The 247,227-nt window shown below is 45.5% G+C and overlaps 4 protein-coding genes and 1 long non-coding RNA gene across 13 annotated transcripts; 3 read left to right on the forward strand and 2 right to left on the reverse strand.

Annotated features, from left to right (window-relative positions):
- The first annotated feature begins 66,431 nt into the window (after positions 1–66,431).
- On the forward strand, positions 66,432–82,573 carry LOC149854042 (uncharacterized). Of its 2 annotated transcripts, none has more exons than XR_016438845.1 (3): positions 66,432–66,561; positions 70,536–70,625; positions 82,325–82,573. It is a non-coding gene; the product is annotated as an uncharacterized LOC149854042 (long non-coding RNA). The 2 variants fall into 2 exon arrangements; XR_016438844.1 differs by having other exon boundaries at positions 82,400–82,573.
- A 535-nt stretch (positions 82,574–83,108) lies between these two features.
- LIG3 (DNA ligase 3) lies at positions 83,109–107,185 on the forward strand. Of its 2 annotated transcripts, XM_090025735.1 has the most exons (20): positions 83,109–83,738; positions 84,085–84,228; positions 86,230–86,427; positions 87,491–87,642; positions 88,412–88,578; positions 89,446–89,523; positions 89,646–89,814; positions 90,462–90,617; positions 92,724–92,855; positions 94,000–94,079; positions 97,074–97,161; positions 97,919–97,996; positions 98,696–98,819; positions 99,343–99,485; positions 101,369–101,443; positions 101,668–101,814; positions 102,901–103,075; positions 103,477–103,571; positions 103,965–104,073; positions 106,613–106,851. In XM_090025735.1, exons 1-20 carry the CDS (start codon positions 83,219–83,221, stop codon positions 106,702–106,704), a joined length of 2,922 nt encoding a protein of 973 aa, XP_089881861.1. In that variant the 5' UTR covers positions 83,109–83,218; the 3' UTR covers positions 106,705–106,851. The 2 variants fall into 2 exon arrangements, with proteins under 2 accessions (XP_089881861.1, XP_089881859.1); XM_090025733.1 differs by lacking the exon at positions 103,965–104,073 and having other exon boundaries at positions 83,110–83,738; positions 106,613–107,185.
- A 2,151-nt stretch (positions 107,186–109,336) lies between these two features.
- RFFL (ring finger and FYVE like domain containing E3 ubiquitin protein ligase) lies at positions 109,337–191,955 on the reverse strand. Of its 5 annotated transcripts, XM_090025739.1 has the most exons (8): positions 191,801–191,931; positions 191,055–191,169; positions 136,657–136,847; positions 118,725–119,129; positions 116,468–116,551; positions 115,272–115,479; positions 112,831–112,854; positions 109,337–112,471 (listed from the first exon to the last, which is right to left on the reverse strand). In XM_090025739.1, exons 3-8 carry the CDS (start codon positions 136,840–136,842, stop codon positions 112,281–112,283), a joined length of 1,098 nt encoding a protein of 365 aa, XP_089881865.1. In that variant the 5' UTR covers positions 136,843–136,847; positions 191,055–191,169; positions 191,801–191,931; the 3' UTR covers positions 109,337–112,280. The 5 variants fall into 5 exon arrangements, with proteins under 5 accessions (XP_089881865.1, XP_089881863.1, XP_089881864.1 ...); XM_090025737.1 differs by lacking the exon at positions 191,055–191,169 and having other exon boundaries at positions 191,801–191,954; XM_090025738.1 differs by lacking the exons at positions 191,055–191,169; positions 191,801–191,931 and adding an exon at positions 191,251–191,404.
- Positions 191,956–193,842: 1,887 nt separating this feature from the next.
- Positions 193,843–219,493, reverse strand: RAD51D (RAD51 paralog D). 3 transcript variants are annotated; one of them, XM_090025742.1, is made up of 11 exons: positions 219,230–219,373; positions 218,488–218,638; positions 211,523–211,584; positions 211,237–211,355; positions 209,436–209,517; positions 207,166–207,300; positions 206,476–206,571; positions 205,022–205,112; positions 201,109–201,179; positions 200,572–200,739; positions 193,843–195,641 (listed from the first exon to the last, which is right to left on the reverse strand). In XM_090025742.1, the coding sequence occupies exons 2-11, from the start codon at positions 218,567–218,569 to the stop codon at positions 195,558–195,560; spliced, it is 990 nt and encodes a 329-aa protein (XP_089881868.1). In that variant the 5' UTR covers positions 218,570–218,638; positions 219,230–219,373; the 3' UTR covers positions 193,843–195,557. The 3 variants fall into 3 exon arrangements, with proteins under 3 accessions (XP_089881868.1, XP_089881869.1, XP_089881871.1); XM_090025743.1 differs by having other exon boundaries at positions 219,187–219,334; XM_090025745.1 differs by lacking the exon at positions 200,572–200,739 and having other exon boundaries at positions 219,230–219,493.
- A 2,910-nt stretch (positions 219,494–222,403) lies between these two features.
- On the forward strand, positions 222,404–243,581 carry UNC45B (unc-45 myosin chaperone B). Its single transcript, XM_090025736.1, has 20 exons — positions 222,404–222,543; positions 224,244–224,405; positions 226,175–226,211; positions 226,839–227,014; positions 227,389–227,478; positions 227,873–228,040; positions 229,500–229,668; positions 229,991–230,161; positions 230,835–231,006; positions 232,125–232,425; positions 233,213–233,307; positions 233,855–233,996; positions 235,590–235,730; positions 236,021–236,148; positions 237,434–237,500; positions 237,794–237,907; positions 238,011–238,126; positions 239,810–239,927; positions 241,109–241,264; positions 242,822–243,581. Exons 2-20 carry the CDS (start codon positions 224,244–224,246, stop codon positions 243,086–243,088), a joined length of 2,790 nt encoding a protein of 929 aa, XP_089881862.1. The 5' UTR covers positions 222,404–222,543; the 3' UTR covers positions 243,089–243,581.
- The last annotated feature ends 3,646 nt before the right edge of the window (positions 243,582–247,227 follow it).

The raw sequence follows: 247,227 nt of genomic DNA on the forward strand, positions 1-247,227 counted from the left end.
TTTATTTTTCTCATATATGTTGTATATAATCGTGTCTTCTATATGTGCTGTAAAATTTAAGTATCTGGCCTCATCTCTTCTAGCTTGGTGATTTGAAGAGAAACTGCACATATGCAGATACCTGTGGCTTTGATTTCCTCCCCCCGCCGCCTAACTGACTATACCCACAGTATAGGGTACTCTAAAATAAGACCTGCAGCCTGACTGGCTTAACTGGGTAGTGTTCTCTTTTAAATTAATTGATTGAGAGAAAGGCTGGAGACCTGGCAACACCCAGTTGGATACCTGGGGTGATATAGCATGCCAAGGTAAGTTTGGTGGCTGCAAGAAGGAGAGGCAAGGCTGAGCTGCAGAAAAACTGCTCTGTGTGGGGTGGGCCTGTCCCCCCACCCCCTCACTAGAGAAGCAAGCTGAAGCTATGTGAAGGGAAAGCCTTGGGTACAGAGAGAGAAAGTCTGTCTCAGGGCTTGGGACTTCTATTCTCCCCCTTTCTTTCCCCTTCTGTTTTCCTGGGTTTTGAGTGGGATAATACCATGGGGGTATTATTAAACCCTGGAGCACGCTGACCAGGGTTAGAGCCTGGCAGATTTGTGCCAGGATGAAAGCCTGGCATGTTTTGTTGCTGTTGCAACTCTAGCTGTGTGATGAACCACCGCTGTATGTCCGCTGGCATGCTTTGGGCCAGGGTTGAGGCCCGGCCCCTCAGCTCTTTTTGAAGATCTTCTGCTCCAGGAGAGCTGGGGATTGGAAGTAGGAATTTTGGGGGTGCGGTATGCTGACTGAAGCTACAAGTCACCCCTTCAAAGCAACCGTGTAGAAGAGGAGTTCAGTGTCCTGCAGCTTTCCAGGGAGCAACAAGGGGCCTCTTGCACAGCAGAAGAACCTATCCTCTCTAGCAGCTCCCCAAGATGCAATGAACCCAATGAGCAGCTCATACTCTCCAGTGTGGATTCACCTGTTCAACCTGCTGCTGAGTGGGCTGATACAGGGTACAGGCACCCCAAACTAATCCTTTGGGTGAGCCCCCATGTCTCATATTGCCTGGCCACATGTGGAGCCTCCCCAAAAGGGGTGCAAACTAGAGAATATACCTTGTTCTTAATATTGGTTCAAATTGCATTTAGTGTTCCCTTTGTTTTCCTTGCCTTTGTGTTTATGCTGCTTGCAAGGAGGGGCTTTTGTTTATACAGGACACTAGCCAAATTCAGTGATCTGGCTTTCTGGGTGGGGGCTCAAGCCACAGTGAAAAATTATTGGGTACCCCAAAATTTAAACCCGGCCCTTGTTGCTGCCAACCGGTGCCCGGCAGAAGGGTTGCATATGTCGTTTTGACCATAGCTGATGCTTTTGCCTTGCCTTACCCATGCATATCCTCAATCAATTAGACTATACTAAGAACATTTCAGATAGATTCTAACTAGTAAAATTTACTGGTGTTTCTAAGAACTGCACCACAACTGACATAGCATTTCCTTCAAGTTTTATTTGTCCATATTGTTGTTAGAAACCAATGTGCAAGTGGTCTCAAACAGAACCACCAAGTGACTTGTAATATTGCAAGCCATCTATTTCTTTACTATTCAAAAATTCTTGAGAGAATGTACATAAAGCAGCAATTAGTAGTTGACATGTTTTAGATAAGAAACACCCAAAAGCAAGCTGTGTGGGGACTGTATTTTGATTGTCAACAAGAAAACTGGCACAACCAAGCCTGTGTAAATTTGGCTTTTGGCATCTCCCACCTCAGGAGAAAGTCCACTTTACGTATGCAAAGTGGGCACTACATAGCCCCAGACTTTGTTAGATGTTTACAGGAACCAGTGCTGTTCTTCTGTATTTTTGAGCTCAGTCAGACTCAGCGTTAACTCAATTAATTTCCCCTGTCATTTAGTATAGGACAATAGTAAAAGTATGGCCTTGCTGCAAGGTGGCCTGAGAAAAACTTTGAAGCAACTCTGAGCCTTAAGTGGGACAGAATGTCTTAGCATTGAGATAGGTGAGGACTGTTACTCTGAATGTCACAAATATGTTAATGCTTTAAGTATTTAGTCTAAATAACATGAACACAGATAAAAACGAAACAGATAAAGTAGCACGAGATGAAGGAATTTCAGGCTGCTTCACAAAGTAGTTGAAATTTGAGGGAGAAATATTAGCAGATGAGTTTTTAGTGGATCTTACAAGAGGGAAACCAAAGGGCTCCAAATCCCGTGCAGATTGTAGCCTACCCCATGTCAGGGCTGAAAAGCTAAGAGCTCTTCTAGCAAAGTAGCTAGGATTAGACGACATTCACAATGTAGTTGAAGCCAGAAAGGAACCACATGAAACACAGCCAGGTTCTGTTGTGAATATACAGACAGCTCTAAAATGAGGACTAATACACTGTGAACCATGCACAACTCTGAATGTGTTTTTCACCTTATTCTCGATGTGGCAGGAGCACCCCCTAGCGGGTGAATATATTAAAATTCCACCTGGATGCTAGATTTTAAACCTCCCAGAAATATATCCAAGAGAGAACATACAGTAGCTATGAGGTCTGCTCCAGAGTTAAATTAGAAAGGAAAATGAAATACATCTGGAAAGGGAGGAGAAAGAGGTATAAAATTTAATTATCTACAAAGCCATTATTTATTTGTAAAGGGATATATTTCAAGTGAATCTGAGACCAGGCTAGGACAGGAAGCATCTTTATTTGGGAATATAATCCTGTTCAGTAGCCAATCTTTCAGCTTTTCAGAGTTTTTGTGTATTTTCATGGTAACTCTTTGCAGAGCAATGACACTGAAGAAAGTGTCCCGTAACTGAGTTCCAGAGCTCCCTGACTGGAGAAAGGAGCTAACATGCTAGGGATGGGGGTCAGGAAGGTGGGCAGATAGTACTCTCCAGCATGCTTCTTTGACAAGTTAAACTTGTCTCGTGTTGAACGCCACTCCTAGAGGAACCAATCCAATTAATGAAGTGTTGAAGTTAATCTCTGAGCCTTTCAAAATCCACTTAATATGACATCTTCATATTGAGGATGCATCTCATAAGACCAGATCTCAAAATATAACCACCTCAGTATCTTAACAGGCTCTACAGAATAAACCTCAGATCCCCCAACCCAGTTCCCACCATGCAGAAAATGCAAGCATCAGTGGCGCATAGATAAGAGCTTCTTCATCAGCTGGATAAAGAATCACTAAATTCCCTGAGCCACATAGGCCACACTATTCATAGCACAATGAGCCCCAGGAATCCAAATATAATTAGATAGTGTAGGAAAGCACTCCATGAGCCATCAAGCGGGGGAAAAAACAGTCTTCACAAATCTGCAACATCGCTATAAACGTCATAGTTGTATTCTGAACGCCCTGTGGCCAGTTCGGTGGACAACTCAAGATCAAAAAAACCCCCTACCCTTGCAACTTGAAAAATCTTCATTAATCTGTAACAGCACATTTTACCAAGTTCTGATTCTGCAGTAGGTCGGGCACAGCTCTTTGCAATTTCAGTAACGCCAGGTAGGCGCTCCTATGTTCGGAGTTATTTAAATTTATACCCTGTCAAAACAATTTAAAACTCAAATCAAAACTATTTTTCTTTCATACCTTTTCCACCGCAGTCATCTCCCTCTGAACAAGTTCACTTGAAAGTCAGCCCTCATTTGGTCACCTCAACAAAAGTTTTATGGGTTTAAACAGACTCTCTGGATGCGATACAGAAGGCAAGGATGTGCAGACACCAGCCAATGAGCACAAAGGTTAGTCCAACTCCAAAATGAATGCTTTCAAAAAAATGAAAGGAAATACTGATTGCAAGATTGGCAAAAAGCCCCTTCATCTTTGCTTGCAAATAAGAATAATCTGCTACATGGAGGGCAGAAAAAAACTGAGCATGGACTTGTGCTGGACATAAAGAATGCAGAGGATGCTACCGACGGTATACAGATGGGATCAATAGGCTCTCTCTAGTGACCTGTTCTAATATCATACAGGCGCTACAGTGACAAGTGCAGTATTAGAACCTCAATAGAATGGAATTATGTTGTGCCTTTGGGACTATTCCAGTGCAGAAGTCTATCTAACCTGAACATTATATATATGTATCCTTTCTCCCCAGAGGTGGCTTCATTTCAATACTAGATTAAGTCTGTGGCTTCAAGATCTCATGCCCCTCCGATTTGGGGAAAGATAAGTACAAAGAAAAATCAGAGCTCTTGTTTTTTTAAATTAAGTCTCTAGGCTCTTTTTCCTGGAAAGTTAGCTTTGAAAATGTAAAAGTGACTACTAAGGCTTAAAGGAACAAGCAACTCTGCTTCCCAACTTCCACTGGATATGGGGAAGGAGGTCAAAAAATACCCCTTCCCCACTCCCTCAACAAAATACCTCCACTTTCATTCAAAAGGAGGCATTTAAACAGATAGGCACAGTACTTCCCCAAAGGATTTCTTGGAAGGGGCAATGGGATGCTTAGTTGAGATGCTTAACAGTGCGCACATCTACATATGCACTTAGTGCATATGAATAAACTCCAGAGCTTATGACTCTGGGGTTTTTTACTCCTAGGCACACTATTTGAACATGTGCCTGAGCAGCACTTGGAGTCCAGCTGGAGCAGTCCTGGTTGCCAGGGGCCTCGGGTATCAGCCTGTCAGCCTGGGGCTGTTCCAACCAGGCTCAATGTCCTGCAGAGTGGCTGGCTGAACCACAAGGGCGCTTCAGTGCTACTAGCCAGCAGGCAGCCCTGCACTGAAGCACCCTCATGCCCCAGCCAGCTGGGTCAGCATCTACACGTGCACTACTGTAGATCAAATACCATTACTCCCCTGGTACAGAGTGTTTTTTCAAGTACTAACGAGCTGTGGAGTTTATTAGTTTACTCAAGCCTAATCACCCTGCATGTGCAGACTTTGAGACATTTACTGTGGACCTAATTAGTTAGTCTGCAGTAAACACCTCCTGTAGACATGCCCAGTAAAATCCTGATAAAGCAGGATGCCATTGAGAATGGGGATAGTCTGCAGGATGACCCAGAAATGGTGAGGTAGGTTGTGACTGGAACAGAGCAGATTAGAATTTGTCCATTTGGTACTCCTCATGGTCAGGATGGAAACTACATAAAGACCCGCAACAGAATCATAGAAAATTAGGGTTGGAAGGGACTTAAGGAAGTCACCTAGTCCAACCCCCAGCTCAGAGGAGGACCATCCCAAACTAGATCACCCCAGCCAAGGGTCTAGCTGGGTCTTAAAAATTCCAAGGATGGAGCTTCCACCACCTCTCTGGGCAACATGTTCCAGTGTTTTATTATCCTCCTAGTGATAAAGTTCTTCCTAATACCTTAACCTAAGCTTCCTTTACTCAACTTGAGACCTTTGCTCCTTGTTCTGTCATCTACCACCACTGAGAACCGTCCAGCTCCATCTTCTTTGGAACCCCTTCAAGTAGTTGAAGGCTGCTATTAAATCCTCTCTGAGTCTTCCCTTCTCCAGACTAAATAAGCCCAGTTCCATCAGCCTCTCCTCAGAAGTCATAGTCCCAGGCCCCTCACTATTTTCGTTGCCCTCCATTGAACTCTCTCTAATTTGTCCATATCCTATCTGTAGTGGGATGCCCAAAACTGAACACGGTACTCCATATCTGGCTTCACCAGTGCTGAACAGAAGGGAATAATTACTTCCCTCAATCTGCTGCAAAGGCTCCTACTAATGTAGCCCAGTATACTGTTAGGCTCAGCAGAAAGGGCACACTGTCCTGTAACACCCAGGTCCTTTTCTGCAGAGCTGCTGCCCAGGCAGTCAGCCCCAGCTTGTACTGGTGCATGGGATTGTTCCAGCCTGAATGCAGGACTTTGCACTTGTCCTTATTGAACCTCATGAGATTCCTTTTGGCCCAATCCTCCAATTTGTCTAAGACTAACCCTACCCTCCAGTGCATCTACTACTCCCCCCAGCTTGGTGTCATCTACAAAGTTGCTGAGGGTTCACTGTATGCCATCTTCAAAGTCAATGAAGATATTGAACAAAGCCAGCCCCAGGACTGACTCCTGAGGCACTTCACTTGATGCTGGCTACCAACCAGACATCGAGCTATTAATTACTACCCTCTAAGCCCAATGATCCAAACCATTTTCTAGCCACCTTATAGTCCATTCATTCAACTCATACTTCCTTAGTTTGCCTGCAAGAACATTGCTGGAGACCATATCAAAAGCCCTGCTAAGAAACAGACCTAAAGATATTAGTGAACTTTTACACTTCATCCTCACACACAACTTCTGTTTTAACAACCAACACTTCCTCCAGACCATGGGCACAGCTATGGTCCCCACAAAATGGCCCCACAATATGCCAACTTTTTCATAGCCCACCTGGAAGAATTCCTCAAAAACCACACCAAACCCATGCTATACCCAAGATAAATAGATGACATATTCATCATTTGGACCAAAAACCTGCAGCCTCTGACTGATTTCCATCACAAACTCAATAACCATCAACCCCTCCATCAGACTCTCTCTTGAATACTCCAGCACCAACATTTCCTTTTTAGACACTATGATCAATATCTAGAGTGGTAAAATACAAACGACTATGTACAAGAAACCCACAGACCAACATACATATCTACACAGAACCAGGAATCACCCTGAACACACCAAGAAATCTGTAATATACAGCCAAGGCACTGCAGAGAATACCTGCAATCGTCACATGGCATATCACTAAAGGCCTTTCACTCAACAAGGACACTCCTCCAGAGAGACAGATCATACTTTTGAAAGAGCCACCCAGATACCACGTGAAGAATTGCTGCAGTACAGAAAGAAAATTCCCATGAATCGCACACCATCCCTCCCTGGAACCTATACAGGAAATCCTAAAACAATTGCAACCTATACTAGAAGACAACCCAATTCTTAAAGAAATCTTTCCAGAACCACCCATTCTAGCCTTTAAACAAGCACTGAACCTCACCAACCTCATCACCAGAAGCAAATTTCCTATGGCCCAAAGCACACTGAATGGATCCATACTATGCAGGACAAGGAATATAAAACCTGCCAACACATCTTATCACTCCAACAAAAACTACACCCCACAACAGAACCATCACCATTCCTGGATCTTACACCTGCACCTCCAGAAATGTAATGCATCTCATCCAGTGCACTAAATGCCCTGATGGAAAATATGTAGGAGAAACCAAACAACAACTGCGTACCAGAATGAACACACAGTGAAAGTCTATCAAAGACAAAAACACCCAATTACCTGTGGGTGCACACTTCTCACAAGATCTCCAACCTATCAGTTCTAATCCTCAAAGGGAATTTACAAAACACCTTTTGTAGACAAGCCTACACACTTAACAAATCTACTGGATTAAAAAAAAAAAAATCACAAACTAAATGTAGACATTGCATTTATGGCACATTATAACTTACCTGCCATCTGAAAACCCCAGCACTGTCTGCATTTTACCAGCTACATTCTTCTATCGATGGTTCAATATGCCCCATTTCCCCCTCCCTGTCTCACTTATTGTCTTCCACCCCTCACTGCCATGCATTTGCATTTTCACAGACCTGCATTTTGGTTTCTATTCTATCTGGGAGAGCACACAAACACCAGCAGACTCTCCTTATGCCTGAAGAAGGGTGCTTGCACCTGAAAGCTTTCAAAGAACAATTTTCCAACTATTTAGTTGGTCTAATAAAAGATATCATATTTACCCAAAGAACCTTGTCTTGCTGAAAATCAAGGTATACCATATGCACTGGTCTCCCCACATCCACAGAGCCAGTGATCTCATCATAAAAGGCAATCAGGTTGGTCAGGCATGACTTGCCCTTGGTGAATCCATACCTGACTTCCTAATCACCTTCTTCTCCTTCAAGTGCTTAGGAATAGATTCCTTGGTTTTTTCCAGCAACTGAGGTGAGGCTGACCAGTCTGTAGTTTTCTGGATCCTCTTTTCTCCCCTTCTTAAATATGGCCACTGTATTTGCCCTTTTCCAATCATCCAAGGATCTCTCCCAATCACCATGAGTTTTAAATGAGTACTCAGTAAAACAAGTCACACACCCAATAATGTGCATCTTTCATGCTTCAATTCTAAACTAACTTACACCATGAGAATGTGGTTGGGACACCAGCATCAATGCCCCCACTCTTCCAAAACTGGGCAAATAACCTTGAATTAGCACTTGATCAAATCCTGTCTGAAATCTACATCTCTAGCAGCACAGCATCCTTCCCCCCTAGTGTCTGGCCAGCACATTAGTCCAATGACCATGCAAAAGCACAGACTGCCTCTTGCTGGCTTGCTAATAGCATTTTCTACCTTGAGAATTTCCCACTTGAGTACATACAAAACGATGACAGTATGAGGCAGCAGACTCTGCTACTCATAGTAGACTTAATCTCATTTATTTCCCCGAGGATATTCATGCAGCAAGTTTCTACTCACCGTGGCTGTGGGGAGAGTCCACAGGTGACTGGGCTCCAGGATTTAATTACAGCCATTCAGGTAACTTATATAGGCTTCCCGTACTACAGGCCGAATGAACAAGGCTTTGCACCTATGACAGTAGAATTACATTTTGGAACAGAAGGCTGTGAACTCCATTCCCTAAGCTGTGTATGTGGTTAAAGTGACTGATGGTTGTGTATGTACATGAGTATACATCATTATGAAGGAAGGCATGGATGATCTCTTGGAAAAAAAAAAAGGAGAAAAGAACGATTTGAAAGGGGCTGGGGTAAAAGAGAGACAGCTTTCTAAGACATGAGCACCCCTTTGCAGAAGGAGAAGCCTGGAGAAATAAAAAGCTTAAAGGAGAAGCAAAGCATTAAAAAAAAAGAAAGAAAAAGGATCCTATTAAGATTAATGCCTTTTGGCTTTCCATCTCCCTCCAGCATGGCTTCTCCATTTCCATAAACCCATTATCCTCACTGCTGTTTCACTTAATTGGAAAATGTCTATTGCTGCCTAGCATGTTCCAATACAAACCTTGGATGTATATAACAGGCACTTAAAAGCTTTCAAATATTTCAAGTTTGCTCAACACAATTATGTTAACAGAAACCCCGTGGGACTTTTTAAAAAAACACAATAGTCATAAAGCATGTGTTCACAGGGCCAGAAATGCCGTTACATTTATCCTGATTAGAATTCTCTAAGCTTTTATGTGCCTACACGTTCTTGTTGGGGGAGGGGGACAGGGAGTTATGAATGACAGTAAATTATTTGGCTCATGAAGGTCAAGGGACTAAAGCTGCTTATACAAGGATACCGCTTTCATTATACTCCCAAGAATGCTCTCTATACACAGTCACTATACTCAAAATGGCAAGCTAGCAATGCAGATTAATCTGATCAGTGATTGCTATTTATGTGCCATGTACAGGTAAAATTTGAACAACAAGAAGAGTTGGAGTAATAAAACAAGAGTAATTTCAATTTCTGTTTCGGAGGTTGAATAAGGCATGGAGTCGGTCAGGAAATAATTCTGCTGCCTCTTTTTATGGCATTGCATGACTGCCCAGATGCATTATGTGTAGGAGCAGTGTTCGCCTTTGCCCCAGTGCAGAACTCATAAGTAGGAAGCAAGACGAGATCAACCCAGAACAGCAAGCAGGACTCCGGTGGTAGATGAATGATCTGAAGTAACAGGATGACAGGCATGATGCAAATCTTGCTGGACTGCAGGTAAAGTACTGGTGGGAGTAACAAGGAAGGTAAGAAAGAGAAAAGCAAAACTCCATTCCACAGAAAACCATCTACATGAGCTGAAGCAATCACCACAGATTGGTTTTTATGTTTAACCTGTGCTTGTCGAGTCATTCAAAAGAATTTTATACATACGTTCATATAGATATAAGAAGGAAATGCTTGATTTCTTGCAGAGCTCAATCTAGGTACTTCTAAGGCACCCTATTGCCACAGTTTCTGAGCACTTCACAGTGCCATAGATGACGAACTAAGTGGTTTGGGGACTGGGGCACATGACTTCTCAGGAGAGGCTGAGGGAACTGGACTTACTTAGTCTGGAGAAGAAAAGACTGAGAGGACATTTTACAACAGCCATCAACTACCTGAAGGAGGATAGAGCTGAACTGTTTGTTCTCAGTGGTGGCAAATGACATAACAAGGAGCAACGGTCTCAAGTTGCAGCGAGGGAAGTTTAGGTTAGGTATAAGGAAAAACTCTCTCACCAGTAAAGCCCTGGAACAAGTTACCCAGAGAGGTTGTAGACTCTCCATCTTGGGAGGTTTTTAAACACCCAGCTAGACAAAACCTTGGCTAGTGTTATATAGTTGAGGATGGTCCTCCTTCAAGCAGGCATTGGACTAGATGACCTCCTGAGGTCCCTTCCAGCCCTAATTTTCTATTATTCTTAGTTTCCCTCAAGAACAGATATCCAAGGGGCATCAGTCACTATGACCTTTCATATACTTTTCTGAACTAGCCGAGAATGCCTCTGTAAGTGGGTCACTTAAATAGCTCCTTGGCCAGCTCTCCACAGCAAAGTTCAGTCTTTAAATAAAAAAAGCAAAATCCCGCTGTCCTCTGCAACACTGGGAGAAGATCCCCTTTCTGCCCTGGCCTCAGCTCAGCAGGCTGTTGTAACAGAGGCCCTACACCATTATTAAAGAGGAGAGGGAACCCAAGGGTAACTGGCCTTCCCCAGCCCCTTAGACAAGCTAACATGGGTAGAGATCCCTGGAATAAAATCATAGCCTGTTCCAGGTGCCAGAAGAATAAAATATGGAAATGGAGCAGTTGCTATGTTTCTGGGCCTGGCAACAAGCCATTGCTAATAAGTGGGCCCAGAAATGAGAAGCTAAGATAAAAACGTGTAATATACTTGCAATAGTGCCAGGCCAAAACCCTGCAAACCCTCGTCCTAGAGAACCAGGTGATGCCAAAGGCATTTGTCAGCAACACAGGGAGTCTACTGGGGAGACAGGTCATAGTGCTAACAGCCTGTGCAACACTGAAGTGGCTCCACTGGATGAAGGCAGATAACTCCTGGTTAACCCACTGGATTTTAAGTTTACAGCCCTATAATTTTATAGGCCACGTGCTTATGGGTCACCTGACCCTCCACTTCTGCCCCCCAGCCTGTCGGTCACTGCTTGCACCTGGGATGGGTGGCCATTTTATTCCAGGGCTCTCTGCCCATGTTAGCTCCCAGTAGAATATTCTCACATTAAAAAGATACAGACCTCCCTCTTACAACCTAACATGTTGTTTTTTTCCTAGTCCCATTTTTGAAAGACACTGAAAGGGGTGGAATACCAACTCTTTGGGACCTTATTCTGTTCTGCTGGATGAGAAATAAACTATGGACAATTATAGGAGATTCCAGGATTTTCACTGTATAGCAACTCCTCAGGTTTGCCATGTTGCAAGTTTAGATGCTGGCCCCTTCTTGGATTTGGATTGGGCTGGTTGAAAAACTGACCTATAGAAATATGAGGGGGAGATTTTCAGAGATCCAAATGGGAGCTAAGCACCTAACTGTCCATTTTGCCTAAGAAAGCTTTTTCTCAAAAAGATTATACTCTTCCTTTAATGGGGTGAGTATTACCCTTTTATGAATCTCGTTTCTGGAATGAGTCTGGAAAAAGAAAGTTTCCCAAAAAGGAGTGGGAGCAGGAAAGATGCCTGGAGCAATACAAAGGCAAGCTTTTAATCCTGGGAGAACAAGCTGGCTGCCAGGCACTTAGTACTAAAAACAAGTTCTCTGCATTTTCAGATGAATAAAATAACTTCAAAAGCAGCACTTCACATGTGTGAATCATTTTGAGTGCATAGCACATTGAACAGACAATTGGGGGACAGCTCCGAAGATCAGTTGGCTATTAAACAGATACAGTTATTGAGGCTTTATCGTATAGGCTATGATAATACAGACCCACAGAAATGGTTCATTTCCAAGAGAGAACAAGTGACCAAAGGCTGTGGCTGTGGAGGGACAAAAACCAGGCTGAAGCACTCTGGGGGAGATGGAGAATCAATGGGTAATGAACCAGTCACCAAGACAGCTGCCTACAGATCATAGCTCAGGACAAGATCTCAGCTCTAGTCCCTTAAAAAAGGGGTTGTAAGAGCAGACTGGGTGTTGACCTGTCCTGAAAACCCATCCCCCTTTGGTTTTCAGTTAGGTTTTATGTACCATTACTGGTTGTCAGTGTTTCAAAAATAGTTTTGTAGGCTGGAAGCAATAATCCTTAGAAAAATGTGTTTTTAACTGGAGATCCTGGAGCAGTCAGAACTCTGACCCATTATACTTGTGTGGGAGGGCATGGGGGGGAAGGTAGAGTCAAGATGCTGGCAGGGTGGCCCAGCAAGATTATAACTCTGAGTACCTCTAATAAACCACCAAGTATTTATGACACAGCGGGAGAGACATTTAGTACATTTTTGCTGCCAAGCATAATCTGATCCCAAATGTCTAATATTATTTCAGTTTCTGCTACTCCTTCCTCAAGGCACTTTCAATATTAAGCTGTTATTTCTACCAATGATGTAATGCTATTGAAAGTTATCATCTAGGCCTATTCATAATGGTGTTGTCAGTTCACCTAGGAAACACAGACAGAGTGGACAGGACTGTGTGGCTGACTAGGTATTCCCAGCAGGTGATGTTAGGCAGTGGCCCTAACCTCACCTCCTGTTTTAAGCTTTGCCCAGTTTCTAAGTCAGATTACTGACGGGGCTATACTACCCTCCAAATTGGCTACTAGTATGTAAATCACACAGGGCTCTGAAGTCATAGTAGTATAAATGATGTGAGAATTAAGAGGGAAATGAATCAGAGAGGGAGAGAGTCACTCAGACTATAGTCCACAGAGGGGGACTTCTATGTGCCCTAGAAGCACACTAGAGAAACAGGCTAGTTACTTTTGTACTGCTTCAAATACTCCATAGGAAGAAACTCACAGTAGTTGGAAAACAGCACATCGCAAGCATCCTGCTAGTTCATCCTCTGCCAATACAGCTGGGTGCCCTGCTCAGACAGAGTCTTGACCTTGGCAGTCTTCACCATGGTCTTAACTTGCTGATAGTGGGGAGGGAAAAGATATTTCAAGACAATTCACCAAGCGAGATTTAAAGGGGGGCACTGAATAAAAGCCCCCAAGTCAGTCAATAAAACAGTGACCTGGCCAAGAGTCAGAAATTGGGAAAGATGAATCAGAAAATGAAAATCATAAGAGACCCAAAGGGAGAATATTAGGCAATAATAAAGACTGCTACTCCCTAATAATTGGGAACAAACAGGAATTAAAAGCACCAGTACACACCCAAAGTATCACCATAGAGATTTGGTGGGACAAAAAACATAGGACTGCAATAATAGTATAAGAAACAACAACATGGAGGCGGGGGGAAAGAAGAGGTGAAGATGAATGTATCTACTGGCCGCAAAATTCAAGAAGAGATTAAAGACAGGCTGGCTGAATTTCTTTGGGTAAGGATTCAAAGAAAAAAAACAGGCAAATATTATGACAGTGTCTATTATGAACTATGCAATAGGAGGAGGAAAGCACTTCTCAGAGCAATGCGTAGAAGCATCCAAAAGGTTAAAAATGACAATAATGGGGGTTTAATTACCCATTACAGCAGGACACAGTTGAAGTTCTTTAAATGTTTAAGGGCAACTTTTGTTTCAAAAGGTAGAGAAAGCTACTCTGAGAACTGCTATTTTAGATTTATTCTTTACTAGTAGGAAGAAACTGGCAGAGAATATAAAAGGTGGAAGGTAATTTGGGTGAAAGTGATTACAGAATGATAGAGTCTGCTAGTCTAAGAAATGGAAGTGTTGAAGACGAGAATAAGAACAATGCACTTCCGAAAAGCAGGTTTCAGACAATTCAGGGAACTGGTAGGAAGGGTCTCTTGTGAAGATAATATAGAAGGAAAAGGAGTGCAGATACTGAAAGAACTTACATTGCACTTTTAATGATAAAACCATCCCAATGCAAAGGAAAAATAGGAAACATAGTAGGAGTCCATAATGGCTTCAGCAGGAGCTCTTTAAGGATCTGAAAAACTGGAGTTTTACAGAAGTGGAACAGAGGATGCATGACAAAGGATGTTCATGAAGAAACAGTATAGGCATGTGGGAATAAAATCAGAAAGGCAAAGACATAGAATTAGTTATAACTACCAAGGGGCATGAAAAGGTAGCAGAAATATTCTATAAGCAAGATGATGACAGAAGGAATGTAGTTAATGTGGAAGGACAGAAATGGATGATACAGAAAAGGCTGAAGTGTTAATCCTTCGGTCTTCACAAAAAAGGTTAATTGTGAACAGATACTTAGAAAATGATAACAAAGAAGAATGCAGCCAGAATAGGAAGAAGAGTAGATTAAAGAATAATTAGATAATTTAGATATGATCAAATCAGCTGGGTCTAATGAAATTCATCCTACAGCACTTAAGGAAGTAGCCAAAGCAATATCTGAACGTTTAGTAATTATCTTTACTAACTCATGGAGGACAGGGGAGGTCCCAGAGGGTCACAGAAGGACACTATACCATCTATAATCAAGAGAGAGGAATTATTAGGACTTTGGAAACTACAGATTAACTTTGAAACCCATACATATATGAAAACAAAGTTAAACAATTGATTTACAAGCACCTAAAGAATAAAACCACCAATATGAAGTTATCAAGAACAACACTGTCAAACCAATCTAATTTTCTACTTGGACAGGATAATTGGCTTTGTGGGTAAAGGTGAGGCAGTAGATGCAATATCACTTGAATTTAGTAAGGCTCATGATACTGTCCTGTGTGACCTTCATAAAATGAAAAAGGCAAATAATCCTACAGGAAGTAGTACAGTGCTGTAAACTTGGGGCAAGACATTCTGTTTGGTCTTGTGGAAGTCCCGGCTTGAGGTCTGAGTCCCATTTGGGGCATGACGTTTTAAAACAAACATGGACAAACTGAAGAGAAAGGGACTATGAGGAAAGATTGAAGGAAGTAGGTTGGCGGAGTCTGTAAGTAAAAAGATAATGAAGGGGAGACATGCTAAGTCTTCAAAGATGCAAAGGGCTGTTACAAACAGATGATCAATTGCTCCCCATGTCTATTGAAGAAACAAAAAGAATTGATGTCATTGGAGGTTTATGAGAAAACAGTTTAGACTGAGAACCATGGTGTAGGTATATTTATTCTGCCTCCGTGCAGGGGAGTGGACTAGACTTCTGAACATAGGCTCCTTTTTCAATCAAGTACCTCATGGCTTCAGAGATAAAGGATCTTACAAACTAACTGGATAGGAGTAAATGGGAGGTAAGGGGGAGGTTTAATTTCTTAATCCCAGTAATATGAAATCAGCTTGCCCATGGTATTGGAGCTTGGAGATTTGCAGTTATGAAGTGGTCTCAGACAATCCTATAGAATCTAGTCCCCCTGGAGCAAAATCACAAACTCAAGATGAAAATGCCTTAGGGAACTAGAGGATGGCTGACCAACAGTCTGGCTCAGAGCATAAATAGCAACCAAAATTGAAATCTGGTGGTTTTTTGGAACAAAACATGCATGCAAACTTCAACCAAAGTCAGCGATAGAAATGTTGCCGTTTCATTTTTGTCCATTTATACCAAATTATTGCAAGAGATATATGCTCTTCCCCTTTTCTTCCCTCATTTCCTTTCCCAAGAGCTTCTTGGGTCCCTCTGCCCCACTCCAGAAGCAGCACATGCAGGTCCTTAAAGAGCTGTTGCTGAACTTTATGGCACATGAAATCTCAGGTCAGGTGAAAGAAAGGCTGAGTCACACACTCGATCAAATGAGAGGTCTGACTTCCTGCTGAACTAAAAAGGGGTGAGGGGCTGAAGAAAAGAACCTTTCATCACAAAAGCCTAAAACAGGCAAACAGTGCTAGGTAGATTTAGAGAAGAACTCATATGACTCATTGGACTAACTGCATTTTAACATTTTGGGCAAACTATATTTTTAAGTGTTTTCCTTTTACCCATCATGTCGCAACCATCTTGCTGTCATCCATTGTTGAGGATCTACGTCTTCTCCACACCCTTGCAGCCCCTCTGGATTTGAGCAGGCAGCTTCTTTTATCCACCCCCACTCTCAAAAAAAAAAAGAAAAAAACAAAAGACTCTTGCATTTTGATTACTTCCACACATTCCATTTCACTGGCTTTCTTACTAAGAAGTGTCCAAGTGCTGACAGTCCATTCCTCTAATAATGGAACTGCTTCATCAAACACAGTCCCCATTAGAGAAGAAAACAAACACCAGATGGACCATTTCAGACAGGCATTTTTTTTCTCTCTTAGCACCTGTGAAGGGCACTTGCTCCCACCAGAGGCACTTTATTATAAAAGTTACATTTCCAGAGCATGATGGGACAATTTGCAGCTCACTCAAATTGCTGAGGTGAAGTTGTCTTTAATACAGCTTTTCCGTGTTAGTGAAAGCCACTAGTCTGGCAAGGCAGAAGACAACAAAAGTCCCTTAAACCAAGGAGCTGTGAACAGCATTCCTTTAACCACATCCTTAAGCAACCAACAGCACCAGAAGTAGGGTTGATCCAATTTTTCTGCTGGGACTGGTTTCAAAGCAGACAGATTGAAACAGATGTTTTAGGGGTCAGGCAAGTCATTTTACTACCTAGGTAACAGGGGAACAGAGATCGACAGGAACCACAGTGTTGTATGGTGTCCCTGCCAAAGATGAAAAGGGGGCTAAAGTAATGTCTTTGACGTGTGTAACCTACTTCAGCATCAGCCTCCAGACAGCTAATAGTTTGCTTGCTTTTAGGCACATGGCAAATAGGAAAAACTATTTCTGACCTCACAAAAGTTTGGGTTGGTGGTTGTGGAAGAGCCCCGACCACAGGCAGCCCCGGGACTCACCGGGCTGGGCGGAGCACGCCCGGCCAGAGCCGGCAGCGCAGGAACGCGGGATGTGAGAGGCGCGGCACCGCCGGAGCCGGCGCGAAAGCCCGGGAGGGAATCTGCACGGAGACTGGCGGCACGCGCTTTAATTAACTCTCCCAGGTGCTGCGAGGAGCTGGCGGACTCAAAAGCGGCGCCGGTGCGGAGCAGCGGGGGCCGGAAGGAGTCAGAGGGAGGAGGAGCTTCCCGGCGGGGGAGCAGCAGCATGGCAGACGGCAGGAGGAAACCCAGCAAGGACCTTCTGGAGCCGGGTAGGGCCCCGCGGGGCAAGCTACGAGGGACGGAGGGCCCTCAGGGCCACTGATCGGGTGGTGGGGGCTGGGAGTGGGGAAGCTCCCCCACCACAGCCCCGGCTGGAGCGGCCTGCGGCCAGAGGCGGCGGCGGCAGGCTGACCCAGGGAGGACTGTTGGGAGACGGACCCCTGGCAGGAACGGCGGGCCCCGGCTATACATAGGGGACCAGGCCGGGACTTACCGAGCGACCCGGGGGTCGCTAAAAAGACTTTCTTTTTGGGAGAAAAGAGACCCCAACCCTCGCCGAGGTAAAGGGGAGCACCATTGGGACTCACCGTGCAGAGGCTCGGGCGAGGGTGTAGGGGAGGCAGGAGCCCTCAAAGACCCCAGACCGGACTGGACAGGAGACCCGTTTTTAGACATGCACCCGCCAAGGAAAATCACTGAACCAATATCATCAAAGTCGTGGCAGGCGGACTTGGCGGGAGCAGACTGGGAGCGGGAGTCACTCCAGAGTACGTAAGGGGGGGCAGGACCCCACGACGACCCACGGGTGCTTGATTCGCGCCCTTACGGGTGGACCTGCGGACAGTGGTGTACTCATCCTATGAAGTAACAGGATAGCAGTGTTGTATGTTATTTGGGAAGGCAAGAAGTTATGCAAGTATCTGTCATTTTTATTACACATTTTATTAGAAAAGTATCAAAATATTAACTAAAATCCAATAAAGTTATGATGTAAACACTTGTCCTGCTGTGACGGGGAGAGATCAGAACTTGTTTCACATACCTGATGGTTAAGTAGTATAAGAACTTCCAGAAAATTGCCAAATTAGGTTATGCTTTAGAGGTAAAATATTCTCTATGATTAATCCCCTGAGCTATCCAGGACCTGAATTCATATTTAAACATGCTGGTGGGTAACCCTACCTGGTGAAATAGGGACCCTTGTGTCATACTTCTGAGGTAAGTGCAGCTCACAGACTCTTAACGTAAAACAATATAAATTTGCCAAAAGCAAGATGTTAACTGGAATCAACAGCTGTGTGCTGCAGTTGGCCTTCACCATAGCAGACTCTTCTGTCAATAATAAGGAAGGTGAAAAACATCCATACTGGGATAAAAAGAACAACTGAGGTACAGTGAAATCTTGCCACACACTATATGTTTAGCAACAGGATCTGGGCCTTCTCTGCTTAGACTGTTTTATTCTAAAATTATTAGTATCTCTGTTACAATAACGCATCAGCAGTGGAGCTGATGTTCTCTCAGTAATAACAGCGTAGGTGCTAAAAAAGACAAGGCTTAAGTGCATAAGTGCCCTGTCATGAGAACTCATCTTGGAGGAAAAAAATAAACTTAAAATCGTGGGTACTATGATAGGCACATCACTTTTCCCACCACTCTTTTCAGGAGAATTAGGACCTTTATTTGAATGCCATCTGGATATTACAGCTTCATTCAGAGGCTAAAACTATTCCCAAGATCCCACCCTTCTCCTTCCCACCCTGTTGACTGAAAAAGGAACAGCTGATCAAAGAGAGCTCCACCCCCCACTAACAGTCTAATTAGAGCAGGATAGGACATCAAGCCAGTTGGTGGAAGAGCCCAACTCAAAAATCCCCCTGGCAGTTTGATATACACTGATAAAAGGCATTATTAATGAAGAATTTAGAGGGACAATCTGTAAAGAAAAGCTATTACAAGGAACCTCATTTCGAATTTCTGTAATAAGACTGAACAATCTTGTGCAAACATGGGAATTTATCCCTGAACTGAAGATGGCAGGCTCATGCTGGATGAGACATTAATTTCTGAAGTCTGCCTTGTTATTCTCCAACACTAGGAAATAGGGCATCTCCTAGAAGGTTTCTTTTTGTTGAAGAGTTTTTTGGACTGTAGATTGAAGAATGCCACCCCTGGTTCCCAGAGAACAGTGCTTGCAAGTGAAGGAAGAAAGTGACCTTGTGGTTAAGGCACTTGACTGGGACCCAAGAGAGCCGAGCTTTTCCTTTCACAGAGCCATTGTGACTTGAGCACAAGTTCATTTAGTCCAGGGGTGGGACTAGATAAATTTGTAACGTCCCTTCCAGCCCTACTATCCTATAATGAATTTATCCTCAGTATCCCATGTGTAAAGTGGGAACAGTGCCTTCATAACCTCATAGGAGGATTAAGAAGATAAATTCATTATCCAGAGGTGCTAAAAGGATCGTGCCAGGGATACTATGCATCACAGGCTAAAACAGCATGGGAGTGATACTAAACGCACGGAAGAGCCTTGAAGAAGGACAGATTTGCATGTCCCTGTTACGGTTAGTCTCTTCTTACTATGCCATTACTGACCCTAGGAAGAGAGAAAGTATACAATCGTCCACAGAAACAGCAAGGATCCAGAGTCCTGCTCATTCCAGATGAGGCTGACAAACTAGACCAGATGTGCACCATCCTGCAAAAGGAAAGTTTTCTTGGGATTTTCTACTGCTGGCCTTCAGGGCTGTAGCCAGATGCCATTTAAACACAATTTAAAAGGTAGCATTACTCTAAGCCAACCTGAAATATTTACACCATGAGTTTAAAGTTCATAGTGTGTCAAATTTGACTGTTAGTTATTCATCTGAATTAGAAATAATTCCCCTGAAAATCGCCGAGTTCCTGCAGGATTTATACTACCCATCTTGCAGCCTCCTTAATTTTTACACTTACACAGCATTTTTCTTGGGTCTGAGCATTTCAATAGAGGCTGTAGGCATCCGTCCAGATGAGAGAAGTAACTCAGCTCAAGGTCACACAATAAGTCAGCAGCAAATTTGGGAATCAAATCCAGGTCCCCCGTCTCAGCCCTATGATACATTAGGCCACAGCTGCCAGTTCCATTCTGTAAATGGTGGCCCAGTCTCAGTGCTACGGAGCTCATTTGGAACGTTCTGAAATAGCCACACTGACACTTAGAAAAAGCCAAGAAAAAAATCATTTGTTGAAAGGCCTTTGTGTATACTACAGCAGAGCTTTGACCCTGGAGCTTATATACACGATGAATGCATTGAGTAATGCTCGTTGTAGGTGACCATATTAAAAAGTACTGCAATATAGTACTTCTAATAGCCATCAGCCCCTCCATTTCTGAGTATAGTGAAGGTGACCTCATCCCTCATGGCTTACAAACAGGTGATGGGAATGTTAGGGACTTATCTATGGTTTGCAGTTAAGAGAGACTTGCTCTCTAAACCTGAACAGCTGCCCTAACCATTAAGGTCTGTGATGTAAAAGAGAACAGTAATCCTCCAAAAGCTAGAGAGAGGGGATATTCACACGTCTTCATTGTGCTCTGCTCTCGGTACTTGGTGTTTAGAGAAACACTCCAAGTCACCTCATCAGTTCTCTCTCAAGTAAATAAAATCCAGGGCAATCTCTCCAGATTTTACAGCCTCTAATTTTCTTGTCAAACAATCCCAAAGTAAACAAATCTTGACCAGTGCAGGGCATGTCAACATGTGGCCCCTCATAAATCTCTTTTTGCTGCTTGGATTTTTTTTTGTTCAGTGTCAGGCAGCTGATCTAGAATATTCAGAGAAATACGACTTGGATCCATAATAGCTTATGCACACTGGGAAAACATCTTTGTTACCCACCTCTGTATGGCGAGAGCAGATCCTTGCATATACTCCTGCTTAAAACAAATAATATGAAACAAGAGATACAAGTCACAAAGCAAATTACTCTCCTGAAGCAGCACTGAGAAGGAAAAAGAAAGGTCCTTGATTTGTTTCTCATGTGGGACTACATTCCTGTCATGCAGAAGCAGAGGAAGAGCTCAGTGCTATAGCCCTGTACCAAACTTCACCTCCCATTGCTGCATCTACTTAAACAAAGTTGAACCCTACACTAAAACTGCATAGACCCTGGCTCCTGTACTCTTACTTACCACTTCCTTTAGGAGGTCAAGGTCACCCTGACACCAACAACCCTTGTCTACATCCACCAAATGGGTCCTGCAAGACAATAGTCCCCCTATGCCCATATCCTGCACCCCTTGTTGCAGGACTCCTGACTTGCCCGCCCTCTGGCACTCCCTGGCACTCCATTTGAGCAGGTTGGGTGACATCTTCCACTTCAGAACAATACGTTACCACTGCTTACATAATGGCTGGTGGTCTCTGCATGGAGCCCTCAGCATGGGTTTATAGCAGTCGCATGTCAGATGCTACTGGTTTACAGACTCCAACACCTCTGCCTACTGCAGGAAGAGGAAGACTCTGGTGCTTGCATATCTGGAGTGTGTCAAGCTACAACCCCCTCTTCAACCACTCTCAAAAACCTTTAGTTGAGGTTCTGGTTGCAATTTTCCCAGCACCTTTCCATTTATACAAACCCCACCTTGTACTTCACAAAATCCCAGAACCTTCTGATCAACCTCCTCCTTGGCCTTGGCTAAGCTGTCCATCCACTAGAACAGGAAGAAGATGCTGGCCAGAGGGAACCTGGGCAACTGTGGAGCGTTCTTCCTTTTCCTTGTCCATGCATATCTGTGCAGTTTCACTGGGCAGCATCCAGTAGCTCTTCAGATGCCTTCAGAGGCCAGTAGGCACTGGGCTAGAGGTCTTTCCCTTCATGTCCTTCCTTGGCACCATTAATTTGTAACTTCCATTCCTGTTTTGTCATTTGTTGCCCCAAGAAATTGGCTGTTGTGCACTTATTGCCTCTGAGAAGAGCTTGTCATTCCTGGTTGGCCTATGCCCAATGTTGTGACACAGCAAATAAACCGTACTCTTCATTCAGCCACACTGCAACCATTAATGTTACTTTGGTTTGCTTCTATCACCACAGAGCAAGTCTATCTCCAGGGCTATCAACTGGATGTGTTTTGCTTTTCATGTGGGACTTTCTGCTTGCTGCTGCACAGCTGTGTGTGGAAGGAAGCTGACTGAAGCCCTCACTCCATCTTTGATGATGCTGCCAACCCCACCCCCTTCCACATGAAATACTCCCAAGTATTGGTTTCCAGTCCAGATGCTGGCATAACATAAACAGCTTTATACAGAAAAAAACAAAGGGATAAGATTTGAAGAAACCTGTGTTATCACTACAAGAATAGATTTTTGGTGTAGTTCACAAGGGCCACATCTACATGAGACACTGACTGTGCAGTAGCCCACGACTACTGTACAGTAAATGTTGTGTGGCAGGAAGTGTGATGCGATGCTACTGGGCAGTAGCCACAAGCTACTGCGCAGTCAGTGTCACGAAAATGTCATTCCTCAGTAACTCTGGTTACTGCACAGTCATTTAATACTTGTATAAATAAGTACTAAATGACTGTGCAGTAATGACTGCAGTTAGCATCACATGTAGATGCAGCCAAGAAGAGCAAGAGAGTCAACGAAATGAGAAAATAAAAGTGGATTATTCTGCCCTCTGGAATACAGAGGGCAGAAGACTGGAGAAAGTAGCAGTGTTGGGAAGCACAGTTGTCAAGTAGGCAATACAATTCATGATAGGATTGTACTTAATTCTACTAGAGGGAACTGCAACACCCCCCCCCCCAAAAAAAAACCACAAAGCCCCCCCAAACAGCCCCGCCACCACACACACACAGCGTAGTATCAGCACATTAGCCTTTAAAAGAACTCGGTGATTTTTTTTCACTTCAAATTTGTTCTTTATCCAGTTTTCCATATTTTGTAAGCATAACCCATACCTGCCTGCTTTCTTCCTCTATTGGCCTCCAAGTTTGAGCTTAATAAAGCCTTGGTTAACAACTGCTGGGTCTCAACTCAAGAAATTTGCACTCATGCATTAAAAAAAGCTGAAGTCTCAGATTCATTCCCTGCTCTCGATAACTCAAGCAACACCATGGCATAACAAAGCAGAAAGATAATGGCTGAGCATTGTTTGAAAGTGCTATGTGAGGTTCCCCTAGTATACACTGTTATCTAACCATAACAAAGTAGTGACTTAATATCTCTGAAGGAAAGTAAGTAAATTGATTTTTAAAAGCCAGCCACTTTATCCATGGTGCCATGTATCAAGTAAAAGGGAATGGTGAACTGACACTTATGCAAGTCAAAGCAAATATTTTTAAGATGTAACATTAGAGCCATTACTGGCTTTGTATATTTCATTATACTATGGGCTTCACTGCATGCACATTATTGGCTTTTATTCCTCCCTCTCCTCCCACCCCCCTTCCTGCTCGTTTCAAGATTTTGATTAAAGTGAACAAATATTTCAAGAACGGCCATAATATGTTGAAAGCACTGGGCGCATCTATGAAAAATGTTTACTGTTTAGGAAACAGAAGAAAAAGGAAACTGAATCATAGATAATTTGTCTTTTCACTCAGAAATCAGGCAGTTCCTTTGTGGAGTCTGGCTATCCAAGAGATCTATTTTTGTGAAAGGTAGTTAAAAGCAGGACCACACAAAAGCATGTGTTTTGTCATTCTGAAATAAAGGGAAAAGGAAAAATGTTTATTGGCTTTGGACTACTTGAAGAATCACACTAAAAGCTTGATTACAATAACTCAAGGCGCTTTTGGATAATCTGGACTCTTACCAAATGTATTGCAATGAACATTTGCATAAATTGCTATGAACACACCTTAAAATTGGAAAAAGTCTAAAAATGTAGGAGGCCTCATTAACATTTCAAGGTTAAGAATACATGACAATCTGCAAAATGGACCTGTATGCAACCCATGGATACCAAGGTAACTAGCTTGTGATGTTCCTGGTAGCCACTGAGACCTGTAGTTTCTGCTATTCAAGCTTTCATTAGATTGTAGGGCAGTTCCACCCACCAGTCAGATGGTCCTGCCTGCCTATCCTGTATCTCACACTATATCCAACCCAGGTGTAGAACGGGACAGAAAAATCAAAAGATTGTTCATGCTAATATTCCTCCATTTCATTTAAACTTCCTGCAAATATTCTAGGCAGCAGCTTAAATCAGGAGGAATCATTTCCAAGCAACAGATCAAGGAAACAGCAAACATTCCTGGAAAGTAATTTCATCCTTTTCTAAAGAGAAAGAATATTTGCATCTGAAGGCTTATTAATGCTCAGCAGATACACTGCAAGTCCAATCAGATTTCAACTGCCATTTGGGCCCAATCTTATATCTTTTCAGGCCTTGTATCTGGTTACTCACAAAAGACAAGCCTTGTGTTTTGTATAGTTTTTATTCATGAAAATAAATCCATTGTGTATTATTCTAATGAACCTCTTTAAGTCTGCAGTTTGCACAATTTTGCAGCAATAAAAGTTAGAGATGCAGTGAGCCATGTATTTAAGACTGATAACATAATGGAAATATATTTAAGTTCCATTTCAAATACAGGGCCAGATTTTTTTCTGTTACGTGATTTTTCTTTGTATGTAAGGCAACATCAGTGCTTTTGGTGTGGACATTCTATTGAAGGCAAGTGTGTTTCAGCATATTACACATATACACAAGCTCTGCAGAAGAATTTATACACTACTCATCTCTTAAACCAGTCAGCCACTCTCCCCCACACACCCCTTATGAGACTGCAAGCAAGCAATTGAGTTCGGCATTGACATTTGTGGCACTTTTAGTCTGACGCCTTTAACCATAGAACAAACGTACCTGCAGACTGGCGACCACCATCCCCCTTTTTACACAACGGCATCGTACCCTATAACATTCCTTTTGTTCCTAAGGCAAAGCTGCCCCTTCCATTATGACTAGCTCCAATGAAACCATAAATTTTGAATAGCTAAGAAATCTGAAGATATAAGATGTGAAGACAGCTGAAAAATTCAGTTCTCTATAAATTTACTGCAATCCTCTATTCATTCCCAGTCAAATGAATACTGTCTTGTTTGTGCACAGCTATTATCTTAATTGATTTGTTTTGCACTATGAAGAAAGCCAACTACAGACTTCTTCATTCTGTTCTTTGTCAGATGCTTGACAGACCTTCAAAAGAGCCCCTGTCCCTAAGAGAGAACCATACCTATGACAAATTGAGAATCATCATTAGAACATCAATATTCAATATCTCAGTCCACACCCTGGATTGTAAGTTATTTATGAGAAGAGTTATTTGGCAGCAAGGTGCCATGTATATTTACAGCATTTATGACTCAGCAGAGTTAATCAACTGGTCTCTACACTACAAAGCATCTTGTATAACTGAACACCAACCAACAACTGTGAGCATGGGATCCTGCCTTTAAATGTACATATAGCCCACAAAATGGATCATCAGGCTGCAACAGGACTCTTGGGATGGTTTTTCAAGCATATCTAGTACTACATTGAGCATGGAGGCCTGTAGCAACAAATCAAAAGGGAGAAACATTTAGCATGGAGCTCTTCAGCACAAGGTGATAATTTTAAGCCATGTAGTCAAGCGAAACATGCTGTGTTTATATGAAAGGAAATCCCTAATTGGGCTCACAATTGTCACATAAGAAAGCCTCAAAAAAGCAACAGCTCTGCCAATTTATAAGGTATTTTATCAAGCCAAATGCCCCCCACCGAGAGCATTACAAGATGCGACACTAGCAGAGACCATAAAACTAGCCATTTACAATAGGAGACAGGAAAAGGGAATAAAAGGCCTGTTAGTATTTAAATTACAAGACAGGAGTGCCGGAATGTCAATCTTCCACTAATCCCTATACAAGTAAGCTCAGAGGAAGTTTATAGGATAGATGTGGAAGCATTCCAGGGAAACATGCAGAACACAGTTGTATCCAACCACCTCAAAACCCAGAAGATGGGCTAGGGGAGGCAGACCCAATGTGGGATCCAGGATCTACCACAGGAGTTCTGAAAAGAGTCGCTGGGGGGAGGAAGGAAAAAGGCCAGTTTTGTCCCAAAAGCAGAAGCCATGGAGTTTCATGTCCCATAGGATCTAAAATTTGCTTCAGACAGTTCAAGAACAGAGCAAGACTCCCTCCCAAAATTTTACTTATCCAAAGATGAAGCTTTTTATCTAGCATAGAAGCACCAAGTAGCATGAAGAAATGTGTTCACATGCACACACACGTGGACACGCACACACGTAGCATCTGACAGCACTTCTAGAAGATGCTTATATATCATGGTGATAAGGTGTTAAAAGAACCTGAGGAAGAAAGTTGATCCCTTCAACACATGCATATTATTCTTAAGGAATAGGTTACCTTGGCCCCGTATTTCAGTGGAATCAATATGAATCACAGGTTAAGTCATGTTACTTCATGGACCAAGGGCGATGTAAAAACTGCCAACTTGTATTGCACCATGTCTAAAAAACTGGGTAAAAGCAGCCATGAGAAAGGCAGTGTAACTTGTCTGAAATGACTTCATAGTTGAACAGCACAGCGTTTGCTGACAACTGTATGCAAGCTATGGAATTTGCCCATTTTTATTTAAAAAATGGGAGGGGGGGAACAATGGGGTTTCTAGACCCTCACCAAGCAGAGACAGAGAAACATGGACCTAGAAGTGACCGTGACCTCAGGTTTAAAAGCAGGCAGAAGTCTGTCTACTCAACAAACTTACTTATTACTTTTAGCTTTGCCTAGGACCATAAAGATTGATTCTCCCTTCCTAGCTCATAGTTTAGCTTCTATAAACTAGATGTTCTGAATGGGCAACGGTGGCAGGATTACTGACATGGACCAGAACAGCCAGCAATTAGTATAATCTTGCAACCTACAGGTCATGAATGGTGTGTGTGTCCCCAGCAGCTGGAGGGGGGAGAGGCACAGCTGTGCTGGCAGCAGCAGAAGCCCAGCAGCAGGGAGCGGGGAGTGGGTGAGTGTTGACCATGGGTCAGCGACCACCCACAGGTGCTGGAGGCAGCAGTGGCGGCAGCCAGGGGCAATCAGGGACCACCCGCAGATGCTGCCGGCAGTGCCTTTTTGCAGGAGGTGCACCGCCATGCATAGGGGGTACACATGCACCCATGTGCACCCCTTACGCATCGCCCCGCTATAGGTAGAACAATATTCTCTCAAACAATAGGACATGGCCCTGTCCTGTCTGGCTGGCACTTTGTATTACCAATACCATCACTTTTGCATTTCAAGAAATTGGAAGATGCACATACATGCAGGCTGATAATGACCAAACCTTTAAACTGCTAAATCAAAGAACTTTGAATGTCTTTTGGTTGCAGTATTGCATTTGCCCCAGACAAAAATACCACAGAACAGCACTGCAGAAACAAATATGCCCTGGTTTCCTCCCCCACATTTTCTGGAGTATCAAAAAGATAAAAGGAGGTAGACAAGTAACTCTAAATAGGAATCCACTGCTTGAACCAGCTGTATAGAAGAAATGCGAGTGACACCATGGGAGATGGCAATTTCAATCATCATGTGGAAGATTTCACTTTCTTAACTAAATGAATTTTGAGCAAGCGAGTGACCAGGGTAAGAATGAGTTATGAAAGATGAATATAAAAACAGCTGCATCTGTCTGGCCTTCTTAGCAAATTCTCAAGGACAAACAGGTTAAACACATGCACCTATGCACCACTTCCTCTTGAAGGCTGTGCAGTGTCGGTACAAAAAATTAACTACTGGCAATCTGATGTACAAGAAACTGAAGGCTGTTTTTACCAGAGTGCTTTGGTTCAGAGCCAGCAGAAGATTTGGTCCTTATGCTAATGACCTGGGGTTGTGGGTTTTGTTTGGTGCTTTTCCCTAATGTGGGGAGATGTAATTGATTCATTTAAAGGAAAATTGGTACTTAAACTGACCCAGTTGTTTGAGTCAGAGACATAATTATGTTGAGATGGCTCAGATAAATGACAGCACATAAAAGTTTTGCATATTAAAAATAACCTCTTTAAATTATGTTGCTAAAAAATTCACAGCCTATGATGTAGAATAAGTATTGGACTATGAATGTTTGCTCCCCATAGTTGACAATGCTCTTGATCACTCTATAAGACTTGTAATGAGGCCCCTACTCCAATCATCAGGAGCACCATTTTAAGATTGGAGACCAGGTAGTAGTGTTGCTATTAGATGAAATGTCCAAATTGATGGCCCAATGGCAGGGGCTGTACAAGGTCACCTAGAAGATAGGGCTGGTGCGCTATGAAGAATGGCAGCCCAGCAGAAGGAAGACATGTCAAATGTATCACATATTGAAGAAATGGAGAGAGAGGGAGTTTTTATTCATGGTCCCTTACCCAGATCAGCAAAAGCTGGAGCCCCAGGTAAGGGAATCAGAGAGTAGCACACCAGTGGCCCTCATGGAGGACCTATATGCAGCCCAGCAGGCCAAGCTAGAGCAAGTGGTGCAGGAGTTCCCAAAGATCTTTACAGAGGAACCAGGGTTCACTCAACTGATCAAACACTGTGTAGAGAAGGTGGTGTGAGAAGGCTGGAGATGCAGATGCTGGTGAAGGAGGAGGAGAGCCATCTGCTCACCCAGGGCATCATCCAAAAATCGCAAAGCAAATGGTGGAGCCCCACTGTGATTGTCCTGAAGGAAAATGGAACATTACGGCTCTGCATAGCCTTTCATAAGATCAGTGAGATCACAAAGTTCAACACCTACCCTATGACCAGAGTTTAAGACCTGTTGTAAGGGTTTGGAGAGCCCCAATTCATCTCCACCCTAGATCTCGCAAAGGGGTAATGACAAATTCCCCTGGAACACCAGTCCTGGGAGACAGCAGCCTTCACCACCCCTGGGGCTTCTATGAGTTTGCCTTTGGGGCTACATGAAGCAGCCACCTTCCAAAGTTTAATGGGACCAGGTGCTAGCCCCCCACCAGGAGTATGCAGCTGCCTACAGTGATAATCGTCATACAGGGGTGGGAGGAGCACCTAAAAGCCCTCCAAACAATCCTAAATGAACTCAGAAAAGCTGGCTTGACAGCCAATATAAAGTATGTCCTGGGCCAAAGAGAAACAAAGTACCTTTGTTTCCTGGTCAGAAGAGGGCAAATCAAATCTTTCGTGGGCTGGGTGCAAGCCTTAAAAGGACTATCCCCTGCCACAAAGAAAGAGGCAGGTGTGGTCCTTCTTGGGCCTAGTAAACTACTATTGCCAACTAGTCTCCATGTTCTTGGAGCTCATGAGCTGACCAGGGCTGCAGCTCCAAACAGGGTACAGTGGACCACAGAAGCGGTGATCGCTTTCCCCAGGGTAAAATACACTGTGCTTACAGCTGGTGCTCCATGCACCTGATTTGGAAAAGTCCTTCATGTTGCAAACAGATGCCTCCAATGCTACCACAGGGGCATGCTGTCACAGAATCAGAATGGGGAAAGAGCACCCTATAGCCTATATTAGCCACAAGTTTCACCCCCCGGAATGAGGTTATGCTATCGTAGAAAAAGTACACCTGGCCATAAAGTGGGCAATAGTTTCTGGTATTATGTATTGGGGAGACAATTTACAATAGTAACTAATCATGCACCTCTCTGTTGACTGCACCAGATGAAAGCGGACAATTCTCAATTAACCTGATGGTGACTCAGTTTCCAACCTTATAATTTTATTGTGAAACACCATCTGGGGAAGCTACCCTTCCCGGCACTTCTGTGCAATGAAGAGGGTGGGCTGAGGTATCACAATCATGAGTTCTGAAGAACAGGGGCAGTGAGGGTGTAACAGGTCCCTACACCATTACTGGGTGGGTTGGAGCTCCTCGCCAGGAAGTTGCCAAGAAGGCCATGTCAGCCTGCTACGCTGCCTGGGAGCTACCAGCCAGGCTGTGTATACCTACATGGGGGGACACAACAATTGGCATACTGTTTTTAGCATACCGATAAATTGGTATTTTTAGCATGGGAGGCTTCTCTTTTGGTTGTAAATCAGACCAGTGGTTTGGGTTAGGACTGTGGGGGGTGGTATTTGGAAGTCCCATTAGTGCCCTAGGGGCACACAGTTGCCTTGAGCCCTGCTGCGGGCAAGGTCAAGGCATTCTGAGGCAGTAGTAAGTCCAGAGCAGGGCAGAGTATGGGGGCTAGTGTGCCCAGAGTAGGGCAGACAAGGCACACAGAGGGCTAGGACAAGGCCAAGACCCAGAGTCAGGTCTGGTGCAGTGAGCCTAGGCTACAGGACCCGGCCAAGAGAAACAGTGGCTGAAGCCAGAAGGGCTGAGCACAACAAGCATATATGGACACCCTAAAATGTCTGGCTGGCCCACAAACCAGGGGCTGAAGCCTAGCTTGGGAAGCCCTGGGGCAGTCTCTCTCAGATATAAACTGTAACACCAAGTCATGGCAGATGAGAAGGGATTGTTCCTCAGAAGGGTGGACCGAGCTAGGGCTGAGCAGCCTCCCAGAGGTGCTGCGCCACTGCCAGGACCTTGTTACAGACCCCCTACTTGAGGTACGAGAATTTATTTATTTTTATCCTTCAATTTATTAAGGATTCTGGCTGAAAGCCATGCTCTTAAAAACAACATAACAGACATACAACCATAATATAAATTTAAACAAAAATACCAAAAATTTGCAGAAGTGCAAATATAATAATAAAATAGGGTCAACCATTATAAAAAGCATTATTCCTACTCCTAGAATTAACATAATAAAATACAAATATGGTGATAAATCAGATCATTAATCTATAAAAATGTTGTGCATAGGCACAATTAAACACAGTAAAAAACAAATATAAAGATAAAATTTATCAGTCATAGAGACAGTAAAGCATGTTTAGTTCTGATCGCTTCAGCCTTGTAAGCAAAAATTGCAAGGCTGTTTACTAAATATGGATCTGTTTGCTGGAGTAGCCATATTAATTTCTCTGTTTGAGAAGTATGCCAATTTCTGCAAGAATAGTGATAAATATTTTCTTCTTATGTCATTATATAGAGGACATCCTAAGACATAATGAACAGTATACTCCAAAACGCCTAGACAGGCTGGGAAACATCTTTTAGCCCTTGGAATGGAAAGTCTACATCCAGCCAAAACAGCTATGGACATCTGTTAGGTCCTGAGTCTGGCGAAAGAGGTTCATCATTTATTGTTGAGATCCAGCTGTAAATACCTTTCTCCCCCACAATCTAATTTTCAAAGAATATAGAGGGGCGATGCAAGTAGCTTGGCCACTGTAAAATCATTCTGCCTGGCAATATCTCAGAACTCTGAAAACCCCCGATCTTTTCTATGGGGGAGAAGAGTCTTTCATTGTCTTTGTCATAGTGTCCCATCCCAGAAAATGCAAAAGTGTGGGAAAGAAAAGCTAGCTAGGGAGATTGAAGAGAAGGGGGATTATTGATGTATTCTACATAGCACAATTTGAACTAGATGGTAGAAGAGGCAGGATTTTAAACCAGAATCCTGCCATTCTAATAATAATATTAGTTAAAATGGAATCTAATCCCGTCTCTAATCTCAAGAGTTGAAGGAGTTGAAGGAGGAAAACCCAGAAGAGCCCTGAGAAACTTATTCTGAGGCATGTCTATATCATTACGGGCAGCATAGCTCTATACTTCAGCACCATACAGGATCAAAGACATAACTTTGGCTTGATATGGTAATATGGGAGCTTGGACTGATCGTCCTGCTGTGGTCTCATAAAATTTCTTTATAGCCACTGCCATTTGGGCTGCCTTAGTTGTAACTGACTGAATGTGGTGTTTCCATGATGGAAAAGCTGTAAACATCACACCCAAATACCTGTAGGTTTTAACAACTTCAAGTTTGATTCCCCCCATGTTCCATGGGTATCAAACAGCTTCCCCCAAACATTATTTTGGATTTATCATAGTTTATCCTTAAGTTATTTTGTCCAAAAAGATGCTCAAAAGTTGTAATTGCTCTCTGTAATCCACTGGGGGGTTGTGACAGTATGATGGTGTCATCTGTGTATATTAAAATAGGGATTGGGGCCGCTAATAATTATGGGAGGTAAAAATAAACATCCTGCATGTTTCCAATAATGTCATTCATAGCATGGGGGGCAAAATACATCCTTGTCTAACCCTTTTTTGTCTGAAATTTCTGTGCGAGTTCACCCCTCAGGCCATACCTAACTTGGGCCCATGTATCTTTATGCAAAAGTGAAGGGTCAATCCCATAATTTAAAAATTTCTCCCAAAATTTACTTCCATCTATACTGTCAAAAGGTCTTGACAGATCAATAAATGCAACATACAATGCTGATTTGTGCATTTGCATATATTTATGTCTCAAAAACTGAAGGATAAATATGTTGTCAATAGTGGAATATCCATCCCTAAATCCAGTCTGATGTTCATATAGCGTGTGTAAAAGAAGAAAATATATTATGAGATGGTATAACAAGTGGCACCCAAAGATTTTAGCTGAAACGTCTATTAAACTTATGGGCAAAAAGATTTTGACTCATCTTTTAGACCTTTCTTGAAAATAGGTACGATGGTACTCCCTTTCCAGGAATCTGGGATTTGGCCCAGATCAATTATAAAGTTATAACATTTTTCCAAGACTGGAGTCCACCATTTGATATTATCAATATAGAATACCAGTGGAGGTTTATCTGGGCCTGGGACTTTATTCTTTCATTGTACTTTGAGAAGATGTTCTATATGATCATTTGTTACCCGATACTTAGTTGTTGCAATAATGGGTATATTACCCCCCTGATTACTATTTATTTGCTCCATAGAAGAAGTAAACTGATTAAAAAAATATTCTACCCAACTGTCTGCAGTAATGTTATTTTCAACATTATAATCATAGTTAGCCATTCCCTTTGACACAAGTAGCCAAAAGGTTTTACTATCTTTGGTGATAATTGCCAACCTCAATCTGTTCAATGGCTGGTTATAATACTCTGTTTTCTTATTCTGGAGGAGCAGTTTATATGCTTTCCATAACTTTTGAAACTCACTCCAAAAAGTTGTTCCAGTGTACCTTAATTCCCTGGGTTTCCTATTTAATGTTCTTTTCCATTCTACACATTCTTTATTGAACCAGGAATCCCCTCTTTCTTTAATGTACAAACATTCTTTAAATGGCTGTACAGGATGGGATGGGAGGTTAAAGGTACTATGCACATTGCCATATATGATATGTACTAATCCCGTATCTGGTGAGCTGCAAATAATTGGCAAATACTCAATTCTGTGTTCTCTGTAAGTTCTAAAGGAAGGACTATCACTTTTGCCACTACAATACTTATATACTGCCTACAGGAGGCTTGCATGCAGTCTTCAGTAGACTGAAGAATGAGAAAGAACAAGGCATCATTGGGATTTAATGTGTTTTGATGACTTGGTTTTCATCCATTCCTGCTAGTCTTACACATAGCATGTAGAGTAGCCTGGCTCTCAGCCAGGTCTCTTACCTATGTAGGCTGTTCACCAAACTGAATTATGCTATAACAGTCTAAGAGCATGATTACACCAGTATCACGTCATACCCGTCACCCAGTCTCTGTCAACATCCACACCTGAAGCGTAGCAGAACAAGCTGCAGAGATTAACTGGCATGACATAGAAAAAAGTCATGATAAAAAAAAAAGGGCCCAGATTATGAAGAACATTTGCACAGGGGAAAAGAAGGGGGGAGGGGGGGGGAGAGAAGGGGAAATGTAGTTCAGAAATAAAGCCATTTTCTTTGTGTTTTGGAGCTGGGCTCCAATCCAGCTCTGAACACCAGCTGCAAGGAGAATGCTGGCATTAGTAATGCAATTCCAGTAGCCACAGAGAAAGGTAAATTTGTTGAATTGCCTCAAGGCCTTGTTAATCATTAATAATGAAGTTAATATCAGCCTTGCCTGAGGTATCCATCATCCTATGTATTCATAACCCTTCTAAAACAGGGGGTGAAACAGCTTGCAGATTCTGGGTAGTACTCATGAAAGTTTACAAACTGATTTTGTTAGATTAGGAAGTACTTGACAGTTAATTATTTTCGAATTTGAAAAACAGTAGTGAACAATGAAAGATTATTTCTCTCAGTTCTATCTGCTTTAGAAAAACAGATCTGGGATTGCACTGGAAAGCTAAAGGTGTCTGGATTTAATTTTGGTCACATCTCTTTCACATCCCACGTCAGAGGTGCATTTAGAAAAAGCCTTAAGCAGCAGAGGCAGTTGCAGCAAGAAGTAAAACTCAACCCCATTAGTACCTTGAACATTGTTCCAGAGCAATATAAGACACCCTGCCTAGGTCGCCAAATATCTGAGATCTAGTCCCCAATATTTTCATTGGTACCAATCTAGCTATGTTCAAATACTGCAACCTGATCTAGAAAAGGATTTAAATGCCCAAATTCTGCTTAAAAGTCTAGGAATGCAATCCATGAAATCTGAGCCTCAAGTCCAGTTTCCACCCAGTGAGTTCTCTCAAATGCCTTAAGTTCGGTCTCCATACACATCTATAGACATCTCCATCTCATCAGAGCTGGGCAGTTTGGCACTTATTTTATGCTTTATCCCAGCTGAGAACCTCAAAAGACTATCCCATGTCGGGATAGACTCAACGCAAGCCCACCACTAGGTGAAGGGCAGCACCAGCAACTCCATCAGACACTTATGTAAAGGGAAGCCGAGGTAAAAAACATAAGTATTCTGTCATACCTAGAAATCTGTGTTCACTGGGGCATAGTCCCTTCATGACTCGAAACACCCACTTCCAGCTCTTCCCTTTAGAACTAAAACTGTAAGTCAGAGAGAACAGCTTAGCTCAACAGCCACACGCAGATAACACAGTTACTGAGAGGCTGTGAATGGTGTCACTGACTCTGGAAAGATGGGTGGGACTCAGTGTAAAGCAAGTTAGGAAGGCCACATGTGATCCCAATGGCCACATTTATTAGAAAGAGACACAGTATCAGTTCTAAAACATGTAACCCAATTCCAGCATGTGACCTGAAGAGGCATCTTAGCAGCCACAGCACGCCACCAGAAAAATTGCTCCAGTACTAAAACTAAAATGTGGCAGGCAAGGAATTAATGGGGTAAAAAGTCAAGGACAGACTGTGAGGGTGCTGAAGAAGCTAACTGAAGCAGTCTCTTAGCCTCTGGTCAAACTTATGATTTTTATTAATAGTAATAGCCAACTTATGGATAAAAAGGACTCAGGTCAACCTGAATTCAATAGCTAGAAAGCAACTAGGACAACAGTATTTAAAAAAAGAAAAGAAAAAGAAAACAAAACCACCAGCGCCCCCCCAATGTCTAAATACGTAGAGAATAAGGAGTGATCGCTAGCAGCCAAAGTGGATTTATTAAGAACAAATCATGCCAAACCAACTTGATTTCCTCCTCTAACAGGTTAATCAGTTTGCTGGATAAATAAATTCTGTGGCTTTTGCCATAGGTGGCACATGATAGCATTTCTCCAGCTTATCAGAATGGCAAGTCAGAATTATCTTGATGTATATACAGAAGAGGTTAAATAATCATGAACAAAATAGCTACTAAGAGATCAAAAGTCAAGCTGACAGGACTCAAGTGAGGTCCCACAATTATCTGTTCTAAGTGTAATGCTATTTAATATTTATCAGTGACTTGGATGCAAAAGACAGAGTGATGAAATTACAGACTACATAAGACAAACAGGATTTACAAACACTAGCATTGCAGTTCAAATGGATTGGGATAAACTGAAAAAAGTCAGGCTATAGAAAACAAAATGAAATTCAACAAGAGCAAAATATAAATAAGGTGCTACACATAGGGAAAAAACCCAGAAATACAGATATATAAAGAAGCATAACTAGCTTGAAAGTAGCACTACCAAAGATCTAGGGATGCCTACAAGTTTCATCTGGATCAGGCCCCTACTATCAGTATGCAGTTTAGTCCTTCATGCAAGTCTCCCACAAATGTATACTCTGACTATATGATATCTTCACTTGAGCCTTCTGTTTTCATGCTCCTGAATTTTTTTTTAACCTGAAGATCATGCTTGTCATTGATACTCAATTATGATAAAATAAACTATTCAAACACTGAATTATTTCCTGCTGGGAAATGTGCTGTACCTTTTCCCACTTCTATGCTCCCTTTACCTCTGGCATCTTCTGTGATTCTGAGTGCAGATGGAGAAATGTAATATCTGCATTCTTTCCTTTTAAAGGCTTTCCTTTGATCTATTCACCCATGCAAGAAGTTACTTTGATCTGCTTGGTTTTACTAATTCAAAATAAGCAATTATGATTATCTATAGTCCTAGAGGATCAGACTATTTCAAGCTGTCCCAGTTATACTGGAAAAGCATCTCAAAAAACCACAGCTAGAATCAATACAGCTTGTCCTCATTCAAGAGCTGTACAAGAGTGGTCATCCACTGTCAGGAAGGAGGTGAAATATCCTAGGACATGGCAAAACAAAGAAAAGCCAGGCTAACTGGCCCCTTGGAGCAAAATTGAGTTTAGCTCCCTTAAATGGCAGGATCCCCTTGCATGCTGGCAGACTTCCAGCCTGTAACAGGCTGCTTGGGGCTGGGCAGAGCAAGGAGGGCAATCAAGCAAGAGGTGCCACACAGCATGGAGAGCACATATGTGGAGCAGCCACACAGCATGGAGAGCAGATCCTGTAGCTCCCTCTAGATAAGTGCATGGTGGGGGGGGGGAGGCAGATTGAGGCCCCCATGATGAGGCTTGGCTGGGAGCTGGCAAAGGGCTGGTTGCCCACCACTGTGTCCCAGGGAAGAAGGTATGGGAAGGCATATGTTGCCTGGATTTGTGCATAGGGCAAGGGTGGATGTGGGCTGCCCACTGCAGGCCTGGGCCTCCCCTCCCCTCCCTGCTGCCCTCCCCCTGGCACCTTTGTGGAAGAGCAGGGTAGGGAGGCTCAGTGCTGCTGCTGGGAGCCCACAATAGCCATGCCATCATGGTGAGGTGCCCCCTGCCTGCCTGTCCACAGTGAAGGACACAATCCATGCCACCACTGCCACTGCAGCTGGGCAGGCAGGGTGCACTTTGCCACAGCAGCACAGCTGGCATTGGGCTCCCAGCAGTGGCACTGAGCCTCCACACCCTCCTGCCCTGAGTCCCACCCACTAGACCATGGAGGCCCCCAGGGGAAGAAGCAGGTTAGGAAGCCCTAAGCCCAAAGCAGGCAGCCTGCCTCCTCCCTCCACCCACATGAGCTTCACTCCAGCCATGCCACCTGCCAGAGGAGGGGGGAACGGGGTGTTCAAGCTTGCAAGAGACTGCAAGAAGTGAGGGAAATGGGGGTTATGCTGAGGAAAAGCTTTGGAAGCACTGGTCTAGACAGACTCAAGTTAGCTTTAAACTAAGATTGGCACTACTAGAAAGTGTAAATTTTAGCAGAGGATACTAACACCAAGGAAATTATTTGGGCTTCTCTAGCAGGTTTTGCAGCCCATGTCAAGTTTGATACTAAACTGGCTGGGTGATTAATGGTATACTGGTCATTCTAAGTAACTTGTGGCTGTTGGTTAAACTCCCTATCACATCTGTTGGCTCTAGATATCCTTTTGCGCTAAAGAGAAAAATAGGCAGAGGTTGAGTGCATTTGAAGGCAGGAAGCGTAGACATTATTCAGTGTTAGGAGATTATTCACTGAGCCTGCAAAGTGCCTCATGTGTACCGCATCAGCTAATGAAAGCATGTCAACAACGTCGTTTCACAGGCACCCAAAAGTCTTGTATTTTAATGTTTCAATCAAGACTCCAACGCCAGCAACTCTTCTTCCTTCCAAGTAAGATTAGATTCAGGTAGCCCTGCCAGGAATAGAAATTTGGTTCCAAGGAATATAAAACACTTCCAGCTCTACTCCTCACCAAAGGTTATAGCAATAGAAAGATTAAATTTACAGCAGGTACATCATTGCCCTGAAGGACAAGCTTGGACAGAGACTTGCTTCTGTTCAGTACTTCTGAGATATCCAGGGAAGTACGCCCCCATTTGAAACAAAAAAGGAAACTTGAGGGTCCTGCTTATTATTTTATTTCATTCCCAACTGCCAGCCACTTCAGGTTAACTTGCCCACCACCACCCAAATTGGCCCAAAATGAAGAACACTATAAATCCCACCAACTGGCTCTCCCCAAAGCAGATTACAGTGAATGAAGCTGCAGTTCAAACCATCCACAGAGGTTCTGTAGGCAGACCAGGATTCTGGCTCAGTTGCATATCATGTGAGCACAGATTTCTGGCTCTACCCTGAAGCCAGAACAGGATTGTGTCCACTGGGCTGTTAAAACCCCTCATTTTCCAATTCTTGTTACAAAAGTCTAGCCAGTCAGCCTAAGCCCACTTGCAATTTCACTTTTTAAAGAGTATCTAAGGTCATTTGTAGACATGCTCACTAACTGATTCACATCACAATTCAAATCAAATTTCAGTTCAAATTGAGGGTTAATAAACAATCATAGATCATCATGGCAGGGGCCCCTGGTTATACACAGTCTATAAACTTGACAGCCCCTTAAAATAGCCAATTTGCAGCCTTTATGCTTATACTTGGAAGTAATTAGGAAGCGAACTACTGCTACGTATTTGCAGTCCTACTGACAATTATCTAAAGTGCTGTTCCAAAAGCCCTAATGGGTTCAATTGACCTGAAACTGATACTAAGTCAGGGTGAGGTTGTTGGCACATTTGTCTTTGTAAAGGTGTTACTTTGTGCCTGTTTTCAAGCAGCAAAGTATACGGATACCCCTGTAGCAGCTTGGAGCTGAGCAGCTCAGCCAAAGTGCCGACCACTTGCTTGTTTTGCCCAGCAATGGCAGGAAAAGGTCAAATCTTACCCACAGGTGGGCAGCTGGCAAAAACAGCAGCACATGGCACCGATGCCCTTGTTTGTAAGCATGTACACACTGAGGCTTAAAAATCAGGCAGGCTCCTACGTAAAAAAAAAACAACTCACACCCATCGCTGGCGTTCAAAAGTCCAGGGAAGCCAGCCAGCGAGAAGAAAGAAAGCAGCACATCTGTGCTGACTGCTCCAGGGTAAGTGGCCGGATTAATTCCTCAAACTGGAGACCCAGAGGGGTCTCCAACCCTCAGCTGGTGCAGGGCAGTGGAGCTGCAAGGTCTGTGCAGACACCCACACCCCGATACCCAAAGACGAAAACCCTGGGAAAGGATGCCAGGGAAGCCTCAGGCCGAAACTCTGTGGATGAAGGCTCTACAGGAGGGTAAAGGGTGAGTCATAAAATCCAGAGAAGGAGTCCTGGCTCCAAGCATGAGTGGAACTCCCTATAGCAAACTATGGAGACACAATTGATTGAAGACTAAGGAGGAAGGATTCAGAATTATTATAGAACTATGCTGGACTGAGCTGTCAGGTTAAAATAAAGGATACCAGATCAATTTATAGTAGCATCCCTATCCTTATTAAAGGTATAATAGAAAACTAAGGACAAAGAAAGATCTATCTACATCTTGCTGAAAACTGAAACATCTGGATCCATCAAGACTCGGTTGATGAGTGGATGGGGTGTAGGAGAGGCAAAGCCCCAAGAAACACTATTGATGGGAATATACTCACAGTTGTCTTCACCAGCACGGGAACTTCCCTTTTCTTTATTCCTTTTCCTTGAGATCAAGATGTGGCAGGCAAGTTAAGGCAGACTTCCCGTGAGTGAGTAGCCTGAAGTGTCCATACATGGGTGGTGGAAGACTGCCAGAACATAACAGACTTGGTCCAAGCATACAAGACACCAACTGTCTTGACTCAAGTAGGTACAAAGTGGTGCACCGGCTGGGAACCTAGAGAAGGACCCTGGAATACCAGAGGAAACTAATATGCAACCAGCCATGATGCCTCACCTGGAACTCCTCATACAAACTTTGCAAGCTATTAACAAAGTGCTGGAGATACAGCAGCAGCAGGTGGCTAGGCAGCAAGAATGGGTGCAGCATAATCAGTCCTTCTTTAAAATGCCCAAAATGACAAAAGAAGACAACCCAGAAGCATACATTGAGGCATTTGAATGAAGAGTCATGCAGGTCAGATTGGAGAGGGTATACCGAGTGAGCCACCTGGTAACTGGTAAAGCCCAGGCGGCTTACAGGGTATCGTCCTAAGAAGCAGTGAGAGATTATGAGAAAGTAAAGGCAGCCACTAGATATACTGACTAGATATTACACCCGAACATTAATCAACAATTATTTAGGATCAAGGAAAATTGTGCAGATAGTCTGCCTCAAATTCTGATGCAGCTTTTGAAAGACCTCATGAGCAAATGGCTGTGACCACTGTTATATGATAGGGAAGGTTTAAAGGATCAGATTCTGTTGGAACAATTCCTAGGTGATCTGGAAGATAATACCCAATGTTGGATGAGATGCTACCTTCACCAGTATTGTGAGGAAGTGTTGAGGTTAGCTGAGGCATTTGCTGTATCTGACGTGGATTATGTGAGGGATTGGGCTAACTACAGCACCAGGTCCAGTAACCCTCAGGAAGATGAGAGATGCCATGACCCAAGCCAACACAGACTTTGAAAGGTAATTTGCTATAAATGTGGCATACAGGCAAAGAATGCAGGAGCTACCTGGGTGAACAGTAGAAACCAGGGGTATCTATGTGAATTCCCCATAAGAAAACAAAAGAAAGTGAAACTATTGAAGCTATGGACTGCAGCTCCAGCTGTAGTGATGAAAGTATCAGGTGGAGCCACCCAGTGGGCACTTCATGGGTTGGAGGGTGACTGGCAAAAGCCACTCTTGACTCTGATTGTTCTCAATTACTACTCAGGGTGGACTTAGCACCACTACAGAGAATGAGGGACTCTAAACCCATATGAATAACTTATATCCATGGGGAATCAATATGAAAGAAAATTCCTACCAGTGAAAATTATGGAGCATCAAGGAGATTTGCAGGTGGGCATTGCCCCTAAGCTAGCCTGTGAGATGGTTCTGGGGAGTGACTGGCATCCTATATATGATGTGCTGGAAAGGGTCAAAGAAACTGAGATAGAAAGATGCCATGCAAAAAACAACAAAGGATGGCTCAGGGAGGCTGAAGGAGGTGTCCGAGATGAGGATGAAGAGGGCTTCCTTTCATAAGTGGGGCACAATTTCGTGAAGCTCAACTAGAAGATGAAAAGCTTCAACAAATACGGTGAAATTAAATAACCCAAGGAGAAGAGCAGCAACCAGACAGGCCTCCTAGAGATAGTCATTTTGAGGTAAGGCAGAACCTTTTGTATCATATCAGAAAGAAACCCTGAAACCAGTATAGAGGTGGCCCAGCTTTTGGTACCTTTTCCATTCTGTCATATTATATGGTTAATTGCTCATGCCACACTAACTGGGGACCACCTTGGGTGTGGTAAGACAGTGGCGAGAATTGCCCGATGGTTCTTCTGGACAAAACTGTACATGAGGATGTAGCCTTCATATGCACTGCATGCCCAGAGTATCAACAACAGAAAAAGTTTAAGCTGCCTAGTGCACCCCTCCAACCAATGCCCATTACTGAGACTCCTTTTCCTTTGTGGCCATGGATGTGGTAGGGCCACTACCTGAAAGCAGCATGGGACACCAATATATTTTAGTATTTATTATGCTACTCATTACCTGGAGGTGGTACCCCCAAGGGTCGTGATGGCTTCCTGTGTGGCAGAGGAGTTAATTAAATGGATAGCTCGAGAGGGTATCCCTCAAGAACTATTGATGGACCAAGGCACAAATTTTGTCAGGTACTGAGGGCAGTTTGCCAAACCTTAGGGATCCAACATCTAAAGACCTCAGTTTATCATCCGCAGACTAATAGTCTAGTAGAGAGTTTGAATAGGACCATTAAAAAATGTTGCAGTGCAGTGCACAGAAGCAGCCCCGTAAGTGGGACCTGCCGCCCACCCCTCTTGTATTTGCTCTAAGAGATATTCCCCAGGATTCCACTAAATTTTCCACATTTGAGTTAGTAAATGGGAATACCAGAAGACAGCTTCTACAAGTGGTGAAAGAAGGTTGGAAATGGCCAGACATAGCCACGATAGGGGCAGAAATGTATTAAAGGGAGTTTCGAACTTGACTGAGCACAGCTCAATGGCTGGCTAGTGAAAATTTGAGAGAGACAACACCACCAGAAAGCCAATTATGATGCAGAAACTAAACTTCGGGAGTTTAGAAATGGACAGAGAGTAGCAAGGTTCTTTTGAAATCACCCAAGAGGTAGGTCCCAGAGACTGCAAGGTTTACAAGGCCAGATATAGGCATGACAGACAAATACACCATGTGAATCTGCTTCATGAATGGCAAGAACCAGAGGGCTGGTTAATCTCACCAGAGGGAGAACTTGAGCAATTGGGAACAGAATCAGAATACTGGGGAAGAGAGGAACCCATAGAAGAAAGAGTATAGATTGGGGACGATCATGAGTCTAGTCAGAGGAAAGACCTGGTGGCCCTCATACAGTCTTACAGGGACATATTTAGAGAAGAACCAGGATGGCAAAAAATGTAGAACAGGTTTTCAACCCTTTTTAATAGTGTATCCCCAGTGGCTGGGCATGGGGGGGGGGAAGGAGGAGCAGCTGAACGTGGACTGGTGGCATGGAGTGGTGGATGGCATGTGCAAGCTCCCCCTCCTCATCCAACTGCCTGGGCGGTGCCTGTGCAGCCCACAGAGGGGCACTGCTGCCCTTGCCCCACCCTGGCCCTGCTCCTGAGAGGTGGCAGCATGGGGTGGTGGGTGGCGGCATTCTGTCCCCACCCGCCTGCATGTAACCCCTAGGGCCTTCCCATGTAACCCCAGTTGACAACCCCTGATGTAGAACATGAGATTCATATCCCCAAAGAAGTGGTAGTGAGAAAGCAGTGGCACCCACTACCATGTAGTTTATGGGAAGAAGTCCATCAGGAGCTGGTTAAGATGTTGGACCAGGGGATAATCATCAAGAAGTCTGTGGAGGAGTCTGATAGTGCCCATTACCAAGCCTGATAGATCTGAGGCTTTGTGTGGATTTTCATAAGCTCAATGCCATCACTATCTTTGACACATTCCCAATGCCACAGATAGCCAAGTTAGTTGAACATTTCGGGGAGGCCCATTATATCACCACATTAGACCTTTCAAAAGGTTATTATAGCAGATCCCTATGGCACAGCAAGATCAAGCCAAAACAGCTTTTGGGATGCCCTGGGGATTATACAAATTCTTAAGGATGCTATTTGAACTGCATGGGGCTGCCACGACATTTTCAGTGGTTAATGGACTGCATTCTGGCACCTCATGTAGGGTACACAACTGCTTGATGATATTGTTATTTTCACAAAAGCATGAATGTAACATCTTAAGGCTGTATGAGCCATATTGACAGAGCTGCATAAAACAGGCATGACTGCTAACCAGAAGAACTGCGCACTGAGTAAGAAAGAGACCAAATACCTCAGGTTCCCAGTGAGGCAGGGTATCATAAAACCCTTGGCTGACAAAGTTAAAACCATTCAGGAATTTGCAGCCCCATGGAACTATAAACAAATGAGATCATTATTTGGCCTAGCCAATTATTATAAACTATTTGTGCCCCACTGTCACTGGGAGATGGGGGATTTTCCCCCCCCCAATATGGTGGGACAGAGAACAGGACAGCCCACCTGTGCCCACTCACCCAGCTGGGATAAAAGTCGGCACTGAGGGAGACACCAAGGAAGCACTACAGGGGACGCATACCGAAGCTGCTTCCCACGCCAGGTGTTTACAACACCGGTGTGCAATGAGGGACACAGAGATGGAGCACCAGAAGAGGCCTCCAGCAAGGGCGAGGACTTCAGATGATGTTGAGGGACGGCGAAGACCATAATCCAAAAGGAGTCCGTGAGTCAGAAAATGACAGGCCAAAACCCTACTCCCGACTACTGGTGAAATCTTCTTATTTGTTTTTCTTTTGTTTTGTCCTTTTGTAAGGGATTTGCCTTGTTTACCCCTTTGGTGGGGATCAGCCCGAGAGGCCCTGAAATAAGGGCAGGAGTGGAGGTGGCACTCCAAAAGACAGAGAGGCTGCAGGATTATGGCCAACAACCAGGATTACTCAAAGGTCTGTCGGGAGGCCTTGAGCAACTCAAGAGAGAGGAGGCAACATTGGAGGACAAGCCTTGGAAACACTGAGGGACATCCTAGAGGCTGGCACATGGATGGGGTGTAGAGGAGGTGAAACCCCACGGAGACCAGCTGACAGTTGCAGCAAATCCAAGTGAGTCCACTGAAGGGGAGCCCACCACTGAAGATATCATCTAAGTTGTGGCAGGCGAGTCTCTGGGCTTTCCCCAGGGTGATTGTGGACTTATTCAGAGGTCACTGGACCCCACGCCATGGCCAACACCTGGCGCATGCGCTAAGGCGGCTTGTGAATGCATACCAGAGACCAAGCAGACACAAAGTGGTGCATTGGCCAGAAAACGCCAAGACAACCTAGTAGACATAGATTACAGCACAATGCAGCTGGCAGCAATGGCCCCTCTGGATGTGCTCAGCCAAAATCTGCAAGCCCTCATGCAGATTTTGAATGCCCAGCAACTGATGATGGACCACCAGCAAAACTGGCTACACCATAGTCTGGCCGTATTTAAAATGCCAAAGATGATCCGGGAGGATGACCCAGAGGTATACATAGAGGCCTCTGAGCACCATACAATTATGACAGAATTAGACACAGGGTATTGAGCTAGCCAACTGGGTGTGCTTGTTGTGGGTAAAGCCCAAGCAGCCTACCGGGCTCTTCCCCAGAATGAAGCCGGGGACTATGATTGAGTCAATGCAGCCATCCTATATAGGCTTGAGATCAACCCAGAGCACTATTAGAAGCTGTTCCGGACTAAGAAAGGGCCGGACGAGAGACGACAGCTTTTGCAGGATCTCTTAAATAAGTGGCTCAGCCCTGCAGTCTATGATCAGGACATCTTAGCAAACGAAATACTGCTGGAACAGTTCCAAAACGATCTGGAGGAATGAACTCAGCACCGGGTCCATTAACACCCCCCTTGCAGCTGCAAAGAGGCCTTGAAGCTGTCCAAAGCCTTCACTGCATCAGAGGCAGGGAACAGATGGGAGAAGCAAGCCATTACCCAGGTGACTCTACCCCCTAGAGAGGTAGAATGGAGGCGACCCTTGAAACAGGGCAACCTGAAGGACACGGTCTGTTTCCAATGTGGAAGGATGGGCCACTTCTCCCGAGAATGCCTGGGTGATCTTAGCAAGCTATGGTGCCCCAACAATTCCTTGAGGAGACAAACTGAAACATGGAAAGAGACAGATGCAAGCAAGCCGATGGATTGTAGCTATGCTTTGGGAGCAGATAACGCCATCTGGGGACATCCGGTTGTGGACACATGGGTGGAAAACTGCCCTGTCAAAACCACCTTGGACTCCGGATACACGCAATCGGTAGTACGGGCCAACATCATCACATCCCAGACGAACTGCAAGGCAAGCCCTGTAAGGGTGGCAAGCAAATCACGTCAATGGGTCCAACTCCAGGTAATGGAAGACCAAGGGGAGCTGTTGGTGGGTGTGGTGCCCCGACTGGCATGTGACACGTTGCTCAGATGAGATTGGACACCCATTTATGACACCCTAGAGCAGGTTCGGGACACCAAAGTAGAACATCGAAGAATCAAGGGCTGAAAAGGATGGATAGGAGAACTTGACAAGGATGAAGGATCAACAGGCGATGCCGATGAAGTTGACCTGCACGATGTGGCCAGTAGCCCATAGTTCAAGGAAACACAGAAGGTAGACCAGGAGCTCCAGGCACTCAGGACACAAGCCCTTGATGCCAGGGATAGTCAAAGAAGGACGCCAGCTGGGAACTCATATTCTGAGGTAAGGAACCATCTTTGTATTGAGTTCAGAGAGGGAATGTGGCAGAGCAGGAGGGAACACAACTAGTAGTCCCTACCCAGTTCTGCCAAGTAATATGGAGGCTCGCCCACACAAACCCTATGGGAGGACATCGTGGGCATGATGAGACCATCACCAGGGTGACTAGGTGGTTCTTCTGGCCAGGGCTAGGGGAGGAGGTTGCCTGCCAGTGTGCGGCATGCGCTGAATGCCAGAAGGTGAGAGAAGACTGCCCAGAGTGGGCCCCACTCCAACCCCTACCCATCATCGATACACCATTCTCCAGGATAGCAATGGATGTACTCAGACCTTTGCCCCGTAGCAGTGCAGGACACCAGTACATACCGGTGTTCCTCTATAATGCCACACGCTACCCTGAGGTGATACTACTCTGGGCAGTGACAGCACCACTGATACTGGAAGAACTTACCAAATGGATTGGCGAGGATGGGGATACTGAAAGAAATCCTTACTGAACAAGGGCGGAACTTCATGTTGGGGATATTACAAGTCATATGCTGCACCTTCTGAATTAGGCAACTCCAGACCTCAGTATACCATCCTCAGACCAAACGGCCTGGTCAAGCATCTTAAGAGCACTATAAAACAGATGCTTCAACGGTGTATACAGTGCGATCCATGGAAATGGAATTTGCTCCTCCCATTGGTATTATTTGTGATTCGGGACACCCGACAAGAGGAAATGAAGTATTTACTGTTTGACCCCGTACTGGGCCACCACCCTAGGGGTCTGCTAAAAGCACTGTGGGAGGACTTGGAGCAGGATACCAGACGTGCAAGGAACCCAACCACCTACCAAGAATTTTAATAACAGATCTAGGTCACCTAGGACCTCGCCAGGAATAACATGCACAAAGCACAGCACTGGCAAAAGGAAAAGTACGACACCCGTACCAGAGAGAGAGAGTTCAAGCCTGGCTAGAGAGTCTTTGTGCTTCTACCCATGTCCGTGAGCAAACTGTTGACACAGTGGCAAGGCCCTTTTGAAATAATTCGTCAGATAGGCCCAGTGGATTACAAGGTACACAGACCAGGCCACCTACAGGAAAAATGGATCTACCATGTGAACCTCCTAAGGGAATGGCATGATCCTGAAGGGTGGGCCATGTTCACAGAAGGTGACACAGAGGAACGAGCAAAAGGATACTGGGAGATCCTGGTAGCCAAGAGGGCTAAGACAGCATTTGGAACACCTTGGGGTCTTTATGAATTTATATGCATGCCGTTCGGATTCCATGGGGCAGCAGCTACATTCCAGTGGCTGATGGATCAGATTCTAGCATCTCATGCAGTTAAGGGAGACTTCCCATGAGAGAATAGCCCAAAGTACCTGTATATTGCCAGCGGAAGACTACCAGAACACAACTCGGTCCAAGCATGCTGGTCCAAGCAAGACACCAACTATTTTGGCTCAGGTGGGTACAGTGCCATGCCTGATAGCCTCTGTTGTATTGCAAAAACCCAACTGACTTTCCCTTGCGGGAATTGATATTTGCAATGCTTATCTGCCTGTGGCAGAGCACCTTTGTGGGTGTTTGCCACTTGAGGGCTCTCACAGGCTCCAAGGGGAACCTGTTTTGGAGAAGCAGCAGGGGAAACCTTCCCCTGGTACCATTTAAAGGGGGAAGATGTGTGGCAGGGCACTGTGGGTGCTTTCGACTTTAAGACCAGAGCTAAGCAGCCAGCAGGTGCTTGATTGAGGCAGCCATTTTAGATCCCTGGCTGCCTATATAACCAGCTCAGCCCCCTGCTGGCTGGGGGAGGCAGTAACATTGTCTGGCTGCAAGGCTCCATAACATCCTGGAGATAAGGGAGGAGCTGTAGGGGATGGTTTGGGAGGCTTCTGGTCCTGGGCATGACCTAAAACTGCACCCTGCCGGAAATGGGTGGCCTGGTGGGCCTCTTAGTGGCGCGGGAGCCCCCAGGAAATGCCAGGCCAATTATCACCCCAGTGAAAGGCAGGTAGGGGTGCCTTAACCCCAGCCCTCACCTTTGGGTAGGTTTATGTAACATCGGAGAGAGTAGGAGCCAGGCACAGCTGAGGCCAACTGAGCCCTGCAGGATGCAATACCCCAAGGAGGAAGAGTTGGGGCCAGGCATGGCTATGGCCATCTGAGCCCACCAGGGGGAGAAGCCCCGTGGCCCCGAGTGAGGGGGCAATGTGGAGCCCCAAGTGAAGGGGGCGGAAATGAGTAGCCCCGAGTGAAGTGGGCGGAGTGGAGCCCCGAGTGAAGGAGGTGGTATGGGACCCCAGAAAGGGGACGGAGATGGGGAGCCCCAGTGAAGGGGGAGAAGAACCAGAGGGCTAAGGGCCCAGTACATTTTTATACACATAGTGTTCCCCCCGAAAGGGGCCAGAGTAAGCTTAGACCCGGTCAGGTAACTGGCTGGCCACTTCCCTGGTAAGGGCTGCAGGAGAGGCCCAAAAGACGGTACGTCTGCCACCCAAGGGATGGACAAGCTAAGCCTATGGCCTAAGGGGCCCACTCCAAGAGGAAGCAAGGCAGAATAAGTTATTGATGGATGAAAGAGACCCTGTGAGAGAGGGCGGAGTGTGTGAGGCCAGAGCGAGAGGTGGGCAGTATGAATGTGCATGTGACTGAGGCTTGATGGCTGGCCTAAGCTTGCTCTGGCAGTAGGCCAGGAGCACGGTAACATCTGGATGCCATCTGCGAGGTATGGGCTGTGGTGTAGGGTAGGTACGGAGCCGCAGATAGTGTCCCTTGACATCGGGGCATAAAATGGGCAGCTATCCACCTAATTAACATCCTCATTAATTAAGAACAAGGCATGGCAGGAAAGTCAGGTGGGGGGGCGTACTCAAAGGCAAGTGGGGAACCTAGCACTGTGGCTAGTCGGGGAGCCCCACTTCGCCACACTGCTGAGTTCCTAAGGACTTGCACATACATGTTAATTAAATACAGTTTAAATAGCCTAATTCACACTGCCCTAGTCTGCATTAATTTTAATCCTCACTCAATGGGGATTAGTTCATTCAAACTCTGTAATTCAATGCCCTCTATGAAGCATTGATCAGGCTGCAGCTGGAGTACTGCATCCAGTTTTGGGCACTGCACTTCAAGAGGGATGTGGATAACCTGGAAAGGGTTCAGAGGAGGGCCGCCCACAAACCCTATGAGGACTGATTGAGGGACCTGAACCTCTTCAGCCTCCACAAGAAAAGGCTGAGAGGTGAGTTTGTGGCCGTCTACAAACTCATCGGGGGTGGGACAGCAGGAAAACAGGCAATATGATGTTTACCAGGGCACCCCCATCAGGAGAACTAGAAACAATGGCCACAAACTGAAGAGGAGCAAATTTAGATTGGACATGAGGAAAAAATTGTTCACTGAGAGCGTTGCCAAAATATGGAATAAGCGTCCAAGGGAGGTGGTGCTGTCCTCTTCCCTGGAGGTATTTAAGAGGAGGTTGGACAAACACCTGGCTGGGGTCATATGAACCCAGCACTCTTTCCTGCCCAGGATAGGGGGTTGGACTTGATGATATAATAGGTCCCCCTTCTGACCCTAAAATCTATTAAATCTATGAAACTGAAGCCAATTTTAATTCAGACCACAGACATCCATGTGTATATAGTGACAGTGGTAGTCTGGATTAAACCTAAAAACAAGTAACATTTATAAACAGCCTAAGGAACTGAGGTTTTCTGTTTCATTGGAAGCGTATTATCAGCTGCTACCAAAACTATTAACATTATCTTCTGTGCAAAACATTTAAGGACTGCTTTAGATGAGGCTCCTACTATGACAGCATCCATACAGTACAGTAAAGAGTCTATTCAACCATAAGTGGGAGCCTCACAATTATACACTCATTTAAGTTTCCTGGGTTTTTCAGAATGAGTCTCCTCAGAGAGAGATGCTAACTCCCACCCAAAACAATAATGAACTTCTGATATACTTGAGAAAACCCCTGATCCACTATTATATTCAGTCTTTGCAGTTTCTGTACCTGTACCAGAGCCATGCTGACTGGCACCCAGGTCTTTTCAAGAGGTCATAGGTCAGATCACGCTAAATCAGCCAGTCTACTGCCTCCAAGAAGTTGTACTAGTTCCTGGACCATCATTGCCTTCCCCATGAACTTCACTGACTTTTGGAAAGACCCTATCTAACAGGGGACTGTTACTGGCCCCCGTTTCAAGGGTAGAGAAGCAGTGGAGGAACCCTTCCCTGCAGTGAACCTGTCTCACTATTCCTGCATCTGATGACATCAGACCAGTGTTGTACCTAGACTCCTGGCAGCCCTGGGAGAACTTTTAGCATCAAGTTAAACTATAGGCCTGTAAGCCTCACCAGAGATAATGATTTTTTTGGTGTTGCAAAAGTCTTTATCACATCTGTGATAAAGACCCCTGGATCGGCTACCTTTTGCAAGCAGCTGTGGGACTCTCTGTGGTGGGGGCAGGAGTGTTGGGGGCCTCCCGAACGCCCACCCAAGAACCCCCACCAATCCTACAGTGGTGCAGCCAGGCCCTGCGGGCATGCACAATGTGCAGCGGGTGAACACCGGCGGCAGCTGGAGCCACCGGGGGACTCCAGCAGCAGCAGGCAGCTAGCATTGTGAGGATTTCGGAGCTGCCTGATGCCAGCAGTTGTGGGCATTGGGGGAGGGGCAGGGGCGCGCATGTGGCTGTCTCTCCCCACCTACCCCCCCCACCACATAAAAGTGTCCAGATGTCATTAAAGCACTGCCCACTTTACTTATGGAAATTCACAGGTATTTGGGGTTCACTTTCTAATGGGTACGATTGGGATTTGTTAATCCAAGGTTTTGAAACTTGTAAACAGGGAACCGCAGGATCCCTGCCAGTGAGGCAACTGGTGGGACCTTGGCACAGGAGCCTGGCCAGGGCCAGCACCAGGGACACACCTAGAGAGCAGAGGAAGTGGCCAACCTCCCGGCCATTTGGGGCCAGGAGGACATACTTCTGCAATTTAGAGCAGGTCACCATAATAAACATACCTATCGGGCAATAGCTGCCCAGATGGCAGACTGAAGGCACTGAAAGATGTGGCAGCAGTGCACTAAGGCCAAGGCATTGCGGTGGCAATTTACTGCTGTCCCTGATGCCAACTAGTGGTCAGGAGCTAGCTCGCATCCTGGGGCCCACAGTCATTGAGTTCCCCTCCCCCACCCCACTACTCCTTTGCCACTGGGCAAAGGGCAGTGGGAGGGACCCAGCCGCAGGCCCCGGAAGCAGGGCCATCCTCTAGACCTGCTAGTCTACCATCGACGAGTGCCAGGACCAACAGCAGTGAAGGACAGTCACTGCCAACCACAGCTAGTGCCACTACCATGCCTGAGGGGAGCCCGGAACAAGAGGACACCTGCCACCTGCTGAACAGCAGTAGCAGTGGGGAGGGGCAGCCCAAGGTGTTGCCTAGATCAGTGGAGGGCACACCCCGGCAACCTTGCCACCAGCCCTCACCCCATTGGAAGCTGGGGCCAGCTCTGTCACTCAAGCCAGACACCTGTCATCAAGACCTGGTAAGTCCTACACATGCCATGGGGAACTGGGACCTTCTCCCCCAGCCCGCTCCTCAAGGTGTGCGTGTGCCTCACACACGTCCTTGTCACCTCCCTCCCTGCCTTCCTCCTCTCCTGACCCCCCCCACCTCATCAGCCATGCTGAGGCCTGCCTCCCAGCACGGCAAAGACAATCCCCCCACCTTGCCAGCACTCCTGCTGGATGGAGTTGGCCCTAGAGATGAGGGGCAGGGAGGGCAGATATGGCACTCAGGCTAGCATCCAGGATTAAGGACAACAGAAAGTCCTTTTTCAAGTACATGGGGAGCAAGAAGAGGGCACCAGGCAATGTAGGGCCCCTGCAAGATGCAAACGGTAAACTTGTGGCTACGCCAGACAAAAAAGCTGATATTTTTAACAGTTTCTTTGCTTCTGTTTTCTTGAACAGGGACCGGGACATCACACCTACCACACGTAGGGACAATCTTGGGGATAGCTTTGTCAGGCCTTCAGTCAGTGCAGATGTAGTTAGGGATCTTCTAGAGGGGCTAGACATTTTTAAATCTGCAGGTCCAGATGCCCTCCACACAAGGGTGTTGAGGGAGCTGGCAGGGGTCATCGTGGAGCCCTTGGCCTGACTGTATGAGCATTTGTGGTCATCTGGTCAGGTGCCAGGGGATTGGAAACTGGCTAATGTGGTCCCAATTTTCAAGAAAGGGAAGAGGGAGGACCCAGGAAACTATAGGCCTGCATGCCTCACCTCGGTGCTCAGGAAGACCTTGGAGAGAATCATCAAGGAGCACATCTGTGGGGGGCCAGCAGGGGAGATCATGGTCGGGGCAATCAGCATGGGCTCATCAAAGGCAGGTCCTGCCTGACCAACCTGGTTGCCTTTTATGACTAGGTGACTAAATCCTTGGACGATGGTGTCGCCGTGGACATAGTCTTTCTAGACTTTAAGGACTTTGACACTGTCTCTCACCCCATCCTCATCAATAAATTAAGCAACTGTGGCATTGATGCCTCCACAGTTGGATAGGTAAAAAATTAGCTGATGGGGCACACCCAGAGAGTAGTGGTGGACAGGTTGTACTCAACCTGGCGAGATGTGAGCAGTGGGGTACCCCAGGGCTCGGTCCTCAGGCCTGCACTGTTTAACATCTTCATCAGTGACTTGGATGAGGGGGTGGAAAGCACGCTGTCCAAGTTTGCTGATGACACTAAGATGTGGGGTGAGGTGGACACACTTGAAGGGAGAGAGAGGCTGCAAATAGATTTAGACAGACTATAAAAGTGGGCAGATGAGAATAGGATGGGGTTCAACATAGACAAATGCAGGGTGCTGCACCTGGGGAGAAGGAATCCACAGCATACATACAGGCTGGGGAGTTCCCCTCTTGAAAGCAGAGGCGGAACAAGATCTTGGAGTCATTACTGACTCCAAGATGAACATGAGCCGCCAATGCCAGACTGCAGCCAGCAAGACCAGCCATACCTTGTCATGCATCCAAAGATGCATCTCAAGCCAGTCCAGAGAGGTGATCCCTCCCCCTCTATGTGACTTTGGTCAGGCCGCAGCTGGAGTACTGCGTCCCGTACTGGGTGCCGCACTTCAAGAGGGATGTGGCCAGCCTGGAGAGGGTTCAGAGGAGGGCCACCCACTTGGTGAGAGGGCAGCAGGCCAGGCCCTATGAGGAGAGACTGAGGGACCTGAACCTGTTCAGCCTCAGCAAGAGGAGGCTAAGGGGGGACCTGGTGGCAGCCTACAAACTCATCAGGGGAGATCAACAGAGCCCTTTTCTCCCCAGCACCACCTGGGGTGATGAGGAACAATGGTAATAAGCTGATGGAGAACAGGTTTATGTTAGAGATCAGAAGGCAATTTTTTTACAGTTAGGTTGGCCAAAATCTGGAACCAACTTCCCAGGGAAGTGGTCCTCGCCCCTTCCTTGGGCAAATTCAAGAGGAGGTTGGATGATCACCTGTTTTGGGTCTTGTGAACCCAGCATTCATTCCTGCCTGTGGCAGGGGGTCAAGCTAGACGATCCGTTCAGGTCCCTCCTGACCCTAGCTACTATGAAACTATGAGGTGTAGGACTTACCCCACAAGCCCATGGAGCCCAAGCTCCGCAGCACTGGGGCCACTACCTGAGGACCTGGCCCTCTTGGAACGCTGATCTTCCCTGGTAGAGGGAGATGCTAGACACCATAGCCTGAGCTGGCTGTGATGCCTATCCCCAGGAGAATCCCTCCAGGAACATATAGTGGGAGGGGATGGCCGGGGATTGCCAGAGCCCAGGATGGTCATGGCCCTTGTCAGGGGGTTGGGCCCATATGAGTCTGGGCATGGACACATAGGGGATAGACTGCCTGCATGGCCATGTGCCCAAGAGTGAGGCTAATCCTTGGGGACCCTCATGAGGCTGTTCTTCACTCATGCCATGTTGCTGTAACTAAAGATGGCCATCCACTTGTTTTTTCTCTAGACAGCCCATCTGCCAGAGGAGAAGCTGCTGCCCTGCGCCCAGGAGTGGCCCACCAAGTCTCCCAGACACCAGGGGCTATCCAGATGCACCCCCAGTGAGAAGGCTAGCAGGAAGAGGCAGTCTGGGAGGAGCAGTTATGCCACCAGCAGGCTCAGGACTTCCAGACCCAAGTCTTGTGGGAGCTCTGTCAATTCTGCCATAACCATGTTGTGATCACTGGGGAGTTCCAGGCTGGAAGGGTGGCCCTGGAGTGCCTGGTCATCCTGATTAAGGTGGAGCAGCACCTGGTCAGAGAGCTTGTAAGAGACATGGGAACTCTGGGCCTCCATTGATATGGCAATAGTACATGAGTGCAGGGTCAGTGAGCAGCTCATGGCTGCCATTTGTGCCCCAGCTGCTCCTGCTGCTGTCCCCAAGTCTCCACCAGCCCCCCAGTCATCTGACCAGCCTGTGCCCCTGGCACCAGGGGCAAGGCCTAGTTGGGGGCAGGTCGGCTGGATGGTGCCACAGTTGCCCCCTCCAGCAGGCCCCACAGGCCCACTATGGGCATCAAGGGCCATGGGTTCTGCCTCCCCCTCTCCCAGGCCCAGAGCAGCTTGCAGTGGCTGTCCCACAGGAGAAGCACCAACCCCTCCCCAGAGCAGCTGCACCCTGGGTCACATCCTCATAGGCCATGCACACATGGTGGTAGGACCAGGTCCCAAGCCCAGGTTGGGGCTATAGGGCAGCTAACCCCGAGCCCCTCCTCCCTGTGCCCATGGTCCCTCTCCTGTTCCCCTGGGTCATAGATTCATAGATGCTAGGGTCAGAAGGGACCTCAATAGATCATCGAGTCCGACCCCCTGCATAAGCAGGAAAGAGTGCTGGGCCTACATTACCCCAGCTAGATACACATCTAGCCTTCGCTTGAAGACCCCCAGGGTAGGGGAGAGCACCACCTCCCTTGGGAGCCCGTTCCAGACCTTGGCCACTTGAACTGTGAAGAAGTTCCTCCTAATATCCAATCTAAATCTGCTCTCTTCTAGCTTGTGGCCATTATTTCTTGTAACCCCCGGGGGGGCCTTGGTGAATAAGTACTCACCAATTCCCTTCTGTGCCCCCCTGATGAACTTCTAGGCAGCCACCAGGTCGCCTCTCAACCTTCTCTTGCGGAGGCTGAAAAGGTCCAGTTTCTCTAGTCTCTCCTCGTAGGGCTTGGCCTGCAGGCCCTTAACCATATGAGTGGCCCATCTCTGGACCCTCTCCAGATTATCCGGATCCTTCGTGAAGTGCGGCACCCAGAATTGCACGCAGTACTCCAGCTGCGGTCTGACCAGCGCCCGATAGAGGGGAAGTATCACCTCCTTGGACCTATTTGTCATGCATCTGCTGATGCACGATAAAGTGCCATTGGCTTTTCTGATGGTTTCGTCACACTGCCGACTCATGTTCATCTTGGAGTCTACTAGGACTCCAAGATCCCTTTCCACTTCCGTGCCACCCAGCAGGTCATTTCCTAGGCTGTAGGTGTGCTGGACATTTTTCCTCCCTAGATGCAGCACTTTGCATTTCTCCTTGTTGAACTGCATTCTGTTGTTTTCTGCCCACTTGTCTAACCTGTCCAGGTCTGCTTGCAGCTGCTCCCTGCCCTCCGGCGTGTCCACTTCGCCCCATAGCTTAGTGTCATCTGCAAACTTGGACAGAGTACATTTCACCCCCTCGTCCAAGTCGCTGATGAAGACATTAAAGAGCATCGGTCCAAGGACCGAGCCCTGCGGGACCCCACTGCCCACACCCCCCCAGGTCGAAACCGACCCATCCACCACGACTCTCTGGGTGCGACCCTCCAGCCAATTCTCCACCCACCGGACTGTGCAGTCATCCAAGTCACAGCCCCTTAACTTGTTCACCAGTATGGGGTGGGATACCGTATCAAAGGCCTTCCTGAAGTCCAAGTATACGACATCCACCCCTCCTCCTGCGTCGAGGCGTTTTGTGACCTGGTCATAAAAAGAGACTAGATTGGTCAGGCACGATCTGCCTGCCACGAACCCATGCTGGTTTCCCCTCAGCATAACTTGCCCTGCCGGGCTCTCACAAATGTGAGCCTTGATAATTTTTTCAAAGACTTTGCCAAGGATGGAGGTGAGACTAACTGGCCTATAGTTGCCCAGGTCCTCCTTCCTCCCCTTCTTGAAAATGGGAACCACATTGGCCCTTTTCCAGTCCTCCGGGACTTGACCCATGCGCCACGAGCGTTCAGATATTCCCGCCAGTGGCTCTGCAATGATGTCGGCCAGTGCCTTCAGTACCCTTCACATGTACAGTATTTATAATTGCTTTCACAGTTGGGGATGATGCACTGGTGGTGTTTGGAAAGTTTTGGTGTTGAGAGGGGAGGGAAATAAAATTGCCTTGGTTTTCAACATGGCCATATTGTGTGTGCTATTGAGGTCCTGGTAGTGGACAGGGAAGGAGGCTCCTGAGCAAGTGGCCTGATGCTGGTGATGAGAGGTGTAGTGCCGTACTCAGATGGGTGCGCCAGCAGGTGGGAGGCAATGGGATCCCATACACTGGTCCCAAGTGTTGCTGCTGGAGAGGGTGCTCCTCACCTGCAGCACTGTGCCTGGCTGGCTGGTTCCACTGCAGCTGGTGCTGGATGCACTGTGATACATGGCAGGTCTCCTCCATCCACTGTGGCTCAAACATCTCTCCTTGGGACTTGCACACATTGTGCAGGAAACATACTGTGGTGATAATGCAGGATGTGTGTTGTGGCTCTGCCTCCACGCAGGTGGCAAGGCCCTTCAGATGACAGCAGGTGAGGGCCTCATTGCATCTCTACTGCTGATCATCCAGAGGTCCTGAGAAGGGGTGCATCAGCCAAGGGAGGAGCAGGTATGCTGCATCTGCCATGATCACTGGTGGTATGCTGACATCCTCAATGGTCAGGTCTTGGATCCCTGGGGCAAAGGCATCAGTTTTGGAAGTGGCAAGTGACGCAGCACACGGGTGTCATGGGCATTCCCAGCCCACCCGGTGTAAATGTGGGTGAAGTAGCCATGACGGTCTACAGCCGCTTCAAGGACCACTGAGTTGTAGCTGCGGCAGTTGATGTACTGCTGCCCTCCCCCAGGGGGACAAAGGATGGGGATGTGGGTCCCATCGAGCACCCCAACACAATTGGAGAACCCAAACCCTGCCACCACCTCCCCAGGGTCAGCCAGCCAGATGACTCAGTTGGCTAGGAGGTCCTGGATGGCCCCACATACATCCAAAACAGCCTGGCCAGTAGTAGACTTCCCCACCCCAAAGAAGTAGGTGACATACCTGAGGCTGGCAGGCATGGCCAGCCTCATGATGGCTATGGCCACAGGCTTCTCCAGGACGAGGGCCAGACACATCACAGTGTCTTGCTGCTCAATGTTAGGGGCCACCTGGGTTACCAGGTGCATGAATGTGCCCCACCAGCGTTTACTAGTAACCCAGACCCAAGCGCAGCAGTACATGTAAGGAGTGATGACATAGTCTTCATTGTAAGCTGCTCCCTCTGTTGGGTCTGGCCTGGTAGTGGTGGAGCAGAGGGCTGCAGCAGGGGTATGCTCCTCCCCAACAGGGCCATCTGGTACTCACAGCCATCAGCTAGGCAGGTGACTCTGGTTCCAGACTGGACTGTCTGGATGTAGTGATGCTGCTATGCAGCCATAGCCTGCTGGCAGCTGGCCCAGAGGTTCAAGCACCTCTGCTACAGGGCCTGTACCAGAGCCCAGATGGCCATGCGGTCTCTGTAAGTGTGCAGCTATGGGGCCACAAGTGTAAGGAGGCAGATTCTGTTGCAGATGGCAGCAAGTCACAGCCAGCCAGCAGTCCTCACTGCCAAACTGCTGCAGTAGAAAGAGGGTTCAGGGCAGCTTTGGCAGTCCAGCTGGCACAGGGGGCTGGTGTCTCCAGATGCCAAGTGGCCGGGCCTCAGAAGCTCCTGAGGGCAAGTAGCCCTGAGCTACTGGCCAGGGCAGGTTTTTATACCGCTGGGGCCAGCACAGGTGCTGGCCCCAGGCTCTAGCTCCCCCTGGCTGCAGATCCGGAAGGAGCCAGGCAGGGTTATTTTGCCCCAAGTGGCACATTTTTCCCCACACCAAAGTGCATATCTGGGCATGTGTGCTGGAACAAAAAGCCCCAGCTCAAATTTGCATAGTTTCTATTTGAGCTACTGCAAGCATACGTGCCTGCATGTGTGGACATGCCCACTGAGTGGATACCAACAGGGGGTCCTGAAGACCAGATGTGAATGGATTTAGTGGGGCATGTTCGAAGAAGTTGCCAAGATCAAATAAGAAATAAGGGAATTAAATTTATGAACTATGGATAAATGTATAGAAGTGATTGGAAAGCAAGAAGTGAATTAAATTTAAATGAATTTTTGGACATAATCGGGAACCAATAAGTGAATGAATGTATGGACCTGTTAAATGAACTTATAACTTTTACTACAGAAAAGCAGCAAATTAATTTGGAGATGCCCTGAATGAACGTGTATAATGGATTCAGGAATAGGAACTGAATTAATGTTATGTTTATGATTAATCAACTGAAGAATCAGGAGCAACTTAGGACCTAGATATTGATTTTGGGGAAGGAGAGACAAAAGATATTGAACAATGAATTGAGAAATTATGGAAGAGGCCTAGAGAAGGGCTTAAAAGCAGGAACCCAAATGCAAAACTTGCAAGAGTCTTTCACCGCAGACCTGAGACAAGAGGAGCAGGGTGTAGGGGAGGTGATGCCCTGCAGCAGAACTGGCGGTCCAGCCAGACTGAATCAAACCTTCCCAGAAAAAGAATTTGAACAGCAAGGCACAGCAGATTAGTGTGAAGGCAGGATGAAGGACAGGTGAATTCCAAAAGACTAGTGGCTTGAAAAATCAAATGTTCACAGCTGGCTCCTGGTTAAGAGTCCCTAGGACTTTCTTTCCTCCATGTAGTGTAGCCTTCAGGAACACCTCAAGACTTGTCAGCTGCCGATGCTGGGCACAGGTTGGTCAGGTCACTGAAGCCTCAGACTGAGATCACCTAAGATCTCTGCTCCTGCAGCAGAGGAAGGATTAGAGACTGCAAACCATGAGAACAGAACAAGGAAGAAAGGAGCGCACTCCAGACTCCACCCAACACTGTATACATACTACGTGTGCATATTGTTGCTTTTGCAACTTTGCACTTGCTTCTCTTTCAGAGACCTGAATATTGCTGCTATGTTTTATTGACCTCTAACATTAGCATTTCTGGCTCCCATAGGGTGGAAAAAATAGTAATTGGCACCAAAGATTAGGGGTAAGTACTCAACCTAGACAACCCTAGATGTTTTCTAATCATCAGGGGCTGAAAAGGTTAATCCTTGAGAACTCTAGGAATTGGCTGCAATTACTTCAGAGTCAGTGGCCATTATTTGAGAGTTCAGGGAAGTCAAGTGAGTTTCTAAAATACTAGAACTGCCAAATACAGTACCCATCTTTTAAAAAAGGAGAATAGAGAAGACTGCAGATTAAGGGGTCTAACTTCAATAACCAGAAAGAGGTACTGAAGTATATCAGTTTGTAACCTCCCAGAAAATACCAAGGTGATAAGTAATAGCTAACATGGATTTGCTGAGAACAGGTCATAATGCAGCTAATCTAAATTTCTTGACAGTAAAAACAGGCCATTTGGAGACAGGGAGGGACAGTGAATGAGGCATACCTTGATTTTGTGGGAGACGCTGAGGATTTTGATAGTATTTCCTTGACATGGGTGAGAAAAGGTGTCGAGGAAGATGAAACTGCTATAAAGTGGGTGCTTTTTGGTTGGATAGTTGTGCTCAAAAGAATAGTCATTAATGGCTCAAAGTTAAACTGGAAGAAGATACCATACTAAATAGCAGGCTGGGATATATTAAAAAGAAGTTTCACACAGTTCACAGGAAGCAATTCTTCCACTATATTTGTGGCAGAATACCAACTCTGGCCCTCCCCAAACTCTGCTACCTGACAAGTTGGTTACCATGGTCACTGCAAAGGGCAGACTTCTCTGCCCCATCTCTTCAGGTAACCTTGAGTTGTAACCTGAGCTGGATACATTCCTGAGGGAGGGGGGAAACCTGCTCCCTCTGCCTACGTGACTGGCATCACATACCTGGCTGGGGGGCTTAAACTCCCTATTGTTCTAAGCATGCCAAAATGACTGGGAGGGGGCTAAAGACCTTGCCAGTCTACCCGGCAACCAGCAATGCATTTCAAATTGGCTGGCTGGCAGCCAACAGTTGCTGGACTTCATTGGATCAGGTAAATGGGGTCATAAGGTCTATGTAAGTTAAGGACTGCCCAGGGGCAGTAGCCATGATGAAAACTCTGAGAAGCTGGACCATCTGAAACTTGCTCTCTCTCAAAACTCATGATCAATTAACTGCCTGCCTCCAGAGGGAATTTCCACCTGCCTCTGGATGATGCTTGGGAGTAAGCTACCTGAGATCTAACTAGATAAATAGCTTGCAGTAACACAGACGCGTAATCAAAGGCTACCACACCACTTTCCTCTAAGGTATTTCTCTGATATTGCTCTACCCTGTACCCTAATCCAAACCTACTCCTTGTAACCAATAAAGTTCTCCTTTGTACCTAGCATGGGAGAGTTATTGGGAGAGGGTCTAGATTATGTCTTGGGGTCCCCTTGGTTCAGCTGACTAAGGGAGACCACTATTTGTGCTCCAGACTGAAGGAAGCACCCCAAGTTCTTGTAATGGGTCAGTACCCTCAAGGGCTAATAGACCTGTGTTTCCCAGAGGGCACAGTTCCAGGATTAGTCCAGACTCTGGGTGGTGGCAGTTACCCCCAGGCTAACGGGTGCACTCCAGGAAGGAGGTTGGCCAAATGCGAGGTGCCCTCAGGAAGGCACTCAGAGCCTGGAAGGTGGTCGGGCACAGTGAGGTGGGTGGCTCAGTGTAGGAGCACCCCCTAGTAGCCCACCCCAATATTTAACATCATTGAATATTATGTCCCATTTGTGGCATTACATTAACGTAGATATGGACTATTGTAGGGTCTAGAGAAGAGCAACAACAGTGATTGGAGTTCTAGAACAGCATTTCCCCACCTTTTCTGTCCCACAGCACACCAGCCCAATGCGAAGCAGGGGTGGGGGGGCGGAGTAGCGAGTGGCCAAATGCAGAGCAGGGGAAATAAGCAGCTAAACGCAGAGTGGGGGTGAGAGAGGGTATTGGCACAGGTCCGGTCAGGGCATAGTAGCAGCATGGGGCAGTGGTGGCAGCACTGGCTGTAGCCACACCCTGCTGGAAGCCACGCCCCCCAAGATTCCACAGCACACCTGGACATGTCTGACAGCACACTGGTTGGGAAATGCTGGTCTGGAAAACTTGGCATATAAGGAAAGGCTGAAAGAACTGGACTTAAGAGAAGACTGAAGGGGGAGTTGCTAAATTTTCAAACAGGACTATTTGAAAGAGAAAGACATTCAACTGGTCTGTGTCCACAGGGGACAGGAAAAGTAGTAAAGGGTATTAGGACAATTCTTTTATCTGTGAGGACAGTTAAGCACTTGAACAGATTATTGAGCGAAGTTGTGAAGGCTCCATCACAGAATATGTAACTGCAAATTAAAGAAGCATTTGTCTAGGCTGGTTTAAATCAGGGGAGGGCAAAATGCAGCCTGCGGGCCAGACGCAGCCTGCCAGGCCATTCCATCTGGCCTGCGGGTCCCTTAAAAAAAATTAGAAAATTAATATTTATCTGCCCCTGGCTGCCTGTCATGCAGCCCTCAATGGCTTGCCAAAACTCAGTAGGGCAGCCTCCGCCTGAAATAACTGCCCGCCCCTACTTTAAATAGATTGTGCTGCTTTAAACCTAAGCAAATAACTGCATTAACACAAAGAAAGCAACCCAGGTATTCTCCTCAAATGGACAGAGTTCACAATTTTATTCCAGATTTTTCTTCTGAGCTTTAGCCCTACAAGACACCCTGAATCTGGATTGTGTTTCCCCATGGGAAAACAGAAGTTTCACAGGGCACCATCAAGGTACAAAATTCAATGAGTGACTCATGTCATTACTTCCTTTGCTTGAGACTTTCAAGCTCAAACAGGAATAAGTTAAAGGCATCTGCATTAGCAGGCATTCTTGGAAGTGAATGATAAACCCTAAAAGAGACCGAGTTTTGATAAGCAGGATTTATTTGGCAAGATCTTTTGTTGTCTGTTAACTATATAGTTAGTCCATCTGGACAAGTGTTTGGGCAGAAAGTGTACTTCCTTAAGTCTGAGCTACTAATTCATAAGCTTAAGTGCTTATTCAAGTCTCCTGAATTTGCAAAAATTTGACTGGAATTATCCCAGTAAACAGCTTGTTAGGTTTCTCATACCTTCTGTTGTTGGTTGGAACTCAAAAACCTGATGACAAAACAGGAATACTGTACAATGGGGATTACTAAAACAGAGTGGAATGGTAAGTCAGTGAGACAGTGTGTTGCCTGGCTGTTAAATGGTAGATGTAATGCTATACCTTAAAGACATTTAGATGTGATGTAACCCTGCTTCTATTCTGCTTGTACAACTATGGTTATATTCTATAATGGTAACTCTGTCTTCTTCATCTGCATACCCTCACTAGTAGGTATGTTTGGAGATACTCATGTCTGTTTTCACTGTTGTGGGTTTGGGTTTATGGTGTAGGGTTAACTTATAAAATTGTAAGTGATGGTGTAACAGGGATAACTCTGTTGGTGGCTCCGCCTTCCTATCTTGGGCTAACCTCCTGCTTACTTGCCTGCCATGCCTTGATCTTAATTGAGTGATGTAATTAGCAGGAGGCTGCCCACTCTATATGACCGGTGTCAGGAGGCACTATCTGCAGCTCCTTTTCCTCCCCTACACTGCAGCCCAAGCCTTGCAGATGGTACTTGACATGGTTTGTCCTATGCCTTGGCCCTCTTCTTTACTTCTGGGGGCCCCCCACTGCCCCCTCCCACTCCGGGGCTCCTCTCTGCCCCCTCCCACTCTGGGGGCTCCCTGCTGCCCCCCAGCTCTGGGGCTGGGGCCAATGCGCCCCCAAACAACGCTGCACCCTCTCCGGCGCCAGGAAACCCCACTCTACCGTCCCTATGAGGCCTCCTCCACCCCTAATAGCCTCACCCGGTCCTCCGATAAAATAGTAAAACACAAAACACAAAGCCCCTGGGCTATAACGTACACTAAACCGCCCAGTCAAAATGTTCTGTCCCTACCGGGAAAATACTCCAACTCAGCCGCAACCAGGGGATGCTCCTGCAGTATATTTTCCCCTTTCTCTCTGCACTGGCCGAGCTTCTCCCTCCTTGGCTGCCGGAGGGGAATGGCTCTCCTGGCTTTATGCTTGGGCTTAAGAAGGGGCCAAGGCCTGCCCTCCTTAGCAAAAATTGTTAAGTTTGTAGGTGTACATATGCTGCAAATGCAAAAGTACAAACATATCACTGAGAAGCTGGCCCTCACTGTGAGCTTTGCAGAGATGTGCACTGAGGTGATCCTCAGTTTTAGTGCAACGATTAGAGTGTACAAGGAGCAGGAAAGAGTCTTAATAATCACTTCCTGGCTTTGTAGCTTATTGATTTTTCAAGGGAAGGTGCTTGTAAGCACAAGCCCCTGTAGTAAATTCAGGGAAAACTTAACACTCACTATAACCAAAAAAAGCTAAAAAAATTCTGAACCTGCACTCTGAAAAAGACCAGTAGAGAAATGGTGGTAACCCCTGGTAGCACTTTGGAAGCAGCAGCCAGGGAAGTGCTCCCCAGCAGCAATCCCTAGCAGCGTTCCCCAGCATCAGTGGCAGCAACTCCAGTGCACGCCTCCCTACCCAGCACTTGTTACTTTGGCTGGTACAGGTAGTAGACCCCCTGGCAGTGAAGAGCAGCAAGGCCTCTGGGATGGGTCTCCCTACCTAGCACTTGCTACTTCGGCTCATGTATGGTAGTAGCTGGTAGAGTCCCTGGATGGCAGTCCTAGGCAACTCTCTGTTCCCAACTGACTGGGCTAGGCAGTAGTTCTCTTGCATTAGTTTGCCAGTGACTGAAACCTGAACCGTTTCAGATTTCAATTAACATTCAATAATTAAGCTTTTCTTTAAGGTTGTGTATTGCTTTCCTCCTCCCCCCACCATTATAAACCCTGTTTTAGTTTGAAGTTGCTTGGGATTGGGAAAAATGTGTTCATGTTAGAAAACCCATCTTAAATTTACTTTCCCAGGTTTCTGGAGTTGGGTGCCAGAGGTTGAGCCAGACTTTAGAAGCTTGTGTAAAACCCCTAAATTTGAACCTGGCAGAAGGGTTACAGTAAGAGGTCTAAATAGAGGACCATACAGAACAAATCAGAATGGGAGCTATATGCAAGTCATAATACAAACATGAGTAGGATTCATCGTAGCAGCCTCTAGACCAGGAAAGTGCTAGAGTGAGATCAGAGGTGCAATTAACAGTAAGTAAGAATAGACGTCCACTAGCAGTGTACAGTCTTGCAGGCTCAAGCTGCTACGTACAGGGAGTTTGCTATTTACTACATGGTGTCGATAACAAGAGTGGCCTAGAGCTGGTTCAGAGCTCCACACAGACGGAAGCTCCACAGAAGAAGACCTCTGCTGCCATCTATTGAGGAGAAAGGGGAAATTTAACTTAAATGCAAATATGGCCTGGGCCAGTCGGAGGTAGCCTGGGACACTTTGAGCCCAAGTGGGCTTGGAGGTAACGAAAATGCCCATCAGGAAATTAAAAACAAAAAACCAACAAGATTCCACCAAATGGGACAGAAGCAAGGGGTCACCCTGACCAAATGCAGCATGGGAGTTGGATTGCGGAGATTGGCTTGGACCAGGGAAGTGAAGAGTAGAAAGAGCTCCTGCTTCCTGGAGGGAGTGCACCTAAGAAGGCAGTTTTCCTGAACCACTTCCTGGGAGAACTGCTCTTCTGGTGTGTTTCAGTACCCACTGAGGTGTAGCAGCTTCAAGCCCAGTTTATGGAAATGGGAGTCTCCTCCCTTGCTTGCTCTGAGTGCCTTAGGGCTAAGGGCAAGCAAAAAACTCAGGGGCATCTGAACCCCAAGCCTCTGGGCTTGAGTCTGCACATAAGATGCCTGCCAAAGGTTTTGGAAGCATCTGAAGCCCCAGGTGCAGTTGGAGGATGTTTGCCAGTAGCAGGGCCACTTATGGCCTCCTGCTGAAAGAGAGGGGCTATCACCAAGTAGGAATATTCCTCCTTGGCCCATGAGTGTAGGAGGGCCATTAGGAAGGCCAACGCGGGGGTGGAGCTCAGGCTAGTGACCAGGATTAAGGACAACACAAAGTCCTTCTTCAGATACACTGGGAGTAAGAAGTAGGCACCGGGTAATGTAGGGCCCCTGTTAGACTCAAATGGTAATCTGTGGCTACGCCAGTTGTTAAAAATTTCAGCTTTCACAAGTTCTTTGCCTCTGTTTTCTTGGACAAGGACAACAACAGCTCTCCCACCACAGGTAGGGGCAATCTTGGGGATAGCACTGCCAGGCCTCAGGTCCCTGCAAAAGTAATTAGGGATATTCTGGAAGGGCTGGATGTTTTTAAATCTGTGGGCCCTGATGCCCTCCACCCACAGGTGCTGAGGTCGCTGGCAGGGGTCATTGCTGTGCCCTTGGCCCGGCTGTACGAGCGATCGTGTTCCACGGGCTAAGTGCCCAGAGATTGGAAACTAGCTAATGTGGTCCCCATCTATAAGAAAGGGAGAAAGGGGGACCCAGGAAACTATAGGCCCATAAGCCTCACATGGGTCTTGGGGAAAATCCTTGAAAAAATTATCAAGGATCACATCTGTGAGGGGCCAGCATGCAAGATCATGCCCAGGGGAAATCAACATGGGTTCATCAAAGGCAGGTCCTGCCAGACCAACCTGATGGCCTTTTATGACCAGGTAACTAAATCCCTGGATGACGGTGTTGCCATGGACATAGTTTTTATGGACTATGACATGGTCTCTCACCCCATTCTCATTAATAAATTGAGCGACTGTGGCACTGATGCCTACACAGTTGGATGGGTCAAAAATTGGCTGATGGGGCATACCCAGAGAGTGGTGGTGGATGGGTTGTACTCAACCTGGCGGGATGTGAACAGTGGGGTTCCCCAGGGCTCAGTCCTGGGGCCTACACTGTTCAACGTCTTCATCAGCGACTTGGACGAGGGGGTGGAAAACATGTTGTCCACGTTTGCAGATGACACCAAGATGTGGGGAGAGGTGGGCACGCTTGAAGGGAGAGAGAGGCTGCAATTAGATTTAGACAGACTACAGAAGTGGGCAGATGGTAATAGGATGGGGTTCAACGTAGATAAATGCAGGGTGCTGCACCTGGGGAGAAGGAATCCACAGCATAAGTACAGGCTGGGGAGTTCCCCTCTTGAAAGCACAGAGGCAGAATGGGATCTTGGAGTCATTACTGATTCCTAGATGAACATGAGCTGCCAATGCCAGACTGCAGCCAGCAAGGCCAGCCATATCTTGTCATGCATCCAAAGAGGTGGTCTTTTTGTCCCTCCTCCCAGTCAGTGGAGGCCGTCAGTGGCAGAGCGCCTGCATCTGTGAGGTGAACTGGCACCTCTGGAGTTGGTGTCATCACGCCGGATTTGGCTTCCTAGACCACGACCAGCACTTCAGAGCACAGGACGTCCTAGGGCATGATGGTCTCCATCTCTCCCGCGAAGGTAAGAGTTTCTTTTCTTACAGGCTAGTTGACCTCCTCTGGCGGGCTTTAAACTAAGGTCATCAGGAGATGGGGATCCACAGAAGAAAGAGAAAACTCAACCAGGTGTAGGACCTGCCCAGGTAAGAGCTCAGGTATATGCCAAGGGACCAGTTGTCTCTCAGGAAGGGGGGGTGCCCAGGGCTCCCACAGGGGGGATTAAGGTGTTTCTTCACTAACGCAAGAAGCATGGGGAACAAGCAGGAGGAGCTTGCTTTCCTGCTTGCAAGTAGTAAAAAGTGACCTTGTTAGCCTAGTGGAGACATGGTAGGATGAAACTTTTGACTGGGCAGTAGACACAGAGGGCTATAGGTTGTTTAGAAGAGATAGGAAGGGGAAAAAAGGTGGAGGGGTGTGCTCTATGTTAGGGAACAGTATACCAGTTCTACCTTCCAAACCAGAGGAAGACTTAGCTGAGACCCTGTGGGTCAAACTTCAAGGAGGGCGGGGGGAGAGGGATCTGGTGGTAGGGTTTACTACAGGCCACACCACATCAGACGAAGAGCTGGATCTGGAATTCTCCAGGCAGCTGGGGGAGGCCGTGCATGCAAAGGATGTTGTGGTCGTGGGTGATATGAATTACCCTGACATCAACTGGGAGGAGCAGTCGGCAGGGTCTAGCCACTCACAAAGGTTCCTGATGTGCATACAGGACCTACACCTCATGCAGGAGGTACTCATCCCCACTAGGGGAAATGCCATACTGGATCTGGTGTTAGCCTCTGGGGACGACCTGGTGGGGGAGGTGCTAGTACAAGGGAGGCTAGGGGACAGGGATCATGAAATGATCCAGTTTGCTATTCAGAGAAAGGTGGGAAGGGTAACTAGCATAGCGCAAATGCTTGACTTTAGGAAAGCCAACTTCGATGTGCTCAGAGCAGTAGTCAGGGAGGCACTCGGAGCCCAGGGGGCAGCTAGTATGGGGGTCCAGGAAAGGTGGTCCTTTCTCAAGGAGGCTATCCTTGGGGCGCAGCAGGATGCAATTCGTCTGTGCAGGAAGGCAGGAAAAGGGCCCAAGAAACCTTCATGGCTGAGTGCAGATATCCAGGCTGGCCTGAAGGCAAAGAAAAAAGTGCACTGGCAGTAGAAGGAGGGGGCAGGGACAAAGGAGGAGTATACCTCCCTGACCTGAGCTTGTAGGGATTTGGTAAGGAAGGCTGAAGCAGCCATGGAGCTTAGATTAGCTTCTGGGATTAAGGATAACAAAAAGTCCTTCTTCAAGTATATAGGTAGCAAGAAGTCTCAGGGTAACATTAGACCCCTACGAGGCAGGGCAGGGCAGTTGGTGACGGATGCGCGAGAGAAGGCCGAACTCTTCAACAAGTTCTTTGCCTCCGTGTTCCTGTCTGCTGACAATGGGGTGCTCTCGGGTGACAGCGTAGAGGCCCAGGAAAGATGCAAGTCCCCCAACTGTTAGTTCAGACCTAGTTAAGGACTACCTGGAGGGCTTAGATGTGTCCAAGTCGGCGGGCCCAGATAATCTTCATCCGCAGGTGCTGAGGGAATTGGCTGATGTCATTGCGGAGCCATTGGCAAGGCTGTTTGAGGACTCCTGGTGCTCAGGCCAAGTCCCTGAGGACTGGAAAAGGGCCAGTGCGGTCCCTATTTTCAAGAAGGGGAGGAAGGAAGAGCCTGGCAACTACAGGCCAGTCAGCCTCACTTCTATCCTGGGGAAGGTCTTTGAAAAAATTATCAAGGGCCATATTTGTGAGAGCCCTGCAGGGGAAGTAATGCTGAGGGGTAACCAACACGGGTTCGTGCCAGGCCGATCCTGCCTGACTAACCTGGTCTCTTTCTATGACCAGGTAACAAAGAGCTTAGATGTGAAGGAGGAAGTCAATGTCATCTTCTTGGACTTCCAGAGGCCTTTGACACAGTGTCCCACCCAGTTCTGGTGGGCAAGCTGAGGGACTGCGGCACTGACGAATGCACACTTACATGGGTGGCAAACTGGCTCCAGGGGCACACCCAGAGGGTGGTAGTGGACAAGTCGATGTCTACCTGGGAGGGTGAGGGCAGCGGAGTCCCCCAGAGCTCGGTCCTTGGGCCGGTGCTGTTCAATATGTTCATTAGCGATCTGGACGAGAGAGTGGAGAGCACCCTGTTCAAGTTCGCTGATGACACCAAGCTGTGGGGTAAAGTGAATACACCAGCAGGCAGGGACCGCAGCCAGGCAGACCTGGATAGATTGGAGAACTGGGCAGATCTGAACAGGATGTGGTTCAACAAGGACAAGTGCAGGGTGTTGCACCTGGGGAGAGGGAACCAGCATTATGGTTATAGGTTAGGGGCTGCCCCTCTCGGCAGCACAGAGGCAGAGAGGGATCTTGCAGTCAGGATTGACTTCAGGATTAATATGAGTCACCAATACGACAAAGCAATAGGCAGAGCCAACCGCACCCTGTCATGCATCAACAGGGGCATCACTAACAGGTCCAGAGAGGTCTTCCTCCCCCTCTATGCAGCACTGGTCAGGCCACAGCTGGAGTACTGTGTCCAGTTCTGGCCGCCACACTTCGGGAGGGACGTGGAGAACCTGGAGAGGGTCCAGAGGAGGCCACTTGCATGGTTGGGGGCCTCTGTGGCCAGCCCTATGAGGAGAGGCTGAGGGACCTGAATCTCTTCAGTCTCCACAAGAGGAAACTGAGGGGGGATTGTGTGGCTGCCTACAACCTTATCGGGGCCAGCAGCAGGGACTCAGGGAAAGTCTGTTCACCAGGGCCCCCCTTGGAGTCACCAGGAACAACGGCCACAAGCTGAGGGAGGACAGGTTTAGGTTAGCTATTAGGAAGAACTACTTCATGGTAAGGGTGGCCAGAGCCTGGAATAGGCTTCCCAGAGAGGTGGTGCTCTCACCTTCCCTGGACATCTTCAAAAGGAGACTGGATGACCCCTGCCACCCCCCAGTGCTCCTTCCTGCCCATGGAGGGGGGTCAGACTCAATGATCTGTCTAGGTCCCTTCCCACCCATTGATTCTAGGATTCTATGAGGCACCTCAGGCTGGTCCAGAGAGGTGATACTTCCCCTCTAAGTGTCTTCAGTCAGGCCGCAGTTGGAGTAGCGCATCCAGTTCTGGGCACCAACGGACTGTGATAAAAGTGACCTGAACTGTGTGAGAATTCCTATGCTTGAATTATTTCTTTAACTTAAGGTAGACTTTAAACTCCCCGAGTTAATCCATGATATTTAGAGATAAGTGAAACTCCCAAATGTTGCAGGTGATCAGCATGAGGAATTTGGATGCTGCCATTATAAAAAATGTAAGCTATCTTCTAAAATATTGAATTATACTGACTATTAGAAAGGGGGCTGTTTGTTTTTTTCCTTCCCAAGTTATGCATAGCAGATTTACTAGTTAGTATACAGAGTTCACCTGGCTTCATGGTACACATTGTCATTCGTCTCCCATTTCCTTTGCTCCCACTTTTGGCAAAAAGCGTAACCTGTTTTGCTGCTGTGTTCACTGATCTCAGTGATTACAGACTCCTGAACTCATGCTTTGTAAGCATTACAGGATTATCTAGTCTAAGCTACCTGTGTTTTACATTAACTTGTACTAGCATGGTCTAAAAATATGTATTTTGTGAGCAGATGAACAATTGAATACTAGCTGAATTCTGCTAGTAAGATGAGGAGCACAGACTCCTGGATGAAGCTCTATTATGAGGTTTTCATTATGAGATAAAGGAAAATCTTAACAACTTAATTTATGCCTACCTTTAAAAGCTATATTATTTCCTGTTTGTCTGTAGACAGTTTGTTATCAGGTTGGTGGGGTACCTCCCATTCCTCTGGTTCTCACCTGCCATGACTTAGATTTTATGAGGGCAGAAAACAGATTTATAAGTTGTTAATTAATACCCACCAACTAATTACTCCCAACTCATTACAGAATTTTAAGTATTTTATTTACTCTTGTCTTCTTTCTTTTATAGAAGACCGGATGGGAGGCAGCAGCTCGATCGAGCTGTCCCCGGGATCTCCCCTGGGCTCAAAAGAGGATCCCTGGCAGTGAAATCCCCAAGGTGAGTGCTGGCCAGTGTTTTGCCGGCTAATGGTTCCTAACAGGGACCCTGGTACAGTTATTTAATCGTGCTTTCTTGTAACTTACTTGGATAAGACAAGCCACCTGCTTAACACAAATTGCACTGGAATAGTTAATAGATCACTTAAGCAGCATCAAACTATCCTGAGATTCTTAAAAGTGGCTGTGTGATTAAAATGGCTTGCTGTTGGGACCCATCTGCTTACTAAATTGTTTGAACATAGTGACTCTTGGCTTTTGGTTTTGAGTAAAACAGTGTAGGAAGGTAACTGGAGTGGTCAGCTATGCAGTGGAAACATTAACTTAAATTTGAAACCACATTAGCTGGGGAAGAAATGTAGGGATACAACAGTCTCCATAGATTGGACTCTACTGGTACAACTCTCTTGCCCATACAAAGCTGAAGTGGGAGATTTTTCTAAGCCAAGAAATCTTGTGGCAGGACACTTCAACCTAGAACTCCTTCACTTCAGCTGCAACAGGTATGTCACCCTAAAGGACATTCCTGACAGAACCCAGTTGTACATGAAGCATAACAGATCTTCTCTGCACATATTCTAAGCACTGGAAACAAAGCAGCTGAAGATGACAATGATGAAGTCAGACATTGGGAGTGGGCAAAGGGGAAATGAAACTACGCAAAAAACTGAGAATGTACAAGCAGCTGCTGAAAAAGAGGACCTAGAGGGCAGACCAAGAGAGGAGAAAGCCGACCTGTGGAAACATGTATGTTCATGAGAAGGCAGGGAAGAGATCAGCTAGCAGAGGAGAAAGATGAGGAATAGGTCTGCTACACTGGAGAACTGAAGGAAACAAAGACAACAGACAATAAGGTAACAACAAGGAAGAGAAAAAGCTAGAGCCACCAAAATAGAAGAAAAGACAGCGGAGACAGACAAGACCAGAGTCCTCTGACGAACTACAAACAAAAAAGATTGTAACAGCACATTGGATTTTTGCTGACCGCCATAACAAAAACTAGAATGTAACCCTACCAAACGTCTTCACCATTGTCACAACTAATACGCCCAACAAATCCATCAGGATCCTTGGATCTTACACATCTATCGTAAGGCTCAATCAATGCGCCAGATGCTATCTTGGAAGTTATGCAGGTAGACCTAAAACAACCACTGTGCCCCAGAATGAATTCGCAGAAAAGTTATAAAGGATAAAAACACTCAATTACCAGGAGGAGAGCATTTCTCTCAGAACAAAAACACACCATTTTTACCCCAATCCTTGTACTCGAGGAAAATCTACAAAATTACTTCAGAAAACAAGACTGGGAACAAAAATTTCAAACACTTTACTGGATATTAAAAGCCATGAACTAAACATAGACAATGGTTTTACGGTTCATTACAAATGTACCTGCTCTAACTTCTTGTACTTCCATTAAGTAATAACCCTCTCTCCTTTTGAATAAGGCTGTTCTTTTACATAATTAGGTTATCGATTTCAGCTACCCTTTGGTAGCTACTTCTGTTAACTGCTTCACCCCACAGATTTACTGCTTTCTCTTTCTTTGACTATTTTCATTTACATTAATGGGAAAGTAATTGTTTTATCTGGTATTTATCTTACACCTTGTCTGCTGCTTTCCCTGATGTAAAGGAAAGGTACTCTCCGCTAAAAAAACTTGTCTCATATTTCTCCCGCGTATACAGTTGGTCCAATAAGGGATATATTATCAAAACAAAAAAACACAACAAGACTTCACTTCTCACATGAACCCTAAGGTCAGATTTGGGTGTGTTATTGAAGGGTATTATTAAAGAGAAGTATACAACTAGAAATGGTCATTGCTGAAGAAAAATTCCCCATGGTTTATATTGGAGAGCGAAGAGTAATGTTAGGAGCCAGATGTCCTTGGATGTGCTGGTCAATGAAATCTTTCACCATGTAGATAGTTACCCAACAGGAGATGCTATCAGACTTTCCATTACTAAATAATAGAAAGGCTAGTTATAGAAAATGAATTTTGTATCATGTGATCACAAGTTTGGTAACGGTCAGTTGTAACAAACTAACGGAAAAAAAAATTCCCTGATAAGCTAAATTAATTTTCTAAACAAAGATCACATGTCTATTTGAATAAAGCATTTGATACAACTACAAAGGACACTTAGTAAAACTGGAGTAGAGAAACTGTAAATGAGATAAGGAGGTCATGTTTAAAAAGAGGAAGTACCAGATGGAGAGTGTACTGGGACCAATATTTATTTATTATTATTTATTAATACATGTATTATTAATTTGCTATTATTTATTAGAAGTACCAATTAAACTTGATGACAAGTTTGGCATACAAGAACAGAAAAAAAAGATCAAGAAAACTCTTAGGACTGAAGAGATTTGACTGCTCTCTCTAAATAGTTCTTTATCCCCCTGTGTATTTAGGTTAAGGTGACATTGTTGACACAAGGATAAGTGAGCATCAGTACACTGAGGTTGGAAGTTAAAAGGTTTCTAACCATTATGGCAATCAATCAGAAAGAGGTAGTTTGCCCTCTCCTCACACTGAAAGGCTGTTCCAGAACCTAGAAGACAGAACTCAGTACATTTAAGGATTAGTAGTACACTGTGTCTGTGATAGGATCCACTCCCATGCTATGATCCAAGGTTTCTTCCTGTCCTACATTCAGTGAACACACTGTATGCAGTGCACCTTTACTTCCTTGATCAAACGCCACTATCTCCCTGTGCGTCTGCATACCAGCAAATATGCAGCTGCTGTTTGAGCTCATTCCCGTACTGTGAACTGTGTTCACAAGTGCCATAGTTATGCATTTCACTAAAGACTATATACTAAGGGAAAGTCTATAACTTGTCCTCATCTGTGCATTAGAATGAATTGGCAAGATAAATTTTCACATGAGTAGGAAAACTGATCAATAAAGGGTTGGTTCTGTCCAGAGACTTGACAGCTAATTCACAGCAGAAAATGAGGAATTTTGTTTCTAAAACACATCTGCCTTATTGCACTTATGAACCCTTGGCTTCCTTTCATCATGGTGAAGATGTGGGACACTCCAAACTATATATTTCCAGATGCTGCTGCCAAACATTATATTACTTTCTCACTGCAGTATAGTTTGTTCCACCCACCTCTTAATAACCAACTAGAAAACCAGAGTGATGCATGCATGGCTAGGCCTGTTGATGGGGCTTGGATTATAGCACACACTAACTAACAAGTCAGATGCAGCTGGCATATCTAGAGGCAACACTAGCATGTTCTTCATATGGCCCACTGAGAATTTTACAGCAGCTGGAACAAACGTGTGACAAGAGTGGACTCTTGGTTCCTCAGAAGATCTAAATAAAGGGGGGAAAACTATATTTAGTACCTAAAGAGATGAGCAGATCAGACTCCTTGGCAGTTCAATATGGAGCAGAGTTCACAAAAATACAGGGTGATGCTGAGTTAAAGGCAATAAAAAAGTTAAAACTAGCTGCATTAGAAGTAGGGTTTTGCACTGGTATTTAAAAATTGTTTTATATCTATCCCTATTAGTAGGGCAAAGGGAAAAAAATTGCTAATTGGCACTTCTGTAGCCTCTCCTGTTCAAGTACTGCACAAAAGGTATCATCTAATGTACCTTAAGCTAGCAGTTATCCACATTTTATAAGTAAGCATTTCATCTGCAAGCTATATAGTCCAGGGCTGGCTTCCAGACTGCTTTCTAAGTCTTTATTTCATTTGTGCTGTGGTACTTATTTAAAAACATAGCACATACTCCAAATCTCTACTACATCTGTCATTTGAACCACATTAAAGTGCATCTTCAGCTCCAAATCAGTAGTTTCCCCTCCTTTTTTTTTTTGCGCAAATGCAGTAATTTAGCTCTAGGTTTTTTGGTGGGGTGAGACCCACTGACCTTTGCAGAAATTTATCATTTAAGCTGGTTTGAAGTCTTCTAGAATGAGGAGCAGGTATATTTAGGAAAGGAAGTAGAAAAAAAATCTTATAAAATACTGCACTGCACTGCACTGCACTGCACATGAGAGAGGAAGTTACTTTGCTGCAGAAGCAACAGCTGTTCCAAGAATCTACAAATCACTGGATCTTTCTAGGCACTACATGACATCGATCTTTAGTTTTTCTCTAGGCTGCTTGCTTTCTTCTAACATGCTTTCTTCTATGCAAGTCTGTGTATGGAATAGCATTGGATTTGGACAAGTTGGTTCCAGTTTGCATCATTTAAAAGGAGGTTGCTTGTTGGTGTCTAGAGGTCTTTGACACAGATATCACTTAATCATTTAAAGTTGTGTGCACTGGAAACACACCTAGAGAGTACTTGGAAATTAAATCTATAGGCACAACACTTTACTGCACCCACACAATATTTCCTATTCTACTGTTAGATCCTTGATGGAAGGTAGCAATAGTTTAACAAAGTACAGTTATCTTGGGGACACAGTTGTCAGATTTAAGGATCTTAAATTATACAGGTGGCTATAAAAGGATGGAAAGTGAATAGATCAATATTATGAGACCTAGTCATTCTTTAAGGTATTAAAATTAAATGGGAGAACTGTTTGCAAAAATAGTCCAATGATTTAAGCCATGCAGCAGCAACATGGGCTCCTGAGGCATCTATAAGGCAACACCTGTATCAAGGCATCAGAAAGGAAAGGTTAAGAAAGATACTACTGACATGAATAAAATAAAATCTTAGTATCAGTAAAGGTCAGACTAAACAGAAATAAGACTTCTAGTACGGTCCCATTTTGAAAGGTGTAAAGCAGAATGCCTTGCCAGGTTTAAAGCACAGAACTGCAATAACATCGACTTATAGCTATCATGTCTCACTGAATTAAGGAATAGAATTTGCCAGTATTGGATTTATATCCTTTAGGAGTCTTTGAAGACTTGATTTACACAAGCTTGTTTCCATTTAATGAATAAGGTGATCAAACTGATTCACCGCACTCGCATTAAATTAAAAACTGGTTCAGGAAAGCAACTTTGACCTTTAGTAGTGGCAGAACAGAAGCCCCAAGAGACTTCTGCTAATTGGCTTTGATCCACACAAGACCATATTATCATTTTGAGAGTATGAACACATTTGCTAAGCCATGTGGCAGGAATCTTACATGCCTGTGAGTACACCCAGAGTCTGTTCAAATCCAGATGTTCCCTATATAAAATATGGGTTTAAAACTATTTCTTGGGGCTCTCACTAGGTTGCTTTATTCAAACTCCTGCTTATTCAGCTTCTAATAAAAACAAAGCAACCTGGAAATGCCAATAAAACCCCCAACCAGCTAGCATTGGAAAAACTGAAGGAAGCTCAATATGCACTGTTTAATGTTTTTGCAAACCAGAGGAGGACCTAGTTTCATGCTAAGAAAATGAAATGAGAAGTAGTATCTGAAAAGCATCAATCAGCTTGTACTCAGACTACAGTGAACTACTTTCTTGGAGGATGATTAAGATCACAGATGAAGCTCTCACATCTGAAAAAAAAGAAAGAAGCCTCTAGATGCCCCTTACAAAAAGGGGTGCATTGCCTGACTTCACTGACAGCAGCCAGTACCATATGCTTCAGAGGAAAGTATTAAAAAAAAAACTCAGCAGGAGGCAGTGTCAGGCTAGTCTACCCCCACAACATGCAGGATGGCTTACAACCTTTACAAAGAAAAGAAGAAACGACCCACAAAACCACCAGCACTCTTGGAAGTGTTTTTTTTCCTTTTCTTCATCTTCCCCACTTTTATCTCTGCATAACACTAAATATGAATAGAAAATACCGTGTCCACTCCTTTTCTAACTCCTGCAAAGTTCTTAGCCAGTGACAACCTGAAAGAGTGAGTTCTCCACACTAACTTTCCTTGTGTTGAAGAGAGTATTCTTTTCCGCTTTGTATACCGTTCTACAATTTCAACTGATGTCCCCTTTTGATAGAGGACAAAGAGAAGGAGCAAACAGTGAGATGTCAGATCTTTCAGTATTCTTTTATCATGTTCTTTTGTGGACACACTGTTAGGCAAGAAACATACATTTCAGATAAGGCTGTATACAAGCACAAGTTGTATTTTAAATTGTAAATATAGCGTTGCATAGTGAAGCGTGATATGCAACTTAGGGTTTGGTTTCCCAAAATTCTGAGACCAATACTATGTTAAATAGGCAAGGCAGAACAGTACCTTAGAGACTAACTGGCTAAAAGAGGCATAAGTATATGGGTCAAAACCAAAAATGGTCCAGGTTAGGAAGCAAGATTCCTAAGAGCCAAATCTTTCCCAGAATATTAAATCTTTCCTAATGATACCTTTTGTAGTAGTCTAGCTATGAGATAGACAACTGTCCTGGTGCCAGTTAGCCACTTTTAGTTCTGACTGCAGGAGGAGAGATTGTTTCTGTTGTTGCTGGGCAGCAGAAGTAACATGAGTCAGGGTGGACATACATGAGAATGTTTTTATATGCAATTGTGTGTATACCCATAGGGAATGATAGTATTTTAAGAAATTCTTACATATTTATTGGGTTGTGCCTATTAAATAAAGTTGCAATGCTAAAATGTTAAAGTTTGGCAGAAAACACTGGACTACACCTCTGAGTGACTGGACTAAACTACGTTTTTGTCTGTTGCTGTGGAGCATGGTGTCTGATCACAACCATAAGGAAACTGAACACTGCTAGCAAGGCAACTAACCCATCATTTGTTAATTTTAGCTCTCAAAATGTACTTTGATAGAGCAGAGCTCTCATCTCATCTTCAGTCTTTGCCCTTTCCTGCCATCCGATTCAAACCAAAGTTTGGGTAATACTTCCAAGAAATACAAAAGAGTTGTGCTTTGTCTAGTTCCCAGGGGACACCAAAGAAAGAAACTTCTTAAATGTTCCATCTTTTCCTCCCTGCAGGGTTTGTGATGTGCTACCTATTTTTAAAACATCTTTGTGTTTAAGGCTCAGTTTTGGTTTTCTTGAAGTTTGAGGTGGGAGAAGGGGGCAGAAAAAAAAAAAAGTCAGTTAACTGTCCTGTAGACATTTCCAGCAAATTCTATGTTTCTTTAGCACAGGGACTGGTCAAATTCAGTAGAAGCTGCTGAAAAAAACTAAATGGAGACACACAGCTGAAAGATGATCTTCCCCTCTTGCCATTTAACTTTTTGCAAACATGGAAATATGTAGTAGTGTGGTGACTGTTAATAATTGGATGAAAGACTCATTTGATGATAGTGATCATCAAAAGCAGCCTGGTTAAAAAAATAGAAGCTATGTTACGTACTCTTCTGCCTAAATGAAAGGAATGTTTAAACACCTCCATGGGATGCCTAGTAACAATGAAAGTGTTGCCTAAGGTAATTAGTTGCATGATTTTTCTTCTAGGTCTATTTTAGGGATAATGTAGGTAGAAGGAATCCTCTTTTGTCTGTATTTTTCTAGCAGCACATGTGGAAAGGTAGAAATGCTCTGCTAGTAAGGAAAAAAAATGAAACGGGCATTAAGAAAATGGGTAACTTTCCAGTTTATCTGGGCAATGTGATGTGTCTGGGAACTGTACTGGTAAAGGAAAGAAATTCTTTGAGAAGCATACTTCTATAAAATATGGAGGTAGGACATGCAAAGTACTTGAGCTGAAATGACCATGTTTTATAGCTTACATTTCTAGGCTCAGAAGGAATGCAGGTATGACATTAAAGTAAACTGAAAGCCAGAAATTCACAACTTTTGTCGTTTAAAAAACACCGCAGTGTTTAGGGTGGCATCAACACAGATTATGTTCATTCTTTGCATTACCATTTCCTTGTTCTTAAAGGATGCATTACTAAGCCATGGTGTACATTTTCTTCCCTCTTTGAAAATGCAGCTAGACACACATTTTGTTTCTACTGAAGAGTGAGGTCTGGTCTAAAGAGTTTCCTGTTAAGATTAGATTTGACCCAATGACTCTTCTGGACACAGAGTTGAAAGAATTAAAGGCTGCAGCAGTGCTATGATACTGGATCCTAAAATTATTACTCATTTATAAATGCATTTTACATGAGCTAGAGACTGTTCAAAATTCAAGATAAGAAGGATTTCCAAGCTATGCCTACTTTGCATCCAATACACACAAGTTACAGCTTCCAGGATTGGATTAGCCATTCATAAAAGGCTGCCTATGGTAGCAACTCTCTTCACAGCACTCCATAATGAAGTTCCTCCTCTCCAATTCCCAGAAGTTTTTACCCTTTGAGCTGATTTATTCTAGGCTATCAGCCAACTGCATTCATAAGCAGGAGAATGTTTGTAGCTAGAATTGTCACGGAGCAGTATTCATCTCATCTCAGAGACAGTTTGGGACAAGGAGGGCAGGACAATTAGCATGTAGGTTTAAAAAAAAATGTTTCTAAGAAACACTTCTGGATTTATTCAATTTAGTGAAGAGGTTACGGTTAGGAGAGAAGCCATTAGTGACTGACTATCTTAAAATGTAATTTAATATTCAGGTTCAGGAAGTGAAAGACAAAAGAGAAACTATATAGAAGTCCCCTCTCTCCCCAGCTCTTGAGTTCTGAAGAGCAAGGCTGCTTTTGAGTGGGAGATCTACATTTCAGACTTCTTAGCTGCTTTAATAATCCCTCTAAGGATGCCTGAGAAAGAAAGATATCCTGATTTAGATAAGCCCATTAGATCTGCTCTAAAGGGAATTCTCTGCTCAGAAGTCCCTGGGTCTTCAGCACTCACATTTAAAGTAATTTCTCCTATATTTTTTCCATTTTTTAAAGAAGGAAAGTCTTTAAAGAGCTTTGCTGCTAAGAACAAGAACAAGACCAAGAGCCTAGCATCTCAACCTAGCTCATAAAAACAAACAGCCTCCCTTCCCCATCTTCCCCCACAGGGCAATAAAGCAGCAACTGTGGTGCCTGTGATTTTTATAGCAGGGTAAGGCAAGGCAAGTTAACTGGGTTTAATCTGCAGCAGCTGAGGTGCTCCAAATCCCAGTCAACATCTGCTGAGAACGGCCTTAATGAATGACCTTGTCTTAGAGAGAGCCAGCAGCCAGTCTGGGGTTTTCCAGAAAAAGCAGGTGCCTTAGTTAATAATGCTTGATGATTAGGATGGAGACTCTTTTTACTTTAGTTTTAAAAAAAGTTATTTCAACACACACACTGCTTCTATCATGAGTATTTATTATGGGCAAATCCCACAGGTATTTATATAGCTGTTGTTAATTACACTCCGTGGATTTAAAATAGCTTTAAAAATGTGCACTCATAAATTAGCTGCCTTCTCTTTGCAAAACTGCAAGCTCAGCTATTGGAAAGGAATCCTTCAAAGAATACATGAGAGAAGAGGAAGCACTTAATTACAAAGAAGGGGTAGTCTAATTCTGAACTGACAAGGCACGTGAGTGTGATGGGTAAGATGACATCGCTGTAGGGCAGACTGACAGCATTATTATAGATGCCTAACATTTTGAGTTATAAGACCTTGCTTTCAATTGCATATAGTTTTGCAATATTTTAGTAATTTCAGCTGAAACTTCCCATTACGGATACCTGCCTCAGGAGTCATTTATTGGTCAGTGTGCTTTTGAAAAAAGACTTGAAACAATTCTAGCTGAGGAGTTTTTTGGCCATGAAAGGAGTAAAATGTTAAGGAGAGGTGGAGTCACACAGGTTGTCTGGTTTCAGTGGTCATTTTAAGAAGGAAAAAATATTGAGAAGATGGCAAAAGGGTCAGCTGGGAAAGAATCCCACCATAGTTGTGATGTTGTTAGTAGAAGAGGCCAATAACAGAGTCCCATGATAAAGCGCAGAAGTAGACCAGGAAGGGAATTTGTTGTCTGTCTCTACCTTTGCTTTCTAAGAATTCTCTCTGGCCTTAGAATGCTGCTAGGATGCTAAGCGTTCCCCAGTTGGAGGGCCAGCTGGCCTTGGGCTCTTTATCAGGCCCTTTGCTAATTTGGAACCAGATGGTGTTGTGGTGGCCACAGGTAGATATGCAGAACAGCTGTACTGATGCTGCCTGGTAGGTACAGGCTGCCATACCCTGTGTACACTCTCCATGAATGGCATATGGTAGGGAACAGGATTCCCAGGACAATGAACGCTCCCCCCTGCTTTTCATAGCTTCATGGACAGTGAGCTGGTCCTAGACAGCCAGTCTCTTTAACCCACTAGTGCAGCCTCCCCACTTCTCTCCTTCCCCCATCTGCATTATCATCTGCCTGTTTCCAATAATTTTGCCCAGTTGTAAAGTTGAGCCATGAATTTCAGATTCTGCTCCAAGCCCCCCTGAGTCTGAGTATACTCCAATCCTTCACTTCTTCATGGAGAAGCCTCTGTCACTTGATATCCCATTTTGCAGAGGAACATTGTGATGTGTACTCACTCCTCTCATCCCAGGGGATTCAGAAGCAAGATTTTCAGATGTTCCTGAATGTCTAACGTCCTTTGAAATTAATAGGTGACTTGTCAAAAGTCACTGAGTAAATTGGTGACAGATCTGGGACTAGAGATTGGATCATTCGCCCAAGCTTTACCACTGAATCACAAAGGATTAGACTGGTCACCCCTTTACTCTAGCAGGGTACAGTTGCTGATAAGAACACCTTTACTGGCTTCAGCAGGATTATTCTTACGAGCAACTGCTCTCCAGTGGATCTCGCAGTCTGACCCAACAGCTTGTCTATCACTAGCTTCTAATTAGAATCAGTTTGTATTATATTTTTAGCATCTTATTCCCCTAAATGGAATAAGTGGAACTGGCCCTGAGTGGGAATTGTAGTCCCTAGGTCATAACTGCTTTCAAGAAATGTAGTTAGGTGATCAATGCTGAGGATGGATTAACACTTATCCTGCAGCCTTTGGGAGCCATACAAGTCATGGCTCACACACACAGGCTTTTACTTATTCCCCTATGAAGTCACATGTGCTCTAGGGAAGATACAAAGAGAAGGGACTCATTCAGCCTTGAAGGGAGAGACAAAGATCCAAATAATATGAAGCAAGTGCTAGGAAGAATTTTTTATTAGGATGGCAACTCTCCAGCTCTGGGCCTGCAGATCTCCCCGTAGCAGAAAGACCACACCAGTGGGGTTACTACAGCCCAGTAATGACTACAACTCTCACAGCAAATTCAGTCCTTTAGGAGAAGAGCTCTTTTGCTGGATGTTAGCCAAGACCTACCCTTACTTTTGTTTCTGATCAGTCCATGTTAATGGATATGAACCAAGTAAAAGCGACCCTTGCCTATGAGTTCTTAAAGGATAATATTCACTGCCAGGCATAAGACCTATGAGCTACTTACACTGCATTTAAGCCAGGCTTTAAATGAGACTGAAGTGGCAGCCTTGAGTTATGTCCCCTTTGCTGGTGGCAAATTCTACCTATGCAGGCCTGATCATGAAAAGAAATCAGGGGCCATTCAAACACAAACCATTTCTACCACCAGAGCCAGAGGACCCTTGGAAACCATTGTTCACCTCGAACAATGGTGAATCTCTTTCAGACTGAATTGATTCACATCTCTTGTCCCATGCCTTGATGACTAAGGCTGCAAGACTTTCCATTCTAAACTGTATTGACAAATAGTTTCCCTGCATGTGCAAAGAGATGGGTAGTACTGAGCTTGTTACACATCACCATGCATTACCTAAGCAGCATTATTCTACTTTTCTCCAAGTCATTCTGTAATCCTCTCCATTTCTCTTATCTCTTTTGTTTTATCTTCCCCAGGTTTAGTATCTTCAGAGAAGAAACACTTATTTATGGTATGGCAGCTATTGAAGTTCTCTCCTTATTTGATTGCAGGGTGATTTGGGACATTTTCTCAGTACCAAGAAAACTGAATTCGTTAGAACATCGTTGCTCTGAACGAAATCCTGAATCGAGACTGTAGTTTCTGTCCAAAGTCTAACACCTAAGGGCACTCCGGGGACAGGCAGGTTTTTTCTCCTGTGCATCATCTTTATAAATACTTCAGAAATGTGACAAATGCTTCGGTCTGTGTTAATGTATGAGAAGGAAATACAGGGCCACAACACGATGCCCTCTCGCAGTTCCTCAGGCCGAGCCCCTGACTCCGACCGCACCGGGCACCAACTGAGACGACCGGGTCGCTCGGACCAGGTAGAGGCTTCGCGCCACGTGGCCGGACAGGGCCTGAGCCCGCTGCGGATTACACAACAGGCCCGGGATCGCAGACAGCGCGCGACTTGCCGGAAGGGGCGGGGCTTGAGGCGAGGGCGGGATCTGTCTCCTCCGGGGCGCGTCAGGGGAGGGGGCGGGGCATGGAGATCCGCCAATCCCGGCTTCCCCAGCTCCTTGGGCCCGCGTGCGCATGCGCAATGCCCCGCGCTCGTGAGCCCCAGGCGTCACAACCGGCAGTGGGGCGCGGTTTTCAGGGAGAGGGCGGGGCTTGAGGCGGGGGCGGGATCTGTCGCCTCCGGGCGCGTCAGGGGAGGGGGCGGGGCATGGAGAACCGCCAATCCCGGCTGCCCCAGCTCCTCGGGCCTGTGTGCGCATGCGCGGTGCCCCGAGCTCCCGAGACCCGGATTTAAAGGGGTCACGACGGCACTATCCTGGGGCGGGGCTCTGTCGCTCGCGGAGCCGGGCCCGGCCCGGCCGCACATGCCTGCGGCTCTCCGGCGGCTCCTCGTGCAGGTCGCTGGGGCGCTGCGCCGCGCTGTGGGGCTTCGCCTGCCCCAGGGCCGCGCCTTGCTGCCGAGCCGCCCCTGGGACCGCCCGCGTCCCTGGCGCCCGGGCCCGCCAACGAGCAGGCCTCCGCGCGCCGGCCCGCCCCGTGCCGCGGGCCTCGGCGGCTGGCCCCCCCCGCCCGCTTGGCTGTGCTCGGCGCCCGAGGCCATGGCGGAGCAGCGGTACTGTGTGGACTACGCCAAGCGCGGCACGGCCGGCTGCAAGAAGTGCAAGGAGAAGATCCTGAAGGGCATGGTCCGCATTGGGAAGGTTGTGCCCAACCCCTTCACCGAGTCGGGCGGCGACATGAAGGAGTGGTACCACGTAAAGTGCATGTTCGAGAAGCTGGGGCGGGCTCGCGCCACCACCAAGAAGATCGAGGATATCACAGACCTGGAGGGGTGGGAGGAGCTGGAAGACGCAGAGAAAGACCTCATCAACCAGCTTATCTCGGGTGAGAGCCCCTGTGCCCGTCCCCCCGCCCCCCATATCTTAAGGCAGGGACAGAAGACAAAGTTACCACAAGGGAGAAGAGGCAGGGGTGCTCCCCTGTCATCTGTCCCTCTTCAGGGCACTGGGAACCACTGCTGGTTTCTGGTCCTATCTCTGCTGTGTCTTGCTGTGCGACCCTTGGCTAATCCCCATAACGCTGCTTGCTTCATCTGTAGAAACACCTTCCTAAAGGGTTGTTTTGTAGCTCAGAACCAAGCTGCTTATTGTCAGTATTGTGACTTGTTAAGTCTAATGGAGGACTGTGGGGCTGTCACTGATTGTGGATCTCAGTGCTTTCTCTCTTACAGAGCACGCATCCAAGTCAGCAGGCACACCTAAGAAGAAGGCAACAGTCCAGGCTAAGCTGTCCCCCAGTGGGCAGATAACCTCCCCCAAGAAAGATCCGGGGCCTGCTCCTAATCCAGCTCCAAAGAAATTCTCTGGTTTCACAGGTTGGTGTTGTTATATAGATGCTGGGAGAAGCTTTTATTTCTCACGTAGTAGCATTAGTATTTCTGGGGTTTCAAGTTGAGTCTCACACCAGTAGCTTTTATCTAGAGACTAGAAGATTGTGTGGCACAAACTAAACTTCCTGTTTGGTTTGAGGAAAACATTAAGTGTTTTCTCAGCTGTCGGGTGTTTGCATTATTCTGGTTATGTGAACAGGGATAAAATCAACGGACTATTCTACTCAAAAAGTGTAAGGTGACTGCAAAAAGTGTTTGACTGTCTCATCTGAAATCAGCAGAAACCTGTTCCTGTTAGCCTCAGTGGAAAATCTCTCATTGTCATTAACAGGAGCAGGACAGGAGTTTCCCCTCTGTGGGATATGAGTAGTGAAGGTATTTTGAAAGCTAATACAGAACTGGCAAGCTGTTTTTTGTGACTTGTATTGATTACCTTACCCCTTTGAAGGACTGCTAGGTTTTGAAATGATGTGCCCTTTTATGCTAAGAGAGGGAGAAATAAAGCAGGTAAAACACCTGAGCTTTTCTTATATATTTTAGCACTTCAGTTTGTTAAGCTGAAGCCACCACCTTCCAAAACTGCAACCATTGTCTTCCTGGTGTGAATGTACTGTACTGTACATTTGTAAAATGTAGGCTGTCACACAGCCTTTCTTGGCTTGTTAAAACTAAGATAACCCTTTATTTCTAAATGTACCTTTTTGCATTGGAAAACCTCTGCTTTTGACAGCTACTCGAGAATCCAACTCAAATGGGGTTTTCTTTTACAGTAAGCAAGCCTCACAAATGATTGATTTATTGGACAGTTAGTTCTTGCACTTCATAAGGAACTGTGATGCAGTTGATTTAGCTCACTAAATTACAGACTGGCAGAAGGCAGAGCAGGGTAGCATCTTAGGGCTCCTACACACGTACAGAGCCTGCTCTTGTGTGCTGGATTTCCAGCACATGTAATCAGGTCTGCTGGAGCACGCAAATTGATGTGCTCCAGCAGCCTCGCACATCACGTGTATCAATGTTGCCATGCGTCTCTGCACTGACAAATGCCAGTGGCGTGCTTTGAAATAAGCCCCATCAGATGAGCTTTAGTTCAAAGCGCCCTGTTGCCATTTTTTTCAGTGTGGCAATGCTGATACACAGGATGCACGGGGTCTTTTAATTAGCGCAGCTCACTAATCAAAGTGCCCATCCAGGAACGCATGTAAAAATGCCCTTAAAGACTAACTCTGAGCTTTCGTAGGAGCAGCATCTGAGAGCTGACTCCCCTTACAAAGTCACTGATTGTATATTGAACCCTCTGTCTGCAATACTTGTGCAAAAGGATGCCCACCAGTAGATAAGCTGTTTTTATATAATTAGAATAGAATATATTTTATCCACATGATGAGACAATTTAATTTTAGACTGCAAGTCATCCCATCTTTGACTTAATCCTACTGTATATAAGATGTCCAGATCCTGCATAAGGTTGACAAGACAGGTTCCATCTTCCTGGTGAGAGCACATATCTTTGGAAGTTGATTGGAAAAAAACAAATAATGGTTAAGTGGACAGTTGTAAGGAATCCTGTGCCTTTGCCAAGTCTTTTCCACCCACTGAAAATTGCCTTCATGGTTGCAGATACTGGGGAAATCTGCTGCAAGTAAGTCCAGAAAGTAAAATAAAAACATCACTCACCTCAATTTCTTCGCATCAAGATTTAAACCGTTGAAGTGGGTAGATTTAAGCTCCAGAAAATTCTTCTGTGCTCTGAATGGAAAAGATTTATTAAAGTAACATAGATTTTGTTTTAAAGATGATTCAGATTTTAATCATAAATTCTCAAATATCATTGTGCATTTCATTCATATTTGAAGCTTTGCCAGTTTGTTAGTATTGTTCTTGCTTTCCTCTTGCATGGACAATGCTGCCCTCCTCTTCAAAGTGCGAATCATATCATTCCAACCTACATCTTAAAAACTTAAATAGTATGTCTTTCTCTTGCAGCTAAACCAGACAGTTCTGAGGACACCCCTGCAAATTCTTCCCACAAGTCTACTCTGTCTTCAAAGAAGTGTGACCCAAAGCACAAGGATTGTTTGTTGCGGGAATTCAGAAAATTGTGCGCCATGGTTGCTGACAAGCCCAGCTATAACGTGAAAACACAGATCATCCAGGACTTTCTGCAGAAAGGGACTGGGGGAGGTGCGACTCCTGCTTGACATTTTTCTGTGTGAAGGGCTTCTAAAACAATTAACCAGACCCTCAAGCATTATTTCAGGAGTTGAGGAGGGGAAAAAGTCATGTCTGTGGATGAGAAGATTCCCAGAGTTGTGCCCTATACCACTTATCTCTAATATAATCTGGGTGGTGTCCATACTGTGCTTTGCCATTCTCTTTACTACTGTGGAGATTGTTAGTCTTAATATAACTTACTATAAGATCATGAGCAGTTGTTGCCAAATCTGCAGTACCAGTGGTGACACGTAGCGGGTGCACGGGGTGCTTGTGCACCCCCTGAGAGTGCTGGTGCAGCCCCTGTTAGCCAGCGTTCCCAGGTGGTGGGGGGGCAGACGAGAGTGCTGGTGCTCCCCCTGAGAGTGCCAGCCAGGGAGTGCACCAGGAGAAGCTGTCCCCCCCACCAGCCAATCCTGCCGACCCGGAAGTGTCAGCAGCACACTGCTGCCAGTTGCAGGTCGTCAGGATCATCTGTGGGGGATCTCTTCCCCACCCCCAGCTACTGACTGTGCAGTCAAGTGGGGCAAGTGACTCAGGAGGCACCAGTGACCCATGTGTGGTACTAAAATTAGGTAAGGAAGGGATCAACTGGATGATTCTCCTGAGAAGTGTCCTTTAATATAGAGAAGAACGGGGGGCTGGCCAACCTGCATCACATGTGGCACAACTGGCATGAGCAGCTTGTGTGTGGCATGCAACAGGTTGGAGAGGAGACGGAGCAGGAAGCAGAAAGCAAAGCGGCAGATCAGGCAGGGAACACAGGGCACAAAGCAGGAAGGAGAGCAACCTCAAGCAGGGGAAGGGGATCAGAGTGACACTGGGGAAGGTGTAAGACTAATTTATGGTATGCCTACTAAAAAGGTAAGCCCCTGCTAGAGTAGAAGAACTTAGGTTGATGCATGAGAGCTGTCACTGGAATGTTTTCTGTTACAGTTAGTATTGCTGTCTTGTGACATTGCAGTTAGACGCTAGAGTCTGTGGCTGTGACTAGGCTTTGACAGTTTCTAATGATGTTTGCACCTTTTTCCAGATGGTTTTCATGGTGACTTGTACCTGACCATTAAGCTGCTGTTGCCAGGTGTCATTAAAATTGTTTACAACTTGAACGACAAGCAGATTGTAAAGTTGTTCAGCAGAATTTTCAACTGCAGCCAGGATGAAATGGTCCGGGACCTGGAGCAGGTCAGTAAAGAGATGTAGATAGCATGTTCACTTCACACATTGCGGTTCAGCCTTGTTAATATTGAAACTGGATTTTTCCACTTGAAAAAATTATAAGCTTTCTGGAGCCCGTTCTGATGATCCTTCATATCTTGGCAGTTTATCATGAGGTTACTGCAGCCTGGAACCTTGCATATAATAGCGTTCCAACCAAAAGCAGTGATGTTTTGCTCATGGAAGCCAAAACTAAAGGTAGTCTAATATAAAGTCTACCAATATTATGGTGATCACACCTTGATGCAGTGTAATCTAGGCCACTGCTACAAAGTAGGCCACTGCTGGAACTATTGGGGTTTTTTGTTTGGGTTTTTTTTTTTTCTTTTTTTTTCCTGGGCGTTACAAAAGCATAATGGGAAATTGGTATGAAATATAGGTGATCACTCTGTTCTTGTAGGCTTAGTCTATATTGGCTTCCAGTGAAGTGGGTGACTGATATACAGGTCCTGTAAGAACTGTGAAATCAGATTGCGTTGTGGCAACAGTGGAAAGTACAGTGATAGTAAGACATTATGATACTGTCTGTCCTTTGGACATACCATTGCAGAAAGCAGATGAAAATATTAACTCAGTGCCACTGCAACTCTCCCTGCAGATATCAGACTCCTTTGTTTCTCCCCTAGTGAGGATCTAGTTTTAGGAATCAAGCTTCATCCCCACTGACCTATCATTCTTGTTTTGTTTCCCTCCCAGACCTTTGATAAATTCCAGTATTGTTTGTTTTTGGAGACAGGGAGATGTTTCAGAAACAGTCCGCATCTTTTTTGAGGAGAGCAAGTCCTGTCCTCCAGCTGCCAAAAGTCTCCTCACAATCCAGGAAGTGGACGAGTTCCTAATCGGACTGTCAAAGCTTACAAAGGAGGATGACCAGCAAACTCTGCTTCAGGGTATCACTCGAAGGTAAGGCAATTTACTTGTAAATGAGGCTGTAAGATCATTATCAGGACAATCCCTAGTTCATGTTTATGTGTGTAACGGGATTCTGTCTTGAATAGATAGAATTCTGCTCTGTGGCTTTTTAGCAATCTTAAGCATAAAGTTGCTTTTCTGTAGCATCATTGCAAACTACTTTGTAAACTGTATATATACCCCATTAGTTTCCATTCCTGGGAGGGAAAGCATGCATCAATTAAATAACTCATAGCACAACAGTGAGAGATGCAAATCCCTGTTTTAAGTGCTGTACTATCTTGTATTATCTGTAGGCATTTGAGTCTCTCTTCACAGTTTACTTGGAGTAAATGACGTGGAGCTCACTTGCCTCTGATTCTGATGACTGAAGGATTTTTGACTGTGCTGGGATTTGAATCTGGGGTTCATGGTCATTTTGATACTTCTGTCCTAAAATGTAGATAATTGTGTCTTTTCAACCATGGACAGAAAATCATGGAAGCTTCAAGGGTTTTCCCATGTTCTGACCTCCGTGTATAGCTTTCATCTCTCCTCCCTTTTAGCAGAGCCCTTCCTGGAAAGGGGTAGCATGACTGAAATGAGGATACATCATCTGTTTAGCTATTTGTGTAACACAAGTAACAGTGGGGGGATCTACTGTACTGCAGCAGTGTGATGCAGTGGCTGGCAGGATGGAATCTGTACTGCAGTAGGTGGGGGTTCTCTCATCTCTACCTTCTTCCTGAGTTTAGTCCTTCTGCTGTTCTTGAGGGGTTTGCTTCTTGTTGCTTATGGTTGAGCCTTTCTTTTCCTTTTTATCTTGAAGTAATGGGTCAGAAGAATATTAACTCACTGGATCTTCTCCTTGCATTTTAGGTGCACGGGCAATGACCTGAAATGTATCATCAGGCTTATAAAGCACGATTTGAAAATGAATGCTGGTGCAAAGCATGTGTGAGTCCCACCTTTTATTGTATAAGAAATAAAACCCAAAACAGACACAATCCTTTTGAGCTATTGGCAGAGAGGCTGGGGCTGATAGAGTAACTTTTTCTTTTCCCCCTAACTGTTTAAAGGTTAGATGCTTTGGATCCAAATGCCTACGAGGCCTTCAAAGCATCACGCAATCTTCAGGATGTTGTGGAGCGTGTGCTGAGAAACCAACAGGAGGCAGAGAAGCAGCCGGGTCTAAAGCGAACTCTCCGTGTGCAGGCCTCTCTGATGACCCCTGTTCAGCCCATGCTGGTAATATGGATTTCTTCTGTACCCTGCACTAGAGGGAGAAACTGGGGATTGTCACACACAATGACCCAAGATCTCACCCTTTTGAGAATCAGTTGGTACCTAAATGGTTATGTATTATGGGGTGATGTTTTCTGGTGATATGTCTAGCTTTGAACTGTTCTTTTGCAGAGGCCTGAATGCAGTGTGTTTATACTGATTAAGCTTAATTTTTTTGTCCTGTTCTCTGCTTATAGCCCAGAGTGCTGCCTTTCTTTGGAAAGGTTGGTAGCAAATCATTTAAACTCTTATGAGCAGAAGAGGTTCAGCTCTATAAAGATTACCTTCTTTTGGTTGGAACAAAAAATGCTAAATATTTGTTTGAATTAAGTGACCCCTAGGTGGCGTATGCAGCTTCCAAATATTTAGAGGGGTGAACACTGGAGAGGCAGAATTACTCAAGAAGATAAAAAGGATTCTAAATGGAATGATGGACTTAAATTGAGAGAGAGTTGGTGCAAGTGTTAAGAGAGATCCCTTGACAGCAAGACTTATTTTTAAAAGAATGTGGTGTTAGTTTATTCTAAGAAACTTCATAAAAGTGGTTTCAGTTAATACCTTTAAAAGTAATTTTTTTTTTAATTGAATTCTTCTTCCCTGTCTCTTGTAAGGCTGAAGCCTGCAAGTCAATAGAATATGCCATGAAGAAGTGTCCGAATGGGATGTATGCAGAGATCAAGTATGATGGGGAGCGAGTGCAGGTCCACAAGAACGGAGATCATTTCAGCTACTTCAGCCGAAGCCTCAAGCCAGTCCTTGCTCACAAAGTAAGGAGAGTCCCAAGCCATCCTCAGTAGCAGGTAGCTGCTTACCTTGGCAGTATTCTCCTATCTGTTCCTGGAACCATACAAAAGCCTGAAATTGGGCTGTGTATTCAGGTGGTCTGTGATTCTTGAAAACCACAGTTTACATTATGGTAAGCAAAGTTCATTGTTAGCCTCTCTGTGGTATTTTGAGACTTGTCAATTAAATAATTTGCTTTTGGACCTCCTGCCAATTGCTTCTGGGTACAGTAGGCAGCTGTTTGGAGTGATATAGGTATGTGTGTATATAAAAAAGTGAGACCTGATAAAATATATGTAGATATTTTATCAGATCTCACTTTTTTTTTTCTTTCTTATTTGCTTCTCTCCTGCCCCAATACCCTTTATCTCTGCATTAAACTTGTTGAAATTATGCATTGTCACTTTACCCCATCAGAAACTGAGGTCAGAGTGTTTTCCAGATCCTTCACTTGATTCTCCCTCTCTGATTGATTCCTTGGGAGTGCCTCCATTGGAAAGTGTGGTTACTAGAGCCATCCCTAGGGGTATGTGGGGCCCTGGGCATATCAACCTGTGCAGAGCCCGGGGGGAGGGGTGGCAAGCAGCTGGAGCCGGCGAAGCGGGTGGCAGGGGAGGGAGGGTGGCAGTGGTGGTGCTTAACAGCAGAGGCACATGGCAGCCACAGCAGGGCCTATACTGCACTGACTGCAGGCCGCCACCCACTCCCCCCTCCAAAGCATAGGACCTGGGGCAGTCGGAATTTGCCCAAGCAGGAAGATCTAAACAATACCTTTCTCACAGAAGCTCATGGAGCTTGCCTGATATTTGTAAAATGCTTTTGCAAAATACTAAGCAACCTTTTTGTTTTTTGCAACCACAAACTACAGCCCGATACCTGAAAAGTGTGGGCAGCCTGTTCACTGTTTTTTCCTTCCAGTTCTCTGATTCTCAGTGAGAGCTGGTGTTTGATACTCAGGGGGTATGCATCTGTGAACAGAAGATGGGCAGTAAAGAGAAATTAAAACCAAAGGAATGAATATTCTGCAGTTAGTTTGATTTGAATTTGGAGGAAATGGGAGCAGAGCGCATAATAAATAGAGTTCCTGTATCTAAGTATTCATCTGTAGCGACAACATTTTTGAAGGGGAAGCTTTTAAGGAATGATACAAGAGAGGGAGCAGAAGTTTTGTCTCTTGCTCTGTGTCCTGAGGTAAATAAAAACCTCTTGTTTGAAGTTTTTGTTTGCAGAGAAGTGCTGCTTTTATAAAACTTGGGCAGATCCCTATAACTGCTGCTGTACAAGCTAGTGAAACCTTTGTGACTGATGTCTGTCAGTTGGCTAACATCCAGACTCTGCTAGGAGTTGAGGGATTCTGAATTATTCTGTACATGCTCAGCACTGGTTAGATTTTGAGTGGCCTTACATTACAGGTGAATACTCTTGGAGAGTTAGGAGATTTTATTGTATACACAAGTGGACTCTTACGGCATGTGAGAGGACTGGTTCTTATCTGTCTTTCAGAATGCAAGCGAGCAGGAAGGAGAACAAAGACTTGCTGTGTCCTGTTCTGGAAACAAAAGTCTGGGCTTGTTGATATAAGTATTTGATCTGTTAAAATTCATGCCCTAGCACACTGCTGCTGCCTCTTTTCTATACATCTTCATGGCCCCCTATGAAAGTCTTACATAAAGATTATACAGTTGCTCCTGCTTTGTGTCTACTTGAGTCCTCTTTTGTGTGTTGGATGCTTTGGCTTCCACTGGAACCAGGGGTTAATTGTAACTGGATCTGTGAATGCCTTCTCAGGGTGCTTGCTAGGTTTAATACTGCAGCCTTATGCTGCACAAAATTGATACATCTCCTGCAGTTTCACCAGTAAGTTCTTATATGTATATAGCTCTAATTCAATCAACCATTATGGATTTCTCTCTCCATTATAAGGTCACTTTTATAGCTGAGGGAGAGAAGAATGTCAGGTGAATTGTGGTCTGAATAGGGAACATTGAGCATACTTGCTGCATTTCTTCACAGCGTGTCATGGAGGGATGACTTTGCTGGCAGATGTTGTCAGAGGGTAAGCAAATAAGTCTTTGCCTCTTGTTTTTCAGGTGGCCCACTTTAAGGACTTCATCCCCAAAGCCTTTCCTGGTGGACACAGTATGATCTTGGATTCAGAAGTTCTTCTCATTGACAACAAAACAGGCAAACCACTCCCTTTTGGGACCCTTGGAGTGCACAAGGTACAAAAGAGCGCTTTTGTTATGAATTACTTTATTTTTCAAATTAACAGGGGTTTACAGCTGTAGTCTGTTAAAATATTCAGTAAAACTGTTTGCCATGTTGGGTCATTAATAGGCTCAGTGGTGAATCAAGCATTAAGATATGTTTCTGGGCTCAGGGGTGTTAGTATAAGCTTAGACATGCATAGTGCTGGGGTAGGATAGTACTTGTATTTGGAGAACTTGAACCTGGTGCAGATAACGAAAGGGGTTGCTGGACAAATAATTTCATAGATTTCATAGACATCAGGGCTGAAAGGGACCTCGGAAGGTCATCGAGTCCAGCCCCCTGCCCAAAGGGCAGGAAGTCAGTTGGGGTCTTGGATCCCAGCAAGATAAGCATCCAGTTTGCTCTTGAAGATGTTCAATGTAGGTGCTTGAACCACCTCCAATGGCAGGCTATTCCAGACCTCAGGGGCTCGGACAGTAAAGAAATTCTTCCTTGCGTCCAGCCTGAAAACCGTCTTGTAGTAGTTTATGATCATTTGACCTTGTCATCCCTTGGGGCGCTCTGGTGAACAAACATTCCCCCAGAAACTGGTGGTCACCCCTGATAAACTTATAGGTGGCCATCAGATCACCCCTGAGCCTGCCCTAAGTTGTAAGGTTCTCTGCTATTATTCAACTTAATGCTGTAGGAGGTGGAAGAGGTCAGCGTGACACTGTGATTTTAGGTATACATTGGTATGACTTGTAACTCAGTTATGTTAAACTGAAATGAGGATCAGGATGGTATACTGAGAATTAAATTACTGCTTTTGTAAGGAGCCATTAACCTAACATCGATATAATGTCTGGGTTTTCTCACAGCAGGAGTAACTCATGCTTCACTTGCTGGAAGTCGCTGATATCTATCCAGCTCTTGCTACCCTGTCAGTAGCAAATTAACATGTTTCTTTTTCTTGTTTTGTATTTTAAAGAACTACAGTGTATTTAAATCCTAGTTGTCTACAAGGAACAGTTGTTTACCATAACAAAGCTTAAATGGAAAAAAAAATTCTGTTGCTTCATATGTTTGTTTTGTACATTTTCTCCAGTATTGCTATGTGCATAGTAGCTTAGTACTTTGTGCGGATTTCTTTAACTGTTCTTAATTGCCTTACAGAAAGCTGCTTTCCAAGATGCCAATGTCTGCTTGTTTGTATTTGATTGCATCTACTTCAATGATATCAGCCTGATGGACAGGTATGTTTGAAAGACATGGGTCCAGTGATGTTCGGGATGGAGAAATAGGACTAAGAAAATATTTTTAAAAGTACTAAAGTTTACTTGGGCCTATCTATACTGCAGCATCTGTGTGTCCTGAGCACATCTGACTTACATGACCCTGAGAGGCTACTCAAGCCTCATCCCCACTAGCTGCTCTTGGGTATCCTGGAGATTAGAGGGCTATCCCTTGGAGTTAGTCTCATTGGCACATTCTCCAGGCTTGTAGCATGCGAGTCTGCACGGCCTTCTGTGGCACATGCCAGCTGGACATGTTGCTGCTGTAGAGGAGACGGTCATTTGGGGACTAGGTCTGCAAACTGATTCATGTGCCTGTACCCTTTGCATCTGCTGCTTTGTCTAAAACTGTTTAGCTGCAACTTTATCCATGGCTTCTGCTGATTTTTAAGTTCCCCATCTGCCTAAGTTTGCCAAAGTGGGCCACTTGGAAATCTGAGTCCTGACTCTGCGGAGCTGTTTAGTGTTAAAGCTGTGGCAGGACACCCTCCTGTGTCCCACATGTGGATCCAGTTAGTAGTGTCTGAGTTGCTTCAAAAATGAGATTTGAGCACCAAAGTCACTTAGATGTTTTAACATTTATGCCACTCTATGAATCTTATAGGCTTTGTTGCAGTAGCTGTGTATTCTGACTTGTCTGTCTCTTGCAACACAGATGTTTTATCATTTTGCTCTAACCCAAAACAGAAAGTTCATTCTTTCTTTCTGGGCTTATTTTTTACCCTTTTTGGGTGCTGACAAATGTGGGGGAAACCCCACCACTTCACCAGATGAGGAATTGTATCAATTAGACTCTGCTCTGCAGCTTTTGTATAGCTTGTGAGCTTCAGCAGGGCTTTTTGGTGCTTTTATTTAATAGCCAATTCAATCGGCTATTGGGTAAAATTGCCAAAAAACCCTGCTGAAGTGTATGAGCTGTACAGATGCTTGACAAGCCCAGTCAAACTGATTAGATTCCTCTTCTGGGCATGTGCTGTGTTGTGCTCAGTCCAGGGGCACGTAGAGCTGAAAGTAAAGTGCTTTTTTCTTTTTTTTTTTCACATCTATAAGCAGCCTTTATTTTTAGTTTAAGCCAATGTTTAAAATGGTGTTTTAAAACAAAGTCAATGTTTTGTTTAAAAATATTGATACCAAATGGTTTGAAATTTTCCATAATAAAATAGTTCCATTGAAGAGTGTCTAAATAAAATGTTTTGACATTTTAAAAAGTATTTCCTACCCTTTTGAATGAAAATTCTTGTTGAATTCAGCCTAAATTAGCAAATAGCTTCAGCCCCTTGAAATGCCTTGTTTTTGTGAATATACAGTTCTTCCAAAAAATTAGCTCTAAAGTTATTAAGCAAAGTAACTTACTATATGTACCCAAATACAAGGTGACCTGGAATATAAGACAACCCCCCCCCCATAATTAGGTTTTACACACAAAAATTAGAAATCTTATTATAATTTTCAGTGTATGAAATCTAATTAATGGAGGATCATCTTAAATTTATTCCTGCCCCCCCCCCCCCACACACAAACCACTACAGGTGGTGGTGAAAAGTCAGGGAGGAGTAATGGGGCAGTTGAGTGGGGGGAGTAGTAGGGTGCAGTAATGGAGCAGACAGTGGTGGGGAAAGTGGTAGGAAATGGGCAGTGTGGAGGTGGTGGTGCAGACAGTGAGAGGTAGGCAGCCTGCTTCCTGCTGCCACTTTCTTCCTTTCCTGTCCCTCCTTACCCCACATTCTGCCTGCTCTCCCCACAGTCTCAGACTGCCTGAATCTTCTTCTTGTGCCACCCTCCGAAGTCTTATTCCCCCTGCTCTCCCCCCTTACCTTGCTCTGCACCAGCAGTCTCCATCCCTGCTGCAGCCTGGGGCAGGGAGCAGGGCCAGGCTGGAGCCATGTAGTACTGCAGAGCTGGTACTGTTGCTACAGGGCTGGGCTGGCCCATGTCCTTTGTTCTCCAGGCTGCAGAGAGGGCAGCCTGCTAGCATGGAGCAAAGATAAGGAGGAGTGCACAAGAAGGGACAAGAGGAAGAAGCTGCTTGGTGGGGGCAGATACTGGGGGCTGCAGGGAAGGCGTGGCAGGGTGAGCAGAGTTTGAGGAGGGAGGCAAATGGGCAGCAGCTGCCACCCCAGCTTTCCAGCTTCAGCAGCTGCACTGTATTATAAGGCAAGGAGTTTTTGTCCTCCTGTTATAAAGGCAGGGGAGGGGTGGGTGGGAGAGAACCTCAGCTAATTGAATAAATATTGTAATATGTATATTACACAAGCTGGGTGTAAGAGCATCTGAATTATCTTGGCCTTCCAGATTTTACCCAGCTAATTGCTGCATTTCTTTGTTGTTGGAAAACAAAAAAATGCATCTGATTTCAATAAAACTGGGGGATCACCTGTGCGAATAACCTCTCTTAATAGGAGGGTAGATGACCTGTACAGCTTGCACACAATGGAGCATTGCATGCTGGGAGTTGTAGTATGCTGTCACCCACTCTAAAACAGAGGTTGTATACTAAAATCCTATTGGACAGGAGAGGCTGAACTCTGTAGCCTGAGTATTCTAATATAAATAACACCATTGGCTTGAATTTCACTTTAAAAGGATGTTAATAGATTGATAGCAGCAATGAAATATTTGAGCTAGAACCAGCAGACCAGAATCCTGTTCCACTTATCCTCAGAACAATCAAAGACCTAAAAGGCTTCAGTATTAATCACAGGCTCCATCTATGAGTTGAAACTAGTATCCATGATTTTAAAGCTGGCTTATTTGTTTATGGGGGAGTTTATAGTACTTTACAGGGTGGTGTATGAAATTGATTGCATTTCCTGGCATTGTAAAGGACAAATTTATTTGCTAAGTGATGTTTAAGTAGCTTTTTCTTAATATTCAGGTGACTAGTACATAGCGCCTGAGGAACTTTTTCTTTTTTGATTATATGCCCTTTGTTGATGTGTCTGTATTCTTTCTCAGGCCATTGCGTGAGCGTCGTAAGTTTCTCCATGATAACATGGTTGAAATCCCCAGCCGGATCCTCTTCTCAGAGATGAAGCATGTCACAGTGAGTTTGGTTTCAAATAGTAAAAAGGGTTTACTGTCAGGTTCTGAATCTGGGCTCTGACCCTTTACAACTCTCATTGACTTAATAGCAACATGTTTAAAGGCTGCACATCTAGCAGCTCTTCAAATGATCATCCACATGGATTCTATTTCTGGTATGCATGCATGCAACATGAGATGCTTTTCTGGGGCTGAGCACGTGTCCTAGTGGCCCTCAATTTCAACCCAGGAATATAGAGGGTGAAGTGGATTCAGCTGACTCTTGTTTCCTCCTTACTTTTTCTAGAGGTGATCCGGCATCACTGCATTATCTACTTACTCTGCACGTCCTGCAGTTTTTCTTTAGCTGGTCAACTGTATATGTGAAAAAGCTGTCACTAGAACATAGGAGCTGCAACCTATTCCATCTAAGACTGTAGCCTGGCAGCAATGGGCAGGCTATTTTGTCTACTATAGAGACAACAACATACTCAGTGGCTGCTTCAGTTGCCATGCACAGAACTGCATAGCTTTACAACCCTCCTTCCCCTTCCTGCTGCCAAGTCCTGTGCTTGTATTGACAAAAAAAAATTGAGGGACAGCTGTTTTCTTTGAAAATAGCTGGCTGATGGTATTTGATAATTGTTTGCCACTACACTACACTTTTTCTTGGTGAATTTTTGCTCCCCCTGAAGAATGGTAAGAATAGCCAGTGGAAAATCCCTGGTACACATTGCCATCTAGGAGGATGAGACTTAGACATTTCCTTTCCCTTCCAGAAAGCTTCAGATCTGGCAGATATGATCAATAGAGTCATCCGTGAGGGACTGGAAGGACTGGTGCTGAAGGATATAGAGGCAAGTCTGCTAATGTCCATGTTTTCTCCTGGATTGAAGTAGAACCTTTTAAAAACAATTTGTCACTGTAAGGATTAGATGATATTTAATACTGAATTGTTCTAAAGGAGTCTGGCTCTTTAAAAGTAGATGAACTATTCCAAAAATAGGGTGTTGGTATACAACTGACTTCTCTTGAACCCTCAAATTACTGTTATTACCTAGCTAAATAGTAATTTCATTCTTACTTGGTTGCATGTGTCATTTAAGTGTTCATTTAAATTCATGAAACCTCTATAAACAGGGCTAGCAGTACTTATACATGCCCTATAGCAGTGTGGGCCACTGTTTAGGATGCTGAATTGGAGGAAAAAAACTTGACCTTTTATGGACAACTCTGTTTTGACCATAGACGTAGCACTATGTCTCTCAGCATTTTGGTTTCTGTCTGCATAAATGTGTTTTAAAAGGTACTTATGATACTTAGCTGCCTTTGTAAAATTTTTTGAGATTAGAAGAATGAAAACACAATATACCTACCAGCATTTTTTTTTTTAAATGTCATCTCTAGATTTTGGTGATGGTCATTGTTATAAACAGTGGAAATCTTGATCTAAATCTGTCCCTGTGAATCGGAGGTATTCTTATAGCCAGCTAATGGTTCCCTGCAGAAATATGAGTGGGGTTTCCTTACCTGGAATGCATACTTGTTTTGTGTAGAGCACGTATGAGCCAGGAAAACGTCACTGGCTGAAAGTGAAAAAGGACTATCTTAATGAAGGTGCCATGGCTGACACAGCAGACCTGGTGGTTCTGGGAGCCTTCTACGGCCAAGGCAGTAAAGGTATGTCTGCTAGAACTAGTGTGTGTCAGTAACTTACCTGTTCTTTAGCTAGGAGAAGAATCTCTGGTTTTCTGCCTGGCTGATTTCAACAGCTGCCCTTTTATCAGGCTGATTTTTGGATATAGCATTTACTGCTGTATGTAGTGATCTATAACAAAGCATGGCAGTTGCAAACAGCAGGCTTAACTGTGAGAGAGTGCAAGAGCATTGGGCAAGAGAGAGTTGGCTGGTGTCCTGTGGCCCAGTACAGAGTCTCATTACTAAGTGTTGTGCATTGGAGTTTACCTGAGAATATCAGTGATGATAAAGAAAGTCTTACTTTCAAAAGCTTGTCTTGCTCTGTACCAGCTACGTAGTTGGCTCAGTAAAAGGTAGCAGCCTGAGAAATCCTTCCCCCTCACAATATCAGTCACAAGCATCAAGTCCCAAGGGTGAAGCTTCTGCTTGCTGCTGCTTTGTGAAATGTGAATTCCTAGGCTGGCCCTGGTATCTTGACATCGAAACCCCCTTTTCTCTGTTCCAGGTGGAATGATGTCAATTTTTTTAATGGGCTGCTATGATCCCAAGACTGAAAAATGGTGCACGGTGTCTAAGTGCTCTGGTGGGCATGATGATGCCACCTTAGCTCGCCTGCAGAAGGAGCTGGACATGGTGAAGATCAGCAAGGTGAGGTGGGATCCAGCACTGGGTTGATTTAGGATTACATTCGGCAATTGGCTTGTGAAAGGTCTGCTTCCCCCTTTGGCTTGAGTAGAAGTGGTGAGTGAGTAGAGATAGTGGAAATGACTGTCGGGACCTAACCATAACCCAAAAAACGGCTTTAAATGATGGAAGATATAGCTAAAGCTCTCTGGAGACCTTCCACTAGAGATCCGTGATCTATCCAGCCAAACTGAACTCCAGTTACTGCCAGCCTTTTGAACATTGGGCATTCCCTTGCATTTGTACACTTGTGATATGTGGGAGGTTATGTTATGCACCATATTTAGATGAGAAGTAACAAACTGCAATTTTAAGGGCCTCTCTAGACAGTCGGGTAAAGCATGATCCACACAATCATGGGGCCACTGCCACAATTGGAACTCCCAGCCAGGGCAGCCCATGGGACTGTACTGTGGCTGAGAGTCCTGTCAGCTCTGGGACTTCCAGCCACAGCAGTGCATGGTGCAACCCTGCAGCTGGGAGCCCCATCAGATAACAAATTTAAAGCTGGATAGAAGCCGGCTGTAAAGTTTTATTATGCACTTTCCAGCCCTACCTTTATAGCTGGTTGGACCTTCTTATGGCATGGTAGTTCCACATGTTGCTGATCTGAAGTAAATACCTAATTAACCAGGTAATTGTGTAATACGTATAACATGTAGAGGGGGCATTAGTTTACTTTAACTAACCCAGTCATCAGATGAAGGTTCAGCATGACAAATGTCTAGGTAAAAATTTTTGAACTCCACAGTTAAAGCCTGGGCATATAAGGCTGTATACTCGTGCTCAACTAATCTAGGAGAATTCTTGGTTTGCTGAGCCACTATGTGTAACCTGTAACTATGGGGCCTGTGTGCATACATCTTGGCCTCCTCTGCAGGCTCTCAGTCTGCCTGGCAAGAGAGAATGGCAGTGCACGAAGCAGCCCTGATTGGCTGACCCAGACTGTCTTGCCGGCTGTTTCCCTGCAGCACGAGGGGATTGTGAAGGGGGTCCTGCTTGTCTGGAGCAGTAAAGTCCAGTGTAAGTGATACACTGTCTCCCTGGACCTCTGGGTGGGGAAAAAACATACTGGGATGCTGGAGGATTGTGCTGCAGCTTCTCTCAGAAGGTACCTATAGAGAAGATGCTCTCCTGGGAGCCATTTAACTCTAGTTGTTCATAGGTTGTTGTTCTACTAGAATGACCACTAGGAGAAAAAGCCTGAACATCTGTATACTTGTGGCTTCTCCTGGGAGAGTAGCAACTCTCCTGGGAGAAACTGAATATCTGTGTGAGGCTCCAGGCCATGTACAGACATTTGTTTTCTCCTGGGAGAGTCGCTGCTCTCTAAGGAGAAACCATTAATGTATGTATGTTCAGGATTTTTCTCCCAGAGTAAAAATGGCTGCTCTGGAAGAAAAATAACCTGTTGGAGAGTTTCTTCTGGCAGAGCGAATGTCTGTACATGCCATAAGTGTAGTATCTTGGGTCATTCTTATTTAAGTCCTGAAAATGAAATGAGCTTAAAGCATATACTTGATATTTTAGAAAGTTAAAAATTCAATATGCCTGGCAGCATATCACTGTAAACTGAAAATTGTGTAGTAAGATTAAAATGTATTGGAATTCTGTTGAAACCAAGTTAAAAGCAACTTGGGCATTATGCCTCAGAGCAAATTGGTTGTTGGATTTTGAGTTGCACACTTTTGATATGTGAAGCAGGATTGTTAGGGTTGGATTCTGTGCAGGATGTAGGTGCTGTTGCTAATCAAACAAGTTAATCTTTTAGCAGTTCTTTTCTGTTAGAAAAGGTTTATTACATGGATTATCATCAGTGATCCTGTTATCTCCTCTTGGCTTTCTAGGATCCCAGTAAAATTCCGAGCTGGCTAAAAATAAATAAGCTCTACTATCCAGATTTCATTGTTCCAGACCCGAAGGTAAGTGCTCCTCGCATCTTCCATGATGCTTCTGGCTGGAGTTAAATCTGTCTGGAAACCTCATAGTGACTTTAGAGAGATGTATATACATGCTTAGCTCAGTTCTGCCTGGGTCTTTTGGGAAAGAGGTGCGGAGATACAAACACCTCCAATTTAGTAGATTAATGAGAGGCCTACAAAGATTTGGCCTTCTCTCTGATAGATCTCCAATGTGTTCTATCTAGAAGGCCCCAGTGTGGGAGATCACAGGTGCAGAGTTCTCTAAAGCAGAAGCCCACACTGCAGATGGGATTTCCATTCGTTTCCCTCGTTGTACCCGGATCCGAGATGACAAAAACTGGAAGACAGCCACCAATCTCCCTCAACTCAAGGTGAGGCTTTTAATTTAGTTGCATGTCCTCAGCATGGTAATGATAGAAATTCTGAGGGAAGCTGCTTAAAGAAAAGGCAAATTCTGACCATGCTGTGCATAATGGGATACTTGTTGGCAGCCCTGTTCATAGTAGCAGATTGGGTAAGTGCACTAGGATGAGTTTGCTTTTCTGAGCTTTGTTGCTGTGCATCTTGTTTTTATATTGAAGGCTTTTCTGAAGCTGTTGGATGAGTTACTAGAAGTCACAGAATAGCTAGGGGGTCACAAAATGAAACTAGTAGGTAATACATTTAAAAATAACAAAAGGAAGTTCTTCACACAGTGTATAATTTAAAGTGTGGAACTCCATTGCCATCAAATGTTGTGGAAGCTGCCAGCTTAACCACATTCAAAAAAGGGATTGGACAGGTTCTGGAGGAAAGGGGTGTTAGTAGCCGTTGAGTACGGGAATTAAGGATACAACCTCTGAATTGGAATTTCCCAGACTTTTTAAATGCTGGAGGCTGCAAGTGAGAGAAACAGTAGAAGAAACCCTGGTCAGACCCAGTTCATTCTCCCTTTCAGCATCCACTCTGCCACTGCAACACAGGAGACCAGGCAAGATGGACCTATGGTCTAACCCAGTGAATGGCAGTACTTTATGTTCTTAATAGTGCACTGTGGAGAAATACTGTGTCAGCAAGCTGTTGTGTTACCTCTTGTAACAGCCACAGTAATGGAGGAAGTCGTTTTTTGATCAAGATAACTTTCACTTCTAAGTTTGTCATAGTTCTACATTCCATCAAAGTGATACAGGTTACCCTCAGCTAAAAGGACAGCTTCAGCTAGACAAGCAGGTGAGCTTCTCAGACAGCATCCAGCCAATGGCGTTGCATTGGCTGGATTCTCCTGCTGTCCTCCTTCTCAGTCAGGGCAGGGGTGTTTGTGACATCCCATCTGCCATCTGTTCCTTCCTAGTTAGAAGTGATTGTAAGGGAAAAATAGGCACATTCCACATCAGCGTGGTCTGAATGGCAGCCTACCAGGACCTTGGAATCGCAGCCTTTGTACACAATCCTGATATCTTCCTTGTACTTTATGGCAGGAGCTGTACCAGCTCTCTAAAGAGAAGTCTGATTTCAGTGTTGTTGCTGGAGAGGAAGAGGTATCTACAGCTGGCAGCAGTGGAGAGAATGATGGAAATTCAGGGTCTTCCACACCACACAATACCCCTAAAACTCCCCCAAGGAAGTCACCTGCAAAAAACAAGAAGTCTGAAGGTAAAGTAAAAGAGGGTGGGCTCTGGATGGCTGGGGTCAGTCAATGGCATTCTCCCTGTATTATAGCAGCATGAATTTCCATCGTTCTGCCCCCAGAGACTTGATCTCCTTCCGAATTCCTGAGTAGCTTCATGTTCAAATGTTCACAACAGGGAAAGGGGTAGACAACCTGTGCATCATGCCAGTGCAGGAGCAGCAACAGCATAAGTTTGGGAGGCAATCAGGAAAGAAGATGGGGAATTTCTTCTTGGAAACTTACCTCTTAGCTCTTTGCAGCCAGTCTAGATGTGCCAGCACCTTTCCCTTTTCTCCTTTCCTACTCCCCTGTATTTCAAGAACTGCTTTAAAATGCACCTGTCTCAGCCATGTGCACTAACAATGCAGGGGGTTCTTGTTAACAGGTAACAATTTAGTCTATACGACCCCTGAAAAGAAAGCAGAGGATAAACGAGGGGAGAAGCGGAAAGCAGCCGAGCTGGATGACAATGGGAAGAAGGTAAAGTTGGCTGGGTGGGGAGCTGTAGGGTAGTGAAGGGATGAGGGAAAACCTAAAATGTATGAATGTTCCAGAACAAATCTGAACCACCAGAGACTGCGTGCTGGATCATGGTCCTGGGCTCCCCCTATACCAGCAATATGGTGTGATGGGATCTGATGCTCAATCCTAGTCTTACCTCCCGCTATGCATGTGGGGCATGGCAGGAGGCGCAACTGCTGGGACTGTCTTTCAGATCCCATTGCACCTTCTTTTGAATGTCTGACAGTGGCCTTAAAGTTATTGCAGGGCAGCCGGTACCTGGTACCCCCAGGCATGCACAAAATCTTTGATATAAAGGAGGATCCCAGTGTCAGAACTATGGCTCATGGCAGTTCTTGTTTGTTTTTACAGAATAGGCACATGGGAGAGAAGCAGCAGGCAAGCTGTGCACCTGGGAAGGTGCTAACAGATCAGAAGCACATACAAAAGCTAAAGACTCCCCCAGCCACCCTTATCAGTAGTATGCTAGCTATTTATTAAAGACTGAAACAAAATTAATTGCACTAACTCAGCTCTCTGCAAAAGAGCCAGCTGTTCATTGCTTTATGTCTGGATTGGTGGAAAATGACTTAGTTGAGAGTCTACCAGGTCTATATGGTTATAAGCCATGTCGGAGCATTTAGGAGTCTGGCTCTGTTCCAGATGCTAGCATTTTCTGCACATGTAGCACTTTTTGTGCCTTGGCAGTTCAGCATTGGTATTTGCCCACTAGATTGGTTTTAAGGTAGGCTTAGAAACGGGAGCGAAAGGGAAGAGCAGTAGCAGCAACCCAAGCTCCACATTTTCAGAGTGCAGGCAGGTGCCTCTGCCTCATTCATGTTTCTGCAACAGGCTGCAGGGAGTGGCTGAGCACAGGACTTACCATTCGAGTGCAAACCCGCAGTCCCTCTGGTGTCCTGACTCCACCAGTGGCTTGTACCAGTTCTTTTGAAGGCAGATCTCTCATTACTGCACCTATGTAGTGCTGTGTATAGAGGAGATGGGAGGTTGCAGAGGGAAGGAGGATTGGCTGATGTCCTGTATTAGAACTTGTGGGCTGTTGTAGTTTGTTACCCAGTGTAACTATTTGAACAAACAATGAATCCAGGGGAGGAAAGAGGACACAGTAATGTTTGGTTATTTAGGAGAACAATGTGCTCAATGAGGTGGTTCATAGTCATTTGAGAGTGTTGTAAAGTTGGCTCTTACAGAATCTGACCTTCAGTCTAACCATTCAGAGTGGCTAATGTCTGTTGGTTACTGTGCCTAAGGTGGGTCCAAAAGGGATTTAAGGAAGTGGAAGGCATTCCAAGGAGAGGGGATAGTATGGAAGAAAACAGGCACGCTAATGGGAGAATAACAGCTGGCATTGCTGGCAGAGGGCAAGGATAGTGTGATGGGAGAGGAAGAGAGTGAGAAATGAGCTATTAACAGCCCTAAAAGTGACCAAGAGCTTTAATGTGACATGATGAAAAATCAGGAGCAAGATCTGGATGTCTCTGTGCTACCAGCAATAAATCCTTCAAAGTTCCAAACATGTCAGATGTAGCAAACTGAACCAGTCCATTCAGCTCACGAGGGGAGGTTTTGAACTTCCAGCGAAAGGATGATATTGTGGAGAAACAGCAATGCTATTATATCTGTGCTGTGTAGGAGTAGTCAGGGGACCACACTGCTGAAAAAATAGTGGGAGCAGTTCTGGGGTTTGGGCTTCAGGCTGTTTTTCCCGCGAGGCCTAGAGTAGCTTATCGGCTGTAAACAGCAAATACCAGCTGCAGGGCTGCCAGATTACTTGATTTAACTGAGAGAAGTCAACTCCCTCTGGGCATCTTAACAGAAGCTGTTTTGCTTGCTAAGCCATGTGACCACCAGGCCTAGAGGTAATAGTTAGGGCTAATACAATGGCCCTTTCCTGCCTGGCTAAGAAAACAGTTCAGTGGCAGCCTCTGACTTTGACAAGAGGAAGTTTGTGTTGTCCCCTGGCTGATGGATTGACTGAAGCCCGAAGAGTGAGTAATTTACAAAGATCAAGTATGGGATTGGGATATCCTCTTGGCTTGCCTTCCTTTCTTTAGTCACTGGATCACAGGACTGTCTGGTTTAGGGGCTTTGGCTTTAAACTATGGGGAAAAAACGATTGGGGTTGTGGGTGGTCCTTTTTCAGTTTGGTGTCAGTACAGGGAAATCCTGGAAGAGTCTCAACAGGAGATGATGCTGGTAAGAGCTAAAATGTTTTGGCTGTCATTGCTCTGCCTGCAGCACCATCAGCTCCTCTACCACTAGAAGTCTGCTGTGCCCATCTGCACTTTTTGGCTGCATTGTGGCAGCATGTGTCTGTGCAGATGGGAGTTGGCTTGCTTTCCCCAACATACTCCCCATTCGGCTCATCTTGCAGCAAGCCATTTAGGCTGCTGACAGACATGGGGAAAGAAACAAGTAAACAGCTTTACTGAAAGAAGCAGCATGTTATTTCAGCCTGGAGCATCTGTGCGGATTGTGAGCTTCAGTGGGGCTTTTTGGTGCTTGTATTGAAAGTAGATTCAATCAGGTAAAAGCACCAAAAAAGCCCCACTGAAGCACCCAATCTATACAGACATTGGGTGAGCTGGATCAAAGTAACGCAGCGCCCCTTGGATTCAGTGTGGGGGTGAACAGACTTTAAAGTAAAGCAACTGTTTTTTGGACTTTTTATGTCCGTAAGCAGCCTTAAGGTGTTGGATCTAAACTGGTGGCCCTAATGGAAAGAACAGGTTTTTTAGCTTTTAATAGAACATTTTTGGTATTGAACAAAATTGATCTGTTCTCAAAGCTGTTATTAAAAAAGCTGTGTCATCTTTTGTGTTGCAAGAGAACACAAGTGCCCTTTCAGCTCTATTGTCCTAGATCCTGTACAAATGCACAGAAAGAGCCCGTGTCCTTCAGAGCATAGATTCTAGGGACGTTTCCTGACTAGTCAAATCTTTTATCAGCCCTTGTTTCTTCTCTCTTTTTTTTTCCCCCCCTGCCTCCAAATTTTGCAGATATTGCTGGACATATTTACAGGGGTGAGGCTGTACCTACCACCATCCGTGGAGAACTTCAGCAAAATCCGGCGGTACTTTGTGGCATATGATGGGGACCTTGTGCAAGAGTTTGATACAGCTTCTGCAACGCATGTGATAGGGGACCTTGAGGAGAACCCTGGAGCTAAGCGTGTGTCGCCCAGTTGGATCTGGGAGTGTATCCGTAAGCGGAGACTGGTAGCCCCCTGCTAAAAAGGCAAGGCAACTGATTTGTGCTTAAGTAGGGAACTCCCTCAGGAAACAGCAGAGACTAGGTAGGTGGAATAAATGTAGATTCCTTGCTCTTTCTACCAACTACCCTGTATAACACCGAGTTCCTCAAAGCTGGGCTCTCAGGATCCATAGCAGTGACACTGATTTTTATCGGTGCCAGCTGGAATGAACTCCCTACAGGGCGGCACCATTAAAATCTGTTTGTCTCCTGCCCATCATTTCTCCCAGTCCATTTTATCTAGGTGCTGGTTTCATCTCCTGTTTTTTGTTTTTTTAAAGTTTGGGTATTTTTATAAATAAAACATAAATAAAACTCTGCAGTGTCTCCTTTTACTGTAAAGGCATAAATGTTTCTCATAGTTGCTTTGTATCCAAATGGAAAATAGATTCTTGGCCCTATGTGCAATTCCCCAGAGATGTATTAACAGTGTGTACTTACTGCACTGCTATAAATCAAGCAGAGGAAGGCAAGGCTAAATTTTGTGCCCTTTTATGAGGGCTGTGTGAAGCTTCAGCAGCTGAATCTCTGAATCCGAATAGAACTGGGAGACCCGTTAAAAGGTCCAAATTGGATCGGAAGCCTCCAAATCGATTTGCCCATAGACTATACAGGCAGGACACAGACTTACCAGCTGGAGGCAGCTGTTGGGGGTGCAGATCAACAGGGCTGTGCAAAATTTCGCTGGCAGTTTTTTGTTTCAACTCATTTCAAGCTCAAAACAGTGAAATCAAAACAAAACAGAGCTGTGAAACAGCCTCGAAACAAAACAAGGCAAGTCGCCACATTTTGAAATTTTTTAAAGGTTTTGAAGCTCAAGCTGGGCTTGCCTGCAGGGAAACAAACTAAAATAAGGAGAAGGGGTGGGAAGGAGTGCTTATTATTGACTGTGTAGCTGGCCAGTGACCGATTCTTCCCTGAGCTCCTTTCCAATCCCAGTGCTCTGTGGGAGGAATGGAAAAACTGCATAAAAGGCAGCATTGTTTGAACTGCCCTGCTTTCTGCCTTGGTGTCAGTTGAGTAACGGTGCACCTTAACACACTCGTACACTGTCACCCACCCATGTCATGAGTTTTACCCGTCAGCAGCTAGAGGTGCAGGGCCCCAGAAGCCCCTATATCTATCTCCTTGACACCTGGCAGGCTTCATGCCCACAGCAGGGCCTAGCACACCTGCAGTTTTCACCCCCCTGTGCCCCAAGACACAGTCCCACAAGCACCCATGCCACAGGTTTTGCCTGTGCAGCCAAAGATGCAGGGCCCCAGAACCCAGAAGCCCCTGCACCTATCACCTTGAAAGCTTTGTGGCCTCAGCAGGGGCTAGCATGCCTGCAGTTTTGACCCAGCTGTGGCTTAACATACATGTGACATGAGTTTTGCTTTCAAGACTGAGGTGCAGTTTCCCTGAAACCCCTGTCTCCCTGAAACTTGGCAGGCTTCATTGCCTTCCTGCAAGTTTCATCCAAATCAGGCCAGAAATGACAAACTTAATCCACACTAAGTAGCATGTTGTAGGATTTGCTACTTTTTACCTTTTAGGGAGCTTTTCTGCCTGAAGTGAAGCAGTGATTACACAAGTTTGAAGTATCTTGTATGTTCATGGGTGACAAATAACCAAGCTCCTCCTCAAATGATCAGCGTGTGTCCTGGCTGTAAGCCATGAGGTTTGATTGGGTTTCTTTTGGATTTTTTTCCCCAGATGATAGCATTTGCTACTTGTAATGGCAGGTAATTTAGCATACCCTACATCTGAGTGTGAATACATGTTATCTTTACAGAGTAATTCTAAGGAAATAGGATTATTCCTATTTTAACAAACTTGTTAGCATCTAATCTAAACCATTCAAAATTACTCAACTGTGAAGCCTACCAAAATGTTTTTATTTTAAAGTCTCCCTTTTAAAGAGAATATTTTTTATGCAGTGAGGTATGCATATTGATATCATATGTCAGTGATATTTGTCAGTATTGATGCCCCTTTCTCAAACATGTAATATAGAAGTCAAGGGACCTGACTGTACCATGTACCCTCTACTTTGGCCAATGTCAGTTGGGGCTGAGCACTATCAACACCATGTAGCCTTGAGGGCTAAAAAAAGGGCTTGCTTTTCTTTAATGCCTTACAAAATTACTAAATTACACTGCTGAAAGTTGATCTTTTCTCACATTTTCTTTTCAGAGGAAAAAGTAGCCCTGAAGAGAGGAGAGGACCTAGAAATAACCAAACACATTCAGGATTCCAGTTACATAAACTTGAGTAATAAATTAGGTTAAAAAAATGAGGAAAACAGAATTTCAGTTTTACCTCATTCATTGGTGGTAGTTAAGCAGCTGAAATCCTTGGAAATTGATTGAGGGAGGGAGGGTGCTTATTCTACTCCTTCACATTTAGTGACAGGTGTTTAGTTCCTGCCATCTACCCCTGCTCCCAAGAGAGAAACACTCAGAACCTACGTAGTTGTCTACATTAAAGTTCAACTTTATTATAAAATTATAAACCAGAACTCTGTACCAAAACTAGTTAGGTTTTATTTAACCACTGTACCCACCACAATTTTTGAATGAAAGAAAAATGTAATAGAAATCATTTCAAGTAGACATTAATTTTCAAAATATTTTAAACAAATGGGCACATTGTACATAAAGCACTTAAATATTTTCATACACTTTTATCTTTATTAGTTTTTGATCAGTATATATTCTTTTGGGTTATGAATCTGCTTCCTCCGGATTTTTTTAAGTTTGAATTTATTTTAAAGTGAGTCGTCATACTGCCTCACACTAAATAATCCATTTCTGCAAAGGAGGAAAGAATGAAATTAGTTTCAATATAAGTATTAGGAAAGCAAGCTGCATGTGAGTACCTCATTCCTAATAAAAATTTTTTCACTGATCTGCAAGTTGGCTTATCTGTTGTAGAAAAATAGGCATAGTAGCCTTAGAAGGGCTTGTAGAGAGTAGATGAAACCTATGTATTCGTAGGGGAAATATTCCTTTTGCCAAGGCCCCTGTCCTGAGCTTATTGCTAAACATGATTACACACAACATTTTCACAGTGCATTTGCTAGATCAGAAGTTTTCAAGCCTCTCAGTAAGTACAGTCCATGCATTTTGGAAGTTGCCATAGAAACCCTCTTCAATGGCAATGACAGTAATGGTTTACGCTGAAAAAAATGCTAGGAAAATGATGCATCTTTAATGTAATACAATTTAGTATCTGGAAACAGAGGATCGCCTGGTAGTCTGCTAGAGCACTGAGTCAGAAATTGCAGAATATCCAGAAGTAACAGCAAGGAAAAGAAAGAAGGGTAAAGTTACAACTGGCATATTCATAAGAGACTCAGGTAGGAAGAAGCCTGTCCATTCTTTACAGGAATTATCATTCTGGTTTCTGTATAACCTGAAAACACCATCTAACATAGATGTTGAATAAACTGCAGCCTCAAATTTCTTTATTGCTAGACTACGGTATGCATAGGTACTAACCAAGAACTAGTTTTTTCTTACTCTAAACCGAAGAGACCCTCCAAATCCATGTGTTTACTGGAGTGGAGGCAATGCTGCTGATGTACAGCAGTGTTAAATGAATTTGCATAGTTAGACAGCTGATAACGTATATTGCCAGCTGTTATTGCAAACATGCATGGATCTGCAATAGCGGTTTCTTTTAAATATATCTTGAGTGTTGTAGAGGCTGGGAATGGATACATGTAAACACACACACATACCCACCCACCCACCCCCCTCTGAAGTTCTTACAATCGCAGTTGAGGAAAACTTGAGACAGACTTCACTGAAACTCTGCTGCTACATGCAAGATAAATATCCTGACGCAAAGTTAAATCCTAAATGGCCCAGGTGGCCTCTTGGAATAAGACACTAGTGTGACCATAACTGCTGGGGAGAAAAGTTATTTAAGGCATTAGTACTGGATTATCCTGAAAGTTCATATTTTGCTGCCATCCAGTAACGAATGGCGTATTCCTAAGATATACCTTGTAAGACCATTTTTTAACTTCACAGTGAGTGTGGAGGAACCCCACAATGCAATTCAGTATGGATTCACAAGGGCTTTCCAAACTGCAGTTTTCAGAAACTTGGGATTGGCATAGAAGTATATTTGAATGATGCTATAGCCCCTTCCATTACCAAGGGAGAAGTTATCTTGTGCTATTCAACAAACCATCTCTATATTTGATAGCACTTGAGAATGGTGGAACAGAGTGAACTGGTATCCTGTGCCTAAGAGGGAGATGAAGAAGGCAAAGGAGGCTAAGCAGTGCCAATCACTTTAACTCCCTGGAAGCAACAGACAGCAAGAAATGAAAAGAAAGCAGCTAGGGGAACATTCATAAGGCAGGGAGAATGCCTCCTTACACTTTCCTTATTTCAGCATCACTTTGACAGATTCATCTCTACTGCAGATGTGCAGAAATAAATTGGCCAGGGCTTCATGTAATTGAAATGTTGGAAAAAAAATCCCTACGTTAGAGGGGGAAGGTGGATTTTTTTTCCACTTGTGCTCAGGCAGTGCATATACTGGGCAAGTTGGTGCCTAAGATAACTAAGAATCAGTTCAGTTACCATGTAGGCAAGGTACTACTCTCAGGTCTTCTACAAAGAGGAACCAACATAGGACAAAACACTGGATTCAGGTGTGTAAGAAGCCAGGTGAGATGTGCCTCTTCGCTGTCTGACAGAATATTTAATTTCTTAAACACTGAAGCCTTCCTGCCTCCTTTAAAGCAGAGCAGGCACGCCTCAATTCCACTGAGCTAGAATTAAGCACATTTGGAATAGGAAGAAGGTGAGAGGGGGGCAACATTCAGCCTGGCCTGCAAGCATTAAAAACTAGAGCTTAAAATAAAGTTATATGCTCAAAACAAGGAACAAGCTCAACCAAGATTGTGTTCCCTGAAAATAAAAATATCACTGGAGGTGATTCACAGAGCAAGTGAATAAGAGAAGCAGAATGGGAACATTCAATAGCAGCAAAACAAAACAAAAAAAACTATCGTGTGTGGAGATCTCAGCCCTCATTTATTATTTGCAGAAGAAATAACAAGCCTCAGGATCTGGTCTTTGTGTTGAGAAGCCAAGTGACTGTTTATCCCCCATCACCAGTTGATCAAGCTGCTCTCACAGGCTGTTAGTTATTTCTGTGTCTGATGCTGTTATTAGGCTCCAAGGAGTCCAGGCACTGTGGTGTATAGCAATGTGGTGGGAAGGACACATCCAGTCACAGCTTCAATATGGAAAATTTCCCAAGCTTCCTCTTGCCTCACCTCTCATGAACTTCAAGCTTCCTGTGAGGTCTGAGTGCTAGTCTTGGACCTTCAACTGTGTGTAGAGATTTTAACCATTTCTCTAGCAGCACATGAGGCTTTAAGGCAACACTGGTCTTCCTTGCTTTCACTCAGGACTTGAAGACATGGACAGCTCTTATCACGTACTGCCGGCAGATGGGACACTCATTCATACGCTTCCCACACTTGGTACAAGTGACCATATGGCCACATTCTAGCAGGACACAGTCAATTGGTGAATCCATGCAGATTTTGCAGAGATTCTCTTCAGCACCAGGAAGCCCAGTGTTACCTGAACAAGCTAAAGTTTAAAAGGCAAGTATTAGACTTGAGGAAAATGCATCAGGGTGTTAAGGACAAGAGTACATAGGTCAGACAATACAAACTTCATTACTGACTTCAATATCAAATTATGCATAATTGCCAAAGTTAAGAAGCATCATCTTCTGCAAGTAATGTGTAAGCATAACTGGAATCTTTTGAGTAATCCTGCTCCTAACCTTGCACCAGTGCCACGTGAGACTGCTTGTCTGGCAGGGAGCTGGAAATTTTTGGCTAGAACAAAAGCTTTTCTATATTAGAGCATGCAACAACTCCTAGTGCTGAGAATTTTTCTGGTGTGGCTACAGAGCTAACATTTTGAGAATCAACACCACTTACCATTTTGATCACCAGTGTCAGAAACTGCATATAGGAGGGAAAAAAGAGAGAAATTGTATTATTTTGTGCAATAAACAGGAAAATCCTACCAGAGTGGTAGATAATTATTTTGGCTGGAGGGCCACTCAATGAATTTTGGTGAGCTGTTGAGAGCCACAATGTGGTAACCAGCTTGGGACTGGAAATCCCACCCTCTAACCCCCGACCTTTGCTACTGGAAGCCCTTCCCCTTGCCCCCAGAAGTACTCTTGGGAGGGGGAGGGGAGTTGCCATCTTCGAACCAGAAAAAAACAAATCATGTACTAAAAATAAAACATCTACTATAACATTTCAATTTTATTTTAAAAAATACTCTTGTCCTGATTTATGTGTGTTTGCATAGTATATATAGAGACGATTGCATAATAACTAAAAATAAAATCTTATTTTTGTATACTATGTGTGGGATGTGGTTGGAGGGTGGGTAGGTGTGTGTGGTGGGGTAGGTTTGTGGGTGGGTAGGTGTGAGGTTTATCGGGGGTGGCTGTGTGGGGAACAGTGTGGGGGGGTGTGTTTGGGGGATGTGTAGGGTGTGGGTATGGTGAGGTATGTGTGCCCCACACAAAACATGTTTCCACCCCCCCCCCCATTGTGCACAGCCCCCTCTGCCAGCAGCAGGCAGCAAGCCCTCAGGATGCTCATGGCCCACACAGGAGGGGTCCCATAGCAGCGCACAGCACCAGCCAAGAACCAGGAGCTATACATGGCAGCAAGGAGCGGGGCCAGACCAGCCCTGCTTCATCGTGCTGGGCTTCCTGCAGCTCACGTGCAGCTGCTGGGACTTGACCAGAGCCATGCGCTGCTGGGGGAGAGCCCTACATGATGGAGCTGGCAGCCTGGCCCCATATGCAGCTCCTGGGACTCGGCCAAGGCAGCAGGGAGCAAGGCCGAGTCTGCCTGCCTCCACTGCACAGGGCTTCCCCCAGTGGCATGAGTCCTGGGAGTTGCATGTGAGCCGCAGGGAGCCACACACAATGGAACAAAGCTGGCCCAAGGCTTCACGCTCCCACTGACCTGGGCTCTGCACTCTCACCGCCCCACTAGGTGCGGGCTCGTACTCCTGCCCAGCTGCAGCTTCCTCCTGTCCACTACTATTTCCCTACCTGCTGCCCATAGTACTGCAGCAGTGACAGGAGGAACCACTGGGGAGCAGGGGAGCTGAGCAGTTCCCTGGGTGGCTGCAGCAGGGGCAAGGGCAGGAGCACAGCACATTGCTTCAGTGGGAGTAGGCGGCGCTTGATCCCATGTGGAGTGCGGCACAGGCAGCCACAGACCAAGTCAGATATAATTCATTGGTGGGCACCCACCCGTCCACAGGCCGGATGAAATTTCCTGGTGGAATGGATGCAGCCCACAGGCAGTATTTTGCCCGCCCCTGCCCTAAGAGATGGCTTTCTTCAAGTCTTTTGGCTTTGTATTTTGTAAATCCCACATGGAACATTTTTGGAGGGGTGAGGTCAACTAGTGTGGAGTAGCTATTATTTGGTTAGACTATTAAGAAATTTTCCCTTTCATTGAACATAGTTAGGATGTTACAAAGCAAGATGACCATCTTAAATGTATATGGATTGTTATTTTGAGATTTAGTCAAATAAGTAGTTTTTGGCAGACCTAAGTCCCAGTTTCACTGAAAACTGTTGAGATATTATAGGTATTTGAAGACTGTTATCAAATCCCTCTTCAGTCTTCTCTTCTCCAGACTAAATAACTCTAGTTCTTCCAGCCTTTCCTGATAAGTCATGCTTCCCAGCACTCTAATCATTTTCATTGCTCTGTGCTGGCCTCTTTCCAATCTGGCCACATCCTTCTTAAAGTGTGGGGACCAAAACTGGGCACAGTACTCCACGTGAAGCTTTCGAGGATGATTAGAAAAAACTCAGCAAGTTAAAACAGGTTTCTTATCTTGAAAGTGATATTCTGTATGCTAATTTTGCAAGTAAATAGCTGTTTTTTAACTCCAACCTTGAAACTACACTTGAGATCTAAGAGCCTATCTGGGTTCTTTCCTGCAGGCTTAATTATACCTGCATATATATATATATATATATATATATATATATATATAGGTGCATCTTGTTGGCACTCAGTCCACAAATCTGTTAATGAGAGACAAGGAGACTTCAGTTTAATCTAACGTAGCTGCATGTGCTCTGCAGGCATAAGAAAAGCAAGAAGCCCTACTGTTGCACAATGGAGCAGTCACTTTACAGATCCAAACAACATTAATGCTTATATCAACAGGCATGAGCAATAGTAAATATACTTTAGCAACATGATGTTGTCTTCTTCCTGATCTAATTCTCTCATTGGTAATGAACAGATAGGAAAACTGTTCCCTTTGACCTGCTGCCTTATACTGAGTGTTGAGGCAGCTTGCAAAACTGACGACTCTTCCACCTTACCCAGATGCTGAAGGTCTCTCTCTCTATAAAGGCGAGTCACTCTTTCCATCAGTTCCCACTTCTCACAGCAGCCTTTATAGTTGACAAAGTTGCGAGCAAGAATTTCTTTCAGCTGTCTTACAGAGAGCATGTCAATGTCTCCAATGCTTGTCAGGTCAGAGAGAGAGGCCCTCCGTCCCTGCATCAGGTTATCTTCCGAGTCAACAGACTAAAACAGAACAAAGACAGGACAATGTTTGATTTCACAGGCCACTGACATATGTGAAGAAACAAAAATGCTTTACCAGAAAAGGAAGTGCACCAGTTTGACCCAGCTTCCCAGCCCCTGTATAGACCAGGTGATTCATCGTCCTGACTGAATCAGCTTTTAGATAAAAGCTCCAATCCCCCCCTCGATGAAGCACCCAATCTATATAGACATTGGGCAAGCCAGATCAAATGGATGTGGTGCTTCTTCTGGGCATACACTCTGCTCATCATGGGGGAACACCAAGCTGAAAGTAAAGTGTTGGGGTTTTTTTCATGTCTGTCAGCAGTCCCAATGTCATGACAATTTAAAGCAGCTCTCCATACTTTCCTAGCCAATATTCATCCATAGAGGTATACTATCCCTCATGTACTTTACTCCATGAATCCCTCTAGTTATAAGAAATAAGTTCTACCCTGATATGTAAGTCCCTTTTATTATTTTAGGGCGCCCATACATGAGCACAGAGTGTGCTCCAATGCACTAGAATTCCAGTGCATCGGAGTAGATTCAATTAATCAAGTCTGCAGGAGCATGGGAATTGCCACGCTCCAGCAGCCTCCTGTGTCCCAAGCTTAAAAATGGTGGTGGGGGCATTTGAACTAAAGTTTGTTGAACAAACTTCAGTTCAAGTGCCCCCACTGCCAATTTTAAGTGCAGGACTGCTGATACAGGAGACACAGCAGCACTCTAATTAGTGCCATCCCACCCCCACAACTGCTGGAGCACACGTAAAAGTGCCCTTAGTGTCCAGTGACACAAAGTTCTCTGCCTGTAGGGACATCCTTCCTGTTCCTCTCTGCATAAAGACAAGTTTTTTGGTGACTCTATTATGATAGCTATTTTGCTATCTTATTACATGGTCACAATTCTGTACTTGCTTAGTAATGGACTAAAACAACTCAACAGAATCCACCCCCATCTCTGTGCGATTCTAGCACATACAAACCTGTGTCTCCTCCTCTGCTGGTGCTTCTCCTGCATTCTCAATTCCTGTCATGTCGTCTTGGCTTGGAGGCACATACCCATTTGCCTAAAAGAGGAAATAAATCTTTCACCAATACTAGATCTCCCTGCATGTCTAGAGGGCAAGTGGGTTTAACAGCAAAGCACAATTCAGCACGCACTGCACTGTGGAATTAGGCAACTCAGTGCAAGGCCAAAAAGGAGCCAGGTTGGAAGAAAGAAAGTCCCCTTGATCACAGATGTGAGGTATAAAACAAGATCTCAGTGAGAAACTGTCATGCTGTATGTGGCTGTTGGATGCCCCACCTTGTCAGTTGAGTCTTGTTACATTACTGGATGATGTACAATAATTCCCCACATGTTCTTGTGGGGTTTATGGAGCCAGACAGGGTGGAAACCAAAAGAGTAATGACTCAGAAATGGAGGTTCAGAGTAATCAGAAAATCATTACGTGGAAACTTGGCATTCATGCCACATCACAATGAAAAACTGTGGAGCAATGTGACGTATCATGATGTCACAATCTCTACAGCATGTCAAGAGTAAGTGCTGTGTAGCTCTTTGAGACCAGTCAATGATGTAGTTCACCATGACTGAGCAACTAATCTGAGCAATGACCAAAGAAGCACAGTGCTCTTCATGTATGAGTGCTAGCACTGGATTGGAAACTAAGCAAGAGACAGATCTTTTCTCCTCCTCCACCATGCTGCCCTGGATCTTTCCTAGTGGATGAGCTCTGTGGAGGCAGGTAAGGGTGAGAGGCTGAGATGGAGCTGACTAAGGAGCAGCAGACAAAAGCAGCTAAAGCAGGCTAGAGGGAGGGTAACAGTTTTGAACACTGCACAGGGTAAATGAATCTGAACTGTAATCCCAGCTCCCACTAATTCCTTTTTATGACTTTGGGTATGATATTTGGTCACTGCCTCAGTTTCTCTGTTGAGACAACATTCTCCTTCCTACTGAAGAAAGCTGTGGTTTATTTATATTTGTGAAATGCTAGGAAAAATCAAAGGGGTTTTGAAAGCCTAAGAATTCCCAAAAGAGGAAACGGAAACTGAGAAAAGCAGCCTAAATATTTTCTGCAGAAAAGTTAGAGCACAAAGGCACAAGCTGGTGTAATGTGCTCCTTCCAAAGGAATAAAAAAAGCCTTATCTCATTGTATGTGAAAGAAACCTTGAGGAAAAAAAAGCCTTATCTCATTGTATGTGAAAGAAACCTTGAGGAATTACCATGCACTTCTATACAAAACAGACAACAGAGAAAGCATGAGGGGGCACTTTCCCAGTCCTGGCCCCTGCAGAACTAAGCACACCCATTCACTTAATAACAGGAAGATCTAAAGTAGATGTCAAGCATTAAGTAAGCTTTTCACAATAGTCAGTAAAATCAGACAAAGCATGTCAATGTAAAGTAACTGGACTATAAATGCACTCTGAAAGAAAGAGTGCAGCCGGATAGTTTCTGGCGTATCTGTATCAGAGACTAGTAACACACTGTGGTTTCAATCAAAGCTTTTTCTACGCTCATATCAATCATTGACCAGACACCAGGAGACTTCCCTCAGCTGTATCATCTCCAAGATCACATCTGTTTGATTGCCTCATAGCTCAAAAAATAAGGAGAAAGAGGATAATGGCCTTCCCCAACAGCTGCTTGTAGCTGTAATAACCTAGCAACATTTCAGCTAGGAAGAAAAGAAAGACATTCCTCTGCCCTACAGATATCAAATATCCACATGGCCCATTAGTCAAAGGAGTGTCCAAGGCTGGAACCGTTCACTGAAACACTGACCAGTGTTCAAGCCCACCTTAGAACAGTGACAGAAGTGTCATATCCAGCATGTTACAACCAGACTCACAAGTAACTTTGAACATCTAAAGAAAGGCAACTTCCATTAATGGAGAAAAGGCAAATATCCCATCCATCACAATCAACATGACCAACAGTAACAGCAAAATCCATGAGTTAAAATGGAAGTGTGAAGTGTGCCTTTAGTTTCTAATGATGCTCTAGGGAAGTCTTGAGTTATTTATTCAAATTTCAAAGCCAAATGGAGACAATAGATAACTGAAATATAGCTAAAGTACTGTTGGTTATTGTATACAAAAGCTTCACATATAATTTTTATTTGCACAGGTTTTATTAAGAAATAAGAAACAATAAGCATCCAGGAATTAAGCTAACAACAAGGATGAATGAGTACAGGACAGGGTGCTTCCATGTGGGGACTGAGGAATACCTGTTGATGTTCCTGAGTTAGTGCACTCGAGATGGGGTCTGTGGACACTGGAGAGCCATCATGTGAGGTAGCAGATGCTGGGCTGGGCGGTGGGAGAAGAACAAAGCCTTCCTGTCCAGATGTGCCAGTGGTAAATGGAGGTATTTGCAGCCTATCCTCCTGGGTGATGACTGGCTGCTGACTGAGGATCAAAAATACCAGTTCCTCCTTTTCACGGCATGTCTCTGTGGAGATTTCATGGAGTGCCAGATAGTCTCGCAAATCCTTCACTTTCATCTTTATCAACTCTTCACGCTGAAATGCTGTAGCTCGGAATCGCTGACAGAGATGGCAGAGAAGGGGACCGCTCTCGGGCCGGTTTGAACACAACGTACAAAAATTGTTTTTACAGTCCAAACAGATGTGCTGCTCAAAGAGAAGATGGGAGACAAGAAAACTTTTAGTCAGGAGGGTGTACAGGAATTGTAAAAGGGTGACACAGAGATTAATGCTACATAAAAGGTGATGACACCGTGCAATTAATAACCACACATGCAAGACAAATTCAAGCATTGTTATTTTTGGAAGATATTGTCAGGTATACAACGCATGCTGCTGCCTGACAAAAGATACCCTATTGATCACTCACTGTTGAAACAGCACATTTTTATAATAAAAACGTAAGTTAAAATTCATTATGCAAATCACCAAAAAAAAAGTTTAAAAAAAAATGAATTCTCCTTCAAATTGCAATAGTTTTCAAGGGTCTATTCTGAATGCATACAATTAACTCAGAGATTAATAAATAAATATGTCTATGAGGTAAAGTAACAAGTCTTCCAAAATAAATCACGACTAAGTGCATGCACAGATTGCAGGTAGTACACTTCATGCACAAGAATGCATAAGCTTCCCTCTTCAACTTTCTGCACTTCATAACTTTAATAGTGATTGCCCTCTCCTTTTTTCTTCTTCTCATTTATTGTTTTTCTTTTCCCCTAATTGCTGCCTTCCCTAAAAAGAAAAGAAAATGAAACCAATTTCTATGCCTGCAGCCAGGTTTTCAAAGGAACCCCGCTTCCATCTAGGCAGCAAAGTAAAGTAGCCAAATTTTCAAAGGAACCATGCGCACCTAGCTGTAGGTGCTACATTCAGGAGAATCTGGCTGTAAAGTGTCACAACACAATGTGCTGCGTACTGCAAGCTCTGGAAAAAAAAATGTTCTCTTTGGTGAACTTGGCCTCAGGTATCTAGTTTATTTCCAGTGCTTCATCACTATAGTTTTATACTGCCTTCATCATGCAGGATTCTGATTTTCTGGTGTTCTGGGCATGTGCACCTCCTTTTGACTTCAGCTGGAATTGAGCAGCTCAGCATTTCTGAAAGCACCACACAGGCAGGAGCATACAGGAACGTACAAGCTTTCTCTCCTCACTTGGCAACATGCGTCACCCTTATTTATGTCCATGGGAGGTGACTCCTTAAGCTACTTCAGTACTTTGCTTGTCTCCTGAGACTGCAGTTATGAAAAGTATTTTCTGTGGTGGAGTCACTAATCTATCAGGAGTTGAACTGAGATTAAAAATGTATTTCACATAGACCACTAAATCAGTCAGGTAATTTTCTGTCATTAAAGCTTTAGACTGGATTTATATTCTACTATTAATCCCCCTAATTCCCTTACCCATTCAGGCATTGGCTTACTTTCTCTCCCTTTTTAAGTTTACTATAATTTAAACTTCTATCTTGACTCTTCAGAGCCAGGCAAGAAGAAATAAAAACTAAAGACTTCAGAAGCAAGAGCATAAGCTCTTAAATCAAGGATGAATATTTTCTTTATTTTATGGATTACTTCTGTAATTAAAGAATAACTCCAATTCCATGGTGTATTAAGTTCAAAGAAAAGATTTATAGATTTGTGCTCCTAGGCCATCTATTCAAAATGTGAATTAACACCATGATCAGTTAAGGTACTTTCCTCTTCTAGATAACACCTTGAAAGGTGTAAATATTACACGAGCTTGCATAACCTCCGTCTCCACCTACATCACTGCTTTCCTCCTACTGAAAAATATATATTCATCTGAATCTTCAGCTAGCTACACTACAGGATTAGTGTTTAGGGCCATTGTAGAAGACCTGCTTAGGTGGCTTTGTGAAAAAAACAGTATAATTTCCTTCCAGAAATGTTTCAAGACATGAAAAATTTCCACTGCCATTAGATCTGCCCAGATGTCCCAAATATGGCATAACAAACTTGAAATCTGATGCCATGAACCCTATTCACTGAATTACATAATCCATCGCATGAGAAGATCACTTATATGCATGTACGTCAGACAAGAGCCACACAAGTTCATTATCTACGCAAATTGTTCCAGGAGGGGCTGTGTAACAGGGGGCTGCTCGGGGCCAATCTCAGTAAGGCCCGCCCACCTGTTCCTGGGCTAACCACCCGCGTTCTCACCCACCATGCCTTGTTGTTGTTTAGTTAAATAGATGTTAAATACGGGAGGCTGCCCATTTCCTGCCCCAATGCCAGGGGGCGCTATCTGCAGCTCCATTCCTCCCCTACACCGCAGCCCAAGTCTCGCAGATGGCATCTAGATGTTCTCATTATCACCGGCCCCCACACTGGCCCCAGAATCCTACTATTGAAGCCCACCTGGAATCCTCCCCTCAAGCAGTTTCTTCCACTTTCATACTGGGCAACACAGCCCCCTGAACTGCTTCCCCTTCTGGTGTGGTCTCTCCACTGGGACCTTCAGCTCACTAGCCCCCGCCTACCTCCAGGCCAGTCAGAGCCCCAGGCCCTCAGCTCTTGGGTGTTCCTCGCAGTGGGCCCCTGGCCCTTCGACCTTTCCGGTCCTGGCCCCAGCATGGGCCAGTCAGGGGAAGTTCAGACAGGCCTGAGTCTATGGCCCTTTTCTCTCTCTCCAGGGGTCCACCCTCCAGGCCCTCCACACAAAGGGGTCACCCAGCTGATCATGGGGGCTGGGGGTTAAGGCACCCCGACCCGCCTTTCACCGGGGTGGTAACTGGCCTGGCATTTCCTGGAGGCTCCTGCACCACTGGGAGCCCCACCAGGCCACGCACTCCCAGCAGGGTGCAGTTTGAGCCTCCTAGCCATGCCCTACAGCTCCTCACTTACCTCCAGACAATATTAGCAGCCCTCTGGCCAGGCGATGTTGTTGAACTGCCCTGTTTATATGGGCAACCCCAGTTCCAAAATGGCTGCCCTCATCAGGTACCTAGCAGCTGCCAGCTCCAGGCCCTTAAAGTGGCAGGCACACACACAATGTCCTGCCACAGGCCATTTCTGCATCCTACTCAGTTTCAAAAGCCTTCCCCTGTTGGATTGTGCAAAATGTTATTGTTTGATATTTTTGGACACTGGACTTCTAAAGGCATCTGATCCATTTAGAATATTTCAGTGCAGTGCAGTGCAATTATTTGGACCTGCAAGCCACACAGACAGTTCTGGAGAGATGCCACGGGCCAGTCACCAGCACTCCCCACACCCTCCAACAGCCTGGAGCCTGCAGGCCCCTCTCTGCCACCACCAACAGTTCATAGCCCCAGCCCCAACCCTGGCACCCCAGCCAGAGCAGACCAGCCAGAACCTGCACGCACAACCCTGTCCCTGCTCCACACTGCCAGCCCACAATGAGTAGCAGCAGTGGCTGGGCAGAAGCGGCCCCTCCCACTCATCGCTGCCAGGCCCTTCCTGCAGCAGCTGCCCAGAGCCTGTGAAACCTTGCAAATCCTCTGCACTGCCACCGCTCCCCCACTGGGCAGCCCAGACACAGCAGTGACAGTGGCAGAAAGCAGCCACAGGACAGCCCAGGCACAGGCTCTGGGCAGCTGCAGCAAGATGGCCCTGGCAGTGGCGAAGAAGAGAAGCTGCTTTTGCTCCACACCCAGCAACAGCTTCTGCCATTGCTCATTGTGGGCAGGTAGTTTGGAGCAGGCGTGAGGTGGGCAAGGGTCAGGGTTGCGCATGCAGGTTTCAACTGGTTTTCTCCATCAGGCCAAGTCCAGAGTGGGCGCGAGGTGGGCTGTGTGCATAGGTCCCTGTCAGGGCTAAGGCAGTGGCAGTGGCAGTTTGAAGGAGCCACCACCACCACCTGGGCTGCCTAGCTGCAAAGCCACCCCAGCCTGAGTGCCCAGCGGGGTGATGGGATGCACCATGGGCTGGATGGTGCCTGGGCCAGGTGGGACCGAAACACCCGCTGCAGGCTGAACAAAGTACCTCCACTGGCTGGATCCGGCCCGTAGGCCATATTTTGCCCACCCCTGGTCTAGACTGATGGAGAAAACATTCATTACCAAACATTTTCTATTTTAACAATTTATCACTGTAGCATTTAGACAAGTTACAAAAAAAATTCATGGAGAATAGCCACAATACTTTCCTTCCCTTGAACAAGAAAGCAATCTAGCATATATATAGGCACACGCGCGCACCCCCCCCCACATGCATACACATATGCACATACACATACACACACATACATACTAGCAAATTTGCCCATCAAGAATAATGGGGGGGCACGAGTGAGGGGGGGAATCTTGATAACCCTAACTCTACCCCACACTGCTGCTTCCCAGGAGTGGGAAAGGAAGCTTGCCCTGCCATCTCCTCCATCCCCCTCTGCTAGCACCCCACGCCGCCACTGCCTCTAAGGAGCAGGGCCAGGGGAAGCTTGCCCGTGCCACCCCCCCCACACTTCGTCCCCGCTGTCACGGTGGTGCTCCACTGCCTCCAGGGAGAAGGGCCGGCAGGGAAGGGGGATGAGGCTGGCGGAGCTGGCCTCACCTCCCCACTCTATCCCCTCTGTCATGGTGGTGCTCTGCCGCACCGCCACCACTACCTGCTGTCCGTAACACTCCTGGAGCACTCTGATTGGCTGTTTCAGTAACCAACCAGAGTGTTCCAAGAGTGTAACGGACAGAGACACAGACGGACTAAGCCAGGGACGGGCAATTATTTCAGGTGGAGGGCAGCTTGATGAGTTTTGATGAGCTGTCGAGGGCTGCATTGGTAGCTCCACCCCTTGACAGTTGCCCCCCCCCCAGTTGCCATCTTGGGACTGGAAGTCCTATCCCTAACCCCTGACCTTTGCCACTGGAAGTACTCCTTTTGGGGAGGTGGCCTTGGAACCAAAAGTTACACCCCGTCATATGGTCTGTGTCATAAGAGCCACCCACCCAACACCAAACTGCCTCACTTGCCAAATCCGTCTCAGAATCTCCTGCCCTCATCACATGATCCCTGACATCAGAAGGTGTACCCGGTGACTGGGAAACACTGCCCAACACCAGCGTCCACCCTCACAGTGCACGGCCTCTCCTGGAGCCCCAAGAGTTCTGCCCTATGGACCACGACACACAGGCACAATTTACCAGGTAGCAAGGGGTTGTGACCCTTCTAACATCCTGCCCCAGCAATGGGGTTTCAGGGGCATCAGATCTACCCCACAACAGAGCCCAACCAATTGAGTCAAGGACTGCACACACAAAATCTTTCAGAACAAATCATTTTAACAAGGAATAGATAAAGTATTGTATACTAAAAATCAAACATCTACTAAAACAGATTTTAATTTTATTTAAAAAAAATAATTTGAGTAGTGATTAACTTAACGCTTTTGAAAACAACATGACAAACATACAACCATAATATAAATAACTTAAACGATTAACTTAAAGACAAACAAAGGAACTCAATGTGAAGAATTAAGCCTCCGATGTGCATTAACCAGAAAAATCGAAATCAGGCATCATCTCTGTTGCTGTAATGCGGAGCACTGCTGCAAGGTGTTCATCACTAATTGAAGATCTAAGGTTTGATTTGTTGATTTTCATTACAGAAAATATCTGCTCACATACGTACATTGATCCAAACAGCACAAGTGTCTTTTGGGCATAAGCCTTGATCTTTGAAAACTTCTGTTCATTGAGAGAGGCATAAAAGCTAGGAAATAGAACTGATTTTAATTGCTCTGCAAGCAGTGCATCACACTGCAGGTCAATAAGCTCAAGTTGCAAGGTCGCATGGAGCACTGTCAATAGCAAATGTGAAAGGTGAGGAGACCAAAGAGAAGTCTTTTTCTATTATTTGAAAATCTTCAAATCGGCGAGAAAATTTAGCATGCAACTGCACTAGAAGTGATATGTATTTTTTTAGGTTTTGATCAGAAACCGTTATCTGCTGCAATGTAGGAAAATGGCCCGAAATCTTTGTTTTCTATCTGATGGGAGAAAAGGAGTACTTTCATCATAAATGACTTGACACTGCAATGCAATTCATGAGCAAAAAGCCCCTTCCCTTGCAGTCGTGAATTCAGGTCATTCATGTAGCCCATGAATCAACGGCAAATGCAAAATCAGAGAGCCAATCTGCATCATTCAGCTGTGAGAAATCCAAATCTTTTCCTTTGGTTCATTTTTGAACATGAATCTCAGTTCTCAGTTCCCACACTCTTTTCAAAACATTACCCAAACTGAGCCATCTTACATTAGTATGATACAGAACATCTCTGCGCTCAGATTCAGACTCCTCAAACAGAGTTACAAATTGTCTGTGGTTTAGTCCTCTTGCTCGAATGTAGTTGACCACTTTTGTAAATGTGTCCACAACAGTGCTTAGTTTTAAAACATTTTTACAGAGGGCTTCTTGATGAATGATACAGTGTAAAAAATAATTTTCTGTTCTGGATTTGTCTTTGACTTGATCCTGAATTCTTCTGAGAAATCCAACATGTTTGCCAGTCAAGTTTGGGTTTCCATCAGTGGTCACATATACCAATTTTTTCCAGTCCATTCCCAATTTTGACACACATTGATTTACTGTGTCCAGTAAGTCTTTTCCAGTTGTTGTGTCTTTCATTGTCTGTATTGATGCCAATTCTTCTGAAAGCTCAAAATTTTCAATGATTCCTCGAATGAAAATCAACAACTGGGCTGTGCCTTTAACATCACAACTGTCATTGAGTACCAGTGCAAAGTATGAGAAATCATTGACCTTACTTTTCAATTGCTGGTGTGGGTTCTCAGAGATATCTTCAATACATCTCACAATAGTGCGCCTTGACAAGCTAACATTCTCAAACTGCTTTTTCTTGGCTGGGCACAAATTTGCAGCAAACTTGAGTACACATTCCTTTACAAACTCTCCATCAGAGAATGGTTTTCTCCTCTTGGTGATTGTGTGTACAAACTCATAACTTGTTCTCATAATTCCATCCGGTGCTGCCAATGCTTTTGTGAAAAATCTTTGCTCTTTCTGCATTGCAGCAACCATCTCCTTTGTTTTCTTTGCTTTTTCTTGGGCTGGCAATTTTTCATATCTGGATGCATGCTTGGTCTCAAAATGCTGATTCAAATTGTATTCTTTGAATTCAGCCACACTTCCTTTGCACAGTAAGCACACAGCTTTTCCACCTACTTCAGTAAAAAAAAATATTTAGAGGTCCATTCCTTGCTGAATATTCAGCATTCAACATCTACCTTCCTCTTCTTTGATGTGCTCATATCCAAATTATTCTTCTGTGGAGTGTTAAGATTAGGGATGTTATAACAACCGCCCAGGTGATTGGGGGAAATTGGTAGGTGTGCCAGTAACTGCACTAGGAGCACGTGTGGGGAAGTCAGCCTTAGCCGCATGCTGCTCCAGATGGGACAGGCCCAGCCAGGTTGGCACTGGCCAGGAAAAGCAGCATGCAGCCGAAGTCAGCTTCCCCATGTGCAGCTGGGGATGGGACGAGTCCAGCTGGGTCAGGAACGGCCAGCAGAAGCAGTGGCGGAGCCTCCTGCCTCTTGGGACCAGCTGGCACAGGTAAGGGGAAAGTGCAGCAGCACGTGGGGAAGCCTCAGCCAGGAAAAGCAGCATGCAGCAGAACGTGGCCCAGCCGTCCCAGCTGCTGCTTCCCCTCCCGACCTGGCACGGCTCGGGCAGCACAGTATAGCACAGGGAAAGCCTGCCCAGCAGCCGTCTCCCGGGCTTACCTGCAGGACAAGGTCCTTTCCAGTCCTGTGCAGGAGGCAGAAGCCAGACCAGGCACTCCTTCCCCTCACCGGTGCCACAGGGTCAGGCCCAGCCCCCCTGCCCCTCTCAAGCTGCAACCGTGGCCTGAGCCAGCGGTGGGGCGAGGCCAGCTGGGTCCTGCTGAGGTCTGGGTTGGTTGCCTCGCAACCAGAACCCAAGTAAACAGCCTGAGGTGCTGCAGCCGGCAGCTGGTGTCTCCGGCTGCCACTGGAGGCTTTTAGACAGGCAGCCGCCATTACTAGGTTTTGAAGGCTCCTTGGGCCACAGGGAAGTGCTTGGCAGCCCAGATCTGGCCCGCAGGCCATATTTTGCGCCCCCCACCCCCGGAATAAGCCCTTTGTTATATTAGAATATTATATAGGAAAATATGAGCCTTTTACCATACCTTGAGGAGCTGCCAAAATAGGTTTCAAGGAACATATTCCACAGACAAAGCTCCTCTACCAGTGGTTCTCAACCTTTCTGGACTCAAGGCGCCCCTCCATAACTTCTGGAATTGAAAAGCATCCTATTTCAAAAAACTAATTTATAGATTACAGTGCTTGCTTTTGCTTCCTGCAGAGGGCCTGGCACTGCAGATTGTTTAGACAGGGAAAAGCCTGACTTTGTATTTAATCTGCTTAGTTTATCTGTTTATCTCCTAACTCCTGACTTGTCTCCTTATACTTCCCAACACCCTTTGAAATATCTGGTGACACCCTGGTTGAGCATCACTGGGCTATGGCATCACTGTGTCTGGCTCTCAAAAATGCAGAGGTGTTCAGATACTATAATGGTAGGCATAGGACGAGAGATGCATCATACACTTGATCTAAGCCAAAGAATCAGGAGCAACATTTCAAGGAATCTTAGTTATCAAGTTGTTGCAAAAGATTGCGGTCCGTTTCTTGGAGGCCACCAAAATCATAGACACACACTCATTAGCAGCACAAAAGGTGTATTTGCAAATAGGGTCAGAGCAGAGTCAAAGACTCAGATTACTCCGAACCCCTAAGGAATTTTTGCAGGCTGTATTTATCCTTCTTCCTCCTGGGCACGCGTGCAGAAACAGGAACTCTTACAGCTCATTTCCGTTTCATACAAACATATATGTGGTTACATCACTACATCCATCGCATGTAGATTATAATTAACTACTTAAGTATGCAGGACGGAGAAGTAAATATGCATCAGCTAATTGCGCATGCTCAGAAAGTTCTTTAGGTCACCAAGAGTTTAAACCCCTCCCCCTTTCAAGGACACAGTCAGTTGAATTCCAGCTTCTGTAATCTGCATGAGAAAGGCTAGGGGGAGGCTGGGGGAGAGTCTGTGATTTAGTATAAGAAGAGCTGTGGCAAGGCTGGCCAAGGAAAAAAGTCCTTGGCAGTGTTTTTTCTTATCAGGTGTGAGATGCAAACTGTGCATTTCTAACAATACTCCATTTCTAACAAAGTGATGCAGAGGAAGAGGTCTGTATGAATAAATATATACCTGGTATATCGTTCACCACTCCTTTAAAGAAACAGTTTTCCTACCCTGTATTTGAGCAATAACTATTTAGATACAAACAGTAAAAGATTAAGCATTAGATGTACCAACTTTCCATAAAAGAAGTGTAAGCTTCTAATGTATTTGTTGATCAGTGGCACATCTTTAGACAGAAATGGCAGTGATTAGAGAAAATATGAGCACCAGAACAATTACTCTGAAAATGGTTACTGTATATTATATTTTGCTATCTGTAACACAGGACAACCATGTTTAAAATGAGGTCCATTATACCCAGTCGTGGCAGGTCACTTGATGTGCCTGCCACTTTAACAGGTCAGGCAGCCTGTTGAGCCAGGGGCAGGTGGGGGTCAGGGCTAACTGCAGAGTCAGCTGATCCAGGGCCCAGCAGATGAGGCTAGGCCTGATCAAAGGAGTCTCCTGGTTGAAGGAGGGCTGGGCATAGACTTAAGTAAAAGCTGGCAGTAACATCTGGGGAACACCACTCAGCAGGAAGCCTGTCGCTCCTGAATGCCAGCAAGGAGAAAGACATCCAGAAGTTTGGGTAGGAACTAAGTGGATGGAAGAGGTTCCTGGGAACCCAGTGTGGGGTCCAGGTTCACACTCTCTCAGCCCTAAGAAGGGGGATGAGAGTGTGTGGGCCTGTTCAGGGACAAGGAGAGCCCTGAGAGAAGGGCTGAGTGCCCGGGCCCTATTGAGAAGCTAGATGAGCCTGAAGGGAGAGGCCAAGTGCACAGGGATCTAGTGAGAGATCAGGCAAGTCCTGGGAGAGGGGCTGAGAGTCTGTGGCCTATTGAGGGGCCAGGTTGTGCCCAGAGAAGGAAGGGGCTGTGTAAAAAGACCTACGGAGGCCTTCAAGCTCACGGAGAGAGTGATCCATGGAGGGGACAAAAAGGTGGACCCGGAGATGAGGGAGCTGACAGCTGGAGGACTGACCCAGAGAATCTCAACTGGCCTGTGTGGGGGCTGCAGCCCTGGAGGGGCTGAAGGGTAAATAGACTACAGCAAAGATGGCCAGAGCTGGGCAGGCCTTGAGGCAAGGCCAGGGCTTAGGAGAGGCCAAAGGTCCCAGGGGGCCAGGGCACAGCTGAGAGGAAGGACTCAAGGGACGTGCAGCCTGGGATGACAATGGCTGGTAGGTCCAAGGGTAAGCCAGGGCCAGAGATGGAGGACTCAGGGTAGGAGATGGACCCAGGACCAGGGGGTCCACCAGTTAGCAGCCCAGGAAGGGCATAAGACATGTGAGATCAGGTAGGTCTGAAAACCAGTCCTGGATAAGACCTAAAACTGCACCCTACCAGAGTTGGTTGGTGTGGTGGGGCTGCCCATGGCAGGGCAACCTTCATGAAATGCCATGCATAGGCCCTCCAGGGAAAAGCAAGGATGGACACTGGAAAGCCTCAGCTCCCACTGCCTTGTGGGTGCCCCGTGGAGGGGGAAGACTAGGGGAGCACACCTCAACAGAAAAGCACTTGGCAGGGAACACTGGGAGCACATGGGTCCAACGGCCCAGCGAGGGGCCAAGGGAAACCAGGGCCACATGGGTCCAGCAGCCTAGCAAGGGACCAGGAATAGACAGAGGCCCAGTGAGGGACCATGAAAGACCAGGACCAGGAGAGTCCAGCGATGCAGTGAGGAGCCAGGGAAGACCAGGACCAAGAGGGTCTAGTGGCTCAGTGAGGGGCCAGAAATAGAGCACAGGGTTAGATGGGGCTGAGGGCCTGGAGAGAGGCCAGGAAAGTACAGAGGAGCTGAAACCCTGAAGAGGGGCCAGGAGAAAGACCGAGGGGCCTAGCAGCTCAGGGAGCGGTTGGCTGAGACCAAGGAGTCTGAGGGCCCAGAGAGGAGCCAGAGGAGAAACCAAGGGATCCAAGGCCTGGAGTGGGAATGAGAGAGGCTTAGAGAGGGACTATATCAGTGACTAGCAGAACAGCTGCAAGGATGCCATCAGCAAGGCATGGCGCATGGTGTAGGGGAATTATGGAGCCCTGTAAATAGCCCACAAGTCCATGACCACAGTCTAGGTGGTCATTTTAACAAGATCAGTGCAGCCTCCCTCTTATCATGCTGTGGACCCAGGTGCACATGTAAACATCATGACCAGGAACAGTAAATTCTGGTGCAACATGTACCGCAGTTTGTTGCTACATGCTAATAGCATGTGTAGACACATCCTTAGTTTAGCAAAGAGAAGGAAGTTTCTATGCTGATTCACTGCTCCTTGCCTAGCTACCCAGTGTCCCCTTATCAGCTTAGGGGCTACAGCCATACCTTGGTTCTATCCCACCATGGTCTGAGGAACAGTGCGCTGCACCCCACTTCAAGAAATCTTGGATCTACCCATGAGCAGCACTTATGATGCTGGACACTTACTCCTCTCTGAAGGCATTTTATGCATGTCAGAGTTCAGCCTTCACCCTCTCTCACAGAAATCATTGATTTGTGGCATATGCAAAAATAAACATTTAAGCCAGCTCTAACTTGTCTGTGTCTCTGGCAGTATATTAGAGACAAAGAGTAATATCGCCAAAAGTGATAGATTCTTAGAAGCCTAGAATAGGATTAAGGATTCTAAACTCCGTTTGAAAAAAAAGACTTAGGTGCTTTAATGGTTTAGATCACCAACTGGGTTGCCATGGGTCGCCAACTGGCTGGAGGGCCGTACCCAGAGCGCGGTGGTGGATGGGTCATTTTCGACCTGGAGGTATGTGGGCAGTGGGGTTCTCCAGGGCTTGGTCCTTGGGCCCGTGCTGTTCTACATCTTCATCGGCGACTTGGACGAGGGGGTAAAAGGCACCCTGTTCAAATTCACAGACGACACTAAGATGTGGGGAGATATGGGCATGCTAGAAGGGAGGAACAGGCTGCAATCGGACCTTGACAGGTTACAGGGGTGGGTGGATGAGAACAGGATGGGATTCAACACTGAAAAGTGCACGGTCCTGCACCTGGGGAGGAAGAACCAGCACCATACCTACAGGCTAGGGAACTCCCTTTTCGTCACTGCAGAGGCAGTAAAGGATCTTGGAGTCACTATTGACGCCAAGATGAACATGGGCCGGCAGTGTGGGGATGCAGTCAGGAAGGCCAACCGCACCTTGTCATGCATCCACAGATGCATCTCAAGCAGGTCCAGGGAGGTGATCCTCCCCCTCTACGCAGCACTGGTCAGGCCGCAGCTGGAGTACTGCATCCAGTTCTGGGTGCTGCACTTGAAGAGGGGATGTGGTCCAGAGGAGGCCACTCGCATGATCAGGGGGCAGCAGGGCCGGTCCTACGAGGACAGGCTACAGGACCTGAACCTGTTCAGCCTCCAAAAGAAGGCTGAGGGGGGATCTAGTGGCCTGTTACAAACTAGTCAGAGGGGACCAGCAGGCATTGGGGGAGTCCCTGTTTCCCCGAGCACTACCAGGAGTGACTAGAAATAACGGTCACAAACTGGCAGAGGGTAAATTCAGATTAGACATCAGGAGGCGCTACTTCACTGTCAGGGCGGCTAGGATCCGGAACCAACTTCCAAGCACGGTGGTGCTGGCTCCTACCCTGGGGGCCTCTTAAGACAAGGCTTGACAATCACCTTGCCCGGGTCATTTGACCCCAGTACTCTTTCCTGCCATGGCACGGGGTCGGACTTGGTGATCTTCTCAGGTCCCTTCTGACCCTACTAACTATGAAACTATCATATTTCCATCAAGGAATGGCAGGTGCCCTAGGGGCGGAAGGGGCATGGTCACGGAGCTTCTAAGGGGCGGAGCTTCTGGACCACCCCTGGAACCACTATATGTGACACTAATATGAAGATCTATGGTTATAAACTGGAAGCTGGACAAACAACAGTGTAATACTTTAAATCAAAAGGCTGTCCAGGGTATAATCTTTGACAGCAAATGGTACAGTGTGAAAGCTCAGGTTTGCTCTAACAGCCAAGGGTGCCAGACTCTAGAATTTCTCTTCAACTTACTTGGCTCAGCATTTTGTGCAAGATAAAAGTGAAAAGATGTCAGAAGTAAAGCTTTAACTACAACTATTTTCTGTTCTATATTCAAGTTTGCCAGGAGTTTTTTCAGTACGTCTGCAGAGAAAAGCATTGCCCTGAAAATGTCAGCCAATTTCTAAGACACTTAAGAAACCTTTGTCAGAGGGTGTGGGAGGAAAGAACAGCATGACAGTTTCCCAAAAAAATGCCTGGCACAGCTTGTTAATGGCAGAAAGAATAATGCGTAAAACTTGCCTTGAATTAAAGATCATTTTATGAAATAAGGCTCTGACAGGAAACCAGGGTTAGAAGCTAGCTGGAGAACTGGAGATAAGTAGGATTGCAAGAACAATTTTTACTCCTTTAAAGATACTTCAGCAGTTATGCAAAAGTATCTTATCAGATATAACAAAACAGTTAAGTATTCCCTCATTACAATCCCCTTCACCTTTCCTTGTACAAATCCTTTTAAAACAAGTGACTGCTACATTATATTAAGAGTATACTATATTTCTAAGGGGACAAATACTTTGAAAAATATTGTTTAAGCAGTCAGAATTCAGTTGTCTCCTACTCTCACAATCTAAGTGGACTTCATTTTATGACCACTATGTTTTATATAAAAATCAGTTTGATTTAAATATCAACTGGGTACCATGATTCAAGCAAGCTGCTTCTCCTATCATGGGATAGAATACAGAGTTTTCTCAGATCCTGCTGCACCAGAATTAGATTACAGACATCTTTTAAGCTGCCACCAATGCAAACACTTCAAGCTGTATCATTTATTAGGTATTTTACCTGTATGCCACTGATATTATGCAGGTAAGGTATAAAATCTTCAAAGCACTACATAGGTTTGCTGGTGTTATTTAGAAATGCAAATCCTAAACAAAAAAGGGAGTAGGCTGGTAGTCTGAAGTCCTATTTTATTGACCAAGTTACCTGAGAGGTTTGATTCAAATTCATTTTACCTTCCATCAAATCAATTTTCAACTCTATAGCATGCTATCAATGACTCAAGCAGCATGCCACCACTTTGAGAATGTTGTTATTTAAATACATGGTTTTTGTAAGTCACCATTATACAGGGCTCCCCCCCGCCACATTTCTATAAAAACCATTTTTCCTTACAGATAATGTACTACACCTGAACTTGCAGCTGCCTCAAAAGCATTCATACAAATGGCAAAACACATCTACATCTCCTATTTCCTACTGCACAGAAAAGTAAAAGCTTGACTGAATAATACCTTTTCCTTTGTAGAGGAATACTCCTTAAATCAGGACAATGTTTTGATGATCCTTGTGCAGTAGTTTGTTCTAATTCAGTATTACATACACAAGCTGCCTACTTTCAGAACAGAGCATTGAGTCGATATATACCCCTGAATTAGCAGGGAGGAATAGGAGGGTAAAAAAAAAACTTCTCTCCAAAATTTTAATCCTCAACATAGGCCTTAAAGCAAAGGACTAATCTCCCTACAAAAATACATACACGTTTGTTGTTTGTATGAAAAGAGAAATAAAGTAGCTTTATGAAGTGTTATTTTCAACACACAAGCAAGAATCCAAAAGGAAACTAAATATGAAAAGATATTTTTCTTGGTTTCTCAATTTAAAATACAAGATGCCTAAAAAAAAATAAGGTGCAGGTTTAACTCCATAACTATTTGAAGTATGTTGTAGATTTGTAGCTCCTTTTAAAAAACAAGGTCATGCTGGGATACCTTAAAATAGACCTTTTAAAAAAATTATTTTATCCAGCTCAAATGCTTCTATTCTTTATTCAGTACCTTAACTCTGGTAATCTGCTACAGTTTGGCCACTTGCTGAGCCACAGAGTTTGGACTCTACCCAGCTTCTGAACAATTTTCAGGAAGTATTCTGGGAAGCCCCCAGTTTAAACAATTTCCCAGCCAAAGGCTGCTGTTTAATTATGAATCTTGTGACAGTAATAGCTGTGCCAGCTAAAATGCACAAGAATCGAGTACACAGAAGAGGCTAACAGATAGGCAAAGAAGAAAAAAAATGAAGGTTCTGCTTTTGCTACTCCAAACTGGCATATCAGTCCTCTCAAATTGTTGTGGCTTTTTAGCTGATATGTACTGTTTACAAAGACTTTGCCTTTTCAGTGTAAGCACAGTGGATTTCATTTACTGCCACATCTGTTCTTTTCAAAAGGGACACGCTTAAATCCAAATCTAGTCAATTTAAAAATACTAAAGTGATTTCAAGTATGACACCTGCCCAACTGTTGTGATTTTGCCATGTGAGTTTTATTTCTGAAGTGTTTTTCTCTAGCCTGTTGCTGTGTGAAAGGCTTACAAAGAAAACAGAGAAACAGACAACATGAAGTGCTGTCAGATATACAACGTAGACAATCTAGAAAATCCTTCTCTCACAAGTCTTAGGTGGCGTCAACAACAAAGAGTAGACAATACATTTTCAAGCTGCTACTCCTTATTATCACACTATAAAGGAGCTTGCCATTCCCTTGTCAAAGTGTATAAAACACCTAAGTCTATTTGGAAGACATTCATTAAACTGCTAATTATTTTCAACTGTGCCAGCCGAGTGTGGTAGAAAAGCTAATATTTAAGGAAAGTAAATTTTACTTTGCTTATTTACTACTTACTATTTATTACTTACTAATCCTAATTGTTATATTTTGTCCTTAAATCAAGTGCCTTCTTTGTTGCATGTTTTGCGAGCTCTTGATATTGGCTTCCTGTAAACCAGTGATTCTCAACTGAGAGATCTTTTTAAGGGTATTGCAGCAACTAACTCCTGTTTAAGAAGGTAAGTGCTCACTCCTCACCACACCCAGGCCCTTGTGGCAGAATGGGCAGCCCCCATCACTGACAGCTCTGCTGCAGGACCGTGGGGGACATGGGACCAAGCTTTTTGACCTGAATCCTCCCCTTGCTTCCTGCTGAATTCTCCCAGGACCAAAGGGGAAAGCGGCTGCAGTCCCTGAGTGTAAGGCCCTATAGGCACTGCTGTACTTGCCCCCTCAGGAACAGAGGTATATCTTTCTACTAGGGCTGTGCGAATCTTCAGGTGCTGATTCAATTCAGAGGAGATTTGGGCCGACTCTTCGGCTGAATCTCCAAAAATGAGTTGAATTGTGAGACCAATTAAAAGGTCCAAATCGATTCAAAGCTCTTTGAATCAATTTAAAAAAAAACATTCTGAGAGCTTCGGAGATTCAGGCAAACCCGCTCACTGCTGCAGAGAGCTAGACCAGGACTCCATGCCGGTAAGTAGGGGACGGGGGAAGGGGGACTGAAGGATATGTGAGGGAAACATGGGGGGACCCCTGCCAGGCCCCATCCCCTGCCTGCTCCCCCAGCCCCAACCTGCTCTCCCAGCCCTCCATGCCTTCCCCACTCACCCCAGCTCCCAGCTCTTAAAAAAAAAAAAAAAAAGCTTCAGACTCACCAGGTGCTGCAGTGGCCTCGGGGCTTCTGGGGGCTTGTGGCAGAGCCCTCCATGCAGCACAGGGCAGCAGGGATCGCCCCCTGCCTGGTAGGAACTGGTGAGCAGGGGCTTTTATTTTTTTTTAAAGAGCCAGGACCTGGGGCTGGGAGAGCAGGCAGGGGATGGGGGCTCGTGATGGAGCCCCTCACACAGTGGGTGGGCCCCTGATCTGTCTGCCAGATGACAGGAGGCTGCCGCTGCTGGCTGGGAACAGAGCTGGGCGCAGCCTGTGCCAACCACTGGGAAGATCTGTGCTGCCGCTGGCCTCAGCCAGCAGTGACAGCATGCTGTCATCCGGCATACACATCTGGGGGCCTGCACCCCCAAGAGGGCTGCAGGGCCTGTGCAGGACTCCTCCCAGGGGCATGGGCCCCCAATCTGCCTGCCAGATCACAGGAGGCTGCTGCTGCCACCTGGGACCAGCGCTGGGCGCAGCCCGCACCCAGCTCCAGTAAGATTGGTGCTGCCACTGGCCCCAGACGGCAGAACCAGCCCCATACCATCCAGCAAGTATACTGGCGGCCCGCACCCCCAGAAGGAGTCCAGAACAGCCCCACAGCCCCCCTGGGGGTGCAGGCCGCCAGATCTGTGGGCTGGATGATAGGAGGCTGCCGCTGCTGGCAAGTGACAGGAGTTTTGCTTGTCAACACCTTGAAGTGCAGTTTCCCAGAAACCTCTGCACCTATCTCCTTGAAACTTGGCAGGTTTCATGCCCTCAGAAGGGGCAACCATCCTTGCAAGGTTCATCTGAATCAGGCAAGAAATGACAACGTTTCAGGCATTTTCATGATTCTCCATTATAGCCTACGGGCAAAACATCAAAACAGCGTCGAAACAGCGAAAGTTTCAACTAAATGAAACAGAACTCGAAATGAAACACTGTTCTGTTGAAACGTCAAAACAGAAGTCGAAGTGGAGTGGTACTGTTTCGCACAGCCCTAGTGTTCGCTACTTACCTTCCTAGATGAATTTTCAAAGTGTGCCCCACATCCTTTGCAACTCTGTTCAGAACCTGTAGGAGAAGGGTAGGAGCTGTAACCTGGGTTGGAATATGCCTGGGATCTGGGACCCTGTTGTGGCTGCTGCTGCATCTCTTCAGGTTGTCCATCCAAACAAAACCAGTTACAACAGGATGCCCACATAGTAACTAATAGAAAGAGGAGAAAAAAAACACAAATTACCACACAGGAGGCCACCTACCCACTACCAAAGTGAGGGCCAGGCACCAAATATTTATAATTCCTTTATTAACTTACTGAATAGCAAGGAAACAATCTTTTCCCCAAAAACTGTTAAATTCATACAAAAACTTACATAAGTGCAAAACATAACAAGCTTTTTACCCTTAAAGAGAATGAATATTACTAGCATTCTTCCAAGCTGCTCATTAGGATACAGGGAAGATTAAGTTTAAATTACACTCTGTCCTCTATGGATATTCTGCAGGGCCTCTAAGCCTCACTGTTATTGTGAAGAAGGGAAAATTGAGAGGCACTGGAATTTAAGCCTCATGGAGAGAGAAGAGACCCGTGCACATGCATAGCTTATGTAGAACTAACTGCAAGACCCTAGTTCGATCTCCTTTAGCTACATTTAGGTTCTGTGTATAAAGCTACTTCAAGCTATCAAATAAAAAGCTTGTGGAAAATGACAATGGAGGTGCTTCTAAAGTTAGGCTTTCAGTCTTCAGCTTAAAAAAGTGGACAACCAAATGGTATAAGGTCAGTGACCGTAACAGGCATTTATACACTTTTTTTTTTTTTTTGGGTGGGGAGGGGAAGGGAAGTCACCACTTTAATTAAAGCACCCAGAGCATCTCATGTATTAGCATCCCTGTGCTGAAAAATGGCAGCAGGGGTGCTTTAACTAAAGATCATCGAACAAGCACCCCACATGCTAATACATGAGGTGCTGGAGTCTGCTGGAGACAGCAGCTACAAATTAGAATCTGTTCTAACACACTGAAATTACAGCATGTCAGAGCAGCCTCTCTGCACATGTATAGGTGCCCACTGCCTTGCTAACACATGAAACTTCCTTACAATGAACCATGTTAGCCTCTGCTAACTTACATTTTGAATTAACAGTTAACTATAAAAAAGCCAGATGCTAAAAATTCATAAATGCCTCCTCCTATCTCTTTCCTTGAAGTTCTGCTGGTTGGATATTCACCTGTTCCTAAAATCCTGAGTATACAATGAAAAATGTTTGCTCCTGTATTTACTCAAATATAAGATGACCCTGAATGTAAGATGACTCCCTAATAATTAGATTCTATATATGGAAAATGCTCTCTGCTCTCCCCTTGCCCTGTAGCTTTCCTGCCATCACCCTCACCCATTACTGTCAGACATTGCTCCAGCTCTGTTCCTCCCAAGCACAATGCAGGAATGAACTGCACATGACAGTAAGGGGTAAGGGCGGGGCAGGAGATAACTGTGGGTCTGACTCCAGTTCTGACCCAGACCTGAAGCAACTATCTGCTCCCCACTTCCCCCCCCTTGTTAATTTAAAATGCAAGAGGCCAAAAAACTGGACTTTGAAATAAACATGTCCTTGTCCATTTGCATATATGCAAATAACTACAGGTACCTATGCATGCATTTTAACTTGTTGCAAACTGCTGCACGTTTTAGTACAGGTACTACATAAACACACTTCTGAACCTAGTACAAACATTTTTTTTCATTTCATTTCAAGGGCCAAATCAGTTCCAGATTCAGTTGGGCAAAGCCCAATAGTCAAATTCCAAAATGTAATTGAGCAGAGCTCAATCACCAAGTCTGTGTGGCTCTACCATAGGGCAAGTATCCTCCCTTTCAGACCCATCGGTCTAGAGCTTTGGAAACTCTCTAGATCTAGGCAGGCATCCTACTAGGCCCAGAGGCTTTGGGGTTCAGATGCCTCCAGTCTCACTTGATCTGACCCAAAGACTGAATACAAACTATGCTCTCTTTTTTTTTGCAAAAATGTTTATTGATATATCTGTCTATAGATATATGTCTAACTGTACCTCTAACAACCTGTCTTGTGACAGCTATGGTTCATCTGACAGTCCAAAACACATTTTACAGTTGCATCATTCTCAGTCCTGTGACAAAGACCGCACCAAGCACCTGCATTCCCACATGCCCATGCACTCATCACCGCCACCTTGAAACATCACCTTATCATATAGTTTAAGGGTTTTGAACATGATTTAACAAGTGTACCCCTTCTGTCTCCAAGTTTCAGCTCATGTACCCCTTTATATTTCTTTCTTGTTTTTAATGTGACAATTATGTGATATAAGACAGGCTACACTAATAAATATCAAATGTATTATAAATATATGCATTAAATATATAGATCATAGTTATGCCACAACAGTTTGGGCCTGGTATGCTGCTGGATTAGTACATAATAGGAAACAATATTGCAGCTCTTAATGAAGTGTTTGCATAAACTTGTTTCTGTATAACAAAGTTATTATGATTATTATTGAGGCAGGGACAGGGCAGGGGCTGCACAGCCGGGACAGAGTCATGAGTGGTTCGTTCAGAGGGTGCAGGGGGGAGGCGGCTCCCGCCACTACAAGCACCCTGGGAGGGCATGGGGGCGTGTGCCCCAGATCTGTGCACAGAGCAGAGCAGGCTGCCACTGCAGGCTGGGGCCAGGGTGGTGCCAGGCTCTTCCTAGTGGGGGGTTGGGCTGGGGCTGTGCTTGGGGCAGGTGGTAGCAGTGCTGGGAGTGGGGGCTACGGTGAATTGTAATGAGGGTTAATCTGTCACATGAATGGACACTTCATAAGTGCTCTGAAGCCATGTGTTTCTGTCAGTGCACAGCTGTACAACACTTTCAACAGCCCATCATGCAACAAAATGCCAGTTCTCTCTGCCTAAAGTGTAAGTTTTGAAGCTGGGGAGGCTGCCTTCTTGGAGACAAATGATGTCTCGTTGTTGGTGGTCGAAACATTGCTGAATATGCCCCATTTTTCTTTCTTTGCTAAAGTTCTCACATTCACGGGCTGTTTGTGTCCCCATTACAAATGCTGTGAGAAGGAGGGGGGAGCAGCTACCACCTTGCCTTTTTCATTCTCTGGTCTTTTTGATTCTTTGCTCAGGCTTAGGTTCAGGTTTTTCCCCAGCCTACCAGGGTCATTCTGGACTTTAGGCTCCTTTCTCTTGGAGGTGGGGGAAAAGAGGGACCTCTCTCTCAGTGCTATTTGTGCCAGTCACTGTTCCATTTCCTTGGGCTCAGGGGGTTCCACTCCATCTGCTCTGTCACCACCTCCATCTTCTTACTCCAAGGGTAACAAGAAGGGTATGAGCTACAAAGAAGGCCCAACAACCCATAAATAGCCACCATAAGATACAACAGGTGCTAAGAGCAAGGGACAGAAAGTCGAACATAGATGTGCTCCCCAGCATAGGAGCAAGGCTGTGTGGAAACAAGTCTTCTACAAGGACCTGCAGAAGGAAAACAGGGACTTGAACAGGCAAGTACCTTCCAGGCACTCTCCATGTGGGTACTGAGAAACAGAGAGGGGCAGAAAAGTCTGCTGAACTGCCCCGGCCAAACCTGCTGTTGGAAGGCAGAAACAAATTGACCACCTCCTTTGGTACTGCCCATATGCCAAGAGGTGTAGAGGAGAGTAATTTTACTCCTCGTGATGGTGAAAGGGGTCAAGACATTGACCACAGAGGCAGCGCTGTTCAGGCACTTGATCAAGGGGCAGGGGACCCTGATAATACACTTGAACTAGTTAGCCTCCTGCTTCAGGAATGCCCTGTTGAAGACCAGGAACCTGCTTATATACAAGTACACAAATCTCTCAGTCAAAGACTCTGTCAAAATGGGACTGAGTGAGACACAGAGGTACTACAAAAAGGAACAGAGGGCTTGGGGCGGAGCAGGGGGGCAGAAGGATCAGAGACCGTTTGACATGATTGTAACAGGTAAAGGTGATAGCAATGGATGCACTTATTGTGATGGGGAGTTGATGGTATAGTGGTGCATGCATGTTAGGGACTGTCTGGAGTGGGACGATTGATCCCCTTTGCTGGGGGATGGGGAAACTCCAAGTGGAGCATGCCTGGGGACTGGCACACAGGAAAGCTCCCATGTGGAGGACACTAAGGTAACTGTTTCTGAAAATGCTAATGGAAGGGTTCTCCCACAGCATCTCAAGAAATTGAGGGTGTTGGGGGGCCTCAGCTGCCTGTACACTAATGCCAGGAGCATGAGGAACAAGCAGGAGGAGCCAGCCCTCCTGTTCTCCAGTGGGGCAATATGACCTGGTAGGGATCACGGAAACCTGGTGGGACTCCTCGCATGACTGGAGCATAGCCGTAGAGAGCTATACCCCTGCACAGAAGGGACTGAGCAGGGAGAAAAGGCAGCTGGGTAGCTCTCTATGTGAGGGAGCAGTACACCTCGCTGAGGCTGACATTGACTCCAAAGATAAGCCGCTTGAAACCCTCTGGGTTAAGCTTCGTTGGGGGAGGGGGGGCAAGGTGAGAGGGACCTAAGTGTGGCCATTTACTACAGGCCACTGAGCCAAGGGGAGGAGCTGGATCTGGAGTTCTCTCAAGAACTGACAGAGGCCACACATGCAAGGGACTTGGTTGTCATGGGTGACTTCAATTACCCAGACACAGGTTGAGACGAACTCTCAGTTAGGACAGATCGGTCATGTAGCTTCTCAACTGTAATCAAGGAGCTCTTTCTAACCCAGGAAGTGCAAGAGCCAACCAGAGGTACTGCTCTCCTAGACTTGGTCTTGGCCAAAGGAGATGATCTGGTGTATAGCTTGAACATGAAGGGTAGCCTGGGCGACAGCAGCCACGAGCTCATCAGGTTCACTGTTCACTGCACGGCTGACAAATCAACTGGCAGGATTGAAGTCCTGGGCTTCAAAAATGCTGACTTCAACAGGCCCAGGGCACTAGTAGTGGAGGCAATGCAGGACCAGGGATGGAAAGCGAACGGGGTGCAAAAAGAGTGGTCGTTCCTCAAGGACATGATTCTCGAAGCACAAAAGAAAACCATTCCCATGAAGAGGAAAGGTAGCAGAACAGCTGGCAAGCCCTCCTGGCTCAATAGGGACATTGCGGTCCTCTTGCAAAAGAAAAAAGAGGCATATGCACAGTGGAAGCTAGGGACAGTCCTCAAAGAGGACTATACAACAGTGGTCCGCACTAGTGGGGAAATGATTAGGAAAGCTAAAGCGGCAACTGAATTTAAGTTAGCCAAAGGGAGTCAAGGATAATAAGAAATCCTTCTTTAGGTATGTAGGGATCTGAAGGAAAACAAATGGAAGCATGTTGCCTCTGCTTAACACCTCAGGACAGCTGGTAATGGAACCTCAGGAAAAAAACTGAACTCCTGAACGCCCACTTTGCTTCAGTATTTCACCGAGCCAAGGGGAAAGACAAGCGAGATAAAGATCACAGAGGGCATGATGGGAATGATAGCCTTCCCACTGTGAATGCTGAGCTGGTGCAAAACCAACTAGAAAAGCTAGACATTTATACGTCAGCAGGAACCAGATGGCTTTCACCCGAGAGAGTGCTGATGGAGCTGGCTGAGGTCACTGCAGAACCCCTGGCACAACTCTTTCAGAAATTGTGGCACACAGGGGAGATCCCTGAGGATTGGAACTTTGTGCCCATCTTCAAGAAGGGGAAGGGAGAGGACCCAGGCAACTATAGGCCAGTTAAACTAACCTCCATCCCACGGAAAATCCTGGAAAAACTTACTAAAGAATCTATGTGCGATACACTTGTTGAAAGTAAGATTCTGAACGACAGACAGCATGGCTTTGTCGTGGGTAGGTCATGTCTTACCAATCTCATCCCCTTCTATGAACAGGTCTCTTGCCACCCAGACATGGGAGCGAAGGTTGGTATTATATACCTAGACTTCCAAAAGGTGTTTCATCTAGTATCCCATGATATCCTTGTGGATAAACTGGAAGATTGTGGGCTCACCTGCTCAACAGTTAGTGGGTGGAAAACTGGTTGCATGGTAGGACCCAGAGAGTTCTCATGAACAGATCTGTCTTGTCCTGGCAAGAGGTGGCCAGTGGTGTCCCTCAGAGATCCATGCTTGGACTGGTGCATCTAGTTCTGGGTGCCACACTTCAACAAGAATGTGGAAAAACTTGAGATAGTCCAGAGAAGAGTCACCCATATGATCAGGGATTTGCAAGATAAGCCATACGAGGAGAGGCTGAGGGACTTCAGTCTACAGAAGAGAAGGCTGAGAGGGGACTTTGTAGCGGCTTACTGCTACATCCGGGGAGTACATCAAGAACTCGGTGAACAGCTGTCCACTGGGGCACCCCTGGGAAAGATCAGGAGCAATGGATACAAATTCCTGGAAAGCCGCTTCAGGCTCAATTCCAGGAAAACCTCCTTCACAGTTAGGGTGTCCAGACTGTGGAATAAACTTCCTCCAGTGGTGGTGCAGTCACCTACCTTGGAAATCTTCAAAAGGAGACTGGACAGTCACCTCAATGGGGTCACTTGACTCCAGTAATTTTTCCTGCCTAGTACAGGGGGACTGGACCTGATATTCTACAAGGTCCATTCAAGGCCCTAACAATCTATGAAATCAATCCATCAATAGATATTTTCCAAAAGAGAAAAAAAAACAAACAGTGTTTTTCCCAATGTGGGCTAAGTGTTTTATGGGCACACTTATTGTGGTCTACATTCAGTTAACTTCATAGTTGGTTTCCATGACTGAGCACATGCTGTTTCTAGCAGCAGTTTAATGATACAGTGTATTTAATTGCGGGGGGGGAGTGAGAGGGAGGTTGCTGGTATGTGAATATAAGCTGAAGGACTTTTTTCCCCATGCCAACTGGGAAAAAAATGGCATCTTATATTTGCATAAATAAGGCATATTCTGAACAAAATCACATACAAAAGTAACACACCAGAATGAGGATTATTATACTCTAAGCATACAAATCAAAAGCATTCATCTGGCCTTCAGTTTTAGAGCATGTGCTACATGTCATTATTTACCAGCAAACACAACACAAGCTGCTTCCCTGCATTCATGTGGTAGTTCCTGGACTATTTTTATACTTCTCCGAAATCGGAGACATCTAATCTGTCATTTTCTGCATGTAGCAACTCAGTGTATTCAGTCAACTTTATGAGCTTCTGGAATTGAACTTTCCTTGTTAAGAAATTATTTTAAGATATGGATTTAAGCTCTGTTTTAGCTATTGATCAAGAGTTCTCAGGAACATTTGCTATAATGTGCTTACTGAGTCACTGAATGTTTTACTCTATCAATCCATTGGGACTGATGTTTTTAAATAGTGAAGATTTTGCAGTTTGATGCAGTTCCAGTAATCTGTAGATCTAGCGGAGTTTTGAATCCTTTCAGTCCCTGCCTTACCAAAGTTACCACTGTCAATGCTGCGGACACAAGCCTTTCAGCATTGACAATGGTGAGCTTACAGATGAACTTTCAAACCCTGCAGGTTCAGCAAATTTTATCATATAAATGAAAAGCAAGCGTCTTGATGACATTGAGGTAGTTCATAAAAGTGTGCAATGAAGTAAACTGTATAACTAAAACAGCTATTGGCCTTCTGACCTTATAAGGAAAACACGATACATGCCATTTTAAAATTGTTGGGTTACATGAATAAGTCTATTGTGCTTATGTCTGTGCACCTCACTTAGTTCAGAAAACTTGCTCTTTCTAATGTTGATGGAAAGAACAAATATTTGTAGGTGCATAGACTTTCCTTCTCATACCGTGCCATTTGGAACTATTCTGAAATATGCTAGGGAATAAGTAATTTACCCAGATATTTTTAGATAAGAACACACTGAAGGGCAAGAAATGGAGATTCATCACACAAAAAAATGTTTCAGGATAAGCATCATATTGCAAAAATAATACGGTCATATAGTGTACTAAAGAATGTGGGTCGGTTAACATCACAAGTGTGTAAAACAGCATTAGAAGTTTTTAACCTTAAGGACAGGACTCTATTTAGAACTATACACAAATTAAATAATCAATACAAAGCAAGAAAACTTGTTATTGACATGCTGTGAGGTCTGACAATAGTGGAACAGTTGTAGTAAGCTAGTCCATTGTTCTGTATTTTATATCCATGCTACTCATTCCAATATAAAAGACAACTAGCTTTCAACAAATACTAGTGACAGACTCTGGTATAGTACCATAATAAAAGAAAATTAATTTAGATTAATCATTTGTATTAGCCTAATGTTGTAATCAAAGCATCTATTGCAGAGGCAGACCCACAGGCCGAACCTGGCACACCAGACAATTTCATCCAGTCCATGGGCACCCACCAATTAAATGTACCCTGCCCAGCCCACACACCTTGCTCTGATCCTCATGCACAGAAAGGCCAGCCCAGCCAGCGCGCACAGCTTCTGGGTGGGTCTGCTGCTGCCGCTGCTGAAACCACTGGGGGGACCTGCTCAGCTTCCCCAGCCTCCAGTGGCTCTTCTTCCTGTCCTTGCTGTAGTGCTTGCTCCGGGGCAGCAGGTAGGGAAGTGGCAGGGGCTGGAAGTGGGGGGGGGGTCTGCAGCTGGGCAGGAGAGCAGGGTATGGGGCTGGGGTGGTAGAAGCACGGAGCCCACACCCCGGGGGGCAGTGGGAGCATGGAGCTTGGGTGGGCAGGGTGTGAGTTTGTGGGGTGTGAGGACCATCTCCCACACCCAATGACGCACAGCTCCCACCACTGGCAGTAGCAGGCCTTTGGGGTGTTTGTTGCCCTGTGCACACACTGCCGCTATGGCAGTGCATGGTTCCTGGGAGCTGCATGTGGCAGCAAGGAATGGAGCCAGACCAGCCCGCCTCTATCAGGCAGGGCTTCCTGTGGCGCATGTGCAGCTCCCAGCACTTGCACACCACAGTTGGAGAAGCCCCATGTGATAGAGCCAGCAGACTTCCCTGCTCCCTGCCACCACATGCAGCTGCTAGGACTTCGCCAGGAAGCAGGGGGTAGGGCTCCTTTTGTAGATGAGCCTACAAAACACCTTTCGTAGACAAGCCTAAGCTTCACCTCATAAACCTACAGGATACAAAAAATTATGGACTAAATACAGACATTGCATTTATTGCACATTATAAACTGTCTGCCATTGGATAACCCCAAGTAACCTCTCTACATTTTACCAACTACACTCAATCACCAGGTCAACATTCCCCTCTTCCTGCCTTCAATCCCACCTACCTGTCTTGCACCTATTAACTCTCATCCCCTCTGATCTTCCCTACCACACATTTGCATTTTCACAGACTTGCATTTTGCATATTGGCTTAAGCTTCTATTCTACCCAGGAGAGAATATAAACACTAGCAGGCTCTCCCCATGCCTGAAGAAGGGTGTTTTTGCCCAAAAAGTTGCAAAGAACAGTTTTTCCAACTATGTAGTCGGTCTAATAAAAGATATCACATTTACCCAAAGAACCTTGTGTCTGCCTATGCCCTTACTTCAACATAGCTATAACCAACAACCCTGAAGCATTTTGATTTATACTTTATTAGCACTTCATATTCAACCTTTGGAAAAAATATAAATTGTGTTAAGAGTACCTAGAAAAACAAATCTGCAGTAACAGGAGTTCAGAGATAGTTTTGCATTGCAGCTCTCTGAATTTTATATGATCTTGACGATCTCAGAAGCATCAATACCTAGAAATGACTTTATAAACTCAAAGAGAACCTGAACTGTGGTTTCCCTGCTTTTAGTCCATTCTCCAAAGTTATTGAAAAAAATAGCCTTTAGTTTTAAATGTTAAAGAAAAAGCTCTGTGTTATAAAATAAGAAGAAATCAAAACTGAGAAATAAGCAAATAGGCTTTTATTTTGAAAGAGTATCAATAGTAGCTCATTCTATTTGGGTACATAATACTAGATTATTTTCAACCTGAAAGAGAATTACAAAATTTGAAAACCAATGCTAACTGACTGTAATGGAATATTAAGCAGACGTACAAAATGAGGGGCTCACTGGCACTAATGATAGTAAGCCAAGAGTTTAATAATCAGCAAGAAGAATTCTGGAGTTTATCATGAAAGAAACTGACAGGCTGCTCTGAAAGAAAGTAAGTTAGGGAGGAAAGACTTTTTTTTCCCTGCAAATAAACCCAGAGAAGAAAATATTTGCAAAAATTCAGTATTTGAGAGCCCTCTTCAGGAAAATTGTTGTCAAGTGCCAAGAAAAAAGATGAGATCATTTAAAAAACACCTGAACCTTCAGAGGGCTATATGGAAAATCCAGCAAGCAGCATAGATTCTGAAGTGTGAATATTTTTATCTAATGCTGCCTCAGACTTTGGTTCAAATATTTTAGTTTGCAAGGCTCAGCATTCATGATGCACAAAACACCCGTATGCTTAGATGAAGTTAATTTCAGCCAGAAAAAGTAACTATTTTAGCAGGAACTGTGTAACATATAGAGCGTCAGTAGTACATAACCTCTAGATAGTTAACCAAGAAATTATTTTGTAGTGCTTTCGCCTGCCAAGGCACAGAAAGAATATTCATTACGAAACTAATGTTTAGAATCACGGCAGCATAAACGACCTTAAATTCTGATTTACAGACTGACACAATTACAACAGCTCTACACAGCAAGTTCTAGAGAGAAGGAACCAATTTGCAAAGACAGCTGATATAGTATCTTGCCAGCCATGTGAAATCAACTTGTTTATGGAAAGCAGTATGTTGAAATTTTCCACCATCTTCACTTTTCCAGACAGGAAACAGTAAATCTCTACTGTGAAGCTTCTGTTAAGGTACAAGAAAAACTGATATAAAGACCAGCTGTGCTGAGACGCACACAAAGAGGTAAGTGCAGCAGGAACTGGAGTCAAGCCCCTGCTAGGGACATGCAACACCAGTCAAGCCAGCGCAGGACTTACCAAGGCAGGGCTGGGAGAGCAGCACACCCCTGGTGCACTGGGAAAGAGGGCCCGGGGGCAGGGGGGACCCGAAGGTGGGCAGGCCCAAGGACACAAAACCACGTGCCCCAGGGAGCCTGCTCTGATTGGCCCAAAAAGTAGAGTGGGCCATTTAAAAGAGATGCCGGATGGGGGCTTGGTGTTCAGCGTCCCCCAGAGTGGAGAGAAACCAGCCGAGCCAGGAGCTGTATCATCTGGGGGCAGGAAGAAGACCGAGGCTGCCAAACCAAAGTCACCAAGGCCTGGATCCAAACGCAGATCCAAACTGCTGCTGCAAAAGATAAGTAAAGCAAACACCAGGGCTGTGTTGGTCACTTCAGCCACTTTTCAGAAAGGCAAGGAGGGAGACACTCCCCAGGACAGATGGCAGAGACCAGCTAAGCAAGGGAAGGATGGACCGTGACGGGAATGGTGGGGATTAGAACTAAGCCAAGGCAAGAGGAGGCAAAGGAGAGATTTGCCCAGTAAGCCACAGAAAGAGCAGGGGAATAGTGCAGGATTGACTGGTGCATCCTAACTGATGTATAATATAGTACCTGAAGAAAAAGGGATTATGTCATAAAATTTTAGTGGATTTGTGTCTGATTAAGGAATAAACCGTGATTTACTTTATCAGTGTGAAATTAATTACAGCTGGGAAACAGCTGCACAGAGGAGACTGATTTGTGATTAGAAACAGTTCTGCCACCTTTACCTCAGCATCTCCAAGGGAGTTACATTTGAAAAGCCTGAAGTATGGTGAAACAAAAGGCCAGGAAAATAAGAAATAAGCTGGTCCAAGGATCTGTTAAATGAGTTTCGAAGTTTCAGGTGGAAAGGAATTCAGCAGAAGAAATACAAATCTGTGAACAGCAGACTACAGAATCCAGAGGAGTCCAGAGAGTGTACCTGGATAGGCATCCCCATTCTAAACCATCACAGGCCTGAAAGGGGCAAGATGTAGGGAAGGTGGAGCCCTGCAAAAGAACTGTGACCCTGCCAGGCAGACCTTTACCAAACCTCCCCAAAGAAAATCAAACCAGCAAGATGTGGTGGGCAAGCAAGAGAGGCTGACGGAGGTTGGTGAGAATCCAGCATGGGGAGAAGGTCTGAAGTTCAGGCCCAATCACAGTAAGATTCCAATGTATTAATCTCTTGGACAAATAAAGAATTTCTATATGAAAAAGGTTATATATGCAAACTGTAAAATAAAGATTATTTACAGAGCAGAAAGGAATAATAAACCTAATCAAATATGTTCCAACATCCAAATGCCATTCTTTTGGTATTGGATTAAATGATAAAGTATTATAACCGGTCAATGAAAATGCTAGTTTCTCAAAGCCACACTAATATGAAAGCACAAAGGTTGGAACAGAATTGAAGGATGTCTGGCCTTGCTTTACCACTGACAAACAAATGAACTTGGTATCACAATGATTGACCAAGGACTTTGTAAGGTGCAAGTTTCATATTGATTATCCAATATACACAGTAACTAAGCTCAGAATCTAGCTTTGTCACAGATTTAAAGGCCAGAAGAAACCCATGTGAACACCCTGAGTATCCTCCGGCATAGCACAAGCCATGGAATTTTATCCAATAACCTGTGCATCAAACCAAACCAATTTGCCTTTGGATTAGGAGGACCCACTTTCAGAAGGACAAACAAGATGACTCCAAGTTTACCATATCCTTTGATAATCTGTCCAGCGGTCAATTACACACAAAGATTTCCATCTAACTTCCAGTTTGAACTTTGCTGACTTAAATTCTGTCCTCTGGATCTTATCTCTTTTGTTCAATTACTTAAAGAGCCCCTTGGTGCAAGGGATCTTCTATATGAGCTGCTTTACACTAAGATCTGCCAGCATAAGTCTACTAGCAAAACTCCCTTCACTGCACCAACATTAAACATGTTTTTTGCTGGTACAGCATATACTAATACAGCAAGTAAAGTAAATTATACCAGCATAAGCTATTCTATGCTGGCATAATTAGAACTACTACCTGGGCTTTTGCAACATGGTTGTACAGGAGTTAAAGGAGGGTAGGGTACCACCGAAACATCTGTTCTACTAAAACTTCTGAGGGCAGTGTTATCTTCTATGCACATACTTACAAGGCCATGATTAAATTGCTTCAGTCTCTTTGAAGTGTCCTAGTCCAGCTGTACATTTATTTTAATCAATATTTTTGTTTGCATTTTCTATTTTTCTACCCCATACTAAATAAACATTGCTTTCAATTTAGGGAAAGTGGTAACACAAATTAGTAGTAGTGCTACCTGCTACTAGATGATGACAAAACTGATTTATAATCTTGTAGAAGGTCAGGGCAAGATTGAAGCAACAAACTGAAGACTTGCTCAAAAGGTAAAAAAAATGGTAGTTTACCCCTCTCCATAAAGTGCTATGAGATTATTGTAAAAAGTCAAAATCACAGTAGAGAAAGGAGGTTAGACATACAAACACTCCAAAGGAGAATGCTTTCCAATAGGCCTGTGTGAAGCAGCTAGTATTTGCTTTGGATTTGGCTGATTTGGGGGACAGTGATTTGATTTGGTGATTCAAATCGCTGTCCCAATTTGATTTAGCTGAATCTCCAAGTCACTCAGGCCAGGCCCATCTCCTACCCGCTCTCCCAGCCCCGCAATCTCTACCTGCCCCAGCTTCCTGCACTTGTTAAAAAAAATCCCCAACTCACTGGGTGCTGCTGGGTGGGGGGCGATACCTGCTGTCCCCCACTGCATGGGGGATCTGCACAAGTCCCCTAACCCCTCCACAGCTGCCCCACCCAGCCAGCTCCGGTCCTTTAAGAAAAACAAAAAAATGAAGACAACTCACAGCTCCTGCCAGCAGGGAGTGATCTCCACTGCCCCCTGCTGCTCTGTGCCATGTGAGGGCTCTGCACAAGCCCCCAAGGCCGCTGCAGGAGTGGCGAGTCCTGGGGCTTTCTTGGCTTTTTTTTCATAGATTTCATAGACATTAGGGCTGGAAGGGACCTCGGGAGATCATCGAGTCCAGCTCCCTGCCCAAAGGGCAGGAAGTCAGCTGGGGTCATAGGATCCCAGCAAGATAAGCATCCAATTTTTTCCTTAAAGGGCTGGCGCTTGCCTGGGTGGGGCACCCGTGGGGGGGGCTGCGGGATCAAGGGGGGGTCGGGGGGCTCATGGCAGAGCCCCCCATGCAGTGCGGGGCAGCAGAGATTGCCCCCACCACCACCTGGTGAACACCGGGGTTTTTATTTAAAGTACCAGGAGCTGGGGGGGCTGGGGAGTGGGCGAGGGCCTGGAGGAGCAGGGGAGGTCGGGGGGCTGGCAGGGGTCCCCCCATGATCCCCTCCCCCGGCCCCCCTTCCCCACCCCTAATACTTACTAGCTCGCAGTCAGCTGCAGCTCCCTGTTGCAGCCACTGCGGAATGCCTGAATCATCAAAGCTGTCCGAATTTTTGCTGAAGTTTCAGAGAGCTTTGAACTGATTCGGACCTTTAAATTGGTCCCCTGATCAATTCGATTCAGCGATTTGGCCACTGAATTGGGCCAAATCTCCTCTAAATTGAATCACCACCCGAAGCCCTAATTTCCAATAAACACATACAAGGAAATCAACAGCTCTCAAACTAAGTGACTGGGAGTTAACTGACAATGCCTTCGGCAAATATTACTACAGAGGAGTAAGGTTTACACAGCACGGTTGATGGAACAATTACATTCAAAGTCTAGTTGATCATTTTCCACTTTACACACTATCGCAAAGAACCCTTCATACTTAATGGATATTAATATTTACTTCCTAACCATTATTACACTGTTCAATTATTAATCTAAATAAGCTCTTCTCTGGGGCTGTAACACTGCCAACTAACAATGTCACCCTCATCATTTTGCATCCCTGATCTACTGGAGAACATACTTGTTTAAAATTGAGTAATGTTCAGTTATAACATTGTTTGGCCGCCACCTACTAGTAGGTAACTACTGTGACGTACCTGGATTAGCTTAACATTGTTTCGCTTAATGCCACATTTTTCAAGAACATAACTAGGACATAATTGAGGAGTAGCTGTACTTTGTTTCAAAACTGAGATTGCTCTTGTGATGTGTTTAAAAATAGATAGATAAATAGTGAAATAGTCTTAAACTAGAACAATTAACATATGGAAATGTATGCATGTGTCTGTGTCAAATCAGTTCTTTAAAGGGACAACAGGCTTTACTCATTTTAATTAATGTTGTATCCATTTATATGAGACAAAGAACGGGTTACCACTAAAGGAAATGTTTATTTTTCTAAGAGACTGCCACGTTCTATAACGCTCCATTAGAAATATAACCAGTGAAATGAGCATGCGGTATGCATCACTATTTACACATTGCAGTCAGAGATCCTGGTTTTCTCTGTTCAAAAATCCCAAACCCTCCGATAAAAACATAAAAGAAGAAACCCAAATTCTCTGATTAAAACCCCCAAAATCTGTGTTTTTCTGTGATTAAAATGAAGCACCATTATATATATAGGTATCAGTTGAACACAATGTTTTATTGATATACTTACAATTTTAAAGCAATTTGGAAGCCTACCAGTGCCTAAAATAACTTCTAAATACATATAAACTTTGGCATTTGACTTTGTTTTTATCATAAAAAAATCATAGCTCCCCCTGCCCCTTTCACTCATCAGGATGCGGGTCTTCCTGCGGCTCCCCCCACCACTGCTTTGTGGTGAAGAGCAGCCCTGATATGCCCTTGTCACTGCCCCTCATTCCCAAGCCAGTCCCCCCAGCCCTCCTGGTGTCCCTCACTCCTCACCCACTGCCCCTTGCTTCCAGGCCCCAGCCACCAATGTGTAGGGAATGGGGTGGGCATGTGGGGAAGAGGGGTGTGGACACAGGTGAGGCACGTGTCCCCTAAGTTTTCTGTGCCCACAGCAGGGCATGGGGCTGCAGCGTAGGTGGACCAGCTCAAGGTAGGAGCCACTTCCACAGCCCAGCAGGCAGAAGCCAGCATGGGAGGGAGCGCTGCACTACCATGACCACCAAAGATGAAGCGAAGCAGCAGTGTTGAACTGTGTCCCCCTGCTGCTGCCGCCGGGCAGGTAGGGGGCACCTCATCTTGGCAGCCATGGAGGCATGGTGCTCCCTCCCACGCCAGGTCCTGCCCGCTGGGCTGCAGAGGCATCTCCTGCCTGGAGCTGGTCCAGCCCGGCTGCACTCCAAACCCTGTGTCCCACACCCTGCCATGTTGCCTGTTCCTGCCCCCTGCCCCATAAACTTACCTGGAGGAAGCTGCAGGAGCCATTCTCCACCACCCTGTCTGGCTGCCACATGCATGTGTGCATGCACATGCCTGGGGCACCCCCTGCATCACCACTCCCCCCAGCTTCAAATACTGAGAAGGTCTAATCGTTCTTCCACCTCTTACATAAACATTTTTCTTATGCAATCCCTATTTTTGCTCTATTTCTTAGGGCCTTACCACATGTTCAAATGAAAGCTAGATAAAAAACAGCTATAGAGTTGTTATACACTAACTTTGTAGCTGGTTGGCTCTTTTTATAGCTGGACAGCCATCAGCATGGTATGATAATTACTTTGCATGCGTGGCTGGTCTAAATTAATTGTGCAATTAACCAGTTAATTGTGTGATAATTATTTTGCATACATGGCTGGTCTGTACACGTCGACCAGTCTAAATTTATTGCACTATTAACCAGTTAATTATGTAATATAATGTGTAGCAAAGGCCAGAAATAGTAAAGTTTCATTTTCCATCTTCAGGCTAACTAACTACTTTGTTTTGACTAGAGGTGGACTGATAGAGATTTTGGGGGCCAAAACCAATAGCTGATTTTTAAGGAGGCATATCAGCTGATACGGATCCAATTTCCAGTACAGCTGTGTGCAGCTGGTAAGTCTGTTGTGGTGAAAAGAGAAGGGGGAGGGAAAGGGGATGGGGGGGGCATTCAACGCCCCTGCACTGAGCGAGGGAGTGAGGCTGGGGTAGGTGCTGCCCAGCCAGGGAAGGGCAGATGTGGGAGGGAGCTGCAGCTCATTCGGGGGGCACAGGGAGGTGGGGGCAGCTCCCACTGCTGATCCTGCCACTCATCTGGGAAGGCACGGGAGGAGAGCCAGCGTGTGCACCTGGATCTGCACTGGGTGGACTGGCCAGGCTACAGCGCTGAGCTTTAGGGTGGGGTTACAGGGGAAGGCTGCAGCCACTTCAAATTCTGCAATAGCCCCCCTGTAGCCTGCTCCCAGCACCACCACTGCCTGCCCCGAGCACAGCACAGTGTGGCCCTCAGCCCCAGCAGCCCACCCAACCTGCCCCACACAGATCTGGGGGCACACCCCCCCTCCCCCATGCCCTCCCGGACAAGCGGTGGGAGCAGCAGCAGAAGCTCCGGATGAGCCACCAGATGAGTGGCATGCAGTGGCAGCAAGTGCCCCCCCTACCCCCCAGACAAGCCATAGCTCCATCCCACCCCGCACCGCCCCACCCAGGCAGTGCCTACCCCAGCCCCTGCCCCACTCCCTCACTGTGGGGGGCATTGATCTGCCCTCCCATGCCCCTTCCCTTTCACCACAGACTTAACAGCTGCACGCTGCCAGGCTCTGCTCCTCAATGCCTGCGTTTTGTGCTGCAGCTGTGTGCACACACTCTCAGGCATTTATTGGCCACATTGGGCCAATTTCTGATACAGTCAATTTTCTTTATTCTGTGCTGATGTGAAATAGGGCCAATGTACTGGTGCACCGCTAGTTAAGGGACTGAGGCACATGACTTCTGAGAAGAGGCTGAGGGAACTGGGCTTATTTAGTCTGAAGAGGAGGACTGAAGGGATTTAATAACAGCCTTCAACTACCTGAAGGGTGATTGCACAGGATTTAGCTAAAATGTTCTCAGTGGTTGCAGATGACAGAACAAGGAGCAATGATCTCAAGTTGCAGCAAAGGAAGTTTAGGTTAGATATTGGAGTCATTTTCTCATGGGGGTAGTAAAGCACTGGAACAGGTTACCCAGAGAGGTGGTGAAATCTCCATCCTTGGAGGTTTTTAAGATCTTGCTAGACAAAGCCTTGGCTGGGATGATCTAGTTGGGGCTGGTCCTGCTTTGAGCAGGGGGTTAGACTAGATGACCTCCTGAGGTCCCTTCCAACCCCACTTTTTGTGATTATATGAAATCTTACCTCTGCTATCAAAATAAAAAAATACTTCCAACTGATTGTTTTCTCTTTTCTTGAAGGGGAGAGGAAAACTTAAGTTTTTTCATAACTCTGCTTTTTCCTCACTTGCATTCCAGTCTCAGTTTTTAGTTTTTCTTCCACATACTTAGTTCCCACAGAATAAATGAATAAACCTTCTGAATGGCTGACCTTCTTGACAGGGCTTTAAACTGAGACCAGTGGGGGAAGGGCAGTCTACTAACAGGTCTAGCCCAGGTCATGTCAGCCACACTACCAATAACTTGGGCAGCCCTAGGGAACCCACTCTGGTGAAAGCCCAAGGAAAGGTCCCACTTAACCCCACAGAGAAGCATTGGGCTTCTCATGGCAGACCTAACTGCTTGTACACAAGCACCAGGAGCTTGGTAAATAAGCGTGAGAAACTTGCCCTTCTCTTATGTGATAATGACTATGACCTTGTAGGAATTACAGAGACCTGGTGGGACTCCACCTATGATTGGTCAGTGGCAGTAGAGGGTTACAACTTGTATAGGAGAGACCGAGTGGGGAAGAGGGGAGCGGGGGGTGTTGCTATCTACATCAATGATCAGCTCATCTCCCTGCAGACTTAATTTCCAAACCAGGAAGGGCATCTTGAGACCCTCTGGGTCAAGATATGAGGAAAACATGAGGAGTGACTTACTTGTAGGAGTCTACCATAGACCTCCCCACCAAGAGGAAGACCTAGATCGGGAAGTCAATAGGGAAATGGTCAAAGCTGCACGCTCCCAATGCATGACTGTCATAGGGGCTTCAACTTCCTTGATATCTCTTAGGATGAGCACACAGCCAAATCTGACAGGTCGCATAGCTCTCAAGTGCATTAATGACCTCTACCTAACCCAGGAGGTCTATGGGCCAACTAGGGGAGAGGCATTGCTTCATCTGGTCCTGGCCAAAAGGGAGGATGTGATAAGCGATCTGCAGATCGAGGGGAAGCTTGGTGACAGAGACCATGAATTGGTCACCTTCTTAGTTCACCAAACAGCAGGCAACTCCCTCAGTAAAATAGAAGTCCTTAACTTTGGGACGGCTGACTCCTGCAAACTGAGTTGGTCAGTCAGGCACTTAGAGGCCATACCCTCCCAGAAAAAGGAGTACACAAGGAATGGTCATCGCTTAAAAACATAATCCTTGAAGCACAGGGCAAACCATACCATCTCACAAGAAATGCAGTTAATGGGCAAGGAAGCCCCCATGGCTGAATAAGGAACTGTCGGACCTCATTAAGCTCAAAAGAGTAGCCTACACCAGCTGAAAAACAGGGAGCATTACCAAACAGAATTACTCTGCACACATCTGCACCTGCAGAGAGCAGTCAAGATAAGCCAAGGCACAAACCAAACTCAGGCTATCTACAGGTATCAAGGACAACAAAAAGTCCTTCTTCAGTTATGTAGGAAGTTAGAAAAGGAATAAGGATTGCATTGGGCCCCTGAGAGATCCAACAGGGCAACTGACATCCAACACCCAAGAAAAGGCCAATCTCCTAAATGATTTTTTTGCATCGGTTTTTCACCCTCCCAGGAGGAGCACACTGGCAGGACCAGCACATACCAATCTGGGAGCGGGCAACGAGTCCAAGATCAATGTGGATCAGGTAAGGAAACACCTTGAGAAACTGGACATTCACAAGTCTGCGGGCCCAGATGGAATGCACTTGAGAGTCTTGAAAGAGCTGGCAGACATCATTGCATCCCCCTTGGCAGGGATATTTGAAAAATCATGGCACCTGGGCAAGGTCCTGGATGACTGGAAAAGAGCCAATGTAGTCCCTATCTACAAGAAAGGGAGGAGGGATGACCTGGAAAACTAAAGACCAATCAGCCTGATGTCTGTCCCTGGAAAAATCCTGGAGAAAATTGTCAAGGGATCCATCAATGCCAGACTAACAGAAGGCAAACTTCTGAACGCCAGCCAATATGGCTTTGTGACTGGCAGATCTTGCCTGACCAACCTCATCTTCTTCTATGACCAGGTAACACGTGCCCTGGACAAGGGAGATGGCGTGGACATCATATATCTGGACTTCAAGAAGGCCTTTGACCTTCCAGTGTCCTCATGGATAAGCTAGGAACTGTGGCCTTGATCATCATACAGTCCAATGGCTAGGCAACTGGCTACAGCAGGGGTGGGCAAGATGCAGCCCGTAAGTCAGATGTAGCCCACCAGGCCATTTTATCCAGCCCACAGGGCCCCTAAAAATGTACAAAATTAATATTTATCTGCCCTGGCTGCCTGCCATGCAGCCCTCGATGGCTTGCCAAAACTCAGTAAGCAGCCCTCTGCCCAAAATAACTGCCCGCCCCTGGGCTACGGGGTCAACCCCAAGGAGTACTAGTTGAAGGGAGTAAATCAATGTGCCACAGGGTTACCAGTGGAGTCCCTCAGAGCTCAGTACTTGGGCCAGTACTCTTTAACATCATCAATGATCTAGATTCGGGAGTCAAACATGAACTGGCCAAGTTCATAGATGATACCAAATTACGGAGGAGGGCAATCACACCGCAGGACAAGCTAGGGATACAGGCCAACTTGGACACAATCTCAAGGTGGGCCAACCAAAACCTGATGGCCTTCAATGCAGAGAAATGCAAGGTGCTGCACCTCAATAGGAAGAACCCCCAGCATCCTTACAGGCTCAGCAATGCTACACTTGCTAGCATGACAACTAAAAGGGACTTGGGGGTCTTGATTGACCACAAGATGAATATGAGCCATCAGTGTAATGCTGTGGCTGGCAAGGCTAACCAAACTCTGGCATGCATCCACCAATGCATCTCAAGCAAAACCAGGGAAGTCATCCTCCTGCTTTACTCAGCCCTGGTGAAACCGCAGCTGGAGTACTGCATCCCCCACTTTAGGAAGGATGTGGAGAGGCTTGAGAGAGTCCAGAGGAGAGCCAATCATATGATCCAAAGCCTGGAGGGAAGGCCAGCCAAAGAGAGGCTGAGGGACTTGGGATTCTTCACTCTGGAGACAAGAAGGCTTGGGGGGAGTTGGTGGCAGCCTACAATTACATAAGAGGGGTACATCAGAACCTGGGAGAACACCTGTTCCCCACAGCTCCCCAAGGGATAGCAAGGTCTTACAGCCATAAACACCAGGAAGGCTGTTTTAGACTAGACATAAGAAAAAAGTGCTTTATGGTGCGTGTGTCCAGGGTCTGGAACAAACTCTCCCACAGAGGTGGTGCAAGCACCTACTCTGGACTCCTACAGAAAACAGATACATTTCTTGCTTGATCCCAGCTGACTTCCTGCCTATGGCAGGAAGTAGATCTGATGATCTCATCATGGGGGGCCAATACTAGATGCAGTACTCCAGCTGCAGTCCCTTCCAGCCCCTAATGTCTATGACATCTATGAAACCTGAATAACTGAACAGAAAGCAATACAGCATGCATGCAAGAGGGTTGCTTTTGCTAACTCAGGTTGTTGACTCTTAAATTTTGAAAGTTTCAGCTGGGACAACTTAATATACATTTTCAAAAGTATACTAAGTTCATCCAATGATGGCTAGAAGAAATTTATGCAGTTCAGTTGGTCAATTTAAACTGTATTCTAACTTGGAAGTGTCATAAATACTCAAGATATGGGAGAAGAAATAATTTTCCTTGTTAACAAAACTCTGGCAATTTGAAATAATGCTTGAATGATCAAAGCATCCTTGAATACTGTATTATCCTACAGCATCACCAAGCATGATGAGCTTGTTCATCAGTAAGAACCTAATGGAAAAAGTCTTTCATGAAACATTAATGCAATCACTATAGCAGAGATCATTGATGGTTGTGGCAAATGATGCAAGATTGAAAAACAAATTCTTTTAAAACACAACACCAATGGTACACTAGAAACTTTTGAGAGATGTTGGGATACATGGTCCATGTCAAAAACCTTGCAGTCTAAGTATACCAAGTTATCTTTATTTGGCTCTTATCCTTTTTGACCAAACCTTGTATTCCTATGGTTACAGTTTTGCACCCATACTTTGTTAGTCTCATAATTTATGTTCAAGCAAATCTCACCAGTTTAACATTGTGGCAAAGATAGCAGAGATGTTAAGATATTAATCTATTTCCTAGTTATTAGTTATAAATAACAGTTAATAGTTATAAGATTTAGTCAAATCTAGCAAAAATGCTTTTTATATGGTCTAAACCAGGTGTGTCAAACATATGGCCCAGAGACTGGATCCAGCCCACAGAGCCCTGCCAACTGGCTCCTTGGTCTGATCAGATCTGCATAGGGAATAGCACTTGCCCATTGGGTGGGGCCAGTCCATGGGCCAGATGCAGCCCATGCCCCACCCTTCCCCCATACCCAGCATACCTGACCCAGCAGCCATTCTAGCATCTGCACTGCACATGGCACTCACCAGTACTATATGCAGCACAGGTCCAAGGCTGGCTAAAGCAGGTGCCATGTGGCACAGTCCTGGAGCTGCTAGGGTAGACACCATACATGGCAGTCTGGTTAGTAGACACTGCGTACAGTGCAACTGCTGCTCTGGCCTGACTGTACTGCATGCATCACAGATTGCAGGCCAGATAGCATACCTTATCAGGCAACCACTCTAAGGGACAGGGAGGGGGAGGGGGAGGGGATTCGTGAGCACTATCCAATCCACAGACCAGCCCCATGTCACTAATTCCAGCCTGTGGGACCAAATGAGTTTGATAGCTCTGGTCTAAACTAAGAATATTGCAAATAATCTGAAGGAGAGTAAAAGGTTGATCTTTAAAATCCATTGCTTTTAATTGTAATTTCATCAGTAGTAACAGATTCTCTCTCTCCTTAAAATCACCAATTTATTTCATTGTTCAAAATGATGTCACATTAGTACAAGCAATGAAGTTACTGGGATTATTCATACACAGAAGTTGCATCAGTTTAAAAACAAATTGGTTAAATGATGCAAGCCCCAGCATGGACATTCATTTCAGTTTTATAGGTACAAGCTCAATTGATACAGGCGTGGTTTAAACTAATTGAAAAGCAACAACACACACAAAGTCACACCAGTTTAAATTTAGGAAGGATTCATCTCCAAGAGATTTAATTTAAAATTAAATGCTTCACTGGAATTGCTTTGTATTGATATTCAATACCCATGTCATGCAAGGCTCATATTGATAGGAGTCATCACTTTTCCAATATGGGTTTCTGCTGAAGCATGCACTCAGCATTGTAGGCAGGCATCTATGATCCTTTGCACCACTGCTAGGAGCACCACTCTCAAACTTCTAGCAGCTAATGAAAACACCAGTCCACACTATGATAATGGTAGCTCAACATAATGTAGTAACTTGCACGTGCATACTTGACATGATGTCAGTGACTGGCTACAGCTGTACATACAAACCACTAGGCTAAGAATATTTTTTATCTACATTTTTTGTAGTAACTACAACTTCCCCTTCCCCACTTGTAGCCTCACTGAAAGAAGAATGAGATTTGAGTAAGGGCAATGGAGTAAGTACCTCACGAGGCATTTTTCTTGGAACAGTTGTGCCTTTTTGGGCTTTATGAAAGAAGCATGAACTGGGAGAAAGGATTGTGCAGAACTGCAGGATGGCAAAAGGCACTTTCCTGGAGATATGTGCAGTGCATATACCACAACTACAAACCACCAGGATGAGGGGTCCCTTATCTGTTCAGAAACATATGGCCATCAGCATATGGAAGTTCACAGTCCTGATTGCTACTGGTCAGTTCCTAAACAATAAACTATGGACAAATCAAATGCTGGTGCTGTTTTGATGAAAGTGTGCATGCTAGTAAAAACACGGTAGATCAAAATCAACAATGAAAAATATTAAATGTTTTAAATATAATTTTATTTTTAAATATTAATATATTTTTTAAATCAGATTTTTAAATTTAATCACTTTTTACATTTTTGTTAAGATTCTTTAAAAAAAATACACAAAGATAGTTTTAATTTATGTTAAAGCTCAAAGACATCATCATGAAATGGGGATTATAACTTCTAATTGTAAACTCTTTGAGACAATATATTCATGTAACCTTTTCAGAAGTTTTAAAAGTAGTTCACAACAGGCCATGGATTATATTAGGGGCCCAATCTTACGAGGTTCCCAGAGGTTTCTCTATAGATTAAAAAAACCCGTTCTACCCAACAGGACTCAGTGCTCAAACTAGACTATCCCATTAAGCATCTCTGTGATGCTTAGTTTTAGTTCTCACTCTGGATTTGTGTCTCTAGAGATAATATCCTTGTTAACAGTACTATATGGAGATGACAGATAACAGACCCGATTACCTACCCATCAGCCATACTGTCTCTCTGCAAATATGTGTACACAGCCAAGCCCTTACCACTCTCTAAAACTGCAAAATTTTCAAGAAGTTAAATGAATAGAGAATATCAAACAACAAGAATGTGGGGGTTTGTTTTTTTTTAAAACAATGATTAAATTGAGGCTTCCTGACCAGTGCTTTAAATCATGATTTAAACTGATTTGATTTAAATCAAATCCACCCTGAGTAAAAAGATACCTTTGCCATGTGTTGAAGGTTAACCATTTCTGAGGTTACTGATGGCTTTGAAAACATGGAATTTACTAACTAACTGTCTTGCAATAATAGGTGAATCTCACATCCTATTTTGGCACCCCTTCCACCCCCCTCCCCCCATGTCCAGCCCCACTCCACCCCCCTCCCTCCCAGAGGCAGATTAATATGTCCTGGGGCCTTGGACAAACACATAATTGGAGGCCCCCTGCCTTCACAGGAACTGGGCTACAGGGAGGTGGAGCCCCTTCTCCCTCCTGGTGTTGGCGGGGGAGGCTGGGTGAACCCTGCCAGGCTGGAGATTGGGGGGCTACATGCCTGCCTGCAGTCTACCTCCTTCTCCCCCACTATGACCAAACACACACACAGGCACACGTGTGCACACAGATGGGCACTCACTCTCTGCACATGCACACACAGACACAAACTTTCTCCTTCTCATGAACAGACACACACAGACCTGTGCAGACAGACAGACATACACTCTACTCACTCACTCTCTGCACAGAGACAAACATACTTCCCCTCCTGCCATATACACACATGCACGTACGCACATGCACACAGACACACACGCACGCACACAGAGGCGTGCACTCTATTCACTCACTCAGCACATGGAAACACAAACACTCTCCCTGCCGTGAACAGATACATGCATGCAGCCGCACGCACGCATGCATGCAGCCGCACACACACAGATGCGCACTCTACTCACTCATTTCACAGGACACAGACAAAAAACACACTTTCCCTGCTATGAACAGCGACACGTGCATGCAGACACATGCACAGACACATGCACGCACACATGCAACCAGGCACACACTCTACTCATTCTCTGCACATGGACACATGGACAAATACACTCTACCTGCCATGAACACAGACACATGCATGCACACAGATGCATGCACATACAGATGCACAGATATATGCACACAGACACACACACAGATGCATGGAGTGACACACACATACAGATAGGCACACAGTGTACTTACTCTTTTCACATGGACACACAGAGACAAAACACACTCTCCCTCCTGCCATGAACAGATGCGCACACACAGACACTTACGTACACATGCAAATGGGCTCGTGTAGGTGTAAAATTTCTGGAAATTTTGAAGCCATGGGAAAAAAAGGAATAAAATCAAGACTCAGTGAATACAAATTTTGCTACATGAAACTTTTGTCTAATCAGTCTCATTTGCTGAGTTATCACTATCAGCAGTTTTTGCTCCTTCTGATCCTTCATTTTTATCATCTTCATGGCCTTCTGAAAACTGAAGGTTTTCCTGGATTGAGACAAGCTTTTCTACTCTTTCACAGGTTAGTTTATTTCTTGATTTGGTGTGAGTATTTCTGAACATAGATCAGTTTCTTTCACATGCTGCAGAAGATGGAGGAATCTGAAGCAGGCGAGAAGCAAGAGGAGTCAGAGGCTGTGTCATGCAAAGGCCCTGCAGGAGGGATATGCTTGGCAGAGTCCCAGACTCCATTCCTGGACCAAATACCTGAAGATTGTCTGTATTCTGCAACATTTGGAAGTACCTTTCCAGAAGTCCTAAGTGTGCTGCTTGTTTTGTAATCCAGTCAAATGTAGTAGCAGTGCTATCATCACTAACATTTCTGCGTTTGAATCTTGGAGATTTGCAACAGCTGGAGTTGATTGGCAACAAAATTCTTCCTGTCTGTTAATAGCCTTTCACTTTTCTTTCTTCTGTACTTGTAAGCGGAGATACACTTAGATTCTCAAAAACATTTGATTTTATCTGGGCCATTTGATAAGCAATGTCTGATAAAAGTGCACTTTCTAATTCAGATGCAGTGATTGCTTAAGAAATTGGCTTTAGAATCTTCAGGGAGTTCTGCAGCTGAACCCAGAAGACATCCTCATCAAGTACAGTGTTCCTTATACTTCTGGGTATGTTAGGATCCTCAATTATTACTGTTTCTTGAAATTCTTTTTGTTTTTTAGTAAACTGTCAAATAAGATCACCATTCTACCCCATCTAGTTTTACTACAGAGTTTGAGTGTCACTATTTTATTCTTTGCATTCTTTTCTTCCTGCTTCTTCTTAAAGACTGCAGCTACAATACGAGTAACTTTTACATGTTTTATAACTTCTTTTGCTGTTCTATAGATCTTTTGCAGAGTGTACAACTTCATGATGTCATTAAGAAGCAACTTTAGCCTATAGGATGCACATCCTATTACAGTAATATGTGGATATTTATCCACTATGATCTCCCATGCTAATTCCATGTTACTTGCATTCAGTCAGCAAAGCAAATATTTTACCACTCCCAATCTTCTGTAGGACTTAACATATTTTACTACTGATATACTCTGTAGTACGCCTGTTCTCTTCTGTTGCAATGCTTCTGTAAAAAACTGGTTGAGATCTTGTTATCACTAAGTTTATGATTCCTTCTTCCCACATATTTGTCTTTTCATCTGTAAGTACTACAAGACACAGTGCTTTGCTGAAATTTCCTTGCACAGATTGCATTACACATTCATATTCTGACTCCAAAAGAGGCTTGCTCAAAGAATGTCTGCTGGACAATGGTATGATGGTCTTAGTCATTAAAAAGCTTCTTGCCAGTATGCTTTTCAGTTACTGACTATGAAGAATATATTGCTCTTGGTCAGTTTTTCCCTGATCTTCAAGTGTCATCTTGTCTACAAATGAAGCTATTGAGAGTCTTTTGTACACAGTTGGTTGCAATATTTGGTTAATTGAGGAAGTTGATTGGATAACCCTTGTGATGCTAATGTTATAAAAGAAGCAGCAGCAGTAGGAGGACTTAGTTTCATAGTTTCATAGTAGCTAGAGTCGGAAGGGACCTAGGTAGATCATCTAGTCCGACCCCCTGCCTTAGCAGGAAAGAGCACCGGGGTCAGATGACCCCGGCAAGGTGCTCATCTAACTTCCTTTTAAAAATCCCCAGGCTAGGAGCCTGCACCACTTCCCCTGGAAGCTGGTTCCAGGCCCTAGCCGCCCTGACTGTGAAGTAGCGCCTCCTAATATCTAATCTAAACTTACCCTCCGCCAGTTTGTGACCGTTATTCCTCGTCACTCCTGGCAGCGCACGGGGGAACAGGGACTCCCCCAATACCTGCTGATCCCCCCTGACCAGTTTGTAGCAGGCCACAAGGTCCCCCCTTAACCTTCTCTTGTGGAGGCTAAACAGGTTCAGGTCCCGTAGCCTCTCCTCATAAGGCCTGCCCTGCTGACCCCTGATCATACGAGTGGCCCTCCTCTGAACTCTTTCCATATTGTCCACGTCCCTCTTGAAGTGTGGCGCCCAGAACTGGACGCAGTACTCCAGCTGCGGCCTGACCAGTGCCGCATAGAGGGGGAGGATCACCTCCCTGGACCTGCTCGAGATGCATCTGTGGATGCATGACAGGGTACGGTTGGCCTTCTTGACTGCCTCCCCACACTGCCGGCCCATGTTCATCGTGGAGTCAATGACGACTCCAAGATCCTTTTCCGTCTCCGTGCTGGCAAGAGGGGAGTTCCCCAACCTGTAAGTGTGGTGCCGGTTCTTCCTCCCCATGTGCAACACCTTGCACTTATCAGTGTTAAACCCCATCCTATTCTCATCCGCCCACCGTTGCAACCTGTCAAGGTCAGCTTGTAGCCTATTGCACCCTTCTAGTGCGCCCACATCCCCCCACATCTTAGTGTCATCAGCAAACTTGAACAGGGTGCTTTCTACCCCCTCATCCAAGTCACTGATGAAGATGTTGAACAGTGCGGGCCCGAGGACCGAGCCCTGCGGAACCCCCACTGCCCACATCCTTCCAGGTCGAGAAGAACCCATCCACTACCACCCTCTGGGTGCGGCCCTCCAACCAGTTGGCGACCCATTTGACCGTGTGGGCATCGACACCACAGTCTCCCAGCTTTTTGATGAGGACAGGGTGAGAGACAGTGTCGAAAGCCTTCCGGAAGTCCAAAAAGACTACATCCACAGCAACCCCTGCGTCTAATGATTTGGTGACCTGATCGTAAAAGGCCACCAGGTTGGTCTGACAAGACCTGCCACTGATGAACCCATGTTGGTTGCCCCTGAGCATGCATTCCCCCGCAAGGCCTTCCTGGATGTGTGCCAGGATAATTTTTTCAAAGAGCTTACCCAGGATTGAGGTCAGACTAACTGGCCTGTAATTTCCCGGGTCCTCTTTTTTTCCCTTTTTGAAGATAGGGACCACATTGGCCCTCTTCCAGTCCTCCGGCACCTCGCCAGAGCACCACGAGTGCTCATAGAGCCGCGCCAGGGGTCCCGCAATGACCTCGGCCAGTTCCTGTAGAACCCTAGGGTGAAGATCGTCCGGACCAGCGGACTTGAACACGTCCAGCCTCTCCAGAAGTACCCTAACTAACTCCTCGCTAACCCTTGGCCCAGGCGTGTCTCTCTCGGGGCCCGAATCAATTCTGGATTGAGAATGTTGGAAAGAGCTTTACTTGCACTTTCATCATCCTGATCTACCTCCTCCTCACTTACACCCATGAGGGATTTTTTTAATGTCTGCAGACCACTTCTTACATACGATGCGTTTGATCATCTTAGTAGCATTTGAAAATGCATATTTCATTTGACAGTATTTGAAAACCACATTTTTTCTTCTTAAAATAACTTGCAGTGTGGAAATGCATCCATATGCTAGAAGTTGATAGCACCATTTTGCTGAGAGAGAAAAAAGAAAAATGTAATTTAGTGGTTAGTTTGCATATATAAACACTAAGCTACAGCATGTACAAATTTAGTAACAGATGGAGAAGAGGCCTTCTCAGAGTTAACTGTGAACAACTTCCCTACCCTACAGGCTTCACACCTCACCACTAAGGTTGGGTGATTTGTCACAAAACATCAGATTAGTAGGAATTCAATTATGAATTACATAGGTTATGAAAATATACTAATGCAGCTAAAATATAGTTTAATATACTGAATTCAGAGAAATTTTAAATCTTACCTTTCAATAAAGAAGTATACTTTCTCTCAGCTCCTTTGTGCTGCTCTGTACTTCTGTGGGTCTCAAAGTCATGAAGCCAGGAGCGGCAGGTTCCTCCCAAATCCAAAACCTTTAGACTTGCTCTGTCTCCTCTCCTGAGGCTTTTGAGCAAGCAGGACAATAAGCTTCTTGTTTCTAATCTCTACAGGAACAAATGAATGCTGCTGCCAGTGTCCACTCCCAGTCCTCTGAGGCCTAGTCATGAGGACAGGAGCAGAGCCACTAACCTCTAGATCAAAAGTCAAGAACAGAGGAAGTCCACAAGCAAAGGCAGCACTGAAGCCTTCTTCCTTCTATTGTGAAAATGGCAGTGCCCCCCGAGGGCAGAAGTGCATCTTACTCTTGCATTTGAGAGCTGTACTTTACTGCTTGTTCTCAGTGTACATGAGTTGTAATGATCTGATACTGTAGATAGCTTTACATAAAAGTTATTAGAAAACATTTTTGGGGAGTAAATGGTAGCAATATATGAACACCTCATCTTAAAAATGTTATTCATTATTCTAGAAGAAAATATTTCATATGAATTTTTTTTTAATTTTTCCAAAAATTTTCATTTTTTCCAATTTTTCTGGAAAAAACAAAAAAGTCCTCAGAAAAAAAACACGGGGAAAAAGTTTCTTTTTTGAATTTTTCTGTTTTTTCCCCCGGGCCCTCACATCTCTAGGTGTGCACTCTACTCACTCTGCATGTAGACACACAGACAAACACGCTCCCCCTCCTGCCATGAACACAGACGCACACAAGTATACAAGCAAACGGGTGTGCACGCTACTCATTCTCTACACATGGACAGACAGAAACAACTACTCTACCTGCCTTGAACACAAATACATGCATACGTGCAGACTCATATAGACACACATGCAAATGCACAGATGTATGCACGCACAGACACACACACGCACTCACAGACGCATGCCTGCGCACAGAGAGGCACACACCCAGCCCCAGACCTTCCCCTCACAGCTTGCACACCAGGTGGGCGGGGGGGGGGAGGGCGCATGCCCACAGATCTACACAGGGCAGGAAGGCTGGAGCTGGCGCTGCACAGCTCTTCTTGGTGGGGGTAGGCTCGGAACAGGCACCGGCAGCACTGGGAAGGGCTGCAGCAACCTCAAATTTTGCTGCAGCTCCACTCCCAGCCCTGTACCACCAGGCGCAGCCCAACTCCATGTCCCATCTCTTCCCACTGGGAAGAGCCAAGACTGTACTGGGCAGGTGGCAGCACTGGCAGTCCTGGGGGTGGAGCTGCAGTGAAATTTGGGGTGGCTGCAGCCCCCTCTCCCAGCACCTGCTCCAAGCCCACTCCCACCAGAAGAGCCTCAGAGCGGATCTCGGCAGCACTGCACCACATAGGTGGAGGCAGGGCATAGAGCCGGGCTGCGCCTGGCAGCACGGGGCTGGAAGCAGAGCAGTGGCAAAAGGGGTTGGCTGCAGCTCCCTCCCAGTGCCACTGGTGCCTGCTCCAAGCCCACCTCTGCTGAGAAGAGGCCCGTGCAGCACTGGCTCCTGCCCGCCCTGCACAGATCTGGGAGCACATGCCCTCTGCCTCCCACAGGCCAAGCAACAGTGGCAGCCACCCCCTCCCCCACAAGCTGCACCTCCATCAACCACCCCCACATCCCTGCGCAGCACCTGCCCCCTCCCTCGCCACAGGGAGCGTTGTTCTGCCACCCATGTGCCTTCCCTCCCCTCTCCCCTTCCACCACAAGACTTACCACCTGATGGCAGCTGTATCAGATTGGTATCAGCCAATATGCCTCCTTAAATATCGGCTATTTGTGTCAGCCCCCAAGATCTGTCGGTGCACCCCTAATTTTATTTTTATGTAGCTATATAAAAGTGTGTGTGCCCGTGCAGGTCAGCTGAACACACCTCACAGGAGGAGCATTCAAAAACTTTGATGGGTCGTGAAGCTTCCTCACTTGCATTGACAAGCTCTATTTGACTCAACAAGTCTACAGGCCAACAACAGGTAAGGCACTGCTAGATCTGGTACTGGCCAAGGGGGATGATTTAGTCAGTGACCTGAGGATCAACGGGAAGCTTGGTGACAGTAATCATGAGCTGATCACTTTCTCTGTCCATCACAAAAGCAGGCAAATCAGTCAGCAATGCATAAATCCTCAACTTTAGGAAAGCTAACTTTCACAAGTTCAGGAGGTTGGTTGTTGAGGTCCTGAGAGATGATGATCTGACAGGGAGGGGAGTTCACGATGAGTGGTCACTCCTTAAGGACACGATCCTAAAAGCACAAAGTCCATTCTGGCCAGTAGGAAAGTTAGCAAAAGGGCTGGGAGTCGCCCTTGGCTAAATAGGGAACTCAAGGACCTCCTGAATCTGAAAAGAGAAGCTCAGAAGGGATGGAAGTCGGGAGCTACCACTAAGGAGGATTATGCAGCACTGGCCTGCACCTATAGGGAGCAAACCAGAGAAGCCAAGCCTGAAACCAAACTCAAACTGGCTACGGGAAATCAAGGACAATAAGAAGCCCTGACTTCCCATGTATTTGAAAAAGAAAAAAAAACAAGGGCAACGTTGAACCTTTGCTGAACCAAATGGGGCACCTGACAACCGACACCCAGGAAAAAACTAATCTCTTCAACAATTAATTTGTGTCAGTTTTCCACCAGCTCAAGGGAATCACCCTGCCTGACAGGATGCAGGACTACCAGGGTAAGGGCAATCATATGCTTATAATTGGCAAAGTTCTAGTGAGGGAACATACTGAGAGGCTGGACATCCATAAGTAGCTGGCCCCCACGGAATGCACCTAAGAGCGCTAAAAGAGTTGGCTGACATCATAGCAAGACCACTGGCAAGGATATTTGAGAACTCGTGGCACACAGGAGAGGTTTTTGAAGATTAGAAGAGGGCCAGTGTGGTGTCTATCTTCAAGAAAAGAAAGGTCCAGGGCCAATCAGTTTGACCTCAGTCTCCAGAAAGATCTTGGAAAAAATCACCAAAGAAACCATCAACAGGCTAACAGAAGGTGACATTCTAAGATAGCCAACGTGGCTTCGTTGCAGGTAGGTCTTGCCTAACCAACCTCATTTTCTTCTATGATGCATCACTTGGACAAAAGAAAAGAGGTTGATGCCATATATTTAGATTTAATAAAAACCTCTGACATGGTCTCCCATGATGGCCGCATGGTAAAATTGGGGAACTGCAGCCTCAACAACCTTACGGTCTGATGGCTGGGGGACTGGCTCCATAGTCAGACCCAGAGAGTTTCAGCCGATGGAACAGAGTTAACAGGGTGCATGGTGACCAGTGACATCTCACAGGGCTCATTACTCAGACCAGTACTCTAATGTATCCATAACTTATCTGGATTTGGGTGTCAGAAGTGGATTAGCTAAATTCGTGGATGACACCAAATTATGGGGGAGTGTGGTCACTCCACCATGACCAAAAGAGACTTGGGGGTCATGACTGACCATAAGGTAAACATGAGCCACCAATGCAATGCCGTAGCCAGCAAAGCAAATAAAACTCTGGTTTGCATGTACCGATGCATCTCAAGCAAGACCCAAGAAGTCATCTTCCCATTTTACTCAGCCTTGGTGAGGCTGCAGCTGGAGTACTGCATTCAATTCTGGGCTCCACACTCTAAAAAGGATGTGGAAAAGCTTGAGAGAGTCCAGAGGACAGCCATGTGCATGATTAGAGATCAAGAGAACAGGCCTTACAAGAAGAGGCTGAGAGGCCTGGGACTGGAGAAGCGAAGGCTCGGAAGGTGGGGGGGGGGGGCTTGGTGGCAGCCTATAAGGAGTGTGCATTAGGAACTGGGAGAATGTCTGGTTACCACGGCACCCCAAGGGACAACAAAGTCTAATGGTCACAAACTGCTAGAAGACCATTTTAGACTGGACACAAGGAAAAACTTTACCAGCCGAGTGTCCAGAATCTGGAAAAGACTCCCCCCAGAAGTGGTGCAAGTACCTACTCTGGATACCATTAAGAAACACTGGATGCTTATCTTGCTGAGGTGATCTGACCCCGACTGACTTCCTGCACCTTGGGCAGGGGGCTACACCAGGCTGGCACATGGTGCCGGAGCAGATGACAGGCATGGGGGTGGGGAGAAGCACAAGAAACAAAGAGTGTGGGGTCCCATGGTGCCGGAGCCAGCAGGCAGGCAGAGTGGCGGGGAGAAGCGGCAGTGATGGTGAGAAGCGACAGAAAGAAGCAGCAGTAACCAATTATTTCTATTTACACTGATGCCTATGGGGAAATGGGTTTCACTTAGTGCAGTTCCGCTTAACGCTCGGTTTTCCCGGAACCAATTAAGAGTGTTAAGCGGGGATTGCCTGTAAGCTTTATTGATTTTTATGAATTTAAAAGACAGCAGAGGCTGGACTTTCACTGTATAGTAAAGGACTTTGACTTATGGACAGAAGTAAAAAATACCTTTAAATTTTCCAACACTGCAAACAGCTGGTTTAATAACAAGGCTTATTGCAGCTCAAAAGCTCTGTGCTTTTGGCTCCTTTCAAAAAACCACATAGTTGTTGTGACAAGGTTTTCTTCTTGGTGGCCGCTCAGGAATTTGGAGCCTGGAATGCAATGACAACGATCATTTTGGCTAATTAAATGAAAGGAATTCAGTTCCAACAGGCCGCTGCGTTTAGGTAGACAGGCAGCACTGTTGCTGCCAGCAGGCTGAATTCTTAAGTCTCTAGAACTGTACCCTCAAGGTCCACTCTGACAACAGGAGGGTATCAAATAAAGCAGAAATGCACTGAAAAAGATTTTTTGGGCCAATATTGATGGCCACTTACTGACCAGCCATGTTGGCCGACATTGATCCGATTGCCCAGCAGCTTGGAGAGCAGCACCCAGCTGGTAAACCTATTGAGGGTAAGCGGGGGAGGGGAGGAAAGTGGGGTAGGGGGGACAGGGGAAGGAGGGAAGATCAAGGCCCTTGCAGTGAGGGAGGGAGTAGGACAGGGGCAGGGGCTGCACAGTCAGGGCTGCACAGTCGGGGTGGGGTGGGTAGCAGAATGTAGCCACGGCTTGTCCGCGGGGAAAGGAGGGGGCAGCAGCTCCCACTGCTATGCCCACCCCCGGGGGAGTCATGGGGGATACGTGCCCCCCAGATCTGTGTGCGGGGGAAGGACAGGCTACCCCTTGTGCACTCAGGGCAGGGCTCCGCCGGGCTCTTCCCAGGGGGTGGGGGGTGGGAGAGGCTGGGCTGGGCCTGCGTTTGGGCTGGGCAGGTGCTTGGAGGGGCAGCTGCCCACCCCCCTGGACAATCCGAGGCTCCATCCTGTGCCCTACCCCTGCCCCACTTCTCTCACCGCAGGGGCCTCCATCTGCCCCCTCCATGCACCTTCCCACCCCCACACCCCTTCCCTGCCTCCACAAACTTACCAGCCAGACACTGCTCTCCAACTTACTTGGCTGCATTCCTGGCTGCATGTGTGCTGCATCTGCGCGCATGCAAGCATCATTTATCAGCGACATTATCAGCCACATCAGCCAAAAAAAGCTGATTACCAATAATGTCAATTTTCCTTTTATTGGTGTTGATATTATATGGACCACTGATACGCTATGTATCAGTCCACCTCTAAAATAAAGGGAGTCAGAAAGCAAGCAGTGGCTTTTAACAGAGCCTGGTCCAACAGTGCTTAACTATTCCTTATGCTCATCAGCCGTCTCTGCATCTCTATATCTATTTATGGCAGGAATGTGCAACCCTAGGCCTGTAGGCCATATCCAGCTCATAGCACCACGTCATCCAGTCCACAAGGCTCCCCAAGGGTCCAAAAGTCTGGCAGCAGGAGAGTGGTGGCACTGCTCCCCCATTGCCAAATGTCTGGACCCATGGGGAGCCCCAAGCTCTGCATGCTGCATCAGGCAGGGAAGGTACTAGGCCCCAAGGCCCAATCCCAGTGCTGGGGGATATGAAGGACCCTGAGACCCAATCCCAGTGCAGTGGGGTTCTGTGTCAGGTCAGACTAGGCCAGGTCTGCTACCATGGTACTACCTGCAGCTGTTAACAGCAAGAGGTGGGTGGCGAGAAATAGCTAGCAACCCTTATGGTGCCAATGGCTTCAGCCAGAGGAGCAACCTAGGTAGAAGTACTAGTCCTTATCTCTAGTGGTGGAAAAGCCACCAAAAGGAAGCTGCCATGGCAGGGTGTACTGGGCTCTCCAGGTGTGGTGGGCAATCAGTTTAGGAGTAGAGCCTTGAAATGCAGACGGACTGAAGAACTTCTTTGTACTAGTAGCTCCTGCAGCCAAGAAGGCTCCAAATGTACTTGCTTCTGCCTTTCTTTTGGGATCACCAGCTAGGCTGAGGGGGGGCCACTGATGTAGAGATACTTGAGTTGCTCATATACCAGCTGCCCAGGTCATTGCAGCCAAAACTGAATGTAGAGGACACTCCATCTTTGCTATTTGCATGGGAATAGCACAGAAGGAGGCAGACATGGGTTATAAGATCAACTCAGTTGGACTGAGTTCAATTAAATTGCCCTGGATCAACTTCCTAATCTAAGTGTACTAGAAGAGATAGACAAAGAACCTACAGCCATAGAACTTAGCAAGGCCATAGACCCTCTAGCAAGTGGAAAAGCACCAGGGGAGGATGACATCCCAACTGAGGTTCTCAAGTGCGGGAAAGCTAACCAGCTACCACATCTTCATCAGCTGCTAGTCTGTTGCTGGAAGGAAGGCCAACTACTCCAGGACATGCATGATGCTAACATCAATTCTCTATAAGAACAAGGGAGACAAGGGTGACTGCAACAACTACACAGGCAAGAGATGTGAAAGGTTAACAAGAAGAGTTTCTACAATTATGTTGGTAGCAGGAGGAGGCTCAGGGAAACCATGGGTAGCAGGAGGAGGCTCAGGGAAACCATGGGTCCTTAACTGAATGGAGGAGGCAACCCTGTGACAGAGGATGCAGAAAAGGCTGAAGTGCTCAATGCCTTTTTTGAGGAAGGATGAGTGTGACCAAAAGCTTGCAAACATCTAGTTGGTCTAATAAAAGATATCACCTCTACCACAAGTTCTGATTCCTTTTGCCAGTAGATCAATATAGCTACACGCTGTATCCCTTATTCTCTTTTTAGGATTAAGGAAACTGCAATAACAAAGGCAAAGGGACTTGCCTAACATTGTACTAGAAGTCCAGAGCTTGGACAGGAATAGTAACCTTATATTTGGACTCCCCTGCCTTGATATCTTAACCACAAATTCAATCTTCTCTTTTTTGATTAAAACTTGGAATAAACTGCTAACTCAGTGGCTCTCAGTATTTTGGGGCTTTAAGCACCCCTCACTGGACTTAAGACACGCTTCCATAAACTTTTATGAATTGAATGGCACCCAATTCCATAAACTAATTTATATACTGCAGTACTTGCAGAAGGGCTGGGGAATTTAGCAGTTATGGACAAGGTTGAGCCTGCACTTATCTGCTTATCTCCTCACAAACTGGGGCACCCTTCATAGGATTTTGCAACACCCTGGTTGAGAATCACTAAACAAGATGTAGGAATGAGTAAGTAAGAAGTTCTGTTTTATTTTGAAAGAGGACTGATCCACTGAAGTTTACACTATTTCAGAATTAACTGTTTATTGATCTGAAGTCAGGCTTTGTTTACTAAAAAAGAGCTCCTCTGGCTAGCCATCAAAATCAAGCCTCTAGAAGTTTCCACTATCGGAAAATAGAACTTTTGCCAAATTCTGCTCAATTTTCTTGCAAATCATCAAGTTCCTTTCATCAAGTTAACTCAAACATACAAAAATACTAATGAAGGATATAGTTATCCGAGTAGTTTTAAAACACTTTATTACCACTATTTCAACCAGTGTTTTTATTTTACCAACTCCCCAAAGAACTTCCAGCAACCTCTGAATAAGTCTCCCTTGACTGTTCCAAAGAACCAAAAAGTAAAATATCCTATCGAAACATTCACTTATTCACACACAAAAGATGCGCAAGCTGTTTGTTCCAGTAAAAAATAAGCTTCATAGAATCCTACAATCAATGGGTGGGAAGGGACCTAGACAGATCATCGAGTCTGACCCCTGCCGTGGGCAGGAAGGAGCACTGGGGGTGGGAGGGGACATAAGACCCCAGCCAGGTGCCTATCCAGTCTCCTTTTGAAGATGTCAAGGGAAGGTGAGAGCACCACCTCTCTGGGAAGCCTATTCCAGGCTCTGGCCACCCTTACTGTGAAGTAGTTTTTCCTAATAGCTAACCTAAACCTATCCTCCCTCAGCTTGTGGCCATTGTTCCTGGTGACTCCAAGGGGGGCCCTGGTGAACAGACTTTCCCCGAGTCCCTGTTGCTGGCCCCTGATAAAGTTGTAGGCAGCCACAAGATCCCCCCTCAGTCTCCTCTTGTGGAGACTGAAGAGATTCAGGTCCCTCAGCCTCTCCTCATATGGCTGGCCACGGAGGCCCACAACCATACGACTGGCCTCCTCTGGACCCCCTCTAGGTTCTCCACATCCTTCCCCAAGTGTGGCGCCCAGAACTGGACACAGCACTCCAGCTGCAGCCTGACCAGTGCCGCACAGAGGGGGAGCAAGACTCTCTGGACCTGTTAGTAATGCCCCTATTGATGTATGACAGGGTGCGGTTGGCTCTGCCTATTGCTTCATCGCATTGGCGACTCATATTCATCCTGGAGTCAATCATGACTCCAAGATCCCTCTCTGCCTCTGTGCTGCCGAGAGGGGCAGCCCCTAACCTATAACCATAATGTTGGCTCCCTCTCCCCAGGTGCAGCACTCTGCATTTATCCTTGTTGAACTGCATCCTGTTCAGATCCGCCCACTTCTCCAACCTACCCAGGTCTGCCTGGATGCGGTCCCTGCCTGCCGATGTATTCACTTTACCCCACAGCTTGGTGTCATCAGCGAACTTAAACAGGGTGCTCTCCACACCCTCGTCCAGGTCGCTAATGAAGATGTTGAACAGCACTGGCCCAAGGACTGAGCCCTGGGGCACTCCGCTGCCCTCACCCTCCCAGGTCAACACTGACCTGTCCACCACCACCCTCTGGGTGTGCCCCTGGAGCCAGTTTGCCACCCATGTAAGCGTGCATTCACCAATGCCACAGTCCCTCAGCTTGCCCACCAGAACTGGGTGGGTCACTGTGTCGAAGGCCTTCTGGATGTCCAAGAAGATGACATCGACTTCCTCCTTCACATCTAAGCTCTTTGTTACCTGATCATAGAAAGAGACCAGGTTAGTCAGGCAGGATCGGCCTGGCACGAAGCCGTGTTGGTTACCCCTCAACATCACTTCCCTTGCAGGGCTCTCACAAATGTGGCCCTTGATAATTTTTTCAAAGACCTTCCCCAGGATAGAAGTGAAGCTGACTGGCCTGTAGTTGCCAGGCTCTTCCTTCCTCCCCTTCTTGAAAATAGGGACCGCATCGGCCCCTTTCCAGTCCTCAGGGACTTGGCCCGAGCACCAGGAGTCCTCAAATAGCCATGCCAATGGCTCCACAATGACACCAGCCAATTCCCTCAGCACCCGTGGATGAAGGTCATCCGGGCCCGCCGACTTGGATATATCTAAGCCCTCCAGATAATTCTTAACTAGGTCTGAACCTCCAGGTAATCCTTAACTAGGTCTGAATCTTGTTACATTAAAACACCTGAACTGTTCAGATATTGTAACACACCAGAGGTCTTGGTTTTCTGTTTAAAAATCCCAAATTATTTGATAATCCCTGACCCCCCCCCCCAATCATCTTATTCAAAAACCCATTTTTTCTGTGATTAAAATGAAACACTGCTATATATATATAGGTATCAGCATCAGAATGGCAGCACTTTAATAAAGCTTGTTCAATGAGCTTCAGAAAGAGCACCCCCACCATCATACATGGGATGCTGCAGGTGCTTCAGAGCGGCTCGCAGGCCTTGCCCTTCACTCCTGACCCACAGCCCCTCCCCAGCCCTGCTGATGGCCCTCACTCTTGACCTGGTGCTCCCCGCTCCCAGGGCCCAGCCCCCCCATGTACGAGGAAGGGAGTAGGTGTGTGAGGAAGGTGGGGTATGGGCAATGTGGTGGAGGGGTACATGCCCCTCCAGATTTCTGTGCCCACAGCAAGGCACGGGGCTGCAGTCTGGCCAAACCAGCTCCAGGCAGAAGCCTCCTCCACAGCCCAGTGGGCGGGATCCAGCACAGGAGGGAGTGCCATGCCACCAGACTGAGGTGTGGCACCAGCACAGAGTTGTGCCCCCTGCTGCTGCTGTGCAGACAGAGGATGCCTTGGCAGCCATGGCAGTGTGGGGCTCCCTCCCACACTGGGTTCCACCTGCTCAACCACAGAGGTGGCTCCAACCCAGAGCTGGTCCAGCCCAGCTACAGGTGCTGTGGGTGCAGAAATCTGGAGGGCACATCTCTGCCTTGCCATGAAACCTATCCCCCCCCGCCCGCCTGTGGTGCCTATGCCCCCCCGCCCCATACTTACCTGGAGGGAGCTGCAGGAGCTGCTCTCCACCATGCTGCCTGACTGCCATGTGAACACAGCACCCCCGACCCCCCCCCCAATCCCAAGCAGCCCCTTCAGGTTGGAAGCCTTTAAAGGAGAAATTTCACATGGTGAATGGATGAAATGCATGCAGTCTTAATAAAGACAGAGAAGAGGAGAAAAACCTGAACATAAAGGATTGCTGGTCATTTAGCACTAAACAGAGTCAGTTATAAGCTTGTTCTCATTTTTTCATGGAAGCCTTGGCTGTTTGCCAAGAAGTCTCTGTCTCCAGCTCCAACTAATCTCTATCAGTTGTGACTCTCATCATCCCTATGGATTACAATCGTCTTGATAACAGAAGATCTGTTAAACAGCTCACACCCAGCTCACTGAGGGCCCTAAAGCATCATGTCTTCAAACATGAAACAATGCTTGATAGGCAAACAGAAACATGAACAAAATAAAGTGATCAACTTCACTCAACTCCCCAGTCAGCAGGCATACTACTGCAGTCTACAGCAGGAGTGTCTTTACGATCTGTGGCTTCCTACCAAAGTATAGTATGCTGCAATATTATCACCTTAAGATTATATGTTTTTCACGACAAGGTGTAGTTTCCTAGCATCAAAGATGGACACTTTCAATTTGAGCACTTGTAACAAATAGCATGGTGTTTTTCTCCAGATTTTCTATATATTTTGACTATTTGATGTGCTGACAGCTTCCAGGAAGGGCGAAGTTTGTGCTATAAAATGTCTTCTCTAATCACTGGCAGGCAAGGTAGATGTGATATCTTTGAGTAGATGCATCTTTTATTAAACCAACCCAGTAGTCAGAAAAAAGTTCTTGGCAAGCTTTCAGGCAGAATCACCCTTCTTCAGGCATAGGGAGTCTCTGCTGGTCTGAGATTCCAAGGAAAGAGAGAAGCTAGAAGTGTGACAAGATGTCAGTGAAAATGTAAATAGGTAGAAATTAGAAAGACAAAAGATAAAGGCGGCAAGGGAGGGAGAAAAAAGCCAAAAGGGACACACTGCAGTGATAGAATACAAGGTAGAAAAGATGCAGTCTGCAAAAAAGGAAATAGTATGTGATCACGAAAACAGGACTGAGAGAACCTAAAAGTGTGACAGGATGTTGGTGAAAATAAAAATAGGTAGCAATTAGAAAAATAAAAGGGTAAAGCAGGAGAGGGAGGGAGAAGGCAGGGGATAACGAGGCCAAAGGGAAACACTAGAGTAGTAATAATACAAGGTAAAAAAAAGGCTAACAATGAAAAAGGAAATAGCTGGAAATCAGGGAAACCAAAGGGCAGAAAAGTAGGGAAGAGGAGGGGAGAAAAGATGTGGAAAAAGAAGAATGTAAAAGGTCAGGTCAGGCAGGTACCTGGTGAATCGGCTGTCAGGCAGATTGTAATGTGTCATAAATCCGATGTCTATATTGAGTCCATGATTTTTTGTATCCAGTAGATTTATGAAGTAAAGTTTGTAGGTGTGACAGTTGTGCTCCCCCGGGGCCATCTATTCATGACCCCGCAACACCGATCAAGGGCCAACCGCCCGCCTTCTCGCCTGCCATGCCTTGTTGTTATTTTGATTGATTGAAAGATCTTAATCAAATGGGAGGCTGCCTATTTTTGGTCTCGGTGCCTTAGGCACTATCTGCGGCTCCTTTTCTCCCCTTATACCGCAGCCCAAGCCTCACAGATGTATCTGGTGTTGGTCAGGTCTGTCCTACTCCCTGCCGCGTGGACAACCCCTGGCTTATCCCTCCACCTGCACCCTCGCCAGCGCCCTCTAGCTCATCTCAGAGCCTGTGCCCCTACTGGCGCCCTCTACCTTGTCCCACAGTGCCCGTTTCAGGACTTCTCACCCATGCCAACGCTGGGCTCCTCGCTGCCCCCTTCAGTCGGGGCTCCTCACTGCCCTCTTCCTTTGGCTCTGGGGCTCCTCACTGCCCCCAAACTCCGGGGCTCCTCCCTGCCCCCTTCCTTTGGCTCTGGGGCTTCTCACTGCCCCCAAACTCTGGAGCTGGGGCCCACGCACCCCAAACAATGCTGCACCCTCTCCAGCACCAGGAACCTCCACGCTACTGTGGAGTCCCTATGAAGCCTCCTCCAACCCCTAATAGCCTCACCCAGTCCTCCAGTGAAACAGTAAACACAAAACGCAAAGCCCCTGGGCTACAACATAAAAGCTAGACCGTTCTAGTCAAAAATACAAATCCCTCCCTACCAGAGAGAGAGAACACATCAACCCCCAGCAGGAACCACGGGATGTTCCCACTGTCAGAGTTCTCCCCTTTGTTCTGGCTGAAGGCTGCTGGAGGGGAACTGCCCTCCTGGCCTTCTACCTGGGCTTGAGGGCTAAGCTCCACCCCTTCCTGTCTCTAGGTTTCCCTGGTTGCTAGGGTAACCAGCACCTGCAGTCCTGGTAACTGGCAGCTGCGCTTCCCCCTTCCTGCCACTAGGGGTCTCTCCCGAGCCATTTCTGCTCTAAGTCGCAGGGCACCTGAGAGCTCTGCAACAGTAGGCTCATCCACAAAAGGTGTTTTGTAAGTTCCCTTTGAGGATTAGAGGTGAGAGATAGGAGGAGTGATTTACTTGTGAGAAGTGTGCCTCCACAGGTAGTTGGGTATTCTTGTCTTCGATAGATTTTCAGCTCACGTTCATTCTGGTGCACAGTTGTTGCTTGGTTTCTCATACATATTTTTCATCAGGGCATTTGGTGCACTGGATGAGATGTATAACATTTCCTCGCTGCAAATTTGGTGGTATCAGAGAGCTTCGCTGTAAATTACAGCTTTCTTGGTGTGTTTAAGGCGATTGCTGGTTCTGTGTAGATATGTATGTTGTTCCACAGGTTTCTTATTTTGAATTTTACCATCTTGAACCATCTTGGATATTGATCATGGGGCCGATCCGAGGACCTTACTAAGCCATCCAATCGGTAGTAGCGACAGGCGGTGTGTACAAAGGGCAGGGACTTAATCAACGTGAGCTTATGACCCTGCACTTACTGGGAATTGATCATGGTGTTCAAAAAGGAAATGCTGGTGTTGTAGAGAATTCAAGCAATAGTCTGATGGAGGGATGGTGATTGTTGAATTTTGGGTAAAAATCAGAGACTGCAGGGTTTTGGTCCAGATGGTGATGTCATCTGTGTATCTCAGGAATAGTAAGGGTTTGCTGGTACAGTCCTTGAGGAAATCTTCTTCTAGGTGGGCCATAAAAAGGCTGACATATTGAGGGGCCATTTTGGTGCCCATAGCTGTGCCCATAGTCTGGAGGAAGCATTGGTTATTGAAACTGAAGTTGCTGCATGTGGGGATGAAGTATATGAGTTCAGTGATATCCTGAGGTCTGTACTCTGAGTTGTAATCTTGTTCCTGTAGACATGGGAGGTGGGCTTGGATGCTATCTTGGTGTGGGATTTTGGTGTATAAGTTAGTGACATCCATGGTGGCTAGGAGGATATTGCTGGGAAGGTGGTCTACGTTTGAGTTTTCGCAGGAAGTCAGTTGTGTCTTGGATGAAACTTGGTCTTTGGGTGACGATTTGTTTTAAGATGGATTACATGAAACCTGATATTTCTTTCGTTGGGTTCCATGGTTAGAAATGATAGCTCTGCCAGGGTTTCCTTGTTTGTGGATTTTAGGGAGCAGGTAAAAAGTCCCTGGATTGGGTAGTGGAGGGACCTGTGTCTGAAGTTTTTCTTGTAGTTCTGACAGAAATGATGTGACGGTGGTTTTGAGAAAAGGGGAGTAGGATTTTCCTCTAGTTTTTTACAGTAGGTAGTGTCAGAGAGTTATCTGTTGGTTTCTTTTATGTAGTCTTCATGGTTGAGGATAACTATAGCTCCTCCTTTATATACTGGTTTCATTACTATTTTGGTGGTTGAATTTTAGAGATTCTATGGCCCTTCTTTCTGAGAGGGAAAAGTTGTTATAGTGGTGTTTGCTGTTGAGTATTTAATTGTTCATTCTTTCTCTGAAGCAGGTAATGTAGCAATCAAGGTGTAAATTTCATCCACTGTTAGGTGTCGAGTCTAAGGTTTTTTTGGATTTTTTGGCATTGATTTTTTTAATTGATGTTGTCACCAGATAAATTCATGTTGAAAATGGATTCCTTTTGGTTGTGGAAATATTTCTTCAGATTGAGGTGTCAACAAAATTCTTCTAGCTCTCAACATTGTAGTATCTTATTTGGGTGCTCTTCTGGACAGAAATTAAGGCCTTTGCAGAGGACAGATTTTTCAGCTTTGGCAAGTGTGTGTCTTCTCTAATCACTAATACTACCTCAGTTTCAACAAAGCTGATCTTTTCATGTACTAAAAAAGCAAGGAATAAACTGCTGGACAAACACTAATATTGTTTTCAGGCATATGTAGGTTTCCTAGATGACACACTGTTGAGATAAATGAAGCCATTCACACCTCTCAGTGTTACACGGGACAGCTCTTCATTCCCAGACTATTCTGGACCTGGACTGGCTTCAAGGGCTTGCCTACTTACTCACTGCTCCTGATAGCCACATGTGCCAGGAGTTGGCTAAGGATGCTGTCCCCTAAACCAGCAGGTCAGATAAGAGTCTCTGAAGAGACACCTTCACATCCCAAGGAGTCTCCCCCTACAACAGGATGATGCCTAGAGCCTTCTGACAAGTTAAACATTTAATTATGCTAAAATAAGTGTGTGATGCAAAAAGAAAGAAAAGAAAGAGAAAAAACAGCATCAAACTGTTTCCCTCCTGCTTGTTTGCAGAAGAAAAAAAGATACAAAGTAACCAGCTTCTACAACCACATACTGCAGAAAGGAGAGCTGTGTCATTTTAACTGGCATCTCAAATGGATAATTTTGAACTGTTCAAGATTTCAGCATAATGAAAGGTCATGATGATTGGCTGACCTTGCTAGTAGTTTCTTCCTCATAATTCAAAATGAGTGGGAGGGATGAGGAAAAAAGTCCCTCCTTTGAGGAAAACATGTCAGATTAGCTATTCAATGTATATGGTATACATTAGCACAGATACCAAGACACTAGAGTCATTTCCACTGGAAGTCCCCACCAAATTTTTCTTTTACGGTAGAGCACATATTGCTCAACTTTGACAGGTGGTTTCTATTTAAATGGAAAAAGTGCATGTTCATTTATAATCTGAAGATGGTTTTCAGTAAAATGAGAAAGAAAATGCAACCCGAATTTGAATTCATCCATCTGGATAATCCAAGAAATGGGAATGAGAGGCTATACTCCAGCCCTATCTCCCTGGCTTACTCAGTAAGGTCCCTAAGTGAGCAGAGGCAAAAGGAAGTAAATATTAATATTAATAACAACATCTGAAGTTCATGTTCAAATGGAATAGGCAGAATTTTTTCTTTGCATGTCATCTGATATAAACTACAGAAGAGTACAAGAGTTCTAAGAAATTATGTATTCTCTGAAGATGTTTTTCTGTGCTCAACAGCTTCATACCAGGGATCAAGAAACACTGTTGTGGTTTACAAATGGTATTATCTCACATCTGAGCACAAAAATGAGAGACAAGTTCTTTCTGCCAAAGAATTCTGTTATGTTGCCCCTTTTATTGCCGCTTTAGCCAGTGACCTTTCGACAGCTAACGAGCAGAACAGGGGTAGGCAACGTTTTTTGGATGGAGTGCCGAAAAACACCACAATGCCTACCTTGGAAGGTGCCGGATTGCTGGCATGCCAGAAAAACAAAATGAAGGCGGGGGGTACATGGCAGGATGCCCTGCTTGTGCCCCCCCCAAAGCCCCTGCCCCCCAGCCTGGGCACCTGCAGCAAGCAGGCTGAAAACAGCTGCGCTGGGCTCCACAGCTTCTGCATCAGCTCCATGCTGGCAGCAACTGCATGCGCACCTCACAGCGGACAGCACAGCCCACTCCAAGGTGCACACACAGTCGCCACCAGCATGGAGCTGATGCCGGAGCTGTGGAGCCTGGCAGAGCTGTTTGCAGCCTGCCCATTGCTTGCTGCAGCTGCCTAGAGCCCAGGCTGGCTACAAACAGCTGCCCCAGGCTCCAAAGCCCAGTCACCAGCTCTGTGCCGGGAGCGGAGGAAGAAACCAGGGTTGCGCTGCCTCAGGCCCCTCCCCCACTGCCCACTCCGAGGAATGCCTGCATGCACTAGTATAGAGCTGATACCGCGGCTCCGGAGCCTGGCGCAGCTGTTTGCAGCCTCCTGGCTGCAGCCAGCCCCAGCTCTGGGTAGCTGCTGCCAACCAGAAGCCCAGGCTGCTCCCAGTAGGCAGCTGGGATGCTGCAAGCTCTGCTGGGAGCAGTCCAGGCTCTGTTGCTGGCAGCAGCTAACCAGAGCTGGGGCTGGCTGTGGTGTGCCAAGCAAAATGGCCTTACGTGCCATACTCGGGGGTTGCCGACCCCTGGAGTAGAACTATGAATTAAAAAAAAACAGAAGTCATAGGGTAGCACCAAACATTCAACTTATTGCTAAGTGCAGTTGAAACGCAAGCAGCTTTATGTTTAAGCAGTTGAATAAGTGCCTCCTTAGAGTTGCCAAAGTCGCTTCCTTTCAGACAGAGATTATCTCCTTAACATGCCCTAACTTCAACAGGTCACTATAGCCCCATGATTTGCAACTGTTGAAGGTAAATGTGTGATACTATACTAACACATAGCAATACATCACAACATTCCAAGTGAACATGTGACAAAGTCCAAAAAGTGCATGTAAACTAAGAAATGCTCATTTTCATAAAGGTGAACTTTCACATTAAACACATGCATCTATTTTTGACTTAACGTAAGTAGTGACTTCTTTTGGCATCCATCAGAATAAGTACACCTATCTGTAGAGCTTCAGGGGGTATAAGGTTGTATCCGTAGAGCTTGAAATTCTGCAAATTTTATAAGATGGAGAGTTGCTTTAAATTCAGTTACCAGAAGAGAATACGGTCCGACTCATGGCAGTGAACAGAGTCAGGACTGGTTTCAGTTTCTAGCTCTGTTACCAATGGGAAGTCAGTTCTCTGGGCTGCAATTTCCTTGGTTATAAAATACAGGTAGCATGGGAAGTAAGGAGGGTGAGGGAGGCAGGGACAAGGGAGTGGAATTAAGAATCAATTTCTACAAAGCAATTTGCAAGTATATAGTACCATTTATCTATCTAGTTTTCTATCTATCTATCAACATATTAATATAGCATCTAGAATGCAAGGGATGAGCTTAAGTCTAATAATAAGCTTATCCACTGGCATCAGCTGTTAACTTTTTCCTTTAATCATATTTACATCAATGAACACCTTAGGGCCCCATAAGGATAAACAATACCAATAAAGACAAAAAAATTCCATATTGCACCTTCCTATATGAAAGATGTAGGTAGCCATCTCTATCCTGCTCTCTGTATACTGCAATGTGCTGTCTTGTTGCCTATTTTTTCTTACTATGATGAACAGGAAAAAAAACTTTCTAAAATTTAGATGCTAGAGAAATATGAGACTAAACTGATTAGAAGACTGGTGAAATCTAATGTGGCAACCCCTGGGAAAACCAGTTGAGCTCACAAGTAGCAAACTCTAGAACAGGAGTGGCCAATCTGTGGCTCAAGTGCCACAAGTGCCTGTGTGGTCCATGGCAAAGCAGGGAAGGGACATGCAGCACAGTGGAAGATAGGGCAGGGAGCAGAAAGCAGAGCAGCAGAACAGGCAAGAAGCACAGGGTGGAGAGCAGAAAACAGAGCAGCTGATCGTGCAGGGGAAGGGAATTAGAATGGCAGATTAGAATCTGCCAAACAGATTGGCCCCCACTGCCCTAGAAGCCCCCATCAATATAAGATCCATTTGGACAGGTCCCAGGCCTTCTCAAGCTTACACAACATCCAGGTCATTGCAGGTGCCACAATAAATTCACAATGGTACTGCATTTTTTTTAAGATGCCAGCATACCTATAAGATATCGGAATTGCTCTGTTCTGTTAATACCTATTCAAAGCCAGTGTGTCAAGCATTTGGAAGAAATCTCTTTTGTTAAAGTTTTGGTACCTCTGTTCTTTCAGAGCTCGCAACCAACATCTAAACCACCCTCTTCCCCCCGCCCCAAGAAATTCTCCAGCAACAAACTGAGCCCCAAATGGGAAGTTCCTGACGATTTAAAGTTTACAAAAAAACCAGAAAAATAAAAAAAGATTTTCAGGCCTTCTTTATATAGTGTGTAAAAGCCAAAAGGTAGCAAAACTCCATTTATTTCTAAGACCTTTGATAGGCCATCTTTAGAATAATATTCTCAGATTAAGTAAAAGCCTCCAAACCACTCTGCCAGTTGCATTTCAATAATAGGACAATTTTTATCTTTTAATTTTAAAATGCCCATCAGTATACAGAAGGGAAAATACAAACAGTACCTTGACAGGTGAGAAGGAAGGCAACATCTGATGGAAGCAACCAAATGAGGTGCACTTTTTTCTGTAAAGGAAGTTGTCCTGGGTTTTTAGATTATGATATTGGGGGGGGGGGGTATAGACACCATTACTTCTAAGTTGACTGTATAAACTAAAAATAGAGACTTAATGAAAGTCTTGATGTTGCATTCCCCTTGCAACCCAGAACAATAGCTGATAAAACAAGTAAATAATATTATAAGTGGAAATTTTTATCAGCTTTATTCACATTACATTTTACTATCAAAAACTTTTAAGAAACACTGATACTCCTTAGAAAACCCAAATTTAACCTTGCTTCTGTTCTAACAAACAAAACAGAAGTAATTAAAAGTTGTTGCAAAGTAAGCATTTAGAATCACTAACATAAGGAAAAGCAATTTTACACTTCAGCAGGAACCTCTTACTAAGTATACATGGGTTTAGCCAAGCCCTGCACACCTTCACAGAATGATTGATTGATAGGACACATTCCAAAGAGTATTAGCTTACTGTCTCTCAGATAAAATAAAGCCTTTGTGAATTAATCCGGAATTCTCCATATGTTCTACTTTATAAAATGGCTTTATTAAGGGCCTTTATGGACTGCCTTCCTCTTCATATTATATTAAATAATTATATCTTGCAATACATTTAAAGATGAACTGAAACAGTTACGCTATACAAAATTTACTATCTTGACAGCTCAAGTTTTTATAGCTTATACATTTCAGTCTAAATTACAAATAGGATTTTAGTCAGTAAAATAGAAATTCAGAGATTTTTTTTACACCATTGTAAAATGCTATAGACATCGTTAGTGGTAATTAAAAGCCAGTTCTAGCTTTAAAAACCCACAATTTTGATCCTAAGTGCATTATTTGCAAAATATATATAAATACACATTTTTTCTATATTTTGAATTCATGAATAGGAATTTTTTTATATACTTAATATCTTGTTAGGACAACTAGCTGCAATGCTACTGGAAATTTAAAGAATATATTTTTATTTTTTTCAGCTATTTCTTACTTTCTTTCCCAAAATGAAATCACAATGCTGATTTAGTGACTTCTAACTTCCATTCTGGCATAATATACTGACTTTTCAATGAAGTCTTCTTCTCAGGAAGAAAACTCTGGCATACGTTACTACAAAAAGGGTAAAGGAAGCAAACATTTAATTAGGTGCTTTTGCTCAACTGCCTTGCAATTCTTTTCTGTATAAAAAGGGGCTCTATAGCAAACATGCTCTGCCACCAAGAAATCTAATGGAGAGCCCTGTGCATAGAAAGGATATGAAACAGCAACACAGACCAGAAGTTTACTGACCTTATAAGGTAGCAAGGGATCACAAGCAACAACTGACAAGTTCCTCAATTTCTCTAAAAACCACAAGGCACAGCCACTGAGAGCATAAGCCTCAAGTACAAAGAAGCTAGAGTTCCCAACTCCAACATTCTCTGAATTCAAAATATCATAAAGTGTCGGCTCTCTCAATTTTTAGGTTTTTGATCGTATAATGGGAAGGGATGGCAAAGACAGCTTTACTTGGAATCAGAAAAATAAATAGTTTTCAAAAGTATTTTGTAATGGCCTGAAGACAGCAACCAATTTAGACAGCTGTGCAACTAGCCACAGAAGCTGCATTTTAGAAACAGCCCTGCTTTGGAACAATTGAAACTTTCTCCAGTGCAAAGTCTGCACACAGGCAGCAGTGTTTCTTTGCAAACATCTAACAGTTTCATTATTGTTTACCCACCAAAAAAAACTCTACCAATCCATCAAGCTTGACATTTCACTCGCTTTTGCAGCTACTCCAGAATGCTTGGCATACATGGGAGGAATTTCCAGCATCCAAACCAAAAGAATAACTTTGTTAAACAGAAATAAAACCCATTTCTCTTTCTTTAATATAATGTACTGAACATAAAAAATGGACCCATTTGTGTTAAAAGCTACAAAGACAAGTACCTGTTGGCAATCTACTCCATTGGATCAATAAAAGCAGCTCATTCAAAATAGCTCTAAGGACAAAGGATCTAACCAATTCGGCTCTATTTAGAAAGGACTCCTCACAGGGACTCTAGCAGGGTTACCAGTTGCAGTTGTTGCCCAGCTGTGATAGATCAGTATGTGCTGTGCAATGTAGTTCCTCTAACTTGCTACCAGTGACCCCTCCCATCCCAAGAATGCCACTGCTAACTGAAGAAGAAAATGTTCCAAGGGAACACGGACATGATTGTGTAAAAAAAAAAAAACCCTGAATGCATGACGCAAGCCTGCAAACAATGTCATCATAAAATGTAAACAGAAGCCCTATAAATAACTGATCACGAACAAATAGTACCCCAGGGTGATTTTAACTACCTCAAATGCAATTGAGTGAATGAGACATTCCGGTTTCACACTTGAAAGCTACTTACCAAGCCAGAAGCCACTGTTTTCAGGGCAAGTTGTTTTGACACTGACAAAGGAGGTAGATAGGATCACTACACACAAGTTGCAGGAATCTAACTGAAGGTGTGGTTTAGCATTAGTGTAACTAAATTGTTATAGCTCTGTAGAAGAGCACTCTGGCATTAGTCTAGCTGCCTGGGAAAGCCAAACCAATGCAATTCTGTTCATAACTGGTTAGATGTCTCCTGGGTGTAGCTATATAAACTACAGCAATCTGTGTGCCTGGACAAGTCCTTAATCTTCTGTAAAACACAGAAGACAACACCCAAAGGAGCTCCTATTCTGTCCATCTATAATAGTGGTTACTATAAAAGATTAGCTTTGATTCTTGTAAGAGATTAATGAAATTTTAAACCAGTGGATATTAAAACTGACAGCAGATTAAAGGATAACATGAAAAAAAATCACTATGCTATTTAAAAATATTCTCTCAAGCAAAACACCTGCAAATTTCAAAACTTAAAGAATAGAGGGGGGAAATGAAGTTTTGAAGTTAAATTTATATTTTAATTTTTTATTGGAGAGTGATATTGAAATGACTATTCCAAAGTTATTGGGTGTAGGAAGTCAGAGCATAGCTTTATCCCAAAAAAAGTTAGTACTCTGAAGCAAACCAAGAATCTCAAGTGTAGTACCTACCAAGCCTTCAAAGATATTGGAGATACTGAAAAAAGATACGTCTCAAAAAGTAGCAACTGTTTCTAAAGACTGGAAGGTCATTAATGTGCGAGTCCATGCAAACAAAAACAAAAAACACAAATCAGTAAAGTTTTCCAGGAATTATAAGGGTAGGGAAGGGGAAGGGAGTGTAAATCCAGCTCTCAGATTTGGAAAAAATGAACCAGTCTCTAAAGACAGGCTAGGGGTATATATAAATTATTCATATAACAGTGTTATACCCTGGTCCTTTAAGGCTACCTCCATAACCTCACAAAATTCCCTAAAAACAGAATGAACGCACTGATTCTGGGAAGCTGTGCTGCCTGACTTTTAGAAGAGGAATCCAAAAAAGAAGATAAACATTCTACTTCTAACTTTGCAATTAACTCAATGTTTGATTGGCATCTCTCTAGCTCCGCAGTTTTCCCCTTCTGGGAAACAGAGATAACACTTGCACTGTGCCTATGGCTCTTTGGATGATGGAAGTTGAAAGTATTCATTTACCTGCAATGTCAAAAAAGCTTCTGAAATTACTCCTCAACAGAAGACAGGAGAAAACTGTTCTGGGGATGCATGGAGGCATACTGTCTAAGAGCAGAGATGGGAAAGTGTTTCTGTCAGATTAGCTAGAACCTGACAGTGAAAGCATGTCATTGGTCTGGGAATGTCTAAGTATAGGTCTATACTGCTGTCATGTATGCATACTAAACCTGGCTTTAAAACAGCTGAGAGAGGTAGTTAGCCCTGGTAGTCCAAAGTCAGTCAGACGGCAGGGTAGATATATACCTTTAAAATAACTAACACAGCAACTGTTTGAATTCTTAACTGCCATGATTATACTGCTGTCGGCAATTCCTAACTTCTTGAATGAGTTAATACTCTGGTAATGAGCTCCACACTTCATGGTGATGCAGCTAGGCAGATACAAATACTCAAGCTATCTAATTAAAGCTATACCAGGTTGTTTACTCTAAACAACACTGCAGTCACAGGGTCGACTTCACTGTACACGTATCCAGAGATATGTACCAAGCTCTCTTCCCTTCTGCCAGTCAACCCTCTTTCACTGCTCCCTAGCTACACCCTCTCTGATTAGTACCAGCAAGAGGCCTCAAAGCGAATGCAAAAAGCCACCAAACAATGCTGCTAAATGACACTTAGAAGCCCTGTCACTCCTATACCTAAGCCACATGAAACAACAGTTCACAAGTTATTGTGTATGAATTGAACAGAAACCACATACTTGTAGCCTCTACATGTTAAAACAGTTTTAATTTATATCCCAAACCATTCTTGCCTTCCATCTCCAACCTCTGTACTTTCCATTCTCCCACAGGCTTGATCCAGAGCCCTGGGAATTCAATGGAAAGTCTCCCATCAGCTTCTGGGTTTTTGATCAAGCCCTGCATTCTTCTTCTTGCTTAGTTATACACCTTACAGAGGCATTCCTCCAAACTTCTCTGCTATACTGGGTATATTTCAAACCCAGTTTGGAAATAACTGTACCATGCCCAAAGCAGACATAAGAAGCATTGGGCATGGGCCTTCCTCTGTATTCTGGTAAAGCCATTAAGCACTGATCAGTGTGACATGTTACTGCCATAAGCAAACGTAAGAGCACAGCTATTTTCCCACCAGATCAGACCCAATGTCCATCTGGTCCAGAAGCCTCTCTCCAACAAGTCTGTCAGAGGCAGCTATGAAAACCCCTCAGCAGACAGATGTAAGAAAATCTACAAGCTCCCCAAGAGGTCTCACTTTCAAATAATTAGAGGTTGGCCTACGACCTGATGCATGAAGTTTACTATTCCTTCTAAAATATACAGACACTGCAGAAGCACTTAGTGAAAAGCTGGTACCTGCCACAAGGAATTTATAATCTAGGTCAGTGGTTTTCAACCTATGGGGGTCTGCAGACTACGTCTAAGGGGTCTAACAAAAGATTACTATGATCAAAGTATGTAAATACCCATGCTTACAATTCAAAAGGGGGCAGCACCTTCATTCAAATCGTTTTACGTGTCCACAAATAAAAAAAGAGATTGAAAGCCACTGATCTAGATTATAACATGTAAGTGAAACCAAGAAACTACTGGATGAAGTTACAAGGCTACACAAGTACAAATAAAAAGTGTATTTCTCAAATACTGAAATTAAATAAGTCTTTAAAGCCAGAAACAAAGAGCAGGCCAGCTGGTCTGGGATGGGGAAGAAGAGATTAAACCTAGCATGCCAACAAGTCCACAGTACAATTTAAAGATGCCTTTGCCTTCTTTTTCATCTTAATTAATTTTGATATGTATAAGCATAGAAAAAGAAGATATTAATACCTTCTGCTCAAAAGCTGGAACCCCCAGAGGAAATCTGGATTCAAGTTCAGCTCATTGTTAATTCCATCTCAGGAATTAACAATGGCCCAGGCAGTTAACCACTTATGTACAGTCATGAATCACAGTGAAAGCGCTCTATGCTTTCAGTTAAAGCCTAATTACTACTGACAACTAACTGCACTTTGAAACTGCATTGCTTTATAGTTCAATAGCTTCACACACCTGAAGCAGCCAGCCAGCATTTGCTTTCTTGAGAAACAAGATACTGATCTAGATGGACCATTTTGTTTCACTGGACACAACAGTTCCATTTAAGACCCTTACATTTATTCACAGGGCAATCCCAGCTGTAAGCGCAAAACCCTTCCCAACACCAAGGTGGCGGGCACAGCACACATTACAGGAACACAAGAGTTCACTTAAGTGGAGACGTGAGGACCTAGAACATAGAAGCAACAAAACAGGAATAACTCTTAACATACACGTCGTTCATCCATATTATTTTTACGCTAAGACTTACACAAGCTCAACTGTGATAGTTTTTGAAGAAAAGACGACAGCACTTGTGAAAATGCAACACAGAGAAAGCTTTAAACAAAACCACCAGCATTTCCCTCGACGCCCCGTGAATCTGCAGTCCATGGGGTTACTGGAAGAAGAAAGCCCGCTGCTCTGCCGACAGCAGAAAGATGATCCCACGACACGCACCCTGGACTTGGCAGGCGCCAACACAAGGAAGCGGAGGGCGGCCTCGCAGGCGGATCCTCTCGCTCAGCGCAGCGGCGTCCTATATGCCCGCAGGCAGGTCGGAGGCAGTCCCGCACCGGGGGAGACAAACGGCCCTATACTAGTGTCCCGCGCCCGGCCGCGAGCGGGACGCCCGGCCCCGCCGGCTGGGGCCGAGGCCCCGGGTACCGCACAGCGCCGCGCCGCGCGGGGCTGGGCTCGGGCCAGCCACTCCTGCCCCGCAACACAGGGACCGTCCTCGGCCCTGCCCCAAAGCCGCTGTCCCCGCGGCCCGGCCGCCGCCAGGGACAGCCCCGGCGAGCTGGGCACCCCGGCTCCCTCACCTGGTGGCGTAGCCCGGCCCGGCCCCGGCCCCGGCCCCGGGCGGGGTGCGCGGGTCCCGGCCTCCTCCGCCCGCGCGGCGGCGGCGCTATGGCAACTGCCCGGGGCGGGCGGCGGCCACCGAGACGCAGGACTAGAGCGGAGACAGGCGGGGGAGGGGGTAGAGCGGCTTCCGCCCCGCCCACCGCAGCGCCCCCGGAGGGCGGAGGCGGCAGCTCAGCCCCTGTCAGTGCCGGGGTAGTCCCTACGCCGCCGGCCGGGCCTAGCTCTACGGCCTCCGCCTGGTAGCCCCCGCGCTGGCCGCGGCGCCCTGCCTGCAGTGGCACTGCCTGCGGCTCCCCTGCGGCTGGGGTCGTTTTCCACAATTCGTCACCTCAGGATGAGCCTGCGGTGCCTTTCTCCAACTGCTGGAACCGAGATTGGAAATCATCCAAGCCCGAGTCCACAAGCAGGGTGCGGGAGCAGTTTACAAAGAGCAAAAAGCATCACGCAGGGAGAGCAGGGCCCTGTCTGAGCACCCAGATGAAAAATGACTTCGTTTTGATGACACTGAGGTCACCAACCATCTTGCACCATGCTCTTCTAGCCAGCACTGGGGAAATTGTCTTTAGCAGGAAGTAAAACTTTTCCACAGTACCACTAATAAGGAATTCAGGGTCCAGTGGCTGAAAAGAAATGCACCACTTCTCACCATGCATTTCCTCTTCAAAGTGCTTGAAATACAGAGGGCTCAGGACAGTTGCTGTCATGAGGCCTCTCCCCCCTACTTACCTGAAAAGCAAACACAGGGCAGGAAGCAACATGCCAGAGATGTTCCTCAAATGCACCAGCAGCCCATACCCGTTGCTTCAGAGGAAAATACAAAAAGCTACCAGAAGAGGTATACCTAATTTCCAAGGAGAGAAATGTCTTCCCTCTACAGCCGCTGAGCAGCTTACACCCAACACTTAAGATTGATGGCCTTGCCAGGGTTCACTTGATCAGCATCTGTCCTTGAGCCTTTATTTAATCCTTCTCTCCTTTACAATTTATTCCAGATCTTTTGCAACAGAGCCCCATGACGATTCCACAATCCCTGAGTAATAACAGTCATATTTCTCTCTTCCTTTCCTATTTGGATATCTGACTACATGCTGTCCCTTTCTCATTTTCAACTCACTGTCTGGGATGTAGCAATCAGTATCCAGGGGATGAGGACACTGTGACACTGAACTCTTGCAGTAGTGCATCAGGATTATCCCTCTCATCCAGAGAAAGGACAGACTGAGAGCATATGATTGGTACAGTTTTGTGACTATTATTTGACCATGTTTATTTTCTTGGTACATAGCAAAAATGGAATTTGCATGAATACAGGCAATGAAATCATTCAAATCATGTATGTGTATGCACACTTTAAACTGTCCCCTTTTCATAGCATTTCATGGACAGTTAGTACAGCTTCTTTAACTTTGCAATGCTTCATTCCCCTGAGTTGCTCACTCAGCCCTTCCAGTCTCCCATTAACCTGTCAACTTTCATCCATTCACTCAAATTAAGTCACTCTACCATTGTCTTGCTCTTGTTCACACAAATCCTCTCATCCTATCTCACCTAGCCACCCTTCTCCCACCCCACTCACTCCTGATAGTCTCCCCTTTCCTTGTGACTTCCCATTCGAGAAATCCTCTTACATTCTCCTTGCTCCATCTAACTGGAGGTCTCCTCCTTCTATGCTATCAAGTTACTTCAGCTCCCAAGCTCAAGATTTCCTTCTGAATCTGTCATAAGAACTGCCCAAAACTAAATTAGTCCCCCAGTTAGCTCACCTAAATCAGATATTTGCATCTCTTCCCTAATGATTGACATAGTCTTACAGAATGTAATATCACACTCTCATTGTCAAAACCTTAATGCAAATGTGTGTTACTAGACATTTTGACATTCTTTTCTTTCTCTGCTCCATATCCCCTTGCTTATACTCAGCTTTCTTCTAGGAATCCCAAACTGATGAATAATGCAACCATAAGAAAAGGGGGGTGCCTAAAAAGTATATATATATATTAAAAAAAAATCAATGTTTTATTCACAGCTGGTACAAAAAGCATAACAGGCCAAATTCTCTGTTGGCACACATTGCCCCGACTCCACTGACTTCCCTGGGAGAGAATTTGACTCATAATGTCTCCACACATAAAACAATGAACAATTTGCAAAGGAAAAAGTGAGATTGTAAACACTCTGGGACAGGCATTGCCTCTCTTTTAATCAACTCTGTGATTAGGGGATGTTCACCACCTTCCCATTAAATTATATCCTGGAGGGGACAGAGATCTGAGTTGTTCTCAAGCACTGTAGTTGTAGTGACACACAGATGTATGAAACAATCTGCTAGGGGTAGCAAGACCTCCTGTTACTCCCTGAAAGCTCTGTCAAATGTTCATTTTGGCTACAATCTCAGATATTTTCTTGTTGGTGGGGAAGTTGGCTTACAAATAAAAATCAGATATCCTCAGAAATGTCTTAGCTGGAAAAATGTATTTAAAAGGCTCATGGGTCAAACAGCTATTCAACTGCAGTAGTGTTTATTGCCATCATTTCTATAGCTTCCACCAGAACTATGTCAGACAAAAAGCAACTGTGAGTTCAGACACCAGAGCCTTGTCTACATGAGAGCTGTCACTGGTGCAAACACTGCTGTAACTTATCTGGTGGGAAGAGTCCTAATACAGTTCTTGAAGATTTCAAGTTCTGCTCCTGCCATTTCTTTCCTCACTTTGAACTGTAAACATTGGGTACAGCTGGGGTAGAACCACCTCAATAATACACAAGTGCCCGGTTTTCAAGCAAAAAAAGAAGTAGATGAAAAGAAACACACACCAACTACATCAACAATAATACTCCTTAAACACAGCCAGATCCTCAAGTGGTGTAAGCCAAGGGCCACACATTTACCTCAGTGAAGTATTTGGCCCAAAAGGCCCAGTTCCACAAGGCAACAGCCACATGATACACATTACTCAGGTACAAGAATACCAGTGCTGCTTACAATGCACTCCTTCATACTCTGTAGAAAGGTTTTGATCACAAACATTTGTAACACTTGAGTGCCAGGCATGTCCCTTTCCTTTAGAAGCCTATGTCCACTACAGTTCCACTGAGGAATAAGCAGGGTGAGGCAGACACTTGAAGCTTGCTGTAACAACTGTTTTCTACAGTGAAAACAGTGTTTTAGATTACCATCTATTGGAGCCGACAGGATTCTTGCTCTCAAAGGCCCAGTTCTTTTGTATTCCTCCTTGAAGCTTACCAGAGGTTCCCCTCCAAAGGATTCTGGGATCTGGCAGCAGGTGGTTATGGAGGGAAAAAATAGAAGTCATTGACCAGCAAGGGTTTATAGAGCTGTTAGTGAATTCTGCTGATCCTATGAGGACAGAGGTTCTCCTGCTGATCCATAAGACCCCAGGCAACAGGTCGGTGGTTCAAATGAGTTTCAGAGAAGCACTGCAGCCACACATGCTGCACTTGCCCAGACCACAAAGGCTTTCCCTTGAAATCCTTGCGATCCCAGAGTCACACTGGAGAAGGGAGCACCTGAGGTGGGGCAGTGATGGAATACAATACCGCTTTACTGGGACTACAGAACTCTCTCCTCATCCTAACAGTGCCTTGGCTTGCACTGTCCAGTTCTGCAGTCTCTTCTATTTTAGCAGCAAAGTTGTCCACAATAGAAACACAAGATCTTGGCCTTGAAATCTACTTTTCATCTTTTCACCTCCATCAGAGTTCCTCTCCAGATGCACCTGGTCTCTCTTCCAATGCTTCATAGCCTCCAATGTCCAGTTCTACCTGTATTCCAGTTGGCTGCAAGAGAAGCCAAAAGGAGTTTAAACTTGCATAGCTGAGAATCTGCCACTAAGAACACCTGTAGAGTCAAAGCCACTTAAAAATGCCCATCTCTAACAGACATGCAGACACTGCAAGCCATCTACCAGTTCCCACTGATGTCAATGTTAAAGGAACTTAGCATATTGGCTGTGTGGTGGGCCAGTCGGGGGTGCTCCTGCACTGAGCCACCCACTTCACTATGCCTGACCATCTTCCAGGCTCCAAGTGCCTCCCTGGGTGCACCTCACCTCTGGCCGACCCCCTTGGAGGCACACCCACTACCCTGGGGGTAACGCCACCACTACCCAAGGTCTGGACTGATCCTGGCCCTGTGCCCCCTGGGAAACACAGGCCTAGCAGTCCTTGAGGGTACTCAACCCACCGCAAGACCTTGGGGTGCTTCCCTCAGTCTGAAGCACCAGTAGTGGTCTCCTTTAGTCAGCCAAACCAAGGGGACCCCAAAGCATAATCTAGACCCACTCCCAATAAGGGTCCCACACTAGATACAAAGGAGAACTTTACTGGTGACAAGGAGTTGGTTTGGAATAGAGTACAGGGTAGAGCAATATCAAAGAAATCCCACAGAGCAAATAGGGTGACTGCATCTTTGATCATGCATCTGAGTTACTGCAAGCTATTTATCTACTTAGATCTCAGGTAGCTTACTCATGAGTATCATCCAGAGGCAGGTGGAGATTTCCTCTGAAGGCACTGATCGTGAGTCTCATGAGAAAGCCAGTTTCAGATGGTTCAACTTAAGATTTCATCATGGCTACTGCTCCTCTTCCTGGGCAGTCCTTATGACCTCATTTACCTAGTCCAATGGAGGCCAGCAACTGCTGGCTGCCAGCCAATCAATTTGAAATGCATCACTGGTTTCTGGGTAGACTGGCAGGGTCTCTAACCCCCTCCCCAGGTATGTGATGCCAGTTATATAGACAGAGGGAGCAGGTTTTCCCCCCTCCCTCAAGAATGTATCCAGCTCAGTTTACAACTCAGGGTTACCTAAAGAGCCCATGGGATGTCTGCCCTTTGCAGTGACCATGTTAACCAAATTGTCTCATAGCAGTTTTTGGGGACAGACAGAAGTGGTATTCTGCCACAGGCTGATTCAGGCAGACACAGAATATGCTCAGCTGTTTGCATCTCCTTAGTCCTGGTTACCAAGCAGTTACCTGGCTAAACAGTGGCCTTGAAATTGACAGCTGTCACTTAGTTTCAAGGCTGCTATTCTGCAAGTCAAAAACTGACAAGCAGCTTCAACTTCAATGCTTTTCTCTTTTTTCCAATTGTGTGAAGTGCTGCAGTCATAGAGCAGTCACTGACAGCAGTTCACAACATGGGCTACAAGTTGTTATTATGTGCCCAGCATAATGGGGCACTAATCTTGATTGTGGCTTCTGGAGATACTGCAGTACAAATAATAATTAATATGCCTGAAGTCAAGTAAAGCATTAATGTCCCACACATTTTATAGTTCTTTCACATCAGGGGATCCCAAACTGGATTAGAAATGAACGTACACAGGAATAATTTCACCAGCTACAAACACACAGCCACATCCTAAGGGAGTTCAAACCAGGAAGTGAAACATTAAAGAACGAGAGAACCTGGAGATAAGCCTGTTGAAAATCTCTGGGTTAAAGTTAGAGGGGAGAGCAACAAGTGTGATGTTGTAGTAGGTGTCTGCTGTAGACCACCAGACTAGGAAGAAATGGTTTAGATTCACATATGTTAGGATCAGAAGGAACCTCAGTAGGTCATCAAGTCCAACCCCCTGCCCTGGGCAGGAAAGAGCACTGGGGTCAAACAACCCCACCTAGATGCTTGTCCAGTCTCCTGTTGAAGATCCCCAAGGTAGGGGAGAGCACCACCTCCCCTGGAAGCAAGTGAGGGAGGTGAATGAGGCTTTCTTCAAATGGCTAGCAGAAGTTTCCCAATCACAACCCACAGTTCTTACGGGGGATTTCAATCACCCTGACATCTGCTGAGAGGACAATACAGCAGTGCACAGGCAATCCAGTTAGTTTTCGGATAGCGAGGGTGACAACTTTCTGGTGCAAGTTCTGGAGCAGCCAACTAGGGGCTGTGCTCTTGACCTGCTGCTCACAAACAGGGAAGAATTCATATGTAGTAGTAGATACCTTTGGCAGCAGTGACCACAAAATGATTGAGTTCAGGCATCAACAACCCGTGCCCCTGGGGGGCATGGCTGTGCTTGTAGCAGCAGCAGCCCGGTAGCGGTAAGCTGGGAGCTTCCGCAGATGCTGCTGGCACGGTCAGCGCAGTGGAAGGAAGCATGGACAGCAGCAGAGTAAGGACCCCAGACTTCAGAAAAGCAGACTTTGACTCACTCAGGGAACTCACAGATAGGATCCCCTAGGAAGCCAATCTGAAGGGAAAAGGAGTCCAGGACAGCTGGCTGTATTTTAAAGAAGCCTTACTGAGAGTGCAAGAACAAACAATCCTAATGTACAGAAAGACTAGCAAGTATGGCAGAAGAGCAGCTTGGCTTAGCAGGGAACTCTTCCGTAAACTAAGTCACAAAAAGGAAGCTTATAAGAAGTGGAAACTTGGACAAATGAATAGGAAGGAGCATAAGAGCATTTACAGGGACAAAGTCAGGAAGGCCAAAGCGCAATTGGAGTTGCAGCTAGCAAGGGATGGGAAGGGTAACAAAAAGGGTTTCTACAAGTATGCTGGTAGCAAAAGAAGGATCAGGGAAAGTATGGGTCCCTTACTGAATGGAGGAGGCAAGCTTGTGACAGAAGACACAGAAAAGGCTGAAGTGCTCAATGCTTTCTTCACATCAATATTCACAAGCAAGGTCAGCTCCCAAACTACTGCACCAGGCAGCACAGTTTGGGGAGGAGGTGAGCAGCCAACAGTGAAAGAACAGGTTAGGGACTATTAGAAAAGCTGGACGTGTACAAGTCTATAGAGCTAGATGGGACATACCTGAAAGTGCTGAGCGAGTTGGCTGATGAAGTGCTTAGGGAGTTGGCTGACGTGACTGCAGAGCTACTGGCCATCATCCTTGAAAACACATGGTGATCAGGATAGCTCCCAGATGACTGGAAAAGGGCAAATACAGTACCCATATTTAAGAAAGGGAAAAAAGGAGGATCTAGGGAACTGCAGACCAGTCAGCCTCACCTCAGTCCCTGGAAAAATCATGGAGCAGATCCTCAAAGAATCCATTTCTAAGCACTTGGAGAGAAAGGTGATCAGGAACAGTCAGCATGGATTCATCAAGGGCAAGGCATGCCTGACCAACCTGATTGCCTTCTATGCTGAGGTGAGTGGCTCTGTGGATGTGGGGAGACCAGTGAAGGTGGTGTACTTTGATATTAGCAAGGCTTTTGATACCGTTTCCCACAACAGTCTCATGGACAAGCTGAGGAAGTATGGCCTGGATAAAAGGATTGTAAGGTGGATAGAAAACTGGATGGATCATCGGGCTCAGAGAGTAGTAATCAATGGCTCAATGTCTAGTTGGCAGCCGGTATCAGGTGGAGAGCCCCAGGGTCAGTCCTGAGGCTGGTTTTGTTCAATGTCTTCATCAATGATCTGGCAGAGTGCACCCTCAGCAAGTCTGCAGATGGCACCAAGCTGTGGCGAGTAGCAGATACGCTGGGGGGTAGGGCTAGGATTTAGAGTGACCTAGACAAATTGGAGGATTGGGCCAAAAGGAATCTTGTAAGGTTCAATAAGGACAAGTGCAAAGTCCTGCACTAAGGACGGAACAATCCCAATGCACCACTATAAGGCTGGGGGCTGACTGGCTGGGCAGCAGCTCTGCACAAAAGGACCTGGGGGTTAACAGTGGACAATAAGCTGAATATGACCCAGCAGTGTGCCCTTGTTGCCAAGAAGGCTGCCAGCGTACTGGGTTGCATCGGTAGAAGTGTTGCCAGTAGGATTATTCCCCTCTATTCAGCACTGGTGAGCCACATCTGGAATACTCTATTCAGTTTTGGGCCCCACCACCACAGAAAGGATGAAGAGATATTGGAGGCCAACACAAATGGTGAGGGTGCTGAGGGATATGACTTATGAGAAAAGACTGAGGGAACTTGGCTTATATAGTTTAGACAAGAGTAAACTGAGAGGGCATTTAATACCAGCCTTCAACTATCTGAAGGGCGGTTCCAAAGAGGATGGAACTGGACTGTTCTCAGTGGCAGCAGGTGACAGAACAGAGCAACAGTCTCAAGTTGCAGCAAGGTAAGTTTAGATTACATATTAGGAAGAATTTTCTTACTAGGAGAGTAGTAAAACACTGGAGCAGGTTACCCAGAGAGGTGGTGGAAGCTCCATCCTTGGACCTGGCTAGACAAAGCTTTGGCTGGGATGATCTAGTTGGGGATGGTCCTGCTTTGGGCAGGGGGTTGGACTAGATGACCTCCTGAGGTCCCTTCCAATGCTAATTTTCTATGATTCTATGAACCACTAGTTATGCTGGTTTAGACTCCCTGAAGATCTGGCCCAGAGCATCCAGTATGAAATGGTAGCAAGAATCTGAGCCAAGGTGGATGTATTTACCCACACTGCCAAGTAGCCAGGACATCAGTTCCTCTCCTTACAAAAAGAGATACAAGATCATCAGGGACCAAGTCAGGAGGAATGGAGCAACTGAGTCACTGTGATCCAAGTAAGAAATGGATCCACTGACTTCACACACCCAGAAACAGAAGTCAGACTATTTACAATCCACATCATTTTTTTCTTTTCAACAGATTACGGCTTGCTTGGATTGCGACTAGCACCCCAGCCCAGTGCAGAGACGCGTGGGGTAAGCCCAAGCTCCTGCAACCCCCAGAGCAAGGACTCTGCCTCTACTACCAACTCTGCTCCAAACCTTCTTCTCCATGACCTCCTCACTGGTTCACCTGGAAATTCTCACCTGCCGGGGCGATTTTCTTAAGGATGCAATACGTTGTGTACTGGCTTTCCCCCAAGCCCCTTGGCTGCTCTCTAATAACACGCGCGTGCTGGGCACAAAACTCCAGGAGCGGCCCAGGGCTGGCTTGAGGTGGCCACTGCTACTATCCCTTGTCACATGGTTAGTCACCTGCAGTACAATAAAGTAGACATATTAGGCAGCTACCAGTAGTAACGTCACTGTTCCTTGTAAGGAAACACTGGGATACTCAGGAAGCTAATGGATAAATCAGCTGTTTCTATGGATTCTTATTCCTCTCCTTCTCCTCACCCTCTACAGGGAGAAGGTAGAGGAGGCTTCATGGGAGCCAAGTTTTAGTTCAGAGGACAGTCTCACAGGGGTGATGCTTTTAGAGATGCTAGGCTCCCATTTTGCAGACCTGTTCAGCTTTAACCACATTCACTTATCTGGAAAGCAAATACCCCTGTTCCTCCAATACCTGCTATCTCCCTCACCACTCACCCCAGGAAGAGAAAGACAAAGCCCAGGGGCACTCACCACAGTAGCCAGGCCAAATTCCCTGGCAAGTGTCTTCAGTTCCCTCGCCAGCTGCATCATGAGGGCCAAGCCTACAGAGACAAGAAAAGGATATTTTGGCACATGCTTCCACTAGAAGTCTTAGAGACCAATGCCATCTCCTGAGATGAGGAATCTAGTGCAGCTCATCAGGATACCTTCACATCCACTCAAGAAGGTTAACCTCTGTGTATTACATTAGCTTAATGCTGTTCATCAGTGTCCATTTCACAGCTAGGCCCTCTTACTTTCCAACTATCCAAAGAACAAAACCAGCATACACAGCAGCAGCCTCTGCACCCAGGCACAACATCAACATGCACTGCATCAGGCCCAAATAATCAGTTCTGGGATACACCTAGCTCTTACTGAACACTGTTCCTCAGTCCAAAAGCACTTTAGAAAAGCAGGTTAGTGTCACTGTCTCCATTTTACTGTTGGGGTTACTAAGGCACAGGGTGGTGTTGGTACTTCCTAAAGTTCACCCAGCAGGCCAGAACCAGCAGAAGAGCCCCATCCAGTACTCTATTCATTAGGTGACACTGCCTCCCCCAAGAAGTGTGCCTCCATGACCTGCGACTTCTCCTCTAAAGATTGGTCCCTTATTTCACAAAGGCTACCAGGTGATCTTTGCCACTGCTGAGTTCCTGCTACACACACCCCCCCAAAACAGGAAATGACTAAGTGAAGCCATACTGAGGCCTCCCCCACCAATACTCTGAGGGCAGCAGACTGCTCAGAGGACTGGCAACGAGCAGTTTTAACTCCTCATCCTTGAGTCTATGCATCAGCTGCAGTCAGTCTGGCCTTTGCAGCAATTGCTGTTCCATTGCCAAACCACTGCACTTCCCTGACACCAACTTCTTAGAATTTCTGACAAAGATCTGCAAGGGCCTGCAGCAGCCCCACAGAATCCTGAGGAGTAAGAAGTTAGACCTACAGGACTATTTGGGAGAGACACAATTAAGAAGATATATGAATGGATGTCAGTCTGGCACTTTTGAGAGAGCTGCTGAAAAGCATGGCCTGCCTATCCCCTACTACCTCAAATGTGTCAAACCAAGAAGTGAGGGTATCTACTCTAAGAGAACTATTGCTCTCAGGCATATTGGGGACAGACAGCTCAACAACCTTGGTGGTGTAGTGTGGGGCCTCAGGCCTGCTTTGCAGCCTCATTTCCAGGCTTAGCACATGCAGAGCAATACTAGATGGAGAGGGCCTACTTCTCAGCTGCAGCCTGACAAGTACCAAGGAAGCCATACATCCTGAGCTATCAAATACCTGCATTTTACCAGTTGTACCCTAAACAGACAGGCTGTTATATCATCCAACACAACACTGGCATAAAAGTTGAAAAAAAAAAAAATCCTCCCTCTCCCCTCCCCCAGGCCCAGGTATCAGAGAGTACAAGGTACAGTTCTGTACTGCCAATGCCATCTGAATTTTTGCAGGTAATCAGTGGGCCCAGGAGTGCTGGAAGCAGATTTCCCAGCTACCTGATTGCAAAGGACATTCAGTGCCAAACATTCTGAATGTTTTGCAAGAGGCAGGATTGTTATCTGCAAAGACCAGAAGTTGGGATGAATGAATCCTCATTATTTGAGCCTATTGGGCACTTTTACACATGCTCTAGGGTTGGAAAGGGTGGCATATTAATTAGAGCAGCTCTGAGAGCTTTAGTTCAAATACCCCGCCACCATTTTTAAGCACAGGGACACTGATACACAAGGTGCAGGAAGCTGCTGGAGCACAGTAATTACCAAGCTCCAACAGACTCGATTAATCAAGCCTGCTCTAACATGCTGGACACTACGTAAGTCACTCCATTACAGGCCGAATTACTCCTCTAACAGGAAAGAGTAGCTATATGCTACTATAAATTATCAGCACATCACTACACCAGTAAACTTCAAACCAGAAAAAGCCCCTCACTCATAAAAGCAGCTCATACACCACCTAGTGGCCACACAATGTAATACCACCTACTGCAGGCAGCTTACTTGGAAGGCTGGCCACATCTGCTCCTTACTACAGAATAAAATCCAGGATAGTAACAAGGATTTCTACACGTATGTCAGTAGGAAGAGGAGGATTAGGGAAAGTGGGGGTCCCTTGCTGAATGGGGGAGGCAACCTTGTGACAGAGGATGCAGAAAAGATTGAAGTACTCAATGCCTTTTTTTTACCTGTCTTCACAGACAAGGTCAGCTCCCAAACTACTGCACTAGGCAGCACAGTTTACTGAGGGCTGCTCACCTCCTCCCCAGTGTAAGAACAGGGTAGAGACTGCTTAGAAAAGCTGGACGTATTCCATCTGGCTCCATGGACTTGTACACCTGAAGGTGATGAGGGAGTTGGCTGATGCGACTGCAGAGCTATTGGCCATCATCCTTGAACACTCATGTCAATCAGGAGAGGTCTCAGTTGATTGCAAAAGGGCAAACATAGTACTATTTAAGAAAGGGGAAAAGGGAGGATCCAGGAAACTACAAACCAGTCAGCCTCACCTCAGTCCCTGGAAAAATTATAGAGCAGATCCTCAAGGAATCCATTTCTAAGCACTTGGAGGAGAAAAAGGTGATTAGGAACAGCCAGCATGGATTCAACAAGGGCAAGTCATGCCTGGCCAACCAGACTGTCTTCTGTGATGAGGTGACTGGTTCTGTGGATGCAACAAGACCAGTGGATGTGGTGTACCTTGATTTTAGCAAAGCTTTTGATATGGTCTCCCACAATATTCTTGCAAGCAAACTAAGGAAGTATGGGCTGCATGAATGGACTGTAAGGTGGATAGAAAACTGGATGTAGTGTCAGAGTCAGAGAGTAGCAATCAATGGCTCAACATCTGGTTGGCAACTGGTATCAAGTGGAGTGCCCCAAGGGTTCGTCCTGGGGCCGGTTTTGTTCAATGCCTTCATCAGTGACCTGGAAGATGGCAGAGAGTGCACTCTCAGCAAGTCTGCAGATGACACCAAGCTCAGGGGAACAGCAGATACACTGGAGGGTAGGGCTAGGATTTAGTGTCCTAGACAAATTGGAGGATTGGGCCAAAAGGAAGCTCATGAGGTTCAATGACAAGTGCAAAGTCCTGCACTTCATGCACTCCTATAGACTGGAGGCTGACTGGCTGGGCAGCAGCTCTGCAGAAAAGGACCCAGGGGTTACAATGGGCAATAAGCTGAATATAAGCCAGAAGTGTGCCCTTGTTGCCAAGAAGGCTGACAGCATACTGGGTTGCCAGTAGGTCGAGGGAAATAATTATTCCCCTCTATTCAGCACTGGTGAGGCCACATCTGGAATACTCTATTCAGTTTTGGACCCCCCACTACAGAAAGTATATGGACAAATTGGAGAGAGTCCAGTGGAGGATGACAAAAACAGTTCAGGGATTGGGGGACATGACTTATGAGGAAAGACTGAGGGAACTGGGCTTATTTAGTTTAGAGATGAGGAGACTGAAAGGGGACTTAATAACAGCCTTCAACTACCTGAAGGGCAGTTCAAAAGAGAATGGAGCTGGACTGTTCTCAGTGGTGGCAGATGACAGAACAAAGAGCAACGGTCTCAAGTTGCAGCAGGGGAAGTTTAGGTTAGATATTAGGAAAAAAAATCACTAGGAAGGCAGTAAAACACTAGAACTACCCAGGGTGGTGGTGGAAGCTTCATCCTTAAAGGTTTTCAACAACCTGCTAGACTAAGCTTTGGCTGGGATGATCTAGTTGGGGATGGTCCTGCTTTGATCATGGGGTTCGACTAGATGACCTCCTGAGGTCCCTTCCAACCCTAACTTTCTATGATTCTACCTCACTGTGTAGCAGTCAGGTTGTGTGCCTACAGCCTGAGGCCCAGTCCCAAATTCCCAAGCTAGAGCCTGCCCTCCAGGCAAGTATGCTTACCCTCCGACTGCCTGCCTCCAAGGAGCGGGCAAACTACAGCTGAGACAGAATCCACCACCAGCAATTTCACGGGACCCACAGAACAAACAACCTGAAGAGTGAAGCACAATGTGTGAGGGAAAGGAATAGAGCAGCATTCAAAATAGCAACTTGAAGTATGGGACAGCACAGCCCTGAAACATTAGAACAGGGAGAGCCCTGAGGCCACTTAGATACCACCAAGATCCATAGAAGAGCAACCCCAATCCTGCAGTCTTATAGTTTCATAGATGGTAGTCGGAAGGGACCTAAGCAGATCAAGTCTGACACCCTGCCACGGGCAGGAAAGGATGTTGTGGTCAAATGACCCCGGCTAGATGACTGTCTAGCCTCCTTTTGAAGATCCCCAGGGAAGGGGTGAGCACCACTTCCCTAGGGAGTTGGTTCCAGCTCCTAGCCGCCCTGACCGTGAAGTAGTGCCTCCTGATGTCTAGCCTGAGCCTACTCTCAGTCAGCTTATGGCCATTATTCCTTGCAACTCCCAGGAGTGCTCAGGGGAACAGGGACTCTCCCATTGACTGCTGGTCCCCCTTGGCAAGTTTGTAGGTGATCCCCTCTCAGCCTTCTTTTGTGTAGTCTGAACAGGTTCAGGTCCCGTAGCCTCTCTTCGTAGGGCCTGCCCTGCTGCCCCCTGATCATGCGGGTGGTCCTCCTCTGGACCCTCTCCATGTTGTCCACAACCCTCCTGAAGTGCGGCGCTCAGAACTGGACGCAGTATTCCAACTACGGCCTGACCAAATGTCGTATAGAGGGGGAGGATCACCTTGGACCTGCTCGTGTTGCATCTGTGGATGTGTGACAAGGTGTGATTAACCTTCCTGACTGCATCCCCACATTGGTGGCCCATGTTCATCTTGGAATCAATAATGACTCCAAGGTCCTTTTCTGCCTCTGTGCTGACAAGGGAGTTCCCCAGCTTGTAGGTATGCTGATGGTTTTTCCTCCCCAGGTGCAATACTTTGCACTTGTCCGTATTGAAACCCATCTTATTCTCATCCACCCACCTCTGTAACCTGTCCAGATCCAGTCGTAGCCTGTCCCTCTCTTCTAGCATGCTCACTTCTCCCCACATCTTAGTGTCATCTGCAAACTTGAACAAGGTGCTTTTCACTCCCTCATCCAAGTTGCCGATGAAGATATTGAACAGTGTAAGCCCGAGGAACAAGCCCTGGGAAACCCCACTGCCCATGTCCCTCCAGGTCGAAAATGACCCATCCACCACCACTCTCTGGGTGCGGCCCTCCAGCCAATTTGTGACCCATATGACTGTGTAGGTGTCACAGTTCCCTAAGTTTTTAGGGTGATATATAAGCAGCTCCATGCATTGGCAGGATCAGATCCAATGTCACTTTCAACACTCAGCTCTTTACAGTGTGACTTTACAGCAGTAAACAGGGAGGATGACAAGGCCCCACCTGCTGGGACATGCAGTGCCGGAGCTCCTGCAGTGCAGCCAGCATCTTATAGATGTCAAACACGTGGGCCACCTGTATTCGCTGCAAGGCCTCCACCTGCAGAGGAGGACAGCAGCAGTATCACACACAGAATACACAGTCTCCTATAGCTTTCCCCTCACTACAGCTTACCCTTTAAAATCAGGATGGTGAGTACACATTAGAACCTGGGGTCCACCACTCCCAGCCAGCATATCTACTAGCCCAGTGAACTCGCCCTGCCCCTAATAATAAGAGCATTTGCAGTTATCTATCACCTTCATGTCAAGGACCCACAGCCCTTTGCCCCACGCATCAGTGCAGTCCTCATTTTAGACATGGGGAAACTAGGACACAAAAAGATAAAGGCTGAAAGCATCGTAGGCTAGAATTAGCACCCTCCCACCCCAAACTATGGTTAAGTGCCTGAATAAGTGGTCTGGTACTTAAAAGGGGCTGAGTACCCACAACTCCCACTGAACTAAGAGTAGACCCACTGAAAGAAACTAGGACAAACCCATGAAGAGGAAAGAGTGAAGCATGGAATTGCCTGAAGGTCTGTCAGAGGCACTGCATGCAACTGCTCAGATAGCTAAGTGGGAAGGCCATTTACAAGTATCTAAGTTCTTTGCTCCTGAAACTGAAGGCCACTGACTCTGCAGCTTCTCTCACCTGCTCTTCCTCCTCCTCTGTCCTGGACTGAACCAACTGGAGTAGGCGAGAGGCTGTGAACCCGCCTGTGGAGTCAATAAACAGGACATTCTGCTTGAGGCTGTGGGACACACTTGCTGCTATGCTGAGGCACACCTAGGTGGGAAAGAGCACAAGCATGAGTCCATCCCTGGCCCTGACAATCTGCACCCCAGGGTACTCAAGACGCTGGTGAGCATCATAGCCCAGCCCCTGGCATGGATCTTTGAAAACTCCTGGCGCTCTGGTGTAGTGCCCGAAGACTGGAAGAAGGCCAATGTGGTGCCGATCTTCAAGAAAGGGAGGAGAGTGGATCCGGCTAACTACAGGCCCATTAGGCTGACTTCTATCCTGGGGAAGATCTTAGAAAAGTTGATTAAGGAGGCCATCCTTGAGGGACTGGCCCAGGCTAACATCCTAAGGGATAGCCAGCATGGGTTTGTTGTGGGTAGGTCTTGTTTGACCAATCTCATTTCCTTCTATGACCAGGTGACCTATCACCTGGAGAAGGGAGAAGAGATTGATGTCATATATCTTGACTTCAAAAAAGCTTTTGATCTGGTATCCCATAATCACCTCTTGGCCAAACTGCCCAGTTGTGGCCTTGGGTCCACCACGATCCGCTGGCTGGGAAATTGGCTTCGTGGTCAGACCCAGAGGGTTGTGATTGATGGCAGGCACTCATCATGGTGCCCTGTGACCAGTGGGGTCCCTCAAGGCTCTGTCCTGGGACCCATACTGCTCAACATCTTCATTAATGATGTGGACATTGGAGTCAGGAGCGGACTGGCCAAGTTCGCCGATGACACCAAACTTTGGGGCAAAGCATCCACGCCAGAAGATAGGCGGGTGATCCAGGCTGACCTGGACAAGCTCAGCAAATGGGCAGATGAGAACCTCATGGTGTTTAACACCGAAAAATGCAAGGTTCTCCACCTTGGGAGGAAAAACCTGCAGCACCCTTATAGGCTCGGCAGTGCTACGTTGGTTAGCACTACAGAAGAAAGAGACTTGGGGGTCATTATTGACCACAAGATGAACATAAGCCTGCAATGCGATGCTGCAGCTAGTAAAGCGACCAAAATGCTGGCATGCATCCATAGATGCTTCTCGAGCAAATCCTGGGACGTCATTCTCCCCTTGTACTCGGCCTTGGTGAGGCCGCAGCTGGAGTACTGCGTCCAGTTTTGGGCTCCACAATTCAAAAAGGATGTGGAGAAGCTTGAGAGAGTCCAGAGGAGAGCCACGCGCATGATCAGAGGTCAGGAAAACAGATCTTACGATGACAGGCTGAGAGCCACGGGACTCTTTAGCCTGGAAAAGCGCAGGCTCAGGGGTGATCTGATGGCCACCTATAAGTTTATCAAGGGTGACCACCAGGATCTGGGGGAACGTCTGTTCACCAGAGCGCGCCAAGGGATGACGAGGTTGAATGGTCACAAACTCCTGCAAGGTCGTTTCAGGCTGGACATAAGGAAGAATTTCTTTACTGTCCGAGCCCCCAAGGTCTGGAACAGTCTGCCAGCGGAGGTGGTTCAAGCACCTACATTAAACACCTTCAAGAGTAAATTGGATGCTTATCTTGCTGGGATCCTATGACCCCAGCTGACTTCCTGCCCTTTGGGCAGGGGGCTGGACTCGATGATCTCCCGAGGTCCCTTCCAGCCCTAAAGTCTATGAAATCTATGAAATCCCCCCATCCTTCTGAATGGAAGGGCTTGTCTGGCACTAGAACACATCAATACCCAACAGGGCACACCTGAGCCAAGATGAGGAGCAAGCGCACTGCCTGATCTCCATATGGAATAAGTAGGGACCTTCAGCCTACATACATCTATCAGTTTTCATGCAAATATCAAAGATAGATAGTTTTGCTGCCAGAGGCTTTTTGCTCAAGAATTTGCTCCATCTCATTCTTCAGAGCCCCAGCTTCTGGGTATGGTGCAAGATGGATCAGGTTAATGAATCTCCTTCTTAGGGCCAGTTACTGGAGAAGAACCACGGCACGGATGGGACAAGTCTGGCTGTAGCCATTTATGTGTCTTTAATTTTTTGTAACTATTTCCACAGTGAGCACAAATCAAGCTATCAAACCAAAGGGAAAATGCATCTACAAACAAGGTCTGAACCCATCTTTGGATGCAGACTGTGCCATACAGTACAGGATGTAAATGGATGACACTTTATATACGAGGAGGAATTTTGGCACCCCTTCCATTATACACTGCACCATCTAACCCAGGGCGACTCACCTGTGTCTTCCCACTGCCTGGTGCTCCCATAAGCTCCAACACCTCCCCAGTGTACAGGCCAGAGTCCAGCAGCTTATCCAAGCTAAATGAGAAACACACACAGGGAAGAGGTTAGTTCAGCCTCAGAATCATCCAAGGCTGCAAAGTAGCAATTCCTGAGCACCTGCAGCTGAAGTACGGTCAGAAAGCAAATTCCTCATTGGCCAGGCCCTCCAGAATCCACAGCCTCAGAGCCAAGGATGCTCATGCTTCCCATCCGCTCTGCAGTTCTGGTCAGAGTAGAAAACATACACAGTATGGCACATACAGAAGCACGGCCAAAATGGGAAAGGGAGACCCTGCCGGTTTGAAGGCAGGGGCGATGAGTAGGGGGTGCATGTGACGGTGCACCCCCTGCAAAAAGGCACCACCGACACTGTCGATGGCACCTGCAGGTGGTCGCCACCCTGCTGCTGGCACCTGATCGCCCTTGGCCACTGCCAGTGGCGCCTGTGGGTGGTTGCCACCCCCCCAATGCCGACAGTGCCAGCAGCATCTGCGGGAGCTCCCTACTCACTGCCACCAGGCTCCCACCGCGGCTGGTGAAGCTGTGCCCCCCCAGCTGCTGGGGGCACATGCCATTCATGTCTGAATGTCTAGAGATTTGAATATGGTGAGGTTTTCTGAATGGTCATAGGGAGGGAGAAAGGGAAAGTAGGCAATATTAAGCATCAGACCATTAATTTCTATGCCTGGCCATTACTCTCAAGATGATCATTGCTCAGCCGTCTTCAAGGACTTATAACCAATCTCAGTGGTTCAAATGTGGCCTACTGGGAAAGGCTGAAGGAAGACTTTTTTATCTTGAAAAAAAGAAAACTGAGTAGGGACTCAATCTCCTCCCAGTACATAAAAGGTTGTTATAAAGAGGATGGCAATTGACTTCTCACATTTCCCAGGGAGGCAGACAAGAAAATTCCAGGTTCATCTGTGACAAGGGAGACTGTGGGCTGGCTCTTAAGGAAACCTCCTAACTATAAAGGCAGTGAGGCACTGAAACAAAGTACCCTGCAGTAGATTTGACCCTGCTGCAGAGCAGGGGTTGGACTAGATGACTTCTTGGGGTCTCTTCCAGCCCAGACGTTTTAGGATGGGGTAGGCAACCCCCGGCACAGATGCCAGAGTGTGGCACACAAAGGAATTTTGCTTGGCTCACGTACCTCAAGACAGACGGCAGTGTAGCCCCAGCCCCTTCCCTGCCACAAAAAGGATCGGGCCCTTTGTGGCTCCCCCACTGTCCGCTCCTGGCACACCAACATTTTGAAAGCCAAGTTTGCAGGTGTTCTTGGCACTCTGTCCAAAAATGTTGCCAACTCCTGTTCTAGGATTTTATTAAATTAGCATGTGCATAATTGCTTGGCACATTCTGAAAGCTGGGAAAAAGCTTTCCACTCCTGATGCTGCCATTGCAAATAAAATTGCACGTGAATGAAATTTGCAGCACCTTTGCACGTTTGTAATAGCACAGGCATAGACTGGTGGCTTCAACTAGGATGAGACTATCAATTCTGACAGGAAAAGTAGAATTGCCCTGTACTCAGGAGGCAATCCTGCTGCTTCCAGGTGCCAAGGGCCTCAGCCCAGTCCTTACAGGTGTGGAATCCTGGCAGGACCCAGTCTCAGGTCCAACCTCATCCAGATGGCACTTGGGGCATTTTGGGATCAAAATTCCAACCTAACTCCGCTTCCAGCAATAGCCTGTGTAACACACACAAACTCCTCAGGTGCATCTTTCACTTCTCTACATGCCCAACACATTCACCTCTTGCTCCCTGTAGACAGGATAGCCATGGAGCTCTTGAGTTCCTCATACAGATCAGCACCGTTGATGGGAAATGCTGAGAACTGGGCCAGCAAAACACGTCTCACTGCCACCAAAGCCTGTGGAGAGAGACAGCCAGCCACACATGAGACTGAGGTACTACAAGGTTGAGGAGCTTTGGAAGTAGACGCTCCTTGAGGCAGGACCATCTCTTTGTCCAGCCCCTACTACAGCAGGGTTGTGGTCCAGGGTAAACATCAGCATTCAGGATGTTTTCAGGATTCACCTTGTAAGACAGAGAACATTTCTGGGCAACTTCCTCCAGGTCTGATGAGATGAAGTCAACCACTGCAAGACAGAATGAAGAGATAAGCAGCTGGAAAAGTCTGACTGCTCCACAATGCCAGGAAAGTAATTAACTACCACACAGTCCCACCATTCAGCCTAGTCATCTCCCAACCTTAGAGTAGCTTCAAATCAAGCTAAAATGCAGCTCCGGCCAGAGACAATGATACCCGAGTTAGCTGAGCAACTCAGCTCAAAGGACTCCCCTGTCTCTGCTGGGTTTGTAATGGGACACAAGGTTTACAGTGAATTTAATTTAGAAGATTCCAGTTTATCACCAGTTGCCCAAACAGCTTCATAACGGTCAAAAGCCCATGGCTGGCAAAGCAGGAAGAATTAAAAGACATTATCAAAGTGCTTTGTTGGCCAAAGATCTAAAGCAAGACAAGCTGATGAAGGCTGCTTGCTCAGCCTCTGTTTCTGTGTCCCTAATACCTCCGTTTTTTCAATCAAAATGGATGCACAGAAAGCAGACTAATAGTAATACAGTGAAAGTGAGTGAAAGTTTCAATCTCCAAAGATTAGACATTTACTGGGTCCCATGGACAGTAGCTCTAAAAGTCCATTTTTAAGAAAAATGGTTCTAATTGCCATTCTAGCCAAACCAGGCAGGGGCCCAAATTAGATTGGGAAGAAGAAAAAACCCAGTCTCTCTCCAGGACCCTTGACTCCAGTGATGGGATTAGTTTAGGAACAAATGTAAACCCCCCCACCACATTCAGTTTGTGAATTCATGCATTTCTTAGGGTAGGGGAAAAATGGTGGATCTGGCTGGCAGCTGGACACCACTTCCCAGCAATCCCATCCTGCGTTGCTGTGGCCAGTTTCCATGGAGACCCCAGTAGCACAGGACAGGGCTTCCATGGGGACCAGCCCCAGCAGCACCGGCAGGGCACGCAGCTGGATGGGGAGCTGCTCCAAGACGTGTGGGCAATGAATCACAGCTCTGTCCCAGCTCTGGACCACGCCGTCACCGCTGTAAGATCCCAGCCCCAGAGCAGCTCCCCGCCCAGCCGCTTGCCTTGCCAGTGCTGCTGGGGCTGGTCTCCGTGGAAACTCCGGTCCTACGCTGTCACGATGCCACCACTTCTGGGGTCCGCATGGAAGTCAGCCACACTGATGTGGGCAGGGGCTGCTGGGAACTCAAGGGCTGAATTCACTGCAGGCCCATCTTTGCCCACCTCTGTCTTAGGTCCTTGTTACACACTGTAGTTTGAGCTGCTCAAATGCCGATCAGTCTTATAGCTAGCTCGAGTTTGAAGCAGTTGTATGTTCAAGCCAGCAGAGACCTTGAGAGCCAAAAGGTAAGAATCCTGTCCCCTCCCCACCCATTCTGGGCTTCCTCCTGTCCCTCAGGTTCCACCCCTTACCACCCCCCCCTCCCTCCCCAGGGATCCCCCGTCCCTCCCAACTTACTTTCAGCTGCCAGTGCTGTCCCCAGGGGAAAGGCAGGGAAAGGGAACACCTCTGCCTGGTCCCCACCTCCACTGCTGCCAATGCACAGCAGCTCTTCTCTGGGCTGAGCCCAGCCCAGAGAGCAGTGATAGCAGTGACAGGGGCTGGCAGTGGGGGCTCCCTCCGCTGCCTGAACCCTTGGCACAGCACTGGCAGCCAAAAGTAAGCTGTGGGGAACCGGGGTGGGGGGGGAGGTGTGTGAATGGGGATTTGGGTTGCTAGACGGCAGTGGGCCCATTCCAGGGGGCAGCAGGCCAATCATGGCTGGTAGGGGACAGGGGTGCTGATTCAACTGGGGAGAGGGGCCGGGGGGCAGTGGATCCAATCCAGGCCACAGGGGGTGGGAGGGAGTTCACAATAAGCAGTAGCCTACAGTGGCTACACATTAGTGTAATGTGATCTGGGTAAGATGGATCAGAGCTCAGTCTAGGCTGAGGTGGTACATTTTAAGCTGTGCTGCTTAAAGGGTGCTTAAAACTAGTTTCACATGTTAATGTGTGGACAATGCAGGGGTTAAGTGCTCCAGGAACTACCTACAATTAACAAGTAGCAAGGCCCTCAGGCACTTCTCAGAGCCAACAACCCCTGCTGAGAGCAGAAGTGGAACCTGGTGTCATCATGCTCCCTGGGGACACCTGTCTTACCTGTTCCCAGATGGCAGCAGGGATGAAGGTGCTGCAGCGAGAGGGAATGGCCTAGCAGAAAGTCTAACTTCAAATATCCAAGATATGCCAAGCCTCCAAATACGTACCTGAGGCGGTGGCAGCAGCAGCTAACCCCCCGAAGGTAAGTGTGCAGGAGCCTGTGCAGCTGCAGAGGATCCAGAGGGGAAGCCCCCTGGATCCTTCTTTGCCGAGTCAGGCAGGGAGCCGTGCTCCCAAGCCTCACATGAAAGAGTGCACAAACAGGCTCACTCTGCAAAGGTGCGCCAGCATTTGCACTGGCGTTCGCTCAGGCAGAAGCAGGCAGGACAGCAAGAGAGTCTTCCTCAGGAGGGAGGAGGCTCTACCAACAAGGAGCGAGGTAAGGACCATCTGAGAGCCATGGTGAGGACTCACAGTGCTGCCAGGGGCCTGCCCCAGTGGTGCCATCCTTCTGGGGCTCCTCTGAGGCTTCCACCCAGATGGAGCCCTTGGGGGGCCTGGCCACCACCTCGTCCGGTGTGGGACTGAGGTCTGGTGACTCCCCCACCTGCCCCTCTTGCGAGCGTCTTCAGGCTCTGAAAGGGCAGGTGGCAGAGCTCCAGGCCGAGGTGACATGTTGCGGGGGATCCAGGTAGTAGAGGATGAAACTGATATGCATTTCCGCTCTCTGCAGGGAAAGGAATCCACCGGAGAGACCCCGCATGCACAATGCCCAACTAATTGATGGCAGCAGGTACGTGGCCCTGGCCCCACTGGAGGAGGTGGCAGAAGAACAGGTCCCTAGAGAAACCGAAGCTCAACCTACATCACTGGCTTAGAAGAGGCACACCCCAAGAAGGAGACAAAGTTCTGGTCATCGGGGACTCCATCCTGAGGAGAACTGATGGTTCAATCTGTTGCTCAGAGCCCTGGTCACAGCAGGTCTGCTGCATGCCCGGAGCAAGGATTCGCAACATTACAGAGACCATCCCTAAAATCATCAAGCCCTCTGACTACTACCCACTGGTTATAGTTCATGTGGGTACAAATGATGCATCCAAGGGCAAGCCAGATAACATCATGGAGGACTACAGGGCCTTGGGACACCAACTGAAGAAGACGGGAGCCCAACTGGTATTTTTCCTCCGTTCTCCCGGTAAGCGGACAGGGTAGGCATCATGAGGCCTGCACTGACGTGGTTAACTGGTGGCTTCAGAGCTGGTGCCATGAGGCAGGCTTTGGGTTTTTTGACAATGACCCATGTTTTTGTATGGAGGGCATGCTGAGGTAGGATGGGCTTCACTTCTCCCCTAAGGGCAGACGTATCTTTTCCTCTACGTTGGCTGATCTCGTACGGTGGGCTTTAAACTTTTGCCGGGGAAAGGGGCCGCTTCAAGTGGAGTGGATGCTTCACCAGCACACAGGGTGACAAGAGGAAGGGAAGCCCAGGTAAGCATAAATGTCCTGGGAGTAGGGGGCCACAACTGTCCTGGGAGTGGGAGGAAGGAATGTGCACCCTCAGGAGGCCTCAAGTGCTCGTAGTATGGGGAGTAAGCAGGAGGAACTGTGCCTCCTGATTGTGAGTAAGAACTCTGCCTTAGTAGGGCTCACAGAAACCTGGTGGGACCCTACCTATGGCTGGGCGGCAGGCATTCGGGGATACACCCTATATAGAAGAGACAGGACAGAGAGGAAAGGTAGGGGGGTTGCACTCTGTGTCAAAGAACACCTCACATCATCAAGGATTAGCTTTGGGGTAGAGGAGGGTTGGGCAGAGACACTATGAGTCAAACTACAAGGGGGGCATGGCGAAAGTGACCTTACAGTGGGTGTCTACTACAGACCACCCAACCAGGGGGAAGAGCTGAACCAGGGCTTCTCCAGTCAGCTTATGGAGGTGGTTAGGTCAAGGGATGTTATTGTCATGGGTGACCTAAACTACCCAGACATTTGCTGGGAGGAGCAGACAGCCAGGTCTGACTGCTTGTGTAGGTTTCTGGCTGTATTACAGGTCCTTCACCTTATCCAGGTCCTTGCTGGACCTGGTCCTGGCCACGGGGGATGACCTGGTAAGGGGACTGCAGGTCCTTGACCACTTGGGCAATATCGATCATCACCTGCTGGATTTCACTATCCAACGCAGGGTGTCAAGGGCTTACACCAAGGCTAATGCCCTTGACTTCAGAAGGGCCAACTTCAGTGAGTTTAGGAGACTAGTGGGGGAGGCACTGAGGGCCCAGAAGGTAGAGAAGATGGGAGTCCACAAGGGATGGTCATACCTTAAGGGGGTGATCCTCCAAGCCCAAGAGATAACAGTCCTTGAGAGATGCAAGGTGGATGAGAGTGCTCAGAAACCACCTTGGCTCAGCAAGGGCATTCAGCAATGCCTGAGGACTAAAAAGGGGGCATACAACCAGTGGAAGGGAGGAGCTATCACCAAGGAGAAGTACTCCTCCTCGGCCCGTGAGTGTAGGAGAGCTATTAGGAAGGCCAAGGCAGAGATGGAACTCAGGCTACTGTCCAGGATTAAGGACAACAAAAAGTCCTTTTTCAAATACATTGGGAGCAAGAAGAGGGCACCAGGCAATGTAGGGCCCCTGCAAGACACAAACAGTAATCTTGTGGCTGTGCCAGACAAGAAAGCTGATATTTTTAACAGTTTCTTTCCCTCTGTTTTCTTGAACAGGGACTGGGACATCCCACCTACCAGAGGCAGGGACAATCTCAGGGATAGCTCTGTCAGGCCTTCAGTCAGTGCAGATGTAGTTAGGGATCTTCTGGAAGGGCTAGACATTTTTAAATCTGCAGGTCCAGATGCCCTCCACCCAAGGGTGTTGAAGGAGCTGGCAGGGGTCATTGCACCCCTTGGCCCGGCTGTATGAGCATTCGTGGTCATATGGCCAGGTGCCGGGGGATTGGAAACTGGCTATGTGGTCCCAATTTTCAAGAAAGGGAGGAGGGAGGACCCAGGTAACTATAGGCCTGTAAGCCTCACCTTGGTGCTCAGGAAAATCTTGGAGAGAATCATCAAGGAGCACATCTGTGGGGGGCCAGCAAGAGATTATGTTCAGGGGCAATCAGCATGGGTTCATCAAAGGCAGGTCCTGCCTGACCAACCTGGTTGCCTTTTATGACCAGGTGACTAAAGCCTTGGATGATGGTGTCGCCGTGGATGTAGCCTTTGTAGACTTTAAGAAGGCCTTTGACACCGTCTCTCACCCCATCCTCATCAATAAATTAAGCGACTGTGGCACTGATACCTACACAGTTGGATGGGTAAAAAATTGGCTGATGGGGTGCACCCAGAGAGTAGTGGTGGACGGGTTGTTCTCAACCTGGAGAGATGTGAGCAGTGGGGTACCCCAGGGCTCGGTCCTCAGCGCCCTGCACTATTTAACATCTTCATCAGCAACTTGGACGAGGGGATGGAAAGCATGCTGTTCAAGTTTGCTGATGTTTGCTGATGACACTAAGATGTGGGTGCAAGGTGGACACACTTGAAGGGAGAGAGGCTGCAAATAGATTTAGACAGACTGCAAAAGTGGGCAGATGAAAATAGGATGGGGTTCAACATAGACAAATGCAGGGTGCTGCACCTTGGGAGAAGGAATCCACAGCATACATACAGGCTGGGGAGTTCCCCTCTTGAAAGCAGAGGCGGAAAGGGATCTTGGAGTCATTATTGACTCCGAGATGAACATGAGCCGCCAATGCCAGACTGTAGCCAGCAAGGCCAGCCATACCTTGTCATGCATCCAAAGATGCATCTCAAGCTGGTCCAGAGAGAAGATACTCCCCATCTATGTGACACTGGTCAGGCCATAGTTGGAGTACTGCATCCAGCACTGGGCACCGCACTTCAAGAGGGATGTGGCCAGCCTGGAGAGGGTTCAGAGGAGGGCCGCCCGCTTGATGAGAGGGCAGCAGGACAGGCCCTATGAGGAGAGACTGAGGGACCTGAACCTGTTCAGCCTCAGCAAGAGGAGGCTAAGGGGGAACCTGGTGGCTGCCTACAAACTCATTGGGGAGATCAACAGAGCCCTTTTCTTCCCAGCACCACCTGGGGTGATGAGAACAATGGTAATAAGCTGATGGAGAACAGATTTAGGTTAGAGATCAGAAGGCAATTTTTTACAGCTAGGGTGGCCAAAATCTGGAACCACCTTCCCAGGGAAGTGGTCCTCGCCCCTACCTTGGGCAAATTCTGGTCTTGTGAACCCAGCACTCATTCCTGCCTGTGGCAGGGGGTCAGGCTAGATGATCTGTTCAGGTCCCTGCTGACCCTAGCTACTATGAAACTACGAAACTATGAAACTAAAGCAGGGTGGGCAAAAGGTGGCCCGTGGGCCAGTTGCAGCCCACAAGGCCATTCTATCCAGCCCATGGGGCCCCTAAAAAAAATTAGAAAATTATTTGCCTGACTACTGTCTTATGGCCCTTGATGGCTTGCCAAAACTCAGTAAGAGGCCCTCTTCCCAAAATAACTGCCCACCCCTGTACTAAAGTAACATGCTCAAGGTCAGGAATTAGATAGGCAGATCTGGCTGCCTTTACAGCATGGGGATTTCCATAGTCCCCGCTACTGCTGCATGAGGCATGAACCACACCCACTGTACTGTCCCTTGAAAGCAAGGCTAGACTCTGAGCCAGCCAGCAAGGCGCACAAAACATGCTGGGACCTGGAGTAGTTTCCTAGGGGCTGCCCCACAGCACAGACCATCAGATCAGGCTATGGAGTCCTAGGAAAGGGGAGAGCCCTCTGCCATCCCCGATTTATCCCCTGGGGGGTGGGGTGAGTCCTGCTCCGAGACTCTGGGCTGCTTTTTACCGGTTTGGATGCCATTGGCTTTCAGAAGCTGGATCATCTCTGCTGTCAGACCAGGACAGAGTCCTGCATGCAGTATCACCATGGCCCTGCCACGTGTCCAGAGGGGCAGGGCACAGGAGACGGGAGGCTGAACACCATGCAGACACGCACCCTGCACAGAAGAGAAGAGGAGGGGTTTGTATCCTGCAACGCAGAGGTGCCACTGGCCTTGCCTTGTCCCAACTTGAGAAACAAAGACGTGGCCCGCACCAGGAGCTCTGACCGCCAGAGATGCCTGCCAGGCCACCCTGCCCCAAATCGAAGAGTCCCTCCCAGAGCCTCGGCCAAGAGCCTAGTTACAAGTCTGCTTAGTTAGCTCTCCTGACCCCTGCAGCTGGTTGCACAGGAACTTATTTGTGGTGTACTTTGCAGTACCATCTAAAGGTGCCAATCAGGGACTGGAGCTTCCCTGCACTGGGGTCCTGAGAAGTCACCACTCGCCCCCACGCTCTGAAGTGGGGAAAGGGAAAGTCCTATGAGCCCCTTTGCACAGTCCCAGGATCCTCGTCTTTATATCATCACATCTGGGCCAAGTCTGACAAAAAAGAAAGCCCCTGCCCCTGCACACTTCTCCCCTGCAGCAGCCGGGCCGCTGCAACCTCACGGAAAGCGCGGGCTGCCGGCAGGGAAGCGCCAGCGCCGCCGCACGACCGCGCGTACCTCGCTCCGCGACGCCGGGAGCGCCGCTTCACGCCAGGCTCACCTCTAGGCTGGGCAGCAGCAACGGGCAGACGAGCACCCGCCAGCCCGGCGCGCGGCGCCGCTCGTGCCCATCCTAGCGGCCCCGCCCCCGGCCTCCTACTTCCGGCGCGCTGCGGCGCCGCGCTCAGCGTCCCCGCGGAAGCCGCGCCCCGGGCTCGCGCGCTGCCCGTCGGGCCACGCCCAGGATCGCGGCGGGCGGGAAGTACCCCTTTTGCCGGTCCCGGTCCGATTGCGATCGGCACAGGGTCTCCCCAGAGCCGCGGCGCTCCTGATCCTGCCTTCAGAGCCGGGTAGATGAAGTCCCTTGAGCCCCTGGCCTGTGGGACTGTGGCCTACAACTGAAAAATATCAACAGCTTCCCCCAGCTCCTCTGGTTTTGCCACCAGTCTCTTTTCTTCGGTGGGAGTTTTTGTGCCCTTACGCTGCTCCGCTCTGAAGTCAGTGACCCTGCAGCAAATTCCTCAGCAAAGGGAGGGTCCCTCTGCACAGAGCTTGTTGCAAAGAGACACTTGCAAAGAGCTCGGCAAGTCACACGAGTTGCTCCACTGACTCATGAGGCTGCTCGTGCAAGTAAGAATAACCACATGCATAAGATCAGAACTGGAGTCTGTTCCCTCCTTGCTGGGCATCAACAAGCGGGTAAAAAAGCCCTTGGCTTTTTGTGTATAATTAAAACTAGGGCCCGTTGGATTATATTAGAAACAAGCATATATACAACTCATGAGCGTGTTCCTTCAGATCCTAGAGCAAAGGTTGTGTAACAAGGAAGCTGCAGAAACACGAATGATTGGAAATAGAACTGAATTTGGTCTATGAATTAAAAGCACCAGAGAGGTTCCAAGGCTCAGCAAAAGAACTAAGGGGTGTGAAAAAGCCAGCTCTGCTCCCAAATGGGATACATCTCTAATCAACCCCTTCCAGCAGATTCTCCTTCCTTTGTGGATGATGAGCAGGGATCCAGGTTTTCTGTTTCCCTGTTTTTATCAGAGAAAACGCAGAATTCTCTTTTTAGCAGAGAAATCCGCTTTTGCAAAAGCTCTTGCAGGGCGGCCCAGCTCCCGCCTGCACCAACCAATGTGCAGAAAGGGTGGGAAACCCCCAGCCCTGCTGGGAGGGGAAGGAGAGCTGGGAAGGCCACCCCCCCCCCCCACCAAGGGTACACTTTTTTTAAAAGGTTGAAAACCACTGTTCTAAAGCAATATTTCCTTTACCTACAGTTCCAAAAAGCAAACTTCCAAATACAATTTCCTAGCCATCAGCTACTACTACTATTTAAGATAAAGCTATGATATAGCACATATGGATTATTTAATGTATGGTCTTATCTCCTTTTAGGCCTTGTGCTTTGTTTAATTCTATTTAATGGTTTCCTTTATTTGCTGGCCGAGTTAATTGTCACATTTGCAAAAGTTCACAGTCTCTCAAATACAGGCTTTGGGCCTTCTGCTTAGCACCATTTCTGCAGCTTAACCTAGACCCCTTGAAAATAGCCAAGGCTGGCAACAAGTTCTTGCAATGTAAGATGAGCCACAGCAAATATACTAGGCTGGATTGTAATTTCAACCCTTCAAACTAGCTTCTCAGGAAGTAAACTGAAATCTGGTCTTCCTTTCCAAAAGTTTCACCACCTGGCCACGTGAGGGCTTGTCTGAGGCTGGAGAATGAACTCCCACAGGAGCTAACTCCCAGTACAAGCCTCCTGATTTTCCACCCTTAAGTACAAGGTGTGTTTCATTCTTGCTTTTTCTAAATAAAGCAACAAATGTATAGGTGCAAAGCACTCCATTGCATGTACCAGACTCTGAAGTGAGACGGAAGGAACAAATATATGTGAGATGTTAATTTTTTGTTACCTGATCCAATCCTGGAAGGTGTGTAGATGCCATGGTGATAAGTGTGGTATAAAAATCTATATAGAACCTAAGACGTCCTAGGTTTTACCCTCCTTAGGGCTGCTTTGACAGTTCTGAGTTTTTGGTTAGATTTCTCATTGAACAACCAAAATCCTTTGTTTCTGTTTTACCCAAAATGTTTTACCCTCATACCTATCATATGCCTATACCTTTTATCTTTCAAATCACTGCTCTACTCCCCCTCCTCTGAGCAGGCTGCCTATAGTGCTTCTGATGAGGGAATCCCTGTTAGGTATGTTATCATAGTCTTGGATACATAGACATTTTTCTGTTTGGTGTGTCTTTTTCATTCTAAATTTTAAAATGGCTACTGTAGCCCTGTTTCTAGGAGAGTTTAAGTCTTCAGCATATATAAAACATTATACTAGTGTTGCAAACATTCCATTTATATAGGAAAGCCTCACACAGCCTATTGTCCCACGTACCGTGCCACCACAGTTTTGTGACCCGCCTGAATGGGACAAGTGACTGAAAGCATAACACCCTGCTAGGGCTCCCAGACAGTTTGTATGTAATAGAGCAGTGGTTCCCGACCTTTTTGGCACTGCAGACCGGGACGGGAGTGGGACTGGGCACACGGAGCCAGCTGTCTGGGGCTGCCCCGCCACCCAGCTTTAACCCCACATGTGACTATCGGCAGCGGAAGCAGCTTGCCCGGGAGGACAGGTGAGTCCGAGCAGGGGGCTTGTACCACAGCCCAGCAGCCAACCCTTCACAGCCCAGTACCAGGCTGCAGCCTGGTGATTGGGAACCTTTGTAATAGAGAACCTAAAGTGAGTGCAGTTCTATATCTAGAGAATCTACAAAGCTAGATGTGCACACAGATGTTTCTGGGCTCCTACCATTTTAGGTGTGATGCAAAACTGCAAAGAGAAGGAAGCACTGGACATGTGAATGGCATTTCTTTCTAAAGTGAGTTCTGGAAGGTGCTGGGAGAGTCTGGCTGTTTCCGCTGCTGTCAGGTCTCTTGTTCCAACATAGGAATCAAACCATTTGTTCCTAAGGCTCAGATGTCTTGTGCTTCCTTAAATAGAAAAAGAAGGGGGCCTGTGCATTGAAGCAGGGGGGTGAATCATCCTGCCTCTGCTCTTTTTTTGTTTAAATATCCCATATTTCAGCTCTTTTCTATGACTGCAGGTGTTTGAAATGAATTTTGGTTCTCTGGTAAGAGGAAGCTTCATAAGTATCTTCTTTTAAAAAGGGTCTTTTCTCTTGAAATCAGACCCTACCCTGTGCACTGGTTCACTATCCTGTCGTCCTTGGCTCACAACCACTTCATTGAGATATAAAAAGTGCCAGAGAGCAGCATAGTACAAGAGTTGGGAGCAATTGGGACTGGCTTAGCAGAGGGGAGACTGTGAACCCAGCTGGTGACCTTCTCAGCATTGGAGATCTATGCCAGGTATGTAGGGCAAGGCTGGGTACACAGCAGAAGTAGGCAATTTGGGCATTTCATTAAGAAAATGGTTGATTTTATTTGAATTACACTTCTGCAGTGGGGGCGGGGAGCTGATCCCACAGTGACAGGTGACACTGACAGGTCCCAGCTCAGCCAGTATTACCCAAATATGGTTAGGAAGGGAAAAGCAAGATAGGGTCTGGTCTTGCCGTATGATGCAGATACTTACTCTTGAGTGCATTGCGCTGATTTTAATGCCAAAATATTAATGCCAAAGACTGATTGACTAAAAGAATGTAAGGTCTGCTGACTTAGTTTTTAAATTGCCAGATTGTATTGGGGAAGAGGAGTAATTTTGGTGGGAGGCTAAGTATTTTGGCCAAGCTAAATGCTTTAATCGTCTTCATAATTCTACACAAGCTCTGAGGGTGAAAATGGCTTGCTATGGATTTGCTGTCTTGAGGATATTACACACGTGAAGTGAATCCTTAATCTGAAAACTTTTCATCGTCTTTTTTTTCTTGCTTGTTTTACTGGTATTTTTAAGAGGATGTTTTCACTTAGAGATAATGATTAGACCTAAATTGTTTGCGAAATCTTTTTTAAAGGCATTGTCAAACTATAAGACTTTTAGATGCCCAAATTTCTCTTTTTTGAGTCTCCCATTCCCAAAAGGCTCTGTTTTTCAGAATTAATTTAAATTTCATCCATGTTTCATTTAGGTTGCATTTCAGAAGTCAAATATTACAGACTAGTCTGCTGTCCTGATGACTTTCATTTTGACTCTTTGAGATTAATCACATCATTCATTTTCCCAGTTTCTTGATGCAAGTGAGCATAAATTCCAGTGCCTGTGTATAGTTTGTATAGGTTTCAGTCATGTTGGTCTAAAAGAACTTTGTCTACCTGTGTATAATCTGCTCACTCAGGCTGCTGAAACCACATGTTCCCTTCTTCTCAGGGGAACTCAGACTATGACATTATTTTGAATATCCTCTTGTTTTTATTCTGCTTTAAAGTCTTTCTTTCATAGGCTTTTGCATTAGTCTTGTAGCTCAAGTTAATATGAGCATAGCATCCATCTCTCTGTACTTAACCCTATCATATGGTTCATCTAGGGTTGATTCAGATGCATTTTAGTATTGAGGTCAGATGCATTTTAGCAGAGAGCATCAACAAGGCCAGTAAAACGGTGTGGTGATTTTGCCACACTGATGGTAATACAAGCTCTCAGTTCCATCAGGCCCTGGTAAGGTGGACCCAGGCATTTGAGTTATAATCTGAAATGGCTGGTATAACGTAGATGGTATGCACATTGTTGGAGAAATCACCAGTTAAGGGTGGTTGTAGACCAACCCAGTCCTTGGCATTGGGTTATAGGGTGCTACTATTAGATGTCAACAAGGGAAGAACACTGAATGGATGGGCAAAAAGACCTTCCATCTCAGTTACATCATTATGTTTAACTTTCATAATACTAAACTCCCATTTATAGGGCAGTCAAAAAATATCAGAGAAGTGTTGGGAAAAGATCCTCTACCCAAGCACAGCCTTTTACCCTGAGGTGATGTCTAGCTAATGTATTACCACTCCAGCAGCACAGGAGATGACTTAATCTTAAAAATAACACCAAACAAACATTAATACAATTGGTATATCCAGTAGGACTTCTGATCAGGCTAAACTTTGATTTCTTTTTCCAGATGGATGATCCAGGTCAATTGAAGGAGGAAGGCAATACATATTTTCAAGCTGCTGACTATGAGAATGCCATTAAATGCTACACCAAAGCCATAAAACTCACCAAGGACAAATCACTCCAGGCTGTATTGTACAGGAACAGGGCAGCCTGCTTCCTGAAAAAGGTGAGATGTTAACTTTGAATTAGGTCTGTATATAGAGGAAAACAGGATTTGAATTACAGGGGAGCCTCAGGGGGGCTGAGTCCTGCTGCCATAAGAGATGAGAGTCCCCCCATAAAAGACAAGAACCACCCCCCATGGGCTGGTCAGCACCCCTTCACCCCCTCCCCCATGACAATAGCTCAGATCCCGTGCACCACCGTGCACAACCTCTGGCTCGCCCCACACCTTTCTAAGCACTCCACTGGCCCCAGCCCCGCAGTACTGGTGGGGGGACCCATGCACACAGCCCCAACCCTAGCCAATTTTTTTTGCAAGTGTCAAAGTGTAATTCAAACCCTGGGGGGAGACAAAGGATTCCAACCACCAATAGGGAGAAGGATTTGAGGATTGTGTGACTTAAGTGCCTGCTCTTGAAAACAGAAGATAATGATGCTCAAACTCTACAATTCCAAAATATCTGGCACTTTTTCCCAAAGCTGACACCTCCCCACTGTGCCAAATTGTGAGCAGGGAGACATTCTAAGGTCAGAGCTCACTACTAATTAGTAGAGCTATGTCAAAGCAATGTTTTAGGAACTAGCTAGGATAGAAAAAAGTGCACTTTTTTTCTTTCAGTATAAGCACTGCTTTCCAAGCTAAGTTTCTTTAGACATACATATGAGAGCAAGCCAGTGCTTGGTATGGGACGCTAAAAGTTGGGGAAGTATTAAGGATTTACCAATAGTTAGAAAAGAATGGAGCTGAGGCATGGCCTGGAAGGGAGTGACCTCAACGTTGCTTTTCCTTTGTGCTGAGTCATCCTAGGCATTAAATAGGTTCTTGCTGAAATAGACACTGTATTTCTTTTATGCAGGATGTCCATCTTCTTAAAGCCTGTGTCACATGAATAGGGTAGCGTTCAGTGATTACCATTCTGCCCAGAGCCATGTCCATGTGCAATAGTGGACAAGCTGCAGTCTTGCCAGGAAGCACTATGAAACAGATGAGCAACAGTTCACATATAAACAGTATCTCAGCAATGGCAGTGTAGTGCACAGATAAAGCAGAGTAATACCAGAGATTTCACTATCACATCTCCATGACATAAGGCATTAGTACAACCTGTGCAGGTTTTACCTTCTAGGTCCAGACACCAAAGACTTGGGCCCATGTGCTGTTTGCTATTTGTGATAAATTTCCTTTAACTTAAAAGCAGGAACCCTGGATTTTTGATAGAGGAACTAGAATGTTCAAGCCACAATTCCTTTCTGATTCTTTTATATAAAACTGGTTAGCTGCAGGATATGAATTTGGTTTTCCGAATAGCTGCAATTAAGTTAACACAGACAGCAAAGGAGTCTTCCCTCACACTAGACTGGCTAGTCACATTTTTTCTAGAATTCAGCTATGTGTTCCTAATCTTCACTTCCGTTGCACCAGGAGAAATGCGACCGATTCTAGATAAATATTGTCTTCATGCATATCCACATGCATATCTCATGCTAGACGTCTATCTAAATACATGATGGTTTCATCGGCAGCAATTGTGTCATATCTATGTGACAGTCCATCTTGTTATGCTTTGTGAAGAAAAGTATCTCCAAATCTATCAAACTTGATAGAAAGGTCAAAACTGCCTTACAGAAGTGTTTACTAGCAGCCACATTCTACACTGGAGAAATGGCTGCAGAGAGATTAATTTATACAAAATCACAACACAAATTAGTATGAATGTGTACTAGTGCCCAGCCTGATAACTAATGAACCTCTCTCCCCTTCTGTATTAACAGGAGAGCTATGCCCAAGCAGCATCAGATGCTTCTAGAGGTATGTAAGCCAATGGCCCTAATATTTGGGGATCTGAGAGGCTCATTTGATCTATTTGGTGCCTTTTCCAGTCTGTTTCCAGGTCTCTGCCTTTGTTTCAAGTTAATCAGATCACATATACTTGGTTTATTTTTTGTTGGAAGTAGTTAGTTTGCATGTCCTTGGAAAGAAACACCCAAAAGAGGAAGGAGTACAGTGTTCCTAGCTGCTGTATATTGTACTTGCATAGTGGGATGCCTTATGTAATTCAGTAAATCAGATATATAACTTTTTTGCCTTGGCATCTCTATTGCATGTTTCCAATTCATTCATTCTCTCAGTCTTAAGGGGAAATGCATGTCACTGTTTATGCACACAGTGGGGTTTGATGAGGAAGAGGAAGCAGGAATAGACTATTTGTCCATACCCAGGGCACTGAAGTAGCTCTTCTTTATGAACAGTGTTCCACATTTTCAAAGAGGGTTTTTTGGGCAGCTGACCCAGGTAAAGGCAATTATATGGGAATGAAGTTTAGGGAAGAGAATTGAGCCTTGATATGAGCTTTTATTTGTACTTTTAATGAATCTTTTGTTTGGGCACTCCTGAGAAGTGAAATGTGATTCTTCTTCTAATCAATCATTTTCTTAGCAATTGACATCAATGCCTCAGATATCAAAGCCTTGTACAGGCGCAGCCAGGCACTGGAGAAGCTGGGTAAGCTAGACCAAGCTTTTAAGGATGTTCAACGGTGTGCCACCATTGAGCCCCACAACAAAAATTTCCAGGAAACCTTGAGGCGTTTGGGAGCCAACATCCAGGAGAAGGTAGGTGTTTTTGCCACAGCACTGAATGGCTGGACTGTGCATGTAGGCCTTGGCTTCAAGATGACTGAATCTGAAGATAGTCTCTCCTAGACGGCCACATACATGTCCACTGAAAGAAAATATCAGTCACTTGACAGGTTGGAAAATAATGTACTGTGTGTTCAAAAGTTTGTTCTCCATATGAGAACATCTTAGCAGCTCAGGCTCTGTCTATCATCTAGAAATTCTACATTTATCACTACTTCGGGTAGTTGAAGTCAACTTAACTAGCAACTTAGAATGGCTGGCAGCAGTCTGTGGTCAGCCAAAACAGAAAGGGGAGCATTCCCTAGAGCGTTGCATGTTTAAGACACAATATTTTTATCCTTGTGCAGTTGCACATTCAGTTCTCCATGGATGCCAGAGTGCAGAAGATGTTTGAAATCTTGTTGGATGAGAACACTGATAAAGAGAAGCGAGAAAAGGTGAGGAGAACAACAGGTGTCAAGCTCACACCCAAGCACTTATGTCTTTCTTTCCCTTCCCAACCATTCATGGGGTTCAAGAGAAACATGCAGGAATAGAAGGGGAAAAGGAGGATTTGGGTTCAATGAGGCAACAGAGATCAGAAAGCCTTCATTGTGTCAACCACACAGCACTGCTGGAACATTAACAAACCTCTCAAATGACAGAATCCTAGAAAAGCAGTGCTGGAAAGGTCCTCAGAACATCATCTAGTTCAGCCTCCTGCTCAAAGAGGGATCATCCCTCTCTAAACCGTCCCAGCCAAGCATCTGTCTTACCTGATCTGAAATACTTCTGGCTACCAACCTTATCCTGTAACTGATCCCTTGATTTCTCTCACCTCCTTTTACCCAGGCAGCAAACAATCTTATTGTTCTGGGGCGGGAGGAAGCTGGAGCTGAGAGGATATTCCAGAATAATGGGGTGAACCTGCTAATGAAGCTGATAGAAACCAAAAATGTTGAGTTGATCCTAGCAGCTGTAAGGACTCTTTCAGGCATGTGCTCAGGACACAAGGCACGGGTAAGCAGAGTTGTTTGGGGACCTTGTATTAACCTCTCACTGCAACCAGTGGAGTACAAGTTTCCAAAAGCACTTGCCACTGGCTAGTCCCAGAATGACAATTCTTACTTACGTATCTATTCAAATTTGTGGGGAAAACAGAGGCCAATTTCAACTACTGTGATTTGGCTTCTCAGGGGACTGTTGGTTACTGAAACAAAATCCAGTGAAAGTACTATGATTAGTGGAGGCTACCTCTAGAAGGTGCAACTTTAAGTGCTGAACCTTTGACTCTGTCTGTGAGCTTCAGTGTCATAGATATGGAAGAGCTCCTCTATCTTGTGGTTGGTTTAAGAGAAGTACTTGTGAAATTAAGTATATGTTCAGACACTATCCTGTAAGGGGAAGTGATTAAGGACAAATTAAGCCAAGGTTCTTTGACTTCATGCCAGGTGGTATGAAAGCCCTCAGTCAGCTTTCATGTTAATACATGCACAAGTGTGAAGTGGCCCTCAAAAGGTGCATGAGCAGAACCTCTCTCTTTCTGTCCTATGTTGATCCATAGACATCATCACATTCCACCATTTAATGATCATAGGAAAGTGAGGCTGGAAGGAACCTCACACAGTCATCTAGTCCAGCCCCCTACTCAAGACAGGATCATCCCTGATTAAACCATCCCAACCAAGTGTTTGTCCAAGATAAACAATAAGATCCTTATTGGGGGAGGATGGAAAAAGCAAAGAAGTTGAAAGAACTGGAAATGGATGTAGGTGTGCATATCTGTACACAGGGCAAATATCAGTATACACTGTAAACACAAATAAAGGTGATCCAATAAAAAGACCAAAAAAATGGCATGGTAAGGACCTCTATTCTCCCATAATTATCATTATGCATGAGCAGACTGACTTGACAAAAAAGTTAGAGAACCATTCAAAGAACCATGTGTTGCCATTTAGAATAGTGATTTGGGACAATAACAAAGACAACTGTCACTTTTGTTATGGATTTCACGTGGTGTAGATGCAGGTCAGCGTTTATAGCAATGGTACATGTCACTAGGCATAATTTCACGTGTTTCACTTAGCAGCTGGATTTATTTATGGACAGTAAAACATTCCGTCTTTAAACAATACCTTGCTGATTTAGGGTCCTATTATAGGACTCTCCCTATAAACCTGTAATTCATAAAGTATGGATGAAGAAATCCTATCTTACAGGCAATGTCTTGGCTAGAACCTGCTCTCTCTGAAGTTGCCTCCTGCCTCCGTATCTTAGTGTTTCTATCTTTCTACAAACATAAATGGGAAACAGAAAAAATGAAAACGACTCCCTGCAACTGCCATAGGTAGATGCAGTACATTTAAATTCTTTCCATAAGGATACTTCATTGCTGAAATGTAATTGAAAACCAAAGAAAAACTGGTTTATATGAAAAATTAGGAACTACAACAATGTTTTTGCTTTTTTGGAGCAGGCCACAGCAATCCTTCACCAGCTTGGTATTGACAGTATTTGCATGTGGATGTCCGTGGACAATGAAGAAATCTCTTTGGCTGTTTGCAATCTCCTGCAGGCCATTACTGACTCCTTATCAGGAGAGGGAAAGGAAGAGCAACATGGGAAAGAGGAAGCTTTGGTGTTGGGTAACCACCAAGTTGTCATTTTGGGTTTTTGATGGATACAATATGAACAGATCATCAGCAGCTTTCCCTGGACAAAATAGTAGATCCTGTGCCTCTGAGTGGTTATTCATGCTCTTGGGCCAGGTGTTCAGGTTTCAGATTGGCAAGAATTATAACTAGTACATATAATTACTGGTATAACACCATCTTCTTGCATGGGATTGATGGTTGGGATACAGCCTGATTTTTATAACATTAACACTTTTTAACAATATTCAATAAGTCCACCAGGTTTCAAAAGGCCCTTCCTCTAGCCTATCTGATGCTGTCTTGTCTTATGTAGATACCAAGAAGGATTTGAAGATAATCACAATGCACTTGCTTGACATGCTGATCGGTAAGAAGGTGTCTGGGCAAGGGCGGGACCGGGCTTTGAACCTGCTCAACAAGAATATACCACGAAAAGATCTGAGAATCCATGATAATAGCAGAGCTCTCTTTGTCATTGACAATGGTAAGTACAGCCTCAACATCCCTTTCTCACACTTAGACTGCTTGGGCCCAAATCTCTCAAGCCATTCTCAACTAAGTGAATTTAAAATGATCTGGGTCTAGAAATATATTCTGATCTGATTGTATAGTGCAAACATCAGAGGTTGAATTTAATCTCACAGAGCTAGAGGTTTTTACTGCTGGATGGATTACTACTGCTAGATTTTGACTGCTAGAAACTGAGTCATGGTTAAAAGTACTTGAATTATATTTGGAAGGTTTTTTGCAGTCTCTAATGTTTTTGCCATCTCTTTTCCTCATTTGCAAAGCTCCTATGTCATTCGTGTTATCAAGTTTTATACTTATTTATTATAAACTAATCCAACTGGTAATCAAGTTCTGTTAAAAAAAATTTGGGGGGGGGTCTTCATTTCATGACCACTTTTTAAAGGCTCAGTTCTGCAAACCTTTACTTTCATGCATCATCTTTGCTTATATTGTATAGTGCTTGCTTGTATACATAATACATTAATTGATGTTTGTCCAACAGTTTACAAAATCTGGCTGTGAACTAACTAAATACAGGAAACTTTTCAGGCTGTCTATTTGAGTGCAGGAAAACATTCAATGAACACTACTTTAATTTTTGGTATGGGCCCCTCCACTCTAAAAGACTTTATTTTATGTGCATCCAGGATTAAAAAAGATATTGAAAGTGGTAGGCCAGATTCCTGATATGCCTGGCTGCCTACCCTTAACTGAAAACACCCAGATGACAGCTTCCATCCTCCTAAATAAACTGTATGATGATCTGCGGTGTGATTCTGAGCGAGATCATTTCCGAGAGATCTGTGAAGAGTACATCAAGTGAGTCCTGGCTGGGGTGGCATGGCATTTCTGCGGGGTGGTTAAACACAAATATAGAATACAGACCTCAAAGAAGGAAATAAAGCATCAAATGTTATAAAATCTCTTAGGGATTGTTGACAGAAAGAATTGTGACAAAATAAAATGTCTTCTTTTATTTCTCTGTTCAAAGATCCCTGCAAGCTCTGTGTGGACTCTAGTTATTATAACATTAGAATCAATAACCAGAAAAGTAGATTTGAATCCCAGTTTAGAGTTCAGTGGTGTATTGAATGATCATGTGTTTGCATCACTCAAGCAAAATGGTTTGCCAATTTTCTCCATCCAGCAGAAAAATAAGGGGCTCTTTTTCCTCTGAAGGGAAAAGCTAGGGGTTTAGACAACTGTTAGTTACATCTCCGTACTCCAGGGTAGTCCCTCTACAAGTGAGTGAGGTTTTGAGGAAGCTCACTCTGACTTTGCTCAGACTGTAGACAATAGGTGCTGACATTTATTTTTTTTGTTGGTGGGTGCCTGCAGATGTTAAAAAAAACAACCCAGCACTTTAATTTTAATTTGGTGTGTTCCCATGATTAACCATGTGCATGCCCAGAAGAAGCAATGCATAACTTTTACTGGGCTCTGCAGTGTCTGTACGGATCAGGTATTTTAGTAGGGCTTTTTGATGCTTTTATCTAATAGCTGATTGAATCAGCTTTAGCTAAAAGTGCTAAAAAGCCCTGCTGAAGTGCCTGATCTTTACAGATGCTGCAGAGCTGGGTTGAAGTCACATGCTGCTTCTTCCAGTAAAGTCCGGTTGCTGGATTTTTTTAACATCTGCAAGTGGCTCCATGGGTGCTGAGCACCCACTATTTTTTTTTTTGTTGTGCTTGAGCCCTGATGCACCCACGGAATTGGCACCTGTGCTTTGAACTACTTCAGAATAAAAATGAGGAGGAAGAATTCAGAACTTCTGTGATGAAAAGTGTTGGAGTAAATTCCAGTTTGGCAGTTACCCTATTAGATGGATAACATCAGCCACAAGGCAGATGCTCTGAGGAAAGTACCAGAAGCTATAACAATTCCACTTCAGACCCTCTTTCAAAAAATGGGATCTGACTTTCTGTTGTTCCCTGTAGAAGCAAGATTGATCCTCAGGACATGGATAAGACCCTCCATGCCATCTCGATAGTGTCTGGAGTATTGCAAGGCCCTTTTGACCTGGGCAACAAGTTGCTGGGCATGAAGGGTGTCATGGAGATGATGGTTGCCTTGTGTGGCTCTGAAAGAGAGATTGACCAACTGGTAGCTGTGGAAGCTCTCATTCATGCATCTACCAAGCTGAGTCGGGCTACTTTCATCATCACCAATGGAATAACACTCCTGAAAGAGATTTACAAGAAAACTAAGAATGAAAAGATCAAAATTCGAGCTCTGGTGGTGAGTTTTCAACCCTCAGTCAGCTCTTCTGTGTGCCAGCTCTTACCAACCTATTCTTGGGCTTGGCAGAGCTCTTTCCTGTGCTGTACCTACCCTACAGGACAAAAATTCTAGTGTTGCATTGGTCCATCTTCCCCTGATCCAGGCCACTGGCAGTGACAGCTGGCAGTACTATAACTTTGAAGTGTGGGCAAGCATGATGGTTTGCAAATTGCAACAGAGAACAAGTTGTGTAGTGCCACAAGCTTCAGACTTAATGCTTGCCACCTTGGAACCCCCAACATGAAAAAGGAGCTGGCCAGTGACTGCCACATGAGGCTGAACAGTTTTATCAAGTTTCTTCTAAAGCTTTCATTTAAAGGTCTCTTTTCATTTATACAATGGACCATAAATGGATGTGGTACATCAAAGGAAAAACAGAAAACCTGCTTTAGAACCCTATGGGATTTTCTCTTCACTGATAATCTGGATCAGTTTGTACCCTGCTTTTAAACGGTTAATACTGGGGAAATTTAAAGAAGTGGTAACTTTCTTCTCTCAGTGAACAAGGGGTAGATATAGCAGGCACGTCCATAATGGAATATGGATAACTTATGTGAAAGCCACATGACAAGACCTCCAAAAATTGGCAGATTATGGTGAATTCTGCTATTGTTGGGCCTACTAGTTATTAGTGCTCTGTTATTTTTCTAAAATGTAAGCTAAACGTCAGTCTGGCACTAAAGATGCTATATATTATAGAATATAATGCTATCTCTATCTATAATAAATTTTCCATCTTTCTCAGGGCCTTTGCAAGCTGGGTTCAGCAGGTGGCACTGACTATGGACTGAGACAATTTGCTGAGGGATCCACTGAAAAACTAGCAAAACAGTGTCGAAAGTGAGTACCTTTAATGTTCTGTCAGCAGTCTTCACCCATTACTTTGTGCTGCCTTCTGTCCCTTACAAAATATTTTTAAAATTCCATCTCTGGTACAAGTCTGGATGCTAATTAGACTCTGATTAGTCATCCAATAATATGAGTCTCTGATTAACATATAGATAAATCTCAGAGAACACTTCAGCACTTTCCAAACCATTATTCAAGAATCTATGCCTAGGACTCTCATATGCTGCTGCCTCTGTGCGCCATGCTGCTGTATACCTATCTTGTCTCACATTTGTGAGCATCGAAATAAACAATGTTTCTTGTTCATTCACCATCTCACATACTAAAGATGATGGCCCTATCACCTAAGTGGCTGTTTATAAAATGCATAAGGGATCTTCCTGTTTCAAGCCAGCATCTTCACCTTCAGGAATCTGCCATTTCCTGAGTCATCTTCATGATGTCTGAAGATGCTGGTAAAAATAACCTACCCCAGTGTTCCTTCAGGTTTTTTCTCTTTCCCTCCTAGGAAAATTGATGGAAGTTGTGTCTCTTTCAGGTGGCTGTGCAACACCAGCATTGACACTCGCACCAGAAAATGGGCTGTAGAAGGTCTGGCATACCTAACCCTGGATGCAGAGGTGAAAGATGACTTTGTAGAAGATGAAGCAGCCATGCAAGCCATGTTTGAATTAGCCAAGGTACCTTCTCTTCTCCACTGCCCCTTTAGGACTCCTTGTCTAATGTCTCCAGCCTTGTAAATTCTGGATACGTAACACTCACGAGGGGCACTACTAAGGATGACAAAGAGGGAAAGATCACTTCCCGCCATATTCGGGAGATAACTTAGCTCGTTAATGCCCCATCAGACCACTACGGTTGCCTACCACGCGAACAGTACGTTTCTCTTCAGGTGGGGTACTCAGGCTTAATAAATAAATAAGCATATGCCCATACTTGAAATGGTAATACCAGAGTAAAAAGACATCAAGTAACTTACCCAAAGATACACAAGACAGTCATAAATGCAGAACAGAATCCAGCAATCTAACCCACAACTGTTCAGTCACTGCATCACATAACCAATCTATCCTTCCGCACTGTCCTCTGTCTCTTCCTCTTAGTTCTTGAAGAAGTATGAGAAAAGTAGTCCTGAGAACGCTTAAATCGGAGCACTCAGAGTGTGTGTGAGGAAGGGGAACTTGTGGGGGGCCAAAATGGGGGGGGGGTTGTTCTTTTTTAATTTTGGGGCACCCAAGACTGTTGAGGCCCAACCATGAAGAAGCCAGCAGCCCTGGAGGCTTGTGTTGTATCTCCTGGGCAGTGCATGATGCTGGCAGGCAAAAGGGGAATGTTTGTGGTTGCCTATGGCCTCTTCTTGCAGGGCACAGGCCCATCTGACAAGGGTTTCATTTTATTTATTATTATTTATAAGAGCGGGCTGGAGGTGGACAAATGTATGTATGTGATTGTGGGGCTGGGGAAGGCAGAGTCATGGGCAAGAGCATCATTTTGGCCTAGTTGCTTGGTTCAGAGGGGAGTGTAATGACTCCAGGACTACTGAATTGCAAGTTCAAGCCTGGGTGTGTGCCCAGGCTGCTGGCTGGACCCCCGGGTCCAGGAATATATATATTTTTTCACCATGACACATGGAAGCTGGCATGGTCTCGAGAACCAAACAGAGTAGTGGCAAGGCTCCGGGTCGGAAAGTTGGGGCCTCGGCATGCCATGCCGAGACCCAGATTTAGGTCCTTGCTTCAATCAGAGCGCTCGGAGTATGTGTGAGGAAGGGGAACTTGTGGAGGCCAAAATGGGGGGTTTTTTGTTCTTTTTTAGTTTTGAGACATCCGAGACCGTTGAGGCCTGAGCACGAAGAAGCCAGCATCCCTGGAGGCTTGTATTGTATCTCCTGGGCAGTGCATGATGCTGGCAGGCAAAAGCCGGATGTTTGTGGCTGCCTATGGCCTCTTCTTGCAGGGCACAGACCTGTCTAACAAGGGTTTTATTTTTTTATTATTATTATTTATTTATAAGAATGGGCTGGAGGTGGACAGATGTATGTATGTACACTCTGGGGCTGGCAAAGGCCGAGCCATGGAAGAGAGCTTCATCCTGGCCTAGTTGCTTGGCCCACGGGGGAGTGTGCTGACTCTAGAGCCATACCCAGCCATATCCTGGGTATGTACCCAGGCTCCTGGCTGGGCTCCTGGGATTTCAGCAAAATGCTATAATAGCAGTTTACTCTGTTTCCGTAGCCTCTTAATGCATCCTAATGTTGTTCATTTCCTGTACAGACAAGTGACAAGACTATTTTGTACTCTGTGGCTTCCACTCTAGTGAACTGTACTAACAGCTATGATGTCAAGGAACTCATCCCAGAGCTTGTGCAGCTGGCCCAGTTTTCTAAGCAGCATGTACCTGAGGAACATCCCAAGGTAGGTTTAATGTTTTCAGGATCCCTGGCCAGATAAAGGAATTCAGAATCTAGTCTGAACAATGGCTCTTTTGAGAATTGCAGCATCCCCTTCTACTTTATGGCAACTGTTGTAGCTGTGGCATCAAAACACAAATGTTGCCCAACTCCTGCAAGTCAAGCATTTTTTAATCCCTAGCTCTGCATCCCAGGGTTGTGTTGTTACTCAGTACAACTTGTAGGATTGCAATAAGAGAGACAGTGGCTGCCTATAGAAATTCTATTGTCGTTCTTTTTCAATGTCCCTATCAGGACAAGAAGGATTTTGTTGTGAAGCGAGTGAAACGGTTACTTAAAGCTGGAGTGGTCTCTGCCCTGACCTGTATGGTGAAAGCTGATAATGCCATTTTAACAGACCAGACCAAGGAGCTGCTTGCCAGGTAAACTCATCTCAATTAACTCTCCTTGACTGACAGAATCAACATGTCTAGGTAAGCAGCTTGAGATTCCTGCTGCCATGCAGGCATGCTTTACCTCCTTAGGAGTCCTTCAGACCAAACAATGGTCCATCAACAGGCTTGGGAGTCTGCAGCCTTGTGGTGTGGTTTGGCTCCCTTGGGGGCTTCTCATCTAGTTCTCATATCACAAAACAATACTTCTCTGTCTAAAGAAACAAGCATGTAAAGCAACACTAGCTTTTCTACAGGCACCAGGAGACAGTCCTTCAACTCTGGTCCTTCCCTAGGGGCAAACTCTGCTGGGTTTTGGTCTGCTCCCTGGCCACAAACTCCTCCTTCCTAAACTTAAGTTGTTTGCTCCTTCTCCCCTTGGACTTTTGACTGCCAGCTAATAATCACCCACAGCTGGGCTCCTAGATAAAAGTTGTTTTTCTTACAAAGAAGCCATTCTAAATCTCCTGGGGTATTGTGCTATGTATTCATGTATACAGAACAGGCTGGTTGCTTGGTTCTCACCCCTGAGTTCAGTCCATTAAAAATTAAAAGACAATGGGAAGTATTTTTTAACAAAAGCTCTCCAGAAATCTATATGTCTCTGAAGTTAGTGCAAAATTCTCACTTATGAGCTGTTGGTGAGAGCTAGGCTACAGTTTGACATGTTAATGTTAACAACACAATGAAGGAACAGGGCTGCAGGACCCCTCTTCAGCTCCTTCTCTAATTTATCCAAAAAACATGGAGAAGTGGGGCGTCTAGTCCAACCCTCTGCTCAAGGCAGCATCATCCCTATCCAAACCATCTCAGTCAAGTATTTATCTAGTATGCTCTTAAAAGTATGGAGCTTGGAAATTCCACAACCTCTTTGAGTATCCTGTTCCAACACCTAACTATCCTCATAGAGAAAATTCTTCCTCATAAACAACCTAAACTTCCCTTGTTGCAATTTAAGACCATTGTTCCTTGTCCTCTCCCTTGTGGCCATAAAGAATAGTCTATCATCCTTCTCTTTAAAACCACCCTTTAGGTATTTGAAAACTATTATCAAAACCCCTCCTCAGTCTTCTCTTCCCTAGACTAATTACGCTGAGTACTTTCAGCCCTTCCTGATAGCAGTGTAATAAAGTGTATTTATAGCACTGTAATTGCTGCATGAGCTGCTCTTGCTGTGATAGCTAGAAATAGAAGAGTGGTGTGTGGAGCAGGGAGGGGGAACAGTGTTTTAACAGGTCCGTTATCACTAAATAGGGCTATATTTTGTTTCTTGCAGGGTGTTTCTTGCCTTGTGTGAGGATCCTAAGGACCGTGGCACTATAGTAGCTCAAGGTGGTGGAAAGGTGATTGTCTTATTGTTTTTTAAGTGGGCCAGTGGGAACTAAACTGACAGTATGATGACTGCCCCCTTCAGTAAAGTATTGTTGGATCTATATTGTTAGGAAGTGGGCTGCATATTTGTTGTGGGGGAATGCTTGATAAGACAAAGACCATGATATCCAATATCCTCATTTTTTTTGTCTAATTGTCCAGTAAACAAAACTGGATTTTTTTTTAAAGGGTTTTTTAAAATAATACTGTCTTGTTGAGAGTTTAATATTTCCATGAGTATAAATTCTTTGCTGTATATAATTAGGCCCTGATACCTCTGGCTATAGAAGGCACAGATGTTGGTAAAGTAAAGGCTTCTCATGCTCTGGCAAAAATGGCTGCCATCTCCAATCCTGATATTGCATTCCCAGGGGAGAGGGTAAGTAAATGCAGTTTTCCTTGTAACTCCTTTGAGTAAGACAATGGAGACTGACAAGGACCTGAAAGCCAAAGAATAACAATATATTCCTTCCTACTCAAAGGTGTATGAGGTGGTACGGCCACTGGTTAGTTTGCTCAACACAGAGAGAGATGGTCTCCAGAATTATGAGGCTTTGTTAGGTCTCACAAACTTCTCAGGAAGAAGTGACAAACTCAGGTGAGTTTAAAAAAAATCTTTTATGACTGCGCATCCCTCCCCCTCATGACCACTTAATCAGACTAGCAGGTTTTAGGAAAATGAAATTAAAGTTAGATCCCCTTTCAGACTATGTAAATACAGACAGCTCCCTTTGAACCACATGCTTGTAAGCTACTGGTGAGTTAATATTTTTTTCATTTAAAAAAAAGTTAATTGAACTAATTCTCCCATTATTTTAGCTTCAAATTCGGATGAATTTTTTTCACCAGGTCTATGCAAGAGGCAAGAACTGTTGTGGGTGAGATCTTTTATGGGACCAACTGCATGGTTGGGTCCAATTTAGACAAGCTTTCAAATACAGTCAGAGGTTCTAACCAGTTTCATCTCACGGCATAGGGTCATCCGCTAGTATAATTATACCAGTAACTGACACATTGGCCTTCTTTTAATGCCTTACCTATACTTCCGTTATTCTGTTATGGTAATATACCCGGGTTATTCTCTACCTTAGTAGTATTCCCTTTCAGTTTAATCTCATGAACTCTCCAGTCTCTATGGAACATCTTTAAAAAGAGACATGACAGTCTTACATTCTGTACTTCCCAGTGGTCAGACTTTTTAATCCTTTAAAGGTTACTGGCTAATGTCAGAACTGGAGGGCTTGTTACTATGTTACACCAGACTTTTTTTACTTGAATTTACTTTGAGGTAGTGAGTGTGAAAAATCTAAGCTACTATTTCTTAAAGAGTAGGGGAAGTAGAAGATGACTAATAACTTTGGAGACAAACCATGGCAGTCAGGGGCCCACTGGTTACACTTGAAAAACTAAGGCAGGGTAATGAAAAATTGTGTCTGCCTGGAGTCAGTGTGTAGGGTGTCTGATCAGGATAGACTGCCTCCTTGAGCTGAATTGGGGAATCCTGACTTCGAGTTGGAAAGGCAGAAAGTCTTGGAAAATACTGAAGTTTCTGCAGGTCACATTTCTGTCAGTGCAGATCAATGTGGTAAGCTTCTCTCTACTTTTATGATTAATTAGCAAAACATTAAAATTTTTCAGGAACAAAAATTCAATATATATATGATCCTGAAGAGGGTGACAATTGGTGTCTGATCAATACATTATTCGCCCTACTGATTTGTTTCTATTAAGAAAAAGAATTACAGGGGGCTATCTTTGAATTGTATTCATAGTAGCTTGGTCAGCTCTTACAGATTTGCAGAAACTTCTCTAATACACAGCTGCAATACTACTTCCATTCTGCTAAATGGGTTTTGAACCCCGCCCCCTACCAGCATGGTATTGTGGTGGAGACCTTTCTTGTGGTTATGGTTACAATGTTGAAGATGGGCCATTAACTAGATATGCAGAGAAAATGATGAATAGCTTTATTCAACAGAAGATGTTGTCCCAAATATGAGCATATAAAAATATAATTAAATTGAATCTTCCTTTATGATGGGCCTGAAAAAGGATCCTCATGTTAATTAGTGGTTGTCATGTATCAAGAAGGAACCTGTAACCTCATTGTCTACTCTTAAATTAGTAGTAGGTGGGAAGGATTGAATGGTCTCATGGTTTACATAGTGCTGGTGTTTTCTATTTTAAAGGGCTTTCCCTACTTCTGCTTCCTACTTTCTGCTTTATGTCAAGTATGCTGCACCTTCTTTGCTCATGTTTTTCTTTGCTTCCCTCAATTCAGGCAGAAGATAATCAAAGAGAGAGCCCTACCAGAGATTGAAAACTATATGTTTGAGAACCATGACCAACTCCGACAGGCAGCTACAGAATGCATGTGTAACCTAGTTGTCAACAAAGAGGTACTTGTTCTATCTGTCACACTCCATCAAGTAGACATCCAGTTATATTAACTTTCAAATGTCACAGAAATGTAGCTGGGGGACCCCCATCTTTCTACTGTATAACACCAAAACAAGCGGGACTCACTAAATCTTTAACTGGAGATGTTCCATTTAAAAGTTCAGTCTGTTCAGACTGTGGAAATCAATCACAATACTAAGGCTAAGAACTTTGAATATTCTAAGGCAGTAGATGCAATGAAAATCTAGATGTTATCCTTTGGCAGTTAGCTACAGTTTGGGGTCTGTAAGTTATTTTCTTTAGGAAGGCAATTTTGTACTTACAAAAAGTATCAGACATTTGAGTCCTGTTCTCCTTAATATAGGAGGAATCAAATAGGAGAGGTTTTTGTGCTCATGGCTCCAAGCCTCTTTCAGCCCAGCTCTTAACTTTTTTTTTTTTCAGGGTCACACTCATAATGTTTCTGTTGCTGTATTTGGTGCTTCTGTGGTGCTTTCTCTTTCAGCTTCTCTGTTTTTTCTGCTGCTTCTGATGCACAAACCAATGACGAGCAAAACCACCTCACACTTGTTCCTTTTTGGGTTTGTTTGGTTTGGTTTGGTTTTGGGGGGCAGAGCTGTGTTTTCAAATGCCTGATTGCATAAAGGCCCTGAATGCTGTGTTGCAGTGATCTTAAATGAAGGGCAGCAGTCATGCAACTTAGTTGCAATAGGTTTAACCCAGTCAGTTCAGTGCCTTAAAATATTCTGAGGCAAGGATTCCTTAGGGTGATATCTTTTCTTGAAGCAATTGCATAGTTGGGATAGTGTCAGACAAGCTTTCGAATGCAGGACATTCTTCTTCAGGTCATATGTTTTGAAAAGAATGTAAATGCTATCTTTTGTGGTTTAAACCAAGCTGAAACTATTGGGAGACTCTGATTGGATGTAGCTTATCCACATCCTCTCCCTATTGGGTTTTATTTTACTTGTCTTTGAAGCTTCTAGCGTTGACCACGGTTTCATTCAATATACCAAAACACCTGGTTCATAAGTTTGATCTAGTATGGCAATTCCTGTAACTTGTCTGAATGCTATTTCTAATTCAGCTATTTAATTTGAAGGCTTGTGAAGCTATTATTTCAGTATAAATCCCATCAGCTTTGCCATTCATACCCATCTTTTTACTCCCTCTTGTTCAGGTTCAAGAGCGATTTGTGGCTGATGGAAATGACAGACTCAAGCTGATCGTGTTACTGTGTAGTGAGGATGATGAGACGGTCCAGAAAGCAGCTGCAGGAGCTCTGGCCATGCTGACAGCAGCACAGAAGAAACTCTGCTATAAAATGACTCAAGTGGTAAGGAGTGAAATCTGATTCCCAAAGACTGAATGGTGTGAGCACACAACACCATGGCAACCTGGATTTATTCAAATATTCATGAATTCAGTGCCACTACCTAATATTAAGTTTGGTAACAGTTTTGCTTTTGAATCACTGATGATAGCCAAAGTCAGGATTCAAGTGACTGGCAGAACAGTACAGAAGTGCTTGCTTGAAAAATCAGGAAGAATGAAAAGACATTAAAAGACATTATCTTGGGCAGAGAACTAAAGCAAGACTGGTTGATGAAGGCTGTTTGCTCAGCCTCTGTTTCCATGGGCCTAATAGCTCCATTTTTCAGTTTTAGCTATCAGTGATTCAGAAGCAAACTGCTATCAGATTTTAATATTAGACTTTAAGTAATGACACTGAATTCATACATGCTTGAACAAGAATAGTCCGTTCTCTAAAGAAAGTGTTTATTGAATACAGCAATTTGCAATTTCAAGTATGTAACAAAGACAACAGAAAAATTCTGCCCAAGCTAAGACACAGTCCAGTAAGACACAGTGACAGCACACACAACTTATCCTAATTTCAAATGAAACATAATAAGCCAAAGAGACACAACAGAAAGGTTTTCATAGATCTTAGTAATCCTGAGGGCAGAATGGCTCAAAGTTTCCAGGGGGATCTGCAGGTCATCTTAGATGATAAGGAGGACATCCCACAGGCTTCATCTTCGCCCAAGTTTTTATAGGTGAATTTGCACCACCTGCTCCCCCTTGAATGCCTTGATCATAACATGCTTCTCATGTCCAGTCCGTCCTGTACTGCATACCCCACACGACTAATGTGTTCAGTGTCTCTATCTCTTTTCAGGGGTATTGGTTGTAGCCGTGTTGGTCTAAAGACATAGGCAAACAAGGTTCTTTGTGTAAATGTGATATCTTTTTCCAACTATTTAGTTGGTGTAATAAAATTGTTCTTTGCAAGCTTTTAGGCCCAAACACCCTTCTCCAGGCTCTCTTCCTATGCCTAAAGAAGGGTGTTTGCGCCTAAAAGCTTGCAAAGAAGAGTTTTCCAACTATTAATCGGTCTAATAAAAGATACCACATTTACCCAAAGAATCTTGTCTGCCTCTGCCTCTTCTCATGTATTCCAGTCTCTCACCCCTTACAGGTTCTGCTTTAAAATGTAAATGTCATCCCCTGCTGTCTGGTTATGCTAGCTGTTTAAGCAGTCTGGTAACCCTATCCTGCTGCCTCAGGTCACATAGCTCCAGAATCAGTTAAAGGCCCCACATTTGTGATGACTGTGCCAGGTCTTTTCCAACAAAACTGTGGAAAGGAATTTGTTATTCTACAGTCAGAAGACACCATATAGTATAACAGCTTGATGGGGAATGAGCTTTCATGGGAACAGAGAGACGTTTTCATGGGCTAGCATCAATTGTTCCTGTCCTAAATCACCACTTTCTCCCCACTGAAAAGGACCTGTGGCAGGCCAACCTTGTGCTCTTCACTAAGATTTTTCCCATAATACAGAAAATCTCCAGTTGGTCATTCTCGGGTTTTTTTTCCTTCCGTTCAGACAACTCAGTGGCTGGAAATCTTGCAGAGGCTCTGCTTGCATGACAATGTGGACATTCAGCACCGTGGGCTGGTTGTTGCGTACAACCTAATCAGCGCTGACAAAGAACTCGCCAAAAAGCTGGTAGAAAGTGAGCTCCTGGAGATCCTGACTGTCATTGGCAAACAAAAAGATGACCCCAAAATACAGCATGCTATTGATGCAGCTCGTGAGTGCCTTGTGAAGTGCATGGACTATGGGCTGATCAAACCGCTGTCACAGGCATGAGGACACCATTGTCTATTGAGAAACAGGGCAAGGAAAGGGAGGCCACCAGGAGTTCTGAAAGTCTTCCAGATCTGCATAAGGACACTCAGTCCCATGGCCAAGGCTTTGCTGACCACTGGCTTTGTGTGTTTTGCCCTGAAAGAAGATAAAATTTAATGATACCTAGATACTGCAAATACCTTGAGTGCCGGGATTCAGCAAATTTCCACTGAAAGAAGCAATATGAGAATCACATTGAACAGCTGCTGTTTCAGGAAGTCTCAAAAAAGATAAAGAGAATGAGTGGACTTCTTTCAAAAATGAAAATTCTTTATTTCAGCAGTTCATAGCAGTGGAAGAAAAAGCACAAGGTTTTATTTCCTCACATCAGATGTTCAGAAACTAGTTCAGATTTCTTATTTAAAAATGATTGTTTCTTTTTTTTAACTGGAACGCAGGCATTTAGTGTGTGAGAGCACTGGGTGGGTTTGGAATAAACAGTCTTTGCTCTGTGGATTCCTTGCAGTCTCCCTTTGATTTAATAAGAGACTTTTGTTACTCAAAATTTACTGAGGGGAAAAGAAGCAAAGACAGAGCTTGCACTTTTTCACATCAGAACCTAGGTAGTACTGTATTATTCATCCAATAATATGAGTCACTGATTAACATTTAGATAAATCTCAGAGAACCCTTCAGTATGTGCAGAGACAGGTGCACATGCAGAGACATCATGCACAACTAAAGGATATTACAGAAGGTCTGTCCATAGGTAGTTAGTATTGCGAAAAATTTCTAAAAGCTCTGCAGAGACGAGGCTTCACAAGTGAAGTGGATTCAGCTAATGCATACAGAGCAATGTGGACACAGTTTTGGTACAGTTGTAGCAAAAAATAAATCAATCTTTCCTTCATAGAAAAGACCTTATATACCTCCGTACAATACATAAAGCTGCTTTTTGGCTCTGGCTGCCAGGCATGATAGAAGGTTAAGAGAAACTTCCTGCTCTGCGGGGACTACATTGATACTAAACACAGTGATCCTTTTCAGGCTGGAACAAGTAGAATTCACACATCCTGGTCCAGCTGTCTCCTTTCTGCGCTATAGTAATTTTCAGGCAAGAACAGTTGGTGTACAGGGAAGTAGGAGAGTGGAGAGGTGAGAAGAAACAGAGACTGTCAGAGAAGTCACTGAAAGGGGGACAGCAATGGGCTGCAACTGCTGCTTCTATGCTATGTTCCAGTATGTGCAGAGCTCATTTGTGCAGCCCATGCTCCTGACTCTGCTGCCTGACACCTACAGTGTAAACCAGGCCATTGTCTCTGTGACTCATCTATATTATGCCTCCACAATTCTTCATTATTCCAAACCCTAGGTGTTCCTATCATATAAATTAAAAATAATTAGGGGCCAGCCCTTGGAGAAAGCTGTCGATCTGTATGACCAGTAGTACTGAAGCAGTCTCTGCTGAAACCGTGCAGGTTATGGAAGTTATGGGTTTATTCAGGAAATATCAGAAGTGTTCTGATAATGGCACTTACGGCACATGAACCAAGAGGACTAAGCTACAGTGACACAAGACCAGAATATCCACCCACACGTTTAATAGGCTTTTTGATTCTGACCTAGCTTTGTAAAATTACCTTATTCCCTCAGCATCACACCTTGACTTGACTGGCCTCATCTCTCTCAAGTGTCTAGATGTAGGGCATCCCTATAAAATACTGACACCCTGAGCAGGGGTCTTCTGTCCCTTCCCACCATAACTGTCCTCCCTCTGTTCAGCTCTCTAACCCTGCTTATTTCCCTACCCCAATGCAAACAGGCCTTCTTCAGTCTCAGACTCATGTGCCACATAACTCTTCTGATTTCCTCTGCCTGAGAAGGTAAGATAAGCCTGGTAGAGATGCAGCTGAGCCCAAACCTGCTGACAGGCCAACTCAGACCAATTCTGCCATTCTGTGTTTGTACGCTGTCCCTCAGCTGAAACCTGCATGGCAAGTATCTCTGTTGGTGCATTTCCTTGCAATCCTGTATACTCATCTCTTTTGATTTCCCCTTTGATTGTGGCTACTCTTAAGAGAGATAGGCAATAGGCAGGTAGAGATGGACCCCAGAGGGGAAATTACGGATAGCTCCTCAGTTCTGAGGCAAGAAGGAGGCTCTCTAGCTTCTTACCTCTGCCCTGGACTGTAGCTCCAAGGTTCTCTATTTCATCTCACCCTGGCTCAAAGCTTGACTTAGTTTTAATTTATTCAAAAAGCAGCCTGAGAGCTTTGAACACAGCATATCAGAGTTACCTCATACCAAAAGGAAAAGGCCTCTGGAAATTCTGTAGTTATAAATTTTGCCCAAACTCACCAAAAACAAATTTAATGCCAGAACCCACCTGACCTGGTAGAAACAACTGATGCATCACCCATATCAGCTGCACTGCTTCCATGTGGGAGAGCTCATCTGGGAGCAAATAGACAGGGCCATAGGGAAAAGCTCCAGTTTAGACTCACCAGTCTGCTCACTCCCTACCCTGTCATTCCTCCTTGCTCATTGTGCATGAACCAGTGGAGCACTAGCAGGCAAGAGAGATTGGTCTTAGTTACGTCTCCAGTGGGCAGACTTGCTTGTCCTCACAAGAACTTTGATTTCCCCCACCGACAAGAATATCCTCAGTCCCCAGTGGAATCACCACCCCAAGCAGACAAGCCAGTACACTGTCCAGCTACAGTTTTGAAGCTTTAAAAAATGGCATGACCTCGTTCTCAATTAATATAAAGCAACATGTTCTCCTGCCCCACAAATGTGGCACCAGTGGCTGAGGTTGCTTTGGGCCAATTTATGCACTCTGAGCTAGAGATAAGCACACCGGGGGAATATATCAAGGAAAATCTAGACAAAGGATTTAGCCACCCACCAGGTCTCCAGCTGGGGCTTTAATCATCTTTGTTCCTAAGAGGAGGGGTCCCTCCACCTCTGTGTGCATTATAGAGCTTTTAACAGTGCAGCTAGCCACAGTTGTTATCCACTGTTCCATATGAATTAACTTTTCAAGTGACTCTGACTGGCCACAATATTTTCAAAGTTAGATTTACAAAGGGCCTTGTGGCAGGGCACTGTTGGTGCCTGCTCAGATAAGAGCCAAACAAGCAGCAGGTGCATGATTGCGGCAGCCACTTTTAGATCCCTCGCTGCCTATATAAATAGAAGAGTTGGCTGTTAGCAGACCAGGGAGCAGGCAGAAGCAGCAATGGCACATGGGTCTCCCATTCCTGTGCCCCAAAGCAGAAGTGAGAGTGGAAGGGGAGGGGAGGGGAGGTCCTGCTGAGCACACAGGGCAAGAGAGGGGATCCTGAGGGTTGGGGACGGGGAGCTTCGTACCTGATCTGGGAACTTTAAAAAATCCCTGCATGCTGCTCCTGTGTTATGGACCATCCACCCTGGAGTGGGGGAAAGGCTAGGAGCAGGGGCTGCAGCCACCCCTGACGTGCCCGTTTTTACTTTGGCCCGCCCCACCCCCCGTCCGCCTTTTAAAAACTCCTGGAACCACCGATGATGGAAGCCAATAAAGGGCAGGATTTTAAGAAGTGTAAGGTGTGACTGCCCGCATCAACACATACAAGGGGGATCAAGGGGGTCCAAGACTGCAGTATAGGCCTGGGGATGGGCCGAGAAGGGGTCACGGGAGTTGCTGCTTTAGTAACAGACAACAGCTTGAGTGCAGCGCAAACAGCAGCAGCAGCACGGACAGTCATGGGAGGAACTCCAGAGAGCGGTTGCAGACAACACCTTCAGCTTTGCCATGAAGTTTTCCAGCCTTCCGCTCTCTTTCATACAGCAAATGAAGCTGTAAATTAGCTCGGGACGCAACACATAATAAGAGGTTTTCAGAAATCGCCTCATAGGTAGGGACAGGATCGATGCCAAATACGGCGCATCTTTCCAAGCCAGAAAAGCAACGCATGCTGTCAAGAGCAATGGCATTTCCCACCATGGCTTCTGCTGTTGTGAAAGATGCCTCTAGCCTGAAATGCCTCATTTTGTTTCTCGTGAAGGGTGGCAGAATTGTCCTTCTCTCTCACGCTACAGCATAACATAGCAATGTCTTTCCCTGAGTAACCATTTTTTTAAATATTGGGGACACTTAGCAACCCCGGAATGTGCTATTT

This window comes from Crocodylus siamensis, chromosome 13 (genome assembly GCF_052110815.1).
Source record: "Crocodylus siamensis isolate JL-2025a chromosome 13, ASM5211081v1, whole genome shotgun sequence".
In the NCBI taxonomy this organism is placed as follows: Eukaryota; Metazoa; Chordata; order Crocodylia; family Crocodylidae; genus Crocodylus; species Crocodylus siamensis.

Bases quoted from the DNA above. Each gene is read 5' to 3' on its own strand.
- LIG3 (XM_090025733.1), top strand. From the start codon at position 83,219: ATGCCTGCGGCTCTCCGGCGGCTCCTCGTGCAGGTCGCTGGGGCGCTG. The intron at 84,229-86,229 runs GTTGGTGTTGTT...TTTCTCTTGCAG, and splicing joins GAAATTCTCTGGTTTCACAG to CTAAACCAGACAGTTCTGAG. The intron at 90,618-92,723 runs GTAAGGAGAGTC...CTTGTTTTTCAG, and splicing joins AGCCAGTCCTTGCTCACAAA to GTGGCCCACTTTAAGGACTT.
- RFFL (XM_090025737.1), bottom strand. From the start codon at position 136,842: ATGTGGGCATCCTGTTGTAACTGGTTTTGTTTGGATGGACAACCTGAA. The intron at 112,855-115,271 runs GTAAGGTGGAAG...TCCTATATGCAG, and splicing joins GAGAGACCTTCAGCATCTGG to TTTCTGACACTGGTGATCAA. The intron at 112,472-112,830 runs GTAAGTGGTGTT...TTTAAACTTTAG, and splicing joins TGACACTGGTGATCAAAATG to CTTGTTCAGGTAACACTGGG.
- RAD51D (XM_090025742.1), bottom strand. From the start codon at position 218,569: ATGGTGATACTGCATGCAGGACTCTGTCCTGGTCTGACAGCAGAGATG. The intron at 211,585-218,487 runs GTAAAAAGCAGC...TCTGTCTTGCAG, and splicing joins AGCCAATGGCATCCAAACCG to TGGTTGACTTCATCTCATCA. The intron at 206,572-207,165 runs GTGAGAGAAGCT...CCTCCTCTGCAG, and splicing joins CAGAGGAGGAGGAAGAGCAG to GTGGAGGCCTTGCAGCGAAT.
- UNC45B (XM_090025736.1), top strand. From the start codon at position 224,244: ATGGATGATCCAGGTCAATTGAAGGAGGAAGGCAATACATATTTTCAA. The intron at 226,212-226,838 runs GTATGTAAGCCA...TCATTTTCTTAG, and splicing joins AGCATCAGATGCTTCTAGAG to CAATTGACATCAATGCCTCA. The intron at 232,426-233,212 runs GTGAGTTTTCAA...CATCTTTCTCAG, and splicing joins TCAAAATTCGAGCTCTGGTG to GGCCTTTGCAAGCTGGGTTC.